General features: G+C 38.9%; 2 protein-coding genes across 4 annotated transcripts; one reads left to right on the top strand and one right to left on the bottom strand.

The window, feature by feature from the left end:
• Positions 1-121,830: 121,830 nt before the first annotated feature.
• On the top strand, positions 121,831-248,659 carry Ralgps2 (Ral GEF with PH domain and SH3 binding motif 2). Of its 3 annotated transcripts, XR_007212511.1 has the most exons (21): positions 121,831-121,970; positions 153,138-153,273; positions 160,478-160,582; positions 162,666-162,716; positions 174,209-174,292; positions 177,870-177,959; positions 180,839-180,931; positions 188,587-188,713; positions 220,269-220,406; positions 221,809-221,899; positions 226,350-226,417; positions 228,581-228,716; positions 229,724-229,875; positions 233,389-233,443; positions 236,112-236,189; positions 237,792-237,897; positions 237,989-237,993; positions 239,263-239,267; positions 239,645-239,737; positions 244,282-244,387; positions 245,787-245,878. XR_007212511.1 is itself a non-coding variant. In XM_048356769.1 (20 exons), the coding sequence occupies exons 2-20, from the start codon at positions 153,217-153,219 to the stop codon at positions 246,892-246,894; spliced, it is 1,752 nt and encodes a 583-aa protein (XP_048212726.1). In that variant the 5' UTR covers positions 121,831-121,970; positions 153,138-153,216; the 3' UTR covers positions 246,895-248,659. The 3 variants fall into 3 exon arrangements, 2 of the variants coding, with proteins under 2 accessions (XP_048212726.1, XP_048212727.1); XM_048356769.1 differs by lacking the exons at positions 237,989-237,993; positions 239,263-239,267 and adding an exon at positions 246,865-248,659; XM_048356770.1 differs by lacking the exons at positions 236,112-236,189; positions 237,989-237,993; positions 239,263-239,267 and adding an exon at positions 246,865-248,659.
• Positions 198,188-217,016, bottom strand: Angptl1 (angiopoietin like 1). The gene is made up of 5 exons (XM_048356771.1): positions 216,663-217,016; positions 211,904-212,752; positions 203,828-204,021; positions 201,083-201,353; positions 198,188-198,688 (listed from the first exon to the last, which is right to left on the bottom strand). The coding sequence occupies exons 2-5, from the start codon at positions 212,724-212,726 to the stop codon at positions 198,501-198,503; spliced, it is 1,476 nt and encodes a 491-aa protein (XP_048212728.1). The 5' UTR covers positions 212,727-212,752; positions 216,663-217,016; the 3' UTR covers positions 198,188-198,500.
• Positions 248,660-288,358: the final 39,699 nt, after the last annotated feature.

Genomic DNA, 288,358 nt, shown 5'->3' with positions numbered 1-288,358 from the left:
CTGAGTCCAAGGCCCAGGACTGGCCAAAAAAAAAACAAAACAAAACAAAACAAAAAAACAGTATGTACAATGCAGCAGCCTTTATGGACAAAGTGAATGCACATGGCCTTGATAGGCCATCTGCTTTGAGATCAGTGGCAGCCTAAGCCATTAGCCTAAGCCAGCCTTTCCTCACTGGCCCAAGGGGGCCTCATAGTGCCGAAGACCTCCTCCAGAGTTCACAGCAGGGGAAGAAAGGCTCTGAGTATGTCCCAACCTACCTTCATATTTTAGGGATCCTTATGTGGTGGGGTCACCTCCATCCCCACAAGCATGACAATCACTGCCCTGACTATATGTGCTGCCCAGTTGTTTTCTGCTTGTCTGGGGGCGGGGGGGGGGGGAGTCAAACAAGTAGATGAGGTTTTGAGAGGGGAACTGGAGGATGGAAGTGGAGTTAGCCTGTCCAGTCATGGAGGCAGTCTAGTCATGTGCCTAGGCAGACCAGAGGTGAGAAAGACAGTGTGGCTGGCTGACACACAACCTTCTTTGTCCTTATTTCCCTATTAAAGCCTCAGTTCAGTTTATGCTGGTGCACCACTAACTGGTGCATCTGAGTTCATGGGGTGGAGATGTGGGGGGATGTGACTATCTGAACAAGAGATAAAAACAGGAGCTGCCCAGTGCTCATGTTGTGTGCAAGCCACAGGCCGAAGGCTTCACTGGGAAAGATGGGGTCTAGTGTTGCCTAAATTCACTGGACATTAGTCTCCAGGTCTCTGCCCAGCTTGCCTAGTGGTCAACTGATTGGACAGAGATTTCCTTAGGTGCCTAGAACCAGTGGATGGCTATGTGAGGGTGTGACATGCCCTTTGCTGGGAGGTTTTAAACTAGGTCCTTTATTTAGGAGGCTATGAATGCAGCTAAAACCAAGGGCTTATTCCTAAGGAAGAAGGGGTATAGTCTTTGCCACAGACATTTTACAGGTGAAGAAACAGGATAGGGACATTTAGTAGTTCACCCAAAGAGACCCAGGCAGGATCCAAACCAGCTGATATGACCTCAAAGCCTAGGCTCTTACCACTTGGTCTTAAAGCTGAGGGTCCTGGGGTTCAGAGGCATTAGAAGTCACCTAACTGCCAAGAGCAGATCTGTCCAGTCCTAAAGCATATCCCTTCCCCCCACCATTTCCCAAACTGCCTATCTATTCTGGTGAACCACCAGGAAACTGGACACAGAATAGATGTCAATGTTCAGGCTGAAAATGCCCAGTATACCTCTCTTAGGATACTTGAATAAAGCCTATAGAGTGTTCTTTAAACATATCAATCCAACAAAGAATATCTAAATGTCAGAAAATGAGTCAAGATGATAAATACTCAAAAAAAAAAAAGAGCTTCACAGGAACTAACACATGAAACTTATTTGTGTTCTGATACAGGATTAAGGAACCTGTTAGGTACCACCTATGAATCAATATTAAGAAATCAGCATTAAAAGTTATAGTCTTCAGGGCTGAAAATGTGGCTTAGTGGTAGAGTGCTTGCCTAGCATGCATGAAGCTTTGGGTTCAATTCCTCAGTACCACATAAACAGAAAAAGCTGGAAGTGGTGCTGTGGCTCAAGTGGTAGAGTGCTAGCCTTGAGCCAAAAAAAAAAAGCTCAGGAACAGTGCCCAAGCCCTGAGTTCAAGCCCCAGGACTGGCACACAAACACATACACACACACACACACACACGTTAGAGTCTCCAGTGGAACTCGCCACTAATCTCCTGTACCCCTGAACACCCTCCAACTAGTCAATCCACCTCTGAGATAGGTAGGGTGAGGCTCAAGTAATGCCCAAGTCTTTGGGCCCATTGTGTGTTTGTCTCATTCATGTCTTTTCTTTCTTTTCTAAATTGTTTCTTTTACCCTGAGTTAATTGAAAACTGAACACATAAGTGCATATTGTAATTATGGATTCAAGAGGGAAAAATGGTATAACTGAAATCCCCAAGTCCCCTGATCATGGTATTCAAAGGATGTACTCAAGAGAGTGTGTCAGTGGAGTTGTGGTTTAATAACCAAACAGAAGCACAGTTGACACGGGTGACTCATACAGCTCCATTCACAGGGGCCTTCAAATAATCCACTCTCTGTCCATGGTTTGATTTCAATGCAAAAAAAAAACAAAACAAAAAACAAAAAAAAATCCCTGATTCTATTGGCTGCATCTAATGGTGTGTATGTAGGTTGCAAAAGTAAAACTCCTGGCTGGATCCCCAGGCCCTAAAGGGGATCTGGCCATCGGTTCCCTCCTTCTGGCTAGAAGCCTCCTCACTGATAGTAACACAATGTCCCCATTGCGAAGAGCTCCGTCCCCAGCCCTGCTGCAGTGCCCCAAAAAGGGTATCTCTTGATACTTCTCCTGCACATAAGTACACACACATGCACACATGTTTATACACATGCTCACACATACATACACACATGGGCACAAGCACACAGGCCCAGGGAAAACCCTAGCTTCTGCCTTTGTCTCCTACCTTGAACTTTTTCAGAAGTTTTCCACTGGTCCCTTTAATTTTGCATTTGGAATTGTTGGCTATACAAAAAAATGTAACAGATATATCATGAGAATAGAACATTTCAATTCATTTAAAAATTAATTTTTTATTGTGAGATAGTTATAGATTCACATTAGGTTTAAGAAACAATACAGAAAGCTGGGCACTAGTGGCTCATGCCTGTAATCCTAGCTACTCAGGAAGCTTTGTTCTGAGGATCTCAGTGCAAAGCCAGCCTGGGTAGGAAAGTCTATGAGACTCTTATCTCCAATTAACCACCAGAAAACTGGAAGTGGCACTGTGGCTCAAAGTGGTAGAATACTAGCCTTGAGACGAAAAAAACTCAGGAACAATGCCCAGGCCCTGAGTTCAAGCCCCACAACTGACAAAAAAAAAAAAAGAAGAAGAAGAAACAGTACAGAAAGATGGAATGTGCTCTTTCTCTAGTTTTTTCTTCAGTAACTAGTGTGTATACTATCCCAACCAAAATATTGACATTGGTACAATCCATAGAGTTTAATCAGAATTTTCCCTATTTTCTGGATACTTGCCTGTGTGTGTGTTTAGTTCTATGCTGTTTTTAATCAATAAATTTTTTCTTCTTTCTCTGGCACTACTGGTATTAGAACTCAGGGTCTCAAACTTGCTACGTAGGTCCTCTATTACTGAGCCTCATTTCTACCTTCCTTTTCTCCATTTCTGCCCAGCACATGACTGAGCTGCTGCCTGCCTGGTTTAGGGCTCCCACGGTAGCTGAGATGAAAAGTACATGCCACCATAGTCAGTTTCTTTCCATTGAGATGGAACCTTGCAGATTTTTCCAACTGGGCTAGTCTCAAAAACATTTACTGAGCCCATTTCATCCTTCCATGTAGCTAGAATTACAGGTATATGACATTGGCACCTGCTTGTCAACCACTATCTCTTAGCTTGCCTTTTTATTTATAACTTCATTGATTTTGCTTTTGATCTCTCCTCCATCCCCAACCCTAATCCCTGCCAATCACCAATAGGATTTCTATCACTAAAATTTGATTGTTTAAAAATGTCAAATAAGCCAGGCATCAGTGGCTCACACCTGTAATCCTAGCTACTCAGGAAACTGAGATTAGAGGCTCATGGTTCAAAGCCAGCCTGGGCAGGAAAGTCTTTGAGACTCTTATCTCCAATAAACTATTCAGAAAAGGCTAGAAGTGATGCTGTGGGTCAAGCAGTAAAGCACAGAGAGGCTCAGGGATAGCACCCAGGCCTTGAGTTCAAGCCCCGGGACTGGCCAAAAAAAAAAAAAAAGTCAAATAAACAAGTTGTGGAGGTACATGTCTATAATTTCAGCTACTCACTAGCCTAAGGCAGAAGAATCTCTTGAACCCAAGGGGTATGAGTCCAGCAACATTGTGAAACTCTGTCTAAAAAAAATGTTATAGGAACAAAACCATAGACTAATCATAAGCTACGTAACTCTTTGGGATTAGCTTTTTTTACTTGGTCTCTTTTGAAACACATCCAAGTTTTTGCATGTATAGTCCCTCCATTTTTGTTGCTGTTCCTATATATAGATGTACCATAGTTTACCACCCAGAGATGGAAATCTGGATGGCTTCCAGTTTGGCCCCATGATAAATAAAGTTGCTATGAATATTCATATACAGGTTTTTGTATACAGAGCATATTTCTACTCTTCTGGGATAAATACCCCTAGAGTTATATCTGTTGGGTTGTGTTATAACTGTTTAGCTTTATAAGGACCAACCAAGTATTCTCCAGAGTGACCATGCCTGTTCAGAAATGTACAGAATCATCTATTTTCTTTATATTCTTGACAGCTGTTGGTATTATTACTATATTATTTTATTTTATTTTTGGTCATGGGATTTGAACTTGGGGCCTCAGTGATATCTCTGGGATTTTATACTCAGGCCTAGCTCTCTACCACTTTGAGCCACTTCTAATTTGGGAGTGGTTCATTAGAGGTAAGATTCTTACAGAGCTGGGGATCAATGGATCTCATGCTGGTAATCCTAGCTACTCAGGACGCTGACATCTGAAGATCATGGTTTGAAGCCAACGCAGGCAGGAAAGTCATGAGATGCTATCTCCAATTAATCACTAGAAAAACCAGAAGTGGTGCTGTGGCTCCAAAGTGGTAGAGCAACAGCCTTGAGCAGAAGAAACTCAGGAACAGTGCCCAGGCCCAGCGTTCAAGCCCCAGGACTGGCAGAAAAAAAAAAAAAAAGGAGGAGAAGGGGGGAGGGGGAGCCCCAAGACTGGTAAAAAAAAAAAAAGAAGGGGGAGGGAGGAAGGATGAGGGGGAGGGGGAGGAGGAAGAGGAAGGAAAGAGAAAGAGGGAGAGGAGGAGGGAGAGGAGGAGGGGAGAAGGAGGAGGAGGAGGAGGAGGAGGAGGAGGAGGAGGAGGAGGAGGAGGAGGAGGAGGAGGAGGAGGAGGAGGAGGAGGAGGAGGAGGAGGAGGAGGAGAAGGAGGAGGATCAGAAAGTCTCACAGAGTTTCCTGTCCAGGCTGGTGTCAAACTGTGATCTTTGGGTCTCAGCCTGCCGAGTAGCTAGGATTGCAGGCATAAGCCACCAGAGCCCAACTGTTGTCACTACTTTAAAATACAAACATTCCATTAGGTACGTCATAAGACTTCATTGTAATTTAATAAAAAAAAAACTATTTGTGCATTTTAACTTCTTTTACTAATTATTCCTGACATATTGTCAGGAACTACTAGTGCACAACTGTGTAATGAGGTTGAAAAATCCAAACAGTATTTAACATAGTTCCAGTTTAATAGTCAATCCATACTTCTCTCAACACATTCAGAATTCCATCTAGGCCTACTTTTCACACATGATTGGATGTCAGGTTTCAACTAAAGACAAGTTTTTAATAGTTGTCATGGTATGCTCTGAGTGAGGAAGAAGTAAGTTGCCTCTTCCGACTGTCACAGCTCTATTGTAAAGGAAATGACTTGGTTCCGTTACTACTTATGTTTCCATATTCATGAAATCGTTTTAATTGAAAACGAATCTATGAAAAATAGACACATGTTTTTCTCCTTCCCAGCCCTTCTAGAATGAGAATTTGTTTAGGCCATGTGCCCTCACTTATCTGCAGGTGACCTTCTGGGCTCTGTAACTCCCTACAAGGTCTTCATCATGCTGTACCTGGGGAAGGAAAGATAAGATAGAGGTTCAAGTTCAGCATCTCAGACTCCTATTTGTTCATGACAGATAACTGACACTTAGCAGAAAATGAAAATAACTTTTTAAAAAAGAAATGGGGCCCACTGCCTAGATAGAGTCATAAAATACATATCACTGGACCTGGGAGGGACTTGTACTCTGACCCTATTTGAGTTTCCAGACAATTAAAGGGGAGATGAGAACAATCTAAGAAATAATATATCTGCTTGGATTTCCTCTGCAATCCTGCAATAAACATCAATCCTTTATAGATTACCAGGGAGTTCTAGTCTGTTTGCTAGCAAAGCAACTTCCACAAAGACTATAAATAGCAAGCACGTGCCTAAGTAAGCAGCACAGCTATTTATTTTTTTAATAGGGGATTCTCATGTTGCAAGGACATCAGAGATTACTGAATAATTTAGTGGTAGATTGCATGGGTTTCGCTCTTTGCTGATGAGCTCATTCCCAAATGTCTAAAAGAGATAAGGTGGGTGAAACTAGAGCTCAGGTTTTTTAATTTATTTTTATTTAGAGGGGCTGGAAATGTGGCCTAGTGGTAGAGTGCTTGTCTAGCATACATGAAGCCCTGGGTTCAATTCCTCAGCACCACATATACAGAAAAAGCCGGAAGTGGCACTGTGGCTCAAGTGGTAGAGTGCTAACCTTCAGCAAAAAAAAGCCAGGGATAGTGCCCAGGCCCTGAGTTCAATCCCCAGGACTGGTTTAAAAAAATAAAATTAGAGGCACATGCCTGTGTGCACCTGATCATACAAAATAATGTTTATTGAAATGAACTCCAGGAAATGAAAACAAGAGGGTGTTTTTTTTTTTTTTTCCTTTTTGGCTGGTTTTGTTTTTTTTCCTTTTTGTTCTGTTTGTTAACTTATATGTCTTTGGGAGTTTAAGGGGAGGCACAGAAATGGGGGGTGAAAATGCAGCGATGGTATTCAATGAACATTATGTTGAAAAAGAACTATACAACTTATGGGGGGCGGTGGTGGGGGAGTGGGAGAAAGTAAGGGAAGGGATGATATTGTCCAAAAAGAAATGTAATCTTTACCTGACCCATGTAACTGTAACCCTCTGTCTATCACCTTTATAATAATAATAAATTAATTTTTAATTCAGTTACATATAACTGTGACAGTCATGCATATGTATTTTATTTAATATTACATTAGTTGCAAAGGTCACAGGTTCAATGGTACTGACATTTAGCTAACTCATAACAATGCATACAACATTCAACATGAGAAATAAAGGATAGAATAACAAATATTCTTCCCTATATATGTTGATTTTGACAAAGGATTCTGACATAGAAGGCTGTGTTTGTTCTCTATGAAAACATATGGAAACAAGAGGGAGAAAAATTCAATAAAAGGATGTTAGAGTTGAAAATGGAGATAAGGAAAGTGATCTGGAAGTTTACTTTTTTTCTGTGAGTTTGTAATGTTATTATCTTTTCAATGATTTAGAGTTAAATTTTGCTTTAAAGTTTATCGAATTTAGCTTTAGGCATTTTACCTTTAATTATAGTTGCTGCTCAAAAGAGAACTATGGAAATTAAACATTGATATCAAATATGGTTTTAACAAAGATGAAACTTATTTTATAATACAATGCAAATTTGATAATAGAAGGATGGTAATAAAAATAGGCTTCTGGGGGAAAGCAAAGCAAGTGACATTGTCCAAAAAGAATTGTTCACATTGTACTCATTATAATAGTAATCCCTCTGTATAACACCTTTATTATAACAATAAAATTATTTCATTAAACAATTTAACAGCAAAGACAAGCTGGGTGCCAGTGGCTCATACCTGTAATCCTAACTACTCAGGAAGCTGAAATGTGAGAATTACCATTCAAAGCAAACCAGAGCAGGAAACTCTGTGAGACTCTTATCTCCAGTTTTAACCATCACTTGAGCTGCTCAAGTGGTAGAGGGCCATTCTTGAGCAGGAGTTGGGGGGTGGGGGAGGTTGGGGGGAGCTAAGAAATAATGCCCAGACCCTGAGTTCAAGCCCCAGCAACCATAAAAAAACAAAAACTTAACAGGCACATTATGTAAGAGGAATTCCATTAATTTTGTTACAAACTTGTAGCAAAAACTGCTTGATTTTATATGGTAATCAGGGAAATGCTAATCTGATAAGTAGAAAACTAAAGTTTGATCGTCCCAAGTGCTAGTAAGAACTATTACAAGTGGCAACTTCAATGAAAGCAAGAATCTTGGAAAATATTTGTCCTAATTTACTAAGGTGTAATTCATACAGATATTTACAATAGAAGCAAATTCACTGTTGGAAAAATGCCCTGGAGAAAATGCCTATGCACATCCTGTGGACTTGGGTATACACAAGAGTGTTCATAGAAGAATGGTTCATAATCACCCCAAGCTGGAAACAGTCCAAAAGTCTGTCACCGTAGAAAGTGTAAGAAGCAGACCACTTACAACAGCCTACAGACAAATTTCAAAGCACAGAGTTGAGCAAAAGCAGCAAGATGCAAATACACCTGAGGGTCTGTTGACATAATGCTCAGGAACAGACAACGCTAAACTATGCTGTTCAGGAACAGGCAGAGGAACTGTGAAGAAAGAAAAGCAAGAAGATTAGTATCATAAACCATGACAGTGATTACTTTTTTTGGGGGGGTGAGGGGAAGATTTGACCAAGAAGAATACCAAAACTTTCGAAGACTGAGAACATTCTAATTTTTTACCTGGTTGTCGCTTTAAAATCATGTACTAGAGTGAGTATATTTAACACACTTTTGCATATGCATGTTATATTTCATTTACATATACAGTGCTTTCTAACCATATTACTTAGCACTAAAAGATCAACATCTACAACAAACCTCCCTATTTCCATTTTGTACCTTTAAAAGATGCATTTGAAATATCTGGCTAAGTCGAATGACTATCCAAGTCAGTAAACCAAATCTTTTGCACAGTCACTTCAGAATTCCATGATGTTGGGTTAGAAAGGTAGAAATAGGGGAGAGTTTTGGCTCCCAAATCAGAGAGGCTTCTCTCCAGCAGCACTGAGCCTAGTAGCACTGGGATGTCTCTTATTCGTGGATCTAGTTCCTCATCTTTAGTTTTTTGTTTGGGGTTTTGTTTTTTTTTTTTGTTCAGAACTGAGGATGAAACTCAGGGCCTTCACTTGCCCGGCAAGTACTCTTCTATTGAGCTAAATCTGAGAAACAATCTCTCCCTCCTTCCCACCCCTACTCTGGGACAGGTCCTGGGGCTTGAGCTTTTGTACTCAAGGCTAGCACTCTATCACTTGAACCACAGCAACTCTTCCAGATTGTAAAAAAAAAAAAAAAAAAAAAAGTCTCCTGGAGCTTCCCGCCCAGGCTTCAAACTATGATCCTTAGATCTTGCCTCCTCAGTAGCTAGGATTCCAGTTTAATTTATGATCCTACTAGGGCCTTAATGTGTTGTCTTAATTGTCTCAAGCCAAGAAGAAGCAAACACAGGTGGCCTTAATAGTAGAGTGTGCATTTGCCAAGTGGCCTCATTGAAGGTTCACATGCCAAGTCTTCCTAGGAGTTTGTAAACAGCTTGGAGTGAGATTTGAGTCATGCGACAAAAGAAATAACCCAAAGAAATAACTCAGTACCTGAGTTACAAAGTCAGCAGTGATTTACTCCACCCACATCTCACCATCCATCCCATTACATCAGCATTGTTAACGAGTTGTATTGGTGGTTTTTGTTTTTTTATTTGGTTTGTCAAATAAAGGAGTTGGTTTGGCTTTACAGTTGTAGAAAAGCCTATGAGATGTATGCCTAGATTTCTGAGCGTCATACTTAGCTATCAATCCTATGAAAATAATTCACACCAACACTGGGAATTTTCCTTGAGGTTTTGTTCTTGGGAAGATGCCACACATCACTCAAATCTGAGTCACACTGAATTCCATGACTTCCACTCACTCTCTAGATTCTGCTTCCATTCTGGAAGTCAAACCCTTTCCAAAACAAGGGGCAGGGGCTTCCCTGGTGTTGCCAAGACTTGTGCCTCTCATCTGGGGCAGGGACTCTCAAAGCAGGCCCCATGGTCTACTGGAAGAGTTGATTGTTATGGAGGAGGGAGTGGCTAGTCAACAGAGGCCAGGGACGCTGATGCACAAGACAGGGCTGACAACAATGGATCCAGCCCATAATACTCTGGTCAGAGAAACCTTGACTCTGCTGTCCAGCTTCAACTTCCGCAAGAAGAAAGACACCAGGTGTGCTCCTGGTAAATCAAGACAGATCCAGAGGCAACCACCACTTGCCTCTCTCTGTACCTATGTGCTCACACATGGGAGATTCTGATGAAGAAGCAAAATCTATCCCTTAGCTGTGTAGTGGATTGCACAACTGCCTTTATTTAAGCGTGGAGTTAGAAGTGGTGCCAGCCGGTTTACTGCTTTTGTTATCACTGTTGTTGTCCCAGGACTGGGGCTTGAACTCAGGATATGGGTGCTGTCTCAGCTTTTTGTTCCTTCTCAATGCTAGTGTTCTACCACTTGAGCCACAGTTCCATTTCCAGAGTTTTGGTGGTGAATTGCCAATAGGAGTCTTTCAGACCTTCCTGCCTGAGCTTGTTTGGAAATGTAATCCTCACGTCTCAGCCTCCTGAGGGCAGCCCAAAGTTTACTAGTTTGATGAAGTGACCTTATGCCCATACACCAACCACACAGAATGCCTTTCCTATCTAAGCTAAAGAGCTTGTTATGCCAGGGGCTTTCCCCCAAAGTGATTCCAGAAAAGCAACATCTCTCTCAGAATAATTCATCAAAAACAACCTGTAAAGGGAAATATGAATGAGTACATGATTTACAATACCCGAGGGTTCATGTCAATCTCAAGGTTGTAAAAGCCCATAGTTGTGCTCATCCATGAGGCTGGGAGGGCCACTGGCTGCCTCTGTGCCACTTGCACCCATAGTTTACATGGCTGTGGGTTGTTCAACTCCTGCATTTGTTCATATAGGTCCTGCTGCATGTTCCTAGATCCAATCACCTCTCCACCAGACACTTTTTTTTTGTTTTTGTTTTTTTAATATATATATATATTTTATTATCAAACTGAATTACAGAGAGGTTACAGTTTCATACATTAGGCATTGGATACATTTCTTTTTTTTTCTCAAATTTTTATTATCAAACTGATGTACAGAGAGGTTACAGTATCATACATTGGGCATTGGATACATTTCTTGTACTGTTTGTTACCTCGTCCCTCATTTCCCTCCCCCTCCCCCTTTCCCTTCCCCCCCATGAGTTGTTCAGTTCATTTATACCAAACAGTTTTGCAAGTATTGCTTTTGTAGTTGTTTGTCTTTTTTTACCCTGTGTCTCTCGATTTTGGTATTCCCTTCCAATTTCCTAGTTCTCATACCAGTATACCCGGTTTCCAATATACTCAGATAAGATACAGAGAAAGTGTAGGTACAACCACAGGAAGGTGATACAAGAACATCATCAATAATAGAGGCTACAGTTACATATGGCACGTTGAAAGTAGTTACAACTGTGATATAACAATCGTTTCCATACATGGAGTTCATTTCATTTAGCATTATCTTATGTGTTCGTAAGGATATAGCTATTGGGCTCCTGTGATCCTCTGCTGTCACTTGCCTAAACTTGTGCTAATTATTCCCTATGAGGGAGACCATAGAGTCCATGTTTCTTTGGGTCTGGCTCACTTCACTTAGTATAACTTTTTCCAAGTCCTTCCATTTCCTTACAAATGGGCCAATGTCATTCTTTCTGATAGAGGCATAAAATTCCATTGTACCACATATTCCTGATCCATTCTTCTACTGAGGGGCATCTGGGTTGGTTCCAGATTCTAGCTATGACAAATTGTGCTGCCATGAACATTGATGTGCTGTCCACCAGACACTTAATTCCTTGAGAACTGAGTCTTTGTGTTTCTGTTTGTCATTGGTAGACACCCCTACACACACACACACACACACACACACACACACACACACACGGCATACTCAGTGCAGTGGCCTATCAATGAACTCTAAGCAAAACAACAACAACAACAACAACAAACCCTCAACGTAATCTGTGCACCAGTAGCTCATTCCTGTAATCCTACTTATTCATGAGACTAAGATCTGAGGATCAAAGTCTGACGAAAGTCTGTAAGACTCTTATCATCAGTTAAACACCAAACAATAACAACAACAAAACACAGAAGCGGGCCTGTGGCTCAAGTGTTAGCCTTCAGCAAAAAAGCTCAGGGATCGCACCCAGGCCCTGAGTGAGTTCAAGCTGCAGGACCAGCACACACACACACACACACACACACACACACACACACACACACACTCACACACAAACCCCACAGGTAAAAATAGCCCAGGTATGACTGTGGGCAGCAATTTCCTAGACAGTCTCCTGCCATCTCCTCCAGCTCCTCCTCTCCTCTCACTGTTATTCTCAGGACCAGGATCCAGTCACCCCCAGCCTCTCTGTCTTGGAAGCACTGCAAACTATAGCTTTTTCCTGACAACAGAACGGTCCTCAATTTCCAGGACCAAAAAAGGGAATGTGCTCTTACTCACCGGGACTGGGCAGGCTGCCTGACATGAAGATGGAGCCAGAAATCTGAGCATTCCTCTCTCTACCCCATCCTCCCCCACCACACCCACACAGGGTCACGGAGACAAGACCACACTCACCCTCACAGCCCCTGATAAAAGGCAGCTGCTAGCCCATGCCACATGTCCAACAGCCACCCCCAGCCTCCTTCACAGCACACACCCTGAAGCCTTTGTAGAAGGAAATAGAAAGGAGGTGTTATGCCTTTACCACCACATGCATGCCCCCAAGAAGAGCAAAATAGGGCTCCTGTTCACTGGCATGGACTTCAGGGGCAGCTCAGGGACCACATCTGAGAAGAAGCTGGAGCTACTGGGATCCCTGACAAGATTTAAGGGGTGCACACTGCTAAAAGCTTCCTGACCCCATGGCTGTCTGTGGCTGGCAGTCCCACTCTTCCTTTGTTCATTGATGCAGCTCCCTCCTCCAGACCCCTGGCTCCAGCACACACAGGGGCCTATGTGGCATCTGGGGACTCCACTGTATGGCTCACAGAAGCTCATTGGAATAATTTAGAGACTCGAACTATGCTAAAGAGAAAAGAGTGAAAGAATAGGGTGGCTGAGCACTGAGAACTGGGGTATGGTCAGGCCACAAAAGGAAGACGCATTGTGGAACCACAGGCCAGAAGGATGACAGTCACAGAGTAAAACGCATGAGCAACAGCAGACTAGGCCCTGCTTTGGTGGGGTTTTGATGGTGATTTAGGTCTGGGGAGAAGTGAAAAAGATGGACTTTCCAACATTAAGATGAATGGGTGAAAAAAAAGAGTAAACAATGAATGGGTAAGATTCAATGACCATTCAAGTCCATGCATAGCCTTTAAATCTATGCTATGCAGACTTGATTGAGGGGCGGGAAGAAGTAGATGCAGTTTTTCCCTGACCTTAACCCCAACATAGCCATAGCCTGGGGCTCAACTTGTGATTCCAAGAAACAAGCTAGGTCCAGTCCTGGCTAAAGCATTAGGCAAGCCCTCACCTTGATAGAAGAAATAGCTAAATGTGGCCTGTACAGCTGGTGTGAGCCAGAACCTAACTTTAGCTTTCTATGACCATATGCAAATCTACCCAGAGCCACTTCTCCTTTACATCCCATACCTGTGGGCATTTGCATATCTATCCTGCTTGCTAGCCAGTGCTGAAGCTAAAAACCTAGACTCAAACAGCATTCTGCTTCCTTGACAACCAACTCTTCCCACTCCAACTATCTCAATGGCAAAGCCTCCCTATTGGTCTCTGCCCTTGTGGTGGGCCCCATATTGAGCTGAGCAAGGGCCACACAAGATTGCAGTTTTGAATAGGTTGTAAGATTTTCTCCTGGTCCTATGAGAGGGGATTCTGTCAGCTTATGAGTCCATGGTCCAGTTTGCCAATGATCCAGGCTCCTTATCTCTCCCTTCCCCTGAATTCCAGCCTTTTATTCTTGTCCTGGTCCATTAGTTCCCTAAACAAAGATTGGAGGGAGAAAATAAAAGTAGAAAATGGGGAAGTGAAGACCTCTGGCAAAAGATCTGGTGGGGGAGGAAGTTAAAAACCAATTTGCATGAGATTTCAATTATCCCACTCACTTTGCCCCTTGCTCATGCACAGCCAGGGACCAGAATTAAATGGTGTATGCAAACATGAAAGGCGTCTTCCACCCATTTACCAAATGAGCTCTTAGTTTTCAACTTGAAAGCTGGTGAAGCCAGAGGTCAAGTGCTGCACTGGGTCAACGCACTGGGTGAGGCCACATGCACCCCTGCCTGTGCTCAGGAAGTCCTGTTGAAAGGACGGCTAGGGTAGAAGCCAGGGGCAGTGAGAGTGGTGCCCCTCTGTACCATGAGGAGATAAAGGGTTGAGCTCTGGGTGTGGGGAGAATAGAAGAGGCAGAGAAGCATCTCTTCCAAATTGCTTCCTGGAACAATGCCAGCGCCTTGATGTCCTGGCCAGAGAGATTATTGCATTTTAGAGGAACATCAAGGAACAAATCTCAGCAATGCGAAGAAGCCAAATCGTAAAACCCCAGTGCCCCTCTGGCAAGCAGAGTGGGTCTTGCTGCCAGAGAAGTCAGGACTACAGTTCTCTGCTAGCAGTCTTTCTCCTTCTACTTGATTCTTCTTCCCCAATGGACTGTTGTTCAAATGAAAATGCAGAAATAGGATGCACAGTTCTAGAAAGAGTCTCAATGGTTCAGCTAAAGGGCTATAGACCTATAGAAAGGTCAAAACAGCAAAGGAAGGAAGTCTCCTCTCTGAGTAAACAGGTACTGAATTAAGCTCTATTAGTCTGTAGGATGTGTGGCAGAATTATTGTCCTAAGTCTAATTCCTACCCTGCAACAAGGGGATCCAACAAGCTCTCTCTTAAGGAAGAGCTGTTGACACTGTAGTTCTAGAGTCCTGCTACTAATGGGAATTGCCCGATCACCAGTCAAGTCTGTCCAGTTCAATACAATACCCATTCACATCTGTCTTTGGTCTGTAGCTAGTGCCTATCTGGGAATGTGGAACTATAACTCAAGGTTGCCTGCACAGTTCGAAAATCCAACCTCAGTGTTGTATAATAGAGGGAAATCATTAGCAATGTGGGCTGCTGTGGAGCAGCTGAGAACAGTCTAGGCACAGAATTTCCTCAATCACTACTCTCCAAATCAAGCCCACTATTTCAGGTGGCTCATGATTTTGAGGAATTAACGTGATATTCTCTGTTGAAAACCATCAACAAGACACCTTTTCCACCAACATCACCATCATTGCAAAGCTCTCTGTTTGCTAAAGGGAGGGCCTCAGAGGAAGGGGCTTGAGTCAAGGTATTATTCTCCGCAGGTTTAATGCTGCAACATAAAGTGCTGAACAACAGGAGAACTAGAAATAATAGTTTCCTAGATACAACCCAGAGAAGAGAGCTGGTGTTTCTATTTGACATATCCCTTAGGTGTGTTGGGAAAGAGTGAGGGAAGGGGTGACATTGTCCAAAAAGAAATGTATTCTTTACCTGACTTATATAACTGTAATTTCTCTATACATCACCTTTATAATAACAATAAATTTTTTAAAAAAAGAAATGGAGGTGGGAGCCTTGTTATTCCTTGCAAAAATTGGCTCCCCACAAATTGTAAATCTAAATGACAATGTCAGCTGGTACCTGGATCAAACAGACGGATCCCAGCGATTGTGCAATAGGTCAGAGTTTTGGGTCTCTGAGTGTGAGGGGCTAAGACACAAAAGTGAACTGTCTATCTGTCTGAGAAAAGTACAAAAGACAATCCAAGAACAACATGGAGGCAAAAAATAAATGCCTTTGAAATGACCATTTCTGCCAGATGTGGTGGCATACAGCAGTAACTTAGGACTTGAGATACTATAGGAGAATCACAAGTTCCAAGCTAAGTCTGAACTATGCAGCAAGACCCTGCTTTAAAAATGAAACAAAATAATTACTGCCAGCTGCCAGTGGCTCATGCCTGTAATCCTAGCTACTCAGGAGGCAGCTCTCTGAGGATTGTGGTTCAAGGTTAGCCTCGGCAGGAAAGTCCCTGAGAGACTCATATCTCCAATAAACTACTAAAAAAAAAAAAAGCTGGAAGTGGTGCTGTAGTTTAAGTGGTAGAGTGCTAACCTTGAGCACAAAGAGACTCAGGAACAACACCCAGGTCCTGAGTTCAAGCCCTGGAACCAGCAAAAAAAAAAAAAAAAAAAAAAAAAATTGCTTTTTGGGAACCACCAAAGCAAGTAGATTACACTCTTTGGGTCCCAAGCAGTAGGCTCTGTCTCCTAGGCCATGGCTGCAAGGAAGTCACGAATGTGCAAATGTGGAGAAGCTAAGGAAAAGAAGTTTCCATTCACATGGCATTTTTCTATCTATTTTTTCTCCACAGGCTACAAGCACTGTTCACAATAATCACTGAATAGGTAAGAACTGCTTTCTTCAATTCACAGAAGACAAAACAACCTACAAGAGGTTAGGCAATTCTCAAAAGCCACATGCTTTCTAAGTAGCAAAGCTGGAATTAGAACTTCAAATTCAGGATTCTTGCAGCTCTCAAGTGGTTTTTTACCTGTCTCCCTAATAGGACATCCTCAGAGAGGAAGTGGATACTGGCTTCCTTGACTCCCACAAAAATCATAGAAGCTAGAGTTATATTTGTTCTATGTATTAAAATGTTTAACACATAAGGGCTTGGGGGGTTGTTTTTGTTTTTTTAAAGAAGAAGGAGAAAATAGGGGAGGAGGTACTGGGCACAGTGGCTCTCGCCTATAATCCTAGCTATGCAGGAAGCAGAGGTTAGGAGACCATAGGTCACAGCCAGCCCAAGGATAAGGCAAGATGTAATTAAAGTGAAAAGGGATGGGGTATGGCTCAAGTAGTAGAGCATCAGCCAAACAAGCAATCCAACTGAGTTCAAAGGCTTTAGTTCAAGCCCTGGTACTGGCAAAAGAAAGAGGGGGAGAGAGAGAGACAGACAGAAAGAAAAGAAGGAGGGAGGGAGAAAAGGAGGGAAGGAGAAATCATGAAGAAGAAAATAACAGACCCTGGTCACATGCTGGTGGCTCACGCCCGTAATCCTAGCTACTCAGGAGGCTGAGATCCAAGGATCCTGGTTCAAAGCCAGCAGAGGCAGAGACTCTTATCTCCAATAAATCACTCACAAAACTGCAAGTGGCACTGTGGCTCAAGTGGTAGAGTGCTAACCCTGAGCTGAAGAGCTCAGGGACAGTGCCCAGGCCCAGAGTTCAAACCTCACAACGGGCAAATAAATAAATACAGCCATTGGTCTGGACAGCAGACACACACTTTGAAAGATTCTAAAACTAAACATAGAGAAATAATTAACTTCACATAAGGAATTCATCTAGACCATAACTGTGACAGTGTCATATAGTAGAGAATGATCAGTGCTGTGGTTGTAGATAATATACTCAGAAGAAGCTTATCAAATGACACATTTGAGCAGTAATCTAACCAACTTAAGTTTGCAAATCATATGAATATAAATCAAACAAATCCCTATCTGCACAGTTAAATAACATAAATAAAGGCCCAACCCTGACACATAATAAAGGTTATTAAACTCTGCTTCCCTTCCTAAGAATTGGAGTTAACAGAGTAGAAAATAGCGCTCCTTTTATGTTTAGGTGGCTTCAGGGCCTCTCTGTTGGAGACCAGCGTTCTATCAAGGGGACTCAAATTGGCTGATGGTCTGTGGATGCAATACTGGTGAGTTTTAACTCTCTGTCATGTGACAAAGTTGCTGGAACGGTGTCAGTTGACTGTATGCCTGTTTTCTCCTTCTGCTGTCTCTCTCTTGAGAACAAATTCTGTTTTCCCCTCTAGCATTAACTAAACAAGCAAGTGGCATCCAAAATGTAGAGATGACATTTCAACATATCCAAACAGCCTGGCTAGTAGTTTCTGTGCAAACCCTGACATTCTGTCAGAGCAGTGATCAGCATTTCTCCCCAGAGTCTTGTCTGCAGCCTTGGGTGGAGCTGTCAGAGGTCATGGAAGGGGACAGACAAGGGCACCCTCTTTCTGAGCATAGAGCCTTTTCAACTCAGAGGGCCTGATTAAAACATTCCTCGATGAAAAGAACAAAATATGACTGCTTTCAGTGAGCAGCAACAACAGAATGTTCCATCAGACAGAAAGCAGCTTCTTGGGACATGGGAATCTGAAAGAATGGATTGCCTTTAAAAAAATAAAATAAAATAACCCCCAGAGTGAAAAAGAGCAAGTCCTGGGGGCTCAGTGACATTCAACATTCCATACTAGGGAAGTAGCCATCTCTGCCAAGGCCAGGGGCTGGGAACTAGGGTCCTAGAATATGACTCAGGCTGTCATGTGCAGCAACAGATGACCAAGGCCACCAGGCAGGGCAATTTATCTCTCCCTTGAGCAAGGCAGATAAGAACTGCAGCAGAGCAGAGGAGCACTTTGTGTTTGCTTTTTTTAACTAGAAGAGAGAAAACATGTTCCACCCTGAGTCCCTTGCTTAGGAAAAAGTTGTTTTCAGAAAAAGAAGAAACAGCCCTTTGGCTGTGGCTAAGGTTAACTTTTGTACTGTCTCCCAAGGCATGGCAGGCTAATGGACATGTTCTTCCTTTCTGGGGCATTTGGTGTCCCTTGGTCAACATCAGCCTTTAACCCCTAGCAGTGCCATCTTGCCCAGTTGCCCACACTAGCAAGTCTACAATGTCTCCTACAATGTCACCTTGTTTGTTTTTAAGTGTTCATCTCACTAAGAATAAGTTATTCAAAAGAAAACAAAGAACTGATCACTTGAACTTCGAGTCAATAGGAGTAAATGTTCAAGCTTGGAAGAGGAGAAAGAAGAGGTATTACAAGGATAAATAATAGGACTTTAGTGCCTTTCCACAATAACAATCAAAGTAGATTTGATTCTTGTTCTAGGAACAGTCATTTGGCTAATAATTCTTTTAAAAACAAACAAACAAACAAAAATGCAAGTCCTGGGCAGTGTCCCTGAGCGTTTTTGCTCAAGGCTGGTGCTCTACTACTTGAGCCACAGCTTCACTTCTAACCTTTTTTTGTGGGCTAGCTTGGAAACTCCATCTTCAGATCTCAGCCTCCTGAATAACTAGGATCACAGGGAATGAGCCACCAGTTCCTGGTTTAGTAATCCTTTTGTTTTGTACTAGGCATGGAGCCTCAGGGTTTCCACATGCCAGGAAAGAGTTCTACCACAAGCTACATCTCCTGCCCTTTTTATTTTGAGACACTATCTCCCTGTGTTGCCCAGGCTGGCCTCCAAATTGCAGGCCTGGTACCTCAGCCTCCCAAGTGCTGGCATTGTAAGTATGTACCACCGCACCCAACTTGACTGGTACTCTTTAATCATGCTGTACAACTGATTGCCTACTCACAGAGACTGCCATCAGGTCTGTGTTTGAATAATGCAGTTAAGTTGGAGTTAAATAGCTAAATCCTCTTAAACTTAGTTACTCTTTGCAATAAGGAGCACTGTCCTGAGATGCCTTCTTTCCTTATGCCTTCTTCATATATTTGCTAACTACCTTTCCTCATGGGATCTGAAAATCATAACTCCTTGGATGTCTGAGGAATATCTTGGGGACAGAGGTGACTAGAATAGCTCTGTTCTTTACAAGGGACTTTCAGGCCACATGCCTACCTTGCGCCCCTTCCCTCTGCCTTTGCTCTTAAAAAAACATAACCTTGTTCAGTGCAGTTTTCCAACTCAAGCACTTGTTCCTTCAGTTCCCACAAAGGGAGAGACTTGGGAAATGAGAGCAAAAATCACCTGCTCTCAATTACAGAGCAAAATGGCAATTAAGCCAAAGCAGAAACTAGAATTTTACTGGTTCCAAGTCATCATTTCGAGAAGAGTATTTGCAAATTCAATTAGAACCCACTGAGCAGCTGTCAGTGGGGACTGAGAGCTAGTTACTGTGTGACCCCATTAGGGGCACATTTCAAAAACTACAGGGTAGACGCAAATAATCCAACTCATCAACTGAATTTAACTAAGTCACTCGACTAGCTAATAACTTGGTTGGGACTATGAATGGGAAGATGACTCCTCTGTGCCTCTCTCAGGCTCCCAACACAGCCTACCTCCTTTGTCTCCAGATGAGCAGCATGCTCAGCAGCTGCTCTCCTATTAGAATTCAGCTATTTTATTTCTATTTTAATCAGAGCAGATTACTTCTGACCAAACTAGCATCTCTGGACATAATCTACATTGTACAACCTCTTTCAGTTAATAAGAAATGTTTCCCCTCTGTTCATTTTGTTTGTGCAAAGCACATTTATCCTGACCAGTATTGTTATGCTAATTATATAAGTGCAGTTGGCTCTTTCAGGCAATTTCTATTATGAGAGCTCTTGAAAATGCAATGGGAGAAAGAATAAAGTGGAGCAGACATGTAATTAGGAAGATTCTGAAAATCCTTTCCCAGGTATTAAAAAATGTGTTTTAAGCTCAGGAATTTGGGTCTTTGTATTACAATGTTCATTATCCATGTCTGGGCCAGGTTGGTTCTTGAGTTCCACGGGGTAAAATCTCAGATGACTACAGGGGCCAGAAAGATATAAAGCAGGAAGGGTTCAAGTTCTGTGCATCTGCATGTGTGATAAGTGATAACTTTGGAGACCTGGACCTGGAAGGAATGCTTTCTCATCTGAAGGAGCTGTTGGCTTTGGTTCAGGCACTTATCATGGACAATGAGGCCCAAAGTAGTCAAAACTCAGGACTGATTTAAGTATTTTAACTTATTTAAGTATCATTAATTTTTTAAAGGTACAGTTATAGTTTGGCTATGAATCATAATATCCCAAATTCACATTTGTTGAAGGCTTAGTCCCTAACAGATAGATCCAATCATTGAGAGGTAATTGGATCATGAGAGTTTTGACCTATCAATGAACTAATCCATTGATGGATGCATAATTTGATGGCATTTGAGATAGGTAGTGGGAGATGGTAGTGGGAGGGTATCCATCCCTGTCCCTTCCTGTCTGGCTTTCTCTGCCCTTCCATAAGCTGAGCAGCTCTGCTCCTCTCTGCCATTATGCTCTGCCTCACCACAGGCCCTCAGTGATGGGACCAAGGGACCATAGACGGAAGGCTCTGAAACCATGAGCCAAAATAAATCTTTTCCTCTTTCTAAATTGCTTTTCTCATTTTGTCATAGCTACAAAAAAAGAAGCCGACTGACACAATTACTGGGTCAAATAATTTTATGCAATGGTAGGTTGCCTAAAGGAATGGAAAAAGCTGGTGTTTTACCCTCCTTTCTCCCCCCTTATCCTAATGATTTTAACATTAAACAAGGTAGGGTGGAAGGTGCAGATCCCCACATGTCAAGCAAGTCTCCAACAGACACCAGGTGATGTCCTCCACCTCAATTCCATTCTGACCTTTGCTGCCTTCAAACAGCACCAGGACCCACAAATTGAGGACACAATCCCTCAAGACTGTCCCCACTTCAGATGCCCATCACAAGGCCCCAGGTAGTGACCTGTACTTCTGACCAAATGGCCATAAATTAGGGATCCTGTGACTTCCCCCTTGTGTTAGATTAATTTGCTTAGATGGTTCCTAGAATGGGAAGTAACACTACTTGGGTCTGCCCATTTATTATAAAGAATATTACAAAAGACACCGATCAACAGCCAGATGAAAAAAGATGCCCAGGACAAGGAATCGAAGAAAAGGCTTCCATGCCCTTTTCAGGACACCCTGGATTCTCTACCTGTTCAGTACCTGGGAAGCTCTCAGAACCAGTCCTTTTTCTTTTCCTTTTTTTTTTAAATAGAAACTCCATTATGTAGGCATGATTAATTACACATTGGTCACTAGCAATCAACTCAATCTTCAGCCACTCATATTTACCCACTGATTAAGGGTCAGGACTAGATGTCTCAAGCTTATAATCCTAAATCACTACTGTGACCAGCCCCTATCCTAAAGCTGTGTAGGGCTCTCTCAGTGCCAATCATCTCCTTGGCAGGCTAATGACCCACTTATCATTTGGAGAATCCAAGTGATTTTAGGAGTTCAAATTATTATATATTTTATAAAACCATATGCTATTTTATGAACTTTGGTCTGTTCTCACAGGGGTCATTTCATACCAAAAGGCTTGAAAATGGCCTACAAGTTAGTTGGAACATCTATTCAGGTATCACAAGGTTAAAAGAACTTGCTGTGGAATTTCCTGCAATCCTAAGGAGTCAGTGTCTTCTTGGTCTCTCTTGGCTCTTCAAATCCTGAAGCAACCAAACACTAAGATGATCTCTTCTCTTTCCTTGTCATTATCAGATAGAGACGGGCCATCACAACTCACCACCACTCCAGCCTGGTGCCCAATCTTCACTCCAGGGTCACAGAGGAGCCTGTTTGTGGAGCTTGAGAAGGAAGAAGAGAAAGAGGAGGAGGAGGAGGGGGAGGGGAAGGGGGAGGGGGAGGGGGAGGGGGAGGGAGAGGGGGAGGAGGAGGCGGAGGAGGAGGGGGGAGGGGGAGGGGGAGGGGGAGGAGGGGGAGAGGAAGAGGAGGAAGAGGAAGAGGAAGAGGAGGAAGAGGAGGAAGAGGAAGAAGAGGAAGAAGAAGAAGAAGAAGAGGAAGAAGAAGAAGAAGAAGAAGAAGAAGAAGAAGAAGAAGAAGAAGAAGAAGAAGAAGAACAACAACAACAACAACAACAACAACAACAACAACAACCACCACCATAACAACAACTCTGTTTTCTCTTGTCTGGGTGTGAGAATACTTGATATGAGCTAGAAAGTCCGTAGGATCAGTTCTTTATCCAAACACAATGGATTTCCATCTTGGTGAGTATAAGGCCAAAACAAGCATGGCCAAGAAGTAATAGAATAGAAAAACATTTATTACCTTCAGCAGGTAGGGAGAGCAGGGGAGTTATTTCCAAAGCAATGTTCTCCTCCAAAAGAGACGCACAGTAATTTTATTCAAGGAACTATGCATAGTCATGTGGGAAAGCACTTTTGGGTGGGTATATTCCTAAATGTGTTAGTTTCAATATGTGCATTGCTGAGCATGCCCAGTTTAAGGTCATAGTTTAAGAAGAAAAGATGGTGGATAGAAATGCTTCTGGAAAGTCTTAGCTGCAACCAAAAGAAAGGACACTTGATGGTGCATTATACAGGGGGGTTGCCTCTTTGGCACCTGTTTCACTTGGCTTCTAGCAACAAATAGGCTACCTGAGCAGTTTATTATCAAGCCCTACCTGTTGCTGATATCTGTGTTTTTAAATCCCTGATTCCCTTCCCATTTTCTCCCTTGTTTAAGCTGCTAGAGTCCTGCCTTCCAAGCTGCAGACAGCTCTCAATCTGTTTTAACCTCTAAACAGTTGTTCCTACCCACCGTACACAAATGCAACCTTGCCTCTTACCCAACAGACTCCTAGTTTATCTTTATCCCTACCTAGGCCTCAGTCTTCCCTCAACCCATGTCACTGCCCTGTTTCCCACAGGCTTCCAGGCTTACCCTATCCTATCCTTAGTCCAGTCACTGAAAACTGTATTTCTAGGACTATGCTCTTCCTGCCAGATCTTCCTCCTATCCTCTCCTCAGAAGGCTTGCATGTAAGGGAAGGAGACAGATAGATACACAACCCAAGCAGAAGACAGAGGGGGAGAAGTTGCTGCTGATATGGTAGCTCTAAGCTGCAGCAGGAGACAGAAAGACTGTAAAGCTCTCAAATCCATTTTTGGGGGAAGATTTTGCAATTTCAAAGCTTTTCAGAGAAGAAGAGAAACAAAACTGGAATGAGAAAAGATTCCCTGGCTGTGAAGGGCAGGAAGGACCAATTAGCTTCAAGATTAACCCTCTAGGGGGGAAGGCAGGGGTGGGGGGATGATGAGGGAGAAGGTAACGAGTTGGATAAGAAATGTATGCACTGCCTTATGTATGAAACTGTAACCCCTCTGTACATTACTTTGACAATAAAGAAATAAATTATTATTTTTCTAAAAGATCAACCCTCCAGACTCTGCCCTGACTTCTGCCAAGCAAGCCAGAACTGGAGATCTTCTGTTAGGAACAAGTGGGGCCTAATTTAAAGGGAATTTAAACAGGCCAGGCAAATGCCACATTATAGTAAGGTATTATAAGGAGGAAGGGGACCTTCTTGAGAACCAGAGGCAGGGCTTCTGTCTGAAGGCTCAGGAAAAAGACCCATGCTTTCAAGGCCTCCATCAGCTCATGGAGAATAAAGAAATTGGGCTGGATAAATGATCAGTGATTTAAAGCAACATGATGAATGTTCTCAGATTTAACATTTGAGAACAATGACTTTTCATTATCTCACAGGTAAGTGGTCCCGATCCTGAGTGTCAAGCCAAGGCCACAGTGGATGGTCAGCTAGGCCTGAAATCATCTCAAGAATTTATTTGTGAGACAGCTGCTTTCCTGTCAGTTCAAATGGGTACTGCCAAAGTCAAATAGCCCTCTGAATCTTAGACTAGGATCATATTTGGAATAAAAGACTCAGATTCCTTTGAGTTATTGCCTAGAAGCCACTATCAGAGATTTTCTGTGTGGCTCTTTACAATGTTAGCTTATGCCAGGAGCTGGTGGCTCACTTCTGTAATCCTAGCTACTCCAAAGGCTGAGACTGGAAGATCATGATTTGAAAGCAGCCCAGGCAATAAAGTCCATGAGACTTTCATTTCCAATTAGCCACCAAAAAGCTGGAAGTAGAGCCATGGCTCAAGTGGTAGAGTGTTATCCTTGAGCACAAAAGCTTAGCCATCGACAGTGCCCAGGCCCTGAATTCAAGTCTCAGTGCCAGCAAACACACACACACACACACACACACACACACACACACACACACACACACACACACACAGAGTAAGTCATAACATGGAGACAGGCCTCATTAGGGCTAGCAAAAGCGACTTCTGGCTTTCAGTTCTCTACATAGGAAACTTGCAAGTCACCAGTCAATCCTAACAAGTACAAAGTTGAACAATTTGAAAGAACAACTCTTTACTTCTTAGAGGTGTAACAGATATGAGGTCATGTTACCAACCAAAAGAAAGGGATGAAGAGGATCACTGTTAAGATTGAAGGAGGAGAAAATTCTTGACTTAGCTTCTCAATTTCCTCATGAATCACTGGATTCTAAAATCCACAACCAAAAGAATTTCAAAGGTTTCACATATAAAAGAGAATTCATAATGTAGAAATTTAGCTAAAATTTATTTGGCAAAGCAATGAGAAATAGAAAAAGAGAAAGAGCACCCCCTTGACATGCAGGAGATAGGAGAAGACCAAAATGGCTCTCCAGGTCTAGGGTATAGTTGTACCTTCTGAGTTGGGGATATCAGTGTCACATCACCTAACAACCCTTAATCACTTTGCTAAAGTCCTAAAGAGATAATAGGTTTAGTGTGAGTCTATTATTACTCAGTACATGGCATTCACGAAAATTTCAAGTCACCGTACGTGAAAAAGAAGGGAAATTAAATGCATATGCATTCCTGAATACTGATTGAGGATTCAATTCAAGATTCAGCTCTTTTCAGATCTAGTTATTTTCAAGGTTTTCCCTCTGGTTTCTATACTCCTGAACCCGGTTTAATTTTTTAAGATTTTTTTTATTATCCATAATTTCCATGAATTAGAGAGACACACAGGCAGATACAGTGAATCAGCACTTACCTATCAGAAGAGAAACTACTCATTACCAGAAACTTCTGTGGGAATGAATGCCCAAAAGTCTAAACTGTAGTTGATGAATTGCTGGAGGCTCAGTGTGAACAAGTCTGAGAGTTAAAAACTCCAGGGGACCCTCACAAAGGGAAGCCTCCATTCTCGTCTGCAAGAACCTAACCAGATTCCTCATTAAGCATCAGAGGAAAAAAAATCCCTTTCAAAAGATAGAAAAGGAAGGTGACAATTTTTGAAATATGTCTAGAGAATCTCTTCAGGGCAATCTATTTAACCAGAACATAACTTCATGGACTCTTATAAAAAATTAACTGACCTGGGGAGAGAGAACACTCTAGAAATACTAGCCACCCTATAACATCTGAGTGGGAAGAGGAAGAAGATTGAGAGGCACTTGTGAAATTTATACAAGAAAGAAATGGAGTCCTTGAATCTAGATAGTCTGCCTACATTGTAGCCTCCTCACTCATCCCTCCTGCAAGTTATCACTCAGACATCCAGGTTTAACACTTTAACAAGCTTTGTAAACTCTGCCTGGACGGTCACAAAGGAGACATGCCATTTCTGTGCCCTCAAATAAGGAGTGTTGTGAGTAACCGCTGTAGAAACAGTCTTATGCCCCTTTATGTTATTACAGGGTTTTTGTGTCTTAGCTTTTGCACCTATGAAGATGAGCAATATCTTGTCTATAGAGACTCCCAATAAACAGCTCCCCTAAACAATTCTCAAAGATAGCCAGGGGCTTGGAAATTCCTCTCCCATATCTACCGAGCTGCTTATTATTGTTGCTATTGTATTATTGCTATTATTTTATAATAGCTATGCAAAGAGGCTTTGATTTAACATGTCCATCTGTGTGTACAGTCTCTCCTGATCTGTGTCTTCTGTCACTCTCCATTCCTCTCATCTTTAAAAGTGTTACTTTTGTAGTGAGCTTTCTTGAATCAATACTATTTATTTATTTATTGTAATGCCATTCCTGGGGCTTGAACTCAGGGCTTGAGCATTTTTGTTCAAGGTCAGCACTCTACCAGTGAACCCATAGCTCCACTTCTGGCTTTTTGCTAGTTAATCAGAAAGAAGAGTCTCATAGACTTTCCTGATCTAGCTTGTTTCAAACTTCAATGAGTTGCTAGAATTATAGGCATGAGCCACAAGAGAATCAGCCCTTCTACAACTCCTTTCCACTGTACCCCTCCCTGTCCATCCTTTCTGCCTGGCAACAGAAGACATTTTCTGTCCTCTTGAAGCACACTGGGATGACACATAGCTCCTGGGGAAGTTCTTCAAAGAAACACATTCTGCTTGATTTTTGACCTACACACACACACACACACACACACACACACTCCCCCGCAGGAAGGCCTTGTTCTTGGCCAAGTGAGCCATAGCATGGCCACCCACTAAGCACAGCTGCTCTGCTAATTTTAGATTTCTGAAATGCCACCTGTCTTCAAGGAGCTTGGGTGTACACATCACACCCAATCTCAGGAGGTGATCTAGGGTGGGGCTCAACTTTTGCTTTTTAACATTTATAACACCTTTGTAATCTATCAATGTGACTTTTTTGGAGGCTACACTCAAAATATGATTTAAAAAAAAAGAAAAACATAACAATACTCTCAACTGTTATGCTGCTCATATGCCCACCAGCTTTAGCCTGAGGTACTAGACAGGTCTATCTGGGTGCCTAATTTCTACCTGTCCATCCAGGCACTAACTCACATACACTACAAAGCAGAGCGCACCATCTTCCCCTATACTTTGGTCTTTGTCTAATTGTCTGTTTGCCTGACTGACTGCTTGTTACCTCAGCTAGGAACATCAGGTTAACCGCAACTACATTCTGTCCCTCAACAAGGACTAAACCTTGAAGCTACTTTTTCTCTTTCACCATGTTTTTGTTTTTGTTGTTCTGGTCCTGGAATTTGAACTTAAGGCTTAGGTGCTGTCCCTGAGCTTCTTTTCTCAAAGCTAGCACTCTACCCTCAAGCCACAGCTCCACCTCTGGCTTTTTTGGTAGTTTACTTGCTTCAAACCTTGATCTTCAGATCTCAGCCTCCTGAGTAGCTAGGATTATAGGCCTGAGCCATCAGCACCTGGCCTCCACAGTGTTTTTTGAAAATGTGTTATCCTTTCCATTCTGTAGCTTTTGTCCTGGTCCAGGTGCTCATCAGTGCTGTCCCGCATACCTCTGTGGTTTGTTGAATGAACCTCTGCCTCTGTCCAAACTGAGTTTTCTTCTATCAGTCAGTGCCAATCTCTAGCTTCAAAGCCTTCAAGTTCTGTCAGATTCTCCTTGATTCTCCATTTGCATGTGAGAGTCCCCTGAGCAGTACTGTTAGAGTAAATTAGACTTTGCCAGACAACCACGCAGACATCCAGGTACAAAGAACTAAGAAAAGGTTTATTGCCAGCAAAGGGACCAGCAAGACCCCTTCTCACAAGACAGAAGATGTGCTGGCTATTTTCTGAGGTGACCTATATAACTTACAGGGGCTAGGAGGGGGAGACCCTGGTGTGGACATGTGGACCAGGGGCTTCATCATGGCGGGCTAGGATTTATGGCTGCTGCCCAAATAGTAGATAAGGGGTCTTGCAGCTACCCAGACCCAAAGGTCATTCTAAGGGAAGCTTGTTGCTTTATATGGGTGTAGCTGCCACCAAGGAGTGCCATATCAAGGTAAAGTGGGGTGTAAGCTGATTATTTACTGCCTTTATTATTTAATGCCTAGGAAAGGAGCATGCTAAGCTAAGAGGGAGAAGGAATTGGGCCAATAAGTATAAAACAAGATCAGCGCTTAGCTTCTCCCTCTACAGATTCTGACTTTTTAGACAGGAGGTAGACATCATCCATCTATCCAACAATCAGTCCCCCTCTTAATCCATGGTTTTACCTTCCACCATTCCTGTGTCCCATAAACAACTATGGTCTGAAAATATTAAATGGAATATTCCAGGAAAAAAACAACTTGCAAAATTTAAATTTCATGCCATTCTGAAGAGCAAGATAAAATCTCCAGCTATCCTGTTCCATCCTGTCCCAGGATATCACCCCTGAATCACCCCTTTGTGTAGCATGTCTGAACTGTCTGTGTGGCCCACCCACTCATTACTCAGTGGCCATCTGCCTTATCAGATCAACTGTCAGGTATCAGAGTGCTTTTATTCCTGTTACCCTTATTTTCCTTAGTAATGGTTCTAAAGCTTGAGAGCAAAGATGCAAAGGGGGCATCTCATCAGGAGACATGGAAAGATACTTAACTCTAGACGTTTGTAGCAATTATGCTTCAGGGATTGTGTGAGAGGAGAGAGCGGGAGAGGAGAGGGAGAGAGACAGGGACAGAGGAGAAGAGACGGAGAGAGACAGGGAGAGAGGAGAGGAGACAGAGAGAGACAGAAAGAGAGTTGGGTTCGTTTGTACTCTCCGAAGTTTCAGGCACTCACTGGTGTCTTGGGCTATATTCTTCATGAGTAAGCGAAGACTGGTGCATTTCTTTAACTTCCCCAGAAGTTCTAATGTGCAACCAGAGTTGAGAGCCATTGTCTTACAGAATGAAGTCCAAGCTTCTTCCTGCAGCACCTACGATGTTCCTTGGTTGGGCCTGTCAACTTCCCTAGCAGCCTCCAACCTGACCATGCCATACTTTCAAATCACCAGCTACACTGAAAGCCTTGCAGTTAGTCACACTGCACCAACACTTACGCTCCGCCCACCACCGGAAATGCCCACCCACTGGCCCAACATCCCGTGAAGCCATCTTGAGGACCTACCTCAGCGTGTTCCCTAACCTCCTGTAACTTCTTAAAACGTGAGTGTGTCTTTATTGCCCAGCAAACGCCCTGGCCTATGGTGGTTTCTCCATATCCCTCTTCCTCAATATTTTTTAATTCATGAGGTCCAAAACTGCTGAAAGTTCAGCTGAGCCTCCCAAGCACTTAAGCCCTGACTTCAAAAGCTGCCAGGCCCAAGGTTTCTCCTCTCTTTCACCTTTTCCAGCCGGGGTTGCCTGGCCTCTTGTCTCATTACTTTGGAATTTCGTGACAGACAACATTATCTGTTCTACACACCAGGTGGATACTCCCCAAAGGCAGATTCAACTCCTGAGGTACATGTTCTCACTTCTTACAATACCCAAAGCCCCTAAGGAGAGAGTCCTGTAGTCTACCCCTGTTTATCAGCAATGGCCATTTATAGTTGTAGCATTGAAAGACAGGCTTTGTGGGGAAAAAAAAACCCATATGATTAACAGTACATTAAGTCAGCTTTTCATTACTGCTAATAACAATACTTGAGCTAATCAACTTATTTTGTCTCACAGTTTCAGAGCTGATTGGCTCTGTTGGCTTGGACATGGGTTAAAGCAGTCATCATGAAGGAGAGAGTGTGGTGGTATATGCTTCTTGTAGATTAGTTAGGGCTCAAGGCCCCTAAAGAATATCTTTCAGTGGAAGGCTTTGCTGGCTTGGTCAGCAGAGAGTAGTTTGGGAAACACGGAAGATGGTTTCAAAAATTTAAGAGAATAGAATGTCTCACCTCCATCCCTCCTAGTTCTCAAATAATCGTAATTGGGATAATTGGGATGGAGGGCTTCCATGATCCAGACAGACCTTATTAAGAATTACGGTTCCGGCTGGGAATATGGCCTAGTGGCAAGAGTGCTTGCCTCATATACATGAAGCCTTGGGTTTGCTTCCTCAGCACCACATATATAGAAAATGGCCAGAGATGGCGCTGTGGTTCAAGTGGCAGAGGGCTAGGCTTGAGCAAAAAGAAGCCAGGGACAGTGCTCAGGCCCTAAGTCCAAGGCCCAAGACTGGCAAGAAAAAGAAAAAAATTACAGTTCCTCTGCTATAGGACTGCAGTGACTCAGCATTTCTTCTCTAATTGACCTATGCTGTTGTCCTATACTTCATTTGTGTAGGGGTAACCAGTCAAAGTACAGCCCAGACTATAAAAAACTCCTAGTCACAGCTACCCAAGGGTAGAGAAGCAGGAATTTATTCCCTGAATAAAGTTCTCTGCCCTTCCCTTCCTTGCAAATGAGCTGTATCCACCTCAAGCAGCAGAAAAGTGGTATCAGCAGGTAGATATTCCAATAGATGGTACTTACATCTCTAGGGTCAATGGACTATGTAATAAGCACATATTGAGACAGCAATAAGAGCTAACACATGATCCTAAAGGAGCTCATCATTATCTTTATTAACTAAAATAAGCCATATTAGTTATGGATATCAGAGAAGTATCACAGAAAAAGTGGAACTGGAGGTCTTTGGAGAATGCAAAATGAAAACGTGGTTGGTTAAGGCAGTATCAGCCAGGAGCCTATGTGTTTCTCTGACTGTGAATGGAAGGGACTGAGCCAGCTGAGATGATGTGATCTGTTGGTAGGTCTAAAAATATGGGTCTGGTCCAATCTGAACATCTGCTAAGTGCCATTTGAAAAGTGTGGTTCTCACTGCTCAGGATAGTGTCCTTAGAAGATCTCAGTTCCTAGACAGGAGCAGTTGACATTAGTAGACCCAGGATAGGTACTGAACGTCTGAGTTAGAACACTGGGAAGACTCTTATTTCTTCATAATTCATAAAGCACCTGCCTGCAATGCCTTATCTAATTGTCACAGAATCACTGCCATGCAGGTCAGGCCAGCTTCTGTTTTGCCTAGAAATTTAATGAACATGCCTTAGTTCAGTGAGTAACTTGCCTGACCATCTAAATGGCAAAAGTGATAGACAAAAGGTCTTTTGATTCTAAAAGCTGTGCTTGTTCCTCAGTACCAGGCCACTAAAATTGCCTTAAGGAGCTTGACAATGGAATTTGTGTACTAGACCTCTTTCTTTACTAACTACTGCCAGGTCATTGCCACTGTGATTGGACAGCAGACTCTACCCATCAGTGACTGCCTGCCTGATGGTCACTTTTTGCCCATAAGTAGCAATGAAGAGGGCATTCCTGACTTGGCCATTGTAATTTCATGGACTCTCTCCTCCCCTCTCAGCCTTTCACTTTTGGAAGTAGTTAAGACTGAAGTACAGGACACAATGAGCACCCTGACTCTAACTCAGTGACTGAATATAACAGTTTACTTCTCTCAAACCCTCTTTTTCTGCTCTCTGCTTGTTCACTGCCTTCCCTCTCGTTCAGACTTTGAAGAATGTCCTCATGTAATGCTCATCCATGTTAAGTAAGTCTCCTCAGACCATCATTGTCACAGACTGTCCTCTTTTAGAGTGATTGGGATTAGAGCCTGATTGTATATTTTGGTTTTGGAATAAGACTGCCAGATCTTTGAATGCTATGTCATTTCTGGCCGAGTGGCCTTATGGGGGAGTGGGGAAGGGACTGTCAAGAGGTGAGAGGACCAGTTATAACACATTTGGCGTCAGAAACTTTGTTGTTATTACTGTTTTTAACCCTTTACTGATCTTTTGAGATTACATAGGCTGCAAAGAAGAGAGCATGTTTGTCTTGAACTCCTCCATGCTCTTGACCAACGAGAGTTGTTTTTAGAAGATATTCTTAGATCAGCTTGGGTTTGCCTGAAGTCTGAGGAAGGGCTCCTATAAAACATCTTCTGTATGTCTGGTGTCCAGCATTGTTATCTGGAACACCACCAGCCAAGATGTGTGATTCTTTTTTTATTGTTTCCAACAACAACAATAATAACTGCCTTAAATTAGAATACAAGGAAAGGTAGAGGATAATTCAGGGAAAATATTGTCATTGTTGATTAATGCTATGGGAAAATGCTCATCATGTCACACTGATGGTGGAGAAAGGCTGAATATAAATGTATATGAAGATTTAGAGGCATCACTGAAGTGATAGGGTGGTAATCACTAGCAGAAAAAGCTGATGGAGAGGCTGGGGCTCTGAGTTCAAGCCCCAGTACTGGTATTAAAAAATAGCAAACAGGGGCCGGGAATATGGCCTAGTGGCAAGAGTGCTTGCCTCGTATACATGAGGCCCTGGGTTCAATTCCCCAGCACCACATATACAGAAAATGGCCAGAAGTGGCGCTGTGGCTCAAGTTGGCAAGTGCTAGCCTTGTGCAAAAAGAAGCCAGGGACAGTGCTCAGGCCCTGAGTCCAAGGCCTAGGACTGGCGCAAAATAAATAAATAAATAAATAAATAAATATTTTAAAAAAGCAAACAAACAAAAAAAAAAACACCCACCCAGCTAGATGATCACTGCTACTGCTAATATTTTAAAAGTATATGAAAGGTGGAATGGGATAATGCAGGCTTGGGATCCCAGCTACTTGAAAGGCTAAGAACTGGAAGATCAAAGTTAAAGGCTAGCCCTAACAAAAAATTTACAAGAACCTATTTAAATAAAAAATCTGGGCCCGTCTAAGGGAAAAAAATGTGAGACCTTATCTGAAAAATAACAAAAGCGAAAAAGGGCTTGGTTCCAGCGATAGAGCTCCTGCCTAGTAAGTAAGAAGCCCTGAGTTCAGACTCTAGTACCAGAAAAGAAAAACAAAGTTGCTTAGTTGGCTGGCACTATACCACTTGAACCATGTGGATTAGACTTTGGTGGGCTTCATCTCCAAAATAATCATCAAAATATAGGGCTTGTTTCTGGTTGTTTTGGAAGTGGAGTTTAGCAAACTTTTCTGCCCCAAGCTGTCCTTAAACCATGATCTTCTAGATCTCAGCTTCCTAAGTAGCCAGGATTGAAGGTGTGAGCCACGAGTGCCTGTTTTTGGCACTTTTTCCAGGTAACTTTTAATTTTATTATCATACTTTTCTGTGTCTTTCGAAAGTTCTACACCAAATTTTATTACTTTCAAGTGAGAATAACACTTGTTTTTATTATAAAAATTATATACTATTATGGTAAATAGACAAGTAGTATTCTTGATGAACTTCTCTGGGTTTATTTAAAAAACATAAAAGCATATAGTGTTTATTATTCCACAGCCTTTTTTTCAGTTAATATATATGTCATATTTTCTTTTAGGACCTACACTATTTTTTTCTGAGAGGGTACGAACATATTTTTTATTATCTTTAAGTTTGTAAAAAGGAATTGTCATTTAACAAAGCAGTTTATAATACAATATATCTTGATCAATGTCACCCCTTCCAACATTCTCACCCATAGCTACTCATTCTTTTTTTTTGGCCAGTCCTGGGGCTTGGACTCAGGGCCTGAGCACTGTCCCTGGCTTCTTTTTGCTCAAGGCTAGCAATCTGCCACTTGAGCCACAACGCCACTTCTGGCCATTTTCTGTATATGTGGTGCTGGGGAATCGAACCCAGGGCTCATGTATATGAGGCAGGCACTCTTGCCACTAGGCCATATCCCCAGCCCCTATAGCTACCCATTCTTAATAGCAATGGTCAGATTCCATTAAATAGCTTTATCATTACTTAGCCACTCTATATTTATACATATTTAAGATGCTTCTATTATAAATTATAAATACGCTATCATTATACGTCACACAAATTTTACTGTATAGGAATAATAACCACCTAACCATAGAATTACTGAGTAGAAGGGAGTAAACATTTATAATTTTTGATAATTTGTCATCTTGCCTCTGGCATTATTAACTATGGGTTAAAACCTTTTTAAACTTTGACAATTTGATGTAAGAAAGCAAGGTAGATGCTTTTTTTTTTTTTACAAAGTATTTATTTTAAAAATCCATTATTGACCAACACAAAATGTATGTTTCACCCACTACAGTGACTGTTGCCTGTAGTCCAAGCCATTGGGAGGCTTGAGTCCAGGAATTTTGGGCTCTAGTAGACTATGCTGATGGTGTGTCCATACTAGGTTCAGTATCAGTGTGGTAACTCCAGGGATTCAGGAACTACTAGGTTGCCTAAGGGGAGGTCACAAACTGAGCAAGTCCAAACTCTTGTGCTCATTGAAGTATATGTTTTAACAGGCCAAAATATATCAGATAATTATGCAATTCTTTTAACCAAGATTGTGCAACTCAGAGTTGTGATATTTTTCCCTTGGTATCCACTTAGGAAAAACGATGACTTATTGTTTATTGTCTGTGTAAATCTAGTAACAAAAGCCCAACCCTATTATAGTAGGACATGCTAGTTATCTGGTGACATATAATTACTGGGATAATGAGGCAATGACTAAAATTTTCATCCTTATAATTGACCAAAACGAATGCACCACATTGCAAAGTTTAATAGAAAAGAAGGAAGATTTTCAGAGGGAGGAATTCTCAGGGATGGTGCAGAGCCTATACCCAACCCACAAGACAGTGAAGCGCAAGAAACAGGGCTGAAGGCTCTGCACACCACTGATCTCATGTCACAGGACCACCAATCTGGGCACTTGGAAAAAAGTTCTCATGTCCTCTGTCATCAGGGCTCTTACACAAAGAAGCTCAGCTTTTCTGAGTGGCTGGTGGGTGGGTTTGATGCCTGCTTCCTTGTTTTCAAGCTCTGAGTTCTGAGCCACAGCCAGATATTACTGCATTGCCCACATGTCCACTCGAGTGACAGGTTTTAATTATTGCACTGATATTAAAAAATTGTAAAATGACTTCATTATATCAATAAATGCCAAGGAACAACTCAAATTAAATCAATATTCCTTTAAAAATATTTTGGACAAGGGGATTTTCTGTATTAAGTTTTATTTCTAAAAAGAAAAAGAAAAATGGAGAATGCTTCAAAGCAGAATGAAAGCAGCATGCTTCTGCCATCATTTCCAGTAAGCAGCATGGTACCAAAATGCAGACTTAGTTTAAAAAGACAAGGAATAGAAGCATGGACATGGAAGATGATATTAACTAGTAAAATCCAAGAGATGAGCTAGACACCAATAGCTCATGCCTATAGTCCTAGTTATCAGGAGGCTGAAATCTGAGGCTCACAGTTTGAAGCCAGCCTGGGAAGGAAAGTCTATGAGACTCTTATCTCCAATTAACCACCAGGTACTGAGGCTCAAAGTGGTAGAGGTCTAACTTTTTGCAAAAGAGTTCAGGGACAGTACCTGGGCCCTGAGTTCAAGCCCCACAACTGACCAGAGAGAGAGAGAGAGAGAGAGAGAGAAATGAGATGAGAGTCATGGATAACAGCAGATCTACAGTGTGTGGTGGTATTCTTTTTACTGGTGGATACATAGATTCCATTCTAGAACAGTAACCAAAAAAACCATAAATTCTTGGGTATTGACTCAACTTGGAATAAAAAAATTATATCTTATTCAAAGATACAAAATACCATAATAGGAAAATTAAAGACACTTTTAAATGACAAACTTTATTCTTCTGATTAAAACAATAGAATCAGAATCATAGATCTTGAATGAGTATATGATTAAATTTCCCTGAGATAATTTGTAGAATTTGACAAATAACAGGAAATTCATCTGAAAGACTAGTCAAGAACAACAAAATGTTTTTTTAAAAAAAACAATAACAACAACTTATAGACAGGGGCTGGGAATATAGCCTAGTGGTAGAGTGCTTTTCTTGTATACATGAAGCCCTGGGTTTGATTCCTCAGCACCACATATACAGAAAAGGCCAGGAGTGGCACTGTGGTTCAAGTGGTAGAGTGCTAGCCTTGAGCAAAAAGTAGCCAGGGACAGTGCTCAGACCCTGAGTCTAAGCCCCAGGACTGGCATAAAAAAACCAAAACTTATAGACACACTGTTAAATTTTGCAGCATATATAATAGCTAAATCTTCATAAAATTTATATAGTATTGATTTCAAAACAGAGAGAAGGGGGAAAATTACTAATTAAATAAAATGGATATGCCAGAAATAGATTCATCCACTTTGGTGAAAAATGTATTTGGGCAGCAAAGGCAGGAATGCCACCAATATAACAAGAGAAAAGAAACATTATTTCAACAAATTGTGGGGTAATCTTAATAATAATTATATACCTATAATATATATACATATGTATATGTATATATGTATATATATACCTATAATATATATACATATGTATATTGTAAAATATTTAAACTGATACAGATAGCAATCTCAGGCTGAGTTATTGAGAAATTTGTGAAAGCTACCTGTGCCTGTGTGTGTGTGTGTTTGTTGTCTGTGTGGTTTTCTTGCTGCTGCTTTATGGAAGGGAATTTTCCCCTCCTTTTCTCAGAGCAGGCACCAGCCTTTGCATTCCTGTGTTCCTGGCTCTCAGGCACATTTTATGTTTTAAGATCAAGTGTTTGGGAGCACTGGTTCCAGGTGATGGGGATGAAATGGGGGTGATTGGGGCTAGACTAGGGATGGGATGCAGTATCTAGAGGCTTTATTCCAAGGAAAAGACAGTTGATTTCATGGTTTGAATGAAATCTAGGGAGGTGGAAATGACAGGGTCCAGGAGACAGTGGGAACTTAAATGGAGCATGGCGATTGATATTGGGAAGCTGGAAACCAAGCTACTGAATTTAGGGCCAGTTGCCACCTTGCCCGGTCTGGTGAAGAGGGACTCAATGGGAGGGCCTTGGGAACTCCATGCAGGCTTGGCACCATACAGCATTCGTGTACACCATACAGCATTCGTGTACAGAACTAATGACCAGACTGATGGCAGAGGCCTCTTCTCTCCATTCCTCTAAGCAGTGAGCCCAGGGAGCCAGGCCATCTCTGTGTTACTCTTCAGTGGCTAAGACTATAGGCATGTGCTTCATTTTCTAGGATTACCACATCTATTTTCATTTTCTTCCTTTAGAAAATGACTCAAATCTGGATTCCTTATTACTAAAATATCACTATTGTTCAGAGTCCTTATTTACTAAAACATCACTTTTGTCCAGAGTAATGTTGGGACTCAATGCTGCCAGGTCTGAAGTATAGCCAGGACTACCCGATTACAAGTTGCTTAATAGCATACATCTGTGGTCTCTCATAAACTGGATATGCTGTTTACTTGCTGATATTCTTCCCTGGGGCTTAAGAAAAGCTCAAATGAGATATGACACAGAAGTCTTTGTAAAGCATAGAGCCCTTATATAAGCTCTAAGGTCCTGTTTTTGGCATTCTTAAGAATCAATGCGGGCTGGGGATATGGCCTAGTGGCAAGAGTGCCTGCCTCGTATACATGAGGCCCTGGGTTCGATTCCCCAGCACCACATATATACAAAATGGCCAGAAGTGGCGCTGCAGCTCAAGTGTCAGAGTGCTAGCCTTGAGCAAAAAGAAGCCAGGGACAGTGCTCAGGCCCTGAGTCCAAGCCCCAGGACTGGCCAAAAAAAATAAAAAAATAAAAAAAAAAAAGAATCAATGCACTTAAATCCTAGAGTGCATTATAATCACATGATTTGATAGTGTAAAATGCTTATTTGTATGCTCTTCCATAGTTTAATTGAGATTGGGGAGCCCAGAGATATCTCCCCCCCGCCGTGTGTGGGGGGGGGTGTTAACAAGGTTTGCACTCCAGATGCTGTCCTGCTGAGCCATACCTTTAGCCCTTTTTTTGCACTGGTTATTATTATTATTTTTTTTTTTTAGGTAGGATCAACCCAAGTATATCTACACTAGGAACTACATATTTGAAACTTTCTGTTATAGCTTGGATAAAAGGCTCCCTGCTTCTTCTGTTGAGATTAGATTTTCTGTCCAGGGCTGGCCTGGTACTACTACAACCAGAAGATCAAACAAACCAAACAAATATGAGGCACTAAGTTCAAACCCCAGTGCCATAAAAAACAAAATTTTTTAATGCAGAGATTGAGCTGAGCATTGGTGGCTCACACCTGTAATCCTCACTACTCAAGAAGCTAGGATCTGAATATCGTGGTTGAAAGCCAGCTGAGGTAGTAAAGTTCATGAGACTCTTACCTCCAATAAACTACAAAAAAAAACCTGTGGGAGTGGAGCTATGTCTCAAGTGATAGAACACTAGCCTTGAGCAAAAGAAGAAGCTCGAAGGCAGTGTCTGGGCCCTTACTTCAAGCCCTAGGATCAGCACACATACAAAATGCAGAGGTTGTTGAGGGTAGTGGACCTTCTAGCTGGTAATTCTTGCACTCCTTGCATCACACCTAAATCCATTCAGCAAAGAGGAGAAAAGGGACTGTCTCAGAAGATGTGCAGAATACTTCTCTGTGTTAAAATATAAATAGATGGCCATACCAAATTCAGATGAGAAACATTATTATCTAGAAGACCATATGCTAGTTGGAAATGGGGGATACTGCTCCAGACAGAAGTAAGAAATGGGAATTATATGGGGGGTTGGGAGTTATAAGTATCAATCACAGATAGTGTGTCCTGTGCACAAGGAAATCTGATTTGGGTTTCCTCTTGCATACAATCAAACACATTCTAATTGATGCTAGCTTGTAAGTGCTGTCTCACCCAGAATCCCCAGTCACATGCCAACGGTTAAAAATGAGAAACCTTCCCTGAGAGCATCTCAAGGTCTTTCCTTATCTCTCTCCCAAGCTTAGGACACCACCTGGCACATGGAAACACTTGACAAATATTTGCTGAGTTGAGCAAAATTAAGAGTTCAATAGAAGCTTGGCTTTTTGACTTGTCATCTGTGGCCTTGGGCAAGTCATAAAAGCTGAGCCTCAGCTTCCTTCTGTAAATGAGAGAACACCCACCTCCAAAGGTTGTTAACCATGTTAGTAACAGTGTGAGAAGCCCAGCATGCCTTCCAGCACACTCCCATATGGTGGACATGTAATATATAAGTATTTTTCCAAGTTACCATTACTTACATTTGATGTTTTAATACCCTTGAAGTTTGGAAAAGGGGGATTTGGAGCAATAATTCAAACACACATGAAGGCTTGATGAAATCTTTGTGTGTTTTTTTTGTTTTGTTTTGTTTTTTTGTTTTTTGGTCATGGGGCTTGAACTCTTAGTCTGGGCACTGTCCCTGAGCTCTTCAGCTCAAGGTTAGTGCTCTACCACTTGGAGCCACAGCATTACTTCTGGTTTTTCTGGTGATTAATTGGAGATAAGAGTCTCATGGACTTTCCTGACTGGGCTGACTTTGAACCACAATCCTCAGATCTCAGCCTCCTGAGTATCTAGGATTACAGGTATGAGCCACCAGTGCCTGGATGAAATCTTATTCTTAGGAAAATACAACTGCTGGGTTTATAGAAAACTTAAAAGAGTTTTTTTTGTGATTGTTTTTTCTGTCATGGGGCTTGAACTCAGGACTTGGGTGCTATCCCTGTGCTTTTTATTCAAGATTAACACTCTACCACTTTGAGCCACAGCTCCAATTTTGGTTTTCTTGTGGTTAATTGGAGATCAGAGTCTCAGACTTTCCTGCCTGGGCTACTTTGAACCATAATCCTCAGCTATCAGCCTCCTGAGTAGCTAGGATTACAACCATGAGCTACCATTGCCCAGTGTTTCTGTTAACATTTTGAAGCCTTGTTAGATGTGAAATTGTTATTTAGTGAGTTGGGTATAAATGAATCAGAATATATGTGTTTATTTTATAACTCTGTTGATTTAAAACCCAACTAGAAAGTGTTCTTGCATTCTCTTGCTATTCAAGTTCTGAAAAAGCAGCCTAACATTTTACCCAGAATGGCTTTGAATCCAGCAAATGGACCAAACACTCAAGAACCCCAGGCAAGCCAGGTGCTGGTGGCTCATGCCTGTAATCATAGCTACTCATGAAGCTGAGATCTGAGGATCTTGATTCAAAGTCTGTCAGACTCTTATCTCCAATTAACCACCAGAAAACTGGAAATGGCACTGTTGCTCAAGTGGTAGAGTCCTAGCCTTGAGCTGAAGAGCTCAGGGGAAGTGCCTAGACCTAGAGTTCAAGCCCCACAACTGACAAAAAAATACAAAACAAAACAACAACAAAAAACCAGGCAACTTTACAGTGTCTTTCCCACAGTAAAGACTTTACGACTTGCTGTGATTAGTAGGCTTTTTGTTCTTATTTGTTTGTCGTCTTTTATTTGGCTAAAAAGAAGAGAGAGAAAACAGGACATCCCTTTTGTTCACTGGACACTAGTCAAGGTCTGCAAACAAATGGAAACTTCTACGAAAATGCCTTCTGATAAGAAACAAGCCCCCCCCAGAGGGATTCACAATCAAATTCTATAAGGCCTTCAGAGGAGAACTCACTCCAATACTCCTCATACTTTTAAATGAAATTGAAAGGGAAGGATCACTACCAAGCTCATTCTATGAAGCCAGTACAACCCTCAACCCAAAACCAGATAGCGAATCATCAAAGAAAGAGAAGTATAGACCCATCTCTTTGATGGACTTGATGCAAAACTTCTCAATAAAATTCTGGCCAATTGACTTCAACAACTCATTAAAAAATACATACTATAGGGGCTGGGAATATGGCCTAGTGGCAAGAGTGCTTGCTTCGTATACATAAAGCCCTGGGTTCGATTCCCCAGCACCACATATATAGAAAATGGCCAGAAGTGGCACTGTGGCTCAAGTGGCAGAGTGCTAGCCTTGAACAAAAAGAAGCCAGGGACAGTGTCCAAGCCCTGAGTCCAAGGCCCAGGACTGGAAAAAAAACATACATACATACTATAATCAAACAGGATTCATTCCAGGATTGCAAAGCTGGTTCAATATGCATAAGTCAATTAATGTAATTCAACACATCAAGAAGAGCAGTGTCAAGAACCACATGATCATCTCAATGGATGCAGAAAAGGCATTTGACAAGAGTCAACATCCCCTTATGATAAAATGTCTGAAGAAGCTCGTAAACCATGGAATATTCATTATAATAAAAGCTGTATATGACAAACCTACAGCCAGCATTATACTTAATGGTGAAAAGTTAAAAACCATTTCCTCTAAAATCAGGAATGCGACAAGAATGTCTCTACTCTACTGCTTTTCAGTAAGTACTGGAATTCCTAGCAAGAGCAATAGGCAAGAGAAAAACATAAAGGAGACCCAGATAGGGAAAGAAGAAGACCTTGAGGTAATTGCAGATACCCTGAAAATATTACAGGAAGGAATAGGGGAAACACTAGGGCTCCTAGGCACAGGTTGAAACTTCCTAACTAAAGATCCAGAATCACAATAAGGAAAGACTGGATAAATGGAATTGCATCAAACTGAAGAGTTTCTACTTGGCAAAGGATATAGCTACCAAGATAAATAGAAAGCCACAGAATGGAAGAAGATCTTTACAAGCGGGCTGGGGATATAGCCTAGTGGCAAGAGTGCCTGCCTCGGATACACGAGGCCCTAGGTTCGATTCCCCAGCACCACATATGCAGAAAATGGCCAGAAGCGGCGCTGTGGCTCAAGTGGCAGAGTGCTAGCCTTGAGCGGGAAGAAGCCAGGGACAGTGCTCAGGCCCTGAGTGCAAGGCCCAGGACTGGCAAAAAAAAAAAAAAAAAAAAAAAAAAGATCTTTACAAGCTATGCTCTGGCCTCATACCTAAAATATACTTAGAGCTCAAAAATTTAATACCCCCTGGGGCTGGGAATGTGGCCTACTGGTATAGTGCTTGCTTAGCATACATGAAGCACTGGATTCGATTCCTCAGTACCACATAATCAGAAAAAGCCAGAAGTGGCACTGTCTCAAGTGGTAGAGTGCTAGCCTTGAGCAAAAAGAAGCCAGGGACAGTGCCCAAGCCTTGAGTTCAAGCCCCATGACTGGCCCAAAAAAAAAGGGCTTTTTTAAAGTGATGGTTTCAAAATAAGAAAACAGCCATCTGTCTATAGGATTAGAAAGTCTTTATTAGGTCTGGGAACGTGGATTAGTTGTAGAGTGCTTGCCTCGCATGTATAAAGCTCTGGGTTCGATTCCTCAGCACCACATAAACTGAAAAAGCCAGAAGTAGTGCTGTGGTTCAAGTGGTAGAGTGTCAGCCTTGAACAAAAAGAAGCCAGGGACAGTGCTCAGGCTCTGAGTTCAAGCCCCATGACTTCCAAAAAAAAATTTACCCCCCCCCAAAAAAAAATCCTCAAAAGAAACAACCCAATTAATAACTGGGGGATTTCTCATTATTATTTGTTATTAAAAAGAGAGGCTACTCAGAAGAAGTAAGAATTGCCAATAGACACATGAAGAGATGTTCAACATCTCTGGCCATAAAAGAAATGCAAACCAAAACAACATTGAGATTCTACCTCACCCCAGTTAGAATGGCCATTATCATGAAAACTATCAGTAACAGATGTTGGCAGAGATGTGTCCAAAAGGAAACGCTACTATACTGTTGGTAGGAATGTAAACTCATTCAACCTTTCTGGAAAGCAATATAGATGTTCCTCAAAAGAATAAACATAGAGCTTCCCTATGACCTAGCAATCCCACTCTTGAGCATATATCCACTTGACCACAAACCAAGCCCACATTAAAGCCACCAGCACTACCATGTCCATTTCAGCACTGTTTATTGTTGCTAAGATATGGAATCAACCCAGATGCCCCTCAATGAACAAATGGATTAAGATGTGCAATTCTATACTTCCTTCAGTAAGAATGATATTGTGCCATTCTTAAGGAAGTCAAAGACTTGGAAAGCATATTAAGTGAAGTAAGCCGGACCCAAAGAAACATAGGTTGCATGGTTTCTCTCATAATAATTTGAATGTGCCTATAAATCTAGAAGTAAACCCAATGGATAGTAAAAGATTAAAAAAATTACACTTGGATATGATAAATTAAACAGGATTCTAAATGTTTATACCATAAGACTTTCAAAGGAGGATATTCTTAGAAAGGGATCAGAAGGGTTCACTAGCATGTGATCATATAAAATGATCTTTATAGAAATTAACTCCAAGAAATGGAGACTTTTGTGGTGTTTTGTTTTTTGTTTTTCTACTTTTGTCACTGTGTTTTATTTTTGTACTTTTTGTCTTGTATGTAAGTTTATCTGATTTAGGGATGGTAAGGGGAAGCCCAGAAATGGTGAGTAATCCAGTGCAGCAGTGATACTAGACACTATGATGAAAATGAACTATACAACTTGGCAAGGAGGGGGTTGGGGAAGGGAAAAAAAACTTGAGAGAAAATGACCGAAGAAGTGACACTGTTTAAAAAGAAATGTACTCATTGCCTGACTTTTGTAACTATAATCTCTTTGTACACAACCTTTACAATAAAAATAATTTTTTAAAAGAAAGAAAAGAGACCCCCATGGACTGGGTATGATAGCTTATGCCTTTAATCTCAGTTGCTTGGGAGGCAGAGATCTTGAGGGTAGTAGTTTCAGGCCAACCTAGGAAAAAAGGTGGTGAGACCCCTCTCATCCCAAAAAACGAGTAGATGTGATGGTATTTGCTTGTAATCCCTAATACATAGGAGGATCTCAGACTGAGGCTAGCTAGCCCCAGGCAAAAATGAGACCATATCTGAAAAATAAAGTAAAAAAGACTGGAGGTTCTGGTTTAAGCAGTATGGGGCATGCCTGGCAAGTGTGAAGGTGCTAATAAGAGAGATTTTAAAATGTTAATAAGAGTCAACTGGCTTAGTCTTCCAGTTTGGATTTGAGGGCAGTGTCCCTAAAAGTGCAGGCTGTATTCAGAAAGGGGTGGCAGCTGCTGACAGTAACCACTGAGGCAAGTTCATAGTCCAGTATGCTCTGGCAAAATGTTTAACATAGCAAGGATAAAACTATTTGCAATGGCAACATACTAGCTTCAAAAGGCTGCTAGTGCCCTTGGTTGTGAGGTTGTATTACATGTTTCCCTCCCATTGTCCCACTTGGCCAGCACACAGACAGGACAGATCTTATGCCCAGAGGAAAATTGCCTGAGGTGGCAAAGCTGCTCAGAAAATTGCTTGCTCTAAACATCTCTTCCTTCTCCTTCTTTGGGGTTTGAGCTGGTGTTCTGCCACTTGAGTCATGTCTCTAGTCTGGCATTTTGCTAGTTAATTGGACATGGAGTTTCATGGACCTTTCTGCTCTGATTGACTTGGAACCACTATCCTCCAGGTCTCAGCCTCCAGAGTAGCTATGATTACAGGCATGAGCCCCCTACACTCAACCTAATACCCTTCACTTATACATAGACATTCCAGAGTTATCATTTGGTTACTTTTCTTCAAAGAAAATCAAACTTGCTGAACTACCATGTCCACTTGCTGAAAATGTTTGAAAGAAAAAGTCTCTTTCATATGGACTGAATGGTCTCCCTCATAGGGAATAATTAGCACAGGTTTAGGCAAGTCACAGCAGAGGATCACAAGAGCCCTATAGCTATACCCTTATGAACACATAAGATGATGCTAAGTGAAATGAACTCCATGTTATGGAAACGATTGTTATATCACTATTCTAACTACTTTCAACATGCTATGTGTAACCATAGCTTCTATTATTGATGATCTTCTTGTATCCCCTTCCTGTGGTGTACCTGCACTATCTCTGTATCTTATCTGAGTACATTGGAAACCGTGTATACTGGTATTAGAACTAGGAAACTGAAAGAGAATACCAAAATCGAGAGACACAGGGTAAAAAAGACAAACGACTACAAAAGCAATACTGCAAAACTGTTTGGTATAAATGAACTGAACAACTCATGGGGGGGAAAGGGAAATGGGGAGGGGGAGGGGGAATGAGGGAGGAGGTAACAAACAGTACAAGAAATGTATCGAATGCCTAACGTATGAAACTGTAACCTCTCTGTACATCAGTTTGACAATAAAAATTTAAAAGAAAAAAAGAAAAAATCTATTTCAAATTAGATTAATGTGTTTCCAGGGGTTTTCTTGCTGATTTGTGGTGTTGAAGATCAAAATCTAGGGCCCTGTGTGGTCAAGGCAAGTCCTCTACCAGCAAGATACATCCTCAGACCCATTTCTAGAGTTTTCTCCAAGGGGGTACTGTTGGCCTTGTCTTGGCCACAGGCCTATAAGAGGGTGTGTGAGGAATACACACACACACACACACACACACACACACACACACTTTTTTCTTTATCTCCTTCTTATCTCCCTCTGTTCTCATCACCTCCCACATAGTAGCTCGTCTGTGGCCCCTTCAGTCACAGCTCCCAAAGTGCGTAACTGTATAAAGTTGAAGGCTTACTTTGACATCAAGATGTCAAAAGTTTTGTCATCAAAAACATTAGTATTTTCTAACAAATAAGGTCAGTCCCTGGCAAATTGTTCTCCCTCTGGGAGAATGGACCACATCCCCCATTTTAAAAAAGAATCTAATTTCTTTCAAAGGACGAATTTGGTCTATTCTATTGAAATTCCCAGCCCCTGATTTTCTCCTTTTGTCACTTGTGTTTTATTTTTGTACTTTTTATCTTGTATGTAAGTTTATCTGTTTTAGGGAGGGTAAGGGGAAGCCCAGAAATGGTGGGTGAACCAATTCAGCAAGGATACTAAACACTATGTTGATGCCCCTGCCCCAAGTTGTATAGTTCATTTTCAACATAATGTCTAGTGAGTATCACTGCTGCATTTATTCACCCTTTGTCTCACCTTTTCTGAGCTTCCCCTTACCTTCCTCAAACAGATAAACTTATATACAAGACAAAGGGTACAGAAATCAAAAACAGCCACAAAGGAGAAAAAAAAAGAAGCAAAATAACATAAACCTCTTATTTCCATAAAACATCATTTTATATGATCATATGTCCATAGCTATTGAACCTTTGTGATCTTGTCCTAAGATTATCCTCCTTTGGTCTCACTGTGTGAATGTCTAGAGTCTTTTATAATTTATCATGTCCAAGTGTATTTTTTTTTTTGCTTTTACCATCAAGTGTGTTTACTTGTAGACTTAAAGACACTTTGTAGTTACAACAAATGAGGGAAACCATGCAACCTATATTAAGCAAAGTAAGGTAGACCCAAATAAAAATAATTTCTTTTTAAAAGACTTAAATTATTGTAACTTTAAATGATATTAAAAACAAATACTCAATGTGCACAGTTTTATTTCATTAATATCTTATTTAGTAATATTTTAGTTAGGGCTGGGAGCATGACTCAAGTGTTAGAGCACCTGCCTATCATGTTTAAAGCCCCGAGTTCAAACTCTAATACTGCCAAAAAAAGTTTTTACTACTACGTAATATTTACTATCTCGAGATTTTTGTGCCTGTGCAGAAAAGATACCATAAAATAGTATGATACTAGGTTTCTCTTCCCAGCTCTACATGTAAAGACATCTCACACTCGTGGCTTGAAATAAATCCTAGGGGTCAAGCCAGGTGCCGGTGGCTCACGTCTATAGTCCTAGTTACTTAGGAGGGTAAGATCTGAGAATCTTAGTTCAAAGCCGGCCGCGGCAGGAAAGTTCATGAGACTCTTATCTCTAATTAACCACCAAAAAGCCAAAAGTAAAGCTGTAGTGGTAGAGTGGTAGCCTTGAGCAAAAAGAAGCTCAGAGACAGTATCCAGGCTTTGAGTTCAAGCTCTAGGACGCACGTGCACATACACACACTCTCACAGTTAGAAGTTAGAAAATACTACGTTAACTCTTATTTCCGAGAACTGTTTTTATGCATTAACCATAGCTATAAGCAACAGGAGCAATTTCTATTTCTATTGCAAAATCTCATTTATAATACCTCCAAACAAGGAGTAGCAAGAATGACCTTAAAGGACCAGATAAACATTAAGCAAAGTGAAAACGTTGGTATGTTTGGGCTCCTCTTCTTTCTTTCAATCCAGATCTTAGCAGTAATACCTCCTTTACACGACATAGATAACGGGCAGCAGGTGTAGTCATCTTATGAAAAGTAGAAAGGAGAAAATAGTCTATTTTCATATTCTGAAAAGTGTTGTCGGTAGTAGAGCTGACTCCATCTTGACTAGGGAAACATGGTAGGAAATGTTGGGGGGAGTAGATTAGGTCAACCTGACCCCAAAATTCTGCTTCTGTAAATGACTTGCTTAACTTGTTTGTTGCTTTCTCTACCCCCTGCATCAACCTCCTACATCTGTGCTACGCTTTTACCTTTATAAACCCCAATTTGAGGACTGCTCGGGGTCATGGTGGCAGCTCCCCGAGTCTGCACTGTGTCCCTGGCTGATCAGCTGGCTTTTCACTGTCACAGTTCAGCTTCCAAGTCTGTGCTGCATCCCTGGCCAGTCAGTTTGCTTTTTGCTTCCCCAATAAATCCATCTTTATGCTTGAGACTGTCTCTGAGTGATGAACTCTTGGAGGGACTCCCTTCCCTCGAACCCCATAACAGAAAGTTTAACCTCATCTACCAAATATGTTGTGAAAAAAAATTACTGTCTAGGGCAGGCAGTTATCCATATTTAAATGATCAACATCACTGTGGCCTTCTATTCCTTCAGTGGTATTTTGGGGGCGAGTTTATCTCAACCCACACATAGGGAATATACTGTTCTGGGAGCTCAATGGGAAGTTCCTCACCTAACTAGTGACTTTGGAAGGTAAAACAAGGCAAGGATGCCCAGGCTCTGTTTCTTTCTCTCTGTTTCTTTGGCTCTTCCCCCTCTCCCCTCTTTTTCTCCTTTCCATTTCCCTTTGGGAGCATGGATCTGTTGCAGACCACCTGTTCTCAGCTCCTCTTTGTCCTACAGAGCTTGTTTCGCCCAGGTATTTCCTGTGATGGGGGTGGGGAGGGGAGACTGACAATTATGTGTCTCAGGCCCAGGAACCTCACTTGCCCACAGAACCACATTTCCCAGTTACAGATGCACTTTTGTCCTATCTGCCTTAGCCATTTTTTTCCTTTATTGATTTGAGGAGGCTAGAGATACAGCTCAGTAGTAGAGCATGCTCAGCATGCTCTCATGACCCTGAGTTTTATCCCCAGCACTGAGGGTGAGGGGAGTGGGGGCGGGACAAAGTTCAGTGCTTAGGAATGTAAGAAAGGAAAAATTTATTCCTCTTGATCCCATCACCAGGGAGATTAGGCTCAGAATTCAGTCGTCCAAGAACATTGATAAGAAATTTCTGTGGTTGAGGTAGGAAAGAAACTGTTGACACTTGCCTACAATATATTTCATACTAAAATTGCCAACTCTAGTGTGTGGAAGTTTGGCATCTCCATGAAGCCCTGGCTCCTGGTAGCCCAACTCCAAAACTAGTTTCTAAAGAAACTCTTGGCTTTTCCTCATATGCCACCTCAGCCCCAGCAGCTCACTTCAGGCATGGAGGGAAGACCTTTGATATAGACAGGGATTCTATCCAGGATCTCTTTGTTTCCTAACTACACATTACCTCTCCCACGTGTTTATCTTGATTTCAAAGCAAATGCCTCTGCCCATAGGGAAATATCAAGAACCCCACCAGAAAAGAAAATCTGGGCCTGTTTTCTCCACACTTCCCTGAAAAGCCCAATTGAGTTCATGTTATGTAGGGACAGTATTTTTTATTTACTGTAGGAATGTCTATGAAATACTTTCCAGATAAAACCAACAGCTGAATATTTCTGCTGTATTCATTGTAAAATTGTCATTAAGGACACAGTTTAGGATATTTTCTAGAACTTTCAATCTGATGACCTGCACAAGGAGTATCTCAGCTCTTAGTAATGGGGGTAGAAGCTTTCTGCTTCTATGATGATTTAGGTATAAGGCCTCAGTTTCCATCTCCATTACAGACATGTGGCTACTCTTATAGGTTAGTGTATTTGCCTTTTTCCTCTTCATCTTGCCTTTTCCTTTTGTTCCTCCCTCCTTTATTGATTTTGACATATTTAGTCCTTTTAAAAGTCATTTTAAAATTGTTTTGGAAAAATGTGAAATGTAAGTAAAATTAAATTATTCTATGGTTGCCTTAGGTTAGGGAAGAAGAGCATAAGAAGAAACGGGAAAGTTTTGAGAGTAATAGAATGTCTTTTTTTCTTTCTCTCTCTCTCTCTTTTTCTATCCCCCCCCCTCCTTTTTCTTTCTTGTGAGACCAGAACTCAAACTCAGAACCTGACACTTTGCTCATTGGCTGGCACTCTACTACAGAGTCACACCTCCAATACCAAATGTCTGTTACTAGATTGTGATGGTAGTTATCTGGGTGCATGCATTTACCAAAATGTACTGAACTGAACAAGTAAAGTAATATATTGTAAGCAAATTATACCTTGATAAAATTGATTTATTCATCTGCTAATATCAAGTTTCTATAATCTGACATGTACATTGCATAGATGTTGTTTGGATTTTTTTTTTTGGGGGGGGGGGAGGAGGAGTCCTGAGGACTGGGACTCAGGGCCTTAGCACTGTCCCTGGCTTCTTTTTGCTCAAGGCTAGCACTTTACCACTTGAGCCACGGTGATACTTCCAGTTTTTTTTTTTTTCTGTTTATGTGGTACTGAATAATAGAGCCCAGGGGCTCATGCATTCTATGCACATACTCCACCACTAAGCCACATTCCCAGCCCCTGGACTTTTTTTAACTGCACAAGATATTTGACGAAGGGTTGGGAATTACAGATGCCGGGCATCCTCTTTGAAATTCAAGAAAAGCAAGATTAGGATGAAAGATGTGTAAGGAAAGCCCAGCAACCACACTGCAAGCCACATGCAGTCCCTGGGGATGACCATGATGATCACTCACCATACCTACCACATGGTGCCCTTCCCTATCCAGGCTTACTACCCAGCTTGGCAAGTGAAAATGCCAACCACTAATTCTTTTTTTTTTTTTTTTGCCAGTCCTGGGCCTTGAACTCAGGGCCTGAGCACTATCCCTGGCTTCTTTTTGCTCAAGGCTAGCACTCTGCCACTTGAGCCACAGTGCCACTTCTGGCCATTTTCTATATATGTGGTGCTGAGGAATTGAACCCAGGGCTTCATATATATGAGGCAAGCACTCTTGCCACTAGGCCATATTCCCAGCCCGCCAACCACCTATTCTGAGGCCATTTATTTGTCACTGTTAGATGATTTGCTACCCAGAAAAACCAGTGTCTTTAATCTCCCTGTTCAGCTAAGGAAGCCAGAGTCTTTAATCTCCCCTTTCAGCTAAGGAAACTACAGCCATGCAATTAAGCACCAGCCCACAGAAATCTACCACTAAACCACCATTTGCCACACTGTCTCCTCAAGTTCCAGTAGCAACAGGCATTAAGCCTCTTGTCTTCAACAAAAACTTCAATTTTCTGCTTGTTCAAATGAAGGGCTAATTATAAAAACAAGGTTACTATTTCAAGAGATTTTTCCCTTGGGCGCTAAGACTTTTGTGTGTTTTGTGGGGGGTGGGTGGACCAAGGATTTGAATTCAAGGCCTCATACTTGCTAGGCAGGTATTCTATCATTTGAGCTATGCCTCTAGTCCTTTTGCTTTAGTTATTTATCAAACAGAGTTTTGTATACTTTTGTACAAGCTGACCTTTGACTTTAATTCTGCTGCTTTGTCTCTCAAATAGCTGGGATTGTAGATGTACACCACCCATACCCAGCAGGATTTTGGGTTTTTAATTTCTTTTCTTTCTAAGATATTGGACTATATTTTCAGCTTGTAGACTATATATGTATATGTGTGTATGTGTATATATATATGTGTGTGTGTGTATGTATATATATATATATTTTTTTTTTTTCTCAGTCCTGGGGCTTGGACTCAGGGCCTGAGCACTGTCCTTGGCTCCTTTTTTTTTTTTTTTTTTTTTTTATCAAAGCTAGCACTCTACCTCTTGAGCCACAGCACCACTTCCGGCTTTTTTTGTTTGTTTGCTTATGTGGTGCTGAGGAATCTAACCCAGGGCTTCATGCATGCTAGGCAAGCATTCTACCACTAAGCCACATTCCCAGCCCTCTGATCTAGAGTTGTACCCCAGGATGAAGAGTCTATGTTCAATCTTCTTCATTCTTGTCCTCAGTGAAGACTCCAGGTTGGGCAACTTCAGACTCATGAAGTTCTTATCCTACAAATTGAATACACAGTTCCCATCTTAGACTGGTCTGGTCTACTAGCTGGATTGAATGGATTCTTTATTATTATTATTAATTGATTTATTTATTGTCAAAGTGATGTACAGAGGGGTTACAATTCATACGTAAGGCAGTGAGTACATTTCTTATCCAACTTGTTACCTCCTCCCTCGTGTTTCTCCTACTTTCCCCCCATTCCCAGTTCTCTCCCCCTGATATGTACAGTTGGTTTACAGCATATTGTCTTGTAAGTATTTCTGTTACTTTGGTTCTCCTTTTACCCTTTGTCTCTCCATTTTGGGGTTCCCCTTCCCTAGCTCCAATAAAAATATGTACAATACCCAGGGTACCAAAATCAGTTATAGTAACATCAGGGGTAAAACCATGGGGAAGAAAGACAAAAGAGTCATAATTTCATATGGTACATTGAAAGTAACAACAACAATGATAAACCACTTATTACCATAACTTGTTCATTTCACTTAGCATCATCTTGTGTGTTCATATGTACATAGCTATTGAGCTCTTGTGATTTTCTGCTAGGACTATCCTAGAGATGTATTAATTATTACCAATGAGGGAAACCATAGAGTCTATGTTTCTTTGGGTCCAAGTCTTTCCATTTCCTTACAAACAAGCAATGACATTCTTTCTGATAGAAGCATAGAATTCCATTGTGTATATGTACCACATTTTCTTGATCCATTCATTTACTGAGGGGCATCTGGGTTGGTTCCAGATTTTAATGATGGTAAATTGTGCTGCAATGAACATAGCTGTGCTGGTAGCTTGAATGTGGTCTTGCTTGTAAATTCTGGGGGTAAATATCCAGAAGCAGGCTGCTGGGTCATAGGGGAGCTCTACATTTAGCCTTTTGAGGGCCCTCAAATTAAATAATGGCCACAACCCACAGTGTCTAGACATATGACTTTTAAGTTCAATAGAACAGTTGTATCAAGTTGGAATCTAAGAGTAGTCCTAAATTCCTGAGGAGATCCCCCTTTTGATTGTTACCAGATAAGATATTAGCCCATTTTCTGGACAGAGAAGGTAATGATGCATTGGCTGTGTCATGCATAACAGAACATTTAACATAGTGGCCTTGTCCACTAACTACCTGTCACCCTTTACCCTCCTGATTTCACAACTGTGAAAACACCCTCACCTCCTACCAAATGGCCCTTTGAGGGACAGTGTTACCAGAGTTTGAGAACCACTGTGTTAGATATTCCAACTCTGAATTTGATTTCTGATTTCCAGAGAATTCTAATTCTTGTCATCATAAGTCAAAGATTGGAAATATTACACAGAATGATGCTGGTGACTCATGCCAATAATTCTGCAATCTCAGGAGGCTGAGATATGAGGATCATGGCTCAAAGGCAGCCAGGCAGGAAAATCCATGAGACTTCTCTCCAATTAACCACCAAAAATCCAGATGTGGATCTATAGTTCAAGTGCTAGAGTTCCAGCCTCAAGCAAGAAAGCTAAAGGACAATGTATAGGCCCCGAGTTCAAGCTCCAGTACTGGCACACATACACACAAAAATATGACAAATATTATTTACAATTATAATTATTACAAATATCCCTCAGAATATATCCTAAAAGACAGAGGTATGTTGAAGTCAAAACAATATTTCATTTCTTTATGATTCATTCACCTATGTTTCTGAAAACAAAATGTTTTTTAATTCACATTGCTTTGGATAAATAACTGCTTTATTTTTCTTGCAGTGTCACAATGATGAAATCAAGGATGTGGTAAATGTTTTGATCAGATAACATAATTAGTAGTCAAATGACAAATATTTACTTGTGAGTTGGCATGCTCCTTTGAACTCATATAACCAAACAACAAATGTTCTTCCTTTAGTGCCCCAGTGAACAGTAGGGTAAGAGTAGTAGAGAGAGTGCTCCCCAGCATGTCAGGTTTTTCTCTCTCAGATCTCTGCTTGGCCCCATCAGGTCTTTCTGCTGTTTCTTCACCGAGAGCTTGAGTTGAGATCCTCCCTTAGCACAAGGATGGGAATATGGGTGGCTAGATTCTGCACCACCTGCACAGAAAAGGATTGTGGTGGCAGAAATAATGAAGACATTAGCGATAAAGCATTTTTTTTCCCAATCCTGGGGATTGAACTCTGGGCCTGGGCTCTTTGTGCTCGAGGCTAGCCCTCTACCACTGAGTCACAGCTCCACTTCTGGCTTTCTAAGGCAATTTTTTGGAATTGTTATTATGACCCTGCAAATATAATGCAGCACTTCAGCCCCAGTACCCCCTCTTAGTTGCTGGTCTCCTTGGATCAGCTTAGACTGTACACTGGTAAGAAAGAGAAAAACCAGAAAGGGTTTTGTGTGTGTGTGTGTGTGTGTGTGTGTGTGTGTGTGTGTGTGTGTTTTGTTCTAGTACTGAGACTTGAACTTAGGGCTTGGATGCTGTCCTTGAGGATTTTTTTTTTTTTTTGCTCAAGGCTTACATTGTACTACTTGAGTCACAGCTCAACTTCTGGCTTTTGGGTGGTTGATTGGAGTCTCACAGACTGGCTTTGAACAGCAATCCTCAGGTCTCAGCCTCTGAAAAGCTAGGATTATAGGCCTCAGCCACCAGCACCAAACAGAGCTAGATAGTATATGAGCAGATTTTCAAATTGTTCTATGAAGGGTTTTTTCTCTTTTACTTTTAAGAAATATTGCTGTCTGAAACTTAAAATTTTCACATGTGGCATTCATTTACAACCCACTTGATATTTCTGTTATGTACTTGTGCTATAGTATTTTTACCTTCTTAATTAAGATTTAATTCAAACATATTTTTCCATGTACACTATGATGTTTCAAAATACCATTGTGGGCTGTGTAACAATGTTTCAGACAATAATGGACCACATATATGATGGTAGTCCCTTAATATTATAATGGAGTCCCGTCACTTAGTGTCATTTGTTGCCATGGTAACATAGCACAACTCATTACTCACCTGTTTGTGGTAATGCTAATGTAAACAAAGCTACTGTACTTCCAGGCACATAAAAGTATAGCATGTGTGATTATGTATGGCACATAATACCATAATGATAATAAACAATTATATTACTGGTTTACATAGTGACTACCCTATATTTTTGTCTTTTTTTCTTCTTTTTGTCAGTACTGGGGATTCAAGTTAGTGTCTAGAGCTTGCTAGGCAGGAACTGTACCACTTAAGCCACAACTGCAGCCCCTTTGTGCACTAGCTGTTTTTGAGTTAGGGAGTCTTACTTTACGTGCAGACCAAACTGAGTCATGATCCTTCTGTGTGTTTCACTATGTTGCTAAGGTATATACCATTAGAGATATATACCATATAGCCATTGGTTGGAGATGGAATCTCTCAGACTTCTTTTTTTTTGCCAAAACTGGCCTTGAACTTCAATTCCCCAATCTCCACTTCCCAAGTAGCTAGGATTTCAGGCATAAGCCACCACACATGTCATTATTTAATGTATACTTTTCTATTACAACAAACTGCTGTAAGATAAACTGCTGGAGGCTAGTGGCTCTCACCTTTAATCTCATCTACTCAGGAAGTTGAAATCAGATGATTAAGGTTCAAAGCCATTCCAGGCAGGAAAGTCCAAGAGACTCTTTTATCTCCAATTAATCACTAAAAGCCAGAAGTGGAGCTTTGACTCAATGGTAGAGTTCTAGCTTTGAAAAAAGAAACTAAGGGACAGTGCCCAGGCACTGAGTTCAAGCCCCAGGACTGGCATGTGCACGTGCACACACACACACACACACACACACATACACACTCACATGCCATGTAACAATGAGCATCCAAGTCTCATGTTTATAGCATCTCTTGATTGCATGCAAAGGCCAATTCTAGTGATACAACTAGACTTTCTAGTTTTGTGTAAGTACATTCTGTGATGTTCACACAGTGATGAAATTGTCTAATGAAGCATTTCTCAAAGTGTGTCCCTGTTGTTAAGCCACATATGACTCTTGTTCAATTTTTATTATGAAAGAATATAAGTCAATAAATCATTCTGAATTAAAAGTATAAGTGATAGTGCTATATAGTCGAGATTTGACTTTGATATTAATTCTAGATTTAAAGTAAGAATCCATGAGGCCATATTGATAGAAGTGAATGAAGAGTTAATTAATGGGACAAAAAGAGAAAAGTTTTTCTTATAGTAGGATTTTTATTTTTATTTTTAGTAGGATTTTTAAATGTAAACAAAATGATGGAACTTGAGAATTGCCACTCGGCAACCACTATATTAGTAATCACTTCAGTGAAAAATTATTAATGGATGGCAAAATTAGTGAAGTGTGATAAGAGGCAGGTATGGTAGTTTAAACCTAAAATCACAGCATTTGGGAAGCTAAGGAGGAGGATTTGAGTACAAAGTAAATCTAGGCTACATAGTGAAACCCTGTCTCAAAAACTGAAAGAAAAAAAGGAAAGAAAACAAAGAGGGGAAGGAAAATGGAAAGAACAAGGAAAAAATGGATCTAAATAATTTCAAGATAACTTTTTATAAGATGCTTATTGATTACAAAGGTAAGAACTATATCCTTATTTTGAATCTCAGAAGACACCATCTTAACCATGTGATCAACATGTATATGGCAATAAACAGTATAAATGGAGTCCATGTACCTTCTGATATTTTCACCTTCAGATGGATATTATGCTACTAGGAATCTTCTAGGAGTTCTAATGCAAGCTCAAACTTTATAACCACTTCCCTTGTTGATCCCTAGGGTCCCTTTAACTTTAATGTTCTGTGGTGCTCATTTGTTACTCCTACTGCCTACAGCCTATGTGCAAAAGGCATTCCTTTCCCCAATCTACTTATCATTTATCTAGAGCTGACTGAAGGGTGGCCAGGGACCTAGGAGTGCTCAAATTTGGGAGGTACAGTTCTCCTCTTGGGCATACAGTCTGAATCTCTGCTCCCAGAAGGTACAGATTAAATGTAAAACATTTAACGATCCCACCTGGCTTAGGAAACGTTAAGGAAACCAAGTTATACATAATTAAGTTCCACACACTGCCTTATCTGCTGTGTGAAAAGCCTTGAGCTAGTAGTTCCATGAGGAATGGGGCTGTGACTCATTGTACAATTCTATTACCAGTGAGAGGAAAGTTCACCTAGTCTTCTCCAAAGGATACAGTTTCCTGGATTACTCAGGTGGTATGACTGCCTTAATGCCTACTGAGTACTTTCACTAGTGCAAAGTTCACTGTCTTTTAAAGCTGTAGCTCAAGAGACTACTAAGCTTGTTTAAAAATGGCAGTTGTAAGCCAGGCACTGGTGCCTCACATCTATAATCCTGGCTACTTAGGAGGCTGAGATCTGAGGGTTGGAGTTTGAAAATCCATTAGACTTTGATCTCCAACTAACCACCAAAAAAAGCCTGAAATAGAGCTGTGGCTCAAGTAATAGAGCAGCAGCCTTGAGCATAAAAGCTTAGGGTTAATGTTCAGGCCCTGAGTTCAAGCCCAAGGACACACACACACACACACACACACACACACACACACAATTAGACACACAAAAATTGGCTAATGTAGGAGGAGGGGAGAAGCAGGGGAAAAAATGAGGGAGGAGATAAGTTGGACAAGAAATGTACTCACTACCTTACATATGAAATTGTAACCCCTCTGTACTTCATTTTGACAATAAAGGGAAAAAAAGAAAAAGAAAAAAATTGGCTAATGTAAGCAAAAATAAAAAAGAATAAAATTTCCCCTATTTGAAATTTAAGTTTTGATACTTTTTGATTGGTGCCAAACTGTCAGTTTGACTTTGTCTGGTTCCACTTTTTTTTTTTGGCCAGTCCTGGGCCTTGGACTCAGGGCCTGAGCACTGTCCCTGGCTTCTTCCCGCTCAAGGCTAGCACTCTGCCACTTGAGCCACAGCGCCGCTTCTGGCCGTTTTCTGTATATGTGGTGCTGGGGAATCGAACCTAGGTCCTCGTGTATCCGAGGCAGGCACTCTTGCCACTAGGCTATATCCCCAGCCCCTGGTTCCACTTTTGAGCTGGATTTCCCTGATAGAGGCCTGTAATTCTAATTGAGCAGAAGGAGCTCTGATTTTTCCCTACCACTACTTCACCATCTCCCCAGAATTCTCTATGAAACTATTACAGGAAGGAGTAGGAGAAACATTAGGACTCCTCAGCACAGTCAGGAACTTTCTGAGTCAAGATCCAGAAGCACAGCAAATTGAAGAAAGAGTTTAATAAATGGAATTGCACCTAAGTAAAAAGTTTCTGCACAGTTAACAAGTTCAGTTGGTAAAGTGCTAGCCAACAAGCAAAAGCATCAGAAATGGAGTTTGAGTCCCAGTCTCAGACCAAAACAAAAAGTAAAAAGCCTATAGAATGGGAGTTCTTTGCCAGCTGTTCATCAGACAGATACCTAATATCTACAATAACAGAGAGCTTAAAAAACTAAACCCTCAAAGAATCAATAACCCAATTAATAAATGAGCAAATGATCTAAATAAAGTCTTCTCAGAAGAGGAAGTAAAATGACCAACAGACATATGAAGAAATGTTCAACATCTCTGTCCATAAAAGATATGCAATCTAAACAGCATTGAGATTCTATCTCACCACATTTATAATGGCAACCATCAGGAATACAAACAGTAACTAATGCTGGCTCAGATGTGAGCAAAAAGGAACCCTAGTATACAGTTGGTGAGAATGTAAACATGTTCAGCTACTCTGGAAAGCAGTATGGAGTTTCCTCAAAAACCTAAATATAGAACTACCCTATGATCCAGCAATTATACTCTTAGGCATTTATCCAAAAGATTATAAACATAAAGCTACCAGTATAACAATGTTTATTGTAGCACTATTCACCATAGCCAAGAATCAGCTTGGATTGCTCTCCCACCATGAACTAATGGATCAAGAAAATGTGGTATATATACACAATGGAATTTACTTATTCATTAGAGAGAACGACATTTCATTTGCAAAGAAATGGAAGGACCTGGAAAAAATCATGTTAAGTCAGGCCCAGAGAGACCAAAGATGCATGTTTTCTTTCATTTGTGGAACGTAGGATTAATTTGTAAATATGTAAGTAAACACTTTGGGGTGGTATCCAAGCATAAGTATATTAACTATAATATGATAGATTCAGAGGGAAAACTCAAACAGTGTAATTTCTTAGTAAGGCTAATTCACAGTCTAACAAAATAAATATCACAAAATGGAAGTCCGAAAGATGGGTGGTGAGATTAAGGGAAGGGGGCAGATGAATGAAGAGAGGAAGGTGGGGAGAATGCAGTCATAAAATTGAATGCATATACTACAAAATTAAGAAAATTGAGGGAAGGGATGGGGTTGGGAGTGATGGGGAGAATGATGAAAGGGGTGACATTAATTAAGATGCATTGTATTCATAAATTGTTTTGTTGAATGGTAATTCTTTTGTACAACTACTTTTTAAGAAAATAGCAAATTTTCCATCTTGGTTGGTTGGATTAGTATTATGCTCATATCTGGAAGTTCCCCACCCATACTCAGACCCTTGTCTCTTGTCTTCTATGCACCACTCCCACAGCCATTTACTCAGTTCTGAGAAAGTATATTATATGTGTTTGTGTATGCATATTACTATATATGTATTTTATGTATTATATGTTTTATGTAAGTTAAAATTATTAATTCACTTATGTTTTTCTTTAAAGTCAAGAAAGACTCTATAGTGGAACTCTATGTCCTGTCATCTTCTACTTCATGTTTTTATTCTGGTTTATTTTTTAAATGGGATTTCACTTTGTTACCCAGACTTACTTTGAACTCCTGAGCCCAAGTGAGCCTCTTATCTTAGCCTCCTGAGAGACTATGACTGTAAGCAAGCATCATAGTGCCCCCCACTAACTTTTTACGTTTGACCATATTGGGGACTGCCTTTAAAAATGATATCATCTGTATTCAGCAAATGAAATAATGAAACCCTCACCTTCTCTTAACAACCTGAGCCCCAACACTTTTTTTTTTTTTTTTTTTGCCAGTCCTGGGGCAGGGACTCAGGGCATGAACACTGTCCCTGGCTTCTTTTTGCTCAAGGCTAGCACTCTGCCACTTGAGCCACAGCATCACTTCCAGCCTTTTCTGTTTATGTGGTGCTGAGGAATTGAACCCAGGGCTTCATGCATGCAAGGCAAGCACTCTACCACTAAGCCATACTCCCATCCAACCCCACCACCTTTTTCCACACCTATATTTTTGTTTATCTTTTAAATTTGTTAATGTGAGCCAGCCTCCTTATGCCTGTATGTCTTTGTCTGTAATGTGGTTAATAGCACTTTGCACATGGGCCATTCTTGCCAGCTTTAGTACTGTTAGGCATACAATGACAGTGGCAATTCACTATTGATGACAGTTACAATAATAGGAAATGCTCCTTACAATGAATATCTATCTATATATATATGGTTTTGCCCCACCCCCCACTCTTCCCAGTTTCCTGGGCTTTCAAAATGTCCAGGTCATTTTCTCCTTGACCTCTTTTCCAGATATTTGACCTCAGCTCTCTTTTTATGGTCCCTTTTGGGGGAGATTTAGATAGGGAAAGAACTAGGAGGAAATTCCCAAAGGGTGGGAGGGTTGCCTTGTTCTTGCAAGGGTTCATGGACCAGGCTACTGAGAATATTCAGCTAATGGGTCAAGTGCCAAGCTCCCATATCCCTCCCAACAAAGCCTCTCTCAGTCTCTTCCAGTAATTAGTAGTTCATTCCCATGGACCAAATGACAGAGATGGATATATTTAAACATGCAGTTTCCCAGCTGTTTTCAGTGCAGTTAGTTTTTCTACCACAGTTTACACTTCTGTTCTTGGATTTCCACAAACAAATGGGCAATTCTCATTTTCACAGTATGAACATTTGCATGAACAAATCCCTCCACATGTCAGTTGTCCCAGTCCTTAAACATAAAAGATGACTGTCTTGAGAAAGATTGTGCCAACGCTCAAGTTTCTGCATTCCAGACTAGTCTTTCAACTATATTGTTCCCTCCCTACCCTTAGCAAATGTGTACTCTACACCCAGGACAGCATTTAAGTCAAATTGTATGAGTAATTAAATTGACAGCATTTCAGTCAAATTGTATGAGTAATTAAATTTTTTTCACAGTTAGGCCCTTAAATTAAGAAAATCTAGAACAGGGCACTAGTGGCTCATACCAGTAATCCCAACTGTTAAAGACACTGAGACCTGAAGGGTCACAGTTTAAAGCTACCCAGGCAGAGTAGTCAAAGACATCCCATCTTCAATTAACCAGAAAAATGCCAGACTTGGCAAGAATGCCCAGTGAGAGTACAAAGCCCAGAGTGAAAGCTGTGATACCAGCAGAAAAGGGGGGAGGGGGGAGAAAAGCTTGCTCATCTTCATTGTAATTATCAGAAACGAATGTACCAGTGCTTTCAGCTGCTCTCTTCTCATCTACATGTGCACCAGGTATTCAGTCTTTCCCATTGAAACTACAGTATAGCAGAACTTTATAATCTTGCCATATGAAGGGGGTTATAAAAGAAATGCCTCTGAACCTAAGCATAACATTTCATTTTTAATTTCAAGGAACATTAGATTATTTTGTGCCATGTGCTTCAATTCTTCTGCAGAAGCCTCCTCTGCAGAAATATACTGGGTTCAGAGGTTTTCTCCTCCAGAAAACCCTTCCCAGACTTTGCCTTCCCTTTCCTAGCCTCAGTTTTTGCCCTGAGTTCCCAGAAGTCATGACCAGAGATATTTCCTTGAGCCATGTGTTTTCAGTTCCCCTCTGACTCTATGCTTTTGGCCACCTTCCTTAAGGGACACATAGCCTGTGGGCTACAGGGCTGGGCCCTTCCAGACCATTTCCTCTTCTCCTGATCACAGTCTTCACATTCAAGATCCCAGAATGCCCTTCGTGAATAGGCCAGCGCCCTCTTTCTTAGATTAACCCAGAAAGTGACCACACAACTGATGAAGGCTCCAGCCCCTAAAGGTTCTACTAGTCCCAAGAACATCACTTTGGAAACCAAGTCTTCAAATCATGGGCATTTGGGAGACATTTAATATCCAAACTTACAGCAGTAAGGTATCTCCTGAATTTAAAAACAAAAATCCCAAAATTCTGAAAAAATAAAAAATGATTATACACACAAAATCGACACACACACGCACACACACACACACACACACACACACCAACTTAACCACTTTAATCTGGAACTGATGTATGAGGAGATAATATTAGAGACTAGGTAGGCATAATGTGAGGAAATTAGCATGCCTAGATGTGGCGCTAGCTTTGACAAGAATGATAACAAAAGGGGTTCAGCATTTGCTGCATCTGTAACCAGAAAGTTCAAATACCAAGAGTTTTCTACCAGGAGGAGGTCTAGTCCCGCTGTTCTAGCATCCTTGACAGGAGCTACTTCTCCAGTGAAATAGATGCATCAGACTATCATAGCCTGACGATTGGCGTCATTAAGACTATGTACTCCAATTCCCTTTGCTAAAATTCCATACTGACTTTTAATTGTGCTTTGGCTGTGTGTGTAGCTTTTGCATAGCAAGGTAATGAGCTGATTGGCCAGTATGACGTGATTTCTTCTTCATAAATTAGTAAATTGGCATTCTGGTTTGTGTATTGATATATTGCAGGTTTTATAAGTATGAGTGAGCAACTAGAGCAGGCACTCTTAACTTGGAAACCAAGGATGGGCTTTAGGGATCCATTAGGCTGTAAGATTGAATGTAAAAGTGGTGTGTGTGTGTGTGTGTGTGTGTGTGTGTGTGTGTGTGCGCGCGCTGTATGCATCTATCAAGGAGAGAGGTCAATAGCTTTAACCATATTCTCATAAAGACTTTCAAATGCATTGGCAAAATAGAATTTCTGGACTTGTAAAACCGAAATGACCACAATAAGATACAGCTCTAAAGCAACAGCATATCGAAAGGATATGTCCCGGCCATCAGGACACCATGCAGAGATAATCACAGACAGGAGAAGAAGGTTTATTAGTGGGGCCATAGTTCCCACGGGAGAGGGAGCTACATGGGGTCTGCACCTTATCCTGGTGGCAGGTTCCCTCTCTCTCTGGGGCTAAAGGGGAAGTTGGCAGGTCTCTATAGGGAGTAGGAGTGGCTCATTAGGTATGGGTGGATCTGGGGGCTAATGGGAGGAGCTGAGGACCTGAGGCTAGGGAAATGCTAACATTCCCCCATTTGTTGTTTATTAATAACAGCGGAGGGGTACCAGTTGGGGAGTATGGACGGAGGTTGTTTCTTCTGGAGCTTCCTGCTGTAAAGGGGCAAAGTAGTCAGGGGTCCCTGATTCATCATTTAGCCTGGTACTGTCCAAGAAGTATTTGACAGTTTGGTTGGTAAAAGTCCTCTTCATTTCCGTGAGAATGGTTATCGGGGCCAATGGGTGTCACGGTCTCCTCTGGCTACCTCCTGCAGCTTGGGCACATCAAGGAGTCACTGGGGCTGGGGTCTTCAGGATCCAGATCTGCGCTGGGCAGAGCAGTATAAGTGAAGCCTTCAGTTGCCTGTAGTAAGAGGATGGCCTTGAACTGCAAGTTCCCAGGTGACATCCTGGGTGAGGGATGTTATCCTGTTAAAAGAGACTTTTGAATAGGTCAGGCAAAGGGCTGACAAGTTCACAGGACCAGTTAACATGAACGACATGGGAGAACACACCCTAGCCAGAAAAGTTCCATTTGGAGCATAAACCCAATTGTGGCCCATTACAGGGAAGAAGGAATAACTGCACTGGGGCAGGAAGGGAGTGTTTAGGGATAGTGGACTGGTTGAGAATAACCAGTCAGAGGCATACACACACACATACACACACACACACACAAAAGTAACAAAGTCAAGAATGCAAGTTTCTGTCCAGATGGAGAATGGACAGGTGTGGACATTAGGTGGGTAAACAACTATTCCTCTTGATCTCCCGGCTCTGATTAATTTTGAAAGGGCACGATTAAATTGACTCCACTTAAGATGAGACTTCATCTTCTCTTACTCCTCTCCATGGTTCCTCATTATCAGGATTGACCTCGTCCTGAAGGTCTAGGTGCTCATTGCTTGGATAGCTTGTCCCAGTTGGCATTCACAGGGTTTGAACTCAAGGCCTGGGCACTGTCCCTGAGCACTTCTGCTCGAGGCTACCACTCTATGACTTGAGCCACAGTGCCGCTTCCAGCATTTGGCTAGTTACTATGATATGAGACTCTTGGAGCCAAGTTTCCAGTCTGGTTCTTTGCTGGTTAGTTGGGAGTTGTAGTTTTAGAGGGATTTTTTTTTTCTCTGCCCAGGCTGGCTTTGAACTGAAATCAAAGGAGTCTTAGCCATAAAAGGCCTTTTTATTTCCAATTAAAGCAACAGGAGAACAATAGGAGTAGAGCTTACCTGTAAGTTGTTGAAAATTGACCAACAAATACTAGCCAGAGTTCTGCTGTAACACTTACACTTTAGCTTCTTCATTTGCATTTGAAACCTGCAGGTATTTGAGAAAATCTGGAGCCTAGGTGCCACTCATTGCTTCAGGCTGCTTGTTTTTACTTCCAAATTTCTTACCTAGAAATGCATTCTTGATTTCTAAACCCTTTTACTAACCTCTGTGCTTTATCACCTTCACCTCAGCCTTTATTTGCATCCGGAAAAACTCTGAAGCCCAGGGGGCACATTGCCTCCTGGCTGCCAGTTTTAAAAGAGCCATTTGTTTTCTTCAGTCCCAGTTATTGCATAAAGATCTTTGAACCGAAATGACAGTTTTTACAATTTCTGCAATGACAAAACTCAGTAGATGTGTTAGGAGTCTTCAAACAACAACGGATTAGTACTTTAGAGTTCATTGGGCTATATAACCACTAGCATTGTTCCAAGAATCCAAACTTGGCACCTTTTTGCTATTTACTAAAATGCATCTAACTGCAAAATAGCATTAAAAAAAAAAACAAAAAACCATGCAAAGGCCACCAGGTAGGTGCTCACAAGAGTCATCACACTATAGAGAATGGAAGACTGAATGAGATCTATGTGCCATCAAATCATATCATTTAACCTTACCGGCAGGTAGAAGAGAACACGAATGATAATCAAGAGGGCAAAGTCTCAGGACAATGTAAAAGTCTCAGCTTCAGTGAATCCAAAGTGACTGTGTCTTCCATTCCCAATTAGCAGTCTTCTTTAGTTATATGTGATGGAGGCAGGCAGGAGAGATGGGTTGGATCTGGGCAAGACTGTAGTGGCATCTCTCAGAGTCCCCTGGATAGATTGTCACACCTCCTGCTGGATTGCCTGCAAATTTCTACACAGACTGGTTAAAGACATTTGAAATCTTCCAGTATTCCATGGTTGCTTACTCTTAGTACTCTGGCTTTTGTAGGCTGGTGCCCTGCTGGTTTAAGCAGGGTGACAACTTTAAAAAGATTTTAGAAGGCTTGGGCCATTCACCATCTTCCTAGTCACAAAATCCACACAGACCAAAGGCCAACCAAGTCTGCTCTCTGCAGCAGCCACAACAGTTTCTGAGACATGGGGCTGGGGGGGGGGGGGGAGACACCAATGCAAACCTGTGGCCACCAAACACAACTCTGATGCTTTTAACCTTGGAGTAAGAGTCATAGACATGTGTCTTAACTTACTGCACAGTTTAAGTCTCGGTTGCAACTCTGTCATGATAGGCCTGCTATAAACCCAACTCTAATCTTGGGGCAGGCAGAGCTAGGGCAGGAGCACTCTGGGCCTGTCAAAATTTTCACAGGAACACGACCAGTGATTCCTAGATTCTCTGAGCAGTTTCCCATGCAAGACAGAGAGAATAAGGAATCACTAGTAGTGAAACCAGGCAGTTTGAGAGCAGACTGTGGAGGCAGCTTCCTGTAGCCATGGGCTGCCACAGTCCATGCAGCTAACACACATGTCCACCTGCATCCTATAAAGCAAAATATCAATCCTGGGTCAGGAAAAACGAGGTCAGCAGCACATTTGCACACTAGTTCCAAAATGACTCTGGTCCCTTGATCTTAAAGAGTTTATGAGAGCACAGGAGAGAAAAATGGAGAAGCAAAAAGCAAAAATTTAGTCTATACCAAAGACTTGTTAGGATCAGATGTACACTTGACTTTTAGCATAGATGGACATAAAGAATAGCACATTGGTTTTACATCAATGTACTTATACCATATGCTGCATATTTGAACCTTTGGGAGTTTTTCTTAGACACATTTGTTTGCACCCGAACATGATCAGTTTGGGTTTAAAACAGGATTCCCTTTTCTTTTTGTTTTACTAGAATATCTTATATTAAATATATTTATAACATGGATTTTTATGTTTCTTTTCTTTTCACAGGACATATTGGGGACATTTTTAAACCAGTTTTTTCTCTTATGACATAGTTTTTTTTAAACAACTTTATGAAATAGTAAATTGCTGAATCTATTACCTAAGAAACACTTTTGTATTTACCTTTTTTAGGGCTGGCACAGGTAGTTTGCAAGCCTTGCTGAGTGATAACCTTGAGTTCAAGCTCCAGTTCAAGCCCCCTACTCATAACCCCTAAGGGAATTAAATTTTAGGTGAATGGACACTTAGTTTAATTAAAAGGTATCTAAATGTGACAATGACTATGAATCACTATGATTGACAACTGAAGCTGATGAGGTAACAGCTTTGTAGTGGGCAATACTACTTTTCATATAATGTCTTGCTGTGAACTTTAAACCCTGGGAAATAGGGATCATTTCTCTCTACCAGTTGAGGAAACTGAAGTACAGAAAAAGTAACCATTTTGGTGGAGTCACATTGGTCTTAGTGAAGGAGCCAAACTGACAAGTCACATGTGCTGGCTTCTTCTAGTAACCATGATAGCTTCTTTTTTCTTTACTTGATTTAAGTAGTTGTACAAATAGTTTTCAATTCAACATGTCAGTTTGTGCGTACAATGCATCATCTTGATCAATGTCACCCTGCCCAATGTCATTATCCTTTCAGCTCCACATGGGTACCTGCTTCCTTGAAGCCCTTATTTCTACCCAAAGTCTATCTCCCTTCTTTTTTTTTTGGCCAGTCCTGGGCCTTGGACTCAGGGCCTGAGCACTGTCCCTGGCTTCTTCCCGCTCAAGGCTAGCACTCCGCCACTTGAGCCACAACGCCGCTTCTGGCCGTTTTCTGTATATGTGGTGCTGGGGAATCGAACCTAGGGCCTCGTGTATCCGAGGCAGGCACTCTTGCCACTAGGCTATATCCCCAGCCCTCTATCTCCCTTCTTGAAATTCCTCTGGTTCTGCAGCTGGCTCTAATTCCCATCCAAATACCTTTAGAGTATTACCTAACTCAAGTATATCACACCTTTCCCTTATTTTTGCCAAGGACCAAATAGTAAGTATTTTTGGTTTAGTAGTCCATATGGTCTCCGTCACAACTACTCAACTCTGCTGTGCACTGTAGCATGAATGTGAACATAGACAATACATGAATTAGTGAGCATGGTTGCATTCTAATTCTTATTTAGAGACATTGAAATTGGAATCTCATATAATTTTCTCATGTTATAAAATATTAGTCGTCTTTAGATTTTTTCCCAACTACTTAAAAACAAATCATCCTTAAGGAGCATACAATAGCAAGTGACAGACTAGTGTTGACCCATGGGCCACAGTCTGATGTTTGCACTACATCCCATGTGTTCTGTGTGACCAGACAGAAAAACTGTTGAGCTTAACAACTCTCCTTAAGCTTTTTCTTCTTTGCACAGAATCACACACAGAGCTGCTGAAGAAATGGCTCAATGATAGAGGGCATGAGGCCCTGAGTTCAAACTTTAGTATAGCAAAATACAAAATTATAAAAAAAAAACTATATATAGGACTAGACTCTTATTTAAGTGCTCAACAAATATTTGATTCATAGTATTGGTGCTTTTTTGCTCTCATAGACATATCCAAGAAAAAATAAATGCATTTAGAATTATATATATTACATTCACTCTTTCCCTTCCAAAATGAAATTCTGTTTTGAGGTTTTTTTTGTTTTTGTTTTTTTGGCCAGTCATGGGCCTTGAACTCAGGGCCTGCACATTGTCCCTGGCTTCTTTTTGCTCAAGGCTTGCACTCTGCCACTTGAGCCACAGAGCCACTTCTGGCTGTTTTCTATATATGTAGTGCTGAGGAATTGAACCCAGGACTTCATGTATCAGAGGTGAGCACTCTTGCCACTAGGCCATATTCCCAGCCCTGAAATGAAATTCTGTATCTCCAGAATATCACAGCAGTTTTTCAGTTCTGAGTATAGATAAGAAACAGCCACGTCGTTAGCCAGCTTTAAGGTCAGATGGCATCTTGGCTGGGGGCCAACAAATACAGCTGTGAAAAGTCAAGCTGTCACACACAAGTTGCCCTAGTTTTCTAGTTCTTTCCTAGTGAATTATATGATTGTTTATCACAATCATTTGCTGCTGCATGAGCAATCACTTTTAAAACTATAATCCCCAACCAGAAGAGATGTCATGATTTGATGGGCTAAATTTAGCACTGTGAGAACCGTGCTCCAAGACCTGCTACCCTGTGTCTTCTTGGGCCTCCATTTTCTCCTCTCTGAGTGGAAAGCAATAGCACCACCCTCTTCCTATGGGCAGTGCTGTGACAGCTGTCAGCTTCTTCATTTACTTTGGCTCAGTTTGATGAAAGAGCTCTGGTTATGGTATCATAAGACAGAAACATGCTGTGTTCTAGTATATATAGGGATAAAAACTATTTTTTTTTTAGTTTGCTTTAAGGCCATATCAACATGTTATGATATTTTCTACTAAGTACACATTTAGAAGTGTTGTAACACATATGCCAATGAGCTATTTTGTTTGTCATTTCAGAGCAAAATTGCTGAAACCAGACACTGTATACTGTTTGTGTTTTTGGTTTTTTCCCTTCCATTGGTCACTTTGTTGAACAGCATGTGAAAACGGAAGAATTGTGTCACTCTTTGTTAAGGCTAGCCATATGACATGGCTTTCAAGACAAGGTCTAGCAAATCCTTCTGGGCACCAAATGAAATTTTCTAGGTTTTTGAGTAGCCAGTTGTTCTACAGGGATTCATTACTATTCTGTTTTATTTCAAAACTTGGTAATTTTTAAAGATTTTTTTTTTACTACAGTTAGTTTTCACCCACTTTTCAGATACCTTAAAATAACTTGGTGTTGAAAGCAGCTGCCACCTGTCTAGGAGGTGAGAATACATTCCCCCCCACCCCACCCCCACCCCCAGGGCAAACAACACATGGTGAGAACGCGTGTTTAAAACTGTAAGACAGAAGACAAAAGGCAGCTTCATCACTACTTGTTTACTCCAGCAAAGACAAACATTTTTGCTTATAAATCCCTCTCTATTCTCCAGCAGATTAATGATTTACAGCTTCCAAGAAGACAGTCATCTCATACTTGGCATATAGGAAGAGATGGAAAGTAAATGGATGTCCAAAAGATGTTCTTTCTAACTCCAACTGCAATTACCATGGGAAAGGGAGGCAGCATTTGGCTTTGTAACCTGAGCCTCAGTAACAGTAGTGGAAGGCTAAGGATGGCTGCCTCCAGGGTAGCAGCTGCCTTCTGCCTGGAGATACTGCCTCAAGCCACCAATGGGCCAGGTAGCATCTGTTATATAGTTTGTGACATTCACTTGTGTTCCTGGTGCCTGGATGAAATGTGCTTACAGGAATGTTGACAACTGATTATTATTATTATTATTATTATTTAAATAGAAGGTAGTTGAAATGCCTGCTATCTTGTAAGAAGCTCCCAAGCACCAGTGATGACCATAATTTTGGTTAGCTGTTAAAAATCAGCTGTGATTATTATGCTGCCTCTCCTAATATAACCCAAAGAACAGTTCCCGTATATCTATGTGCATTAGTCACTGAATCAGTGAATCAGAATTGAAGCCATTAGTATGCTGGAATTTGTTGTTGTTATTCCTATGCTAGACATCTCTCTAGATTCATTGACAGTTTTAAGATAGAGAAGAAAATCCTTCAAAATTTGGATTCATAAAAAAAATTGGATTCATATTGCTTGAAATTGAAAAGGCTATGAATTGTTTGCATTAAAAGAAAATCTATAGGGGCTGGGGATATAGCCTAGTGGCAAGAGTGCCTGCCTCGGATACACGAGGCCCTAGGTTCGATTCCCCAGCACCACATATACAGAAAACGGCCAGAAAGCGGCGCTGTGGCTCAAGTGGCGGAGTGCTAGCCTTGAGCGGGAAGAAGCCAGGGACAGTGCTCAGGCCCTGAGTCCAAGGCCCAGGACTGGCCAAAAAAAAAAAAAAAAAAAAAAAAAAAAAGAAAATCTATAGTTAGCCTAAGACCAAAAAGAGGAAATGAAGGGCAGAAAACGCGGTTTGAGGTAGATTAGTTTAGCTTGATTATTTTAATGATTTTTGAGCCCCCACAGTGGCCAGACACTAGAGATACAAAATCCAAAGCTGTCAAGGAAAGTGAGCTCAGTCTGGGAGAACATGATTAGAGCTACATTTGAGCCAGGCACCAGTGGTTCATGTCTGTGATTCTAACTACTTCAGAGGCTGAGAAAAAGAGGATCATGGTCAAGGCTAGCCGTTCTTAAGATGCTGTCTCAGCCCATAACTGGGCATAGTAATTCAAGCATGTCATCCTAAACTATATAGGAGGCTGGGATTGGGAAGATGGTAGTTTCATCCAACTCTGGCAGAAAGTCCACAAGACTCATCTCCACAGAAGGAAGCTGGATGAAGTGGTGAATGACTATCATCCCCGTGATGATGGGTAGCCCAGGGAAGCAAATCTCAGCTCAGGCACAGGCCTCGGTGGAAAGTAAGACCCTATCATAAAAATAGTCAAAAATAGGGCTAGAGGCTAGTGGTCCTGAGTTCAAAGCCCAGTGTCTCCAAAAAGAACCACATGTATGAGGAAGTACCTACTAAGAACAGTAGAGATACAAAGGAAAGAAAGACTCTTCTATCTTAAGGAAAGGGACATGAGCAAAGTCCCCCCAAAATAGATATTATGGCTCTTCCAAATTCACAGTGTCCACATTCCAGGCAGACACAGCAATGGGAACAGTATGCAGATGTGGAAAAACAGGTAAGCCTGAATGGTGGTTGAAAAGAAAATAAAGCTGGGCATGGTGGTATACACTTGTAATCCTACTCAGGACAGTTTGAGTGTGTCACCCACATAAAGTCAGTGGGTCACTTTCTCACAAACATATAAATGAAAGGGCAGGACATAGCTCAAATAGCAGAATGCTTGCCTTGCATGTGCAGGGCCCTGAATACAACTTTTCTCAGAAATGCTAAGCTCTATGATTGTAGGGTGAGGAGAATCAACAGTGTCCCATCTAAAACTCATCAAACACTGCTCTTCCCTAAAACTTGGCTCCTTTCATTCTTGTAACAGGTTGGCTATGTGTCATTTACCTGGCTCTGTCATACCAGTTCCCACCTATCCCATGTCATGCACCCTTAGGCAGGAACTAGATCTCCATAGGGGGAGGGGGAAGGGTGGTACCTTCACCTTGACTGCATCCCACAATCTCTACCCTTCATGTGAACTGACCTGGTCAGAATCTCACTGACAGAGACTCATAGTAGATATTTTTTTCCTGCTTTATGTTTTTTTTTTTCATTTTGAAATTTAAAATTTATACAAAACACAAAAGTAGTGCTTAGAACTCCAAGTACTCTCCAAACATTCAAGTACTCCAGGTTCTTATAGCTAGTAGATTACTAGTTGGTACCATCTCACTACACTGCTTTATTTTTTCTATAAACAGACTCATACATATATACATCAAAATAGTTGTGTTTTTTGTTTTTTTCCAAATAGCTGTAAGTGTGGTCTCAGTGGTAGAGCACCTGCCTAGCAAACCTGAGGCCTTAAGTTCAAACTCTAGTATTGCAGAGAGGGAGAAAATTGCTTTTTCCTGAATCATTTGAGAAAAGCTTGTAGACTCCTCACTGCTTAATCCTTTTATGTGTGTTTCCTATCAACAAGGACATTCTCTTATATGATAGAACCATCAATTGACATTGCCAAGTAACTAATCATATAATTAATATCCATCCAACACAAATAATTCGCCAATCCCATTTAAATTTCCCTACTGTCACAATAATATCTTGTGTGGGCACAGGCCCCTTTAGTTTTCATTTCTCTTTCATTTTGTAATAATTCCTCAGTTTTTCCCTCTCTTTCAAGTTCCTGGTATTTTTGAGGCATGCATACTTTTAGGATGCTTTGCAATGTGGGTTTATTTCTTCCTAATTTATGTATCTGTAGCAAGAATCTCTCAGAAGTGATGTTTCCTCTTCTTTTTGCATATATCAGGAGGCACGTGATGCTGATTTGTCCCATTTTTCTTGATGGTTGGTAGATATGGTGCCTTATGTTTATATCAACGGAGTCACTTTTAGATATTTGGCAAGGAGATACTGTAAGGCCTCCATTGTAAGATGAAGCTTTTCTGTCTTCATTTTCTGTACTCATTTAATTTTTATCAATGTAGACTTATAGATTCCTGTTTTACTCAAAGCATTTTGATCAATGACTATTGCTGGGCATGGTAGTACTTCCTTATAGTTCAAGCTACTTGTGAGGCCAAGGCAGAAGGATCATTTAAGCCCTCCAGTTCCAAACCTGCCTAGGTCTCAACATAATGAGACCCCATTTTAGCAACAAAAAAAATACAATAAAATGAAAACCAGTAACTATAATTTACTGTGATTCTCAGATTACTCAAATTTTATCAGAAAGAACTCCTTTACAGCAACTCTTAAGGTCATTCTGATATGTCTCTATCATGCTTTGAACATTCCTTTATGAACTTATTCCCTGCAATAAGATGTCCCTGCCTAATCTTTTATATTCTCCACTCAAGTCCTAAAGTCAACTATTTCTCTGGTTCCTTTAAAAGAAAGATTGTATTTAGAAGCCAAGACCTGCAAAGTAGGTGTGCGCCTTGCTCCTAGCTGTCTCAGCAGATGAACTAGGAAGTATATGTATGTATCTGTCTGCATATATACGTGCCTTCATGTGCATTTATCTCTGCATATATACACATGTAAACACACATGTGAAGAACTACATGTGTTTACAATATCACTATCTGTATCTGTGAGGATAAAGAGTTTCAGTTCAAAAGTCTGAGTGTATCCTGGTTCCTCTACTTCAGTCAAACACCAATGATTTGTCTTAGTCTTTTCCTTTTCTCTATTTGTAATTTCCTCTGACAACAAGAAACCTGATTCTCATTGTCTTCAATGTATTTACTTACTTGCTCAGTCATCCCTGGATGTCCTCAGTCCCCCAGTGCAATGGCCAAAAATGTGTCCACTCACCCTGGACCCTCCAAACAGGGGGACTTCTAGTGAATACTGACTTGCAGGGCTCAGAGTGAATGCTTGGTATGCATTTTGCCTGCTTCCGCCATGGTCCAGACTCTTAAGTATCAGGGGAGGCAAGTCATAAGGTTTGCTTTTCTGGTGGTTGCTTAGCAGAGTGAATGTTATTTTCTTCTTTGCCATGGCAGTGACCCATTGAAATGCAGAATATTTTTCCTGTTTGTTCCTCTCTATGTCTCTGATTACTCATGGGACAGTAAAAGGTTTAACTAGGTCCATTCAAATTTGTAGTACTCCAAGCTTCTCCCAGGAAGAGTGCACTATAAATATTACATAGCTGTAAAAACCTCAGCTGGAGGCTAGAGGTCAGCTGATCCTTCCAGGCAGCTGCCAGATGGTTGGTTCTTCTAGGATATTCTCAGAGCCACAAGCTTACTTCCTAGATACATGTCTTTAAGTCATCTTGGAATCTTCTATCCTTCACCCTCACTGCATGTCAAATTATAGTCTTGGAAGCCTCCAGTTTCCTCACATTGCAGCTGCAGCTTTCTCCTTGACCTGGTTCCTGTGGCAGAAGGGCTGTCCCTTTACAATGTCCTTACCATTCTCAAGAGCAGGGGAAACCCTTTCTCAGCTCTAAATCCTCCCAACTCATTTACATGTTTCCATACAGAATTTTAAAACCCAGATAGTTATGTAACACCATGTTTCTCAAATGAAGTTGAAAATTCAATTTCTAAAATCGCTTTCAACTTAGATTGTTAAGGAATTTGGAGAATAATGAAGCACACAGACTTTGCCCTCCAGAACTGACTCCCTTCAGAGCAGCACAGAGAGCTGCCTGGCAACACAATACATCGCTGTGCATAGACTTGATTTACAGCCGAGGCTGGAGTAAAGGAACAGATGGCGAGAAAATCAGATTTAAAGAAGGGACAGATGCGCCTGCATGGCAAGCTCCGTAAATCTCTTGGCTTTGGTGTGCACATAGGGTAAAGTCTAGCTACCGTGCAATCGAGTTCCACTTCACTGTTGATCTGGACTTATTTGGATCTTGTCTCTGAGGACGGTTAATACATCCCATTGGAAGTGTTTAGCTCATCCCTCCCACGGGGGATGTGTTTTCCCAGGAATCTGTGTGTATCCTATCCTTTTATGGAAAGTAGTTCCTTCATCATGGTGTGATTAAAATTGCAAGAATATTTAAGTTGTTAGCCCTGCTTGTCTGTAGAGGATGAGATCGTATTTCTATGATCTTAGAGACATTTACAATGAGCATGCATAAGAAGGAAAAACAAGCATAGGCGTTCCTGTTTGACACATTTGTAAGTGTGCATACCTCTTCATGCTTCATCAACTCTGATACTTTTCTCTGTGAAGACAAAGCCAGTTTCAGATGCTGAGCCCACAATGTATATCCAGTCCCTATTATGCAAGTAGGGAATGAGGCTGCTGAAGCTTACACCTCCCTTCTAAAGGAAAGTATATGTTACTCTTCAGTTAAAATGTACAGTTCTGGGGCTGGGAATATGGCCTAGTGGTAGAGTGCTTGCTTCGTATACATGAAGCCCTGGGTTCGATTCCTCAGCACCACATATATAGAAAAAGCCAGAAGTGGTGCTGTGGCTCAATTGGCAGTGTTAGCCTTGAGCAAAAAGAAACCAGGGACAGTGTTCAGACCCTGAGTTTAAGCCCCAGGACTAGCACAAAAAGAAAAGAAAAGAAAAGAAAAAGAAGGAGGGAAGGAAGGAAGGAAGGAAGGAAGGAAGGAAGGAAGGAAGGAAGGAAGGAAGGAAGGAAGGAAGGAAGGAAGGAAGGCAGGCAGTTCTTCCCTGGGCTGTAGAGAGTAACATTTCTTCTCTTGTCTTTTCAGTTTTCCTAAGCCCCTTTCTCTTCTGGTTGTTTTGTTGTAGTTGTTGTTATTGTTGGTTTTGGGCTGGCCTTGAACTGGGGCTTGAATTGTGGGCCTGGGCACTGTCCCTTAGCTCCTTTTGCTCAAGGCTAATGCTCTACCACTTGAGCCACAGTGGCCACTTCTGGCTTTTTCTGTGATTAATTGGAGATAAGACTATCATGGACTTTCCTGCCTGGCTTTGTGGTTGTTGTTGTCATCGTTTTTTTTAAGTAAACAATTTTATTGTTTATCTTCACATAAATGAAAGACATCATTACTACAGCATCCATTAGTCTTGAGTTACAAAGTTATAAAACAAGATTTTTTTTTTGGCCAGTCCTGGGGCTTGGACTCAGGGCCTGAGCACTGTCCCTGGCTTCCTTTTGCTCAAGGCTAGCACTCTGCCACTTGAGCCACAGCGCCACTTCTGGCCGGTTTTCTATATATGTGGTGCTGGGGAATCGAACCCAGGGCTTCATGTATACGAGGCAAGCGCTCTTGCCACTAGGCCATATTCCCAGCCCTATAAAACAAGATTTTAAAACTTAAATTAATATCTTGATAAGGTACTTAACTTCTAAACAAGGACAAATTAACAATTTAAAAACTTACTAAAGGGGCTGGGAATGTGGCTCAGAGGTAGAGTGCTTGCCTAGCATGCATAAAGCCCTGGGTTCGATTCCTTAGTACCACATAAACAGAAAAACCTGGAAGTGGCATTATGGTTTCAGTGGTAGAGTGCTAGTCTTGAGCAAAAAAAATTCAGGGACAATGCCCAGGACTGGTGCACACTCGCATGCACACACACACACACACACACACACACACACACACACACACAATGCATCAAATGCAAGTTTTATCCAAAAGCAAATATAACATGTTTCCCTAATACAATAATCTACTATTAATAATTTGAGAATGGGGTTCAAGACCACAGAATTTGAGTCTTGTAAAAAATATAAATAAAATAAAACCATTAGGGCTGTTTTAATTATTACCTAAATGCTAAGGACTTCCAAGTCTAGCCCATTGCCCTAACCTTTCTCTAGAGCACTCAGTTTAAATCTCCATGCCAGCAGATACTTCTCCTTGATATTCTATAGATACCTTGAAAAGGCTTTCAAAATATAGCTATGAGAAGTTATTTCCTCCCAGGACATTTGACATTAAAGATCATTCTTTGAGGTTCTCTTAGATCATGAAAAGCCAGTGTTGGTAAAGTATAGAATCCACTAGGGTTCAAGAAAACCTTTTTTTTTTTTCAAATTTTTATTATCAAACTGATGTACAGAGAGGTTACAGTTTCATATATTAGGCATTGGATACATTACTTGTACTGTTTATTACCTCATCCCTCATACCCCTCTCCCCCCACCCAGAAAATCTTAATTGTTTAAATTTCATGTAAAGTTTAAGAAATGTTGCTAATGGCTACATAACCCCATATCATTCAAAACCAAAAGAAGTTTGCTTCTACAACCTCTTAGTTTGGGACTAGTGTTACATTTTTTGCTGAACTGTGAAGTGATAAGCTCAAATGCTTCACTGACATTTAATGAGTCTTTGCTTGTTTCTCTAAGACAACTGATAGTTCTACAAGGCAGTATGTGATATGCCTACTTATTATTTGCCAGCATTCTTTTTCCTGTTTGCAGTATTTGGAAATCTACTCCATTCAGAGGCCTCCTGCATGCTAGACAAGTGTTCTGCCTCTGAGCTATACCCTAACCCATATCTTTGTTTGTGCTCAAATCAATGTGGTGAGGATTCTAGCTGTGTTTATTCTTTCTTTAAATTTACATTATTATCATGTGGAATTATATAAGAAACTACAGTAGAGAATCTATAATTAGGAATTCTTTTGGTTGCTAAAGTAAACTTCAATAAAATGTAGGAGGAGCAAGCTCTACTGGCAGAAGAGTAAGCTGGAAGGAATACCTGATGCTCCTTTCCCACAAGTCTCAGTGGCAGTGTGCTCCACTTTTAGTTTGTACCAACTTGTACTAAACTCATAAATAAAAATGGATTTTTTTCGAATCAAAGTAACCAAATTGCACTAGTTATTGTAAATTTATTAATAGTAAATAAGTACATAATCCCATCACACGGCACCATAATTAGTATTTGTTATTGAAGCCATGGCCCAGTTTTCTGAAGACATCTGTTTTCTAAGAGGCTTTTTTTTTTCCAACTGAGATTTTAAGGCACTACATAAGTAGACTTGCCACATAAAAGACATGACCTTCATTGAGATTTAAATTTCAGATAAAAACTAAGTGATTTTGTAGTTTTAAGTATGCCTCAGACATTTCACGAGCTACACTTACATTAAATCATTATTTATCTGATATTAAAATTCAGTTGAGCATCTTGTATTTGTATTCCTGCAGGCTTTTCTTTCTTTCTTCTTCCTATTATATTTCTTCCTCCCTGTTTCCTCCTCAACCTCTTTTCTTCCTCCTTTTCTTTTTCCCTTATTTCACTCCTTTTCCTTTGCTAAATTTGACAATTTAGCACCCAAGATTTAAGCCTTGCTACATTATCCTGATTCCCATTCTTATACTAACTTCTCCCCCCCTCCCTTTTCTTCCCCTTTCCTCTTCTGTTTTATATTCTTTTTCTTCTTCCCTCCCCCTTGCCCCCTCTGTTGTTTGCTTCTTTCTTTTCTTTCCTTCCTTTCCCTCTCCTTCCCAGACAATAAGACTCTCCTTGGTTTGAATGATCTCCCTAGTATGGCTGATCAGTCTCTCTAGGCTTAGTGAATGGTCTCACTTTCATTGCAAATTGTTTTCAGATTTGTCTTCACTGACAATGTACAAGTGTGTGTAGACTTTGTGGGATTTAAAACTGTATATAAGATAAACCACAGGGAAACCTGCTTAAACAACCTCTGAACTGGTGACTAATAGTTCAGCAGTTGCAAACAGGAGAAACCAGTCTCACTGTGCAAATGATGCGAACTGCAGCGTCATCTGGGCGGAGATCTGTGACAGGACACAATCCTTTGTCAACAGAAAAAGGCTGGTGCTGAATATTATCACCAGTGATCTTAAGGCCAGTATATTCCACAAATCCCTTTTTTCACCTGAGAAAAAATATTTTTAAAAAAAATTACCATTGAGGGGCTGGGGATATAGCCTAGTGGCAAGAGTGCCTGCCTCGGATACACGAGGCCCTAGGTTCGATTCCCCAGCACCACATATACAGAAAACGGCCAGAAGCGGCGCTGTGGCTCAAGTGGCAGAGTGCTAGCCTTGAGCGGGAAGAAGCCAGGGACAGTGCTCAGGCCCTGAGTCCAAGGCCCAGGACTGGCCAAAAAAAAAAAAAAAAAAAAAAAAAAAAAATTACCATTGTGATTCCCATTTCCTTTTTACCACATAAGTTTTTTAGCCCATTCACAAAGGTTAGAGGATAATCCATGATTGGCTTCTCTGAAGGCACTGGGTCATCCTTTCATCTGAAGGCTTTATCTGTCTGAGTCTAACAAGTGCAGAGATGAGGCTTGCATGGGCCACTCCTTCAAGCCAGTAAGACAAGCAACCACTGTGGGCTCATTCATGTTATTATACTGGCCAAAGGATTTACTGATTGATACCACTTTTTATTCCATTTGATTTTGGATTTTCTCGTTGTTTTGCTCTGTTTTGGTTTGCTTATATTTGTTCATTTTTTGAGACAGAGTCTCACTATCTGGTCCAAGCTAGCCTTGAACTCAAGTTTGTAGTCCATGTAGCTGACCTGGGAACTCTTCATCCTCTTGCTTCTTCCTGCCTAGTGCTGCTGGGATCACAGGCATGTACCACCATACTCCCTCAAGGTTCTGTGTGGATGTGGATGTGGGTGTGGTGTTGTTGTAAATTAAACCCTTGGCTTTGCATATGCTAAGTAATTGCTCTGTCACTGAACTATGCTTCCAATCCCTATTTCATTACTGTTTCTAGGTCTCAGTATGCAAATTATAAACAGAGAAAAAGAAGCAACATTATACTTGTTCAGAGTAGGTTATGCCCCTGCTGGTGTGAGGATTTAAGTTGCTAGGTAATGATTGTTAGCATCTTGGACAATGAAAGCTGGTTCAGTGTGCAGTTATGTTTTGCATCTGTGAAAATGATAAACTATGGAGTAAATTGTCACCTATGTTTAACAAAATATTACTAAAAGTTACGTAACAATGAAAACCCCCTCAATATAACTAATGTAAACTAATAAAAATAAAGTTAATAAGACTAATAATGTTGTTAAATATGGATTCTTAGAAATATTAAAAATAAAAAACATTAGTAGGGCAAATAGGGAGTTATCTATGAGCTTTTAAGAACAAACTTGATATTTAATGACCCTTTGGTTCTCAACACTTCATATATTTAATGTCCCAGAGAGTGACTCAGTTAGTGTAATACTAGCCAATGATTGAAAGTGCCAAGTACTGTGTTCAAGTGTTAGTCTCAGACCAAAAAAGGAAAAAGTGTCCCAGAGATTTTTCTATGTATAGATCAATTTCATGCCCTATTCCCAGAGACTGTTCTACAGCACTGTACGTGAGAGCAGGGAGAGATTCAGGAACCAGGCTCACCTACTACTATACTACCTGTGCAAGTCTCCCAGCTTCATTTTTTCCTCTGCAAATCAGGACAATAATGCCTGTCCAAGTTGTTGTGAGGATTAGGGGTTTCCATTTGCAAATCCCTAGTAGAAATCCATGTGTGTTAACAATTTTTTTTTAAAAGCAGCACTCTAGGTAAGATACTGACAATGCTTAGCCCACACTTTAATGGGCTGTGGTTTTGACTGACTGTTGAGTCAGTTGAGGCTGTGCGTATACCAGTTGATTTCTCTGTTTGCCTGTTTGCAGCTAGTCAAATGAGTGAGAATTCTTAACTCACAGATCAAGTCTTCAAAAGAGGAAGTAGTCACATTTCCTCTAAGATCTTGTCAGGGTCCACTCTTGCTTTGGGAGAAAGTTTGGGACACTAAGAACACACAGTGAATAAGGGCTATACAAGGTCTGTGTGCATCAACAAAATATTTTAGACCCCACCACTAACTTTGTAGTGGGTCACAAGAAGTTTGCAATCTTGGTCATCAAGACAAGTCAGGCACACACCAAACTGTCAGTACACATATGAATACATGCTATACCCTGATGGTCCCCCGATCAAATTCTCCTTTCCAGCTTCCTTTTCCTGAATTGTAAATGCTCATGAGACAGGAGCACTGATCTCCTCTCTTATCGGTCTGCATTTTTTCTTTCATTATTTCTTGTGGGTCCTGGGGCTTGAACTCCGCCTGGGCACTGTCCTTGAGCTCCTTTTGCTCAAGGCTATTGCTCTACCACTTGGGCCACAGTGCCACTTTTTACTTTTTTTGTTATTAGTTGGAGATAGACTTTCCTGCCCTGGCTGGCTTTTAACTGCAATCCTCAGATCTCAGCCTACTGAGTAGCTAGGATTACAGCTGTGAGCCAGCTGGCTCCATCTGCATTCTTTTCCAGGCTCTTTGCCTTTTCAAGTTTATATTACAGCCTGACCTTTGTTGGGCTCTAGACTCTTATTAAACTGTTTATTCTACATCTATACATGTATATCTACAGGGTTCTTATATTTAACATGTCCAAAAAAGAGCTCTTGTTTTCATATCTGGCAACCTTACTTTGCACACAACCCTCCCCTACCCCCAGGCCTCCTACCAGGGAAGTCAGTCATCCTCCAGGCACTACCATTTAACACATAGGAGACTCTCTTAATTTTGTTCTTCCTCAAAGCCCAGCAGCTTCTCCCCCTTGCCATCCTGTGGCAGCTCTGACTGTTTTCTGCCCCACATTAGCCCCACATCTACAATAATCTTATAGAGAATTATTGCTCGTTCTTTAATACCTTTCTAGAACATTCATGCCCTAGAAATTTTACTTCCTGTTCCCTTTATCCGGAACATCCTTTTCTTGCTTTGATGCGAGGCTTATTTCTTCTTTTAGTTTAAATTTCTGCTTTTATGGAAAAGAACTCCTCAGAGAGGCTTTTCCCTATTACCATACAAAAAAACAGCCTCTACTTCCAGAGCCATACCTGACCATTTTATTTTTGTTTTGTTTAGTTATCTCAGTCTAAAGTTGTATTACTGGCATGTGTTTTACACTACAATAAAATCTCCAAGAAGATGAAAATTATCTTACAAGACATGTGTCCTGAGTTCTAGAATAATGACTCATAGTGAGTTCTTAGCAAATATCTGTTTTGTAAGAACCAATGAATGAATGCAATGAATAACAGGGATTGAAAAACAGAAGAATAGCACGTAATAGTTCACTAGAAAAGGTTCTATTTGGATCTTTGGGGATAGGAAGATTTACTGAATAAGAAAGGAGAAGAAGAACCAGGAAGAGAAAGATGACAGAGGAGAAGGAAGGGAGACTGGGAAGAGGAAAATAAGGAGCAGGAAGAGGAGGATAGAAAGATGAGGAGGAGGAATAGGAGGAAAAGTAGGAAGAAGAGAGGAAGGAACAAAATGGACTTAGCAGGTAGAGAAAAGGCACAAATATAACCACAAAATTTGTGTGGCAGTAAAACAAAAGTAACCTATAGATGTAGACAATGAGTGACAGATGCAAAAGAAAGCTGAGACTGTCAAAGTAAGAAAGGAACAGATCAGAGCAAATGCTAGATGAGTCATGGATGGGAAGTCATTTGATGGGGCTGTGATTTTTTTCCAGTGGGTAGCAAGGTGTCAATGGGTGTTCTGCCACTAGCCCATTACTCAGGCAAAGCCTCAAGAAAAGAAATCTCTGGAGAAATGAAACTAGAAGTCACAGTGGAATCTGTAAAGGGCCCAGCTGGGCATCCCTGAAATTTTTCAGTGGTCACAGAGTAATTGTTGCTATAGAATCCAGTAAACATTGGCTTTTTCTGAAAGCACTGAATGGGGAACTTCCTGAAATCACATTGGTGATATTGATGGGTAAATGTCAGGTTTGTAATCACCAAGACATGATTACAACAGAATTTCAAGTGAATCACCTCCCTGGTTTTTCCTATAGCTGTCTTGGAAACATCACAGTGACAGGAAGTAAAATGTTTGTTACAATCTGATAAATGTAATACTTGGAAAAGAAAGATGGAGGGCAATTTCAAATTACTGTGTGACTGTGTATGAAGACAGTATAAGGGATTTCAGTGAAAGTTGTTGGTTGATAAGAGGTGAAGTGAAAAAACCAATAGAGGGTTTATGCGGGGAGAAACATGATACGTGCATGTCTAAAACACCTCAATGAAACCCTTCGGTATAATCAACACAATTAAGAAGAAACAAATACAGGAAAGTAAAACAGGTTCTGATGGGGGAGGAGAGCAAGTCCTAGGAAGTAGGAGGAGGACTAAAGAAAAGGCTGAATGAGGATGAATATGGTCCATGTAGTGTATTTGCATATCTGAAAATAGTTCAACAAAACATGTTGAAATTGTTTTAGGAAGGGGGAATGTGATGAGGGACAGTAATAGAGGGGATCAAGATAATTGGAATACATTGCTTACATGTGTGGAAATGTTACAATGAAACCTTCATACAAGTAATGTATAGTAATACATTTTTAAGATCATACTAAGATTCCATCTTCAGTCAAAATGACAAGCATACTAAATAAAATAAGTAAATAAATAAATAAATCAACACCACAGTAATACTTTGTAGTCTTATGCTCATGATTCACACAGGGTCTTTTGAGAAATTCTATTTATTCCAGATGTTGTAGACTTGTATCTGTGGTATAGAACTGATTTACTGTAAGAAAAGTTGGAAATGACCTAGATAAGTACAGCAAAACCCAAAGGACCTAGTCTTTTTTTCTATTAAGATCAAGAGACTAATTGGATGGCAAACTCTGTTATAGTTGTCTGACTTCGACCTCCCCTCAAAGATGAGAAAGGCATCTCATTATGTAGCACCAAAGCAACATTGCCAAGAAGGCTACAGCACGCACGGTTCCCAAGCCTGTAACTGGGTCATTTATTATACCACAGTATCACCATGGGTGGTAGGAACATAGAGCTTGTGTTGCCCTCTTCCAGGTTTCAGAGCTCATCCTCTGTGTTCTGAGGCACTAAGAGGGGAGACTTAAATCTAGTGGGTGCTATTGGGTAATACCTCTCTGCTGGGTGCTTTATATGTCCTCACTCTCTGAATGCCCACATCTGAAGGAGACAACATCACACTATGAAAAATAAAAAGTAAACTCCAGAGGATGCATTTGCCTACCAGTCTGTTTTCTTTGAGGAATATGTTGGCTCTCAGAGCTCTTTCTGGGCTCTGAACCTTTGCAATGTGACTACCTCTACTTAGTCACATATAAGTGGAATCCTTACAGAAAAATTGCTGCATAACCTAGAAATGACTCATTTATCTCAGGCAAAAACAGAGAAAACAAAAGTCCAGGACAATAATAACAAAGAAAAGTTATTCTTTTCTTAGCCAGACAGGGGCCACATTTTTGTTGCTGTACTCTCAATGCCTAGAGTAATTGAGAAACTGATAGATTCATATCGTGGCTTTACAGCCCTGCATTTTAGAGTGTGACCTGGAAGGTCCCTCAGATACATTCTGGACCAGGTCCCCTGTGTTCTTGTATGTTTACACCCAATCTAAGTGAAAAAGGGATCTGGCCTGCCTCTCTAAGACCTGAAAAACACTATAATGTTTTTTAAGAGTCAGTTATTTTAAAAGGTCTAGGAGAGACCTATCAGAGGATCACAATAGCTCAACAGCTATGTACATATGATTATATAAGATGAGGCTAAGCAAAATGAGCTCCAAGAGAAGGAAACAGGAGGATTTTATTGTTGTCATTATATTTAATGTACTAGGTGAATTTCCTTTGGCGTACCCATGTAGTTACTGTATATGATTTTGGTACACTGGATATTGTATATATCCTTACCTGAATTAGGGAAGGGTAAGAAAAATGAGGGAGGGTGTAACCAATATGACAAGAAATGTACTCACTACCTTATTATGTAACTCTACCCCCTCTGTACATCACCTTGTCAATAAAATTGCATAAAAAAAGAGTTACTTATTTTATTTTATGTCCCTCAGTCTGATTTTTGCCTAATGCTTCCCCAGGTTATGCAAATCAGGCTGGACTACTACAGTAAAATTTTGTGCTTTTCAAAGGCTCACAATGAGAGCCATAGACAGCTATCTGCCTGCATTGGTAATGTTATTTTTAGTCAGGGTCAAAGTGTGGGTCAGTTTCACAATCATGTACTTAGTACTTTTCTGCCCTTCCATGCTTACAGTGAGCTTCTATTACAGTATACTTGTCCCTTGAAGCCTTCTGAAAGAGCCTAAGCAGAAGCTCAGCATTTTATAGGAAATATCTGACAGCATTCTTGCAGTAGGTTTTTAACACTTCCTTTTCCATTACCATTGCAGAATGTAATAAAGCACTTCACCCTCATTCTTTCTCTCTTTGGTCACCTTAAGTTTTTGATATGAAACAATTTCCAAAATGAAATTTTTTTTTTTATGTAACTCTTTTTAGGGGGGAAAAAACCTATCACATCATTGGTGAAAAAGGCACATCTTGGGGCTGGGAATATAGCCTAGTGGCAAGAGTGTTTGCCTCATATACATGAAGCCCTAGGTTCGATTCCCCAGCACCACATATATACAAAACAGCCAGAAGTGGCGCTGTGGCTCAAGTGGCAGAGTGCTACCCTTGAGCAAAAAGAAGCCAGTGCTCAGGCCCTGAGTTCAAGGCCTAGGACTGGCCAAAAAATAAAAAAATAAAGAGCTTTATTTTTTTTAAAAAAGGCACATCTTTCTGTATGACTCTGTCTTTTTTTTTTTTTTTTTTCCAGTCCTGGGCCTTGGACTCATGGCCTGAGCACTGTCCCTGGCTTCCTTTTGCTCAAGGCTAGCACTCTGCCACTTGAGCCACAGCGCCACTTCTGGCCGTTTTCTGTATATGTGGTGCTGGGGAATTGAACCCAGGGCCTCATGTATATGAGGCAAGCTCTCTTGCCACTAGGCCATATCCCCAGCCCTTGACTCTGTCTTGACACTTATTTTCAAAATGAAAATTATTTGGGAAGAGCACACTATTTGTGCATGACTACGAACTTTACACTTTATTGACAGCCCCAGCTGTCATCAGAATATATTGGGTATTTAGTAACCAGTGAACTCTCGTATTCACAGAAGTCATGGAAAGTGGATTGTAGTGGGGAAGAGGCAGTAGCTAAGCAAACGTTTCTGCGCATCTGAATGACACAAAAGGCTTGGTGATGGGCACGCTATGCCCAGGTACTGATCATAGCTTTGTATCACCTGATAACATGCCACATAATCTGTTTAGTTCTTCTGCCTATTCTTCATTTTCTGCCTTTGCCAGAATGAAGAAAACACCACAAAGCCAAGGGGCTTTGTTTTGTTCATAGACAACAGTACCTACTTCAAAGCATGCACTCAGCTAAGATTTGCTGAATGAATGACTAAATGAACCTATTCATGAATGACACTAATGTAATAAATGCCAGTGGCTTGTGTACTTAGCACAATTAAAATGGGAAATCTTGTATTTATTTTAGCACACACACAAATTTTTCATATAATCTTATTGTTATTATTGAAGTGTTATACAGAGAGATTACCATTTCATAAGTCAGATAATAAATACATTTCTTTTTTGAACAATGCCATCACTTCCTTTACTTTTCCCTAGTTTTCCCATCCTGTCCTGCCCACAAATTGCATAGCTCATTTTCCACAGTGTCAATGGAGTACCATGCCTGCATTTGTTTATCCTTTCTCCCACAATTTTTGTGCTCCCCTTTGCCCCACTGTAAAACAGAAAAACAAACAACAAAACAAAACAACAAAAACAAACAATAACAAACAACAAGAACAAAATCCCATATCCCCACTTCCTGGGTTTCATTTCAATAAATAGCATTTTAAATGTTCATCAGCATTACTCCTTTGGGTTCCTCCCCTGAGAGTATCTTCCTTTAGTCTCACTGTTTGTATGTGAATGCCTATCATGCTCCAATGTATCCAGAGAAAATGTGCACCATTTGTCTCTTTGTTCTTGGCTTACCTCACTTAACATTCTTTGTTCTAAGTACATCCATTTCTCTGCAAATGACATAATCTTATTCTTTCTAATGGGTGAGTAAAATTCCATTGTGTATAAGTATCATGTTTTTTGATCCACTCATCTGTGCTGTTACAATTTAGATATTGGGGCTGGGAATATGGCCTAGTGGTAAGAGTGCTTGCCTCATATAATTTAGATGTTGTGTATAGTGCAGCAATGAACATGGATGTTCAAGTGTCTTTACCATATCCTGACTTGCAATGTCTGAATAGATGCCGAAGATTGGTATGGCTGGGCCATAGGGAAGTTCTCTGTTATTTGAGGAACCTTCAAACTGCCATCCAGAATGGTTATACTAGTTTACATTCCCCCCAACATAGCAGTAGGGTTCCTTTACCTTATATTCCCCACCAGCTATTGTTGTTGACTGAGTTCTCAATGTTGGGGTGAGATAGATCTCAAAGTCGTTTTGATTTACATTTCCTTTTATGGCCAGGGATGTTGAGCATTTTCTCATATGTTTATTTGCTATTCTTACTTCTGAGAAGTCTCCCTTTAACTCCTTTACCCACTTAATAATTTAATAATTTATTAGTTTTGGAAAAGGTTAATTTTTTTATCTCCTTGTATATTGCAGATATTTGGTCTTTGTCAGATAGATGTATTGCTGTAAATATCTCCCAGTCTGTTGGCTGTTGTTCTAGTTTAGTAACTATGTTGTTAGCTCTGCAAAAGCTTTTAATTTTGATGTAATACCATTTGTCAACTCTCTCTCCTGTCTGCTGGGTATCTTTTCAAAACGTTTCTGACTATGCCTGTAATGTCTAATGTTTCTCCTACTTCCTTTTTCATTTCAGGTTTGACATTGAGGTCTTTGATCCACTTTGAGTTGCTACTAGTGCATGGTGATAAACAGGGATCCACTTGTAGTTTTCTGCATATGAATGCCCAGTTTTCCCAATATCAGTTATTGAAGAGCATATCTTTTCTTTTCATTGTTTATCTTTGGCTCCCTTATCCAATATCAGATAATCATAAGTCTATGACTTTACTTCTGAGTCTTATCTGTTCCGTTGATCTTGGGCTTATTTTTGTGCCAGTACCAAACTGTGTTTGTTATAGCTTTGTAGTAGAGCTTGAAGTCTGGAATTGTGATACTATTCCCATTGCTTTTTTTTTTTTTATCTAAAATTGTTTCACTATTCAAGTCTTTAGTTGTTCCATGTGAATTTTTGGATTGTTTTCTCAAACTCAGTAAAGAGTGTCATAGGGTTTTATTGAGACTTCTGTTAAATTTGTAGATCACCTTTGGTAATATGACCACTTTCACAATAATAATTCTACCTATCCATAAACATGGGAGGTCTTTCCATTTCCTGATCTCTTCAATCACTTCTTCAGATTTTTAATTTTTATTATAGAAGTTGTTTGTTTCTTTCATTAGGTTTATTTCTAATTTTTTGAGGCTATTGCAAATGGAATCCTTTCCTGATTTCTTTCTCTGCTTGTGCATTGTTGGTATACAGAAAGGCTACTGATTTTTGTGAGTTGATTTTGTGTTCTGCTACTTGGCGCCAAAGTTACTGATCAGCTCTAGGAGCCTGGGAATTGAGTCTTTTGTGTCCTATAGATATAAAATCATGTTATCTGCAAACAGGGATACTATAGTTAACTTCTTTCCTTATATGTATCCCTTTTATATCTTTCTTTTACCTATTTGCTCTAGGTGGAAGTCCTAGAATTGTATAGAAAAGGAGTGGAAAGAGTGAACATTTTTTTGTCTTGTTCCTGATTATAAGGAAATGGCTTTAGTATTTTTTTCTTTTGTTTGTTTGTTTTTGTTGCATTGTTCCTGAGCTTTTCAGCTCAAGGCTAGTGTTCTACAACTTGAACCACAGTGCCACTTCCAGTTTTTTGGTGGTTGATTGGAGATAAGAGCCTCATAGACTTTGCTGCCCAGGCTGGCCTCGAAACTTGATTCTCAGATCTCAGCCTCCTGAGTAGCTAGGATTACAGGTGTGAGCCAGTAGCACCCAGCATGGCTTTAGTTTTTTTTTTTTAACCAATTATTGTGATGTTAGCCTTTATTATTTTGAGTTATGTTCCTTCTATTCCTAGCTTCTTCAGAACATTTTTTTCTTTTTGCCAGTCCTGGGTCTTGACCTCAGGGCCTGGGTGCTGTCCCCAAGTCTCTTTGTGCTCAAGACTAACACTCTACCACTTGAGATACAGTACCACTTCCAGCTTTTTCTGTTTATGTGCTACTGAGGAATCAAGACCCAGGGCTTCATGCATGCTAGCACTCTACCACTGGGCCACATTCCGAGCTCCTCCAGAGCGTTTCATATAAATAGATGTTGGTTGCTGTAGAAGGCTTTTTCTGCATGTATCGAGGTGATCATATAATTGTTGCCATTGACTATTAATGTGGTGTATTACATTTATTGATTTTATATATGCCAAACCAGCCTTGAATCTTTGGGATAAAATCCACTTCATCATAGTTTATAATTTTTTGATTAGTTGCTAAATTCTGTTGGCAAGTATTTTATTTAAGAGCTTTGTGCCTATGATGATCAGAGATTGGTCTATAATTCTTATTTTTCATTGGATCCCTACCTGGTTTTAGGATAAGTGTAATGCTGGCTTCATAAAATGTATCTGGATTTGATCTTTCTGTTTCTGTTTCACAGAAAAGTTTGAAGAGTGCTAGTGTTAATCTTTAATGGTCTTATAAAATTCAACTGTGAATCCATTAGGACCTGGATTTTTCCTTGTTGGAAGAATTTTTATTACTTCCTCAATCTCATTGCATGTTATGGCCTTGTTCAAGTGGTCTACATCTTCTTAGTTCTGCTTAGACAACTTGTATTTCTCTAGAAATGCATCAATTTCTAGTAGATTTTCCATCTTATTTGGGTATAGGTTATTGGTTTGTTGGGTTTTTTGTTTGTTTCCTTTTTTTTTTTTTTCCAAGTCATGGGGCTTGAACTCAGGGCCTAGGTGCTGTCCCCAAGTTTCTTTGTGCTCAAGACTAGCACTCTACCACTCTGTCACTTCTGGCCTTTTCTGTTTATGTGCTACTGAGGAACTGAACCCAGGGCTTCATGCATGCTAGGCAAGCACTCTACCACTAAGCCACATTCCCAGCCCTGGGTATAGGTTTTGAAAGTAATCCCTCATAATCTTTTGGATTTCTTTGGTGTTTGTTGTGGTATTTCATCTCTAATTTTGTTTATTTGAGTCCCTTCTATCCTCCTTTTTCATCAACTGAGGGTCTACCAACTTTACTGATTTTTTTCAAAGGACCAGATTTTTTCCTTCATTGATTCTATGTATAGATTTTAAAGGCTCTAATTCATTGATATCTGCCAAAATCTTTATTGTCTCTCTCCATCTGGTAGTTTCAGGTTTGGTTTGTTCCTGTTTTTCTAGCAGCTTTACTTGCATCATGAGGTGATTTACTTGAACTATGTCTGTTTTCCTTGTGTACACGCATAGAACTATAAACTTTCCTCCCATCATGGCTTTTGCTGTATCCCAGAAGGTTCTGCTATGATGCATTTTCATTTTCATAGAATTGTAGAAATTTTCTGATTTCTTCCTTTATTTCTTCAGTGACTCAACTGTTCTTCAACAGTTTGTGGTTCAGTCTCCACATTTGAATGTTTTCTGTAGTACCTTTTACTGTTGAGATCTAGTCTAATTTCATTGTGGTTAGATAAGATGCAAGGAGTTAACTCAGTCCTTTTGTATTTGCTCAAGCTTGTTGATTTAGATTAAAACATACTAAATAGTCATAAGGGTGTTTTATGTCATTTAAAGTGCTTTCACTTTCACTACTTTACCTCATTAAATTTACAGCCATAATTATATAGGTTAGAAATCAGTCTGGCTGGAATTGTAACTCAAGTTGTGAAGTGCTTAGCTACCATGTATAAGGCCCTGGGTTCAGTCTCTAGCAGTATAATAAAATAAAACAAATAGCAAAACAAAACCCCCTTCCCTCCCTCCCTCCCTTCCTCCTTCCCTTCCTTCTTTCCTTTATCTAACCAAGGATCTCATGCATTCTAAGCAAGTGCTCTACCACTGAGCTACACCCACAGCTCCATAAAAGACTTCTTGAGGCAAATTGGTACTCAACCCCTATATACTGTATTCTTCAGCAAGTATTTGTTGCATGAATCCAAACACTACAAAAATCTGGATGTATTTCTTTTAATGTCTTGAAGTGTTATACAGTAATTTTATTCTCTTTCAACACAAAGGAAAAGTATAATCTATTAAGTGTCAACTACTGCGCTAGCATACTGTCCTTTTTTTTTTTTTTTTTGGTCTTGGGCCTTGAACTCAGACCCTGGGTGCTGTCCCTGAGCTCTTCAGCACAAGGCTAGTGTTCTACCACTTGAGCCACAGCACCACTTCCAGTTTTCTGGTGGTTAATTGGAGATAAAGAGTCATAGACTTTCCTGCCCTAGCTGGCTTTAAACTATGATCCTCAGATCTCAGCCTCCTGAATAGCTAGGATTACAGGCATGAGCCACTAGTGCCTGGCCCCTGAGTTTCTTTTGCTCAAGGCTAACACTCTACCATTTGAGCCACAGTGCTACTACAGCCTTTTCTGTCTATGTGGTTCTGAGGAATTGAACCTAGAGCTTCATGCACGCTAGGCAAGCACTCTACCACTAAGCCACGTTCTTAGCCCCTGTGTGTCTTTTAATCATTCAACTCTGAGAGGTATTGTCCCATAATACTCAATTATCACACAATACTCAGAGCTCAGAGATACTGAGCACTTTGCCCAAAATCACACTCACAAGTTGAAACTGGATTCAAATCAAAGTCTGTGCAATTCTGCTACATTATTGTTTTCTCTAGTTGTCCACTTACTGTTTATTCACATCCATCTTTCCCTACCTAGCTTTATATCCTATTTTCTCATGTTAATCACATCTTATTGAGTATTTGAATACAAAAGATAATTGTATCAACAAGCATCACTAAAGAGAAAGAACAGTTCTATGTTGGCTGAAAATTCTAAGCATCCATTGTATTTAGTTAGTTATCCAAGTATTTAGTTAAGAACCTACTTGATCATCAGATTTAATTCAGCTTCTATGCTTTTCCCAGAAGCCCTTCACTACCCCATCCACCTACTCATATTTGTATTTGTTTGAATTCTCAGCTATAAATTAGCTGCTTAAGCGTACTGTCTTTAAGGGGAGTTATTTATGAGAGGACAGTAGATTGGCTCACAGACTTGAAGCTTAGTAGTTAAACAAACAACATGTCCATTGGTCTCTAACCCCTGGAGCTCCTACACCATTTCTTGCCTTAGAATTTTTGCCTATTGGTGTCATGCCCTCAGACCATCTTTCTTGGTGGAAGAAGATATAGAATCCTTGAGTACACATCTTTGCAGCAGGACTGTAACCAGGGGGGAGGGGAAGGGAAGGAGCAAAAGAAAAAAGGAATGGAAAGGAAAATGAAGTATGAAAATGACTGGCAAAAAAAGACACTGGAAAATAGTAACCCTTCTGTACAACACCTTAATAATAACAGGAAGATTTTGTTTTAAAAATATAAAGCAAAAAAAAAACACACAATAAAGACACTGGAGGCTGAGAATATGGCTCAAGTGTTAGAGTGCTTGAGCCTAACAGATCTTAAACATAACAGGGACCAATTATGTGCCCAGGGGAATGGAGAACAGTACTTGACTCAGCTTCGGCCACATGTCTTACCTCTGAAGTATTTCATTTTTAGTAGCCCAGACCACCACTGCTAGGGTTTTTAAGGAATATGTGCCAGAAAATATGTACTCTAGACAGACAAAAATGCAGAATATTCCACTATAGAAGCAGATCAAACCCTACCTTCTTCCATGAACACTTTAAACCATAGTCATTCATTGCAAAGATTCATGGAGCGCTTACTATGCAGTAGGCATTGCTAAGTTCTGGAGAAACTTATTTGCTCCTTTAGTCAGGCAGCAGTCACTTATTCAGAGCCTCTATCCTATGTCCACACTAAGTTACTGGGGACACAACAGCAAGAAAGACAGATGAGGGTTCTGCACCCAATGAATTTTGTTATGTAGGCACAGATTGGGTGCGGGGGAGAGGGAGAGGGAAGAGAGGGGGAGATGGGGGGGGCCCATGGGGAATGTATCTTGTAAGAGAGGTTAAGACCAGGATCTCTAAAGAGCTGTTCATAGAAAAATTACTCAACCCACTGTGACCACCTTCAGGACCTCTTACAGGCATCAGCACAAAGGCTGAGCACACCAACACTTGCTAAGTGAAAAAGGAAAGTGGAAAAACAAAAGGAAATAGCTAGTTTAGTATTTTAAAAATGCATTTGTTGGGAAGTTGAGACCTGTTGGTTAAAAGAGGCTACAGCCCTTTAAAATTTTGAATACAACACATCCCTTAGCAGTCATTGAGAAAAAATGTGAGACTATAGGAATGGCCAAGTTCACAAGGCTTCAATACATGTTTCAAAACAAGCCTCAGAAATAGCAATCAAATGTGTCACTGCTATACAACTTGTTCAAAACAAATCCACAACAAAAGAAAAAAGTAAGGCTGTTTTGCAGTCCATGTATCTAAGCACCAAAGAATTTCAAGGTTCCTATGAAAGTCTAATAGTCATGTCTATTTCATTACGATAATTTCTTCCCTGGAGAAATTTATTTTTTTTGTGTGTGTGAACAATAAATAAGAAAATGAAAACATCTATTTGAGATTGTTCTTCTGCATATATGATATTTAACCACACAATCATGAGCATGCCGTCCACACGCACATCCACACATGCAGCCATGTTTACATATATAAAAGCAGAAACATGTAGAAAGGGTTTGGGTTTGGGCACATGCAACTGCCTCTCAATTCTAGTTCTATTACTTTAACCTTTCCAGATCTAATTTTCATATATAAAAGGGAGGTCATTTCGACTTCAAAGTTTGCTGGATTTTTCATTAAAAGAAATATGCTAAATAAAATAAACATTCAATAGATGGTATTTTTAAAATTTACTTTTACTTGCTTAAGATGCAGAGAGACTTGGACAGTCTTGATGTTTGGACCATGAAAAAAATTGAGCTGAGAAGTCAATATCAAAAACGCAAGTAGAGAGATGAAGAGAAAACTGGAGTTCTTGTTAAAGCAAAGGAACTCATAGAAAAGCCTTGTTTAAAGGCAATTCCGCATCAAAATTATATGATTTAATTTATGGGTCAGTAAATTGTTTTTCTTAGCCATATTTAATCCTACAGTTCTGTTACTTGCAAGTTAAATTATTCTAACATATGAGAAAAGATGTTTCTATCCCATGGTTGCCCTTCCTTTGGACAAACTGTACTTTGTTCATGACCTCCCTCCAGGTTCTCAGAACAGAGTCTACTATTCTGCATGGTGACTGACCACTGCCGGTCACAGAGGGAGGGCCTCCCATGAGCCTGGATTTGAATGAAGTGTTATGCTTGACCCTAATACTGCTTACTCATAAAATCATAAACCCAAAGCATCTAGGACTTGAAGGAGAAAAGGAAAAATATGTTTCAGAATAAACATGCATGGGTGGCTCATGCCTGCAATCCTAGCTACTCAGGAGGCTGAGATCAGAGGAAAAAATATACTTGCATGGACTGGGGGCACAGGTCAAGTGATAGAGCCCTTGCCTAATAAGCCCAAGACACTGGATTCCATCCCCAGTATGGAAGGAAAGAAAAAAGAATGTGCTTTAAACTTGTTCCTTTTTTATACAAAGACTCAAGATCCCTTCTGTTTCTACTTTAGCTTTCAAAAGCAGAATTACCAACTCCTTTCTTGATTCAATGCTCTCCAAGATATTTAACAAACTGATTTTTTCAACTGTATAATTACTATACATATATGTTACATTAAAAAACAATATTTTGCTAAGCACAGAGACCACTACACTTTGTAATCAAGTTGAATGGTTTCTATATACCATGAGGTAAGAGCATCAGGGCTCTTTGGTGCCTGAGAAAGAACTGCCTAACTGGAGTGACTTGTCCTTGGTAACTTTACAAAGGTGAAGATTCTGGACCTCAGCTAGGCAGATTCATGGGGTAAACTTTGTGTGTATCCTGGGAAGATACAGTGAAATAGTCATATAAGATGTATGTAAATGGGGCTGGGAATATGGCCTAGTGGGCAGAGTGTTTGCCTCACATACATGAAGCCCTGGATTTGATTCCTCAGCACCATATAAACAGAAAAAGCTGGAAGTGGTGCTGTGGCTCCAGAGGTAGAGTGCTAGCCTTGAGCAAAAAGAAGCCAGGGACAGTGCTGAGGCCCTGAGGCCAAGCTCCAGGACTGGCAAAAAAAAAAAAAAAAAAGAAGAAGAAGATAGGTGTAAGTCAGAATGCCAGGGTTTTAATTTTTAAACATAGATGATCCTTTCTGGCAGGAAGAAAAATAACCAGAACATAGATACTTGGAAAGCTGAATTAATAATCAAGACAATCATTGGCATGACATAAAAAAAAAAAAAGGAGTGGATTGTCTTGAGGGCTGTTTCTCACAGGCTATGTGGCATGGTCGACATTGCCAAATTTTTTTTGGCAGAATGACAATAGCTAATACAGATAGTGGCTAACTACTATTCCAGACAGCCTAATTTTGACCAACTCAATCTTTTTGATTTATGCTATTGCCAGCTTATGTTATAGGTAGTAACACAGGGTCACAAAGGCAATGAGTCACTTGATTAAATTTGTACAACCAATTAAGTAGTAAAGCTGAGATTCACAAGTAGTCCAGCTCCAAGTCCATTTCTTAGTTGTTATGCTGTACTACCTCTTGAACAACTGTGCTTTTCTAGGCTGTGTGCCCATCCCCCTTCCTATATCATATCATCAATGTTTTTATTTCCTATTTGACACCCAGGCCCTGGTAGAAAGTGTAAAATGAACAATTCCTGCTCTACAAGAGAGACATCTAGACTGCAACAGTCTTAGATTTGAAATCCTATTCTTTTGTAGTGTTATGTCTCTGACAACTTTTTCCTAAAAATGTTACATATTGTTGGGCACTAGTGGTTTGTGCCTGTAATCCTAGCTACTCACAAGGCTCAGATCTGAGGATTGCAGTTTGAAGCCAGCCTGAGCAGGAAAGTCTATGAGACTCTCTCATAAACTACCAAAAAGTCTAGGAGTGAAGCTGTGGTTCAAGTTGTAGAGTACTAGCCTTGAGTAAAAGAATCTCAGCGACAGTGCCTAGACCCTGAGTTCAAGCCCCAGGACCAGCAAAAAAAAAAAAAAAGTTGCATTTAGCTATACATGCATATATATATACACAACACACATCTGTAACTTTGAAATATGTATATAAATGCATATAGAATAATGTGTGTGTATTGTATGTGTGTATGCAATAGTTCCTTGGCATCTGTCAATATGGTTCCAAGGAAACCCTCACTTGGGGGAAAAACACAAATGTCCAGGATGCATAGAATTAAGTACTCTAAAATTACTCAAATTTACCTTATGCTATGCATATAATAGGTCTGAGCATCTATAAATTGAAATCTCACTTCTGTCACAAAATTAATGTCATACAAATAATACTGCTCATCAAACTACATCTGTTTTGAATACTGCAGATACTAGATTCATTTTCCCCATACCAGCACCTAACTCCTGCTAAGGACATGCTACAAATCTAAAATTGTCTACAAATCTAAAATTTTTACTTTATTATCAGGCCTCAGTAGCTCATACCTGTAATCCTAGCTACTTAGGAGTCTGAGATCTGAGGATCTGCCTGCCTAGGCCAGAAAGTCTGTGAGACTCTTATCTCAAAAAACAAACAAATGAAAAGAACCAGACAGGAGTGGGGCTGTGGCTCAAGAGGTAGAGTAGCAGTCTTGAGTTCAAGCCTTAGTACTGAAACAAATTTTAAAAAGTTTTACCTTATTGCTTAAATTAAGTCTATTAACTTCTGCCTTGCTTTAGGAGTACTTTTTGCTTTTCTGGAAGTCAAATCATTGTCCCCAAATTCTCTGATGGCAGGGAAACAGTATATCATACACAATTTAAATACACACGATAATAACACAGGACTGAGAGGATCTCTACATTATCTGGGATATGTAATATATATAGGATTTAAAATTTTTGGTTTTTAAAATTTCTTTGAATTTTAAATTTATTTTTGACCACATTTTGTCAAAACTGCATGAAATGGGCAAATAAGGTAGGCTTAGTTGAAAATCTTTTTTTGTTGCCTCCATATGTATCAAAATACACCAACAAATAAAAATAAAACCATACTAGTATGGGCTGCCGGCCAGGAGAGCCCTTTGTTATATTTATCTGGACAGCATGGTGATAGCTGTTAAAACAGGATCTTGCCTGTATTTAGTCCTCCTCCAGAAAAGGAAATATTTAGTTTCAGACGGATGTTTAGTAGTTAGCACAAGAAAGGTTAGAGAAGGATGAGGAGCCTGCATGAGCCTGATGTTCTACTCCAGCCAGCAGCTCCCACCCTTCTGTCTTGCTTTTCTGCAAAAGGCCCAGGTCTAGATTTTATTAAGCGGATTTGATCTTCATTTCCCAAGGATTGTTTTTAAATTTCTGTAATCTCAAGGAAATTATTCTCTTTTAAAAACCATGATTTAAAAAACACATTGGAACCTCATGTGATTCAAATGCCTCAATAATGTACAAAAGTTTCTACAGTAGCCTTCAACACTTGGTTCCCTCCCCTGGGAGACAATTATCAGTTCCTTCTATAACCTGCTAGAGATACTCTATTATCATTTCTTTCTCACACATTTCCCTCATTGGAGATACAAGTGTATGTTTGAGCCTTTTAAAAGATCTTGTTTTGTTGTACTTTTCTCTCTTTCCTATCCTTTCTTTAATAAGGTCATTCATCCCTGGGGACTTCAATTCCAGCTTAATGAAGGTTGATACCAGCTCTATCCCCTTTCCAACTCCATTTTTTATTCTAGCTATGATGAAGTTTGTACATGTCAGCTGCTAATCCCAGTCTCCTTCTGATGCATGATGGATGGGAGCAGGAGGAGCAACTGTTTCCTAAGATCAGTAATGGCAAAATTTTTGCAGGCTCAAAATGCTAAGGACTGACAGTTGCTTCCAACTGTTCCCAGCTGTTAACTTTGAAGTGGTAGGGATATGAGTACCCTTTAGCAAACAATGTAGAACAGTAGTTGACTTGTTGTACATCTTCGTTTACAGCCTCTGTGAAGCTCCATTTTGAAATTCTTTGCCCTAAAAGTAATAGTCCAAGCTCATTCCAGTGTCTGCTGTCTGTTATGGGGTTCAAGGGAGGGTGTTCCCCATCCCTCCAAGAGTCCACCACTCAGAGACAGTCTCAAGCAAAAAGATGGGTTTATTGGGGAAGCAAAAAGCAAACTGACCAGCCAGGGACTCAGCACAGACTCGGGAGCTGCCACTGTGACCCCAAGCAGTCCTCAAATTGGGGGTTATAAAGGTAAAAGCATAGCACAGATGTAAGGGGTTGATGCAGTGGGTAGAGCAAGCAACAAGCAAGTTAAGCAAGCCATTTACAGAAGCAGAATTTTGGGGTCAGGTTGACCTAATCTACTCCCACCAACATTTACTACTATGTTTCCCTACTCAAGATGGAGTCAGCTGTACTCCATACAACACTGTCTATTACTAGCTATATGACTGACAGGAGTAACTTACCCTTGGTACTAAGTTCACATCTGCAAGATGAGGTTACCAGCTTCAACCGTCTTTCAGCTGCTGGCCCCAAAACTTCTATAAGGAAAATGGTATCTGTTGTGAATATAATGAATCTCCAGTCCTCTCTTTCCCCCAAATCTCCTAAAGCTTTAAGGAGTGGAAAAAAATCTGACCATGATCCTGAAGCAATAGCTAATTTGCTTCTAGGAAGTATGAGAGCAACTGTTTGCTGTTCTTGGGCTTTGAGTTTTTAAGAACTGCATGCCCCAAAACTGAAAAAAGCCCTTGTTCCATGTTATCCCTACCAAAAATTGTGTTGAAACTTAATCACCATTGTAAGGTATTAAGAGATATGACCAGGTAGGAGCTTTAAAGGTGATTAGATCATGATGGCTCTGCCCTAATGAATGGATGCGTCCACTTATGGATTAATGCATTATCTTGAAAGTAGATCTATTATAAAAGCCATGTTGGCTTTTTGCTCTTGGATTTCCCCTTCTTGCCATATGATGACTTATCCTACCCCAGGACTTTGCAGAGTCGCCACTAACTTGAAAGCATTTACTAGATGTGATACTTCAACCTTAGACAACCCTGTCTCCAAAACCATTAGCTGAATAAACCTTTATCCCTTATAAATTACCTTGTCTGTGGTATTTACAACAACAGAAATGAACTAGGATACCTGAAATCCTAGCAAGGTATATTTTTAAAATCATTTTCAGTTATTAGGAATAGTGTCAATTTGTGTAACAGTGTTAACTTGTATGATATCCAGTCAATCTATAATTCTTACCCAATTTGAACATGATTTCTGGGTTATTAGAATGGCAATTTCAAGCCAGGTGCTGGTGGCTCATATCTGTAATCCTAGCTACTCAAGAGGCTGGGATCTGAAAACCATAGTTCAAAGCCAGCCCAGGCAAGAAAGTTCCTAAGACCCTTATCTCCAGTTAAGCACCAAAAATCTGGAAGTGGAGCTGTGGCTCAGTGGAGAGTGCTAATTTTGAGCAAAAAAGGCTCAGAGACAATGCCCAGGCCCTGAGTTCAAGTCCCAGGACTAGAATACACACACACACACACACACACACACACACACACACACACACACACACACTCCAAAACAATCTGATACATGTCATGTAGTTGTTTTGTTACATTTATTTATATAAACCTACATTTTTAAACCTATATTTTTAATTTTGCATTTTCTAACTGCTGCTAATATATAGTATAGTGAAATTTATCACTGCCTTACATATGAAACTGTAACCCCTCTGTATGTCCCTTTGACAATAAAGGGAAAAAAAACGAAAAAAAAAACAACATCCATCTTAAATACTCTTTGTAACTCCATAGTTTTATGTATAGATTATTTACAATATTTACTAGTTTCTTTCCTTCTAGTCTTTACACTTGCATTTCCTTCTATTGCCTTATTAAATAGAGGTGGTGAGAAAGGTATCTCTTTTTTGTCTGGATCTTTTCTGTTGGTTCGTTTGTTTGTTTTGTTTTTTGCCAGTCCTGGGATTTGGACTCAGGGCCTGAGCACTGTCCCTGGCTTCGTTTTTGCTCAAGGCTAGCACTCTACCATTTGAGCCACAGTGCCACTTTGGGCTTTTTCTGCTTATGTGGTACTGAGGAGTGGAACCCAGGGCTTCATGCATGCAAGACAAGCACTCTACCGCTAAGCCATATTCTCAGCTTGTCTGGATCTTAAAGAGAATGCTTTTACAGATATAGGAGATAGATCATCACCCCATCTGCATCCCTTTTAAGACTAAAAGGAATCACTTAGGGGCAATTGAAACAGCATAGATAGACAAAGAGACATGGAAAACATATTATTTTTAGCAAATATGAAAAGGTCCAAAGTCAGAAATTTTTGAAACCAGGAAGTACATAAAAATCAGATGAACTTTCCACCTGCCATGCTTCAATCTTTATGTTTCATTGCTAAGGGACATTAGTTTATTACATTTCATTGATGTTAATATTTGAAGATGTATAAAGGGCTGTCTAAAATCTACCTCCTTCTTTAAAATATAGGAGGGGCTATCTAACTCTTGCCTTATCCTTTGAAATGGTCTTAATTCCGTAACTCCAGGTAAAGACAGAATGAAAGGTAAATCTGGCAAAAAGAAGTCCTGAAGATTACCTGTGTTTTGAGTTGGCCCCATCCATCTTACCCACCTGGGACCATTGTGTGTTGTGATCCACAGGATCACATGTATTCCCTCCAGCCTAGAATGAATCAAGGCCTTAGATAACAGCTGCCATTTGGGGTCTTTAATTCTAATATGCTGCTTAGGGAGCAGAAACTCTTTCTATTTCTTTCTACCACTGTAATACTAAAATACATCCTTGCTAAAATGGAGAGAGAATGCTTTCAGTGTTTTGTGTTTCATCACTAAATATGACAATTGCTGCAGATTTTTGTAAACGCTGTATCAAGGTATTTATTGCTATATAGCAAACCATTCCAAAACATACTAGCTTTAAATGACAAGCATTTTATTATGTTTTATAATTTCATGAGTTAGCTGAAGGGCTGAATTGAGACTGACTAGCACCAGCAGAGCTAGCTGCAGTTTACATAGGAGAATCCAAGGTGCCTCACTACAACTGAGCTGTCTGGAAAACTGGGCCTTTTCCCTCCTCATGGTCTGACTTCTTCCAGGACTGCTCCCTCCATACCACCTGTCCAGCAGCACCAGCTTGACTTTCTCAAATGATAGTTAACTCCTTCCAAATAGATGAAGGTGGAAGCTATAGGCTTCAAAGCCTAGATGTAGAATTATAACATGGCATTGGTCAATACTCTGGTTTCTCTTCAGATCATATGAATCTTTTGCCTTTTACATTATGTTGGTCAAAGCAAGTCATTAGGAGATCACACTCTCAAGAAGGAAAATAGTAAAATCCTTGATGGAAGGAGAAGCAAAATACTAAGTTCATGCTTTACCATGCTAACTTATAGCCTATCTGGCCGACTTGCTTAGAATTCTAACTATAAATTGCACTTTGGGCAACTCTTCATCTTTTGGAATAATCATATGAGTATTCTTCTTTAATCTATTAAGGTGTTGAACTATACCAATTAATTTTTTTTTGTTTGGTTTTTGCCAGTCCTGGGCCTTGGACTCAGGGCCTGAGCACTGTCCCTGGCTTCCTTTTGCTCAAGGCTAGCACTCTGCCACTTGAGCCACAGCGCCACTTCTGGCTATTTTCCATATATGTGGTACTGGGGAATTGAACCCAGGGCTTCATGTATATGAGGCAGGTTCTCTTGCCACTAGGCCATATTCCCAGCCCCTACCAATTAATTTTTTATATTAGTTTTGGAGGGTGAATGCAAGGCCTCATTCATAAGCAGACAGTCTAGGACTGAGCCTCACCCCCAGCCCTCTTAATAGATTTTCTAATCAGTGAGGCTATTTTATATTTTAGGGATAAATCTAAAATACTTGTTCAGTTACAAGTGCAGATTGTGTGTGTGTGTGTGTGTGTGTGTGTGTGTGTGTGTGTGTTGTTCTATTTTGTGCTCATCCTAGGTCTTGAACTCAGGCCATGGCTTCTGTACATGAGCTTTTGTGCTCAAGACTAACACTCTATCACTTGAGCCACACCTCCACTTCCAGCTATTTTTGGTAGTTAATTAGAGGTAAGAGTCTCTTCAGCTTTTTTGCTCAGGCTATCAAACCAAGGTCCTCAGATCTCAACCTCCTGTGTAGTTAGGATTACAGGGATGAGCCACCAGCCCTTAGCTTCCCTTAGTGTTTTTTGCCCTCATGTCTAAGAGACTGAGTTTTTAAGTTGTATTTTCTATTCTGTCCTTACTAGTTTTGATTCCAAGATTATTAGACCCAAGTAATATAATTTAGGAAATAGTTTCTGTTTTAATCTAATCTGTAATTAATGTATTGCTTGAACATCTGGTAGAAATGGCAGCAGAGTTTCTAGAAGTGGTGGGAGTGGTAAATGTTTCCTTTGGTTGAGTTTGGTGGAAAGAATTCAATGATTTTAATTGGGGGGGTGTTCTGTTTATTTTTGTTTGTTTGTTTGTTTGTTTTTTATAGTATACTTCTGTGGGCGCTGCTGTAATCCTAGCTACTCAGGAGGCTGACATATGAGGATCACAGGTCAAAACCAGCCCTGGCAGGAAAGTCTGTGAGACTGTTATCTCTAACTAACAAACAAACTTGAGTTATGGCTCAAGTGGTAGAGTGCTAGCCTTGAGCAGAAAAGCTCAGGGATGGCACCCAGGGCTTCTTCAGTGCAAGCCTCAGGTACACACACACATACACACACACACACACACACACACACACACACACAGAGTATACTTTGTTTTCTTATATCTTTTTGAGGCAGTTTTATGAAGTTATGTTTTCTTAAGAGTTTTTCCATGTCCTATCATTTCAAAGCCATTGGATGTACAATTTTTATGGTCTTTTCTAAGTGTTCTTGAAACTTTTTTTTTTTTTTGGCTGGTCCTGGAGCTTGAACTCAGGGCCTGTGCACTGTCCCTGGCTTCTTTTTGCTCAAGGCTAGCACTCTACCACTTGAGCCATAGTGCCACTTTTGGCTTTTTCTGTTTATGTGGTACTGAGGAATCAAACTTAGGGCTTCATGCATGTTGGGCAAACACTCTACTGCTAAGCCACACTCCCAGACCTCTGTCTTTAAACTTTTAATGACTGTAGCACCTAAAACATGGCCTCCTTGTTATTTTTTTCCTTCCTTCCTTCTTTCCTTCCTTCCCTCCCTCCCTCCCTCCCTCCCTTCCTCCCTCCCTCCCTCCCTCCCTCTTTCTCTCTTAATCTCTCTCTTTCTTTGTTTTTTGGCCCAAGACTAGGACTCTGACACTTTTGCTCATTGGCTAGAACTCTGCCAAACGAGCCACACCTCCAACTCCAAAGCGTTGGTTATTTATGTTCTTTTTCTTTTTTCTTTTCTCCTTGTCATTCTTTTTTTTTTTTTTTTTTTTTTTGGCCAGTCCTGGGCCTTGAACTCAGGGCCTGAGCACTGTCCCTGGCTTCTTTCTGCTCAAGGCTAGCACTCTGCCACTTGAGCCACAGCGCCGCTTCTGGCCGTTTTCTGTATATGTGGTGCTGGGGAATCGAACCTAGGGCCTCGTGTATCCGAGGCAGGCACTCTTGCCACTAGGCTATATCCCCAACCCCTCTCCTTGTCATTCTTAATACCGTTAATTGATGCCATTTTACTTTTCTGATTCCTTTCCCAACTGTGCATTGTACTGGGGATTGAACCCAAGGTCCTGTATATGCTAGGCAGGTTGCTTAACCCTTTGAGCTATCTGCCCTGTTTCTTTTTCCTTTTTTTCTAGGTAACTCAACCAGAATTGTGTCAATTTTATTCATTTTTTTTCAAAAACCCAACTTTCGTTTTATTGATTTTATCTAATGTATTTTGTCCATAAATTTCTGTGTTCCTAACTGAACTCTTTTCTTCTTTCTCCCTTTTTTGTATTTATGCTACTTGAATATTTCACTAATTTTTGAACTTTCTCCTTTTCTTACTTTTGAGTACTGCTGCAATAGTTTCATTATGATTCAGCCATAAATTTTTTCATACTGTCACCACCATTCTTCCTTGATCTCTGAGCAATTTCAAATTCTCTTCCTCTCTTTTTGATTTGAGACTTTGCATTTGGAATTATATTACTTCTGCTTGAAGTCTATTCTTTAGAATTTCCTTCAGTGAATTGGAAAACTCAGTTCTTCTCAATTCTTAATTTTTCCTTCTTTTATTCTGGTTATACAATTTCAGGTTGATTGTTTTTTTTTTCTGAATTCATTCTAACCGCTTCTGGTGCTATTAAGTCTACTTTTACCCTATTTTCTTTATCTTTCAAAAAGATTTTTAAAATTCCTTACTATTGTGCAGTTACACTAACATGTCCAAATATGGTTTTTAAATTTTTCACCTATCTTGCTTAGGGGTCTTAAAACCTTTATATAAGCTATACATAGAGTTCAAAGCTGGAAAGATTTTTAGTCAGATTATAAAGTGTTTTGAAAGTTATACTAAGGACTTTTCTGTAAGAAATGATGTTCAAGTTTATGTACCTTATATCGAATTTTGAAAAACATATGTTCTTATATATATATATATATATATGTAGACATAATTTATGCCTTAAAGTTAAATAAGTGTATTTCTTACTAATAAGAGAGAATATGTTAAATATTTTATGAACTAAAGATTAGATTAATAAAGCATGGGAGCTAAAAGTATATCACTCATTTGTGAAATACTATACAGTCTAAAAGTATATCATCCATTTGTTTTATAAAATGTATTAAATTTTTTGTTTGGTTTTTTTATTTATCATTTTATAGTTAATGGGATTTAAACTTAGTACCTTGCACTTGCTAGGCAGGCACTGCTCCTCTGAACCATACCTCCAGCTCTTAAAATGTCTTTAAATGTTCATAATTTTGAATGTTTCAATTTCATCTAAAAAACTTACAAATTACCTGTTCTGCTTCAAATGTTGTAAATTTTGCAATTTTCATATGAACTCAACCCATTTCTAACTTAAAGTTGCACACTTCACAGTAATTTTTAATATAAAACAAAATATAAAATACGATATAAGGGCTGGGAATGTGGGTTAATGGTAGAGTGCTTGCCTAGCATGCATGAAGCCCTGGGTTCAATTCCTTAGTACCACATAAACAGAAAAAGCCAAAAGTGACACTGTGGCTCAAGTGGTAGAGTGCTAGCCTTGCGCAAAAGAAGCTCAGGGACAGTGGTTAGGCCCTGGGTTCAGCCCCAGGATTGGAAAAAAAAAAAACATATATATATGTAATAAAATACTAAACAAAAAAATTAAAACCCAAGGATTTAAGGTATTTTCATTAAAGCACATGAGGTCCTTCAGAGCTGCAATCTCATAAGAAGTCTAAGCAAATTTCTACAATTTCATGGTGATTTTAGCTTCCTTATGTGAGAATCTCTCAAGCACATACACAAAAACACAAATACACACATATCACACAAACACACCACACACAGATAGACCAAGATGTCCCATGTTTACTTTTTGGGAAAGGATTCATCATACAATTCCTCCCTTGTATCTCATATTAGTTTAAGATAATCTGTGGTTTCATTTTAGCAGACTGAGAGTAAACATGATATGGAAAGACAGACAAATGTTTATTAAAATCAAGTATTTTATTTTTAATCATGTAAATGATTTAAGTATACATATTCTAGAGTCTAAATAGCATTAAATTGGAGTTAAATAGCATTAAACATCTGTTAAAAAGTCGTAAGATGGGCTGGGAATATGGCCTAGTGGCAAGAGTGCTTGCCTCATATACATGAGGCCCTGGGTTTGATTCCTCAGCACCACATATACAGAAAATGGCCAGAAGTGGTGCTGTGGCTCAAGTGGCAGAGTGCTAGCCTTGAGCAAAAAAGAAGCCAGGGCCCTGAGTTCAGGGCCTAGGACTGGCCAAAAAAAAAAAAAAAAAAAAGTCGTAAGACACTAAAACAATTAAATATTTTGAAGCTGCTATAAGATTAAATGAATTTTTCGCTTTTTATTCAATATTGGTCATAATCATGAAAACAAACACTAAAATATTTAAACTACTCATCCTAAGTCCTGCAGTGTAAACTATACCCTTTCTAATTTCTCTAGCCTTCAAGCTAGAGCTAACATTACACATTACAGCAGATAATAATATAGTTTTTGATTGCCTTGTCTCCCTTTTTTAGAGGACTTCCCTTCCTTTTGTTTGATGGGGCAGTTAATTACCTGACTGGCTCCTAAACTGCCTAAAGTGGAGAAATTCATTTGAATTACATGTAGATGTATTCCATTTGAAAGGTACAAATCCCTCTGAGATTAGTACGAGAACATAGGCTTCCTCTCAGACTGTCTCTATTCAGATACTTGGCATAATGATGGAGGGCAAGTCATTTTACTTTCCCATGTCTCAAGTTCCTCTTTATGGAATCCAGTAATATCACCTCCTTCATGTAGCTACCCAGTATCTAAAAAATTGATTCATGCATAAAATAATGTCACACACCCAGGAAGCTCTCTATGTCAGCTTCTATTAAGTTTAGGTGTTTTAAGACCACTTAAGTAAAATCTCTTTGCCATGAATCTAGCTGAGGACAGCTTTGCTGCAATAGGACAGGTAGGGGTAGGATACAGACTAGAGGAGAAATGGAGTAGAGAAGGAAGAAGGGACTAGTGGGGTGGATGGAAAGAGAAAACTTAAGAATTTTTCAGAGGAATCAGGTCTGTTACAGCAGACCTTTAATAAATGACATTTCTAAGATGGAAGAGAAGACATGGCAAGGAAGTGGTTTAAAAGTGCCAAGATAAATAGTATGAATTTCCAAGCTCTGTCTATTGCTGACTTGCATCCAGAAAAGGAAGAAGAAATTCTTTTTTCTTCTCTTTTACTCTTGGATTGGTATCATGATTTAACTATATTATGAATGAAATGAATTGCTGTGGGCAACCCTGAGATCCTAACCATTATTTATAATGTTGTTTCAACAGGAAACATTTTCTGAGTTCCAAATATAAGCCTCAGTGGTCTTTTGGAATGGAACCCATTTGTAAATTGGGACCTGACTGTTTGCTGAGGGGAGGCTGCAGCTGGGCAGGTCGTAATCAAACACTAGGAGCTTGTGGTTGGTGGGCTTGTCTGGACAAGTGACACAATTGGAACTAAGAGCTCAGGATCCCTATCTCCACATTTCCAATTAGTAGTTTTACCTTCAAATCAGAAAAGTGATTTTATTGAACATACGTTTCATGTAGCAAATGGTGCAATATGTCACTCAAATGCTTACTTTTTTAGGGCAACAGAATCTGAATTTCTGAACAATATTGGCCACCTAGATAGAGATTGGTTACTAGAAAGCTGTCTTGTTTTTAGATGAGCTGTATAGTAGCTGTGAAGCAGAGACTGGATGACATTTTACCATTCTTTGTAGAGTAATCCAAATATCAAGTAGGAGGAGGTGGAGAGGGGGAGGAAACTGCTGGGAGACCTGCACTCCTCCAAAGGCAAGATTCTTGATTCTTTCATTCTACACTGCCTAATTTTAGAATTATAGTAAGAATCATCACTTGTCTTTTTCCTGTTGGTTACTGTAGTAGTCTAGATCATGGTTTTCCTCACTGACAAAGATCAATTTGTATAATCTGACCTAATTTGTTGGGAGTGTGTAGGACTTAGAAACAACTGCATTAGGGGAGAGAGAGGGACATGTTCATCGATTCTTTACTAGCAAGAAAAATCCCCAAATCAATATTATATTGTTTACTGTGCTTGACAGCTGTGGGGCTACCCAAGAAATGTGAAAGACCATGACAAATCCACAGAAAATTCACTGGAGAGACTTGAGGACTAAAGTGGTGATATATAGCTCCATCAGAGAAATAGTTTCAATGATTAATGGGATGTAAGTATCATTGTAGTTAATAATCTGATCAGTTTTAACAATAGCACAAAAAGCCAACATCACTGGCAGTTTCAGTGACAGGATAGTCCTTCCAAAATAACACTTTGTCTCAATAATAATGCAAACTACTAGCAAAATAATAAGTTACTACTAATTGATCACTGGGCTAGTCACTATGTCTATATCTCCTCTGAATTCACACTAACCCACTCATGGTGATTTTTACCCACCTTTCTGAGAGAGAACAACATAGCCAGGTATAATGGTACATACAAAACTATAATCCTAACTACTCAGAAGGCAGAGACAGGAGGATCATAGTTCAGGGTCAGCGTGGGAAAAGTTAGCAAGGCCCTATCTCAACAAACAAGTAGTACATACCTGTAGTTCCAGCTATTCTGGAGGAGAAAGTAGGTAGATCTCAGTCCTGAGGCTGATCTCCAGGTAAAAGTGTGCAACCCTATCCAAAAAACAAAGGTGAAAAGGGCTGCTTGGTGTGATTCAAGTGGTAGAATACAAAATGAAGCCTCGAGTTCAAACCACATTGCAGAGAGAAAGCGGGGAGGGGAGAAGGTAGAAAGTGTCATGGAAATGAAACACTAGCTGGCAAAATAGCACATCTTTTAAAAATAGATTATTTGGGGAGTTTTAGCCCAGATGCCAAATGTGACTATGGATGGATATGAAGGAAACTTTTCTTTCTGGGAGCACCTCTTGGCGTATGATGGGTACTGGGACTAGTTCTTCCTTGAATTTGCAGGATGAGAAATTTAATTAGGCTACTTAGAAGCTGACAAAACTGCCACTAAATGAGCAAGAGATGACTCAGAATGAGAATTTATTAGACTATCTAAACAACAGGACTGATCCTTACTCAGTCTTTGACTCTCCTCTCTCCACCTCCACCTCTCACCAGGGGAGTAAATTACATTCCAAGAGATTTATGGGTGTAAGATCAATATTTGCTAATCTACGAATATTTGTTTTAACTCCATGACTACTCTTGAACCACACAATTAGTTTTCCACACTCCTCTTTCTATATTATTTTTATTATAATACATTCTTTTTTTACTTGAAGAAAAAGGTTTTATATGTTATAATTTCCAAGTTTCTAGCTTATTTTATACTTGCTGCATTTTTTAGTTTTTTTCTTGATGACATCTAGAAATGACATTTCATTTCTTTTGCCTGTGCCAAGGCTTGAATTCAGGACCCCAAGCTATCTCAGCTTACTTTGTTCAGAGCTGGTATTCCCCGACTTGAGCCAAGCCTCCAGTGTGACTTTTTTTCTTTCTTTGCTGGTTAATGGAAATGGAGTGAGTATCTTGGATTTATCAGCCCATGTTGGCTTTGAATTGCTAAATCCTATTATAGGATGAGGTAGATTGGATGTCTTTTTATATAAAGCAAATAGTAATCAACTAGCTTAATTTTTTTCCTGAGGAGTCCATTATCTTCCTGACTTCTTTTCTACTTCTTGCCCTAGATCTTGAATACTATTTTTAAAAGTTGACCTCTGTCTGCAAATTATATAACACATTTTATATGGTTAATTGACTAGGATTCATGTCTCATTTGAAACCTCACTCATTTGTTGCTAAGCATCTATTTGGCTATCCCTGGGGGGTTATATGAAACCTGAGAAAATCATATTGGATTCCTGCCTACTGGGAAATAGTTGGATTCAGGTAACATCAGATTGAAAATATCAAAGGGAAAGAAGCTGAAATAAACACATGTTTGTGAGAGAGATGAGCACAAGCTTTATCCTAAGGGGAGAGAAAGGGGTGTGAGAGATGATTAATTCTGACATCATCAGTTGTCAGAGACATTGCAGAAATGTAGCAGGACAGTGATACTTTACAAAATGCATTTGGAGTCCAACATGGGTTTATATGATCAACTCTGGAGACAGTGAGGAGGGGCAGGGGGCTTTGACTAGATACTGCCCTAGTAAGTTTATTTGAATTCTCTTGCTAGACAAAGTGGACCTACTTTAGTTTCCAGGAGTGTAGCCGGACATGGGTAGGGCAGGGTTAGCTAGGGCTCAGCCAGAGAATTAGAAGACATCTGAAGGATCTTGCTAAGGGACAGATCTGGGCAAACACAGCCAGACAAAGCAATGTTCTCATTGTCCTAGGCAGCAATCTGGAAAAAACAAACAAAAAAGAAACTGGGGCTGGGGATATAGCCTAGTGGCAAGAGTGCCTGCCTCGGATACATGAGGCCCTAGGTTCGATTCCCCAGCACCACATATACAGAAAACGGCCAGAAGCGGCGCTGTGGCTCAAGTGGCAGAGTGCTAGCCTTGAGCGGGAAGAAGCCAGGGACAGTGAGTTGGCTCAGGCCCTGAGTCCAAGGCCCAGGACTGGCCAAAAAAAAAAAAAAAAAAAAAAAAAGTTAAAAAAAAAAAAAAAAAGAAACTGGAGACACTAACTTCACCTTAGCACTGTAGCCTCAACTTCGGACCCTGAGCTCACTCATCTTCTTTTGCTTTCAGCTGGTGTTATACCACTTGAGCCATACCTGGCTAATTGGAGATAAGAGTTTCTTGATTTGTCTGCCCAGACCGGCTTCAAATCTTGATCCTCAAATCTCTGCTTCCTGAATAGCTAGGGTTACAGGTATAGGTCACTGATACCAGGATTTTTTTTTTTTTTTTTGCCAGTCCTGGGGCTTGAACTCGAGGCCCGGACACTGTTCTGGCCTTTTCTATTTATGTGGTACTGAGGAACCGAACCCAGGACTTCATGCACAGTAGGCAAGCACTTTCCCACTAAGCCACATTTTCAGCCCAACACCAGGTTTCTTTCAACAACTGACATAAAAAATACTTTGTACCTATTTTTGCTTCTTGTTTTATCCTCAGAATTAAATAGATATTCAAAGGGCTGAGAATGTGGCTTAGCAGTAGAGTGCTTGCCTAGCATGCATGAAGCCCTGAGTTCCATTCCTCACCACCATGTAAACAGAAAAGCCGGAAGTGGAAGTGGCATGCTGTGGCTCAAGAGGTAGAGTCTAGTCTTGAGCAAAAAGAATCTCAGGGACAGTGCCCAGGCTCTTAGTCCCAAGCCCCAGGACTGGCACAAAAAAAAAAAAAGATACTCAAAGACGATAGTGCAAATTTTACCATCCTAGCTTTGAAGTAGCAGGAACTGGATAAAGAAGATTGAAGCTGGGTGCTGATGGCTTACACCCATAATCCTAGGTACTCAGGAAGCTGAGATCTGGAAATTTGTGAATGGAAGCCAAAGGGTAGAAACGTTTCCTAGACTCAGTTACCATAATAACTATAGCTAAAAAGAGATGGAGGCAAGGCTCAAGTGATAGAGTATTAGCTTAACAATTTCCCCAACCTCAGGTCCTCTGCCCTTCCCATTAGCCCCCAGTTCAACTCATACCTGAACTCCCTGCCCCAGAGTTATAATGGGCCACTCCCACTCACCACTCAGACCTACTTCCCCTATAGCTCCAGAGCTATATAAGCGACCACCTGGATCTAGGTGCAGATGCCATATTGCTCTCTCTCCCATGGGAGATATGGCCCCACTAATAAACCTCCTTACATACCTTCTGTCCATGACTATCTCCACATAGTCCTCTGGGATGGCTGGGACAGATTCTTTCACCCTAACTTCAAACTTTAGTATCAGAAAAAATAAAAGGTAAAGGAAAGAAGAAAAAGAAGAAAGGAAGTTTGAGTTGTTTATTGTGGTGTACTGAGAGAATTATGACTAACTCCTAGACCACTATGTTTATCCCATATGATGTCCACTGGTATAAATAATGGAGTATTAATAAAAGATCTCTTATTAATAAAAGTAGTACTGCAAGGAATAGAAAACTTGTCATGGCACCTTAGCAAACACACATGGCTGACAACTACTAGGATATAAAAAACCAGGAAGGGCAATGGGCCTGGAAGGGGAAGCCTAGACTCTCCTCTCATATGGTCTCTGTCATGCTCAGTCTTATATTCACTCTTCTCTGGAGGCTTCTTTCTTTGCTTTAGTTTCACTCTCAAGGCTATTTTTCAGAATCCTACAGTAAATTCCTGGGGAAAGCAAGAAGTTTGCAAGTAGCCTCAAGCATCACTCCTGAGAATGGGGGAGGAATGTTTGCTGGCTCACTTCAGGCTATCATTTTATCAAGAACTACAGAAAATGAGCAAACTGGGGTTAAGTGGAATGTGGTCCAGCTGGGGCTGTAACTCAGTAATAGAGTGCTTGCCTAGCATTCACAGTTGTGTGTCAAGATCATTAAAAAATATATGCACAACAATTAAGATAATAAACTATTGTTTTGCTCTGCAATTAAAAACTGAAAAAAAAACCCCAACAGTTTATCTTCATTGATTATAATAAATGCCCCATTCAACTCAATAGCACTCTTTATTATAATACAGAATCTAATTTTGGGTATATCAACCAAAAAATCATAATGGATTTAGGGATAATTCAGAGGAGAGTTACAAACTTAATTTTGGTTAGAAATTAGGACATTTTCAATAGAAATAAATGACACTAACTCAGTGATAAAGAATGAATTTTAAGGGCCTAGTGCCATGCCTCATGCCTATAACTCTAGCAACTCAGGAGCTTGAAATCTGACAATTGCAGTCCAAAGCCAGCCCAGAGAAGTTAAGTCTGGGAGACTCTTATCTCCAAATAACCATCTGGAAACTGAAAATGGTGCAGTGGCTCAAAATGGTAGAGTGCTAGCCCTGAGCGAAAAAGCTTAGGAATAGTGCCTACACCCTGAGTCCAAGTTCGATGACTGACAGAAAAAGAAAAAAGAAAAAGAATGAATTTTAAAAACAGATTAAAAATCCTAAAGAAGCAATGTTGGGCAACAATGGCTCATGCCTATAATCATAGCTACTCAGGAAGCTGAGATCTGAGGATCATGGTTCAAAGCCCATCTGGGCAGAAGTCTGTTAAACACTTATCTCCAATTAATCACCAAAAGCCAGAGAAAGCTCAGGGTCAGTGCCCAGGTTCTGAGTTCAAGCCATACGACCTGTACAAAACAATGACAACAACATCATCAACAAAATTAGCAGGTCACAACATTGAGAAGTCTCTCAGCTACCAATTCTCCTTATTGGAAGGAATCATCATTTTTAGTTCTGTTCTAATATGCTCTGTAAATAAAACACAGTTCCATGTCTTTCTTTTCTAAGGATGCATTGGAAATCTTCCATATGAGGGACTGGGGGTATAGTGTAGCTCAAGTAGTAGAGTGTCTGCCTAGCAAGCGAAATGATCTGAGTTCAACTCCCTGCTCCCACTCCCCCACCCACAAAAAAAAAAAAAAAAAAAGGAAACAGCTAGTAGAAGTCTTAGCACAGTGGTAATGCATTTGCCTAAAAATCATTCCATGTCAAGTATATCTGGAGAGAGTTCATTCTAGTGACTGTAGCGTTCCATTGTATGGATACAATTTGGGGGCCTATTTCCTATTAATGATATTATCTTTCTTCTTTTTGTCTTTTTCCTGATACTGAGGTTTGAACTCACAACCTTTCACTTGCTCTAGCAACTTGCTCAGCTGAGGTTATACCACTTGAACCACCTCCAGACTGACTTTTGGCTAGTTATTTTGAAGATGGAGTCTCTTAGACTTTTCTACCCTGGGCTGGCTTGGAATTGCAATCCTCTGGTTCACAGCCTCCTGAGTAGTTAGCATTACAGTCACCAGTGCCCACATGACAGTATATTTCTAGGCTTCTCCAATAACGATTCTTTTATATACAAGTGAGTTTATCTGTAGCGTAAAATTTCTGCAAATGGGGCTGGGAATGTGGCTTAGCAGTAGAGTGCTTGCCTACCATGCATGAAGCCCTGGTTTTGATTCCTCAGCACCACATAAACAGAAAAGGCCAGAAGTGGTGCTGTGGCTCAAGTGGTAGAGCACTAGCCTTGAGCACAGAGAGGCTCAGGGGCATGTCTGTACTCAGGCCCTGAGTTCAAGCCCCAGGCCTGGCAAAATAAAAAATTCTTGCAAATGGAATTTTAAACATTTATTTCAAAAGAAATTTCCAACCTTCCTCAGTAGAAATTTTTCCAGTATCTTTCCAGTCACTTATTTATAATAGCATTGGCTCAACCACATATTTAGCTTATGACAGAATTATAGTATGGTAAAAGACTATAGAGTCTGACTGAGAAACTTCATTAGTTTTATTTTCCAACCTCCTATTGGTATTTATATATTTGTTTTGTGTTTTTAATTTATAACAAGGTTTGATCTGTCTGAAACATTTTCATAATACCCTAGTCCTGTTTAATGAGTACAATGTTATGTCTTTCTTTTTTTCTTTTTGCCAGTCCTGGGGCTTGGACTCAGGACTGAGCACTGTTCCTAGCTTCTTTTTGCTCAAGGCTAACACTCCACCACTTGAACCACAGTGCCACTTCTGGCTTTTTCTGTTTATGTGGTACTGAGGAATTGAACCCAGGGCTTCATGCATGCATTCTTTTGTGCACATCAGCTGGCTTATTTTTCACCGCTGAGAAATAGTAGTTTATCTTATTTATCTTTCCTTAGCCAAATCAATTACTATTTACTCGCCCTTTTCTCCAGTCCTGGGGCTTGAACATAGGGCCTGAGCACTGTCCCTGGCTTCTTTTTGCTCAAGGCTAGCACTCTATCACTTGAGGCACAGCACCACTTCTGGATTTTTCTGTTTATGTGGTGCTGAGGAATCAAACCCAGGGCTTCATGCATGCTAGGCGCAAGCACTCTAAGCCACATTCCCAGCCCATAGTCTGATATTTTAATACATGCAAATAGCATGCACTAATCAAGTCCATCCTTCCACTATCTGCCATCCCTGCTTTTCAAATTGGGACAGGGTCTCAATATGTAGCACAAGTAGACCTTTATCGCATGATCTTCCTGCTTCAGCCTCTTAATTGCTGGAAATAAATTTGTCAGAATCATGCCTCTCTGGGTATGTTTCAAAATTAATAACATTGATCTAAAAGAAAAGTACTGAAGCGTAAGTAAGTTTTTGCAAGTATTTATGACTTGTTGTAAGTCAGCCCAAGGCTATTAGATTTAAAATGATTTCATTTCAGGTTCAATGTGTATGCTGGTAAGATTTATAGTACACATCAGGTGACAATAATTTTTATGAAAAATTAACGTATCAGGCTATTTTTATTTCTGAAGGCAATCTCTCCCCTCCCCTCCGCTTTGTTCTCCTCTAAAGTCATTTTCTAACCAGAGTCACAGTTTGAAAATCAATTGTAGCTAAAAAATAATTGTAATTAATTTTACATCACTTAGGCTTCCCCAAGTGTAATAATTTTGAATAATAATACAAGCTCTAGTATATTTCATTTAAAAATATAGTTATTCAAAAAAAAGAATAAAAAAATTTATTCAAAGTTTAGTTTTTCCTTTTTGTTAATTTTTATATTGTTATTATAAAGGTGATTACAGGGGTTACAGTTACATAAATCAGGTAACTTGCTTTTAATGACAAATACAAATGTCAGTAGTCAGCAATGAACAACAAATCAGTGATAAGGTATATTGTAATTACAAAAGTCTCTTTTGCTAATTGAAGCCTTAATGTTATTCCAACATATTCAGTGTTACTCATAATTTAAAAAACAATTATTGAAATATGCCAAATAACAAATTACATGAAACCTATTAGTTGATCTAAAAGAAGTACTTTAAAATGCTTATGTCACTAATTTCCAGAAGGATTAAGAACATTCCTTTCTGGAATGCAAAACCACAGATAGAATTGCATCCCTCTAGGGAAATGGGCTCAGTGGTTATGTAGTAAGCTTTTCCCATCTGTAATGTGATCACCAACCTTAATACTGTGCTACTTTGGTAGAAAATTATCTCCTACAATTCATTTTTAACACAGGTGGGAAAAATAAGAAACTGGACCTTATGTCATTCCTTTTCCAACTTAATTTTTAGGTGTTTAGATTTTGAAAACATTTCAACTCTTTGTAACTTTTAAGCGATTCTATAATAGAAATAAATTAATAGAAATTACTAGCTCCAAATTAAACATATTACGGGTCCCATTGTGGACTGTTCATTAATTGCATACAGTAAACTATATTCAATTAGTGTTCTGCAAGCCTTGTTGATGTAAAGGTCTGCTCTTTATTGACAACACAAGACCTAAGATTTTTGTTTTGTCTTTGTGCATTTCCTAATGCTTGAACTAGAGCCTAGGCACTGTCCCTGAGCTTTTGTGCTCAAGGGTAGGGCTCTCCTTGTAGAGCCACAGCTTCACATCTGGCTTTTGGTGGTTAATTGGAGATAAGAATCTCATGTACATACTAGCCCAGGCTGGCTTCCTACTGTGATCCTCAGATTTTAGCCTCCTGAGTAGCTAGGATTATAGCCATGAACCTCCTACCCCAACCCCAGCCCAGCTAAAAGCTAGTTGTTTTTGTTGGTCTTGAGGCTTGAACTCAAGGCCCTGATCCGCTCTGTGCTCAAAGCTAGCCTTCTACCACTTGAGCCACATTGCCACTTCCAGCTTTATGTGGTAATGAGGAATTGAACCCAGGGCTTCATGCATGCTAGGCAAGCACTCTACTATTAAGCTACATTCCCATCCCTAAAACCCAGTTTTATAAGGAGGCAATAAAGCTTGCAGACTGTGAGTCAGACAATGGAATCCTACTTTGCATACTTCACCTTTTTTTTGTTTGTGTGGTTCTGGAGTTTCTTTGTGCTTGAGAGGTAGGTACTCTATCACTTTTGCCATATCCCTTAACTCTTTTTGTTTTGGCTATTTTTGAGACAGGGTCTCATATTTTGACTGGGTGGTTTGGATCTTGATCTTCTCACATAGCTGAGATCATAGATGATCACCAATACACCCAACTCTTTTTTTGTTGAGATGCAGTTTTGCTGGGGCTGTCCTCAGGCCTCAGTCCTCCCACTATGGGTCTCCCAAGTGTGTGTTGTAGGGGGGTAGGGGAGTGGATAACGGGTATAAGCTACTTAGCCTGGCCTCAGTTTTTTTCTTTTTCCCTCCCATATTGTTTATACAGAGGCATCTTTTCTTTGTAAGATATTCCAATAGTGTTTATTCATTCCTATACCAATGTACAAACAAAATTCCAAATTCTGTTATTATAAAATTTAATGAGGGGCTGGGGCATATAGCCTAGTGGCAAGAGTGCCTGCCTCGGATACACGAGACCCTAGGTTCGATTCCCCAGCACCACATATACAGAAAACGGCCAGAAGCGGCACTGTGGCTCAAGTGGCAGAGTGCTAGCCTTGAGCGGGAAGAAGCCAGGGACAGTGCTCAGGCCCTGAGTCCAAGGCCCAGGACTGGCCAAAAAAAAAAAAAAAAAAAAAAAAATTTAATGAGCAGTCTTGTATATCTTGTTAACTATTTCATAGTACCTTTGTAGGACCCATATCCACGTGTGAAATATCTAAACCAAAGAGTCCATTTAAACACCTCTGTTCTGGCAAAGTGTCTGTTAAAGAAATATGCTCATTTATACTCCCCAGGTATGAGAAGCTGTTTCTCACATCATTGCTAAAATAGAGTACTATAAATCTTACTGATTGAGTTGCCTGTTATGCAAAATGTAGCTTGTTTTTTTTCAAGGTTTATTTCTTAGATTATTAGTAGGAATGAATGTGTTTTCATAGATTTTTTTGTTGTTGGATGTTGAAACTTTTTCCTTTTAGATTTATTTCAGTCTTGAGCACCAAGAGGTTAAACTGATGGCAGAATGTCCTGGAAGCAATGAGATGTGATCCAGACACCTGGGTGGGAATTCCAGTGGAGCAGTGATGGTTGAAGCAGTAAGCTCATATGAGTTCTCTACACAAACATAGAAAGATAAGAATGCAGGAAGTGAGAGATTAGTTGGACTACATTGTAAACATGCCAGGAAATGTCAAGAGGAAATCCCACAATGTATAATGTTGGAGGAAGAGCCAAGTGTATAACATGGAAGGAAAGAGGGAAGAGGAGGAAAAGGGAGAAGGGAAGAGGAGGAAAAGCTCTTAGGAAACTCTTAGGAAGCTCTTAGGAAAAGGGAGAAATTGCAGGGCATGGTGGCATATGCCTGTAATCCTAGGTAATCAGAGGCCGAGATGTGATGTTCACAGTTTGAAGCCAACCCATGCAGCCAAGTCCTGAGACTGTTATCTTCAGCTAGCTAACAAAAAGCTAGAAGTAGAGGTGTAGGTGTTTCTCAAGTTGTAGAGCACCAGCCTAGAGAGAAAAAAGCCAAGTGAGAGAGTGGGGCCCTGGGTTCCAGCCTCAATTCCAGCACCCAAAATTTAAGAGACTGATAGAAACCAAGTAGTAGCTACTGAGCAGCTATCGTGTGTTCTCTAACTAGTAATAGGACTTTGAATACACCCCTTTAATCTCTAAGTCTCAGTTCCTTTGTTTATAAAATAAAAAGGTGAATAAAATAACTCTTCAATTATATATTTCCTTATTTCTATCATTCTATCCCTAGATGAGAAAATTTCATAGAAGTAGTAAGCAATTTCAGAAAGTCTATGAGATATCTCAGTAACATGGTAATTAAAAATTATGTTGAGATGAGGGGAGTAGCTCAGTGGTAGAGTGCTTGCTTAGTATACACATCCCAGAATCACCCCCCAAAATTAAATTGTTATAATAGTCTATGCATTTCCTACTTTGGATGCTTCTTTAAAATCCTAGGCTTGTTTATCTTGTTTATTTTTGAGACAGCATCTTGTTTTGTAGTTCAGGCTGGCCTTGAATTTAATATGTAGCCCATTTGCCTAGAAGCCACAATCCTCCAGTTTCAGCCTCCCAAGTGCAGACATTACCACCAGTACCTGGCTCAAATTCTAATCTGTCTCTTTCTCTCTCTTATGCTAAGGTTTGAACTCAGGGCTTTACATTTGCTAGGGAAGTACACTATCACTCGAGTCTAGTCCTTTTTGCTTTAGTTAGTTTTCTGATGGGATCTCTGTATTTGCCTTTGTCTGGCTTTAGACCCTGTTTTGTCTATCTCAAACTTAAGTAGAACATTAGGTGAGCTTCACCTCACTTGGGCTCCCTTTGTTGGGATTGGGTTTTGATAATGTTTGCCTCAGGCTAGTCTTGAATGAAGGTTTCCTGGTCCACATCCCAGTCCTAATTCAATTGTTTTTTAATTTTAAGCTTTTATTGGAATAAGTTCAAATTTATAGAAAGCTTGAAATGAATACTTGCTCTTTACCCAGGCACATACTGTTAATATATTATCATTTTAATTTTCTCTTTTGCTATATTTATGTAAAATATTAATACAGTGATTATATTTGTGTATTTTTTCCCAAGCCATATATACATTCTAGCCTCTTGTGCCTAAATACTTATATTTCCTAATTCCAGTGGTTTTTAACATTGATGAAATACTTTTATCTAATCCATTTCCTATCAGTCTTCCCGTTAACCCAATAGAATTTTTAGAGCATCTTTTTCTTTCTCCAGGAAAAGATCTAGTCTAGTATTTCATATTACATTTGTTGTCATGGTTTTTCAGCTGGGATATTCAGCCTTTGTCTTGACATCTTTAAAAAAATATAGCTCCTGACTATTAAAAAAACAAAACAGAACATTCTTCATTGGGGATCCATCTGACATTTCTCCATTTAGAAGATATTTTTGGAAAATCATCTCTGGAAGCAAATAATGTTCTTTTGTCCCTTATCTGTGATAATTTTGATTACCTAATCAGAGTTTTGTCTAATTTCTCCAATACTCCTTCCTTTCTGAAGCTAGTTAAAATTGTGTGTATATATGTGAAAATTCACTGTGACAGTAACAAATATCTTCCTCCATTCTTTCTATATTTAGATCCTTTAATGGTACTTACTTTACCCAATCTTTTCTATAATGGTCACAAAATGATTACTGTTTCCAGCTCCATCAGTCTGTCATCTTTCTTCCTTGAAAACCTTTCCATACTGGTGTGTGTGACTCACACCTGTAATTCTAGCTACTCAGGAGGCTGAGATCTGAGAATGGTGGTCCTAAGCCAGCCTGAAAAAAGAAAACCTGTGAGACTTGTATCTGCATTTAATCACCAAAAAGCCCCAAGTGCAGCTTTTGTTTTTGACAGCTATGATGAGCTGAAATATTTGTCAGTTTGTTTCTTACAGTGGTGGTTTATCTTTGAACTGCTTATTCTAAATGGTTCTTTAGCTTGCCACTCAGAAATAATTTGGTATTAATAAAATTGTTACATAAAAGTGACTTCTGGGCATATTTAATTTTTATTGATTTGTATTTTATATAATGGTACGTTTATTCTATACATTAGCATTTTTTGTTACACTAAGCCTTTACCTATTGCTTGTCTTTTGCCAAAAGCAAATTGATGCCATAAAGCAATGCACAGAATTTAACTTCTCTAAATTCTCTGTTAAAGAAAATTTAGTGATAGTAGTCTTTGCTTTCATTTACATAAAGGGCACTGAAACAAACTCTTCTCTATATTTTTAAATCCTTTTTTATTTTTTTGCTTTTTAAATTTAATTTTATTGTCAAGATGATGTACAGAGGGATTACAGTTGCATTCTGTACATTTCTTGTCATACTTGTTACTCCCTCTCTCATTTTCTCCTACCTTCCCTCCCCCATTTTAAAATTCTTAAATCAGGATCTTAAATTCTTATTCAGGATCAGAAATTTGAACTTAACAAAACTATCAAGGTTAAGTATTACTTTACAAGTTATCCACATGAAAAACAGACTTGGGATAATTATTCCAAACTCAGAAATTCAGTGGGCACAAGAATTTAGTGTATCTGTGGCTGAGGTCCTGAATCAAATGGCTCCTCTTCAAAGTGAAGGAAAACTTCACTGCTTTTACAGTAAACTGTGAAAATTATTGCTTGCTGTGGGAACACAGGCACATTTGTTTTTATGAAACCCTAATTCAAGTTGAATTACAAGACTTTTTTTTTTTTTTTTTGCCAGTCCTGGGGCTTGAACTCAGGGCCTGGGTGCTGTCCCTGAGCTTCTTTTGCTCAAGGCTAGTGCTCTACCACTTGAGCCACAGAGGCACTTCCAGCCTTTTCTGTGTATGTGGTACTGTGGAATCGAACCCAGGACTTCATGCATGCTAGACAAGCACTCTACCACTAAGCCACCTTTCCAGCCCTGCAAGGCTTTTATACAGATATGATTCTGATGTTCCTCAGCTTTCTTTTTAAAATATAATTTTATTGTTATTACTATAAAGGTGTGTACAGAGGAGCTACCATTTTATAAGTCAGGTAAAGTGTTCTATTTCTTAAGAGCAGTTACTTATTTGTAGTAATGGTATCTATATGTACATATAAATCGTTGTAGGTATTATTGTTGGCATGCAGCCAACTGCCTATTCCTTAATCTCTTAAACTGAAAAAAAATAAACATTTGCCCAACTCAATAACTAGGGGGGATTTTTCCAACTGCTAATTCACTTTGCTTATTATTTCTTTTTAAATCAAGTCTACTCCCTCTCCCTTCTTTTTCTTTTTTTTTTTTTTCATTTGAAGTGTTTTGTGTTTTTTTCCTTTTGGTTTCTTTTGTCAGTCATTTAGAGGCTTTTTGGTGTGTGTTTTTTAAAAGTAAAAGGAAATAAAAATAAAACATGATGGGCAGGTGCTGATAGCTCACCTGTAGTATCAGCTACTAGTAGGCTGAGGATTCCCCGTGGAAGGTGGGAGAGGACACTAAGTCTCTGAGACTCCTATCTCCAATTAATCAATGAAAAGCCTGAAGTGGAGGTGTGATTCAAGTTAGAGTGCCAGCCTTGAGCTGAAAAAGCCAAGGCCTTCATTTCAAGCTCCTGTATTGGTACACCCAAACAAATGAAACGTTGAACAGCTAACATATTCTTGTTTTGTGGCTAACTTACCTTTTGATGAGGTGATTTAAGCAAGTAACCCTACTCCAGAGAAGGGGTCTAGAAGGGTCTTTTATCTTCCTCAACTGGAGTAAAGGCTAAGGCTGAAAGTAGCCAAGGAGAAAATAGCTTTCTTCTTTTACATGACAGATCAGTTGTTCAGTGGTTAGGGAGGAACGAAACCAAATGGGTTTTATTCTCCATGTAGACTAGAGTTTTCCTTCTACATGTATATGCTGCCTAGAGAAAAAAAGGCCTGCAGATCATCAAATAACCCATCCATTTCCAAATGGTCTAATGGCAGCATATACAAAGGTGGCTCACTGAAAGCTTTCCACTTAGTCACACTGCATCAAATGGTGATTTTAAGTAGGCCACCCATAAGTACGTGTGCCCTGTGCAGCATCCTCCCACTGCTTAGATCAAATTCATCCCGTTTTCATTTGTAGGAATTATTTAAAAGATCGTGTTCCTGCAATGATGTGGAAATACTGATCGCCTGGAACTCATTAACCTGAGGCAGGCGGATGCCAAATTGCTGTCATTTGTTCATTAAGCCAACCATCGCACCCTGCCTAACACCTACAAAGGCGTACTTCCAACACTTCCGGATCTTAATGTGGGAGAGAACTGATCCCCGTAATTTATGACCGTGTGAGGGGGGTGACTTCACATTTGGAGCCCCCTTCTCCTTGTGCCGGGGAGAGCTGGATATATGAGTATGGGGCCAAGTGTCTCCCCACTCTGTCTCCCCAGAGGTGGGGGTACTGGGAGGCCATACGCCTCAGGGGGCTGCACCGCGGAGGCCCGGCGCGGGAGGGGGGGCTGCAGCGACGCCCCACCTGTCCGTCACCGAGAAAGCAGCCACGCTCGGCGGGTGGAGCTACTTTCGGCGGCAGGCGCTGCGCGGTAGAGGCTGCGGCTGGGGGCGCGCGGCGGATAGGGGCGGCGGCCGTTGGTCACGGCCCAGCTGCCGCGCGGCGGCTGGGAAGTGCCTTGGAGAGACCCCACGGGCAGGGGCGCTCGGGGTCGCGCGCGCCCGCGCTCGCCCGGTGCGCACGCGTCTCCGCCCCTCCCCTCCCGCCGACGCGCGCCCCCGCCAGGCCCGCTCTCCTCCCCCACCCCCGCGCGGACGGGGTGGATCCCGCGCACTCCCCTCCCCCGAGCGCCAGCGGCGGGCACTGAATGAGAGACGCCGGCTGCTCGGCTCGCCGGGCGCTACCCTCGGCGGTTGCGGCGGTGGATCGTGAGGCCGGCGTCGACCTTCCATCCTCTGAGGTGGCGGTCGCGGCCGCACAGGTCGGTGCTGTGGAGGCGGGCGGTGCGGGGGAGGGAAGGTGGGCGAGCTGCGATGCCCCGGGCGGGCGGCTTGGGGAATGGCGGAGGCTCGGGCGATGCGGCGCGGTGCGGCGCTGCTCTCCCGCCTGTGGGCCCCTCAGGCGCGGGAGGGCTGCGGAGCTCCGGCGGCAGGGGCCGCGCCTCCTTCTCCCCCAGTCCGGGGCGGCTGTGGGGAGCCGACCGGTTGGCCCGAGGCCCGGAGCTCGGGCGACCCTCGGAGCCTGCCTCGCCCGGCTCTTTCCCCGAGTGGCGGAGGCTCCCGGCCGCCTCCCGCGCGGTACTGGCGGTGCCCCAGCCTCCCTTCTGGTAAGCCCGACCGGGGACCCGCCGAGCCGGCCACACCCCCTCCTCTGGCCCGGGAGGCTGCACCCGGAGGCTCGGTCGTCGTGACCTGTTGCGGGGCGCCGCCGCTGCCGTGCGGACGCGGCCCGAGGTCAGCTCTGCCGCCGCCGCGAGCGCGGCGTGCCGACACCCGAGGAGATGCCGGACGTATCTGATCAAACCCTCGCGGAGCCGCGCTATCTGTGTGTAAATATCCGGAATTCCAGCGCTGTGTCGGCTTCGGCACGCTCGTAAACGCCGGGCTCCGGGGACGATTTGGGAGAAACTCGTCCCCGAGTGGAGAGCTGGAGAAGAGCCTGAAGGCGTGCGGAGCGGTCCCCCGCCTCCCCACCTGCTCCCCTCGAAGCTCCTTTCCCCTGGCTGTGTTGTGTAGACGCAGGCCAGTTTCAGGGTACGTGGGCGTGTTTGGGGTGACGCTGCGAGCTGATAGGTGGTACCTTAGTACAAATGTTAATTTGTGTGAACAGGGAGGGGCGCGGGAGGAGGAAGAAAGGGCCACTGGTGGTAGCTGTGGAGGAGGAGCGGTGGAAACGCGAAATTTCAGATCTGCGAGCGCTCAAAAAGAAATACCTAACGCCCATTGTGTAAGATCTTGAAGTGAAAACGAGAGAGAGCAATTAATTGAGCTTTATCTTGTATATTGCCCTGGATTCCGCCCACTTCCCCATACTCATTAGTTGCCATAGAGAGCTTTGTTTTCGTACCAGTGTTTGTGTTTGTTTATGAATTGATTTTAAAAAAAGGTTTACCAGATGGACTCTCGGTCAAGTGTCTTCGAAGATGACCGTAAGAATTTTGTAATCTGTGTATGTTGAGTATTGCTGTGATATGTAGATCATAGCTTGCGAGCCATGAATGAAGAAGCCTGTTCCACCCAGATAATTATGCTTGTGAGGGCTGTAGAATCAAGTGTATGGCTACTGCTGACTATCTTAGCCTAGACTTTAAGGACTATGAGGAAACTTGTATCCAAACAGTATTATTTTAATAAAAATAACCTCTAAGCTTTGTAGTTAAGAAGTTGATTTTGTAGCTTTAAAGACTGCAAAATAACTTTTCTTAGCCAGATCGGTAAATCAAATGTAAAGATATTCATTACATGCAATTTTAAAAGAAATAATTTAAATGTAATTATTTTAAACTTAATGGGCTGGGGATATGGCCTAGTGGCAAGAGTGCTTGCCTCGTATACATGAGGCCCTGGGTTCAAGTCCCCAGCACCACATATACAGAAAACGGCCAGAAGTGGCGCTGTGGCTCAAGTGGCAGAGTGCTAGCCTTGAGCAAAAAGAAGCCAGGGACTACAGTGCTCAGGCCCTGAGTTCAAGCCCAGGACTGGCCAATAAAAATAAACTTAACGTTGTGTTTTCAGATTGTAGCATAATATCGAAATGATAGGCCTGCCTTTTTCACGTTATAGCCCACCTTTTTTTTTGGCCAGTCCTGGGGCTTGGACTCAGGACCTGAGCACTGTCCCTAGCTTCTTTTTGCTCAAGGCTAGCACTCTACCACTTGAGCCACAGCGCCACTTCTGGCTTTTTCTATATATGTGGTGCTGAGGAATCGAACCCAGGGCTTCATGTATATGAGGCAAGCACTTTACCACTAGGCCATAATCCCAGTCCCCCACTTTTTTCTTTTTTTTTTTTTTTGCCAGTCCTGGAGCTTGAGCTCAGGGCCTGAGAACTATCCTTGAACTTCTTTTTGCCCGAGGCTACCACTGTACTACTTGCTCCAAGGATCACTTCCAGCCTTTTCTGTTTATGTGGTACTGAGGAATCGAACCCAGGGCTTCATATATTTGAGGCAAGCACTCTACCACTAGGCCATATTCCAAGCCCCTAGTCCACCTTTCTTTGATTTAAGAAACTTTACATTTCAAAATACTGTGGTGGGAGTTTGGGAATACTTTTCACTTTGCTACCTTATACCAGATCGCAACAGAAATTTGAAGGTAGTGCTTATTCCTAAAAATTGTTATACACTTTTCTGATGCTTATTTGTAATATTAGAATACACCTAAGTTTTCTAAGTCAAAATACAATTTTAAAACTGGCTTTGTGAATCAGATAGATATATGTGAATAACGCAGTTATGTGTATTGAAATACCTCCTATATCCTTTTCAGTTTACTATGTTATTACAGTTGAAAGAGTAATTCATTCTCTACACAGTTACTCTCTCAGCTGGAATGATGGCTGTATAGGTGAAATTGTTCTGTTAAACAGAGGTGTAGCTCATTCATTCTCTGTGCACTATGGCATGCTGGGCCTAGAATTCAATCCCTCACTCTAGTTTAGCTTTTTCCACCCATGGCTGCTGCTTTATCACTTGAGCACATATCTTCACTTCCTGCTTTGGATGGCTAATTGGAGATAAGAGACTTGGTTTCTCTGCTTGGCTGACTTTGAACCTTGATAATCAGGTCTCAGCCTTCTGGGTAGCTAGGAACCACCAGCTCCCTGCACTTATTTGTTCATTTTTATACATACTAAGTACCTACTTAGTGTCAGTCCTTAGATGTTTGGGATACAGTGGGGGAAGAAAACTATGCCTTCGTGGAGCTTATATGGTAAGTGGGCAAGTCTGTTTAAAAATTTAAGGAGTAGAAACTCTTAAGACTTTTGATGAAGGAAGGTCACTGCTTGTGTTTTTCCTTCTGAGAATAGAGGGAATTATTATTGAACAGAAGCCATAAGACAGTTATTTTAAAAAATAATGCCTCTGCTTATGCTTATACACACTATTTTTGGTTTCCAAGCATAACAAAGATAAACATTCCACCTGAAGTCAGATAGTACATAGCCTACATGTAGTTGAACTGTGTATTCTTTTTTTTTTTTTTGCCAGTGCTGGGGCTTGAACTCAGGGCCTGGGCACTGTCCCTGAGTTTCTTGTGCCCAAGCCTAGCACTCTACCACTTGAGCCACAGTGCCACTTCTGGTTTTTTCTGTTTATGTGATGCTGAGGTATTGAACCCAGGTCTTTATGCACGCTAGTAGAATGCAAGCATTCTACTACTAAACCATATTCCTAGCCACTTCTTTACATTTTATAAAAGTGGTTATTGAAAATATTCTTTTGGAATATATAAGGCAGATTTTTTAAGCTTAAATATTTTAAATTTCACCATTTTTTGTAGTGAGCCAGTGCCCCATTGTTTCACAAAATTGAATAATCATCGTTGAAATTAGAAAAAAAATCTCTCTGGAGGTGATTATTTTTCCATTGTGATTAACATATGACAAACATTAATATAGACTTTTGCAGATTTGAAAGCTTTTTAATGTTAATTATACTTGAAAATATTTTGTACTTCCAATTGGCAGGATTATCAGTAAATAACAGTGACACTAAGCATTATTATATCTGTGTTAGATGAGAAACTAAAGTTTAAAAATAGGTCTTTTGGAAAGGAAAATAAATATAATGCATTTCCCTATGAATTGCTTCTTTACATTTCCATTGACTTGTATTTATTGAGAGTACAAAGACTGTTAAACAACTATCATGCAATTAATTTGGAGTCCCTCCCTCCTTCCCTTCTTTCCTTCCTTCTCTCCCTCCCTCCCTGCCTTTACTTCCCACTCCCCTCCCTTCCTTCTTTCCTCCCTTTTTTTTTGATGGCACTAGAACACAGGGCCTATGCTTGCTAGCCAGGCCCTTTGCCATTTGACCTACACACTAACCCCTTAATTGTTTTATATATTTTCCAGATGGGTTCTTGCAGTTTTGACAAGCTAGGCTTTGAATTATAATTCTCCTACCTGTGCCTCCCAGTAACTAGGACATCAGGTGTGTGATACCATGCTTGGTTTATTTGAGATGGGGCTTAACAATTTTGCTGGTATCAAACTGTGCCCCGATCTCTGCTTCCCTAGTAGCTAGAATTCTAGTTATGAGTTATCCAGCTTGGCCCAGGTAAATTACTTTTAATCCTTCCCTTCATTGTCCTGATAATCTGGAAGTAATGCAGTTTATTACTCTCTGCTCTTAGCAGGTACACACTACCAGTCATAGAAATTATTCTTCAAATATTCTTTATTAGCTATTTCAATAATTTTGGGGGGCAATACTCCTCAGCAGTTATGGTGGGCTTGCTCTTGACTACTTTTGATAGTTACAACCTTATCCACCAGGATTCCCAGTTTTTCTGCTCATTTTGATTCTCTAGGAGAAACTGCTCAAAATTGGCAGCATCCACCATTTCGTCTATCAGGTGTGGGAAAATATCTTCTGTATAAGTAGCCAGAAAAAAATAATTTGGTACAAGACAAGACAGGTATGCTTCTCCTTACCCTGCCCTCAGCCATCTTCCTGTATTGATAATTTTATATGGCCTTTGAATGATGTTATAAATATCCAGATAGCCCTTGGCAGGAAAAAGGTTCCCCACCATGTGTGGGTTCAGTCCTGGGTCAACTTTAGAATTTGCTACTCTCTTTCCCTTACTTGACCACAAGCTTTTTTAGAAATACATGCCAGCAAGGAGGCAGAGAGACTATAATGGCATCTTGATTAATGACTTGAGCCCTTTGATTAAGGAAAACTTTTAACTACCTAATAAGAATAAAACACTCGAATTTAAAATATCACATCACCTACTCTGGAAGGAAAATGTTTGAGTGTAAATTTACCCAGCCATTTAAATATTTTAGTGATTAGCTAGAGATGTTGAGATGTGATGGAGATACATAGATGTGTAATGCATTATCCATATGTAATACATCTCTGTTAATGTTAGTTTGAAAAGGAAAGCCATTAGAAAACTTTTGGTACTGAGTATTGAATGATAAATTGCCTTGGACTGTGAGAGTCTTAAAAATGAAACTTTAACCTTAAGCTTAATTGATAGACAACCTTTTGTTATTTTACATCCTTTTTGTCTCAGACCTGTTTTCCTTCTAAGTTTGATTTTCTTTAGTTCTTGAAGAGACATTTTCTAAAAACTATATCTAAATAGAATTCCCATCACACGCTGTTCCCTTACTTTGCTTTTTCTTTCCCCACCATATTGATTGACATTATAGCATACCTTAAATTATTTATTATTTGCCTTCCTTTCTGAACATATACTTTATGAGGGCAAGGACTTGGTTTTGTTTAGTGCTTTTGTCCTAGCACTTAGAAGTGCTTGAGACATAGTAGTGCTCAGGTATTTGGAAACTGAGTCAGTAATTAATTGCTCATTGATATTAAGTGATAACACCACTTTTTTGTTTGTTTAGTTTATGTTATATGGAGGGGATTTGTGGTTATGGTTCTCCCCCCCTCCCTTTTTTTTTTTTTTGGCCGTCCTGCGCCTTGGATTCAGGGCCTGAGCACTGTCCCGGGCTTCTTCCCGCTCAAGGCTAGCACTCTGCCACCTGAGCCACAGCGCCCCTTCTGGCCATTTTCCATATATATGGTGCTGGGGAATCGAACCGAGAGCTTCATGTGTAGGAGGCAAGCACTCTTGCCACTAGGCCATATTCCCAGCCCCCCCCCCCCTTTTTTTTGTTTAAACCTCATGCCTGGTACTTTCACTCTTTTTCTGCTACTGGCTGGCATTCTACCATTTGAGCCATACTTCCAGGTCCAGCCTTTTTCTAGTTATTTGAATTTGTCTGCAGTTCTGGCTGTCTCCTAACTGTGATCCTGAGATTTCAGTCTCCTGAAACCTAAGGATTATAGAGTTCCAGCTCTTTGTGTGCTCTACTTCTCTTATTTTCTCTCTCATTAATACTTTATGCATAATAAGAAAGTTACATTACACTATTGATAATGAAAAACTTAGTTACCTGCTTCATTTGTTTATATTCCCTCCCCCTTGCTCTCAGAGCTTACTAATACTTTTAACTTTTTCATAATCTTGATAATCTTACTTTTTTGTTTTATTTTCAATTATGAATGCACGATTCTACTGTTTTACAATTTTTATGTTCAAACAATGATTTATTAAAGATAAAATGTAAAAATGATTTTTGTACAAATGCCTTCCAAATTTTCAGGCATGGAATCCAAGTAGGTTTCATAGAAAACACTGTAGCCAGGTATGTTTTACAACTTTTAAATGTTACCTATTGGGAAAGATGTTTATTTTTATTTTATTTTATTTTTTTGTTTTTTGTTTTTGTTTTTTGCCAGTCCTGGGGCTTGAACTCAGGGCCTGAGCACTGTCCCTGGCTTCTTTTTGCTCAAGGCTAGCACTCTATCATTTGAGCCACAGCACCACTTCCGGCCTTTTCTATATATGTGGTGCTGAGGAATTGAACCCAGGGCTTCATGTATATGAGGCGAGCACTTTACCACTAGGCCATATTCCCAGTCCAAGATGTTAATTTTAATTTTTTTTTTTTTTTGGCCAGTGCTGGGGACTGAGTGAGCACTGTCCCTCGCTTCGTTTTGCTCAAGGCTAGCACTCTTACCACAGTGCCATTTCTGGCCTTTTCTGTATATGTGGTACTGAGGAATCAAACCTAGGACTTCAAGTATGGGAGGCAAGCACTGTACCACTAGGCCATATTCCCAGTTCCCCACCCCACCCTCTTTTTAATTTTTTTTTTTTTTTTTTGCCTGTCCTAGGGCTTGAACTTAGGGCCCGGGCACTGTCCCTGATCTTGTTTTCTTTTGCTCAAGGCTAGCACTCTACCACTTGAGCCACAGTGCCACGTCTCGCCTTTTCTGTATATGTGGTGCTGAAGAATCAAACCCAGGGCTTCATGCGTGCTAGGCAAGCACTCTTCCACTAAGCCACATTCCCAGTCCGTATTTTAATATTCTTAATGTCACCTTAAAACTTGTTTTTCTCTTCCCTATATTGTTATTTTATATTTTTTTACTAAAATTTACTGCATGTTAGAGTTAATTTTCTCTTATATTTTTCCTTAGCTTTCTGTTTGTCTCTTATTTCTTTCCCCACAAACTGTTTGAACTTTGAAGATATTGACCAAGTATTCTTTTTGAAAGTTTGCTCCAACCTGTACTAAACTTTGCACTTAGGCTATATGGGCTAATCTTGTAACTCTATTATGCTTCTGACAACTCTGGATCCATGTCTTATTTTTCAGTTTACTCTTTGGGTAACTTGTATCTTTTGGTAACTTAGTATATAGCAAGTGAACTTTTGAGCTGTTTGTATTACTAAAAATATTTTACTTTTACCCTGACATTTGGTTAATAATTTATTTGGGTGGATGTAGAAAGTGAAAATCATTTTTCCTTAAGATAAAGGATAATTGGGGAATTTTCTGCCTTCAAGTAGTTGTTGAAAGTTTTTTTTTTTTTTTGGCCAGTCCTGGGCCTTGGACTCAGGGCCTGAGCACTGTCCCTGGCTTCTTCCCGCTCAAGGCTAGCACTCTGCCACTTGAGCCACAGCGCCGCTTCTGGCCGTTTTCTGTATATGTGGTGCTGGGGAATCGAACCTAGGGCCTTATGTATCCGAGGCAGGCACTCTTGCCACTAGGCTATATCCCCAGCCCTGTTGAAAGTTTTAATACCTTTCATAGACATAATTTTTTTGGTATGTAATCTAGTCTTACTGCTTTTTTTCTTATTATCAGTATAGTAGATATGTCCCTGATGCTTTATGTGTCTTGTGTGGATCTTCCTTTTCTTATGCAGGGAACTTAATGGGCCCAAGAACTATGATATTTTAGGTATCATAGGGAATGTAGTGGTTTTACTAGTGGTTTGCTATTCCCTGAGGTACATACAGGTAGAAGGATTAGCATGTGCATTTTTAGGAATGGAGAGTTACTATAATGGGAGATGGTAGAATATATGATTAGGAACATGATGGTACTGGTTTGTTTCTATTCTAGCTTACACAGATAGCAGGGTCATCAGCTGAGAGCTTACTGATTCCTTTTAAGGAGGAATGTAACTCTAAGGAGTATGTAACAGATTTGAGAAGAGAGAAAATAACAGAAAGTAATCAAAGTATGAAAAGGGGATTGAAATTGGGATGTATATTATGATTGATATGCAACACTGTAGTTTCATTGGAGAGAGAAAACCCTGAAATTCCTGTGACTTTATTTATTTAATTGGTTGGTTGTAGATGTGAGCCACCAGCAGCCAGCCTGTTCATGACTTTAGTGGGACTGCTTCTAAAACTTCATGAAATATAATGTTTTACTATTGATTTTTAATATGTGACTGAAGACAACTTTAAGGTTTTTTTTAACTTAAAGCTTTTTTATGGATTAATACTTTGTAGTGTTTTCTGAAATTTTAAAGCAAATAAAAATAAGTGTTGAATTCAAATTTTCTTTGAATTTCAAAATTTCTGTATTGGTAGACATAATCAGATGTATTTTCCCCACTAATCTGCTAATAGGATTTGTTATATTAATAGATATCTTCTGAGTTAAACCCTACTTATGTGATGCAGCTGCTCCTCCACTGATGAATTTGATTTGCCAATATCTTACAAATACCAAAGTACATAGTTTTGTTTCCAGGTCTTCTAGTCTGTTCCAGTGCTCTTCTGGTCTGTGTTTGTGCCAATACCAAGGTGTTTTTATTATTATAGCTTTATAGTAGAGCTCGAGGTTGGGATGTGATACCACTAGCATTGCTTTTTTGCCTAGAATTGCTCTGGTGATTCAAAGTCTTTGGTTATCCCATATGAATTTTTGGATTGTTTTCTCTTATCTTCATAAAGAACTTCATTGGGCTTTTGATGGGCATTGCATTAAATTTGTAGACCATTTCTGGCAGTATGGCCATTTTAATCAATATTAATTCTACCTAACCATGAACATAGAAGGTCTTTCCATTTCCTGATGTTGTCTTTGATAACTTCAAATTTTATAGTCTTTTACTGCCTTGCTTTGGTTTAGATGTACATATGTGTGTGTACATACACACACACACACACACACAAATATATATAATTATTGGTGTTTTTGTTTTGTTTGCCAGTCCTAGGGCTTGAACTCAGGGCCTGAGTACTGTTCCTGGCTTCTTTTGCTCAAGGCTAGCACTCCACCACTTGAGCCGCAGCTTTTTCTGTTTATGTGGTGCTGAGGAATCAAATCCAGGTCTTTATGCGTGCTAGGCAAGCACTCTACCACCAATCCACACTCCCAGCCCTTATTGTTTTTTTTTAAATATTTTTTTTGCCAGTCTTGGGGCTTGAACTCATGGCTTTTGCTCAAGTCTAGCACGCTACCACTTGAACCACAGCGCCACTTCTGCTTATGTAGTACTGAGGAATCTAATCCAGGGTTTCATGAATGCTAGGCAATCTATCATTAAGCCACATTCTCAGCCCAAGGCTATTGATTTTTTTTTGTGGTTTAATTTTGTATCTTGCTATTTTGCCAAAGTTAGTGATCAGCTCGAGATCTTGGGTATGGAGTCTTGTGGGTCCTTTAGATTTAAGATCATGTCATCTTTTCCTAAATGTGTGTACCTTTTATGTCTTGCCCTTCTTGCTTTATTGCTTTGGCTAGGAATTCTAGTTGGTTGAAGAGTGGGAGTGGACGTCTATGCCTTGTTCCTGATTTTAGAGGAAATGGTTTTAGTTTTTTACTATTCAAAGTGATTTTGGCTGTTGATCTGTCATATATAACCATACCTCCAGTTCCAGCTTGTCTTCTCAGGCTGTCTTTGAAGGAATAGCAGTTTTAAAAAATTTTTTTCTGGTTGTTTAATCTTTTGTGTTAATAAAACTATCTAAAATCAAGGAAATAAAAATAAAACAGTTTTGAAACTTAAAAAAGCCAGGTATGCATAAATAAGTATGCCATATTTGCTTTATTATTAATACCAGCCAGGAAAAGATTGTAAATGTTCATCAACAAAAACATGTATAAATAATTTGATGTAATCTTACAGTGGAACACTGTACAGCAGTGAAGAAATAAACTGTAGCCATATTCAACAAAGTGGTAAATAAGGATAGACAGTATATTGATCAAAAGAAACCAGATACAAGCTGGGCACCAGTGGCCCACACCTATAATCCTAGCTACACAGGAGGCTGAGATCTGAGGATCATGGTTTGAAGCCAGCCTAGGAAGGAAATTCTGTGAGACACTTATCTCTAACAAAACTACTCAATAAAGCCAGAAATGGCTCTGTGGCTCAAATGGTAGAGCATTCACCTTGAGCAAAAGAAACTCAGGGACAGCACCCATGCCCAGAGTTCAAGTCCCAGGACCAGCCACCCCCCCCCCCAAAAAAAAAAGAGGTAATGGGAATGTGGCTTAGTGGTAGAGTGCTTGTCTAGCATGCATATAGCCCAGGGCTTGATTTCCTCAGTACCATATACCCAGAAAGGCCAAAAGTGGTGCTGTAACTCAAGTGGTAGAGTTCTAGACTTGAGCAAAGGAAGCTCCAGGGACTCAGAAACTTGGGGACTCAGGCTCTGAGTTCAAGCCCCAGGACTGGCAAGAAAAAAAAAAAAAAAGAAAAACAGAAAAGAAACCAGACACAAGAGTGAATCTATTTATGTGGAGTTCAGAAAGTAAATCAAACTCACCTGTGTGATAGAAGTGAGGACTGTATTTAAGGTTTGGGATTACAATGGTAAGAGGAATATGATTTTGGATTTTTAATGGATGTTTGTCTGAATGTCTACTTAGCAAAAAGTCATCAAATTATACTTTAGATATATGACAATATCCCAATAAAAATAAACCAGGCAAAAAACAAAGAAATAATACCACTCAGGTAAAGTCTTGTATACTCTGAAGACACTTATACTGCATTCATATGCAGTTTCTGTCATTTTTAATGGTTTTGTTGTATTGTGTACATCTATCATAAGCACTCTTGTTGACATTTAATTTCTAACTTGTACATATTATTAATAGTGGTAGAGCTAATATTTTTGATTATATGTCTTCCTGTGCTTTTCTTTAAATTTTCTTTCATTTTTATGACAGTACTGGTGCTTGAACTCAGGGCCTTGCACTTTTGCTTTTTTTTTTTTTTTGTCAGTCCTGGGGCTTGAACTCTGGACCTGGGCACTGTCCCTGAGCCTCTTTGTGCTCAAAGCTAGTGCTCTACCACTTGAACCACAGTACCACTATTTATGTGGTACTGAGGAATGGAGCCCAGGGCCTCATGCATGCTATGCAAACACTCTACCACTAGGCCACAATCCTAGCCCCAGCCATATTTTTATGATTAGTTTTTATTTACTTTTATTTTTTGCCAGTCCTGGGGCTTGAACTCAAGGCCTGAACACTATCCCTGAGCTGCTTTTGCTCAAGGCTAGCACTCTACCACAGTGCCTCATCTGTTTTTTAATCTGTTTATGTGGTACTGAGGAATCAAACCCAGGACTTCATTCATGCTAGCCAAGCACTCTACCACTGAGCTGCATTCCCAGCCCTATCACTATTTTTAAATTAATTTACATTAGTTGTGTAAGGAGTTTTATTATCCTATTTCTATATATGCTCACCTGATCAGACTTGCACTAGTTAATATTAACTGTACATGTTAATAAGGTTCAATCTGATATATATATATAATGTATTATATATAGATGTTATAAGTATATGTATATTGCCAATCCTGGCACTTGAACTAAGGGCCCAAGCACTGTCCCTGGCTTCTTTTGCTTAAGGTTAGCCCTCAACCACTTGAGCCACAGCACTACTTCTGGCTTTTTCTGTTTATGTGGTGCTGAGGAATTGAACCCAGGGCTTCATGCATGCTAGGTGCAAGCACTCTACCACTAAGCCACATTCCCAGCCCATAGTCTGATATTTTAATACATGCAAATAGCATGCACTAATCAAGTCCAGCCTTCCACTATCTGCCATCCCTGCTTTTCAACCTCTAGAAATAACTTCAGCACACTAGTTGGATTTTTAATTACTTTTTTTTTTGGTACTGGTCCTGGGGCTTGAACTAAGGACCTGGGCACTATCCCTGAGCTTTTGGCTGAACATCAATGCTCTACCATTTGAACCACAGATCTATTTCTAGTTGGCTTTTTAAAACATACATATTAGAGAAAAAAACATTGTGAAAGTGTCCATACTATCCTGATTTACAGATTCAGTACACATATCATTAAATTTCCAAAGACATTTCTTTTCTTTTTTTCATTTCCTTATTGTTAAAGTGATGTAAAGAGGGGTTGCAGTTTCATATGTAAGGCAGTGAGTACATTTCTTATCCAACTTGTTACCTCCTCATTTTTCCCCCACCTCCCCCCCCAAAGACATTTCTTCACAGAAAAATTCATATGGGTACTCCAGAGACCCTGAACAACCAATGCAATAACAGACACACAAACTAGTTTGATATAATCCCATTTGTCTGTTACTGCTTTTGTTGCCTATACTTTTGGAATCATATTAAAGGCTCATTGCTTATATAAAATGTCTTGAAGTGTTTCCTCTTTGTTGTAGTGGTTTCAGAATTTCAAGTTTTACATTTAAGTCTTAGATCCATTTTGAGTTCATTTTTGTAGACGAGAGATAGGGGTCAAATGTCAGTATTCTGTATGTAGATACCCAATTTTCCTAACATTATTTATTCAAGAGGCTCTTACTTCACCAGTGCATGTTTTTGGTTTCTTTGTTGAATATCATTAGGCTGTAGATCATACATTTATGTCTGGATTCTCTGTTCTGTTTCTTCATTCTCCAGTCTGCATGTCTGTTTCTCTGACCATGTGGTATTGTGGTTACTGAGACTCTGTAGTATGTCTTGAAAACCAGGTCCTGTGATGCCTCCTTCCAACCTTGTTTTTTTTTTTTTTAACTCGATTATTTTATCTGTTCATGGTCTTTTGTGCTTCCATATGAATTTTTGGTTGTTTTTCTAGGTCTGGAATTTTGCTAAGAATTACACTGAATCTGTAATGTGGGTAGTGTGGATATTTTCATAATTCCTCCAGTTTGAGATCTTTCTGTTTCTTGGAGTGACCTTTGATTTCTTTGTTTTGCTTTCATTGTAGAAAACTGGCTTCTTTGAGTTTATTCCTAGGTATCTTTTTTTTTTTTGGTAGCTTTTATGAATGAACTTGCTTTGGTGATTTCATTTCAGCTATATTGTCATTGATGTATAAAAATGGTACTGAGAGGAAGATAATGAAATTATCACAGCTTTAACTAGGCTGGTTGCTATCAGGAATGACAGAGGTGACATCACTCACCCAAGAGTGTACAGATAATAAAGGATAACATGGGAACTTTATGAACACATTAATGCCTACAATGTTTAACAGAGATGAAATGGAATACATTCTTTGAAACACATACTATAAAACTTCATTCAAGAAGAAATAGACAACCTGAATAACTTGACATGTTCAAGAAAATCAGTTTTTGATTAAAATATTTCCCCCAAACGCAAACTATAAAAAACACTTTGGGCCCAGATGACTTCACAGGTAAATTCAACTAAACAGTTAAGGAAATAAAGGAAAGCCCATCCTATAAAAAATTCTTAAACTCAATTAGACAAAGATACTTTGAGAAAAGAAGATTATACAGAAATAATCTGTGTGAACAAAGATGCAAGATTTAAAAGCATATTTTAACAAACATTGCAGTTTATCAAAAGAATAATACATCATGTCAAGTGAATTTTATTTCAGGAAAGTTAGGATAAGTTAACACTTAAAAACATTCACTGTCAGAGATGGGAGATGGAAAATGGAGAAATGAAGGAAGGGGTGACATTGTCCAAAACAAGAAATGTACTCATTACTTAACTTAGGAAATGGTAACCCATCTGTACAACATATTAATAGCAACAGTAAAAACATTTAAAAAAAACTTACATTGTGCCAGGTACTGTTGGCTCATTCCTGTAATCCTAGGTACTCAGGAGACTGAGATCTGAGAATTGCAGTTTAAAGCCAGCCTGGGCAGGAAAGCCTGAGCACTCCATTTAACTACCAGAGAAGCCAGAAGTGGTGGTAGAATGCTAGCCTTGATCAAGAAAGCTCAAAGACAGATCTCAGCCCTGAGTTCAAGAGGACCAGCACACACACACACACACACACACACACACACACACACTCTTTGTTCTCTGTGTGTCTGTGTGTGTATGTATTGAAATACTGGTATTTGAATTCGAAGACTTAGTCTTGTTAGGAAGGTACTTTCCTACTTGACCCAGTCCCTCAATCTTGCTAACTGGAAAAAAATAATAACCTTTTCAGTAAATTATACAAATCATATTTGACAATTTAACCTTCATTCTAAATAGTATCTTTGCAAAGTAGGATTAGGAAGGAATTACTTTAGTTCATAAAAGGGCATGTCTAATAGTTCAAAATTGTATTTGTGGGTGGAAGACTGAATTCATTTTCCCTAAGTTCAAGAACAAGATAGAGATGTCTACTCTTAACATGTTTGTTCCACAATTTAGTGGAAGTTGTAGCCAGTGCAGGCAAGCAAGTCAGGTAATGAGTACACTTCTTGTTTTGGACAATGTCACTCCTTTCTTTCCCCAACAAGATACAGAAATAAAAGGCAACCAGATTGGGAAGGAAGAACTAAAAACTGTCATATTTATGGATGACATGATTACCTATGTAGAAAATCAGATGGAAAACTACAGAATTTCTAGAATAAAAGTAATAGAGTTGTATTTTATAGTCAGTATATAAATGTCAGTTGCATTTCTTTAGCAATAATAATTTCAATTAAATTGAAATCAATAAAACCAATGCCATTTAAAATAACATAAGACATACTCAGAACTATACAGCAGTGCAGAAAGATATCAAAGAAATGGGAAGACATTGCTTATTCCTGAGTCAGAAGATTTATTGTTACCTAAGATGGCAGTTATCCTCAAATTTATCTTTGATTCAATTCTAGTCCAAATCTAAGGAACTTTTTGTAGAATTAAGCTAATTCTAAAATCCATGTGGAAATGTAAAGGATCTAGAATTGAGAAAAAAAAGAACAAGGTTGGAGGGCAATTACTATCTGATTTCTTAGTCTATTTTATAAAGCGAAACTAACCAAAACAGTTTGTTATATTGTTTTAAAAATGGAGAAATAAACGAAAAGAAAGAAGCTTGCTTGTCTCTCCTTCTGTCCATCCAACAACCCTGAATTTTGATAAGATGCAAAAACAATGAAGAAAAAGTTGTTAAATAATAGTAGTATAAGACTGGGAATGTAGCTTAGTGGTAGAGTGCTTGCCTAGCATGTGTGAGGGCCTGGGTTCGGTTCCTTACTACCACATAAACAAAAAAAGCCAGAAGTGGCACTGTGGCTCAATAGTAGAGTACTAGCCTTGAGCAAAAAGAAGCTCAAATAGTGCCCAGGCTCTGAGTTGAAGCCCCAGGACTGGCAAAAAAAAAAAAAAAAAAAAGAAAAATAATGTTAGTACAATTGAATATTCACATGTGAGCAAATGAATGTCAATCTATGTCTTGCCCTGTATTCAAAACAACCTCAAAATGAATTATAGACATAAATGCCAAACTGGATTATTTAACCTATAGAAGATTGTTTTTACACCTCTGTGTCAGACAAAAGGTTTCTTAGGCATGACACCTAAAGCATTAGGCTGAGATCTGAGATCAAGGTTTGAAGCTAGCCTGGGCAAGAAAGTCTCATACAGTGAACATGTGGCTCAAGTGATAGAGCACCAGTTTTGATTTAAAAACAAACAAACAAAACAACAACCTAGGGACAGTGCCAGTTCCTGAGTTCAGGCCCCTGGTACCCTTTACTCCTCCCAAAAGATAATATTGAGTGGGAAAACAGGTAGCAGCAGAATAGGAGAAAAATGTTTCCATATCAGCTGGTCTGATTAAGGGTATATAAAGAACTACCAAACTCTTAGTACCAACCGACAACCTAACTTTTTAAAATGTGGAAGGTTCAATAGACATTTCATCAAAGAATATGCGTGTGTATGTTTACACTAAATACATAAAAATGTTTAGGGTTGTTTTTATTTCTTTTGGCCAGTCCTGGGACTTGGACTCAGAGCTTGACCATTGTCCCTGGCTTCTTTTGCACAAGGCTAGCACTCTATCACTTGAGTCACAGTGCCACTTCTGGTTTTATGTGTTGCACTTCTGTTTATGTGTTGCTGAGGAATTGAACCCAGGGCTTCTTGCATGCAAGGCAAGCACTCTACTACTAAGCCATATTCCCCGCCCTGTTTAGTTTTATATGGTATTATTCAATAAAGAAATATAAATTAAATCATAGTGAGCACCACTGCCTAACTAAAAGACCATCATATCATACCAAATATTTCCAGATGTAAAAGAAATGGAATTTTTTAAAAAAAATTTAATTTTTTTATTTTTTGCCAGTCCTGGGCCTTGGACTCAGGGCCTGAGTACTGTCCCTGGCTTCTTTTTGCTCAAGGCTAGCACTCTGCCACTGAGCCACAGCACCACCTCTGGCTGTTTTCTGTATATGTGGTGCTGGGGAATCGAACCCAGGGCTCCATGTATATGAGGCAAACACTCTTGCCACTAAGCCATATTCCCACCTCTTAAAAAAAATTTTAATATGCCAACAATGGGATTGAACTTCAGGTTTCATGCTCTCCCTCTACTTTTTCCTCTCACAGCTGGTACTCTACCACTTGAGCCACACCTCTAGTCCAGGAAGTGGAATTCTATACTTTGCTGTTGGGACTGCAAAATAGTACAATCTCTTTAGGAGTAATTTGGCTGTTTCTTAAAGTGTTGCATTCCTAGATATTTGCTGAAGTAACAAGACTTGCATACTAATGTTCATAGCAGCCTTTTTTATGATAGCCCCCAAGTGCTCATGAGTAGATGAGTAGATGATGATCTACCACAAATTTGAAGTATCATAGGACTTAGCAAGATAAAAGGTATGAGCTTTAGACAAGACATCAGATGAATATCATATATGCTGAGTGTAAGAAGTCAAGTACTCTGGGTGCAGCTAAATATATTCATTATCTATATTAACATTTTTAATGGTTGTATATTTAAAACATGGCAATTTATCATAGGTCACCCATATATAAATAAATAAATAAATTTTTAAGTTGTTTGAAGAAGTTATACATGCAAGTGTTGATGGCTCATGCATATAATCTTAGCTACTCAGGAGGCTGACATCTGAGGATTGCAATTCAAAGCCCATGGAGACAGAAAGGCTGTAGGAGTCCATCTCTAATTAACTGTTAAAAGAGCTGTGCTGGAGGCAGGGCTCAAAATTTCATCCCACAAGTGTATCCCTGAGTTGAAGCCCCAATGATAACAAAACCTTCCTTTTGTGCTGTTCCTGAGGCTTGAACGCAAGGCCTTGACACTGCCCCCTAAGCTTTTATTGCTCACAGCTGGGACCACTTGAGCCACAGCTCCACTTACAGCTTTCTGTGGGTTAGACTAGAGTTTCAAAGATTTTCTTGTCCATTCATTTTGACTTTGAACCATGATCCTCAGATCTAAGCCTCCTGAGTAGGATTACAGGCATGAGCCACCAGCAAACTGCTCAACATCCTGTCTAATATGCATCATTACTACACCTATAATGTAATTTAAAATATGTACAAGGGAGTAACAAGTTTGACAAGAAATGTACTCACTACCTAACATGTAACTATAATCCCTCTATATCAGCTTGACAATAAAATTTTATATATATATGCATATATATATATATATATATATATAACAAAATGTGGAATGAGAATGTGTTCTTAGAAACTATCAAGGATAAAAAGACAAACCAATGCCATAGCAATACTTAAAAAACTATATGGTGTAAACCAATTGTACAAGTCATGGCAGGGGAGAGGGAAATGGGAAGGGGGAGGCAGGGGAAAGCCTTATGTATGAAACTGTAACCCCTCTGTGCGTCACTTTGACAATAATGAAATGGAAAAAAAAAATAGTTCATTTGGAGAATAGACTTTTAACTGAGGGCAGTTTATCTCCCCTGGAGATACATATAACAATCACAGGCATCTGGTGAATGGAAAGAAGTCTGATGTCCTGCCTACAATACATAGCAAAGTCCTTCTCAATAAAAAATTAGCCACTGTCAGTGTTGAAGTGGCATTGTTGAAAAACATTGAGATAAGGTATCTAGAGACAATTTACCTGCTTAACATTTGAATCCTGTTATACATTCCTTTGTTGAGTATGTTAACAAAATACTAACAAAAACCTTTGTTAAAATTGTCTGTGCCTTTGGGAATGTGTATATGATGTGTAGTTACTTGCTTATTATTACTCCTTTAGAAAGATCAGTTAATAGCTATGCAACCAGAGACATGAATGTTTTAAAAGTATATGCTCATAGATGTAATTTTTGTAGTTTTGGAGAGTTGGAAAGTTCATGGCTCAGGAGTTTCACTCATGGTCTTTCAGTTAGGAAATCTTAATTTAGGGAATAATGTCCATACTTCTTCCTGTACTCTTGTTAGGTGTTTTACGATCTTTAGGCTACCTTGCAGTTTTATCTTTTTGTAAATACACACCTTGCCTTTTCTGCAATGAATTAACCAACATTTCTCTATGATATGCCACTTTTTTCATCCTTATGGCTTTACAGATAGTATTTCCCTTTCTGTAAACAATATTTCCTTTTACTAGAGTTTCCCTTAAATATATATTTCACCTCTATTCAGTTTCTATTAAGTCGCTTCAGATATAAAATTCTCTGTGAAGATGATGTTACTGATATCTCATTGGTTGACAAAAATGAAGGAATTCCTAGCAAAAGAGACATGTAAGGGGACCCTTCTTTTTTGGATGATGTAGGAAGAGATAGAAGCAACAAGTTTCTGGGCTGGGAATATGGCCTAGTGGCGAGAGTGCTTGCCTCGTACACATGAAGCCCTGGGTTCAATTCCCCAGTACCACATATATAGAAAAGGCCAGAGGTGACGCTGTGGCTTAAGTGGCAGAGTGCTAGACTTGAGAAAAAAAAAAAAAAAAGAAGCCAGTGCTCAAGCCCTGAGTTTAAGCACCTACTGGCAAAAAGAAGAAAAGTTTCTAGGAACTATTTCCTTGCTCTTCTTGAGAAAAGAATTTACTCTTAACCTCTTGGAGCCTATTACCTAAGTTGAATATAATAATATTTATGTTAAAATTTTATTAGAACAAATGAAGGACAGTATTTGATTCCAAACAATATTTTATTATGTTTATAAAGGAAACCACCTTCTCTTGGCTGTTGCATGGCCAAGGAATTTGTGTAAGAATAAGGTATCTTCAGGAACTTGCTATTCTCAGCTCCCAATTAAAATGTTTTTTTTTTTCACAAATTTTTAAATTGCTATTATAAAGATAATGTATAAAAGGATTGCATGCAGTTTCATAAGTCAGGCAATGAGTATATTTCTTTTTGGACAATGCCACCCTTTCCTTTGCTTTCTCCCCAATTAAAATGTTTGGATGGAGCCAAACACCAATGGTTAATGCCTGTAAGCTACTGAGGAGTCTTTGAGACATGGAAAATGGTACTTAAAAGCCAACCCAGGCAGAAAAGTCATGAGACTCCCATCTTGAAAAATGCAGGACTTGAGTTGTGGTTTAAGTGGTAGTATGGTGGTCTAGCAATTGAGAAATCCCGAGTTAAACCCCCAATACTACCCAAAATACCTAACTAAAAAAAAAGAAATGTCATATTTTCAAGTAATGTATGCACCTTCCTGCATACTTTAAATCTTCTCTAGATTACGTACATTCTTTAATTCAGTGTAAATGTGATGTAAATAGCTAGTCTGTGTTTAGAGAATGACAAAACTATAAATGTTTTTAAGTACAAATTCAATTTCCCTCCAAATTTATTTTTATTTGCAGTTGGTTGAATTTGAAGATAGGAAGCACACAGGTATGTTCTTACATGCATAGCTACTTTGAAGGACTTTAACATTAGCTAGTGGAATCCTTTTTTTTCTTTTTCTTCTTTGCCAGTCCTGGGGCTTGAACTCAGGGACCTGGGCACTGTCCCTGAGCTTCCTTTTGCTCATGGCTAGCACTCTACCACTTAAGCCACAGCGCCACTTCCATCTTTTTCTGTGTATGTGGTACTGAGGAATCAAACCCAGGACTTCATGCATGCTAGGCAAGCACTCTACCACTAAGTCACATTCCCAACTCCTGGAGTCTTATTCCTTTTCTTTTCATTATTTGGTGTGTGAGTGTGCACATGCACATGCTAATAATGGGACTTGAATTCAAGATCTGGACCTCTCCCTAGGCTTTGTCACTCAAGACTGGTGCTCTAGTTCTTGAGCCACACATCCACTTCTGGCTTTTTGCTAGTTAATGGAGATTAAGTATTTTATGGACTTTGCCTTCCAGGCTGGTTTGGCTTTGAATCATGATTCTTAGATCTCAGCCTTCTGAGTTAGCTAGAAATAAAGACCAGCACCTGTCAGCTAGTGGAATCTTTAATATTGGGGTATATAATATTTTGGCTAGTCAGTGCTGATTAGATTAGACTGTTAACTTTCATAAATTAACACTTGTGTTTTTCACTAGTCTGTGAATGTCTGGAAGGGTGTATGACCTATGACAGTTGTAATTGTGCTAAGCACAGATTTGATCCTATCCAGTATCCACTATCTACTATCCAGTAGGCTCATCTTAATGTGATTTGTTTATCTCTACTGTTTGGTGAGGTAAATTTTGTTGACAGTACTAAGTTCCTACTGATGGAGCTAACTTCTGATGACCAAAGAGAAGAAAATTGCAAGAGATTTAGAAGGAGAAATCTACAGTAAAGAGAACAAGGCAGAATTTATGTCAGTTTAAATTGAAACCAAGTGTTAAATAATGTACATAATAGTATGAAGTATAAATTCAGAATTTTAGGATCATTAAATAACTGTAGGAGTAATTATACCATAATGTATTATGTGCCATGGTAGTCTAAAGTTTTAGGGTCTACAGCTTGTCTTGAAACATATCCTTCACAATATCAAAGACGTTATACTTGAAGTGATCATATAAGTATACATTTGTTTGAAACTTCTGGATTCAGTAGAAATGAGTAATACTATCTTAAGTCTCTTCTCTATGTATCTTATCTCTTCTTTCATATCTCTGAACAAAACTTGGAAGATTTTTTTTTTTTGTCCTGGGGCTGGAACTTAGGTCCTTGAACTGTCCTTGAGCTTCTTTTTGCTCAACATTTGAGCCATAGTGCTGCTTTTGGCCTTTTCTGTTTATATGGTACTGAGGAATTGAACCTAGGGCTTTGCGCATGCTAGGCAAGCACTCTTACCACTAAGCCACATTCCCAACTCCTTGGAAGATTCTTATAATTTAGTGGTCCTTTTATAAGGATTAATCTTTTTTATTGTGTACAGGATTCACCTTTGTGCCTATTTCTCTAGACTCAGCTCATGATCTGTCTACTTTTCTTGAATTTCCCCCCCATGCTCTACTTAAACAGTTGGTGCACCTCTGATGAGAAAGGAGTCCACTAGTCCTAGCTTAGCTTTCATACAAACTACTTTCTTTGTCATTTTATTCACCTATTAAAAGTGGAGAAAGAAAGTAGTTATTTAGCCTCTGGCCACACCCTCATTTTCTTAGTATTTAAACACTGAAATAAAGGTTGGTAGGGAAAGGTAGTTTGGGTTTGCAAAAGGTGCCAAGGATTAGCAAACAGAAGGTGTGCAATTAAGACCTGTCTACCATTAACTGGTTATGTGAGTTTGGCCAGATCACAGGACTTCAGCTCTGGATTGGTGTTCTTATGTAAAACCTGGAGATTGGGATGAAGCAGTAAGTTAACAAACTTGCTTTTTTTCCCTTTCTCTCTTCTTCCCTTTACTCTCTGCATTCTTCCTCTTTTTTCATATGGCCATTTTGAAAGTTACACTTTCTCATCACTTTACAGTAAATTCCTGCAGCCCTGCTTCTTGAAGATGAGGGGTAGAAGTGATGGATATGCCTTGGGGTAAAGGGGTAATTACCTAAATGAGGGAAGACCCGACATTTGAAATAATCCTAACTTAAGATCTTGAAAATACATTGTCTCAAGTAATAATCTTTTGCATTGTTTTTTCTATTGGCATGATCAAAAATACTTATATGTTTTGTAGCTCAGTTCCAAAAAAGCTGTACTTGAGCCCAGTTTGGCTCTCTAGTCCAATGTCTTTAAACATATGACCACTATTGCCATCTGTTGGTAAGAGTTGTACTTTTTATTAGATGTTTAGCATTTTCAGTTCTTGTGAAATATTACAAGTTTTGGAGTTCATGTATACTTCAGGAGAATTTAGAGACCCTTCCCCAATACTTATTTTTAAATAATTTTGAGCTGGTAGAAAACTTATGAGAACTGCATATTAGGGATCTCTACAGAAGCAACCAATAGGATGCATATATGTTATATATACACTCCTTATGTATTATACACACATGCAATTTGAATGTCTTGATACATATGTAGTTATATTTCTTATTTTTAATATATAAATACATAATTCATGTGTGTGTATATGTGTGTGTTTGTAAAGAATTGGCTTGCATGATTATAGAGCCCAGGATGTTGTAAGATACGCACTTGGCAAGCGGGAGACCTAGATTTCATATGTAATTCAGCTCCGTTAACAATATGTTCCATTCTCCTGACCATTTTCAGATTCACAATGGCACACTTCCATAAGATATATAAAACTTGCTGATTCAATTGGATTTTATGTTTTGTTTATATAAGTATATTGGGCTTTTTGTTTTATCTCAGATGTGTAGTATAATGAATAAAACCTATGTTTTCCCCCCTTCTGTAATGGGGGCCTTGAATTCAGGACTTTGGACTCTTGCTTGGCTTTTTCATGCAAGCTATACTATACTTCTGGCTTTTTCTTAAACTCTGATATGGAAACCTTTAAGATTATTTTATTTTTTAATTGTTATTATAAAGGTGGGGGGGGGCTGAAATATACTTAGTGGTAGAATGTTTGCCTAGCATGCATGAAGCCCTAGGTTCGATTCCTCAGCACTACATACATAGAAAAAGCCAGAAGTGGTGCTGTGGCTCAAGTGGTAGAGTGCTAGCCAAAAATAAAAATAAAAAAAAATCCAGGGATGGTGTCCAGGCACCTGAGTCCAAGCCCCAGGACTGGCTAAATAAATAAATAAAAATAAAGGTGTGAAATGTATCCAATGCCCAACGTATGATACTGTAACCTCTCTGTACATCAGTTTGATAATAAAAATTTGAGAAAAAAAAAATAAAGGTGTGGGGCTGGGGATATGGCCTAGTGGCAAGAGTGCTTGCCTCGTGTACATGAGGCCCTGGGTTCAATTCCCCAGCACCACATATACAGAAAAACGGCCAGAAGTGGTGCTGTGGCTCAAGTGGCAGAGTGCTAGCCTTGAGCAAAAAAGAAGCCAGGGACAGTGCTCAGGCCCTGAGTCCAAGCCCCAGGACTGGCCAAAAAACAAAAAACAAACAAAATAAAGGTGTGGATTACAGAGGGGTTATAGTTATGTAGGTTGAGTACATTCCTTTTTGTACAGTGCTACCCCTTACCTTGCTTTCTCTTAGTTTTTCCCTCTCCTCTCTACCCACAAATTGTATAGTTCATTCCACTTTAGGCTTATTGCTTCCTAATTGGAGATAAGAGACTGGTGGACCTTAGATCTCAGCCTCTTGAGTGGATAGGATTACAGGCCCTGGCCCTGGGCATCGAAATTTTTTAAGGCCAGTGATTGTAATCCTGTTTTTCTGCCTCTGTCTGGTAATTTTTCATATGAAGATCTTGGAGAGTAATCTTAGTCATTATTTTTCTCTTTTATTTACATCTGGGTGTTGCTTACAAAGTTGGTAGTAGTTCCCCCCCCCCCCCCCCAATGCTGGTGCTTGAACTCAGGGTCTGAGCACTGTCCCTGAGCTTCTTTTGCTCAAAGCTAGCACTCTACCACTTGAGCACAATGCCACTTCTGGCTTTTTCTTTATGTGGTGCTGAGGAATGGAACCCAGGGATTCATGCATGCTGGGCAAGCACTCTACCACTAAGCCACATTCCCAGCCTGGTAGTGCTTTTTATATTGAGTTTGTTAGTAGAACTTTATTTGTGGGATTCTCACATTACTGTTTATCTCAAAAAAAATTTTTTTCCATCTGCATTACGTTCTAGTCTGTGAATATATTTAATGTGAATTTTCTTGTTTTGTGGAGCTTGGGCCATGCTAATATTATAAATTCCAATTTTGTATCTGTTTGGGAACATACCTGGTATTACAAATTTTGGTGGCACATATAATTTTCCAGCCTCAATATTAAATCCAAGCCAGTACAAACTAATTTTCTCACCTTCTTGTATCAGGATACATTCCAAATGCTTTCATTTCTTCCACCTCCCACAGGAACATCTTATCACTGATGGATTAGGCTCTGGCTTTTTATTTTTAATTTAATTTTTATTGTAAAGGAAAGTGTGTATAGAAAGGTTACAGTTATATAATTCAGGTATTGAGTCCATTTTTTTGAAGTGTCATCCCTCCCTTATTTTCTCCCACTATTTTTCCTCCTAACCTCTCCACCCAAATTGTATAGTTCACTTCCAACATGTCTATTGAGTATCACTGCTGACTTAGTTTACCCTTTGTCCCCCCATTACTGTGCTTCCCCTTTCCCTCCCCAAATCAGATAACCTAAATACAAAACAAAAGATACTGAAATCAAAAACAGAGACAAAAGGGGAAAAACAGAAAAAAAAAAGTAAAATAAAAAGCCTCTTGTTTCTGTTTCTTGGAGTTCATTTCAATAAGCACATTTATGTGATCATATGCACACAGCTATTGAGCCCTTATAATCCTCTCAGGAATATCTATCCTCCTTTTTGGTCTCACTATGAGAAAAGTCCTGTTTAATTTATCATGTCCAAGGAGACAAAAAAATTACACTAGGCTCTGACCTCTGTTGACTTCACTTGAGGTAGATACTTATGAGGATGGGGAGGAAAGGAGGGGGAGAAAGTCTGTGTGTTTTAATTCCATTCTTGTGTCTTAGAGGCCTTGTCTTTTCTCTCCATCTGGTATCAGAATTCAAGTTACTGTTCTAGAGTTTGTTAGAGCACAAAGATTGTTTTGTCGGCCTTATTGCTAGACGTAGAAAGCCTCACCATACTGTTAAGTCAGATGACTGTCATGTGAATTTGACCACCATTCTCCTGTACTTTTGTCTTTGAATTTCTAAACTTTGTTTATTCCTGTATTTTATTGTTTGACACTCATTTTTTAAACAAATACTTATTAAGTAATGGAAGTATTATGCTTTGTATACCTGAGAGCAAAGATGAAAGAATATTTTTTTAAATAGTCTTTTTTTTTTTTGCTCAAGGCTAGCACTTGCCACTTGAGCCACAGCGCCACTTTGGTCGTTTCCTATATATGTGGTGCTGAGGAATGGAACCCAGGGGTTCATGTATAGGAGGCAAGCACTCTTGCCACTAGTCTATATTCCCAGCCCTTAAATATAGTCTTTAACATTAAGGAACTAAAAAAAGTAACTGATAGGCGCCAGTGACACACACTTATAGTCCTAGCTACTCAGGAGGCTGAGATCTGAGGACTGCAGTTCAAAGCTAAATTTACTACCCTAAAATAAAGATGGAAGTAGAATTGTGACTCAAATGCTAAGAGTGCTAGCCTTGAGCAAAAAGAAGCTCATGGACAACACCCAAGCCCTGAGTTCAAGACTTAGGATTGGCGTGCCTGCATGTATACACACACACACACACACACACATACACACGTACACACACACGCACACACACATACACATGAAAGAAAAAAGAATCTGAGGAGAGATAATGAACATTGTGAATAATCTGCAGTAGAATTTTGACAGAACAGTGAAACACGAAAGGCCAGAGATTAGTGAACTCTGTGGAAGTCTTTGGGCTGGAAACCCTTTATAACTTTCCTTCCTTCCTTTCCCTCCTCCCTCCTTCCCCTCCCTTTTTCCCTTCGCTCTTCCCTCCTTTCCCGCTCCTCGCCCTTCCGTTCATCTTCCCTCTCTTCCCCTCCCTCCTCTCACCTTCCTCCTCAATCCTCTCTATTTGCCAGCCTTGGGCCTGGGCACTGTCCCTGAGCTACTTTTGCTCAAGGCTAGCATTCTTAACACTTGAGCCATAGTGCCACTTCCAGCTTTTTCTGAGTAGTTTATTGGAGATAAGAGTCTCACAGACAGGCTGGGGATATGGCCTAGTGGCAAGAGTGCTCGCCTCCTATACATGAAGCCCTGGGTTCAATTCCCCGCACCACATATACAGAAAACAGCCGCAAGTGGCGCTGTGACTCAAGTGGCAGAGTGCTAGCCTTGAGCAAAAGGAAGTCAGGGACAGTGCTCAGGCCCTGAGTCAAGCCCCAGGACTGGCCAAAAAAAAAAAAAAAAAAAAAAAAGAGTCTCACAGACTTTCCTGCCCCGGCTGGCTTCAAATCTCTATCCTCAGATTTCAGCCTCCTGAGAAGCTAGGATTAGAGTGTGAGCCACCTGGCTTTTACATTTAATATTTAAATGTTACTCTCTACTAACTTTTAAGTATTGAATTGCAATTATAGTGTTTTAATTTTGTCTTCCCCCCAAAAAACTTTGAAGAATATTATGGTAAGATTTAATTTCTGATTTTGAACCTGTAACTGCTGTCTTCATGGCTGTCTTGTAATTACCCATTTGGACATTTTTAGATGTAGGCTCTTTTTTTCTGAAATGAAACACAAATACTTATTTATGGGGTATTATTTTACATCAGTTCTGTTAAAACCTGAAACTAGTTTGTTGTACTCAGATTAGGTGGTTTAAGATTATTTTTATTAACCCAGGGGTCACACTTTTATGAATGTAATGAAGACAACAGAACATTCAGAGTTATAAGTACATAATTTTATTGGAAATCAACCCACACTTCAGTCTCATTTATATATACCAACATTTTAGTTGGTTAGTGCTTTGCAGACATGTATTCTATAACATACTAAAGAAGGATGAAATTTACAGATAAAAACTGAGGACAAAAACTAATTTCTAAAGTTTTCTGTATGAACTTCAGAGGCACTGTTAAGAATGGGAATGGTGAGGCAACTAAAGTCTGTTACTCTCGGAGTCTAGGTTTAGTCAGATTTTTAAAAATTTGGAGTTAATATGTCAAAAAAGGCACATGAAACACTCCACTGAGTGTTTGTGGCAAATTACAATTAAGTTTCTGACCTATTACACCTGTTATCCCAGTAGATATTTAAAAGCTGTGTTCCCTACTAACAACAGAATATTGCAATGTGAAGTTTAAAACACGAGAGAAAAAGAATAGACTCAAATACTAATGTATTATTTACAAAGTCATTAAAGCTGCTTCTAATTTTTACTATTGCAAAGAGTGCTTCTTTTGAATTTTCCAAAGCATACCAATTATATTTACTACTTGTTTTCTTAAACTATTTAATTCTTCTAGAATGTTTTGTAAAACTGTCAGCTGTCTTTTTTTTTTTTTTTTGCCAGTCCTGGGCCTTGGACTCAGGGCCTGAGCACTGTCCCTGGCTTCTTCCCGCTTAAGGCTAGCACTCTGCCACTAGAGCCACAGCGCCGCTTCTGGCCGTTTTCTGTATATGTGGTGCTGGGGAATCGAACCTAGGGCCTCGTGTATCCGAGGCAGGCACTCTTGCCGCTAGGCTATATCCCCAGCCCCTCAGCTGTCTTTTAGTATAATACTTTTTAATAATGATAGCATAAATTATTTTAGAAAATAATATGTGAATGAGTTTAGTTGGTTAGGAATTCTTGCTCTCTGTTTCTCTTACTCATTCATTTAAAAAATGGTTTCTTGGAAATACTATTGAAAAGTGTGCAGTTAGGCTGAATTATTCTAACTGAAATTATACAATTTATTTCTGTGAAGCCAAGTAAGGAAATACTCAGTGTTCAGTGGGTTTGGATTATATTGCTTGGGAATTTAGGCGATTTAAACCCAAAAGATAGCTAGAGTAACTATATTTAGAAGTTGAAAAGAGTAAGTTCACAGTAATAAATTTAACATAAAATAGTTGAAATGTTGATAGTCACTGTGAATGACTGTGCCATTTATAGCATTACAAAAACTAACCTACGAAAATGCTTGTCTTGTTTAATTCCTCATGAAACACATGCTAAAAAAGCAACGTTCTTCTTTTAGGACTTCAGTGTTTACAAAAGTTATGTTTCTGTTCTTCAGCATTGTTAAGTAGTATTTAATATAAAAATATATCAATAGTTCAGAATGATACTTTCTTTAAGGTGCACTTTGCTGTTTTTTTCTTTTTACTATATAATAAATTGTAATGCAACCTCTATTTTCATGGACTATTGGAATGAGAGTTGAAAAGCAGAGAACTCGATTCTTTATTATTATAGTGTAAAAAAATCTATCAGTTACCCAAATCTCTAAAAGCTCTTCAGTAAATAATGAAGTTTACATAATAAATACGTAAAGTAGGCTAAGGATACAGTTCCTTTCATAGTTAACTAAATTAAAATCTTTTTCTTAGCACTAGGGGGCACTCTTGATATATGAATTCCTGTCATATGTAGTCTGCATAGAATATGAAATTATTTGAAAATATTTAACTGTAATAGTTACTGCCAGAATCAGAATTATCAAACTGGTTTTTTTTATAGCAGTATAAATATAGCTGATCTGTAACACTAGTGTCATAAGCATAACAAAGTATATAGAATATGAGATAACACATACATACTTATATGTGTGTATGTATCTATATATAGAGGAAATATATATTATATATAGGAAATGACAGTATGTCTGTGCTTTATTTTCACATCGATTTTTTTAAATGAGTTCTAAATTATTTAAAAACCCAGCTATTTCAAATATAGTCCTTACTTTAAAAATTCTATTATGAGGGCTGGGAATAAGGCCTCGTGGCAAAAGTGCTTGCCTCATATACATGAAGCCCTGGGTTCAATTCCCCAGCACCACATATATAGAAAAAGCTGGAAGTGGCGCTATGGCTCAAGTGGCAGAGTGGTAGCCTTGAGCAAAAAGAAGCCAGGGACAGTGCTCAGGCCCTGAGTCCAAGCCCCAGGACTGGCAAAAAAACAAAACAAAACAACAAAAAAATTCTGTTATGTTCTCCAAGCAGGTGTTTAATTAGAAGAAATAGATATAAATTTAAAATGTGACTGAATGCTGTTCTCATTGCTAATTTTTAAGCTTTGAAAACCAGGAGAACATTTTGCTCCATCTAGGAAATAGATTCTAGATATTTACAAATAGGATTTTATTAACACGAAATGTACCTCTGGTTGCCAAGAGAGATATTTCTAAGCTTTTTTTTGTCTTTCCTTCATTGTTGAGAAGACTTAAATTTAAACTTCATGTTGATTAAATAGGTAACAAAATCTACATCAGAAGTGAACACTTAGCTGGGGCCCGGTAGCTCATGCCGGCAATCATAGCTAATCAGGGGGCTGATATCTGAGGATTGCAGTTGTGAAACTGGCCTGGGCAGGAAGGTCTATAAGACTATAAGACTTAATCTCCAATTACCCATTAAAAAGTTGGAAGTGGAGCTGTGGCTCACATGGTGGAGCACTAGCCTTGAGCAGAAAAAGCTCAGAGATAGCACCCAGTCCCCAAGTTCCCCTCACACCCCCCCAAAATGCAAACTTAAAATTTCTCTTGTAAAAACAATGTAGAAATTTAACGTTGAAAAGGGACCTTAAATTTTTTTTACCTCTGTCATTTTACTGAGAGGAAATACTATGTCAGAAAGGTAAGTTAGGGCTGTATGGTAAATTAATTTGTAGAAAGTTGCTAAAAAGTAGAGATTCTGATTATAAAGTAGAAAGAAATAAATGCCACTCATGAAAAGAATATTCGACTTGTTATTTAGATAGCTTGAGTTGTGAACTTGGCTCCTCATTTAACCACTGCTTATTGCAAAACAATCTGTTTCTCCAGTTATATGGCATATGTATAATATTACTAAAAAATTTTTTTTGATGGTCCCTTGGGCTTGAACTCTGCCTGGGTGCTGTCCCCAAGCTTCTTTTGCTCAATACTAGCGTTCTACCACTTCAGCACCAGCACCACTTCTGGCTGTTTTTGAGTAGTTTATTGAAGATAAGAGTCTCATGGCCCTGGGTTTGATTCCTCAGCACCACATATATAGAAAACAGCCAGGAGTGGCACTGTGGCTCAAGTGGTAGAGTGCTAACCTTGAGCAAAAAGAAGCCAGGGACAGTGCTCAGGCCCTGAGTTCAAGACCCAGGACTGGCCAAAAAAAAAAAAAAAAAAAGAGTCTTATGGACTGCCTTGCCTGGGCTGGCTTCAAACCACAACGCTCAGATCTCATCTTCCTAAGTAGCTATGATTACAGGCATGAGCCACATCTGCTAGTTACTTTTATTGGTACTTGTGAAAAAACAATGAGACAATAGATTGAGGCTAGTCAATAAATCACACAGCACTATATGTATAGGTATATAATGCAGTGTTTTTGTAACATGTCCAATAGGTTTATAAATATTTACAATATGCTAGTAAACTTGGTCACTAGTAATTGATTTTGAGGTATCATTTGAACCTTAAAGAATTTACTGTGTGTGGCATATGCTCTTACCATGTACCTTTTATATTTATTAAGTTGTTGGTGGTTTACAATTTCCACTTAGTAACTGAAAAGTAGTATTTCTTCTTAACTTACAAACAACATAACAGTAACAAAAGTACTTCCCATATGGTGTTTCTAATCATTTGAAAATAGCCTACAAATTTTTCTTCCCATCTAGTTTTAGTCACTTAGCTAAAATAAAATAGTGTTTAGAAGTTTGTAGTAAACATGCATTTGTTTTTTTTTAAACTTAAAGGGAGATATATTTTAATTTTATTTTCTTTTTCTAGGAATAATGTATTTGTGGCCTTGGACATGAAGTAGAGAGTTCTCTGCTGTTTACTTAGATCAGGGACTGATGAAAGAAGCATGGACCTAATGAACGGGCAGGCAAGCAATGTTAATATACCAGCTACTGCTTCTGAGGTAAGATGTTCAAGAAACCTCATTTCAAAATTTCTTACCTGGCTTTCTGTATTTTCAAGCATTAAGATTGGTCACATTTTCAAATCAAAATGTTACAAAAGGACTGCTTAGTTTTAAAACTTTGTTAATTTTTAATTAAGACACTTAGTATGTTAAACTTTGTATGTTCACTGTGTATCATAGAAACAATCCTATCTGAATAAGATATTTGAAAGTTACTGATAAACAGTTATTATTTCAAACCCTTTCTTGGATATAGTATTAAGTGAGTACCACTGCTGCATTTGTTCACCCTTGTCCCTCCATGTCCCTCCCCACCTTACTCTTCCAAAGACAGATAAATGAACAAAGAAGACAGAAAAAAACAATAACAAAAAATCCTCTTAATTCCATTTTTTGGAGTTCATATCCATCACTACTATTTTATATGATTGCACATAGACATTGCACCTTTGTGTTCCTCCCCTAAAAATATCTTCCCTTAGTTTGACTGTGAATTCTTCCAGTCCTGTATAATTTGTCATGTGTCAGTGTAGCTTCCACACTGGAGGGAAAACATGTGCCATATGTCTCTCTAAGCTAGGCTTACCTTAACATGATTTGTTTTAGGTCCATCTATGACAAAATGACATAATGGTGTTCTATTCTTTCTAATGGCTTTGTAAAGTTCCATTGTGTATAGGTACCACATTTTTTTGGATCCACTCAGCTATTGTAGGGCATCTGGGCTGTTTATATAACTTGGCTACTGTGAATGGTACAGCAGTGAAAGTGGATATGCAAGTGTCTTTATGGTATCCTGGCTTGTGATGTTCTGGATAGATGCCCAAGGGTGTATGGCATAGTTGTAGGGAAGTTTAGTTTCTTGAAGCTATTACTACTTTGTTTGGTCATTAATTATTTGTCTACATTATTGCAGTGACATTTTAATTTTACCATTTACCTTGTTTCTGATTTGATTGAATTTTCCCAGCCATAGTCTTGTTTTGTTTTTTGCCAGTCCTGGGGCTTGAACTCAGGGCCTGAGCACTGTCCCTGGCTTTTTTTTTGCTCAAGGCTAGCACTCTACCACTTGAGCCGCAGCGCCACTTCCGGCGCTGTATGTTTGGTGCTGAGGAATCGAACCCAGGGTTTCATGTATACGAGGCAAACACTTTGCCAGTAGGCCATATTCCCAGCCCAACCATAGTCTTAAGTTATAGCTCTTAAACTTTTTCTTGTCCCAGAAGTTCAAAACCCCCATAGCTTTCTATTTAAGATTTTGCTCAGAGATGGCCTCAAATTTTCTTTCTAATGATGTACTAATGACATATTTGAAAGAATTTTATGTTTTCCCATGTTTGTATAAACCATTGCCTTTCCATACTTCTAACTTTGCTAAAATGTATCAATTTTTCTATCTGGAATCTTTCTTGCCTTTCCAGTATATATACGCTTTACTCTTGCTGCACATAAAAGAAATTTTGTTTTCAAAACTTTCAGATGTTGTATTTTTGGAGGGAGGGAATATAAGATTTGAACTCAGGGCCTTGCCCTGTCTTTTTTTTTCTTTTTATTAATTGAACATAAATTTTTTTTTACAAGGTGTTGTGCAAAGAGGGTGCAGTTACATAGTAGGGCAGTGTGTACATTTCTTGTGATATCTTACAACCTGTTTTTCCATCCCTTGTCTAGGTCAGGTAGACCCATATGCAATATACAATGTATCAAGCACGTATACAGTGTTCACAGACTTGGTCTTTACTGTCTCTCCATCTCCCTTTGTTAACAGTCATATATCAGGGAGATCATGCCCCTTTGTTTTCTGTGTTCTAGGCTTGTCTCACTCAACATTATTTGTTCGAGTTCTGACCATTTCCCTGCGAATAACAATATTTCACCATTCCTAATCGCTATGTAGTATTCCATTGTGTATAAGTACCATATTTTTTGGATCCATTCGTCTGTGGAGGGGCATCTGGGTTGTTTCCAAATTTTGGCTATTGTGAATTGTGCCGCGATAAACATGGAAGTACAAATGTCCTTTTGATATCTTGGGTTTTGCTGTTTAGGATAGATGCCTAGGAGTGGTATGGCTGGGTCATAGGGTAGGACTATATTGAGCTTTTTGAGAAACCTCCATACTGTTCTCCAAAGTGGTTGTACTAATTTGCACTCCCACCAACAATGGAGAAGGGTTCCTCTTTCCCCACAGCCCCTCCAGCATTTGTTGTTTCCTGAGTTCAGAGTATAGGCCATTCTAACTGGGGTGAGGTGGTATCTCAGGGTTGTTTTTATTTGCATTTCCTTTACTAGCAGGGATTGTTGAGCATTTCCTCATGTGTTTCTTTGCCATTTTTATATCTTCTCTTGTGAAGTCTCTCTTTAGCTCTTTTGCCCATTTCCTAATAGGTTTATTGGGCTTGGAGGGGCTTAGTTTTTTGAGTTCTCTGTAGATGACAGATATCAGGCCTTTGTCTGTTGCTGTGCTGGTAAATATCCTTTCCCATATCATTGGCTGTCTTTCTATTTTGGTGGCTATGACCTTAGCTGTGCAGAAACTTTTTAATTTGTAGTAGTCCCATTTGTTGAGTCTTTCCCCTATTTGTTGTGCCCCTGGGACTCTATTCAGGAAGTTCCTTCCTGTGCCTATAAGTTCTAGTGTCTTTCCTACTCTGTCCTTCAGTAGTTTCAAGGATTCAGGTCTGATATTGAGGTCCTTGATCCATTTTGAGTTGATCTTGGTGCATGGTGATAGGCTTGGGTCTACTTTGAGTTTTCTGCATATGGCTGCCCAGTTCTCCCAGCACCAGTAGTTGAAGAGGCTATGTTTATTCCATTGTATGTCTTTAGCTCCTTTGTCGAATATCAGTTGGCTGTAAGAGTGCGGTTTTATTTCTGGGTCTTCAATTCTAATCCACTGGTCTTCCGATCTGTTTTTATACCAATACCATGCTGTTTTTGTTATGATGGCCTTGTAGTAGAGCTTGAAGTCTGGTATGGTGATACCTCCTGCACTATGTTTTTTGCCTAGAATTGCTTTGCTTGCCCTGTCTTAAGTAGGTTCTGTGCCACTGCAGCCATACTGTAGCACACCTCCAGCCAAGTTTATTTCCATTATTTTTCATATAGGGTCTTGCTTTTTTTCCCCAGGCTTGTCTGGGCCACACACAGTCCTTTTGTTTATGCTTCTAGTATAGCTAGGATGACAGTTGCATACCACTACACTTAGCTACTGTCCCTGGCTTCTTTTTGCTCTAGGCTAGCACTCTACCACTCGAGCCACAGCGACACTTCTGGCCTTTTCTGTATATGTGGTGCTGAGGAATCGAACCCAGGGCTTCATGTATGCTAGGCAAGCACTCTTGCCACTAGGCCACATTCCCAGCCCCAGCCCTTACTTTTTACATAAATGTATACATAGCTTTTCTTTGCCCTTCAGACCAAGATTGATTGTATATTCATTTACTTTGTATGTTATAACCATATTCTTTAATGTTATATGTATAGAATGTATGTCTATAATATGTTTTTAACTGCATATCCAGAAGCAGCTAATTGCTGTTGTCAGAAGCAATACACAAAACATTCATCAACTTGGTAAAAAAATCTCTTGCTTTTCCTAAAAGTGAGTAAATTACTCAGACTTGAGAATAATGTAACTTGAAGTATGAGATAGACAGGTCTTTCTTCTTTTTTCTTTATTATGGGGTTTGAAACTTTCAATTTTCTTTTTGGCTCATGGTTAGCACTCTACCACTTGGGCCATGCCTCCTATCCAGATTTTTTTGTTAGCTAATTGCAGATAGAGTCTCTTGGACTTCTCTGCCCCAGACTGGCTTCAAACTGCCATCCTCCTATCTCAGCCTCCTGAGTAACTAGGATTACAGGTATGAACCATCAGTACCCAACAAAGGTCTACTTTAAATAGTCCTACTGTACTAGAAAATAAAATAGAAATATTTTAAAATACAGTTGTTACTATATCAGTGAAGGTTTCTCATAAATGTGAAATGATTACAGCATGGATAAAATGCTTTATCTGGGCCAACTGGTTTCTCTCTCAGTAACCTTCTGTGATTAACTTATGCTTAAAGTTTCTGATATCTAAGAAAATTACAGTGAACTTCATTTTCAGACATGTAGAATTATCAGTAATTTTCAGGCCTTGCCTTGAATAATTACTGCTATTTTCATGGTGAGTGTTGTGCTTTATTACTACTTAATTTCTTATCATTACCACTTTATTACTGGTATTGGAAACAAGTTGAAATGTGAAATGCATCACTAAAAATTTCTTAAGTATCCACTAATGGCATTTAAGAAGGAAAAAGGGGATGTGTTTACTGTTTGATAAATGATAGATTACCTTTTGGTTGTTTTTGTCTAACTTGTCTTAAATTTAAGAATGAAAAAATTGGAGAAAATATCAATTTATATTTAAGAATAATGTATTTTTCTGACATAATTTGCATAGTTTTTGAACAAGTACTGGACTAGCATCTTCTTAATTGACACTACTTAATGTCTACTCGAATAATAGTAGAATAATACTTCAATATTTAACATTATGACAAAATTCTTTATTAGTCTTTGATCATAAAATATTGACAACATGTTGTAAAACAATCATAAGCAGATTAAACTTATGAAATAATAATCTCTTTGGGATTTCTGGCTTGTGTTTGGATTTGTAAAGAATGATGACCTGAAAACTAGCAATAGGCAAATAGTGAGAATCACAGCTAACCAGGAGCAGAAGTCAGTGAGGCAGGAAAGGGTATGATGAACTCTTGGACACTGTATTGAGTAGGTTGAGTTAAAACTCTTAGGGACTTAGTCTTAGCTTAGGCTCCCTTCACTTCCTTTTGAGTGACATGTATTACCTATTACCTCTGGTTATTTGCCAGGTTATCACAATGTGAACCACAGAAAAATCCCTTTCTGCTTCTTTCAGGGAGGGGAAAAAATATTATACCCAAACAGAAAGTAACTCATTTAAAATTTGTGCCCAGAGCATTGTGTTTTCTGTTTGCTCTCAAGGGAAGCTAACAGAGCCCACCCTACCTGGAGACACATTCAACTTGTGGTTAGTCTTTCTTTTTCATCTGAGCAGAGTTAGGAGGATATAAAAAGCATTTTTGAAGGCCATACTCTGGTGACACATACTCAACAAAAGACTGAAACTTAATTATAAAACCATAGGACACTTCCCCTATCCTTACACTTTACTGCCACAGCAACAGGCCCACAACTGTGAACATAGGTCCTAACACATAAATATAAACCCTTACATTTAACTTCCTGTTTTATACCTATTTAAGTTCCTATTACTCAATATATCATATCTTGCTTTCATCAGAAAATAACAAGGAATACTAAAAGGCAAGAGAAAAACATAAACTGAAGAGATAAGGCATGCAAAAAAATGAGACTTAGGCAGATATTTTGGAATTTCAGACTGGGAATTTACAAAATCATTAATATGATAAAGACTAAACTGAGAAAAGTACACAAAAATTAGAACAAATGAATAATATAAGAAAGAATACTAAAACTTGAGAATTAAAAAAATGCTCTTTGACATGCAAGGAAAGAATCACTGGGCTTGAAGATATGTTAAGAAAAACTTATCAGGGCTGGGGATATGGTCTAGTGGCAAGAGGGCTTGCCTTGTATACATGAGGCCCTGGGTTCAATTCCCCAGCACCACATATACAAAAAATGGCCAGAAGTGGCGCTGTGGCTCAAGTGGCAGAGTGCTAGCCTTGAGCAAAAAGAAGCCAGGAACAATGCTCAGGCCCTGAGTTCAAGGCCCAGGACTGGCCAAAAAAAAAGAAAAGAAAAACTTATCAAATTGAAAGGCAAAGAGAAAATGGAATGAAAAAAATGGAGAAAATAGTGTAGCGATAGCCAAGGTCTGGGACAATAGCACAAAGACACATCGGACACATAATGGTAATATAAGAGAATATGAGAAAAGAGTTGGTGAAAGTTGAGGCCACCTGAGCTATAATAGTGAAAACTTATCTCAGATGAACAAAGAATATGTAGTAGTCAATGAGCTGATATAAACCCTCATGACTGAAAAATTTGTAGTCTTTTTAATATAGCCTTATTACCACTTACTAGTGCTGTTCTAAATGTTCTTAGATTTAGAACTCTAATTGCTGGTCCTCTGAATTCAGCCAGCTGATGCCCAGTATACTTACCATGGCACACATGAAATAGAAACTGAATAATAATAAAATAATTCAGGAATGTAAACTGTATTTTATCTGTATTTTATACTGCATGTAGCAGTAGTGCATTCAAACCTCAAAATAGTAAGCAGAAGGCTTACTAATTTGTAACATAATAATAGTGTTAATTTATACTATTAAAGACAAACATCACTTAACATATGAATAGATCATTGAACAATTTAATTAATTGAGTTCTGAATGTTTTCTTGTGGTTTATGTTAATATAAATCAGTTTTTTAAATTGTAAATAGTTATTCTGAGAATAACATTTTGGTTAGTAGTAGACTGGATATGTGACAGTGGTCCCATGAGCTGTTGCTTAGTGATGTTTTAGCAATGTTGGATTGTGTAAGAACACTGGTGTTTACACAAATACATAATTGTCTAATAACAACACATTTTTCAGTGTGAGTTTCTATCATTAAATGATTTATGACTGTAGATAAATAACCTTCCCCCTAACTTTCTTTTACTGAATTTAAAAAGCATTGAACTGGGTAAAATTATTTATTTTTATAGGAAATGATAGGATGTCTGGATAAAGGAACTGGCAGACAACAAAAAGACTTATTCAAGAACCTTGAATGCAATATTAAATTTCAAATTATCCTGACCTTTTATCTGTTATTTTTCTAAATAAACATGTTCTCAGCTTTCTACAGTATTTACTCATTAATTAATTAATTAATTCAAAAGCACCTGATTCAGCTTTTTTGCTCACACATAACCCCCTACCACTTGAGCCACACCTCTAGCCTGGCACTTTGAGATGGATTCCATAAGCTTTTCTGCCTGGAATGGCTTTGAACCGTGATCGTTCAGGTCTAAGCCTCCTAGTAACTGGCCACTGCCGTTTCTACACTCTGATATACTGTTCTTGCTTTCTCAGTTTTTAAGGCTAGTCTAGTTTTCTGTCACTGATGGTATGACTTTGTTAAATTACATTTTAACACTGATTATATTTTCTTGCATTTTAACAGAAAAGTAGCAGCTCTGAATCCTTAAGTGACAAAGGTTCTGAATTGAAGAAAAGCTTTGATGCTGTGGTATTTGATGTTCTTAAGGTTACACCAGAGGAATATGCGGTAAGCCATCTGCCCTTTACTCAGAGTGTGTGTGTGTGTGTGTGTGTGTGTGTGTGTGTGTGTGTCTATGTGTCCATGTGTCCATGTGTCCATCCGTGTCCTGGGATTTAAACAAAGGCCCCAGAAGCTGTCCTTGAGCTTTTTTGCTCAAGCCTGGCATTTTGCCTCTTGTGCTACAGTTCCACTTGTGGCTTTTTGCTGGTTAACTGGAGATAAGAGTCTCATGAAATTTTCTGCCCAGGCTGGCTTTGAACCACAATTCTCAGATCTTAGCCTCCTTAGCAGCTAGGATTACAGGCATGAGCCACTGACACCTGGCTTTCCTTTCTCCAATTGGTTTTTTTCACTTGTGAATTGTTTTTGTGTTTCAGTTTCTTCCAGTCAGGATTATCTGGCATTGGTCATTTTTTTCTTCTTGTCAGTCCTGGGCCTTGAACTCAGGGCCTGAGCACTGACCCTGGCTTCTTTTTGCTCAAGGCTAGCACTCTACCACTTGAGCCACAGCACCACTTCTTGCTTTTTTCTATATATGTGGTGCTGAGGAATCAAACCCAGGGCTTCATGATTTCAAGGCAAGCACTCTATCAGTAGACCATATTCCCAGCCCCTCTTCATCCAATTTTTGCACACAATTTACACATTAATACCGTTGAGTTAGAATTTATGGCCTCAGTGAAGAAAATGGTTAAAAACATAGTGTGGATTTGGGAATTTGAGAAGAGTAGCTTAACTGCAAAACAAGCAGAACAGAGTTGGAAGAGTAAGAACTATTAGCTTTTTGTTTAGAGCAGATTTATAACTTGTACCTTTAATATAGTATTGAGATAGTTACTTCCATTACTGTGTGAACTGTTTCTCCAAACCAGCCTATACTTGACAACATATCTTAGAAGTACTGTTACTCTTTCATAAATTTAAAAATTGGCAAATGAATATGAAGGCATCATTGGAATAATATCACAAAGGGAATTTTTCTAGTCTTTTGCTATTTAGTTGACACACTCTTCATTTGTGTTATGTTCTCATTCTTTGATTTGTTAATAGAATATATCAGTCTTCTGATACTGAAAAGTCTCTTGCATTCTAGGAATGAACTGTACTTGTCATAGCATGTAATTCTGTGACACATGTTGAATTTCATTCTAGGTGTAAGACCTTAAGTGAGACAGGTCTTTTTTTTTTTTTTTTTTTTTCTTTTTTTTTTTTTTGGCCAGTCCTGGGCCTTGGACTCCGGGCCTGAGCACTGTCCCTGGCTTCTTCCCGCTCAAGGCTAGCACTCTGCCACTTGAGCCACAGCGCCGCTTCTGGCCGTTTTCTGTATATGTGGTGCTGGGGAATCGAACCTAGGGCCTCGTGTATCCGAGGCAGGCACTCTTGCCACTAGGCTATATCCCCAGCCCGAGACAGGTCTTATAGTGTGTATTATCCATAGATAAGATGTATTGCATTTAGTGTAGTCATATTACTTTTGTAAGTTAGTAGGAAAACCTTTTCACTGATATCAGATTTTATTTTACTATTTGAGGAATGACAGTTAAATCCTCATAACAAGAACACTGCAGTATATAGCACCAGTAGACCTGGTTTTGCTTTTATTTTTACTTGATATGCTCTATTTTTAAAAAAATTCTCCATTTAGCCAGGTGCCAGTGGCTCATGCCTGTAATCCTAGCTACTCAGGAGGCTGAGATCTGAGGATCGTGGTTCGAAGTCAGCCCAGGCAGAAAAGTCCCATGAGACTGTTCTCTCCAATTAACCACTCATGAATGGAAAATGGCACTGTGGCTCAAGTGGTAGAATGCTAACCTTGAGCACAAAGAGGCTCAGGGACAGTACTCAGACCTTGAGTTCAAGCCCCACATCCAACAAAACAAATGTCCGTTAAAAATTCTCTAACTCAACCTTAGTACAAGTAGTCATGAGATAATGAGAACTAATTATCTAATGGCACAAGGACTAAATTTTCATTTTTCTCTGAGCCCTTATAAAATATTTTGGTATGGAGTAGAATTTTTATTTAGAATATTGCGGTACATTATAGAGTTAAAAAGGAGAAATTAACTTTATTTTAAACTTATTTCAGGGTCAGATAACACTAATGGATGTCCCAGTATTTAAAGCTATTCAACCAGATGTAAGTAATTTTAAGAACATTTTTTTCAAATATAGAAAATGATTAATTAGAGTGTCCTAAATTAAATTTAAGAACTGCCAGATTGCATTTTATATTAATTTAAAAATGTTTAAAGCTTGATGATATAACTTATACCATTCAGGCCTTCGAAACACATTTGCTGTCCAGTATGTTATTGAGTCATAAATGGGGCTATTTGAATCATTTTGGTTGATTCAGTCTTCCTTATTGGGGGAAGAAATAAACTTAAGAGAAGTTAAATGAATAGCCTTGAAGCTTTTTTAATGTTAAGTTAGCAGTTAGAAACTTTCATAACTTACTTCAGTACTTTTTTTCCTTATTTTAAGTAATATGACTATGTGCTGTCACTTTATAGAGGAGAAAGGTACTAAAGACTACCTTACAAACGTTGTGTTTTTTTGGCTAGTACTGGGGCTTGAACTGAAAGCCTCATGCCTTCTTTGAACACTTTTTCAATTGATGTTCCATTACTTGAGCCACATCTCCAGCATAGCTTTTTGCTGATTTTTTTAAAAGAGATTTGTTATTGTTGTTATTATTATTGAGATTTTGCTCAAATTGGCCTTAAATTAGTCTTCCAGATTTCAGCCTCTTGAGTAAGATGACCTAGGATTAGATTAGTTCACATCACTGGCTTAGTCTGTTTTGTGCTGCCATAACAAAATGATGTCAAGTACTTAATACAGAAAAGAGGCTTATTTAGCTTACATTTTTGGAGGCGGAAAGTCCATGATCAAGAAGCCCTATCTTTTTGGCCTTGAGTAAGGGCCTCTGTGGCTCCTTCACAATATAGTAGAAAAGTGGAAAGGGAAAAGTATGCATGTAGCAGGGCCCAAGCATGTGTGGTAGCCTAACTTTAATAACAACTTGCTCTAAACAGAGCTAACTCCTTGAGACTAGCTAAATTCCTTCTGTGGGTGCTATACCTCTTACCTACCCACTTTCCATACAACTTTGCCTCTTAAAACTTCTGTAACCTCCCGATACAACAAATACTGGAGAACAAGCTTCTAGCACATGAACTTTTGGGGGATGTACTCAAACCATATCCAAATCAGAACCACACTAACAATTGGAGCTGAGTTTGAAAACTTGGCTTTTCTATTTTTTACAGATAAGAATATAAATATGTTTTTTGTTCAACAAAACATATCCTGAAACTAGTAATGTAAGACAGATACTTCAGTTTTTTAAAAATAAGATTCATTGAATTTATTGTATTGAATGTAAATCTGTGCTGGGTTTTAACATTATAATTACTGTAATGAGTCTCTTTGTACATTGTATGTGATATAAATAAGTATTAGGTGTTTGGTAAGAAAGTACTTCAGTCAGAGGAACATCTGTGCAAAGGCCAGTGAGTGCAGGGTGGCAGGGGAACATACAGGAAGATGAACTGTAGAATATGGGGTAGATATACACTTAAAATATAAAGCCAACCAAGAGTGCAAGGTCCCAAAAAAGACCCAGGATAGATACAATAAAATGAGTTAAGCAATTATTTTTGTTAATGTTAAACTCCGTGTGTGTGTTTGTGTACTTGTGTACTGGTACTGGTGCTTGAACTTAAGGACTCAAACTCTTTTCTACCTTATTGGCTCAAGGCTGCTGTTCTACCCCTTGAACCAGACTTTGACTTCTGGATTTTTACTAATTAATTGGGTGATGAGAGTCTCATGCTTTTTGCAACCTGAGCTGACTTTGAACCACTATCCTCAGATCTCAAGCCTCCTGCATACCTAGGATTGCAGGCTTGAGCCAACAGCATCTTGCTTATTAAACTTACAATGTGGAAAATAGTACATCTATGATAAATTTATTTTCTTCTTAATTTCTTTCTATTATGCCGACATTTGTTTATATATATAAAAAACAACATAAAATTTTATGAAGTGTATGCATATATTTTATGAAACTCTTTCAAAGATCTTTAAGTTATACCAAAACTGATAAAGCTCATATAAATATATTTGAATATATATACACACATACATACACACACACACACTCACATATAGTCAGCCTTCTTTAACTATAGGGTCTGTGTTTGTGTATTCAACCAAACATGAATTTTTAAAAATTCAAAAAAATAGTTGGATCTCTTCAGTATTGCCCTTATTCCTTGCCATTATTCTCTTAAAATACAACGTAACTTTATATTGCATTTACCTTATTTTAGGTATTATAAGTAGTTTAGTTATGATATAAAAGATAGAGGAGGATATGCACAAATATTATATCTTATATAAAGGATTTGAGCATCTGGATTTTGGTATTTGAAGTAGGTAGTATAGAACAGGTCCCCCACAGATAAGAAGAAGCTGTGCTGAAACTTTATTAGAGGTGATGTGATTTATTTGTATTCACTATGGATAATGATCCCTCTCATACAAAATCATACTCCCTCTCATTGAAAATCATGCCCCCTTTCATACAAAACCAGGCTCTTTGCTATTTTCTCTTCCTCCTAGTAAGCAGACATTCCATCTTAGTGATGTGAACAAAACACAGGTAGACCTGAGGGTGGTGATTACAAAGAAGGAAGGTAATAATTATTTCTGTCAAACATGTTCATCCTTTATTAACACATCTTTACAATCCTTTATTTTCACACAGTTGCTCTTTCACTTGTCTTTTTTTTCTTTTCTTTCTTTTTTTTTTTTTTTGTTGTTGTCAGTTGTGGGGCTTGAACTCTGGGCCTGTGTGCAGTTCCTGAGCTCTTCAGCTCAAGGCTATATCACTTGAGCCATAGTGTCATCCACTTTCGGTTGTCTGGTGGTTAATTGGAGATAAGAGTCTCAGGAGTAGCTCCTGAGAAGCTAGGATTGGGCCCACTTGTTTTTCTTTTCAGCAGTATGTTTTGTATTCCATTTCCTTTTAAGTAAGTGTCCATCCAGCACATGATTCTTGAGTGAGTGCCCAATGAATTCTTTCATGCTTAATTTCATTTACTGAAAAAAGTAAACTCTTTGAATTACAAAATAAAATATTTTTGGTGTTAAAACTATCCAGAGCAAGGGTCCAGAAGACTTGCCATTTGTGAATTGTGCCGATAGCAGAATATAGTTATGTATTTCTTATCTTTGGCTTAAGTGTGTGTGTGTGTGTGTGTGTGTGTGTGTGTGTGTGTGTGTGTGTGTGTGTGTGTGTGTGTTGGTCTTTTTTTTTTTTTTTTTTTTTTGCCAGTCCTGGGGCTTGGACTCAGGGCCTGAGCACTGTCCCTGGCTTCTTTTTGCTCAAGGCTAGCACTCTGCCACTTGAGCCACAGCGCCACTTCTGGCCATTTTCTATATATGTGGTGCTGGGGAATTGAACCCAGGGCCCCATGTATACGAGGCAAGCACTCTTGCCACTAGGCCATATCCCCAGCCCTGTGTGTGTTGGTTTTAGGGATTGAACTGAGAGCCTGGGTGCTTGCTGTCCCTGAAATATTTTTTAAACTCAAGGTTGGTGCTGTACTACTTAAGCCACAGACCCAGTTGTAGCTTTTTTGGAGATAAGAGTCTCAGTGATTGGGATGGCTTTGAACCATGATCCTCAGATCTCAGCCTTCTGAGTAGATGGGATTACAGGTGTGAGACATTGATGCCTGGCCTTTTTTTTTTTTTTTTTTTGCCAGTCCTGGGCCTTGGACTCAGGGCCTGAGCAAGGTACCTTCCCTGGCTTCTTCCCGCTCAAGGCTAGCACTCTGCCACCTGAGCCACAGCGCCCCTGCTGGCCGTTTTCCATATATGTGGTGCTGGGGAATCGAACCGAGAGCTTCATGTGTAGGAGGCAAGCGCTCTTGCCACTAGGCCATATTCCCAGCCCCAGCCTGGCCTTTTTTAAAAAAAAATTTTTTTTAAATTAAATCTTGGGCAGTACCGGTATTTTGAACTCATGGGCATCACTTTCCCACTTGAGCCATGCCTCCTGCTCAGGATTGGTTGAGCTTTAAATTACCTTCTTAGATCTTTGAGAAGTTACTGGAAGTATATGATTTCAGAGTAAAAGCTCTAATTCTGTGTAGTTATAAAGGCAGTAAGAAATAAGAATTTTGATCAAGGGCTGGGAATATGGCTTAGTGGCAAGAGTGCTTGCCTCATATTCATGAAGCCCTGGCTTTGATTCCCCAGCACCACATATACAGAAAATGGACAGATGTGGCGCTGTGGCTCAAGTGGCAGAGTGCTAGCCTTGAACAAAAAGAAGCCAGGGACAGTGCTCAGGCCCTGAGTCCAAGGCCCAGGACTGGCAAAAAAAAAAAAAGAATTTTGATCAAAACTGGAGGAATTTTATTAGGTGATAAAGGTTGAGAAACAGTCACTACTTAAATGCTTACACATTGAGGAATTGTAAGCTAAATTATGAAAGGGCAGGAACCTTTGTTTCATTCTTCAATGAGGCATGTGCCTAGCATAATACCTCTGCCTGGAATAATGCCTGTTAGCCTGTTCAGAATTCAGGCTTAACAAATCACCATTATAGTGCTCCACACTGTACAGTTTGTAGCATATCCTTTCCTGTTTTTACCATGAGTAGATTCATTTCTTCAAAAATGTTTTAATAATTTACTATGGCTTCTGAAAAGTAACAAACTTTCTGGAAATAGAATTTTTCCACCTGTAATTTAGAATGTTTTCAGGCTTCTTTAATGGTAATATAGCACTTAAGTTAAGCTAGAGTTCATTTCATTCTGTACATTTATTAATTTCTTCTATGGTTCTTCAAAAAATCACAAAGTTTTTATACAAGGAGGCTACAATTCTATAATCTTGTGTGAATTTTGATATTCAACTGAAGCTCATTGAAGTATTTTTTTCTTTTTCTTCCACATTTCTTATGTAGGTGATTTCTCTTTGGTTTTTTTTTTTTTTTTGGTCAGCTGTGGGGCTTGAACTCAGGGCCTCTTTGTACTCAAGGCTAGTGCTCTACCACTTGAGCTAAGCACCACTTTGTAGTTTTAGTGGCTAATTGGAGATAAGAGTCTCTGGGAGACTGTTCCTGGGTCAACTTCAGCTTTAAACCAAGATCGTTCACTCTCAGCCTCCTGAGTAGCTAGGATTACAAGTGGAAGCCACTCCTAGCCTGTTTAGTTTTCTTTTAGAAAGCTTTGGTACAGCTATAAGATCTCTCTCCATGAATTCTTTCATGTTGAGGAATCCTTGACTCCGTGTGTGTGTGTGTGTGTGTGTGTGTGTGTGTGTGTGTGTGTGTGTGTGTATGTGTGTTCGTGTTTGTGTTCATACAAGTCTGTTCTGGGGCTTGAACTGTAATACAGCCTGAGAATTGTCCTTGAGTTTTTTTGCTAAAGGCTAAAGCTCTACCACTTGAACCATAGCTCCAGTTTTGTTTTTGTTGTTGTTTGTTTGTTTTGATGGTTAATTGGAGATAGCAATCTCAAACTTTCCTGCCTGGGCTGGCTTCAAACTACAATCATCAGATCTCGGCCTCCTCAGTAGCTAGGATTACAGCTGTGAGCCACTGGCACCCAGTTTCCTTGATATGTTTTAGTTTCTTCATATTATCTAGTCATGGGATTTTTGGTTATGTGTGTCATGAATCTTCTAATTCTCTACAAAGCTTGGTTTTCTTCTGAAGGCATTGCCACATATGTTATATACTAATGGATTTTCCCTTCCATTGTAAGTTTTATATAATTAAGATCAGGATGAATTACTACAGAAAGGTGACAAGTATTTTCTTTTCAGTAGCAATTCCCTAGTTCTTTCCCCTAAATATTAATTAAGGGTTAAATGGTGTTTGAAGTTTGTACTATAGTCATTACACTGTATAATGTTTACCTCTTTCAAGTGTTAGTAAAATGACAAGCTCTTCCTGAAAGTCTTTTTTAACAGATGTTATACCCAGTGATAAAAGTCCACATTTTAGTTCTAGTAGTTCAATGCAGTCATTTGGATTAGTTAGCCTTCTGTATCTGCTAGCTCCATGCATGAAGGAATTCACTTAACCACACACTGAAAATATTTGGGGAAATATTACATCAATACTAAACATATGCAGATGTTTAGTGAATACTGAAAAGAGGTTTTGTCCTTGTCAATTCTCTATAATAATTCTCTATAATAATTGAATAAGAATGTTAATAATATTCAAACATTTCTAATTATAAAGATTTCAAGGATCTTGGAGCATTTTAAGTTTTAGATTTGCAGATTAGGGAATGCTAATCCAGTGTATACAAATACCCCAAATCTATCTGAAAATTCCCAACATGTGAACCACTTCTGCTCCCAAGTATTTCAGATAAGACATACTCAAACTTGTATAAATTAAAACATGGTTGGATAGTAAGACTTCGCTGAAAATGAGAGTGTATATTTGTTTAAAAAAAAAAACCTTTTGGAGTCAATTTAGTGATGTTTGTCATCCCAGGTATTTCAGATAAGCGATGTTCATGCATTTACAAAACATTTACATTGTTTGGAGGTATTTTAAGTAATCTAGAGATGCCTTATATACACAGAATGCCCACCAGGTTATATGTGAATACTATTTAAGAAGTTAAGATATCTGAAGGTAGTCTTGGTAACAGTTTGAGACAAGATTATAAATAAATAAGCATACTAAATACAAAGAGTAAGTAAAGCCCTTCTGTTTACTAAAATACACTAGAGATCAATGGAGAATAGTGATTTAATGAGGCAAAGTTCTAGTAGTTAATTGTGAATCTTATTAAAATGTTTCTGAAAAACATAATTAAGACATTTCTACTTTTTGAATAAAAGATTTCTATATCAAACCTCTTGTATTTGCCAGTATCCAAAGGTCTGATACTAGGAATATCATAATTATTCCATTTCCTATTTTAGTGCAGGTTATTGCATTAAAATTAATATTTAAACCATAAGTGCTAAGAGACTTAAAGGTACTCAAAATGTGAATTTGAAACTTTTGTTGAAGACTAGTTTTTTGAAGCAAGATGCAGCCATTTTTGTCATGTTTGTGTTGTTGCTGCTTATGACTGTAAACTTGTAGTGTATAGTAAGAAAAGGATTAGACTAGGACTACAGAAAGGGAAGAAGAGAGTTGTTTTGGACAGTAAATATATATATGGCATCTGTGGAAGGAGAAGGTAGCTCTTGCCTTATTGGATATCATTATAAAGGCAAGTATAACATTAGGACAAGGGAGTGGAAGAGATATATTAGAAAGAAAAGAGATATTTTAAACCAGTGTTAATGGTCTTTTTCCTTTTAATTTTATTTGTTTGTTTGTTTATGTGGTACCAAGGAACTGAACCCAGGGCCTCATGCATGCTAGACAAGCACTCTTCTTAGCCACATTCCCAGCCCAAGACAGGATAATTTTCATTTATTTGACTACATTGGAGTTGTATAGTTTCATAGTATATTTTGTGGATTTGAAATACGTAGATGGTAGCAAATACTTCATCTTTGGCAGAGACTTCTTTCCTTCTTTCTTTCTACCTAATCATATAGGCTGGATGCAAATGGATAAATTGTATCCCTTTGAAGATTTCTACTTTTAAGCATAAAATTATCTCTGCAATAATTATCTTTTCATGAGGATCCCTTGTCCCAAGTGTTTCCCTCACCTCAGTCTTTTGGATTCTATCACTTTTCCTTTCCTCCCTTGATCTCTGTCTACATGCTGGTCTATATTGGCCTTTTCTCTTCTTCTGTCTATAGGTATCCCTACATCATCACCCTTAGAACAGTCCTTTTAAGAGTGTTGGCACCTACAAGAGGAAATTTAGATCAAGAATTTCACTTTACAGATCAAACCTACAAGACGTAAGAGAAGCTGTGACTCCTGTGAATTCTGTAATTCTTTCATAGGGTAGGTGGTCATCAGTTGTGGTGGTTTTCCTTCCCATGTGCTTCCAAAATAAATGCAACTGAAAATTGTGCTTAATAGTGTCATGGTTCAAAATGAATCCATGAATATTCTTTCAAATACATTTTCAGTATCTGTTAAGAAATTATTTTTATATACCTGAGTTGTTACTTTTACCCAGTTCAAAATTATAAGCTAAATCCACTGGAATACATTTTAAGGGGTGTAAAGGGCAGTGTATTTCATTTAGCCTTTGCTAAGATGAGGCTTATTTAAATAATATATTTAGAACAGTCATATTCTTAAATCAGATCCTATGTGAAGGGCATTTTTAAGTGTACTCAAGTTTATAGTGTTCATGTGAAATGTTTTAATATATGATATCTTGTGACAAGGATGATATGCTAATATAAAGATGATAGCTGTGTCAGATTTTATTTCTTAGATTGCATTCTAGTGTTTGTTATGTCTTTAAAGGAAGACCCTAGAATCTGAGGCAAAAGAGGCATATAGGAGAGTTTTAAATATTCTCTTTTCCTTCTAAAGGGGTTCAATGATTTCAGTCTGAAATGAATTGACAGTATATATATATTGAGGAGAAAAACTAAAGGGGAGCCACCTATAAAGTATGAGACCCAGGGAAAGGCCAGGTGATTGATGTTTTCACAATATCTTGCATTATACACAAAGGAATATGGCTGGGGAGCACATGGGACAGCCATGGGAGGTTCTGCACAGTCCTCAAATGCTGTCTTGACACCTGGAAAACTTTTGTCTAGGTGCTAACTTTAGAAGACCACCATTGTAATCTCTGCTTGGACCAAGTGTTGAATCCCAATCTCTTCATTTGCAAACATGTCTTTTGGGCAAAAAGAGAATATTAGAGCTTCTGCCTGCATCCAATGCTTTTTTTTTTTTTAACCTAATAGATAATCAGTGTTGCCCAGGTTACCTTTGAACTCCTAGGCCTAAGTGATCCTCCTGCCTTAGCCTCCGAATAGCTTGCACCACAAGCATATACCACTATATTCAGCTCTTTTCTTTTCTTTCTTCTTTCTTTTTTTCTTTTGCTAGTCCTAGGGCTTGAACTCTGAGCTTCTTTTTGCTCAAGACTAGCGACACAGTGACACTTCAGTTTTTTGGTGGTTAATTGGAGATGAGAGTCTCACAGACTTTCCTGCTTGGGCTGGCTTTGAACTACCACCCTCAGATCTCAGCCTCCTAAGTAGCTAAAATTATAGACATAAGCCACTGGTGCCCAGCTCATTTTTTTAAATTATTACATGAACTTTGTTTTGGAACAAATAATGACCTTTCAGAGCCATTCCTATTACTTTAGAGGTCTTCATTTTCTCTGAATAACCAACTTGAAATATACCAAAGAAGCATATTTAGGATGGCCTGCTTTGATTTCCCTCAAGACAAGCAGAGACAAGCACTTTTTTTTCTTACATAAAAATTAACAGATGGGAGATAGAGGTTAAGCAGAGCAAGTTTCCTTTAAGACCAGGTTTCCTTTAAGACCATAAATGCATGTCAAGGTTGAAGAAGAAAGTAGTTGAGTGAGTTCTTGGAGATTGACTTTCATTGTCATCATTTCATAACCCATTGAATGGGTTTTTGCTATTTTTGTTTTTTAAACCTTTTAATTTGAGATAACTAGGGATTCATAGGATTGAAAAAATGGCACAGGGAAGTCCCATTTACCCTTTGTTTTTCTCAGCAATCACATCTTAACTGTATAAAACCAGGAAATTCACATTGTTTTATGTCTCCGTAGTTCTGTCAACACACACACACACACACACTCTCTCTCTCCCTTAGAGCTCTTGCTTTATGTCATACCCATCTCACTGTCCCTCACACCCTGTCATCCTTAACCTCTGGCAACTAATCCATCCTCCATCTTTCTTGTTTTGTTATCAAATAGGATATTAGTGCAAATTGTTTCAAATGGGGAAATATTTCTAAAGCAGAATTACAACTTTCTTGAGTTTAAAAAAACTCAGAAGCCTTTTAAACTTATAAATTTCTTCAGAATGGAAAGCTAAACCATTTGTTCCCAAATAATATGACTATACATCTCTTTCCTTTTCCTCCTTCCTTTTGTTGACAACAGCAGTTTTCTTGAAGTGAGAGAGTATTTCTCATTAAACAAATGATGTTGAAATGTTCTAGAGTTGGATGGGTTTTCCAAAAACAGTATCATTTATTAGAGGAATCAGAAAAGCATTAAAGGGGTTAGGGATGTAACTCTGTAGGAGAGTGCTTTCTTAACCTACATGAACCCTGGGTTTGGTCTAGCATCATAAAAGAAGAAGAAAATGATTCTTTAAAGAAAAATGTTAAAAATAAATGCATAGATATGGTGATGCACATCTGGGATCCCAGGAGGTTGAGGCAACAGGATTGTGAGTTCAAGAATACCTTCGGTTACATTGTGATAGCATATCTCTAAATGGTCATAATTTGCACTGCTTTTGTCTAGGTTTCTTATTTATCATGACATGATAAAGATAGGATCAAATGAGTTATAATGTATATAAAAAACTTAGTATGTAATAATGTCTGTATTAGGACTATTGTTGCTGTTATTAAGGTATCTAATCTCCAGATAGGAAAGAACTTATAACCAGTACATTTTTATCACTAAGGGCAGGACAGTTAGATTGGCTTCTTTTTTTTTTTTTTTTTGGTCAGTCCTGGGGCTTGGACTCAGGGCCTGAGCACTGTCCCTGGCTTGTGTTTTTTTTTTTTTTTTTTTTTGCTCAAGGCTAGCACTCTGCCACTTGAGCCACAGTGCCACTTCCGGCTATTTTCTGTAAATGTGGTACTGGGGAATTGAACCCAGGGCTTCATGTATAGGAGGCAAGCACTCTTGCCACTAGGTCATATCCCTAGCCCTTAGATTGGCTTCTTTAAACAAATAATAAGCAGACCCATGTGGAAAACTGGGAATATGGTTCCATCCACTTTATTTGAGTGGTAGACTAACAGATAATTAACAGTTCAGTAGCAAACACAATTCTTTGGTGGTAGTTAAGGCAATAACATATAGAAAGAGAAGAAAAATAAGCCTAATTATAAAAGCCTTGAAAAAATCTAATTAAGGCAATAACATATAGAAAGAGAAGAAAAATAAGCCTAATTATAAAAGCCTTGAAAAATCTAATTTTCTTTGACTTAGTGATTTCATTCCTAGGACTTTCATTTTTAGGAAATGGTTAGAAAGTTATGTTTTGTGTAAGTTTGTATTTATCATGATAAATTATAAAGGTTAGATCAAATGAACTGCTGTATATCAAGAACTTAGTAATTATCTCTGGCTCTTTTCTCATGGGGTTAAATCTGTTCTGGGAAGAATTTACTAGTATTGATTATAAAATAGAAATTGTCTTTCATATGTTCTGTTAGGCATATGATTTTATAATAGTACTTGCCTTTGTGATTTTATGGAATATCTATAATGTTAGATATTTTTTTGTATGTACCTTTAAATGAAGTCATTAAACAGGAAAAATGATGGAAGGGGTGACTTTGATCAAGATTTATTATGCTCATCGACTGGTGAATTGAAACCTCTTTGTACAACTATTTAAACATAATAAAAAAGAAGAAAGAACATAAATATAACAAAATTCTTATATTTAATTTTCACCTTATTTTTCTAGGAGCTTTCAAGTTGTGGATGGAATAAAAAAGAAAAATACAGTTCTGCACCAAATGCAGTTGCCTTCACCAGAAGATTTAATCATGTAAGTTGTGTAAAATTTTGATACTTCAAGTTTCTTAAATTCATTTCCTCAGTGTATACTTATTTTCATTAATGAACAGTATCGGTTGTAAATATATTAAGCTGATATCTTTTCAAGTATTGTCTGTTTTCATGATGTTTGGTTTTTTTTCTCTAATTGTTATTGCAACTCTGTTGGAAGTTGACATTCTTTCTTTCTTGTCTCTTAATCTTTTTTTTTTTTTTTTTTTTTTGCCAGGCCTGGGCGCCATCCCTGAGCTTCTTTTGCTCAAGGCTAGTGCCACTTCCAGCCTTTTCTGTTTATGTGGTACTGAGGAATCGAACCCAGGGCTTCATGCATACTAGGCAACCACTCTACCACTAAGCCACATTCCTAGTCCTTAATCTTTTTTTTTTTTGGGGGGGGGGGGCCAGTCCTGGGCCTTGGACTCAGGGCCTGAGCACTGTCCCTGGCTTCTTCCCGCTCAAGGCTAGCACTCCGCCACTTGAGCCACAGCGCCGCTTCTGGCCGTTTTTCTGTATATGTGGTGCTGGGGAATCGAACCTAGGGCCTCGTGTATCCGAGGCAGGCACTCTTGCCACTAGGCTATCTCCCCAGCCCCCTAGTCCTTAATCTTTATATGATTGGATATGCAGGTATTTCTCCTGTATGTTGGTTTATCACTCCATGGATATATGCTCAAGAGGGTCCTGAAGCAGTTCTAATTGTACTTTTTTCTTTGTTCTTCGTGTGTTTTTTCTTCCTTGTTCTGTGAGGAGTTTGAACTCAGGGCCTCACAAACAAGTATAATTAATTTTTTAAACTATGTTTTTATTATCCTTTGGATATTCTTTATCCAATGACTATCTTGCACCCATCCAGTGGGTTGTCTCTTGATTCTGGTAATTGTTTCCTTTGATAATGCAGAAGTTTTTTGATTTGATGGAATCCTATTTGTCAATTTGTTGCTTTTCTTTCCTGGGAAATTGAAGACCTATTCAGAAAATGTGGCCTATGCCTGTATCTTCAAGGGTTTTTTGTTTTGTTTTTTTCCAGTCCTGGGGCATGGACTCAGGGCCTGAGCACTGTCCCTGGCTTCTTTTTGCTCAAGGCTAGCACTCTACCACTTGAGCCACAGCGCCACTTCCATCTCTTTCTATATATGTGGTGCTGAGGAATTGAACCCTGGGCTTCATGTATACGAGGCGAACACTTTACCACTAGGACATATTCCCAGCCCTTGGCTTTGTTTTTGTTGGTCATAGGGCTTGAACTCAGCTTGGGCACTGCCCTTCAGCCTTTTCACTCAAGGCTAGCCCTATACCCCTTTGAGGCACAGGGCAACTTCCAGTTTTCAGGTGATAATTGGAGATCAGAGTTTCACAGACCTTCCTGCCCAGGCTGGCTTTGAACCACAATCCTCAGATCTCAGCCTCCTGAGTAGCTAGGATTGTCTTCAAGTAGTTGAATAAAGAAGGTGCCTTTCAACAAAGCAGTTCATGAAAACAATGCATCCTGAATCAGTGTTACCCTATTCAACATTCTTACCCCCCTTTGATCCATCTCTTTTCTTAATTTTGTGGTATATATAAAATATTCTTGGGGCTGGGAATGTGCCTTAGTGGTAGAGTGCTTGCATGAAGCCCTGGGTTCGATTCCTCAGTACCACATAAACAGAAAAGGCCAGATGGTGCTATGGCTCAAGTGGTAGATTGCTAGCCTTGAGCAAAACACAGTCAAGGACAGTGCTCAGGCCCTGAGTTCAAGCCTCAGGACTGGCAAAAAAAAAAATTCTTGATTACATCCTCACCCCTTTCCCCTTTCATTCTTCTCTCCCCTTGGCCTTAAAGGACCCCCACTCCTTCTTGCATGTACCCATTCTCTGGTGCTGATTTTGTTGGGCTTTGACCTTGTTGACCTTCTTAATTGCTTCAGTCTCTGTGCTTATTATCTATTTAACTGGGTTATCTTCTAAGTTTGAGTTATTAGCCTTCTCTTCCTTCCAAAGGGCTTGAGTTGCACCAGTAGATCATTTTTTAATTTTTCTTCTAATTTTGGTTGGAAGTCTGTATTGCTGATAGTATACCTACAGTTGCTTCTTTGATTTCCATTTGTTTGGAGAATCTTTTTCCAGATGATGATTTTTTTTTTTTTGGCCAGTCCTGGGCCTTGAACTCAGGGCCTGAGCACTATCCCTGGCTTCTTTTTGCTCAAGGCTAGCACTCTGCCACTTGAGCCACAGCGCCACTCTTGGCCATTTTCTATATATGTGGTGCTGGGGAATCGAAGCCAGGGCTTCATGTATATGAGGCAAGCACTCTTGCCACTAGGCCATTTTCCCAGCCCTTTGATGATTCATTTTTCTATGTTTTTTTAAGAAAATCAAGAAGTTGGTTTTATTTATAATTAATTGAACTTAAAAGCATTAGAAGAATTTTGAAATGCAAGATTAATTTGAAATGTATGACATGAATATATATATATTTATGATATTTTTTAGTTATAGCAAAACTACCTTACTATGCAGGAATACACAGCCACAGAAAACTACTGGCATCTTGAACAACATTTGATTATAGAACTTATTACCTAATTGAGTTTGTTTAAAAAGAAAAGCTGTTAATGCTCCATTGTTTTTTTCTTTTCCTTCTTTTTTTTTTTTTAGTTCTGAGACTGGGACTTGGACTCAATACGTGCTCCATTTCCTCACTGGCTAGAGCTCTACCAACTGAGCCATACCTCCCTTCTTTCCCTTGTTTTTGGTGTGTGTGTGTGTGTGTGTGTGTGTGTGCTCTCGTGTGTGTGTGCTCATTAATGCACCAATGTGGTTTTAGTTTTCCCTTACAAAGCTCTTTTTCTGAAAATTTTTTGTTAACTTTTGCATACTAGTGAAGTTTCATGTGTCTAAGAGTATTTTTCTGTACCAGCTGCCAGTGACTCACGCCTGTAATCCTTAGCTTCTCAGTAGGCTGAGATCTGAGGATTGCTGTTCAAAGCCAGCAACAAGAGCAAGAAAGTTCATGAGACTTTTATCTCGTTATAAGCTAACTACAAAAAAAATCAGAAATGGAGCTGTGACCCAAGTGGTAGAGCACTAGCCTTGAGCAAAAAAGTTCAGGGATGGGCTGGGAATGTGGCTTAGTGGTAGAGTGCTCACCTTGCATGCATAAAGCCTTGGGTTCCATTCCTTAGTACCAAATAAACAGAAGAAGCCAGAAGTGTTGCTGTGGCTCATGTGGTAGAGCACTAGCCTTGAGCAAAAATAAGCTCAAGAACAGTGCCCAGGCCCTGAGTTCAATCCTCAGGACTGGCAAAAAAAACAAAACACAACCTTGAGGGAGAGCACCTAGGCCCTGAATTCAAGCCCTAAGATAGACACCAAAAAAAGGAGGGGAAAGATTTTTTTTCCTTTTCCTTTTTTTCCTCCCTTTCGTTTTTCTTGCATGTACAGAGAATACAATATTTGAAGGTTGGCTATGTCTTGGTGATGAGGGAATAAGAAAACTTTCTTTAAGCAATATGAGAAGTTCATCAAATACTTTATAATTTTGATCCTACTAAGTATATAAGCTTGTCCTTCAACTATTCTTATTTTCAGGTAAGCTTTTGGGTTGTGAGAGAGATTCTTCATGCTCAAACATTAAAAATTAGAGCAGAAGTTTTGAGCCACTATATTAAAACTGCTAAGGTAAGTAAAACACTTATTCTATTGGTCAATTCAAAATGTTGTCAGTGACTATTTGCCTGTGATACTTTATTTACTCCTAATTTTCATACTGCAAAAATAGGGCTTGGTAATTAGTAAGCCTCAAATTTTCTATCTTCCTGTTTAAGCCTCTTGAATGCTAGGGTTATAGACATGTGCCACATGTTGTTGTTTTTTTAATTGAAAGCCCATTTTCTTTTACTTTTCTTGTATTTCTCTTACTTTTCTCCTCTTTTATATCCTCCTTCTCTCTAAGCCACTAAATTATACATTAAGTTATATTAAAGTGTATACTTTTTTTTTTTTTTTTTTTTTGCCAGTCCTGGGCCTTGGACTCCGGGCCTGAGCACTGTCCCTGGCTTCTTCCCGCTCAAGGCTAGCACTCTGCCACTTGAGCCACAGCGCCGCTTCTGGCCGTTTTCTGTATATATGGTGCTGGGGAATCGAACCTAGGGCCTCGTGTATACGAGGCAGGCACTCTTGCCACTAGGTTATATCCCCAGCCCCAAGTGTATACTTTTAAAATACGAGACTATTCTGAAGGTGATGGAGAAAACCATATATAGGATTAAGTAAGAAAATACACAGCAGTTTTTTTTTTGTTTGCTTTGCTCTACTTTGTTTTGTTTTGTTTGTCTTGTTTTTTGCCAGTACTGGGGATTGAACTCAGTGCTGAGCACTGTCCCTGGCTTCTTTTTGCTCAAGGCTAGCACTCTACCAACTTAAGCCACAGTGCCACTTCTGTCTTTTTTCTATTTATGTGGTGCTGAGGAATCGAACCCAGGGCTTCATATATACAAATGAGCACTTTACCACTAGGCCATATTCCCAGCCCTGTTTGGTTTCTTCTTAAACAGCTCACCCTAGTTATTTAGAAAATAGACTCAATGTTTCTAAAAGATTGTATGTGTGATGTTAACAAATATGTAAATAGAGAAGTTACTGTGTGACTTAGATATAAATACATCAAGAGAAACAGTATAGATTTCAAGGATAATCAGAGTTTAGAGAAAGTAGTGAAACAGGACATTCTACAAAAAGATAACTGAGATAAACCTGTAGCAACTCCAAGTTCATCAAAAGTTCACTAAAAAGTATGGTAATTATAGGCACATTTATCCTCATCCTTTAGGATTCTTGTAGCATACAACTTCCCTTAAGAATGAAATATGGAAGAATAAAGTGAACATACTATGTTTACAATACTTTTATCTTGTATTTTCTTTCAGCATATAAAACCAGTTATGTTCTAACAAGTTTTGTAGCACTAGATGGCAGAAGTAACCTGTACAAATAGATATCTTGCAGAAGTGTAATGAAAAGTTTTGAAACATTTCTGTGACAAGTTAGATACCAGGTTTTTAGCTAAAATCAATTACTTACCTAATCAATTCTGGATTTCTATTATTGTTTTCTAATGTTTTTGGTCATTTAAAAAATGTACTTATGAGTTTTTACCCTTTCTCATCAAATCAGTTCATTCCTATTCAGACTTCTAGTGTATAATGGCAAAGTTTGTAATTATTTTTTCCTATCACTGTCTGTATCCAGTTTGCTAGCTAGCTGGTACATTTTTTCCTTTACAAGATTGTTTCACAGAGAGAATCAGCATTGAGTAACAACACCTATAAAGGGATGTGAGCAATTAGCTCATTGATGATAGTGGCTGAAAACTCTTGGAGGAGTTGAGGCAGTAGTATCAAAGCAGAATTTTTTTTCCTTATATATAGTTCTTTTTCATTTTTTGGCATATATAGAGTATACAATGGATCTAGTGCATTATAAATGTTTAGCAAACATTTGTTGAGTGTATTTTCCCAACTAGACAATGTGACTTTGCTATGTAAAGATTTATGCCCTGTTTTATAGTTATTATTGTGCTTTTATTTGCTTTCTTCGGGTTTTCAAATATGCTACTTTTAGTATTTTTTAACCTCAAGCTTTTCTAGTAACATCATTAGAATATTAATAAAATTACTGATTTTTAGGCAGTACCTTTGTGATATAAGTATCATTTAGTATGACATCTGGAAATTAGCAATAATAAATGTCAAGGGATTTCTTGGAAAATTGATGGAGTCTAGTTTTAGATAAGTGTTTCCTGTATCAAAATATAAAAATAGTGTCTCAGAATGATTAAGAGACATTGAGTCAGAAAGAAGTATGAATTCTGTGTGTGTTTGAAATCTAGCCTAAGAAAGATAGGGGTGTTGGGCAGGAAGAAAGATAGGAGTCTTGGGCAGGAAGCCAGATGAATATCCTAAAACACCCTTTAAACCCTTTAAGCTTGTAACAAAAGCTTAGAAATATGACAGTATAAAAAAGAGTCTGCTGGGGCTGGGGATATGGCCTAGTGGCAAGAGTGCTTGCCTTGTATACATGAAGCCCTGGGTTCAATTACCCAGCACCACATATACAGAAAATGGCCAGAAGTGGCGCTGTGGCTCAAGTGGCAGAGTGCTAGCCTTGAGCAAAAAGAAGCCAGGGACAGTGCTCAGACCCTGAGTCCAAGGCCCAGGACTGGCAAAAAAAAAAAAAAAAAAAAAAAAAAAAAGCTGCTTACAGAAATATGACAGTATAAAAAAGTCTGCTTACAGGTAAACTTGAGCATACTTTAAAAAATAAAAACAGATACATTTATTTTCCAGATGTGGGGGACAACAGCACGGTAGAATATGGAAGTTTTATTGTGGGGAAAAAAAACCCACTTTACTTTAAACATAGTGGGTACTCAAAAGGTAGATATGAACAATGAATAAATGTATATGGAATATTACCAATTTGCTAAATTGCATGTTATCTGTACTTTTCTTATACCTGTTTAAATTTTTTCCTTCTCTCCTTTTTTCTTCAATCTTCAGAAGTTGTATGAGCTCAATAACCTTCACGCACTTATGGCAGTGGTCTCTGGCCTACAGAGTGCCCCTATATTCAGGTTGACTAAAACATGGGCGGTGAGTAAAGTTAGGCTTCTGGTAAGAAGTAAAGATGTGTATTAGTTCTTTTGTACTTGTTAGCAAGACTAAGGTTATGACAATAGACAAGATTTTTAAAATTATTTTGTACTTCTCTCCTTAAGCATTCTATCAGCTTTGTCATGTAATTCATTAGTAGAATCATTTGTTGCTTGTTTGTTTCTGTTTTTTGTGGGGGGTTTTTTTGGTAACCTTTATAAGAATTTTAATAGTCATTTTATATTCATCTGATGGGGAAGTATGAATGTTAAAAAGTTAATCAAGATTGTGCATTCGGTAAGATTGAACATCTAAACGAGCTTTCAGATTTTTTCATGATGTCATTTCCTGATGCCATTACTTTTTTTCAGTTTTAGAAATAATAGAAAAACTGTGGTAAATAAGAATTATGTGATATTGCTACACATCCTGATATTAATCATATATGAATGTATTACTTTGATAAGAAAGATGAATTTTGACACATACAAATGTTTAAATATTTAATGAAAATTTGACACACTTTATCTTTGAGTGACATAATACTGTACTCATTCTTGTTGTTTGTTTGTTTGCCAGTCCTGGGGCTTGAACTCAGGGCCTAAGTACTGTCCCTGGCTTCTTTTTGCTCAAGGTTAGCACTCTACCACTTGAGCCACAGTGCCACTCTGGCTTTTTCTGTGTATGTGGTGCTGAAGAATCTAACCCAGGGCTTCATGCAAGGCAAGCACACTACTGCTAAGCCATATTCTCAGCCCTGTGCTCAGTCTTTCAGGTATTTATTTAGATTGTACACAGGTAAAATTTTAGACTCAGTTAAATTTGTTTGTATTTAATACTTTAATGTCAAGAGCAATAATTTTTGTTTAAGAGCCATAAAATTTGTGTGTATAATTTTTTTTGAGACAAGTTCTTCTTAGTCTAGGCTAGCTAGGATGCCTTCTGGTAAATGTCAGTTACTTTTTTTTTATTTTAAGAGTCTAATCTGTTGTAATGATCTTATGCTAAAGACCATTGTCTTAAAAAACTTGTCCTCCTATACCACAAAAACAGGAGGTTGAGATCTGAGGATCGCAGCTCAAAGTCAGCCTGGGCTGGTGGAGACTCTTATCTCCAATTAACCACCAGAAAAACTGCAAATGGCATTGTGGCTCAAAGTGGTAGAGCACTAGCTTTGGAAAAGCTCAAGGACAGCACCCAAGCTCAAGTTCAAGCCCATGACCAACAAAAAACCAAAAAACAAAAAATCCCCCAGAATTGTCATGCAATCCAGAAGTTCTACTTCTAAGCAAATACCCAAAAGAATTGAAAGCAGAGAAATGATCAGTTTTGGGTGGTAGGGGTGGGGGAGGAGTGCTGGTACTGGGATATGAACTCAGTACCTTGGTGCAGTCCATGAGTTTTTTCCTCAAGTCTGTAGCACAATTTGAGCCATAGCTCCATTTCTGGTATCTCCTTCCCCCGCTTCCCTCAGTAGTTTATTGGAGATAAGAATCTCACAGGGCTGGGGATATGGCCTAGTGGCAAGAGTGCTTGTCTCGTATACATGAAGCCCTGGGTTCAATTCCCCAGCACCACATATATAGAAAATGGCCAGAAGTGGCGCTGTGGCTCAAGTGGCAGAGTGCTAGCCTTGAGCAAAAAGAAGCCAGGGACAGTGCTCAGGCACTGAGTCCAAGCCCCAGGACTGGCCAAAAAAAAAAAAGAATCTCACAGACTTCACTGCCCAGGCTGGTTTCAAACCATGATCCTCAGATATCAACCTCTTAAGTAGCTAGGATTATAGGTGGGAACCAATAGCACCAAGCAATGATTGATATTTTTAACATCAATATTCAAAGCAATATTTTCTAACGGTACCGGAAAAGTAGAAACAACGGATAATGAATGGATAAATGAAATGTAGTATATACTCACACACACACCGTAGGATATTGTTTAGCCTTAAAAAGGAAATTCTGCAACATGTTGGATAAAGCTTAAGACATCTCTGTGTGAAACGAGCAGACAACAAAGAACAAATGTATTTTTACTTTTATTAGGTACCTAGCATAGTCCAATTCATAGAGAGTAGAATGGAAGTTGCCAGGGACTGTGTAGGAATGGGAAGTTGTTGTATAATAGGTATAGAAATATGATTTAGTTCTTAAACATCTTATAAGACATGTGTCTTGAAGACTTTATCTCCAAATGATGGTGCTAGTGCTAAGTAGTAGAGCCTTCAGTGAGAGAGACATAGTGGAAAGAAGTTAGGTCATTGGTGACATGCACTTGAAGGGGGGGATATTGATATTCGGGCCCTTTCCCCTCTCCTTCCTGGCCACCGTGAAGCTTTTTCACACACTTCTCACTATAATGTTCTGCATCAAAACAGGCCAAAGCAAATAGGCCAAACAAATAAAATCCTTGTAGGTAGCATTATTTTAGATATTTGACAAAGATGCAGAAAGCTAACAGAAAATTAGTACCAAAAGGTGGGGTTGCTGCTTTTACTATACCTAGTATTGGAAAAGTTTGAAGAAGCAGGCTAGAGAAAACTTAGACTGTTGCAAACAAAGCTTAATGAGCACTTCTGGTAGAACATTAGACAATATGTAAAGAATGTGTCCATGAGGTTTCAGATGGAAGTAAGGACTCAGTAATCAAACTAGGGACTATTCATTTTACATTCTGGCAAAGGACTTGTTTACATTTTGTCTATGTCCTGAGGACTGTGAGAGACTGAGTTTAAATGTGGTGAAGTAACTAATCTGGGAGAGGAAATTTCAAGGCATTCACGGCATTTAGGCATGGACATCATTGACAGCTTTTAGCCACATTTACGGGGAGAGTTGGGAGCAAAGAACAGAGTGGAAGTTTTTTTGAAGTATGTAGTTTGGCCAGAAAAAACTACATTTAAAGTTGTAAACAAGGAGATTATGAATGCTAAAGAGATAAGTGCCTTAAATGGTAGAGCACCTGCCTCACAAACAGGAAATTCTACAGTTCAAACTCCATTACCCTCCTCCCCCAAAAGAGGGAGGAATCAAGTATTGCACCTGCAAAATGGAGAAAAGAGGCTTGAGGGCATCTCACGTATCACATGCAATACAAGTCAAGAGATTTTTATGAACACAGCCCCAGAGTACTCTACTTCCAGATTGCTGCTTCGATAATTGTTTCCCCAAGATTCATTTTCCATATTCAGCCATTTAGGACCATAACATTTCCAGAATACCCAAAGCAGCCTTAAGGAAAAGCAAAACTGCTTCATTATACTACCAAGTTTCAAAATACACTGAAAAGCTGTAATGATTAAACCAGTGTTAATTGGCTAGATTTGTCATTCTGCAATATATAAATACTTTCAAACATAATATTGGAAGCTGAGTGCAATGGCTTATCCCTATAATCCTAGCTACTCAGTAGGCTCAAATCAAGGATCAAGATTCAGAGCAAGCCTGAGCAAATAAATCTTAAAGATTTTTAACTGTAGTTAACCATCAGAAAAGCTGGAATTGGAGGGTAGTACTGCTCAAGAACACCAGCCATGAGAAAAAAACTTATTGAGAACATGAAGCCCTCAGTTGAAAACCCAGTACCAGCAAACAAAACAAAACAAAAGGCCCACAAAATATATTGTTATTCATGTGATTTTTGTCAGAAACTGTGCTCTTATAAAAACAGACATAGATGGGAAGAACAAAATAAAATCCCAGAAATGAATACATACATTGGTAGTCAATTGATTTTTGACAAAGGGTACCTAGAATACTGTATATAATTGGGAAAGGATAGTTTCTTCAACAGTGTTAGAAAAATTGTGTATCCACATGCAGAATAATGAAATTGGTGGACAAATGAAATAAAATATTAGGTTTAAGATCTAAAACTTGGTATGAACAATTATTTTTTGGTATGACCTTAAGTGTGCAGGCAACAAAAACAACAACAAACTATATAAGTGAGATTGCATCTAATTAAAAAGCTCTGAACAGCGAAGAGAGCAGTCAATAGTAAATAGATGACCTTTGGAATGAAAGAAGATATTTAAAAAGCATAAATCTGCTGAGAGCTTAATACCCAAAATATATAAGGAATTCAGGTAATGTAGTAGCAAGATGACAACCCAATTAAAAGTGGGAAAAAGATCCAAATTTTTGTTTATCTTGCAAGCTACGTCCTTTGCCATGCAGAAGCTCTGCAGTTCGATGCAGTCCCATTTGTCCAACCTTTGATTTGTTGCATTTCTGAGCCTTTATTAAGGAAGTTTCATCCTGTGCCAAGGAGCCCAAGTGTTTCTCCTATTCCTTCTTGTAGTGTTTTCAGAGTATCTGATTTTACTTCGAGGTCTTTGATCCATTTGGAATTGATTTTTGTGCAGGGTGATATATGAGGATCTCATTTTAATTTGTTAGTGGTGTTGAACCAGTTTTGCTAGCACCATTTGTTGAAGAGGCTGTTTCCCTCATAGGGAATAATTAGTACATCTCTAGGACAGTCATAGCAGAAGATCACAATAGGTCAATAGCTATGCCCATATGAACACATAAGATAATGCTAAGCAAAATGACTCCAAGTTATGGAAATAAGTGGTATATTATTGTTGTGTAGTTATCTTCTACCTGCCATGTAAAACCCTACCTTTTCTCTTCCTGTGGGTTTATCCCTGCTATTACTGTAACTGATCTTAGTACCCCAGATACTGTATAAACATGTATTGGAACTAGGAAAGGGAAAGGGAATACCAAAATCAAGAGACAAAGGACAAAAAGACAAACCATTGCAATAGCGATACTTACAAAACCAATTGGTGTAAACCAACTGTACAACTCATGGGAGGGAGGGAATTGGGGAGGGGGGAGAGGGGGGAAAATGAAGGAGGAGGTAACAAGTTGAATAAAAAATATACTTGTTTTACCTATGAAACTGTAACCCCTCTGTACTTCACTTTGACAATAAAGAAGAAGAAAAAAATCTGAATTTTTCAGAAGAAGGCATACAAATGCAGGAGAGGGGAAAGTGATCAATCAGCATCATAAATCATCAGTATGCAGTGTATGGGAAAGTGATCAATCTGCATCACCAAGCATCAGGATAATGCAAATTAAAACTTCAACAAGATATCACAACACATCTGATAGGTAGCTCTTAACCAGTAAGACAGTTAACATTGGTGAGGGTGTTGGGAAAAAATAATCTTCATACCTTGATGGTGGAAATGAAAGTTGATACAGCCTCTGTGGAAAACAGCATAGCAGTTTCTCAGAAAAATTAAAACTACTGTATGATCCAACAGTTCTTCTAGTGAACTAAAATCAGTATGTCCCAAGAGCAATATTTGTACTTCCCTGTTCATATCTGCATTATTCATAGCCAAGATATGGAAGCAGTCTGTGTCTCTCAGATGTATGGCTAAAAGAAAATGTGGACTATATGCACAATGAACAGCCTTACAGAGAAAGAAATGCTGTAATTTGTGTCAACATGAGTGAACTTGGAAAAGATTATCCTAAGTGAAATTATCCAGAGACAGAAACACTGTCATGTGTGGAATGTAAAGTTGAACTCAATAGAAGCAGAGAGTAGAAGGGCAGTTTCTAGGAGTTTGGGGAAACAGGGAGATGTACAATGAGCACAAAATTTTGTAGAATGGATGTTATTGAAATTTAATATAGAGCATGATGATTATAGTTAATTTATATTGTATACAGAAGATTTGCTGAAGGAATATATCTGAAATATTCCTATTCATACATACATGGTAATTGCAAAATTATGGGATTATTAATTATAACATATGCACATATAAAATACATTGTATGCCTTAAATATATGCAATTTTAACTTGTCATTTATGTCCTAAGAATGCTTGGAGGAAAGATCATTTATAAAATTTATATCGAAATGAACATGTTTAGGAATAGCTAAAACATTTCTGAAGAAGAAAACAAGATTGAGGATATGAATGTGCCTATGCAGATATTATGACTGTATACTTTTTATAATAATTAAGATTGTATAATTTGAGCAGGTTTAGGTATATCAATGAAACCAAATATAGAACCTAGAAATAGAAAATTCTTGCCTTAGAACTCTGAAATATGGCAGTGGAAGTATTATAAACTGGTGAAGAAATGAGTGGTCATTTGTTTATTGGAATGTCAATATAGGTTATTAGTTTGGAGCAAAGGAAATGAGCCTATACATCATTTATAGAAGTGACTATCAGATTAATTAAAGACTTTAATGCAAAATGTAAAACTTCAGAGCTGTTTGAAGGAAAAATAAGAATGACTTCTTGGTTTGACACAGATTTCTTTCTTGGTATAAATAGGGATTTTTAAAGATAAGATGCTTAAATGTTCCTTCAATGAGAGTAAAGATGATTTGATGGTATATATCACAATTATATCAAACCAGTTTTGCAATATTAAAGTAAGAATTTCTATCAGATGTTGATGGTTCACTCCTGTAATCCTAAATATTCTGGAGGCTGAAATCTAAGGATGGTTATTGGAAGCAAGTCCTGGCAGAAAACTCCTGTGAGACTCATCACTGGAGGCATGACTCAAGTGGTGGATCATCAGCTTTGAGTGCAAATGCCAAGAGAGCACTTGAGGCCCAGAGTTCTAAGCCTTGGTATTGGCAGCCAAAAGAAAAGAAAAAATACATGTGAAAGAAAATTGAAAATATAGCAAAAAGAAATTAAAAAAATTAGTTATCACTATAAAGATGTTTTACAGATGAAAATAAGTGTGTAAGCAATGGAAATGAGTGGACCTGAGTTATTTACAATGTTATGGGTAAAACCTTTAAATATCATATTAAGTAAACAAAAAAATATGAGGTTCTTAGATTAGAAAGTGATTCATTTATATTATACAGTTGAAAATTAACCAATTTAATATAGTCATAGCAGGGACAAATAATTGTCTTGATGTAGGATTACCAATCTGAACTTTAGGTTTATAATAAATAAATGCTTACTTATGCAAATCCATACATTTGCACACACTTTTGATACATATCAAAATATGAGGAGTATGAGAGTTTTGCACTTTCAGTAGTGAAATAAGTTTGTGAAGCTGTAGAGATCTAGCCAAGAACACCTGGAAGTCTGGGGGACTTTCTTCATTAATACCAATAAAGCATTATGAGCGTTGCCCAAAGTTTCATACTCAGAGCCAAAAGAAGGGTGATGGTACCAAAGTTGTGGAATTAGAACATTATGACACATTTTCCTTTTTTTAAATGTAGAATATGGTAAAATAACACTGTAAAGATATTAACATCAATAGCAGAAGAAGACTTGAGAAGAAAACTATAATTCTCAACTTTCTGCTATCACTAAGGAAAATACCTACATGGACAACTAATTAGTTCTTTATATCTGTGTATTTCCTATAAATAATGCTCCCACACCCCAAGATGGATTTTATTAGTCTGGTTATTGATTCATGATAGAAATTATAAAATGTAAATTACGTATATATTAGACTATGTAGTTCTTTACATGGCAGGAGCAGATAAGAGTGCCAAGTAATTGGTTTCTCTTTTATTTTTTATTGTTATATTATAAAAAGTGATGTACAGACGGGTTACAGTAACATAAGTCAGATAATGTGTGTAGCTTCTCTTTTAACACCAGGTTTCTCTTTTTCTTTTTTTTTTAGTTATTAAGTCGAAAAGACAAAGCTACCTTTGAAAAATTAGAATATGTAATGAGTAAAGAAGATAACTACAAAAGACTCAGAGACTATATAGGTAGCTTAAAGATGACACCTTGCATTCCCTATTTAGGTGAGTTATGTCACTGTATTTTTTATGTTGCTGTGTACTACTCTTCATTAATCAGTAATTTTTATGAAACTCAGTTATAAATATTTGTATTCTTAAATCGCTGCAAGATTACTAATCTGAAAAATTAAAGAGGTTGTTACCTTGATATCTGGGATGTACTTTCATATTAATTACCTTTTGCCATTCAGGTTTTTCTTAAACTTGGGCTTTCTTAGCAATGGGTCATCTTTTAAAAATAACAGTTTTAGCTGTTTTGGTAATGCTGTTAAGGAATAAAAGAGTAGGTTGTAATGAAGTTTGATATATTTAGCTGAAAACATTGACCAAAGTTCTTTTGTAATTGGCAGATATTTTAATATGAATTTTGAAAAGTATATTGATGGAATTGTTTGCCTGGGTCACATGAATTATTTAACTGGAAATTTAGCTTAGTACTATGACAGTTCTAGATTTTATATATCATTTGACTAAGAATTTATCACCTTATTCTATGCTTACAGTGCTTATAAATGTCAAGAACTATTTAACCAATAACAAGATTATTTTCAGCAAAATATGGATAATGCTTTGTTAGGTGTTTAAATGAAAAGAAACCCCAAATAAACTTTGATAATTTGTATCTTCTAGAAAAATAAGAATTTTTTAATGAACTGAGAAAATGACAAATAATTCCTAATCCTATTATTTCTAGCTCAGAGATCTTTTCTTTATATTATGCAGCTTGTTGTAGAACATAAGTTGTCTGTATGTGTTTGTGTAGACATAAACCTCCTGCATACTTTTGTGTGCATGCAGAGAGAAAGAATGGGAGGAAACCACTAGCAAAGTTGTTTAATGTCTATATTTTCTCTGTCGCAGTTCTGGTACCTGAAAGAAACATAGTCCTTTGAGTTAAAATAGATGAGGCAAACATTGAGATGTAGCTGTTCATCTGGAGAAAGTATTATATCTTCATTTTGATCTCTAATGACTTTATTTCAGCTCCCTTTGTTCTCATTTTTCAGTCATGTATTTTACTTGGTACCCCGTTCGTGTTCTCTCTCTCTCTCTCTCTCTCTCTCTCTCTCTCTCTCTCTCTCTCTCTCTCGTTCTCTCTCTCTCTCTCTCTCTCTCTCTCTCTCTCTTGCTCAGCACGCTATTACCTCACTCTTTACTCAATAAAAATTTGGTTCCCATTGACCTCATAGTTCTCAAACCTCATTTCAATTCTGTGATTAAGATGTTAGTACCCGGTACCAGTATCTCATGGTTTACCTTCTGCACTTTTGGCTTTTGTTTTACTGGTTTTCGTTCTCTGCCTTTCTCTTAAATGCATTCTTTTTGTTTTGTTTTGTTTTGGGCCAGTCCTGGGCCGTCAACTCAGGGCCTGAGCACTGTCCCTGGCTTTTTTTTTTTTGCTCAAGGCTAGCACTCTGCCACTTGAACCACAGCGCCACTTCTGGCCATTTTCTGTATATGTGGTGCTGAGGAATTGAACCCAGGGCCTCATGTATACAAGGCAAGCACTCTTGCCACTAGGCCATATTCCCAGCCCCTTAAATGCATTAAGAAGCTATTAGTCTGCTTTTTAAAAAATCTCAGTAGAGCAGTGTCATTCAGGTTTTTCGCACATGTTGCTTAATGACTCACATCTGTACTAAATCTGTATCTAGCTGTTTCTCTTATTCTAGGGCATCATAACATTTTAAATGCTGAACTATTGATTTGAGACATCTATAGGTGACTCCAATCAACATGTGCAGAAGTGAACTCATCATCTTTTCCCCTTGTCCCAATCTGATCCTCATTTTCTATCATAGCTTAAGTAAACACATCAGTAGAGCATGATACACTTATTTTTTCATTATAGAAGTAAGCACTTGATATTTGTTAGTTTATCAAATTAAATGACCCCTTTCTGGTTTTCTTATTGCTACAGTAACTGTTTTAGGTTCTGTTTAAATACGACCAATGTATTTGGATGGCATATTTACATAGGTCAACTCTTCATAGTTATCTCTAGTAACTCAGCTGGAAACCATTATTTGTTTCATACTGTGCCTGGTGATATATATATATGAAATGAATTTGTACCAGACTATCAGAATTTAACAAGGCTTATCTGTAAAACCTGTTTTTTCTACATTTTTCCCCTCTCTAATCTGCTTTTTGTGTTCTGTAGTAAAATGAGATGAATATATCTGAAGATTATCCAAAAACTAAAAGCCAAAAATGGGGAAATGGTAGAGAATAAGAAAATACAAAACAAATCTCTTACACAACCTATTGACTGCTTGAGTTACATCATGGACAGATGTTTCATTCGTCATCTTTATGCTGAAGTGTGTTGGAGAATAAAGATATACTAATTTCCATCCTGTTAATTTGACTTTTTTCATATTTTGTTTACATTTTAAATTAATTAGGTCTTGATTTTTTTTTTTTACTTACCTTGGTTTTCAGAATCCTTTCCCATTCACGTGAAAGTAGGGCAAGTGTAGCTGCCAAAAAAAAATAACATTTTTATGATGCTATATAGAACTTGGCTTGAAGACATTTGAAAAATAATCCTTATGCAAATTGATAGTTTCATTTAACTTTTTCTTCAAGTATATAGAATTAATACAATGCTGTCCTTTATCCATTATGTCTGTAGAGATTCTTAGAAAAAGAATATCAATTGAAAACATGTATGTATAGTACATAAAGGCCAATCATCCATTTCTTAATGTGAGAGAAGTCATCCAAACTGTGTTTCTCTGCTAAAAAAATTAGTTGAAACTTAACCATTCTTTGTGAAGCTTTTAAAAGGTGAGATAGGAGTTTATGTAATAATAAAATTCATTTCTACACTGATGATTTATAATTCAATGTGGATTAAATTAGAAGAGGTAGCATTTTTTTTCTTTCAACTAGTCATCCCTTGAAAAATTGTATCTTCTCTTTTTGGTTTGTATTCAAGGTAAAAATTAGTCAGCTTGGACAATATAGTGAAAAATTCTTAGAACAAGGATGCAATTTGTCTAGAGAGGAATAGTTTTGGCAAATCTTAAGGAAAAATGTTTTGTATGAGAAATCATTGCTTTAAATCTGAAAATCATTAACAACAGTCATTTGTTCTTGTCACTGGAGAACAATTTTAAGGACTTAGTATGAGAAATTTTGCTACAGAGAAAAAAATTCAAACAATACGAAAATATGAAGTATGGCAAACACTCTATTTTCTAAACCTTACTTATACTATATATTAAAAAATGAGGGCTGGGGATATAGCCTAGTGGCAAGAGTGCCTGCCTCGGATACACGAGGCCCTAGGTTCGATTCCCCAGCACCACATATACAGAAAACGGCCAGAAGCGGCACTGTGGCTCAAGTGGCAGAGTGCTAGCCTTGAGCGGGAAGAAGCCAGGGACAGTGCTCAGGCTCTGAGTCCAAGGCCCAGGACTGGCCAAAAAAAAAAAAAATGAAAAGATGTAATAGCTCAAACAAATGAGAATGCTCTGGGAAAAAGAACATAGGTTTGGTTTGGTTTTTCCCCTCAAGACTAGCACTCTTTACCACTTGAGCCACAGTGCCACTTCTGGCCTTTTCTGTACATTTGGTACAGAGGAATCGAACCCAGGGCTTCAAGCATGCTAGGCAAGTACTCATCCGCTAAGCCACATTCCCAGCCCAGAACATAGCTTTTAAACTGTGAACATAAGCAAAATCATTACAGTATGGTGTGTTACTTCCTATCAAGTAGAAATAGGATGTTATGGTGAGTTTTTGTAAAATCCTCTAGTCATTCCATAGTATTTAAGTATACTATTTTTGATGTTAGAGATAAAAACTTACCCTTAAAGTACAATTTTCTCCTCTTTTAATTTTCAGTTAAAAATAACCAGGGAACTAGAGGTGTGGTTCAAGTGATGGAGCACCAGCCCTTAGCAACAAAAGCCAAGCAAGACTGCAAAGCAATACTGGCACAAAAAGTTAAATTGAAAAGTAGAGCAAAATATAAATAAAACACAGTCAGGTTAAGACTAAGGCAGTCTTTATAATCTATAGTATTACTTATTACTTTCCCCCCACTTACCCAGTCATGGGGCTTGAACTCGGGACCTGGGTACTGTTTCTGAGCTTTTTCACCAAAGGCTAGTGCTCTACCACTTTGAACTATAGCACCACTTCCATTTTCTGGTGGTTATTTGGAGATTATATCCTCATGGAATTTCCTGCCTGGGCTGGCTTTGGACCCCATTCCTCAGATCTCCTGAGTAGTTAAGATTACTGGCATGAATCACTGGTGCCCGGTTTATACTGTGTTTTATTTCTGTATTTTGATTTGTCTCACTGCAAGAGAATAAGCCCCAATTGCCTTCTTCAAGGTTTTATAGGTTTTTATATAAAGTATTCATTCAGTAGTTATTGGTTCATCTAGTTAAATTATCTCTTTCTGGCTTTTCTCATTATGCTGGAAACTTATTTTTTCTTTCTTTTTTACTTGTGCTGGTAATGGGACTGAAACTGAGGGCCAAGATGCTCTCCCTTACCCTTTCCTACACAAAGCTGTTGGTGCTCTACCACTTGAAGCATGCCTCTACTTCTGGCTTTTTGCTGGTTAATTGGAGATAAAAGTCTCTTATTTGTCTGCCTCAGCTGGGCTGTCTGCCCAGCTGATTAGCTAAGATTATGGCTATGAGGCACTAGTGCTTGCTTTGTTTCAATTTTCATTTGAATAGAATAAATTGGTTTGTGTGGGTCAAGTTTTTAAATATACCTAGTTTACTTTTGATACCTCAGCTGGTAAAACAACATTTCCTTAGCACTGCTTGGTGGTCAGTTCGTAACTAGGAATTAAATGGACTTTGTCACTGCCTCTATGAAACTTACTGTGGCTTTAGTAAGAGAGGTGGAGGTTAGTATGTTTCTCTCCTGAATGACTCATTGTCTGTCATTCATTGGCATCATGATCATCAGAAGCATGAATCTTTGTCTTTGTATTACATTGTTAAAGAGTTATCCCAATTAATGAAGACTTTAAAATATATATAAACATAGTAATTTTCAGACTATCTGATTTTCTATAGTTTTTACATACAAAAGGCATGGTAAATACTGATCCCAAAATAGACTTAAATGTTGTATTAGTTTTGGAAATGTCTACTAACCTATATACAATTATTATCCAAAATGATAATTCTTAGTAGTCACATTTCTATTTAGTTAATTTCAACAAAGTTCCAAGGCTTTCTTCAATTTTGTATGTACTAATGGGATTTTTTCCTTTTCCTTCATTAGACTTTTACTTGAAAAATAAGAAAACATTGACATTGATTTCAAAATACCTAATGGAAAATGTCATTGGCTTTTATTTATTTTTTTCCAAAACTATGCTGTATAGTTTATTTATTTATTTTTCTTTCTTTTCTTTTTTTCATTTTTTTCTATTTATTGTCGAAGTGATGTACAGAGAGGTTACAGTTTCATATTTTAGGTCTTGGGTACATTTCTTGTACTGTTTGTTACCTCCTTCCTCATTCCCCCCTCCCCTTCCCCCATTCCCTCTCCCCCCATGAGTTTTTCAGTTGGTTTACACCAAATGGTCTTGCAGGTATTGCTTTTGGAGTCATTTGCCTTTTTATCCTTTGTCTCACGATTTTGATATTCCCTTTCATTTCCCTAGTTCTAATACCAGTATATATAGTTTCCAATGTACTCAGATAAGATACAGTGATAGTGCGGGTACAACCACAGGTGTCATTGGCTTTTAATATTTTAAAAGATTTATTCCTTTTTTGTTTAGTTTGTGAGATAGTATATACTATGGATTACCCAGTTGTTTTGATTATTTATTTGTTTTGTAGTATATGCTCATACAACAATAAAATGTTCCATTTTCTTTTGGATCCTGAAAATGCATTCTGGCCAAATGGCAGCTAGCTCTAGCTTTTTCCTTGTCCAAAATAATATCCCCATTTTCCATTACATCACCCTGTCCTCTTTTTTTACCCTTATTCTGTTTTATATACTTTAAACTCCTCTAGTATCTTTTGATATATTTTCTTTATCTTTTCAACCAAAGATATAAAAGAGTAGAAGATGAAGTTGCACTAATCTCATTTTATGTTCATAGTGTTTTAAAGAACTTATATTTTTCAATAAAAGAGAAAGCAGCAGGCTGGGGTGTATGTAGCTCAGTGGCAAAGCACTTGCCTCACAAGTGCAATGTCCTGATCCCCTGTACCAAAAGGAAAAGAGAGAGCACAAGGCGGGGGGGGAGATAGCAGCTTTATAGCTCTACATGCTAATCAAAAGTAGCATCAAATTCCCCACATTTAACAGCTTTGGTGGTGATGCTTCCAATTACCAATACTTCTAAAATATGTAGGATTATTTTATAGTCTTTTTTTGTGCACACACACCAGAAAAAATAATTTTAATTTAACATTAAGTTAATGTTAGTAACACTCAGCACTTATCCAAATGTTCCTGATATTTGTACTTTACATATATTGTATACATAACAATATTATAAAATAGATGACTGTATTTTATAGGCAAAGAAAGTGATGTAAGATGAGTTAAGTTGACTTGCTAACGTGTATTGTGACTCTTACATTAAGAAAGCATTATGGATTACATTAACATATTGAAAACCTTTCGTTAGTTAACTTTGAGTTTATTCATTGTTTCTTATAACATTTTATAAAAATATAATAATAGTTAACACTTATAAAAATGAAAAGTGAGCTTATTTTTAGTTAACCATTTTTTGCTCTCCATGGGTAGGTCCTGGCTTTGCAAGTATAATATATATATGAACATTTTTATTTATTTTTTTAATTACACTGGTCCCTCACCTATCACAGGAGTTAGGTTTTAGAGACTCCCATGATAGGTGGAAATCCGCAAAGTATATAGTTGTCCTTCACTATATAGCACTTCACTTACCACTTTGTGGATTTTCCCCCTATGGTGTGGTGGTCCCTGAAATGTAACTCCAGCGATAGGTGAGGGATCACTAGTTACACTTTTTTTTTTAAAGCTCACTATACAGTGCAGCTACAAAAAGTGAACTGCAGTGTAGCGTGGGACAACTGTATTTGCTTATCCATCCAAAGGAACTAAATTAAAAGGCCAAAAGCTTGTTAGAGTATAATAATCTTTAGATTACTATTAAGAGTAACATATAACATTAATAAAGATTTTAAAACATAAAATACAATGGTAAAAGGACTACAGCACTCATCACAGGTTAGTGTACATTTAACTGATAATTTCATTTATATTCTACCTTGATTGGAACCTGATAATTATTTATAAGTTTTTTATTTGTTATTGTCTACAAAATTTAAAAGTGGTGTCTAATTTGAGAATTATCCAAAACAGCAAGTTTAAAAAATCTACTTTGAGCTGAGTATACATGATGAGCTGAATGTGGTAGCTTCATGCCTGTGATCGCAGCTACTCAGGAGATTGAGATCTAGAGGATTACAATTTGAGGCTAGTCCTTCAAAGTTAGCAAGACCTTGTATCACAAATGAACCAGATGTTGTGGTTCACTTTGTAATGTCAGCTATGAAGTCTGGGGCTGGCCCAAGATAAAAACAGGTATGTGAACCAAAAATATAAAAATAAAAGCAAACAAGTACTAGGAGTGGAGTGGCAGAGTGCCTAGGAATAGGCTCAAAGTCCTGAGTTAAACCACAGTACTGTGACACACACACACACACACTCTCTCTCTCTCTCTCTCTCTCTCTCTCTCTCTCTCTCTCTCTCTCTCTCTCTCTCTGTAGTTAGATAAGTATGCTAGATGTTGATCTCTTCTATTTCATACAGAACAGAATCTAAATCTTTTGAAGGGTTAGTAATAACTGAAAGTGATACTAACTTGAAGGTAAAGTTATATGAATTCAGTCTTACCACAACTATACATCTTTGTTCCTAGGTTACTTGCCAAGTCGACAAGTCAGTCTTTACATGCCATACAAGTGACCTCTAACCTATTATCTTCCATTACTTCATTTAGATCGAAACTCCTACTTTAGCTATTCTTGGCTTGACTTTCATTTCTAAAAATTATCTGCTGTAACAGCTGACATAGCACTAAGGTTTGCAGGTAAAGATCATGGATCAATGTAAATTCACACCTGGAAACTACGCGAAGCATCACTGGTTCAAAAGATGTTGCACTAAGCTTTTTGGGAACTACAGCACAGCCACATCTGTTCTATGAAAGACAGCAGACTGGATCCACTGGCTAAAGCAGTTTAGCATTCAGCCTACTATTATAATTTGTAGACATTTTTCTAGTTTGAAAATGTTGTGTGAAAATTTATAAGACTTGTCTTTAACAACGTTTTGAATATTTTAAGTGAAATGCTTGTAGTTTTGTCCAGTAAATGGGATACCTCATACATTTTTATTCTTGAGCAAAATCTCAGGAGATTTCTTTTAAATTTTAACATAAGTGAATTAAAGGAAGGTCAGTTCTACGCAATGAATATATTCCTGGGAGACAGATCCCTAATAAAGATAAGAGTTTGCAAAGCATTAGGGTCTGTGCCCTTCTCTCCCTCCTTCCTTCCTGTCCCTCCTTCCCTCCTTCCTTCTTCTCCCTATTCTCTTTTACATACTTCCCTGTTCCACCACCACCACTCCCCCCACCCTTCCATTACACTTCCCATGAAATTAGCACTTTGGACTAGCCAAACCCTATGGTTTCTGATCTGAAGCTATTGAATCCTCAGTGATGTGAAAACACTTTAACAGTTCTTCGAATTTTTTTTAGTGAGTGCCACCTGTAAATATACTCTAATAATACTACAGCTCCCCAGATTCTTTGACTTGAATAGCAATGCGATTTTTTCCCCCCAGTACTGGAGATCATCCCAGGACCACTTACTTTCTAGACAAGCACTCTACCACTGAGCTGCATCCCCAGTCTGCAGATAATTTTTTTTTTCTAAAGTAAGGATTGTTAAATTAGAAGGAAAAGAATGCAAATAAATTCACTTAGAATGAAGCATATAAGACATTGGCACATTGGTTTTATAACTATATTAAACAATATAACTACATAAAACTATACTAAATTTACTATAAAAGTATATTTCAGAGGTTTTAGTATTCAGCATATCACATGAAGATAATATTGAAAATGTATATGTCTGCTTATTTTTGATAAATTTACCATGCAAATAAGCATTAGTACTTGTATTATTTTAAAATAAGCATTTTAACATTCTTAGTCACAATTTTCTGGGGGAAAATCATTAAGAGTTCAGATTCAGTCATTAAATGTGAAAGACAAATATGATTTGAAATTTTCTCAAATTTTTATTCAGTAGAAAAAATGGATTTTTTTACAGCAAAACTAGAGGCTTCTCTAATTTCTTGTCTTTTTTTATAAATAAAATGCATTACTTAGCTGAAATCTTAGAATTATTTTTCCATTGCAAGTTAAAATAATTTCATAATTTTAAAATAATTGTTAAAGATCTTGAACATGTATTTTGATTTAAAATAAAACTAAGATTTGATTTATATTGTGACAAATATTTACATTTAGAACACAAACTTTACCTGTATTCAATCAATATAACTTTAAAAAATAAGTAGGATATTCATACAAATCATCTCAAGCAGAATTTTGAAGGAAGATGAAAGTATATTCATAAGTCCTTTTTATAGTTATGGTAAAACTAATTTTACAAATTTCTTGTGTAGAAATTGTGCAAAGTAAGAGACATAAGACATTTACATTTGGAGGGAACTAAAAATTACAGAATTCTATGCTATTTAAATTGGAGACTATCTCTCTTCAGTCAATAGGTCTGACCATCATCTGAACTGCTCTCAAGGAGTATGACCCGCCTCTGTATTCAGCCCAAAAAATTCCATCTTGGTGCTTGCTTCTATAATGACCTCCTCTGTACCATACTCCATTGAGGTTAGAATGTGCACAGGCATTGTACCACCAGCCTCCTTTATGAAAGTGAGCGCAGTTTCCTGGGAGGAAAAACACAGATGTCAAAGTAAAAGTAAAAGGTCCTTGGCCAGTAGGTATTGTACATTTAGAACAGTTCTAATTTGAGCTTCTTTTAATGAATTGTTACCTTTAACATATTTTATTTACTCTATTGTTATTGTATCCTCTATTTGAAAGAGCCCTTGAATTGCCCTTTTTATTTTACTTTTTTTGCTGTAATATGTACTACTTTCTTTAAAAAAAAAAAAGCATTCCATTTTCTAGCCAATTAAATGAGAAATACAAAAAGAAAAATAGTAGGAAAGGAATGATAGCAAATTGATTAAAGCAGAGGGTAAAGTTTGAGAAAATCTGACTTTCAAAGTAGCAAAAAGAAAAAAAAATAGTTCTGTCTCTGCATAGTGATGCCTCCTCTAATCCCAGCCCCATTAAGAGGCAGGGAATGGGAAAATTGAGTCAAAAAATTACTATTTGAGGCCAGCCCAGGCAAAAAGTGAGAACGTCCTGACATCTTAACAGCAAACAAACAAAAACCAAAAACCTGGCTGTAATGGTATTGTGTATTACTATTCCCCAGTTATGTGGGGGGAAGCACAGGTAGAAGGATCATGATCCAAAGGCCCCAACTGTAGGCAAAAATGGATACCCTATCTGAAAAATAACTAAAGCAAAAAGGACTGACATTATGGCTCAAGTGAGAGATCACCTACTGTTAGCACAAGACTTTGAGTTCAAACTCCAGTACCACCAGAAAATAAATATGAAAGTAAATAGAGGGGCTAGGAATGTGGTTTAGCACTAGAGTATTTGCCTAGCATGCATGAAGCCCTGAGTTCGATTCCTCAGCACCACATGAACTGGAAAAAAAAAAAGCTGGAAATGGTGCTGTGACTCAAGAGGTAGAGTGCTAGTAACCTTGAGCAAAAGGAAGCCAGGGACAGTGCGCAGGCCCTGAGTCCAAGCTCCAGGACTGCCCCTTCCCCCCAAAAAAGTAAAATAACATAGCTCTACCAGTAATTAAATGGGTTTCTGTAAACAAAAAAAAAATGTATCTTGTATTGTCACATTCTCTCTCTTTTGCCATTGTAAAATAGATTAAAAGAAAAACCTATATACAGCCAATTTTTTTTTTTTGCCAGTTCTGGGCAAAGTAAATAATTGCATTTCTGTTTTACTTGGACTTAGCTCCTTGCACTTGCTGAACAGTCAGGCTCTCCACCATTTAAGCCATACATCCAGCCTTTGTGCTCATTACTTTTCAAATAGTGTCTCACTTTTCTGCCTAGTTGGCCTAGATCATGATCTTTCTATTTATACTTCCTATGTGGTTAAGATGACAGATATGTACCACCATGCCTAGCTTTTTATTAGTTGGGATGGGAATCTTTTTGTCTAGGCTTCCTTCTTCCCTCCCTTCTTCCTTCCCTTTTCCTTTCCTTCTCCTCCCTCCCTCCCTTCCTTTCTCTTGTCCTGGGGCTTAAACTCAGGGCCTGTGCACTAGTGCTCTTCCACTGAGCCACAGCTCCACTCCAGCTTTTTAGTGGTTAATTGGAGATAAGAGTCTCACGGAATTTTTTCCCCACAGCCTGGCTCCTGAACCATTATCCTCAGATTTCATCCTCTTGAGTAGCTAGAATTACAGGCATGAGCCACTGCTGCCCAGCAAACTGCAGTCTTCTTGATCTCTGCCTACCAGGTAGATATGATTACAGACGTGTGCCGCCATGCCCACCTTATTGTTTTTTAGTCAGTGACAGAAATTTTATGAGAATTTAAGATTGTATGGATGGTTGATTTAATTTGATCTTTCTAATGACAATATCAGTTTTCCCTCTGAACCAAGCTATTTAGCTATTGTTAAACCACACTTTACAATCACTTTTCTGTTCCCTTCTAAAAAAAAAGTTCTTACACAAAATGGCTTACATCCTTTACTCCTCACAGGTATTTACTCAAGTAGTGCCTTCTCACAGTAGCTTTCTCTGGATAACCCATTTTACCACCTACCCCAGGCCCTGACCCCACCACTTTCTTTTGCTTGTTTGATTTTACTTTTCTTAGAGCTATCTATCAATACTCAATAAATCTCTTAAACGTTAACTCCAAAGGAGTGAAGCTTTCTTAATTGTGCTGTCTCCAGCACCTTCAGCAGAGTCTGGCAGCATGTCTCGGGTGTCTAGGTAGTATATGAATTTAAAGCAGAGTTTGGTTTTTACTGTTTTTGTTTTTCTCTAGATCCTTGCCCTTCCCAAATATCACACTTTAAGATCACCTTATAGAAGAGATCCCCAAAGTTAGGTTCAAAATGGTGGTTCATATGATCTTTCTAAAACGATTTTACTTGCATATACCTCAATAACTAGATGCTATGTAATGTACAGAAAGTGACAACTATACAAATAATGTTTTCATACCTGCATACATGTCTTTGTCTCTGTCCAGTGTGGTGAATTGTTTACCATTATGCCACATCATAGAATCCCCTGCATTTCCCTGGTAAGTTCCCAGGCGCAGTCTATAGAATTCACTTTCAGGTTCCAGACGAAAGCTACTGTATTCTGCATACACCTTTTTATCACTCCAGTCTTCTAATTCAATCAACAATTTATAATTGTCTTGATTACTAAGCTTATAGATATTTTCCAGTCCAAGCCAATATTCTCCATCAATGTTTCCAAACCCTTTCTGTTAATAAACAGATGAATGCATAAGTAAATATAGAGACAATAAACATTATTATAGAAAAGTGAACAATCAGTAGTTTACAGATAATGGCTATTTAAGTGGTAATATGAATTCTGCTTTAGTAGAGCACCTGGTTTTTATACACTCTATGTTGTCACTATGTTTTGCTTTAATATGTCATTATTTACATAGCTATTTTGAAATCCTGTGAGTAAAACAAAGGCCAAGAACAAAATTTATTTCTAGCTAGTAAAAACAGAAACTGGTAAACTCTAATAGATCCTTAGAAAGGAATCCTGATCTCTCATACTGCGCCAAGGAACATTTTTTTCCTTAGTGTATATAGATATTGTTCCCATCTTACTCCAACAAAGAATATCTAATATTGTTAAGGCCATTTAGTTAAAGCACTGCCAGGTATTTTAGAATAAGTGATCTTCTGTAGTTCTAAGTAAAATTAGATACGAAAAGATGAAGTACTAATCTTCCAAGAGTCTTCTTTGAACAAATATAATACTTGACAATTAAATGAGTTAATTAAATGAATTAAACTGTTATTTCATAAGCCTTTTGATATTTTAGGTATGCAGCAACATAAAGTTAGAAAACCAGATCTTAACACTGTAAGTGTATCTTCAAGAAGATTGTGTTAGAGGATTTTTTTTCTTCTACCTTTTGTGCTACTTGTTAAGATTTTACATCATTTTTGACATGGATATATTGACTGACAGTAGAATTTCACTTAAGAGTTAAAGTAAGTTTGCCTTATTTATGGACTTAATATATGTGATTTTGCCCAACTGTGGAAAGATTTTTTATTTATTTGTTTGTTTTGCCAGTCCTGGGGCTTGAACTCAGGACCTGAGCATTGTCCCTGGCTTCTTTTTGCTCAAGGCTAACACTCTACCACTTGAGCCACAGCCCCAATTCTGACTTTTTCTGTTTATGTGGTGCTAAGGAATCAACCCAGGGCTTCAGGCATGCTAGGCAAGCACTCTACTGCTAAGCCACATTCACGGCCCTTATTTATTTTTTTCTAATCAAAGGAAATTTCAAAAACAAAGCCTAGGCTCTTGTTGCTCACACCTGTTATCCTAGCTACTCAGGAGGATCACAGTTCAAATCCAATCCTGGCAGGAATGTCCTTGGGACTTTTTTTTTTTTTTTTGCCAGTTCTAAACTTGAACTCTGGGGCCTGGGAGTTTGAGTTCTTCTGCTCGAGGCTAGCAGGCTACCACTTTGAGCCATAGCTCCACTTCCAGTTTCACTTTCAGTTTTCTCATGGCCTTTCCTACCCAGGCTACCTTTGAACCATGATCCTTAGATCTCAGCCTCACTGTAGCTAGAATTGGATTACAGAAGTGAGAAGTGGGGTCCTGTAAGAGACTCTTATCTCTGATTAACCACCCACAAAAGCTAAAAGTAGAGTTGTGCCTTAAGTGGTAGAGCATTAGCCTTGAACCAAAACCAAAACAACAACAGCAACAATCCACTCAGAGACAGCTCAGGCCTTGAGTTCAAGCTGTAGGACCGCACTAAAAAAAGGAAAAAAAAAGTTGGCACTTCCATGATACTGTTGGGTTGATGCAAAGAAGCTCTCTCTACATCTTGCATCAGTTCTGGTTAAATTGTTTTGTGATCTGCTGAGTGTTTTCCTGCTCTTGATTTTCTGAAATATGCCTCTTAGAAAGTAAGGGAAATACTAGATTTGTTCAAAGGCAGTATGTCTTTAGTTGAAGTTGAATACATTTATGGGAAAAATGAATCATGGCATATTTAGTACTATATTGAACTTACTGTATTCTGAGCATGTATGGAACCATATACCCTGAGATCCGGTGTCTACCTTATTCACATTTGACCTTCAGTTTTGCATGAGGGACTAGCCTTCTAGAAGATATAATCTTTCTTGCCATCTTTAAACTATATCTTTAAGTTTTTAAATATATGTAATATATAATATATATTTCATTCATAAATTTAGCATTATGAACATTAAAATTCTTAGGAAAGACAAGTTGTTTTACTTGTTCAAAATTAATAACACATGTTCTAGTTTGAAATGAAAACCTAGTTGTATGTCATGCCCTCCCCCACCCCCCGCCAGCATGTCTTATGTCATAAACTCAAGAAAGGGCAACATTTTTACATTCCTATGTACTTATTTATTGCTAACTATGTTTGATGTTACAAATGTGATCATAAACAAAAACGGGGTTTTCTTAGGAAGTGGAATTAAGTGTCCTTGAAAACTATGTTTGTATATGAGTTAGTCATCCATACTGAAAAGGAGACCTCTTCAGTTAACTTTTTACATTTCAATTTTAAATTTAAAAGTAGAAAATAATCTTTCTGGCATGTAATTAATGAAAATCTGATGCATAGTTATTTATATCTTCTTTACTACATAGGGTGCCAACTATTGCAAAAACTACATGGTACCACTCCACCTGAGTCTGAACTCAGTGATTTACCTTATAATTTTCCCAGTTTCTGAAGAAGTTGACGGAGCCATCTGTCCTTTTCTGAATAACAGTCCAACCCCCAGGATCCAAACTGTTCTCACACCATAACTGCATTGGTCCATTGCTGTTTTCAGGCTTAATCATATAAATCCCACTGACTGAATGTCCGGCTTCTTTTGCTTGCTGACAGTCTTTGAATGGTCCTGTAAGGCAAATATTATTAATTACTAGAAAATCTAATATAAAAGATATTAGTTTAATGAAAATTCTTACCTTTTTTTCTTAATAGAAACCACTTTTTATAGTGTGCACAATACCAAATAAGTTGAGGTAAATTTTAAAAAGTAAATAGAAGCATTACTCAGTCAGAGTATACACTATTCAGAGCATTAACATGTTTTGTTCCACTCTTCTCTGCATTGTCCATAGACATTTTTATATTGGTATAATCCTAAACTAGAAAATGGGATTGACTTCTTTGGAGCAGAAGGAAGCTAATCCTGAGGCTGGAACTCAGGGCTTGGGTGAGCTATCCCTAAGTTTTTTTGCTCTAGGCTAGGGCCCTTAAGATTTGAACCACACTGTTTAGTGGTTAATTGGAGATGAGATTCTTACTGACCTGCATAAGCTTTGAACTGGAGGCATCAGATCTAAGACTCCTGAGTACCTAGGATTACAAGTGTGAACTACTAACACCCAACAGATTCAATTTCTGTGGAGCTATACTCTCTCCATACTGGCCTTATAATAGCTGTATAATGACTCTTTGATACATCAATGGTTTTTCCTCTGCCATTTGACTTTTGTTCCTGAAATTAATATTGTATCAAGTGACTACTTTTATTTTATTTATTTACTTACAAAGTGACTTCATTCTTACTGACTTTATTTTTCATATTTAATTATACAAATGCTATGGAATTTACGTGGATCAAGGGGATATCAACATACTTAGAGTTTCTGAAATGTTATTTTGGTGTAAAGCACTAGTCTTTGAGATATTTAGTGAATCTTGATAGTTTAGTAAGTTTTAGAAATGCTAAATACTAGGTTTCCCTTTTGGAAACTCAGAATATACATTTATTTATTAAAGACTGAGGAGGCCTGAAACAAAGAAACCAGATTTCCCCAACTTACGTTATCTCAAGTTTCCCCTACACAGCACTTAACAGGCCATATGAAAACATTTCAGGAATGCTGGCCTAAATGGCTTTCCAAAGCATTATATTAATTTATGACTACTGGTATTTTTTAATCAAATCTGTACTGCAGTCTTGTGATAGCTTACAGATGTTCTACTAATATAATAGCTAAGATTGTGATAACCTTACTCTTCTACCCATTTATTTCTAGTCCTCATGTCTCTGCTTAGCACTGCTGTGCTGCATTTGCCCTATAGATATTTCACAGTCCTAGATATTCTCTGTATTTTAAATCAACTATTAAATTACTTTCTCCTCTCCTCTTCTCTTTCCCTTTTCTCCCCCCAGCTCCCAGTGCTTATTAGAGTTTGAGTGCAGGGCCCCATACTTACTAGGCAAGTACTGAACCTTACCTATAGTCTCTCAAATTTTTTTAAATGACAACTCATTTTGTAAAATAATTTGTAGTGTCTCAGCTTAATTCAGTTCCTTTTTTATTTCATTTTTATTTTCATATTTTATTTTCATTTTATTTCATACTTTATTTTATTTCATTTTCATTCTTGACACAGGAGTGAAATTTAGCTAATAACTTAAGAGGTACTTAACACATCTATGCCTATTTGATGAAGAAACAATTGACAAATATGCAGTCATTTCTACTGAAAAAAATAATGCATTTCAAACTGTCAAATTCTGCAGATACCAACACTAGTAATAGTTGGTTTTAGCTGTTAACATTCTTTGTTGGCTTTCTCTTGGGGCCTGAACTCAGGGCCTGAGCACTGTCCCTGGCTTCTTTTTGCTCAAGGCTAGCCCTCTACCACTTGAGCCACAGCGCCACTTCTGGCTTTTTCTGTATATGTGGTGCTGAGGAATCGAACCCAGGGCTTCATGTATGTGAGACAAGCACTCTACCACTAGGTCTTATTCCCAGCCCATTAACATTCTTTGTATTTAGTTATCCTTACTTATGGCACAAAACATGCTTGGGGGGAAAAAATCTCAGGCAAACCATTATGGCCTCTTTTACAGGTGTTATTCTCCTTTTATCTTGAGTCACAAGTGAATCATCTTGTATTACAGAAGCACATATTATAGTTCAGTCAGAGAAAGGTAGAGAGCCTGCATTTCAAAATTTCTCATGTGGGAGTGAGATGGAGGGAAAGAGAAGAGGGATTCCCAAACCCATACTGAGGCTACTTTGTGTAATACAAATAGTATATTTGTTTACTCATATTCATACTTATCTTTTGGTGTGCATCCATAGTTTGAGTCCACTTAGGCACTCATATTTGTTTAATTAAATGGTTCCTAGTAATAATGGTTTCCAGAATTTCCTTGTTTCTGTACTATTATTTTTGTATACCATATCTATGTATTACATTCTAGAACTAGTCATATTTTAAGACTCAAGAATTAGAGTCGAGAAGGAGGTTGAGATGTAGCAAGAAAAGTGCCCCTACTGATGACATCCTACTTCATTAGAGTTGAGCAGAGCGCGTGGTAATTTGCCCTTAGCAGGCAAGCACTGTTCCACTTGAGCTACACTTCCAGTCCTCAGAAGAGCTTGATATGACAGCGAAGTTACAAGTTTCTTATGTCGGAAATAAATTAACTGCTAATGCTTAGAGTTCTTCAGATAGACTTTAGAGACCTTGTTAGCAATGTGGAATCTTCTGAGACAATTCTTTTAATTAGGGTGGATAAACTTGGAGGGTAAACTTGTCAGCATAATTTCTGAGCTACCAGTTTCAGGAAAGTAATTAATTTGAACTAATAGGAAGCATTCCAAATTGTAAACAATCTCAATATTCTGTAATTTAAAGTAAGCTTGACAGTAGAACACATCTCTAATTTCTAATGGCTATGTCTCAAATTTAACTTTGGGTTTTTTGTTGCCTGTCATTGGGCTTGAATTCAGGGCCTGGGCACTGTCCCTTGCTCAAAGCTAGCACTGTGTGCTACAGCTCAATTTCTTGCTTTTTTTTTTTTTCTTGGTAGTTAATTGGAGATAAGAGGCTCAGACTTTCTTGCCCAGGCTTGCTTCAAACTGCTAGCTTTAACTTTGATGCTTACTTCTTGCATCTCCATTTGTCTAACATGACAAGTAAAGAAAGGCACATAAAAAGAAATATACCCCAAAATGTAAGAAGGATAGTCAGACTACAATACCATATCAAGTACTGTGTACTTTCACACATTACCTTATTCAGTCATCCAACAACCTCCATCAAAAAATAAAATCTTGCCAGGTGCCCAATGGATCATGCCTATAATCCTAGCTACTAAGGAGGCTGAGATCTAATCATGATTGGAAGCCAGATCACGATTGGAAGCCATCCTGGGCAGCTCAGGCCCAGAGTTCAAGCCACAGGATCAGCAAAAATATAAATAAATAAAGCCTCCACAAGAAAGACAAATAGACCTCAGAAAAGCCTGGCTTAGAACACAGGTTTCCTGAAATTTAGAGCTATGTCTTAAATGTGAAGGGACTGCCTTAACTCCACTCATCTACAAGGAATGAACTTTTTGTAGTTAGGATGACGTGTACAGAACCACACCCAGCTTCTTCATTGAGATGGGCTATCATACACCTTCTCCCCAATATGAGCCTACCACTTAGGTATGATAACAGAAATGTGCCATGATGTTTAAATATTTTTGAGAAGGTTATTGCTTGGGAAGAGGTTTCTAAAACTATTCCACCTAAGCTTTTCAACAATCCTCTTGATCACAACCTTCTAGTAACTAGGACTATAAGCATGAGCCACTGGACCTGGCTCATCAGTTGCCTAATTCAGTTATATCCTTGGCCTGTTGATACTGTTGTACTTACTTATACTGAAAGGAATCTAGCAGGATATAATGTGCTAAATACTTTCTTGAAGGTCTTTGGGATATAAATATAAAATGTTATCAAATCAGCTACCATTTATTTGGCATCTACTAGTGACACAATATCTGTCTACTAGAAAGGAATATATAATATAAGGTATTAGACATACTAGGTTTACACCTAAAGGTAACTGATAAATCAAGAGGAAATAAGGAAAATAGGAAGGAGAGTTCCACTCAGAAGTCATCTGAGCAGTGGTGATACATGTATGTTACAGAATGTAGAGGTATATTCATAGAGATGAACAGGCCCTTCAAATCTTAGGAGTCAACAAGGGCTTGAAGGAAGATTTTTAGTTATACTCATTCATTCATTCATTCTGAGTCATCATTTGAGTGGGCAGATGTCATGAAAATATTTAAGAGAAAATGAGTAGATGCATATTATTTTTTATTTTGTTATGGTTTGTGAATTAAGTAGAAAAAAGCTAGCAACGTAAGCTTCTTTCTTTAGAAGAGGATATTATTCTTAGACTATGAAAATTGGACTTCTTTTGTGAGAACTTACTGAGCAGACATGTGACTAGTGGGCAGTTGAAAATGAGTCTTTTGCCAGCGTAGAATATATTTTGATGGAAAATGTCAAGTTAGACCAGTTGGCAGGTATTACAAAGTTCTTAGAAAAACTAGCAGTTTGGGTGCCAAGAACTGTTGTAAGCACTGAAGTGTTAAACTCCAAAGCACTATTACTATTCCCCAATTACAAATAAGGAAACTGAAACACAGGAAAACTATCCACCCAGTTATATAATCAGTGACACATGAATTCTCTCCTAGTTAGTCTCATAGGTAATTTGAATATAAGTTATAGATCTGGCTCAGAATTAGAAATGAGATACATGGGTAGAATTCAGTTGACCTGCATGTATAAGGTAAGTAGGAAGTGTCAAAGATGGCCCAAGCTGGGGCTGGGAATATGGCCTAATGGCAAGAGCGCTTGCCTCCTACACATGAAGCTCTCGGTTCGATTCCCCAGCACCACATGTATGGAAAACGGCCAGCAGGGGCGCTGTGGCTCAGGTGGCAGAGTGCTAGCCTTGAGTGGGAAGAAGCCAGGGACAGTGCTCAGGCCCTGAGTCCAAGGCCCAGGACTGGCAAAAAAAAAAGATGGGCCAAGCTAATTCAGATATGGTTGATAACATAAAGTACAAAAACCCATTTGATTTATAAGTTTTATTTATAGAAATTCATCCTAAGGATATAACCACATAAAAATAAAAAGGAGAGGGGCTGGGGATATGGCCTAGTGGCAAGAGTGCTTGCCTCGTATACCTGAGGCCCTGGGTTCAATTCCCTAGCACCACATATACAGAAAACGGCCAGAAGCGGCGCTGTGGCTCAAGTGGCAGAGTGCTAGCCTTGAGCAAAAAGAAGCCAGGGACAGTGCTCAGGCCCTGAGTCCAAGGCCCAGGACTGGCAAAAAAAAAAAGATGGGCCAAGCTAATTCAGATATGGTTGATAACATAAAGTACAAAACCCATTTGATTTATAAGTTTTATTTATAGAAATTCATCCTAAGGATATAACCACATAAAAATAAAAAGGAGAGGGGCTGGGGATATGGCCTAGTGGCAAGAGTGCTTGCCTCGTATACCTGAGGCCCTGGGTTCAATTCCCTAGCACCACATATACAGAAAACGGCCAGAAGCGGCGCTGTGGCTCAAGTGGCAGAGTGCTAGCCTTGAGCAAAAAGAAGCCAGGGACAGTGCTCAGGCCCTGAGTCCAAGCCCCAGGACAGGCCAAAAAAAAATAATAATAAATAAATAAAAATTAAAAAAAATAAAAAGGAGAAAAGAAAATACTCAGATTCAAGTGGCTCATACCTATAATCCTAACTATACTCAAGAAGCTGAGATTTGAGGATCAAGGTTTGAAGCCACAGTTAGAAAAGTTTGTGAGACTTTTGTACCCAATAAAACACCAAAAAAAAAAAGCCCAAAAAGCCATAAGTAGAGCTGTGGGTCAACTAGAAGAGGGCGCAGGGTCAGTAGTTCAAGCCTCGTGACTAGAACAAAACAAAGGCAGGGGAAATACCTTTCAAAAGTTACAAAAATATTTATTACAATGTTTGTGAGAAAATAAATACAACTTGAATGTTACTACCAAATGTTAACAATTGGTTATGTCTGAGTATTTGACCTATCTCATGAAGCTTTTTGTTTTGTTTGTTTTTTTGTTTTTGTTTTTTTGCCAGTCCTATGGCCTGAGCACTGTCCATGAACCCTCTCTGTGCTCAAGGCTAGCAGTCTTATCACATGAGCCACAGCGATACTTCTGGCCTTTTCTGTGTATGTGGTACTGTGGAATTGAACCAAGGGCTTCATGTATGTTCGGCAAGCACTCTACCACTAAGGCACATTCCCAGTCCTCATGAAGCATTTTTTTAAAGATTATTACTTCCTTGATTTTCTTCATTAAATAATATTTTGCCATGGGTTGTTTGCTTGCTTGCTTGCCTGCTTGCTTACTTGAAGACACATCTTGCTGTGTACCCCAGAATGGCATTGCTTGAACTTAGGATACTCCTGCTTCAGTCTCTCAAGTGCAGGGGTACAAGGAGTGTGCCATCATGCTCAGTTTGTATTATTTATGTAGTGATACTTTCTAAGAGAGAATGCTAGTTTGGAGATAAGATTATTTTAGGGTTTATTTACTACATCAGGCAGTCATCGAGTGCCTTCAATATGATGAGCAGAAGATGCTGAACTTGGATCTGGCTAAGTGTCAATATGGAATGATGAACATGAAGGTCACTGTCTTACAGAAACATTCCATCATAGAGATAATAAGACTCAGTAACATCAGCATAATATTATACAGAAAATAGTTTAAGACATAACTCATGGTTTTGGGAAAGGACTACCTAGGTATGAATCTGGAACGCACAACATTAGCCTCAGACGCCTTCAGTTTAACCTTAATCTCATAATTGACAAGAATTCATACCAGGGGAACCAATGGTAGAATGTCAGTGGCTGACATCTAGATTTAGTTCGAAACAAGAAAGAGAGCGCTATTCAGAAGTCATCTGTGCAACGGTGATACTTGAGCCTTGAACATATATAAAACCTTTAAAATAGAGTATCTTAAGAGAGATTTCAATGAAACAACTAGACAAATAAGAGGAATCAGAATATTATATCATCGAAGCCCAGGAAAGCAGAGATGTGAGTGTTCAGTGGTATCAGCAGCTGCAGAGAAACATCCGCTTTGTGTGTAGTTCTTCCCTGCTTTTGTGTTTGTGACATTTAAAGTTATTTCATAGTTTATGTATAGTTTTATATACCAACTTTTCAATAGGTGAATCAGTGTGATTTACTTAATTTTTTTCCATTTGGATATTTGGATTTTCCCTTCATTTTAAAGAAGCAAATTTAATAGCATATGAGAAAATGAACACAAGTATAAAAATAAATGAAAGGTATTCATTCAGAAAGTTAACAGTGAAGCCAGGTGCTGTGGCCAATGTCTGAAATCGTTGCAGCTCAGGAGTGTGAGATACGAGGATTGGGGTTTGAAGCCAGCCAAGGTAAAAAAAAAAAAAAAAAAAGTCTCTTTGTTAACTCCCAAAAAGTCAGAAGTGGAGTTGTGGCTGAAGTGGTAAAGCACCAGCCTTGAGCAAAAAAGCTAAAGAACAGTTAGGCCCTAACTGGAGTTCAAGCTCCAGTACTGGCACACCAAAAAAAAGCCCTCAAGAAGTTATCAGTGAGTATACTAAAATGAAACAAAGATGAATTAATTATTCATCTATTTTCTGGGCACTTAGATCCAGGACTAATAATGAAGAGGAATGAATGAAATTAAGAAATAAAGATAAGGATTTTAGGATTAAGTCAAGGGTGTTTTTTTATGGCAGTGAAAACACATTTATTTGACTACAGGAGACAGATTGTTGTTTAACTCCTGACATGAAAGAAAAATAGAAATTTTAATTTATATCTATATCACCACCAAAATGAAAAAATGTTTATTATGAGCATTGTTTTCTAAGTACTGAAATATATTTATCCTCATACTTCCATTTTTACCAAAAGAGTTAACTCACCTTCATTGATGAAAGTTACAGGTGGTATCTTGAAAGGGCTTTTGGTGGGAGAAGTTGCCACATCAGGTGGTGGCATTAAGTCTCTGGGATAACCTGGATCCCTCTGTATTTCATTGCCTCCCATAAGACCAGGAGTGTACTGATGACTGGTAGGTATGTGTTGTGGCACTACCTGGACAAGAGGGGGAGACACATGGGTGTCTTGTCGGGAAAATATCCTCATGCACTGCTCCTCCAACAGAGTGATCATCACAGACTGGTTATTGACAAGATGAGTCAAGGAGGCATATTTGACTTCTAATTCCCTGTACCTTGTTGCCATCTTCAACATTTCTGTGGTGACATTGAGGATTTTATTTTCCAGTTGGGAAAGTTCAAGTGAATTGTCCCTCTTACGGATAATCTCATGTAATAGTTGCATATAGAGTTGGGTAACACGAGAGTTCATGTTACGACTTTCTTTTCTCAGCAGCTTTACCTCATTGACAATGTTTCCATCTACATCCACCACCAGTTGCAGAACATCTATCTCTCGCTTCTGCCTGGAAAGCACATCCTTCAGGTTTTCAAGATCCATCCTGGTGATCATGTCTTTAATGGTACCTGAATCTTGCCCTTTAGTATTGACACAAATTGGCCCTGTTATTTTTTGTTCAGGTACCAGGAATGTGTATGCACATTTCTTTGCTTCCTCTTTACCATCTGTGGCACGAGGGTATCTCCTCTGGGTTATTTTTTTAATTTTGAACTGTCCTCCTCTGCAATGTCCAGTGCCCATTAGGAGGAAGAATAGCACACCTAGGGTCCAAATAAAAGCCTTCATTTCGAAATGAAGTTGTATAACGATGTCTTTTGAAAAACAAATCAACGAAGGGAAAAAGTTAAAAAAGAATTCATATTAATCTATATTTAAAGCCAATAATAGAAAAAACATCTAAGGGAAAACAGTATTTCATAGATGTTAATAAATTAGAATTTATTGATTTCTTAATATTAAGTTATAGTACTTTGAACAGCTGTTCAAAGATTAGATTTCAGAGAATAGCTCTGGCAGCTACCCTCTTACAACTAATGCTTTTTGTTTCCAAGTTCATTGTGCAGATGTTTTTTCATACCCATCCTATGCAAAGGCACACTGGTAGGTGCTTTTAAAACCTAATAAAATACCTTTCTTTAGAAAGCTCACTTTAGACTATCTCTTAAGACTATAAAAATGATATATAATATTTATAAGGTATTAATTAAAACATTCTTGCCAAACTAATATTTCAATTACGAGGTAGCTTTACTAGCCCAATGTTTCAAATGTCTACCATGCAATTTCAAATAAATTGGTCCTCTGAAATAAAAATCATGTGTTTTAAACATTTAAACAAATAGGAAATCCATTTTGCATCTTAAGCGTATTTGTTTTTGCAATGTCTGCTTTTGGGACAGGTGACAGGTTTAAGAATGATAGAATGAATGCTCTCAGTCATTATTGTGGGTAATTGTGTCTGAGTTATAATCATATATATGCTCTAAGCTTATAGGTGATTTAGTAGATGTATCCTATTAAGAGGTTCAGAGTTGTATTTTACTAAAATATTAGTAACTTTGTCCAAGTATTATCAAAGAAATAAACTATTTATAATTAAATATAAAGACCTCTTTAGCACCCATGTGCATGTTTCTAATATTAGAAACAGGTACAGAACTCAGGTTCCCTGGCCTTCAGTATTTATAGCAGCAGCACATTTGCCAAAATGTATACTTAGAATATTTTATGTTCACTGTAGAGGATGAAAAATGTGTCTTCTTTATTGTCTTAATTCTTCTGAGGAAACACTGGAACTATTTCCAAGAGCTAAGAGTTCATTTCTTTTTTTTTAGTTACCACTCAGAAGAGTAGAACAATAGATGGGGAGGCTAGGTTTACTCACTCAGAATCATAAGCAAGCTGTTGTATTACATCACCTTCTCAACTCTTAAACTTGATTCTGTAATTTTTAAGGATGGTAGTGAATACCCCCAAGAGCTTTTTCTTTTAGTCTCATGACACTTTGTTTTCAAGAAACTTTTCTTCCTAACTACTTGTTTCTTAATTTGAAAAGTCAATTTCAAGTTATTTGTAACTACATATCAGTTCCAACACTATGACAGGCTCTTTACATATATTAAATTATTGACTTCTCACCACAACCCTGCGAAGTAGAGAATTATAGTCCCTATTTTCTGATGAGTAAGTTAAGTACCTTATCAGTAATGACACAGCTTTTAAGAGGTAGAGCCAGACTTGGAACCTAAACAGAAATCTCCAAAGTTGATATAATCAGCTATTACCTATATGGCACCATATTCTAAGATATTTTATTTCAAGAGCAAAGTTTTCTACTACTGCTTTTTTTAGACCTCCCATTCTTATTCTAGTTATGTCATTACTACACAGGAGTCCTTGTGTATTTCTTGCTTTTTGTAGGCCTTTTCTGGCTTGCATCTATTTTTTTTTTGTATTTTTGACCCATTACTTAATTATACAAAGTACTTGGAAGTCATTTTTGTTAGAATTTGTTTCCATCACATTTTTTTGTTTGTTTTTGTTTTTTGCTATCATTTGTTTCCCTTCATCTGTGTTCTGTCCGCTCATGTTTGTGTGACCTAACTTGCTTTATCAGCGAAGCAGTCTTTTTAGCTGTAATTCTAACGATTGCTGCTATTTACTTTGTCAAAAAGCATATCTTATTTTTTTGTTTTCAGTTGAGTAATATGTTCAGAATGGATAGAGAAGGAAAATGGAGAACAAGACTACATCAATGTCATTGGAGAACAACAAATAAAAATGCTAATCTTTATTAAAATAAAAGATTTTTTGTATATATTGCTTTAGGTCATTGTGGTTCCTGTAAAATTAAGTCCTAAGTTAGTATTTAAAGGAGGAAACTAAACATTGTTTCTTATTTTAAAATAATTACCTTTGTCCTTTCAAAAAATAAATTTTGTCTTTTAAAACATAGCAAAAGAACCACATTGCTCAAGTAGTAGACTAGCTACGTCATTAGTAAAGAACTTTTAAGTGTGCTATTACATTTTCTAAAAATAATTCTTATTTAATATTTTTCCACATATGTTCAGTTTTAAAAGTGAAAGACCCATAAATCTGTGTTACCTCATAAAACCTTTCTGTATATGTTAAAGTTTTCCTCGATCCCAAGAGAATGTTATAAATTGGTTACAGTATACTTAAGTTTAAGTCTATGTCTTTTCTTGGCTGGTTTTTAGTAAAGAAGAAAAAACAAAAAGCTCTGTGCAGTTGGATTAATTTTCTCAGTACTCTTTCTTTTCGTAGTTGCCACATTGCCAGCTGTTAGAGAAAATAAAAGCCAAGATCCTACTTCCCTTCAGATGGTAAACTCATAGAGGTATTTAATTGGCTGTGTCACACTCTAAAAACAGGATGAGGCAGTGAGGTTAAATTCATTGAAGTTGTGTTAGACAGAACTTCTAGATTGTGAATTGTGCTCTATGCAGAGATTTGAGAATGAACAGTCTCATCCTCTGAATACAATTCAGAAAGAAGTTAATTATTAGCCATATTTTTAGGTTTCAGATTGATGTTTGGCTAAGGCATTATGAAGAACTGAAGCTTAGTTGAGATCTTGCCCTTTTCATAGCAAGCTCAAGCAAGGAAAGTGACCCATATTTTATATCTTGTATGACTTGGCTATTTTATCAAAATCTTTTGTAACATAGTATTTAACCAAACTCTTCCCAATATTTAAGAGTTTTAAGTCTTTAAGCAAAGAATGTGAAAACAAAATTTTTTAAAATGTAAGCATTATGATTACCTGTTTGCTAAAAAGTCTTACTGTTAAAAGGTCAGTGTTTTCAAATCATAATAAACTCAAGGGTCTAGGTTACTACCAAGAACTACTAATTTTATATTTTCAACAATTCTCATAATAAAGCCCCCAGGTAGAATATTAATAAACAATTCTTATGTATAGTTACTAGAATTAGTTCTACCTAAAAGTAGTTATTGATCTTATAATCACTTTAAGTAATTATGTATTCTGGGCTCATATTTTCTATTGTTAATGTTAACTACTTACCTAATGCTTTTCATCAATTCTAACTTTTAATAAGGTTGAGATTTTTGTGGGCATACAATAAACTTTAGTTTTCTAATTGATTCAATTTTGTTACTCAAATTACTACTACAAGTAAACTTGAACAACTGTTTAAAAGTTTGAATTGTTGTAAGAAATACCATAAATTTATCTTAGGTCTGTGTAAGAATTTTGCTTAGTATTTTGTATGCTGTAATTGAAGCTTAACCCCTTTTAGTTATTTTTATATCATTTTAGCTTTGTTTTGTAACTGTACATTGGATCTGACAGTTTAGGTATATCTTCAATACCACACAAACTATAACTATAAGGAAATCATGTTTACAACTATTTTCTTTATCTTATGCTAAATCTTCAATATATAATCTGTTACTAAATAACCATTTTTCTAGACCATTTGTTTAGAAACCCAGCATGTACGTATCCATCTATAATGATATACATGAGATTGAACATCAGATAATCCATTGACTCATAAAATAGTGACTAGTTTTTACATGAAATTGAAAAACAAGGCTTTTTTTCATCTGAGATAAACTATAAAATATTTAAAGTTCTCGAATAGATTTTGAAGTTACTCAAACATGAATTTTCATTTTGATACATATGCATATATATAGTTTTGAATAAAAATAAAAGAAATATTAAAATACCTTTTTGTGTTGTTGATAAAGCGAATCCAGAAAGTTGCTGCCCTTTTTCTCGATTTTTAAAAATCAGTGTAGACGTTTGTTCATCTCTGAGTTAAGTGGCAACTGCATTTTTGTTGTGGATTGTTGAATCCAAGCACTAATAAGGACCTTTTCTTTTTGTAACATTAATTGATTGAATTTGACAAGCCACCTATGTAATTTTAAGTAGTGTAGTGAAGTTCTGGTCTGTGGGCTGTCTCTAATCCAGCAGTGAAAGCATTGTGGCTGCGCTCTGTCTGCCACATGGAGAAGTGCAGTAACCAGCTGCAGCTGACACAGGCTGCATACACAGTACCCCTGAATACTGATTCCCTCTTTTTCTCCGTAGGCTCAAGCTCAGCCCACATATTACGTCACCAAAAATTTGCCCGGCTAGCAGGGGAAATCTCCTCCTTAGGATTTCCTCTCTGTAGCCTTAAATAGGGTGGGGGTAGTGGGATCAGCAGGAGATTGAGTAGCTCTGAACAAGGGGAGATTGTGTGTAGGTTGAAAGAAGGGCACCATCTGGAAACAGACTATCATAGTTTAGCAGGCAATTATAAAACAAACATTTTAGTCTGTTGGCTAAAGAGCTTTTAAATTGAATACTGGGGCGGGGGGGGAACAGTACTCGACTTCATTTTAGTAGTTGCAAGCTGATGAGTTTTTTGTTGGGGCGAAAAAGAACTAGGTTTGTCAGGAGGCAGCCACCTAAACAATACAATTCTTTATAGACCAGAAGAGTTTTTAAACATTTAGTTGGTATTTCAGAAGATTTTAAACTTAGAAGAAACTTGTTGGTATACTATTATCTTACTAAAGCAGCTAAAACTGCTTTTATGTATACAAATGGATCCCTCTTGTCTAAATAAGGTCATTTTTGTTAGTACTTGATGTGTTGCCATTTGAAAACAAATGTAGCCCCGAAGTGAACAAAAAACCAGGGACCTCTGACTTCCACTAACTGTACTTAGACAAATCCTCACTCTACTCTGGCTGGGTTTCTTCTATGTAAATACAATGTTAGAGAGAGAACAAGTGTTATATACCAACTATATACTTTTCATTTCATCAAATCAAGAAGCATTAATTCAGTGGAATATGAGGAAACACTAATTTGGCTTTGTTCATTGATAAGTAGTACAATTAAGATTTAACTCAAATTATTATGCTGTCCATTGGGTTACATACTTGCCGAACGCTACTTTCAGGTAAAATTTGGGGCATCTACTTCTGATAGATACCATGTGCTTTCCTGATTGCAGTAGTTTGCTGTGTTTTTTTTCTCATTTTTCTCTTAGGCGCTATAGATTCACAGCCCTTGTTAAAGTCTGAGCTTAATTTTACTTTTTTCATAGAATTGTTGTTGTTTTTAATTCCTGTGTCATATATTTTAAAAGTAGGCCTGTAAAGGTAAATACACAAAATAAGAATGAAGCAGATTATATAAATAAATGAAGTAGACCAGAAGGTAACATGAAAATGAAGGGTATGATGATCTGGCATCCTAATGGTTTAAAGAGATCAGCTTTTCAGGAGTAGCTCATTGTGAACATGAAGGATTATGAGATAGTGTTGTAAGTTACTCCCATTTCTCAGGAAAAGTTAGTCATTTAGATTTTTCCTGTGTTTTTTTTTCCTAATTTTAAAAGCATTGGGACAGGTGGACAGCCAGCCTCTAGTCTCTGATAGAATACATTGCTCATCATTCAGTGATAGTTTTTATTTACCAGTTTAATTTGGGTAAAATACAAGGTCGAAAATGCCTTTTTCATTTGGGGACTTTGAGGGCTTTCTGTTAAGCAGTGAGTAGTAGTATAAATAACCAACATAGGAAATTGGAATGATAAAGTAGAAGAATATGGCATATGTTGGCCCATTGAATACCGCTTAAATCTCACTGTGCATCAAATTCTTCTCTAGTCTCATCAGCAGGGAATGATATTTTCATGCACAGAATCTTTGTAAAACTTTGATGCTACTGTTTTTTGGTCCAAACCAGGATTTGAACTCAGTATCTGATGCTTTTGCTCACTGGCTGGCACTTTACCTTCTGAATCGCACTTCCAACCCCTTATACCACTTTTAACATAGCCTATGTTGATATATATGTGCAAAGTACCTCAAGGAGCCTATTAGGTCTACTTAGGATGCTATAGTCCTAATCTAGTCTTTCACAAAAATTGACATCAAATATTACAGTAGCTAAAAGATAATTTATGCTTTTCAATAAAATCAGTACATCAATTTTTATTTAAATCATGAGATTTACAAGTGGATCAGGAAGATACAACCATTTCTAGAGATCATTGATAATAATAATAATAATAATAATAATAATAATAATAATACACATATACATAGGTAAGTTTCAGTGAACTTAAAATTGACCAGTTACAAAAATTGGTCAACATCTCTGGGACATGTCAGTAGACATATGTAATTCATTGGTAGTATTTTGGTCAGTGAATAATAGTCAATAATTTGTATCATTACTGTTCCTCACCAACTTAGGGAGTTTACAGGGGCCAAATGGAAACACTGAAGACAGAGTAGGCAGTATTTTTCCCCATTTTAAAGTCTTTCACAATTTTTCCTGACCCATATAAAGTTTATGCACGTTGGATATTTAAAGTAAATAATAAACAAGCATACCACTCCATGTTTCTCTTTCAAGGTGTTCGTTGGAGGGAGATAACAAAGGTGTTTTCTTTAGGAGGGGATCAGAATTGAAAGAAGAGTTGCTTTGACTCTAAAATAGGGTTTTAATGGGAGTATTGGCTGTGGGACTGAATCATAGAAAAGACTACGTTGTATGTTTGGAAGAAAGTAATAGTAATTACACCCAAAATCACAATATGCACTTGAAGAGAGAGAGGTTCTCTTCTGAGATTAGAAATGGAGGAAAGACTTTGGCTCTTGATTCATTTGAAGACATGGAGAAATAGATATTTAGGATCTATGACTGAAGAATACCTTATATACTCATGAAAAAGGAATTCTACAGAACTGCCATGGTCACCTTTTAGAGAGTATTAAGTACCACCTATTTTTAAAACATAATACACAAGATTGGGTTAGAAAGGTTAGTAACTTCAATTTGTAGTCATAGTAATAATCTCAGAAATCCAGTTGTATATATTTAAACCATATGATATTTCTACCAGATGGAGACAGTTTTCAAAGTAGTTAAGACTCAAATGTCATAATAATCTTTCTAGGCTGCCTAAATTAATTTAATCCGTTTAGGTAACAGTTGAATAGATGTAAAAACAAATTCAGAGATTAAAATGACTGTCTCTACCAAAATACAAAGGTGAAACTAACTAGTTCAGTGACTCAGCTTCTTTCCATTAAGTCCCCATAGGTGCTAAGGTTAATTGCTGATCGCAGCTAAAAATATAAGAAGACATTTATTATGAACATTGTTCATGTTCTGATCCCAACTCTGGAAACTTAAGTCCTGAATAGTCATATAAAATAAGTTAACAATATATTCTGATTATGGCATGTTCTCAAATGTATCTATAAATGTGCTTTTTCTCCCTGCTTCACTAGCAAGTATGAAAGCATCTCATTTTGTTTCAGGTATCTATTTGTCGGATTTAACATACATTGATTCAGCATACCCTTCAACTGGCAGCATTCTAGAAAATGAGCAGAGATCAAATTTAATGAATAATATCCTTCGAATAATTTCTGATTTACAGCAGTCCTGTGAATATGGTAAGTTTCTGAGGGATGATGCTAAGCTATTATACTCTGAACTTCATGATACACCTTGTTGGCCACTTTTCATTCCACAGGGAAGTACCACTTTCTTCTTTCAGCATTTACTAGTTAGCTTTCCTTCTCTTTTTCTGTTTGTTTATTTTTATGTTGAGCAGGTTGGCTTCTAATTCCCAGGTGCAAGCGATCCTCTTGCATCAGATTCCTGAGTAATGCATGCCTCACCATGCCTGGCATAAAGTGCTTTTAAGAATTGAAATGTTTTGTATTTAAAATTTGATATTGATAAATAGTTGAGTTTATATTATCCAAAGTATTTCAAATACATTTCAAAGCTAATTTTGCGTATATACATCTGCACTTGTAAAAAAAGGTGAGAAGCTTAAAGTGTAGAAGAATTGATAGACTCTTACTGAAATTTAAATATTCTTTCATTCTGTCCCCTTTCTTGATGCCAGTGTTGGGGCCTGAATTGATGGCCTGGCTCTGTCCTTGAGCTTTTTTGTTCAAGACTAGTGCTTTGAACTTGAATCACAGCTCCACTTCCAACTTTTGGGTGGCTAAATAGAGATAAGAGTCTCACAGATTTTCTTATCCAGGCCAACTTCAAATCACAGTAGCTCTTGAGTAGCTAGGATTACAGGTATGGGCCACCGGCTTCCAGCTTATTCTGTCCTTTGAAAAATGTTATTAATACTATGCCAGTTTCTATGCTAATTTAAACCTTTTCTGAAATTCACAATGGGTCGTGACTCACAGAGCTGGAAAACAGATTGTTTAAAAGAAAAATTAAGAAGAGCGCGGGTGGCTTATACTTGTAATCCTAGCTACTCAGGAGGCTGAGATCTGAAGGTCACAGTTCCAAGCCAGCCACGACAGAAAAGTCTCTGAGACTCTTATTTCCATTTAACCACCAGAAAACTAGAAGTGTTCTGTGGCTCAGAGTGGTCAAGCACTAGCCTTGAGCGAAAAGAGCTCAGGGGCAGCACCCAAGCCCAGAGTTTCAAGCTCCAGGACTAACCAAAAAAAGAAAAAGAAAAATTAAATACTTTTACTTATATACATGTATTTGAGGCTTAAGTATAATCACATTGAAGTCTCTGATTTTTTTTTAATCATGGAAAATTTGGAAGTCTGATTTTTTTTACCTTGAAATTTCTTAAATATGTAGAACTTCCTAATTGGAGCCCTTTAAGAAAAAGTCTGTCCAAACAGTGTGCAACTATACTTTTCTAAATTACTTTCAGCTTTAAATAAATTTATCAGTAATGTTTTTCTGAAGTTAGTTTCCGTTTTGGTATCATTTGGCCTTAATTTACCTTATGTTCCTCAGCTTAACTTAAATTTCTGGTTAAGATAAACTTTATAGATAAACAATTGTTTATCACATTTTGCCTAGATATTCCCATGTTGCCTCATGTCCAAAAATACCTGAACTCGGTCCAGTATATAGAAGAACTACAAAAGTTTGTGGAAGACGATAATTACAAGTAGGTTGGATCTTCAGAATTGGTTTCTACTTTGTCCTATCCTTCATTCTTCCATACCCATGTATTTACATCTAAATCCTACATCCTACAAGAGCCTAATCCAGTGTTACATTGACCAGTTCATATTTCCTTTTAGTCACTTGCTATAATTGAGTCAAACACACAAACGTTCATATTGGTTCATTCATTGGATTTTTTTTTTTTTTTGGTCATTCATGGGGCTTGAACTCTCTGGGCTTGGGTGCTGTCCCTGAGCTCTTCAGCTCAAGGATAACAGTCTGCCACTTGAGCCACAACACCATTTCCATTTTTCTGTTGGTTAATTGGAGATAAAAGTCTCATGGACTTTCCTGCCCAGGCTGGCTTTGAACCGAGATCTTAGATCTCAGCCTCCTGAGTAGCTAGCATTACAGGCCAGAGCCACCAGCACCCAGCCACTGATTTCTTTAAAGAGTATTTTATCTTTCTCAGCCTGTAGACAGCTGTTTGGTAATTCGAATTTAAACTTTTCCCCCCTGTATATTTATTCAGTCTTTATGGAAGTATATCTTTTAATAAACAGATTAATGAAACAGCCTATGAAATAGAAAAATTGCTCCTTTTTAATGGTGATTTTGTTTTGTTTTGTTTTGTTTTTGGCCAGTCCTGGGCCTTGGACTCAGGGCCTAAGCACTGTCCCTGGCGTCTTTTTGCTCAAGGCTAGCACTCTGCCACTTGAGCCACAGCGCCACTTCTGGCCATTTTCTGTATATGTGGTGCTGGGGAATCGAACCCAGGGCCTCATGTATACGAGGCAAGCACTCTTGCCACTAGGCCATATCCCCAGCCCTTAATGGTGATTTTTATATACACCTTGGAGATTGTTTTCATGGATTAAAACAGTATTGCAGCTTGTTGCCTCTTGAGTTAATAATTACTGTTTATTTTTCCAACATAGCACTATTCTTCCTTCTCTCCTTTATCAGAGATTTTAAAGGTCACTTTTGTAGACTAGGCACTAGTAGCTCACATTTGTAATCCTGACTACTCTGGTGGCAGAGATAGGAAGGACTGCTGTTAAAGGAAATACCTCACTCAATAGTTACAAAGACAGAGATGGGGATGATTGTGGTTCCAAGCCAGCCATAGCAAAAAGTTCTGGAAGCATGGCTCAAGGAATAAAACATCTTCCTAGCAAAGCATAAAGCCCAGAGTAGAGTTCAAACCACAGTAACACTCCCACCCCCCCCAAAAAAAAATCACTTTGCAAATAGGTGATATCTGTGTCTCTCTGCCCAATGGCAGAGCTTGTTTTTATAAAACTTAACCATTTTCACCTTTCAGTTTTAGTGTTTCATATTGACTGCCAGAATTCTTTCAGTAGGCTGGGGAAAAGAACTTATTTTTCATGAGGTTTCACAACTTTAGTTTGATTTGTTAATTAAATTTGTTTTATCTTTGTGATTTTGTTTTATAACAGAGATATGTTTTGTTACTCCAGCAACTCTTGAGCTCAAGCCTGCTGAGTATCTGGGACTGTAGACACTTTTCACCATGCCCAAATTTTTCCTTAACTTTATTCCATCAATTGTTCTCAAGCTTTCAAATTGTATTTGATGCCTTCTGGCATAAAGAACCAAAAAGAAAGCTGTTGATAAATAGTGTGTTTGGGGAGAGGATGAGAGGGAGGAAGAAACCCATAAAGAGGGTTATTTTAAGCAAAACATAATATATGCATGTCTGAAACACTATAGTGAAACACACTAGTGAAATGAATGCATATTAAAAACATAAATTTGATGTCTTCCAAAAAAGACATATTTAAAATTTTTTGTCAAAGTAAAATTTTAATGTTTTTCAGAATTAATAAAAATATTTTTCTTACCCTTTTTGATTAATGATTATTAACTTATTCATAGGTTTCAGCAATCTTTTAAAAATTCTGTGGAACAGAATTAATCCTATTGAAAGATGAAAAATTATGAAAATCAGCTAGAAATTGACTTTTCTTCGAATATTAAATACTTAAAGAGGTTCTAAATGTGTTTAAATTTTATTAATGTTTGCAAACAACTTTATTGCCATTTTTATTCCTATCTCATAATATTAACTCTTTATAGTCCTATAGCAACTTTTATTTTATAAAATCTGTTTTTGTGTGTGCCACTACTGGGCTTGAACTCAAGAGCCCTGAGCTCTTGCTCAGCTTTTTAGGTTGCAGCTGGCACTCTACCACCTTAGCCATACCGCCACTTCCCACTTTTTGCCAGTTTCTTGGAGATAAAAGAGTCTCGTGGACTTTTTGCCTAGGCTATCTTCAAACCCAGATCCTCAGATCTCAGCCTCCTTCCTGAGTAGCAAGGATTATTATATGTGTGAGTAACTGACACCCACTTATAAAACATTTTCACATAGTTTATCACTTGGGTTGAATTGTACTAGGATTTGAAAAGGCCCTTACACTTGCTAGTAAGGTTCCCCACTGCTTGAGCCATACCTGCAGCCATAATTTTTTGTTTTTAGTTATTGTTCAAATAAGAGTCTCATAGTTATATCCAGGTTGACCTGGACTGCAATCCTCTATTTATGCTTTGCATGTAACTAAACTCACAGGTACATGCCACCACTTTTAGTTGCAGTACTTGAGATGGGGTCAGTCCTCCTGATCTCAGCTTCCTTAATAGCTAGGATTAGTTTGAACTACTGTGCCAACTCTAATGACCAGCTTTTTTTGTATGTGTCTGCCAGTACTGGGGCTTGAAGTCAGCTTTGTGCTCACAGCCAACACACTACTACTTGAGCCATGCCTCTAGCACTACTTTTTGCTGGCTAAAAGGACTTTCTGGCCAAGCTGGCTTCAAACCATGACCCTCCATGTCTCAGTCTCCTGAGTAGCTAGGGTTACAGTGATGAGCCACCAGAGCCCGGCTGATAAAATAAGACCCACTCAATGATGAGATTTTTTTTTTTAAGGCTGAAGTTCTTTCACAAATGTATTTCCCTCTGTTGTTTTTTTCAAATTTTTTACCACTTATTTTTCCATCTTTCCAGTTATCAGTTCAGGATTCATACCTAATATTTACATTTTGTCCAGTGAAATAGACAGCCATCTTAATACTTGTTGTAAGAATCTATTTTAAAATTCTTCATCTGGCTCAAGAAACTAAAATAATCTGAGCTGTATGTTTCTTCATGAGTAATGAATGAGTTTGTTATTGTTATTGTTGTTGTTTGCGATACTAGGGTTTTTTTTTTTGTTTTTTTTTTGGCCAGTCCTGGGCCTTGGACTCAGGGCCTGAGCTCTGTCCCTGGCTTCTTCCCGCTCAAGGCTAGCATTCTGCCACTTGAGCCACAGCGCCGCTTCTGGCCGTTTTCCGTATATGTGGTGCTGGGGAATCGAACCTAGGGCCTCGTGTATCCGAGGCAGGCACTCTTGCCACTAGGCTATATCCCCAGCCCGATACTAGGGTTTTAACCCAGAGCCTTGTTCACTGGCTTGTTTGCTTGCTTGAACAGAGTTCTTGAGCCACATCTCTAGCCTGACTTTTTGCTGGTTATTTTGGAGAGATAGTCTTTCAAACTTTTGCCCAGGTTGGCCTTAAATCATGAACCTTTTGATCTCAGCCTCCCAAGTAGCTAGTGCCTAGGTCAGAGTAATCTTAAAGATGGTTAAATCTTGCTGGGAACCAGTGGCTCATGCCTGTAATCTTAACTCAGGAGGCTGAGATCTGAGGATTAGGCAGGAAAGTCCATGACACTCTGAATCTAGAATTAACCACTGAAAACTAGAAGTAGTGCTGTGGCTCAAATGGTAATGTATTAACCTTGAGCAAAACAAAAAACAAAAACTCAAGGACAGCACTGAGCCCTGAATTCAAGCCCTAGAGACATTCTTCTCCCCTAAAGATGTTAAACACTCTGTCCTTTTCATTGAGAACTAATCTTATGGTCATTCTAGGAAATACTGAAGAGGTAAGAAAGACATCAAAATGTTTAACAACACAAGTAAGGGAAAAGGGGAAGGGGAAAGGTCAATAAAGAGGGAGAATGTAAAACTGGGGTACTGGAAGTAGCTTTATGGTTCAAGTGGTAATATGCTAGTCTTCAGCACAAACAACAAAAAAACCCTCAGAGACAGTGCCCGGGCTCTGAGTTCAAGCCCAGTACTGGCAGGGGGTTGGTAATAAATAAAAATAAAATTGAAGCACTTTTTATGTATATATGAAAACAGAATAAAGAAATCTGTTGAAATTGTCTTAAGAAGAGGCAAAGGGAAATGAGGGAAAATGAGGGGGGAAGGTTGGTGGGGTACATATGGAAAGGTGACAAGGAAACCTCCCTTTTATAATATATGCTAATAAGAAATATTAAACATAAAAAGCCACAAAAGTTTTCTATGCAGAAATACATGATTATAATATTATTTTATCAAATTATAATTACTGTATGTGTTTTCTTTTTTGAAATTCAGGCTGTCATTAAAGATAGAACCAGGAACAAGTACCCCACGTTCTGCTGCTTCCAGGGAAGATTTAGTAGGTCAGTGCATAGTTTCTTTCTCAGTACCAAATAATAATCCAAATAACTTCAAAGCAAGTAATTTCAAAGCACATCTTATATTATGTACAAAATTTTACTTTGGGTATTAAAATGTCAGTCCTTTCTGAGTGTTTTGGTTTTTAATTAAAAAGTTATTTGCAGGTTATTAATGCTTATTAAGAAATGCTGTCTAATCAGGGAAAACAGATACAACATGATAATAAGGATTTATAAATATTCTATTCATTTAAAATTATTAGTGTACTACACAGTGAAAGTCAATTACACTAGAAATTTATGCTATGTGGGAAATTGTATCTTCTATATTACTGAGTCAGTTTTAGTGGATTAATTTTAAGTTTATTTCAGTATTGGGACAAGGACTAAAATTATAAAAATCAAATCATAGTTCATGGGGCTGGGAATATGGCTTAGTGGTAGGGTGCTCACCTTGCATGCATGAAGCCCTGGGTTCAATTCCTCATTACCACATAAACAGAAAAAGCCAGAAGTGGTACAGCAGCTCAAGTGGTAGAGTGGGTAGCTTTGAGCAAAAAGAAAGCCAGGGACAGTGCACAGGCCCTGAGTCTAAGCCCCAGGAGTGGCAAAAAATAAAGTAAATCATAGTTCATGCTGCTGCTTTATAATGGGAGTTTATTTATTTGTGAGGGGATATTTATACCACAATTTTAAAATAAAAACAAACAATATTGAAAAAAATCACTCATTATTAAAGAAATATTGATAGGTACTTATTTAAATTGCTAATACAGACTGTCAAAATAACCTTCCTATTGTACGTTCTTTTTTTTTTTTTGGCCAGTCCTGGGGCTTGGACTCAGGGCCTGAGCACTGTCCCTGGCTTCTTTTTGCTCAAGGCTAGCACTCTGCCACTTGAGCCACGGCGCCACTTCTGGCCGTTTTCTGTATATGTGGTGCTGGGGAATTGAACCTAGGGCCTCATGTATACGAGTCAAGCACTCTTGCCACTAGGCCATATCCCCAGCCCCCTATTGTACATTCTAAATGTATTTGAGAGCTTATCTAATTAATATGATGAATCAAGGGAACAAATTTTGACAGTTTGGATGAGGAAGAGCCTTCCAAATAGAGGAAAATATTTTAATCTAAGGTCTTTTCCTCTTTTGGGGTTTCCTTTTCCTTTGATGGGGTCTGAACAGAAAGCATCACACTTGATAGACTGATACTTTATCACTTAAGCCATGTCTCCACCCTTGCGTTTTGCTGGTTATTTACCTGGGTTGCCCCCAAATTTGATCCTTCAAGTCACAGCCTCCTAAGTAGCTAGGATTGCAGGCATGTGCCACTGGCTCCCAGTCAAATGTAAATCCCTTAAATGTGCTTTTTATTTTGATTTTGTGAAACAGAGCCAGCTGTCCTGGAGTTCAAAGTCTTCCTCCTGTATGCAAAGCTGTATACTTTTGAGTTGTTTCTTATTCCCATAAGCTTGAATAATATCAGTACAGATAATAATTTTTGATACACCCTACATATTTTTTATGTAAGAGGAAGCTGAAACCATGAGTAAAGCAGCAGTATATAAGCTGAGTGCTAGTGGCTCATACCTATAACATAGATACTCAGGAGGTCTGAGATCTGAGGATCGTGGCTCAAAGCTAGTTTAGACAGGAAAGTCCATTAGACTATAATCTCCAATAAACTACTCAAAATAAACCAGAAGTTGAGTTGTGATTAAAATGGTAGAGCATTAATTAGCCTTGAGCAAAAGAACCTGGGGGGAGGGGGGGAAGAGGGGAGTGAGCAGTGTATAAAATCCAAAGCACTGAACCTAGGACTTGGAAGTCTTGGATAGTTAGTCTAGATTTTGTCCATGAGGTAAGATCCTGAGTAGGTACCTTCTAATTCTTCTGTCTCTTTGTATATAAACAGAAAATATATTTTACATGTAAGATAGATAGAAATTAATATAATTCCGTATGGTTTGAAATTCTGTGTTGTACACCTTTGACAGTAACTCATGAAGTTATCATCTTAAGTCAAGCAGAAGCAGACATTACTATTACCTTTAAATTTAAACCACACTTTATATTTTTATGTCAGGGTATTAAAAATAAAACAAACCTTTAAGACAATGTAAACATTCCTTCCCTTCCTCCCTCTCTGTTTTAATTGAATGCTCAGGTCCTGAAGTAGGAGCATCACCACAGAGCGGTAGGAAGAGTATGGCTGCAGAAGGAGCCCTACTCCCTCAGACACCTCCGTCCCCACGGAGCCTGATTCCACACGGACACAGGAAGTGCCATAGCCTGGGCTATAAGTCAGCATCTGAATTTTGTTTGTAGTTGGATTTATTTTGTATTTATTAGTAAATAAGTTCTGTATGTTTATTAAATAGAAAATAATGTTTTTGCTAATAACACTAGTAAAATATCTTCTTTGTCCACAGCATTTTATTTCTTCGTTTGCTTAAATTTATAAATGAGCTGTTCACAACACAGTGCCTTTATGAGGGCTTTGAGGGAAACAAGTGAACATTAAAGAGACCTATTATAAATTAAATTGGGACATAAATTTATCAGTAGTTTTCCTTTAAAGTCACAAACTTTCTATCTAAACAATTATCTTAACTAAGATAAATACTGAAATCCAAAGAGTTTCTCTCTTACTAAATATAAAGGAAAACTGGTTTCTTGTTGTTTGTTTTGGGGTTTTTTGTTTGTTTGTTTTCTGCCAGTGTTGGGGCTTGAGCTCAGGATCTGAGCACTGTCCCTGGCTTCTTTTTGCTCAAGGCTAGCACTCTGCCACTTGAGCCACAGCGCTACTTCTGGCCATTTTCTATATATGTGGCGCTGAGGAATCGAACCCAGGGCTTCATGTATACGAGGCAAGCACTCTTGCCACTAGGCCATATTCCCAGCCCCTGTTGTTATTTAACTTCATTACTTTCATAGTAATGTATTCTCAAAAGGTGGGTTGTGGTTTTTTGGGGGGAATTTAACAGTTCTCCACAAATGAATGTTAAAACAACTTTTTCATGGACTTGAGACTCTAGATGAAATTAAAGTATGTTTTTAGTTATATAAGTGGATATGATGATGTTTCCTAAACAATTTTCTTGACACAACTGTTTGAGTTCTTATAAAAGTTGAGAATTTCAGTATAGAAGATAAGTCTTATTTTTTTAATCTTCACATAGTTGTACAGCAGGGTTTCAGTTCAACCAGAAATCATTTCTATCTTGAATTTTTTCATATAAAAGTACCTTTTATATCATAAATTAGTAATATAGCAAAAGCTATGAAAAATATTTCTTTTTATTTCCAGTTTCATTCATAAAATGAACACAGCAGAGTTTAAGAGTGCAACGTTCCCAAATGCAGGCCCAAGACATCTGTTAGATGACAGCGTCATGGAACCCCATGCTCCATCTCGAGGCCAAGCTGAAAGCTCTACTCTTTCTAGTGGAATATCAATAGGTGAGAAATATTCTCTTAAAAGAGCGTTCCCACTTGTATAAGGTGAAAATTTAAACAAAACTCAGTTGAAAAAAAAAGTCATAGCCAGATATCAGTGGTTTGTACCTGTAATCCTAACTACTCTCAGGAGGCTGAAAGCTGAGGACCTTGATTGCGAGTCAGCCCAGGCAGAAAAGTCCATGTGACTCTGAACTGCAGTTGACCACAAAAAAGCCAGAAGTGGCTTAAGTGGTAGAAGGCTAGCCCTGAGCAAAAAAGATCTCAGAGACAGTGCCCAGGCCCTGAGTACAAGCCCTAGAACCAACAAGAAGAAAACAAGATAAAAAGAAAAACATCAAAAAAAGGATAAGTTGTTAAAGGAAACAATGATGAGAACAATAACATAGGAGAGGGGAAAGGGATCACAAATACCCACTGTCTCAAAGAAGAGGGAAATGCTGAATTATCAGTATTAGATACAAAAATGAGAATGAAAACACTGTGTTAGCATTCCTTCACTAAACAAATACCAAAGATAAATCAACTTATAAAGTGAAAGCGTTTATCTTGGCTCAGTTTTCAAGGTTTCAATTCACTATCAGTTGGCCCTCTTGTAGCAGATCTTGAAAGAAGCATATGACAGAGAAGGACTGCTTACCACATGGTCAGAAAAGAGAGAAAGAAGAGATTAGGGTCCCTTCATGCCCTCCATAGCCTAAAGACTAATTTCAGGCTGGAGGCCAGGCTTTTAGTAAATGAACCTTTGGGTAACATTCCAGATTCAAACTAACAAATTGGCATACAGCTCTAATCCCTGAACTTTGCAGAATAAGGCAGGAGGATCTCAATTAGAGGCCAGAATGGGCTATACACCAAGAGTGTCTTTTTTAAAAAAAAGTCAAAACAAAACAGAACTATAGCAGATGAGAATAGGGTTTTGACAGAAGACTTGTCAAGATAAAGAATACAAAGTCATTGGTAACCTTAAAGAAAAATTGCTTCATAGAATGGTAGAGACAAAGTCCTGATTTGAGTAATTCTGAAAGTGAAGTGAGCAAACAAAGATAGTTATTATGAAGGGGAGCAAAACATTGGACCCTACTAGAAATAAATAGATTTAATTTCATTATGAGAAAATATTTCCATACCATGCTGGTTTTGTTTTGTTTAAAAAAGAAAAGAATATCTTCCTCTGTGACTACTGGTTTGTTCAAACAACTAGGCCTATTACTAGTAATATGATCATTTCAGTATTGAAATTCCCATAGAAAGAGTTGGCAAAGAAGATTCATCTTAAACATACTGATTTTCTTAGCCCATGAGTGTCCCAAACTCTGAAAACAGCATTGCTTTTGAGTTATGGTACATTCGACAGTTGTTTATTCTGATGTTCCCCTTTTACATATATGCTACTGTGTTCTCAGCATGTATTAAGTAGCCTGTGTACAAATACAAGCTCAATCTAAAAATAATACACAGAATTATTTTGCAAAAAATTAAAGTTTTTTTCAGTTTGTTGTACTTAGGGAATCTAACATGCTATTTGAAACAAAAATTTAAATTACAGCATTTGGTTACAGCTTACCTTTAGTTCTTGGCTATACCATCTTTATATGATACAAAAGCTTATGGCATGCCAAATGCCTTGGAGAAGTTTTTATTATTATTATTAACAAACATTTACTTGTACAATATAATTGTTCATTACATTTCCATATCATACAGTATATCCTAATCAAACTTACCTCCTAACACTCTCTCAGCCCACTCTTGTTTGAAACTATTGTAACAAATTGCATTATTCTATTTTCATACACGCAAACAAACTACTTTGATAATATTCATCCTTATTTGTGTTTTCCTCTCCCACTAATACCCAAACCTCCCCAACCCATTAGAGCCTGTTTTACTTTCTTGTCATTTTTTTTTTAGTATTAACAGTACCAAAGAGGTTTTACACCATGGTATTTCAGATGTGTATATAATATATTTTGATCAGAATAATCCTCTCTATTGCTTTTTCTTTCTCCACCCACTCACCCTCTGATCAACATCTTCCATTGAGATTCATAGGAGAGGCAACTGATTTTTTTAATAGAACTAGAGTTTCAGTCTCTTATAGAACCATTGTTATACAAGTATGATGGAGAATTCAACCTGACATTAATCTTAGTTTTATTATTATTATTTTTTTTTGGCCAGTCCTGGGCCTTGGATTCCGGGCCTGAGCACTGTCCCTGGCTTCTTCCCGCTCAAGGCTAGCACTCCGCCACTTGAGCCACAGCGCCGCTTCTGGCCGTTTTCTGTATATGTGGTGCTGGGGAATCGAACCTAGGGCCTCGTGTATTCGAGGCAGGCACTCTTGCCACTAGGCTATATCCCCAGCCCAATCTTAGTTTTATTTAAAGCCAGAATTATCTTTAACTTTTTAACTAATCTTAAATTGTATTGGATTCTTCAAATTCATCCTCCTCATTAAAGTTTCTATTTGAAGACCATTTTAACTGATAACACAGCAACAAAGGAAAATTTTACTTTGTCTATAGCAAGTTTGAAAAATATTAGAGATTCTGTTTTTGGTTTTTTTTCAGTCTTGTTTCTAAAGACAAACAAATGAATTTCACCAAGCTTTTTGTCCTTAGGGTAGTACAGGTTTAAGTACAAAGTTAAAATATGTATACCTTGAACTTCTTGGGCTTCTGTAATTATTTTGTTCCTGAGTTGGGACAAACTGAAAAAATAAAAAATGTGTAATATACATTCTCTGGTAGAAATACTGTTTTTTGTTTTGATTTGTTTTTGGTTTTTTTCTGTGCTGGTCCTGGGGCTTGAACTCGGGGCCTGAGTACTGTCCCTAGTCTTTTGTGCTCAAAGTTAGAGCTCTACTACTTGAGCCACAGCTCCATTTCCGGCTTTTTTTTTTTTTTTGGTGTTAAATTGGAAATAAGAGTCTCAAGAACTTTCCTTTCCCGGGGCTGGGAATATGGCCTACTGGCAAGAGTGCTTACCTTGTATACATGAAACCCTAGGTTCCATTCCTCAGCACCACATACATAGAAAAGGCCAGAAGTGGTGCTGTGGCCCAACTTGGCAGAGTGCTAGCCTTGAGGAGCAAGAAACCAGGGACAGTGCTCAGGCCCTGAGTTCAAGCCCCAGGACTGGCCAAAAAAAAAAAAAAAGAACTTTTCCTGCTAGACTGGTTTCACACTTGATCCTTTGATCCGAGCCTCCTGAGTAGCTAGGATTATAGGCATGAGCCACTGGTGCCCAGTAGAAATAGCTTTTTAATGTAATAAACATAAGCTATAAGTAGGAATGAAAAAAAAAGTTACTTTGTTTCTTACCTGAGTCTTGTCAACTGTACTCAAATGTATTGCAAATAAACTTAACAGCAATAATACTAGAGAATAAGAATACATAAATGATGGACTATAATAAAGATTATCATTTTATGAGCACCAATGAGATTTTTTTTAATTATAAAGTGCAAACTGAAAAAAACAATATTGATGTCTCAAAAATTTTTTATTTTAGGTAGCAGTGATGGTTCTGAACTAAGCGAGGAGACCTCTTGGCCTGCTTTTGAAAGGTAAGAGAAATTATTTAAACTGCTTTGAATTTATTTTATCTTGTCTGAGAAGATATGGTAAGATGAATTTGAAGGAGCATTTATTACATGCCTCTAAGTAACTTAGGTTTCTTGCTACAGAAGAAGTTAGATGTTGATATTTAAGTCTAGGATTGTAAGTACTAAGAATGGCTCTTGGTAGTCTATTAATTTGGTTGGTGTCTTTACATGAATATTTTGAATTTTAAGTACATTTTATATTGACTTAAATTTTTTGATAAATTTAATGGGAACATTTCAATAATAACAGTGTACAAAATGAAATTATTATTTTAGGTCTTGGTGACTTAAGTAATTTTAAAACTCTTAGGGGAATCATCAACTTTATTCTCTAGTGCTTTGTCAAAGACAAAATGAGTTGGTAAATTTTAAAGTATCTGATGAATAAGGAAATTTGAATTTATGTGGTCATGAATTGAAATTGTTACAGAATATATATCATAATATCTTATAAAAAATACTATAATTTATACACTTTTCTCCTGTTATTTTGAGCTATAAAAGCCATCATCAGTGGGCAGAAACTTCAGTATATTGATCTTCAAATACAAATGTTGCTTAAGAGTGCATCAAAAAATTATGTACTTTTATCCAGATAATTATATCTCTGACTACTTCAGTACTACCATTCTTTGACTCATAAGATATTTAACTTCTTTTTTCTTTTTTGGTGCCATTACAGTGGCTTTGAACTCATGTCCTTGAGCTCTCACTCAGCTGGCACATATGAACCACACTTCCAATTCCAGACATTTGACTCTTGACCAAAAATTGCTCCATCTTGTGTATAAGATAAGCAGCTAAAGGGTTGGGGATATAGCTAAGTGATAAGTGCACTTGCCTAGCATGTGCAAGATTCTGGGTTTGATCCTCAGTACTACAAGGGAGTGGGGTGGGGCTAAGCAACAGGTAGTGTATTAAGTACTTAAAGCAAGCACTGTGCTACTAAGCTATGCCTCCAGCCCTTAACATGATTATTTAGATTAAATATCAATGTCTTATGTTTAGTTACATAACTCCTTATCAATCACTTTTTGATAGAAAACAATGTCAAATTGAATTCTCTTTGAATTGATTAATTTCAAGCTTTTAATTGAAAAAAATACATTATTGTTCCCAATGAAAGTACATAAAGATCTGTGACCATTTTATGATTAAGGTTTTATTCATGAGGTCTATATTTCATGTGCTTTTTAAAATCCTTTCTACTCTAATCATAAATGCTTCCATGTTCTTTTTGTTAGAGGATTCTTAAAGTTTTGTTTTACATTTTGTTTCTCTTCTAACCTTCACTTTTGTTCTCTTACTTGGGTTTACTTGAAAACATAAAAGTTGCATTAGATGTGCTCTGAATTTGTACAAATTATCTTTCCCCCTAAGAAAAAGTGTAATACCATCAGATCTTGATTTTATAGTGTATTGAAATTTTTAGATTGAAAGTATTAACAAGATTTTTGGTTAGATTGCTCAAGTTATGAATAACCCAGAATAGTATTGTGCTCACCTGTTCTCATCCCAGTAAGATACTTATGAAGGCAGTTGTTAATGATGTTGCCTTCACACTTCAAAACAATATTTTTTTGCATGACAAATGTCTTGCTTTGCAGAAATTTGCAGCCAAAAAAAAAAAGATGTGTTCTTGTGCCAAGTTTAAACAAGTAGCTTTTTGAGAACCTGTATGTGAATGCTTATTTCTTATTAAGTAAGATGTGAATTACAATTAGATCTAAAATACTATCTGTGGATAGTGAACTTGAAAATAATACTTAATTTTTTTGGTGGGCCGGGTTGGGGATGCAGATAGAGGGATCAAATACTGAGCTACTTCCTCAGCTCCCAAAAATCATACTCTGAATTTTAACACACCATGTTTCTCCTCTTATTTCCTAGGGAGACACCAGATACATCATTGCTTAAGTTGCTAAAATAATTCTCTTGTTTTTAGATATCATTTGTCACCAATGCCACTTTGGCTTTTCCCTGGCAAAGAAGTATCAGTGTTTCTGTGTGTGTGTACACATGGGCGGGTTGGCATGAATTTATTTCCTTTGTAAAGCATAACATTTCAGTTTGGATAAAACACCATTCATAACCATCCTGATCATTTATTGGCTTTCTGAATTCATGCTGAAATAAAATGACTAAATTGGTTATTTAATTTTCCTCCTTTATTAAAAAGTCTTTGATTTACAATCAAAGATAGAGGTTTTCCTCCTTTGTTTTAACTTTAGAAGCCATGTTGCTTTTAGGTGTCTTCATAGGGACATATAATAAAAATAACTTGCATATTTAAACTGGAATCCCAGAAATAAAATAGAGACAAAGGTTTTTTCATTGTTTTCACATTTATATAATTAGCCATAAATTTACTCTTTAATTCTTTTAGCAGATTTATGAAAAATAAGAGCATGTGTAACTGTATAGAATATAGTGAATACTATATCTGGAGTCAATAACTTTGAGAAACTTTTTGCATGCTTCAAAAAAGAAAGAGGAACTATTATGTACTGTCCTTTCGTAAGATTTAGAAAGCTATATTGCACAAAAAAACAGTGTACTATTCTAGGTATTTATGATTTTGTGAATAAAAGTATATGTAATACATACAATTTATAATGGAATCCAACAGGAACAGATTATACCATTCTCTCGGCCCGGTGACAAGAGTGGCACGAAATGGCTATCGAAGCCACATGAAGGCCAGCAGGTACAATTCCCCTGCAAATCAGAGGGTCTCAGAACTCTCTTTGGTGTTGGTGATTTGCTTATATGGGTGTGGTCTGACATTATCTCTATTCTTTCTCAACTAATTGATTTTAAAACAAACTACCCACAAATCTTCTCTTCCAAGATTTAATATAGAAACAAATTTGAGCTATCTTTTATCCACAGAGCTAATTGCTAAAAACTTACATCTTTATATTACATTTTCCAAATGCTTCCAAGTTGGTGGTTTTTTAACTGCATAGGTCTTTCAAATGTTGGTAGTCATTGGATGATCAGTTAATTCTTGCAATATGTTTATTTTCAGTTTGTTTTCTTAAAGAATTTTTTCAGATAAACCATAGAGTTTAGACAAGTGTATTTCATCAAATAGTTTTATGTATTTCAACTCATGTTCAGTTCTTCATCTAGTTGAACTGTCTCCTTTTCCTTTCATATTACCAGTAGAAGAAACTAAGATGGATTAATTGAGGGTGTAGCGATCAGTAACCAGTTCAGAATATACCAAAGTAGTAGAAAGCAAACTCGACTGGTGTCTGGATCTTCTTGAGCATACCTCCCTGAATATGAAAAGCTTTTATATGAAATCTCTAGGTTAAGTCACTTTGAAGACACCTAAATAATCATAAACGGATAAACTGGAAAACTTCTGTTTTTCTTTGCTGCTGTAGGAATTCTACATCTCATCAAATCACCAGTGATTATTATTTTTATAATGTATTTGTTTTAATTGGTTCATGTTTTGTTTTAAACATAGGCTTTTAGTTGGGAAACGTTTTAAAGTGGTTATTGTGTGATTTTTTTTAAAGATCTATGGAAAGGGATATCTTGATCTTGTTAGGTCATAATTGAACACGTACACATTAGCAGTATTTAAATGTCATTAAAACTCATTGTAAAAAGCCAGTTTTGAAAAATGTTACTGCTTTTGCTTTTTTTTTTTAACCTGTTCTACAATTAAAATAAGCATGAATTGTCTTTTTTTTCCTTTCTGGTCTTTTGCTGTTTTCAGTTTTATATACTTAATAATTCTAACAAATAAAATCATCTTTCCTACCAGGACTTAAAATTTCTAGTGGGGGAAAATAAAGTTAAAGTAATGATGCAGTATGGCATGTTAAGAAGACAAAACCAAATTTAGTTATTATACTTGTTCAAATAAACAGTAGTGTCTTTTTAACCATCTTCTGATTTTAATAGCTTCCTAACTTTGACAGCTTATAAATTTCAAATCAATAAACATTTTAAATTGTCATTGTCTTCTTGGCTCTGGAAAAAATAGTAAAGTTCTTAAATTAAGAATAATATTTAAGGGCTGGGGATATGGCCTAGTGGCAAGAGTGCCTGCCTTGTATACTTGAAGCCCTGGGTTCAATTCCCCAGCACCACATATACAGAAAATGGCCAGAAGTGGCGCTGTGACTCAAGTGGCAGAGTGCTAGCCTTGAGCAAAAAGAAGCCAGGGTCAGTGCTCAGGCCCTGAGTCCAAGGGCCAGGACTGGCAAAAAAAAAGAATAATATTTAAGTATTTAGAAAGACTGTAGGCAAAAGCTCTAACTGGTGTTTTTCTTTACTTTATTTGTAGTTCTGCAGAATCAGAAGATTTGGCAGTACATTTATATCCAGGAGCTGTTACTATTCAGGGTGTTCTCAGGAGGAAAACTTTGTTAAAAGAAGGCAAAAAACCTACAGTAAGATTCCAATACATTAATTTTAATACACGTCTAGGAATGAGAATGCATATAAGACACTAAAAAATAGTAAGTTGAAAGAAAAGATAAGAAAAAGTAATACACTTTGATGTAATTTAAAATGTACATTTTCGTATTCTATCTATGGAGTAGATTTCAGCTAAATCCTTTATGAAGTGTGTTTACATAAAGACAGTCCTGTACCTCTCCTTACCCATTAAGGTAAACTTACACAAAACATTAAGAGAACTTCACTAGGAAATATTATAAGGGTTGGGCATGATGGTACATGCCTATAATTTCAGCTATTTTAGGGCCATGGTTTGAGGCTAGCCACGTCAAAAAGTTAGTGATACCTCATCTCCACAAATAAGCAGGTGATGGTGGTTCACACCTATGATTCTAACTATGTGGGAGGCATAAGTAGGAGGATTATGGTCAAAAGTCAGCCCATGGAGAGAGACATGACTGTCCAAAAATAACTATACCAAAAATGAACTGGTAATGTGACTCAAGTGGTAGAGAGCCTTCCTAACAATCATGAGGCCCCAAGTTCAATACCCCAGTACCCCAGTACAGGAAAGGAGGAGAGAAGAAAGGGAAGATGGGTTATTTAGAAGTACAGGATTAACAGGGTACATGTATTTGAGGAAAATTACTTAGTGAAACAAAGCTTTTTGTGTGTAACAAAGTTTGTATTTCCCAGTACCTGTTATAGTAGTTTACTATAGTATGTAATTTTCTCAAATAACTGTATATGGCTTATCTAATTAAATATAAATCCATCCACACTTAAACCTCTTGAAGATAGGAAGGTTTCTTAAAATACAGAAGTGGTTTCTATCTAATTTTACTTTGCTCTTACAGCACATACAATTAAGAATCTGTACTAGACCATACAGTGAACTCATAGCATGCCCATTGAGTCATCACTGTACCCATTGTGTGCAGTGAACAAGATGACAGTGTGACTGCTTCATGTATATACATTCCGCTGAGTAGAATCAGAGAAGGAAGCCTTTTAAGATGGTGTGGTAGCAAGGCATTTGCATTGCAAACTATGAAAGCTCTTAGCTTTGTACAGTTCTAAAGACCAAGACCCTAGAGAGCCTGTGTAGTTGAAGTATGTAAAATGAAGGTAGTAGAAGAAATAAAGTCAGAGTAGACTTGATTGTTGATATTTTACATGCTGTATAAGAGAAATAATGGAAATGAAGATAACTTCTGGGTTTGAGGGCTAAATTTAAGTTGATGTTGGGAACATTATTTTGTTTATAGTTCCAAGTTTAGTTTGACTAGCGGTACTATCAGTTTGACTTGAAGTATAGTTCACAAGTTAAGTAAAGGGGGATGGTATGGTATTAGACATAGTGATTTGGGAGTCATTTGCATACAGCTAATAATCTCAAACTTAAATACTTATCTATGAAGAAAGTGTCACTGGGGAAAGAGAATGAGTTCTTTGAAGCATCAAGTCAGCTGTATGTATGAATAGATGTAAAGTAAAACCTAAGGAGCTTATTATCCCAGTTTTCAAGTTAAAGTACTTGAAGAAAGTTAAGCAATGCTATTAGCTGAAAGTAATAGATATATTTCAGATGAAAGATTTAAAAAATGCTACAACTCTCTAAGTAGTAGCTAAGGAGTGGGTCATTGTCACTAAGAAGGTAAACTGAGAAGCCAGTAGCATTTTAATATATGTTTTATAATATGAATATATTACATTCATGTGTTTTATAATCTCCAGGTAGCATCTTGGACAAAATATTGGGCAGCCTTATCTGGAACACAACTTTTTTACTATGCTGCCAAATCTCTGAAGGCTACAGAAAGAAAACATGTGAGTATTCCTCCCCAGATTTCAGTACTAGATCACAGCCTCTTCTTCATGGTTGTAAAGAAAATAGTCCTAATAGAAGGCAAGAAGGTTTTATTCCATACAGTAAGACAGAAATTTTTACACTTATTCTTGATACAAATAGTATAATGGAATCATTTTTATTTAGTAAGACTATTCCAAGGAATTCTTGGAGTAATAACCTTTATGCTTTTAGGTCTCTTTTGAATATCATTCTTCTATAGCAAATGTCAAAAACACATTACAAATAGCCTGACATCAGTATCTTTCCAGCCCTATGACTTTTCTCATTCAGAACATGTTTCAGAACTATTATCTTTTAATCTCAGTTCCTAATAAGTAAAGTGTGAAAAACTGGGACCATAAAGTTCTTTCTACCCCAGTCTCTGCTGCAGTAACACTTCCAGTAATGAAGAAGAATGAGAGTGATTGCTGTAGGGTGCTTTCTTGTGCTTCATCTTAAAAAAAAAGCTCCCAGTGTTCTTTTTCTGTGTAGAATATTGCTGTAATTTCTTGCATGTTATTTTTACATGTCAGTGATAATCTTTAAAAGGAAGAAAAATTTCCTGTGCTTCATTAACTAAATCACATAGAAGAAGTGGAGCCTGTGGGTCAGTGTTAGAATGCTAGCCTTGAGCAAAAAAGCTAAAAGACAGTGCCCAGCCTGTGAGTTCAAGCCCCAATACCAGCACCCCCCAAAAAAAATCCTTTGAGAGGAATTTTAATTCTAGACCAAGTATTGGGGAAGGACAATTAAATGGCATGCCACACTAATGTAGAGTGTAAATCCTCTTAGTACTTACAAACTTTGCTAATGACACTGCCTAATTTAGAGAAGCTCTGCTCACAGTTTCACCCTTTAATCAAACCAAAGTTGTAGAAGAGGATGTTTTTGGTTTAAATGTAGGAAATGCCATTACATCACATTGCCTACTTTATCAGTGTTCCCACTATGTCTCACAGTCCTAGGTTTCATATTAATCATTACTCACCTTTAGGATGTTACTATTTCCCAAATTAATACATTGTGGGGGTGGGATTATAGACTTTCTGGAGTATTTTTTGTTAGTTTGCTTTTCTGGTTTTAACTTTTTAATTGTTATTATAAAGGTGATATACAGAGGGTTTACAGTTACATAAGTCATATAAAGAATACATTTTTATTTAGACAGTGTTACTACCCTTTCCTGGAGTTTTAGTGCAGTAGATTGAACCCAGAGCCCATGAGCTATACCAGTTCCTGGAATCACTTTTAGTTTTTGTTTTGTTAGAATGGCTGCTAGTGAGACCAGCTCTCACTGTGTAGTCCACGCTGGCCTCAAACTCAAGATATTTCCCCTCAGCTTCTCAAGTGCTCATTTTACAGCTATGTATCATCATGCCAGACTAGAATTATATATTCTTAGGAAGTGACTTTTTTCCTTACTATTATAATTGTTTACATAACTCCTGTATTGATATGAAAAACTGCAATCATAGAGACCCATTCTGTGCATATTGATTTTTGTACTCTGGCTATTTTATGTAGTCAATATAATTTAAAAACATGACAACATATTTGCAGTAATAGCAGTAGACATATACTCTGAAATTTTACTAATTTTTTTGTTTGGTTTTGCTTTTTTGCCAGTCCTGGGGCTTGAACTCATGGCCTGAGCACTGTCCCTGGCTTCTTTTTGCTCAAGGCTAGCACTCTACCACTTGAACCACATTGCCACTTCTGGCTTTTTCTATATATGTGGTGCTGAGAAATTGAACCCAGGGCTTCATGTATACAAGACAAGCACTTTACCACAAGGCCATATTCCCAGCCCTAAATTGTACTAGTTTTATTGAAACATTTTGCATTGATTGTCCCTTGTAGTTAGTATTACTATACACCCTTTGCCTTAAAGATAAGGAGCAAGTTATTTCTCACATAACCACTTCAAGATAAATTTTGGCAGGATGTCACTTAGACATAGTTTTTGGGGTGGTTTTGTTTTTTTGTTGGTCCTGGGGCTTGAACTCAGGGCTTGGGTGTGCTCAAAGCTAGCACTCTACCACTTTGAGCCAGAGCTCCACTTCATGTTTTTAGGTGGTCAGTTGGAGATAAGAGTCTCATGGACTTTCCCGCCTGAGCTGGCCTTGAACTGCCTGAATGGCTAAGATTACAGGCATGAGTCACCAGTGCCTGGCAAGACATAGTTTTAATTTGAGAGCATTTTAGAAAAACTATAAATGAATTTGTCCTATAATACACATGTTATGTACTGTTTTATGTTTGACACTGCTACTTGTGCCTACTAATATGCTAATAGTATAGTTTGAGATATCTTATGAGGTTTCTGATAAATAGGTAAGGTATATGAGTTAATTTCTAAATTGGAGTATAGTAGTTTGTAAGGAAATAAAAATGAGAGCCGGAAAAGCCAGTCTTTTCTAGTTGAACCAGAGTAGAAAGCATAGGGTTTGGTCTGTGTCTGTATTTGGTATTGCTTTTGAAATGAGAAGTGATAGGGTACAGTACAAAAAGCTGTAAAGAAAAAAATTTTAATATAATTAAGGTGTTGCACAGACAGGTTACCATTTCATGTCAGATAATAAATACGTCTTTTTTTTTTTGACGTCACCCCTTCCTTTGCTTTCCCCCACTTTCCCCTCCTATCCCTGCCCATAAGTTACATAGTTCATTTTCCAAATAGTGTATACTGAATAACATGATTGCATTTGTTCACCCTTCTTCTCTCCCTCTCACCTCCTTGGCCTCCCAAAAAAGAAGAAAAAGAAAAAACAAATAATACCACTAACAACAACAATAAAACCCATGCTTCACTTCCTGGAGTTTGTTTTGATAGAGAAAAAAATATTTTAGTTGGTTTAAAAGTTAAAAAACAATTGTAAGAAAATATATACTGTATATAGCAAGATATAAAGAATTGAAATTATTAATAGACATAGTAATACAATACCTATATTATGTTCTTGCCTGATCTGAGTCTTATGACTGAGACAATTAGATTCCTGTTGTGCAGCACTAAGCTAACTGGCCTGGATTCTTCCAAAGATCAAAATTTGTCAGGTAGTATAGAGGTAGGAGATGGGACTCTTGGGGATTGAAAGCTACCTGACAACTAACACAGTGCATCTATCTTGGTTGAATCCTGGGGTTATCATTTTACTATTCTGAAAAAAAATACGCCTTTTTTTCCTTTGGAGGTAAGCTTGGGAAGATTGGCTGGGAGATGATTTTGTTATGTCTCCATTTTTAAATGTTTAAAAATTGAGCTGGGATGTAGCTCAGTGGCAAAGCACTTGCCTAGCAAGTGCAATGTCCTAGATTCGATCCCCAGTACCAAATAAATAAATAAATAAACCATACTGCTAGGCATAATGGTATAGTACGAGCACTGGGAGGCAGAGATAGGTTGGTAAATTCAACACTAACTTGGGCTACATAGAAAGACCCTGTTTCCAAAAAGACATTAAAAGTATACTCATTCAAATTTTACCAACATTTGAAAAAGAAATTATGTTATGCCTTCCATGAATCTGTTTTTTTAAAAAGGGAAAAGGGGGAATCAATGGGTAAATATAGATGTTATATAAAAATTACCAACTTTACTTAAGCTATCAGAATTTACAGGTACCATTGGCTCATGCCTATAATCCTCACTACTTAGGAGGCTAAGAATGGGAGGGAGGTGGTTTGAGACCAGCTCAGGCAGAGAAGTTTACACAACTCCCCAACCCAGAGCTGGGCACAGTAGTACATGCCTGTTATTCTAAGTACGTGCTAGGCTGAGATTTGGATGATTATAGTAATAAGCCAGCCTAGGCAAAAAGTCCATAAGGATTCTCCTTCCTAAATACATGATTTAAAAATAATATTCCTAATATCCCTTTTCTGAGAAACAAGTATGAATTATCTGACAACACTGCTGGATTATTAAATCAGTAGGTTTAACAAATATCTCTTTAAATGAATGTGTATTCCCCATATGAGATAATTGAAACTAGGAAAAGAACAGAGGATTTTATCAAACTCACCATCAGACCTTGATCTTTAGGAATGGAATATAGGGTGTAGTGATGAAGAGTTAAAACTGAGTAAATTCTAGAAAGTAGGAGGCTACCTAAAGAGAGCATGTTAGATGCATCTTAGTAGTAAAAGATCTGAAGCTGACCTGAACTAGCATGAAATCTCAAATCTCATCTCTAATTAGGAGGAACTGAAAAAAACCACTTACCATTTTTCTTTTCTTTTCTTTCTTTTTTTTTTTTTGCCTGTCCTGGGCCTTTAACTCAGGGCCTGAGCACTCCCTGGCTTCTTTTTGCTCAAGGCTAGCACTCTACCACTTGAGACACAGCGCCACTTCCAGCTTTTTCTATATATGTGGTGCTGGGGACTCGAACCCAGGGCTTCATGTATACGAGTCAAGCATTCTTACCACTAGGCCATATTCCCAACCCCAGTATCATTTTTCTTATTCAAGAATTAACCATAAAACTCACTATCTTTTCACTAATTTTTCTTTTCATCTCAGTTCAAATCAACATCAAATAAGAATGTCTCTGTAGTCGGATGGATGGTGATGATGGCTGATGACCCAGAACATCCGGACCTCTTCTTGTTGACGGACTCAGAGAAAGGTGAATTATTAGAAATAAGAATTAGAAATAAAGTACTGTGTATGCATAACTTTTTGGCAAGCCCAAATTTAATTGGAATACTAAACAGAAGAAGTGCTTCTATAGTTTTACCTTTGGGGAACTATTTTCAAAACATATTTCAATGAACCAGTGTCTTTATAGCTTATTTTCTTTACCACTTAGGTATAATCTTGAAAATTGAAAGCTCAAGTAATTCCCAGAAGGATAATAATAGGTGGTAGAGGTAGAGAATTTGGGACTCTAGCCCATTGTTACTTAAAATTTTCAGGAAGTATACCCTTAAATAATAGATTGTTGCTTAAATAACTTTTACTGTTACTTTAATTGGTTATTTGGCTCAAATCTCTTTATACATTAATTTAAATACTTTACATATAACAGAAAATGATGAGTCCCATAATTGGCTACTATTAGAGTTTATGAAGTAAATGAGAAAAACTGGAGAGTGAGCTATATATGATCACATCTTACCTCCTGACCTCTTTATCTTCTGTGGACATCACAGGGACCACCAGAACAGTATCTGAAGTAGTTGCTGCTATTTCTTTGTATCAACTGCTAGCCGTTAGCAAGCACCACAAAGGAGGCCCAAAAAGAAATGCACATCTGCCTAGAGTCCTTACTATAGCAATTCACAATTTTTATAGTCAGGTTCTGAGTCACTTGAATGCAATATAAAAGAGGGGGGGGGGGGAAAACCTGGGCACTGAAGACAAAGTTAAACTTAAAAGCAAGAACAGTACATGAATGTTGGTTTATTTTCTACATAACTTAATATATGCAGCCAAATAAAATGCTTTTATATGAATTATTTTTGAAATATACCAAATGAGAATCTATATAGGAGCTACTATGAACACCAGGTAATTTCTAATTTCCTAAAAGAGAAAAGATGTCTCCAGGGAGCCCACAGAAGAACTGGAAATCTACAATAAGCTTAGCCAGTGTATTGTAACTAAAGGCTAAAAGTATAGCTAATGTTTATTAACTGTATTGGAGCATGTGAAAACTTAACATTAACATGTAATACTTATGTTAAATAGTATTAACAAATATTTCACATTATATAGACAAGTCTAGAGAAACCATATAATTATTTTACTTAGATACCATTTCTAAAAACATTTAATCCATAATTTTTTCTCGTTTAAAAGCAGTAAAACAGTGGCTGTGGCTTTCTGAATATGAATATAAGATAGCATGTTAATGTTTTGCATATAGACAAGTGTTTGTTCTTACTGGAAAGTCAAGTGGTAAATGAATAGAATTCTGAAACTGAGAACTCTAGACATACACACAACTCTGTAATATCTGACAGTTTTAATGTGGCATAGTCCCTTAATTTTTATTATTTTCCACTTGCTTTTTATAACTTTAGGAAATTCATACAAGTTTCAAGCTGGCAGTAGGATGAATGCAATGCTGTGGTTTAAACATTTGAGTGCAGCCTGCCAAAGTAACAAACAACCGGTAAGCATTTTTCTTAATTCTTAGCATAACCTATAACTTGGGAATCTATTGAAAAGTTCCAAGAAAAGTAAGTAAACACATTTTCTTTCCAGACAGGTTTCATAGCTATGTAGTTTAGGCCGGCTTGGAACTCACAATGGTAGCCAGTCTTCTCTCAAACCTGCAAACCTCTTGCCTCAGCCTCCCTAGTGCTGAGATTACAGGGTATAACCCCATGCCTGGTTCACTAGATGAACTAGGAAAATGGTGTGGGGTTTTTTGTCCTGATAGCACCAATCTTTGAGACATGAAGCACATTTTAATAAGGATGTAGACAACAAACAAAATTTCAAAAGAGTTATACAAAATAAAATACAGAAACAACTTTAGGTAAAGTGTACAGAGGAACTGTCTCAAAAATGAGAATATTTTCTTGAATTGTAGAAAGGAACAGGACATGTGAAGATGAGGATAAAAGGCAGGAGCTATAGTATTTAGGCCACAAAGGCAGCTGGCATTATTGATAAAGTATAGCCCTGTTAGAACATAACACTGTAATAAAAAGTATTCTAGTTTATCTTAAATCTGATTGATCAAAAACTAAAAGTGGGTTACTATATTTTCGGTGAATTCAGACTTACTATGTTTTTGTTTTACTGGCAAAAAAAAAAAAATCATCTGTTGGTTTTCAAAATGTGCCCATAGCCATTCATTGTAATATAATGATGAAATAGACTATGTCAAGCAGTTTTTCTGGAATTTTCCCCAACAACAACTGTGCTTAAATTTTTTCATTAATTTATTCCTGTCATTAGCCATATACTAAGATTCTTGTGATTCTTATACACACTGCTATATATCCATTTGAAAGAGCTTATTAACTTATATCCATAATTTTCTCTTATTATTTGTAAATACTGAAATTTCTCCTGAGTAATATTCAAGTCTAAAAAGATTTGGGCTTGCCTAAACAATCTTGAAACAGTTTGTAATCGTTAATTTTGTAGGTTCCAACAAACTTGATGACTTTCGAGTAAAAGCCTGAGAAAGTAGAGGTAAATCGTTGGGACCTGAGGAAAGAGCGCCAGCCGCAAACCACCCTGTGCCAGGAAGAGCCCTGAGCTGCATCTCGGCCTTTGGAGTTCTGAACCAAAAAAAAGCACTAATTTCAGGGAATGAAGTGAGATATTCCCAGAGAACAACTTGGAGTTGCAAAAACAAAAACAAAAAACTGCCATAAACCATGCTTCTTAACTCTGAACTGACCTGTGGAAACCACTGCCTTAAAAGAATGAAAGGAAAACCAACATGAAACACCAAATAGTGTGTGTGAATCTTCTGGCGGTGCTGTGCTTGGAATAGATTGTAGCTAAGTTGCATTTCTTTTAATTTTGTACTAATTTTGCAGGGGGAACCACCTTTTTAATACACTTTAAAAAAGAAAAACGTATTTCTTAGGGACATATAAGAAGCTGGTTTTGAACTGCAGCTGACATGTTTAATTTAGTAGGGACTATACCAGCAGCCCACCTGTAGTGTGTGCACTCTCCTTTGTTTTCTCACAGCAAGAGTGTAAGAATGGGAAATGTTAATAAGTCATATAAGTTATCATGGTTTGGTTGGGACAAGGGGCTTGTTTGTTTTGTTTTGGGTGAGGGAAAATCTTTTTAAACTCTAAACTTTGGAAATTAGTACCATATATGAAACATTATTTCCACAAGAGACACAAAAGCTGAGTGTTCATATGCCAGAGTATTTTTAAGTAGGCTCCAGAAAACATGGTTGTTTCTAACTAAGGTTAATGTTTAGCTTCATTTATGAAGTCTTTGTTGGACTATAGATCTGCTTAGTAGAAAACTATAATCCCAAACTATTTTCCTGAGATCTTAGAATAATTAGATTTTTATTTTCAAGTTAATTCAATTATCTCTTGTAATCACAGATAGTTTTGTTTTGTTTTTTTATCATCAAGGGTGATACAGATATTTTGCCAGGATACTTTCTTTTACAGTGTTTAATGTGCATAATGCCAGAGTTATTTTTGTATTCATTCTTGTTCAGGATGAGAGTTAAGACCTATTTGTGTAAAAGATGCTTCAGATATGTATTTTACCTTACGGATAAAAGCATTCTGAATTTTGAGGATCTAGGAATTTAAAATATCAACCCTTTCCTCTTTTACACAACTCACCATAAACATACCATTTTTCTGAAAGCTCACTGTTGGTCTCTGACATAAACCATATTTTTCTGTAATTGACCAAGCCATTTTGAGTCTATGCAATAATACATTTAATGTCTAAAGTAAGTATTGACCTTAAGAAGTTTTAAAGGCGAGATACCTGAGTTTTTTTTAACAAGAAATAACTCTTGAATAGACTCTGTGTTAAATGTTACAAATTTGTAAGGCATCATAAATTTTACTAATGGCCCAGAGTAAGAAATGTTTTTGACTGATACCTACTAATAGACTTCTCTTATTTTCAGTCTCACATAAAATTTTCATACTTTTTAAAAATTGCAAGTATTTTAGCCTCAAGTCCATTAAACATCAGTAGAAAATATTGCATATACAATAATTAGCTAAGACTCTATCCAAAGAAAAATAAGAATTTTTTTTCTGAGTGTTTTTGATTTAAAGAGTTCAAATATGTTTCTCATATAACAATTAGAAGAAATACAGTTTCCAGGTTTTAGTGATGGAGGCTGGAGAGGCTACACAGTATGCCTATGCTGAATGATTTTTCAGTGTTCTATGCTTAACCCATGTTGGGTACACATAGAAAGACACCATCTGCATAACCAGCAGTATTAGTGTGCAAACCTTGTACATCTTTTGTTTTGCATTTTTTTAAAGTTCCTTAATTTGATTATTCTTTTTAGAAATAACGTTTTTGATAGTATATATATATGCTTTTTACAAAATATTGTGAATTAGAACCCTGTGGATTTTTTTTGGTCATGAATAAGCTAAGGTGTAGATACATTGTAAGTTAACCATATCTATAGAGATAGGTAACTGAAAGTCAGAGCCTAACATTAACCATTTTGCCAAAGAGCAAGCACTAAGATGGGAGGTGTGTTTGATATTTTCAAGCTCTTAACATTAACAGTTGCTTTATAGGGTTCAAATTGGTTAACCAGTCCATAGATTAAACTAACAGTTCAGTAGTAATCTTCATTTTCCTTTTTTTAAATTTACTCATTCAAAAGATTAGCTATTGCATTCTGAGATTATTTTATCATTTGAAACAAATTGGAAAAAGTGAGAAATTAATAAGTGTGGGTTAGGGTTTCTTTTACTCTATAATTCAAAGAAAATATAAGTCACCAAGTTATATTAAGTATTTTCAGTAGCTTGCTACCTGAAGGATAAATCCTCCCTTCAGCTGAAAATGAGTGACCCAGAAGTTAAAAATTTCCTAGGTAAGAGGAACTTACTCAGAATTCAGTTGTAATTTAAATAGCTAGTTTATGAACATATTGATTGGCATGTTATATATGCTGATATGGTAAGTGTACATATAAAATAAACTACATAATGACTTTCCTAAGCACTATTTTGTTTCATACCCTGTTTTCAGGTTTTATTTTTCAGAATATTATCTTTCACTAAAAGTTCTAAGAATTGAATTGATCAAACACATCTTCCTATTCTATTTTCTTCAGTTTATAAATACTGTTTGTGTAAGCATTGCAAAAAGGGATCCAAAAAAATTGAGTTTGAGTGTTGTTTTTCTTCTCCCTCAGCATAGGCTTCAAGTATAACTTTTTCCGTGTGAAAAATTCTACACAACTATTACACAACCTTCTGTATAAAGAGTGTTGATATATTAGGTCTTTTTGTCAAGAATTGGGGTGCTTATAGCTGCAACATTTCAATAAAGTGGCTTTTCCATCTTCTAGAAGATTAACAAAAGAGCACAAGAAGCACTTGTATTGCTATAGGAAAAAAAGACTGGGAGAAATGTTTACAGCTTAGCATATCTATGTTACTTGAAACTTTGAGATTAGCCAGTCTCAGAATCACTAACATTTACCTTACCAATGACTTTAGCATAAGTGTTTCCCCCACTGAGGTTAAATCTGTAACCTATATACATTTATTACTGAAAACAAAACTATGAATAGCATACTAATTGGAAATCAATACTATAGACTTAACCCATTGGCTTTTTTAAGAAAACAGATTAACTGTGGATACCTTCCTAGTTTTTTAGCCATATGTATCTCATGCCAACAGGGGTTATCAATGTTGCTCACTAGAATATTATCTTGAATAAAAGGAAGTCTTCTGCTTCAAATGCTTCTAATTGGATCCCTTTTTGAAAAATAAATACTATTTAATAGAACAGTACTACTGTTGCATGTTACCAAGCAGGTAGTGAGGTTTGTCTGGCTTCTTTTAGTGACCTTTTAGGAGTTTGTTTTTTTTCTTTTATATAATTTCTCTCAAACTTAAATTTTTCTGATTTCACAGCTAAAGATCTATTCTGGGTTTGTTGTTTTTTTCTAAAATTGAGATAGAAAAATTGCTCTTAAATCCCATTGGTGACTTAATTTCTTTCCATGCAAACCTTTCAAAATGATTTAAGTACCTTTAGTTTTCTTCCCTTAAAAAATGGCTTGTGTCTAAAGTGACTCTTCTCTATTTAGAGGGTTCTAAAGATAAAAGATCTGTGCATAAAACCCTTCCACTTACTGAAAGCATTTTCCTTTCACCTGCATCTCTAGTTGTAGTCTGAAGAAATTTGACCAGTGCCTTAGCAGTTTGAAGACTAATTTTTAGGGCATTCAGTATGACAGTGATCATTTGCCCTCCTACCTCAGGAGTGCTAACCCTCTCTCAACCAGTGTCATCCTTCAGCAAGTCTAAGGAAGTCTGGACTGATACCTCTGGGTATTTGTGGCTGTTGTCCTTGGTTCCTGAGGTCTTTTTAAAATAAGCTTTCCCTTCTTCTTTCTGGGCAAGAGATAAAAAGTAAGTTCACTCAAATCACCTTTTAGATAAGCACTCTGAAAAATAACTTTGAAATGCATTCATTCATATCAGTTCATTCTTATTTTCTTATAGATATAATGAAAAAGCCTTTTGGAAAAATCCCTAAAAGAGTAACATTTGTTGGAGCTTACTAGAGCTACTGAAATCTTGGAATGACTCTCTTTGGCCAAAAATGAAATTTATTTTAGTTTGTTCTTAAGAATCATTGAATAAGGCATCACTTAACTTACCAGTTATTGTTTACGTGAAAATATTGTGGCAAGAAAGTGATAACAACCCATAAGTATAAAAGACTAAACTATCTATCTTGGTGGAAGCAAAGTTTAGGAATATTTTGCTTCTCTAAAAGTATTATTGGAAGACCTGGAGCTACTGTTGTTCATCTGAGTTAGGATGCTAGTTTCACCTTCTTTATAAGGCTCATGTGTTCAGTGTAGATAGGTAGACATAAATTGTGTTTAAACTCAAATGATAGGGTTAAGTGGTTCTTGAAGCTTATTAGAATTTAAATCTTGATTCTAGTTATTCAGACTGCAAAACAGTGGTGGGGTTAGAAGAATACATAGTGTGTTTTGGAATGGAACTTTTAATTCCTTAATAGAAAAATGAAGAAATCATAAATAGGAGTGAACTATTTTAGCTAAAAGGTAATAAATATTGTTTCCTTCAAAGAAGCCCCTACTAGAACTGCTCACAAAATAGTCCAATAATTATTAATATAGTACATAAAATAGCTGGCAAGTCACCAAACCCTCCAAGTATTTGAACACCTTAATTGTTGACATTTGTGGTTTATCAGCCTACCAAAGTATATTGCAGGGGAACGGGAGAGTCTGTTTCACAACATAATCTAAAAGAGATCAAACACCAGTAGGGATAAGTACCCAATGTGTTTTCCTGAAACACAAGCCATTTTTATTCTTCATTTTCACAGTTAACTTGAGGTACTCTAATGATGAAACACTCAATTGCACTATGACCTCCTTGAGTGATGTGCAACTTGGTTCCTCTCTCTTTTTTCCTTTTAATATGCAAATGTGAGTGTGTGATCTTCAGTGTGTTTGAATAAGCTAACTTTAAATGAATTTAAGAAGTTTTCTGAAAAGTATTTCTAATCTACTGAAATAAATCACTTAAAATTATAGACTGTGTGAAGATGTTTTATTGTCATGATTAACTTCCAGGGGCTTGAACCTGGGTGCTGTTCCTGAGCTTTTTTTTTTTCCCCCTTAAGGCTAGTACTCTACTACTTGAGCAACAGCTCTACTTCTGGCTTTTTTGGGGGGTGGGGGGGTGTTAATTAGAGATAAGAATCTCAAAGACTTACCCGCCCAATCTGGCTTCAAACCCCAATCATCAGATTTCAGCCTCCCGAGTTAGCTAAACGAGTATTACAGGCATGAGCCACCAGTACCCAGCTAATTTATCATTAACTTTTAAAGTGCAAATCAATTTTAAATTGATTTTTGTTTTCCCCTCTCAAAAGTAGTCAAGAAGGATTGATTTCTGGTGCAGGAAATTTCTTTCTGAATAAACGTTATTCTTTTCAAACCTATGATGAGAATGTGCCCTATTGTGTGGTACATTAATAATCTAGGCCTATTCTAGCTACTGGAAAGGCTCAGTGCAGAGGATCACAGTTTGAAGTCAGCCTGGACAGAAAACTATGTAAGATTCCACTTCCAAAATAATCAGATGTGCTGGTGGCATGGCCTCAAGTGGTTGATTGCCATCCAAGCAAGTTTAAGGTCTTGAGTTATAAACCCCAGTACCACAACACACAAAAAGAGAAAATTTTAATGATAGATTTTGTTGGAATTAAGTAAAAAGAACGATGTCTCTTCCAATGTTTAATTTTACCTATTTTCCTAGTCTTCATTTGGTTGAGATTCCAGAGCAATGTTAGGTTGGATGCAATTATAGTATGTCAAAGAATTTAATTACTCAGTCTTCAAAGGATGTGTATGTGAGAGAAATTTCCTGCTTTCATTTAAACCTCTATCTCTGCCTTTTTGTAGGATGCATGTTTACATTGTTAGGCAGAAAATGAGTGGTCATTTACTCCCAGCCACCGCCACTCATCCAGTGCCAATACTAATTATAATGCTCAGCCCCAGAACATTGCAAAAAACTAAAGTGCCCGCAGGTAATAAAATTTCTTTCTCAATGCCACTTGTTCTTAATTTGTCCCTCAGAAGCTAATTGTCAGTGTCTAGAGATATCTAGTTGTCATAACTGAGCAGTTCTTCTAGCACCTAGGTGATAGAGAGGCAAGGGATGCTGATAAACATCCTTCAGTAAGATAGCCCCACCACAGCAAGAATTACTGATATGTCTGTAATACCAAGACTGATAAACCCTGCCTTACGTAATTGAGTTACGTACCATAAATTCAATAGGTTGATCTTGATTCTAGGAGTTTAACGTTTGAACTTTCAGACTTTTTTTTTTTTTTTTTTTGCCAGTCCTGGAGCTTGAACTCAGGGCATGAGCACTGTCCCTGGCTTCTTTTTGCTCAAGGCTAGCACTCTGCCACTTGAGCCACAGCACCACTTCTGGCTTTTTCTATATAAGTGGTGCTGAGGAATCGAACCCAGGGCTTCAGTTATACAAGATGAGTACTTTACCTCTAGGCCATATTCCCAGCCCCAATGTTAGAACTTTTAACTCTTCCTTTCCAAAAACATTCATGTAATACAAAATAAAAATTACGAAGTGAAAGTTGTATGTCCATCAGCCAGACTCTCCACCCTGTATTTAATAAAGCATTATCTTTCACTCTTGTTGCTGTAACCCTAGCCAAATTTCTTTCTGACACAGGCTCTGAAGGCTTTTGTTTGTTTTCTACCTCTCTAAAGACAACTTAATGCCATCACATATATTCTAGTAGCAAAAGCATTAAAGCAATAGAAACTTGCTGGTATTTTTTTGCCATAACAGGTAAATTAGCTAAATAACTTTGACATCTGAAGCAATTTATCTATAAGATAAGCTATATGAAATTGTTAGTATTTAACCACATTGGCCTATAAAATAGCAATTTCATATAGCTCAACCTAGTATTTTCCTGGAAGGTCAAAATAAGTCACATCACAATTCTGAAAGTTTTTTAAAGGCATCTGTACTTGTAACTTGTACTCAGGAGGGTGAGATACAAAGGATGGTACAAAGCCAATCTGGGCAAGAAAAGTTTAAGAGATTTCCTCTCTAATCCACAAGAAGCAAGGCTAGGGACATAGGTCAAGTGATAAAGCACCAGCTGAGCAAGCACTACGTCCTGAATTCAAATCCCAAAACTGGGGTCTGGGTAGGGAATCTTGGGAACATTTGACAGTATCAAACACAATGCCTCCAAATTTGAGAAAGGAAAACTTACCGTGTTTTCATCTTCATTTGGACTTAACTACTAAAAGCTGAAAGTACCTCGGTTTTTACCCCCCCCCCTTTTTTTTTTTTACTATTTTATTGTCAAAGTAATATACAAGGGGTTACAGTTACATACATAAGGTGGTGAGTACATTTCTTACTTCAAATCTTATTTCAAATCTTGTTACCTTCTTTTCTGTTTTTCTCCCACCTTCCCCCCTCCCCGTTGCCTACCAACCCTCCCGAGTTGTACAGTTTGTTTACAGCATATTGTCTTGTAAGTATTGCTGTTGCATTGGTTTGCCTTTTACCCCATACCTAAAATATACTTACAACTCTAAAAATAAGTTCCCCCAAAACAAATTCTGAAAGAAACAACTGCTCCCTCAATAAATGGGCTAAAGACTTAAAGAGAGACTTCTCTGAAGAGGAAATGAGAACATCCAAAAGGCACATGAAGAAGTACTCAGCATCACTGGCCATAAAAGAAATGCAAATCAAAACAACATTGAGATTCCACCTCACCTCAGTAAGAATGTCCATTATCAAGAGAACTAACAACAGATGCTGGCAGGGATGTGGCCAAAAGGGAACCCTACTACACTGTTGGTGGGAGTGTATATTGCTCAACCTCTGGAAATCAGTATGGCAGCTAAACATAGAGCTCCCCTATGATCCAGCAACTGCTTTTGGGCATTTGCCCAAAAGATTACAAGCAAGATTACACTAAAGCTGCCAGTACAAGTATGTTCATCTCAGCACAATTTGCCATCACTAAAATATGGAACCAACCCAGATGCCCCTCAGATGAATGGATAGAGGAAATGTGGTACATATACACAATGGAATTCTGTGCATCCATTAGAAGGAATGACTTGGCCCCATTTGTGAGGAGATGGAAAGACTTGGAAAAAAATCATACTAAGTGAAGTGAGCCAAACCCAAAGAAACATAAACTCCATGGTCTGTCATTGGAAACAATTAGTACTTGTCTAGGATAGTCCTAGCAGAGGAGAACAATAGCTCAATAGCAATGTACATACGATCAAATACAATGATCCTAAGCAAAATGAACTACAAGATTTGGAAATAAGTGGTTTGTCTTTGTTATTTCCAATGTACCATATGAAATTATGCCTTTTTACCTTCCCCATGGTTTTACCCCTTATTTTAAATACTTGGTTTTTCTCACTTTCTTTGCCTCTTTTCTCTCCAGTTGATTCTGTTAGCTTTGAATATGTCCACCATAGTGGTGTATATTCTCCAGTGGTTATGTTTTCATTCCCTGAATTAGATCATCAAAATTAAAGCAGCCATGGAAGAGAATTCTGGGAGTTTGAGTGTAATTTTGTATATGGATTTACCCATATTTCATTCATCCTTGTGCCCTCAGCAACTTGAAGACTGTATAATATCCAGTTTTAAATGCTAAAAGCTTAAGTGAGGCACAGAATTCCACCAGACTCCAGTGATTTCTGTTACTATAGAAGGATTTTATAGCTGGGCACTGGTGGTTCACACATGTAATCCTAGCTCCTCAGAAGGTTGATATCTGAGGATTACAGGAAAGTTCCTAAGACTCATTTCCAGTTAACTACCAAGCTGACAGTGGATCTGTGGCTCAAATGGTAGACAGTCAACCTTGAATGAAAAAGCTAAGGACAATGCCTAGGCCCCAAATTCAAGCCCCAGTACCAGCATAATAAAGGAGGAAGGAAGAGATGAAGGAATAAAAATGATAGAGCTAGGTGCTGGTGGCTCACTGTGTGTGTTACATTATATATATAGAGAGAGAGATTATATATACATATAGATTACCCTCATGCCAAATCCAGATATAAACACAGCAAACATCAAAATGAATAACCATTCTCAGATCAGGAACAAGACCAAGATACATATTTTCACCATTTCCATTTAATATACCAGAGTTGCTAGTTAGAACAGTTAGGCCAGAAAAAGCAATAAAAGTGATCCAAACTAGAGAACTAAAATTAGATCTGTATGTGCATAGATGGCATGATCTCATGTGTAGAAAGCCCTAAAACTTCCACAAAGGATTACTAGGAAAAATAAGCATGTCAAGTATCAGTATAAAGTCACTCAAGCTGGGCACCTGTGGTTTGTGCTTGTCATGCGAGCTTGTTATGCTACTCAGGAGGCTGAGATATGAAATCATGGTTTGAAGACAGCCTAAGAAAGAAAGTCTATGAGGCTCTATCTCCACTAAACTACCAAAAACCAGAAGTTGAGCTGTGTCTCAGAGTGGTAGAGTGCTAGCCTTGACCTAAAGAAGCTCAGAGACAGCCCCAGGACTCCCAGGACTGGCATTTTAAAAAATCAAAAATAGGTATGTAACTTGTAACCCCTCTATATCACCTTGACAATAAAATTAATTTTTAAGTAAAAAAATAAGTCGTTTCTAAATACTGGCAATTTCAAAAGCAAATAAAACAATTTAACTTACAAAAGCACCAAAAATAATGAAATATTTAAAAATTAAGGAAGGGAAAGATGAAAACTCTTGCTGAAAAGAAAAATGGAAAATGCTATGTGTTCCTGAATTGGAAGACTGTTAAGGTCTCAGTACTATCCAAAGCAGTCTACAGATTTAGTGTAATCCCTACCAAAATTAAAATTTTGTTTTACAAAAATAGAAAGCCTGAGCTAGGAATGTTGCTTAGTGGTGGAGTGCTTGCCTAGCATGCATGGAGTCCTGGGTTTATTTCTCAATACCACAAAACAGAAAAAGCCAGAAGTAGTGCTGTGACTCAAGTGGTAGATCACTAGCCTTGAGCATAGAGCGGCTCAGGGACAGTGCCCAGAGTTCAAGCCTCAGGGTGGTGGAAAAAAATATAAAACCCTTTCTAAAATTTGTATGGAATCTCAAGAGCCTCCCCAAATAACCAAAGTAACCTTGAAAAAGAAATCAAAACATCCTGATGTCAACACTAACTACACTGTAATCAGAGATTTATTGTACTAGCATAAGGACAAATATAAACCAATAGCATAGAACAGAAAGCCCAGGAATAACCCCTCACAGAGATAGTGAAATGTTTGGCTGCTGCCTGTACTCGATTGAACTCGAGGCCTCATACTCATTCAGCTTGCCTGCTCATCTGGGGATGTTCTACATCACTAGTTATTCCAGAGTTGATGGCTACAAACCAGATACATCACATTCATTACGTTGACTACTAAAAAACTATGAGTGTTGCTGGGAATATGGAAAATTTGGGGAACTTTTGTATAATGTTGGTGGGGGTGGGGAATGAAAAATGGTAGATACGTATTTAAGATTTTACATCCTGGACCATCTCAAGGAAATCAAAGGCTCCATTAAAGACTGGAAAGTGGACACAGGACAGACATAAGACCACCCAAACAAGGAGGACTTACTTTCAACAATTATAACTTCAATTTTTGTCTAATTTTCATCATTTTTATATTTTTTATTTCTTAGTTTTTAGTTTTTAAATTTTTAATTTTTTACTTGGTTCTCACATTTCCCCCTCCTTTTCTTCTTTCTTTTTCTTTTTTCTCCTCTTTTATAGTTTTGATTTTTGTTTTTGCAATTTCATTTTATTTTATATTTTTTACTTTTAAAAATTCTTTTCTTCCTCATTCTTAGTTACATAGGCAACAGCATTTACTAGGCCTCCTTCCCCATCCGGTACAGACAAAATTCAGCCCCCAGTTACCAAAAACCTCTACCTCTCAAGCTCAGTACCCTCAAATTTAGTAGTGTTCTTCTACACTTACATAGTTCTTCATTTGTTTGTTTTTTGTTTTTGTTTTTTTATTTCCTTCTTGGTTATTACCCTTTTTTGCTTGTTTTTATTGTTTTATTGTTTTTCTTTTTTAAAAAATTTACATCCTGATAAAACAGAATGACAGTACCTCTAAAAATAAAAAACAGTCACGTAATTTAGCAATTCTACCTCTGGGTTTTATACCCAAAGAGAATTGAAAATAAGGTCTTGAATTATTTGTATATCCAACTTTAAACAATGTTTTTAGAATAGTAAATCTGGAGACAGGCTAGGTGTCCCAAGAAGTGAATGAATTAGTGAAGTGTGATGCATACATATGATGGATATTAACCAGCCTTAAGGAAGAAAAGGCTGGTAAATGCCACAACAGGGCTAAACTTTGAGGACATTGTGCCAAAGGAAATCTAGTCCAAGATCAGCGTTCCACTTTCTAAGGTAGTCAGTGAAATAGTGATTGCCAGGGGCTGGAGGAGTGAGAAATGGGGAGTCATAGTCTAATAAGCATAGAATCTCAGCTAAATAAGATAAGAAGAGTTAGAGAAATGGATAGTGGGGTTGATTACACAACACAATAAATGGATTTAAGACCATTGAGCTTTACACTGAAGTGTGAGCATGGGATAGTATGTGTTATTTTGCCACAGTAAGAAAATTAGAATGAGAAATGCAATGTGACCTTGAAAGATGTTAGCAGCAGCAGCCACCAGAAGAGGTGTAATAACTGTTGCTCTGGACATTTGCTTACTGTGAAGAAAGGTCCCAGCATGATAGCACATCCCTGTAATCCCAGCTACTAGGTAGGCTAAGGCAGAAGGATCATGAGTTCAAAGCCAGCCCAGGCAAAGTTAGTGGGATAACACTCATCTCAGAATCAAACAAGAAAGCATAGTTCAAGTTGTAGAGCACCTGCCTGGCAAGCAGGAGATTCTGGCTTCAATCCCCAGTACTGGGGAGTGGAGGGATCTTCAATTTATGTATTATTACGAGTGATATTTTACCTACCTAGATTAGAATGGGGGAATGGAGTATTTAAAATGCAGGCTTGTAAATCAGCTAAGGCAGGACAATTTCTGGTGGGTGCACACTGGAGTTGAAAGGAACCCAACTTGCTTCCTGAAAAGTAAGTTGCTTAATTGTCAAAGCCAAGCTTGTCAATTTGGTTCAGAAATGACCAGAATCTCTATTTTAAGTTATTACAGAAGAAAGACAAGTTGCTATTTTTGTTGCCAGAAACGACTCCAAGGTTTTAATGTGAAAACAGGATGCTTTTCCATTCAAGGTGGAAAGAAGAGACTTACAAACAACAAACTATAGATTCAGTTGGTGGACCCTGGCCAGATATTAAATCTTCTAGTAGCCAGCCTTATTTTATACAACCTGAATCATGTTTTAACAGTTAATTCCTGGGTTGCAATTTCCTTTTAAAAAGTAATGAATACATATTTGAGCATTATGTCTCCCAGGAATTCTGAGTTCGACACCTGAGAAGTCCAGAGTATGGCTGGCCATGATTTGAATGAAGACTTTTGATTCTAACCTGACTGGTTAGGGGGCGTCTAGTGAGTGTCACCTAGCACATCAGGGTAACTGCGTCTGATGATATATGTTCTATGGGAGCTCTTTTACTTGAACTAAAACTGCTTCCCTAGTCTGTGCCTCCTCTATGCCCCTCCACCCCAGTCATCAAGGTTTTTTGGCAAGGGGTTTATATTCTGTTTGCATTGTTAGTTAAAACAGTTCATCACACACACACACACACACACGCGCGCGCGCGTGCACACACACACACACACACACACTTTTGTTTTAACTCAGGACCTTGGTGTTGTCCCTTTAGTTGGTTTTTTTGTTATTTTGTTTTCCTTGGTTTTGTTTTGCTTTGTTTTTCTCAAGGCTGGAACTCTATCTTATTGGAAATAAGAGTCTAATGGACGTTCCCACCCAGGCTGGCTTTGAACTGTAACCCTCCAGTCTCAGCCTTCTGAGTAGCTAGGATTACAGGCTTGAGCCACTGGTACCTGCCTGGATCCTGACCATTTTTAAAGCTGACTGATTGCAGGATAGCTTCCTCAGGAACCCCATCAAACAGGTACAGTAGTGCTGCTCCTCTATCTGAAACCAACGCAAAGAGAAAAGACAATTATAGGAACATATCAAATGCTGGCTATGTCTCATTACATAATGAAGCAGTATGTTTTGCAGCAGTAAAGAAGATTTCCCTATACACTAACCCACAGCAACTTAGAAACCATCAACTGAGACCTGTTCTCCCAAAGGAGGTAATGAGATTTCCAGCCTAATTGAAATCTGGGAATGAGGCAGTACCACTAAATAGTGTCTCACTCAAGTAAACTCTCTTCTACTTTAATCTTTAAGCATGTAATTCTTTGTGGTAGCCTTTTTTCCATTCTTTGTCAAAGTATGTGTCACTTTTGGATTTCTACATATTTCGTATATAGTACAGTCGTCTCCCTTCATATTCACTTAGATCATGGTTCTCAACTGCAGGTTAGAATCTCCTGGAGGAACTTTTCAAAATCCCAGGTCCCAGGCTGCACAGATCAACTACATCAGAATTTGGAGGTCAGAGACCAGGATGAAACCCAGCCATTAATGATTCTTTTGAAAGCTCACCCTGTGGCTTGAAGTTGTAGCCCAAACAGAATCACAGTATTTAGATTGCCAGTCTCTAAGTATTACAGAAAGCATCCTTTTGGATGGTGGTTCTCAAACGCAGAAAGCCAGCACCCTTGCAGGAAGGGAGTGAGGAGAGTTAGATGCTGTTTGTTGGTCAGAAGGTCTAAGGAGAGGCTCCAAACAAGGTCCCAGGCAGCACTTGACGCTGCTTTTCTGAAAACCACTGGACATTATAATGAATGACACTATAGAGAACATGATCATAGGATCTCAGTCACAGGAGCATACAAAAGAAGTCCTCACTCCAAATCAAGACACCAGGAGTTTGCTGAAGAGACAGAGACAGCAGGGGCTCATAGCTGGGCAGCAAGTCTCCCAGCAGTAGTGGATCAGCAGGTGGAGAGGCTGGCCTAAGAACCCATCTCCCCGTTGGATGTGGGGCAGGCCAGCCAGCCTCCCTGACACTTAGGGCTGATGTCTGCAACATTGGAGTAATAGTTGTATCACTTGCTTGCAACAACATATTTACAAAGGTATTGTTTCAGGACAGCCACAGTTCCTTTTACTCCCCCTAGCAATAACAAATGAAACATTTTGAAGCAATAGGAACAATTGTGTGTGAATGAATTAGGCAAGGCCATTGTGTACCCCCATAATCCCCACCACTCCAATTAGTAATACCTAGGCATTCTAGCACAAAGGTCCTGTTTTCTAGCTGAGGGAAGTCAGTCAGAGCCCAAGGCTGTTCCTCAGAGGACAGGGAAAGCCAGTAGACCCTCGGTTCTCCTTTTTTTCCCTATGCTACCACTGAAGTGACCTAAGTCTGACTTCTGGATTTCTTTAGTTCGATGGCAAGCTTTCTGAACTCAAGAAGAAAAAAGTAATACGGGTGTGGGAAAGGAAAAAATAAGAAAAGGAAAGAGGAGAAAAAGAAAAGCAAGGGAAAGAGGAAACAGTAAAAGAAAGGGAAGAGGAGAGAAGAAAGAGAATGAGAAATGGTGAAAAGGTGGGTCCTTTTTAGGAATTTTACATGTCTTAAGAAGTAAAATAGGTGCAAAAAATGCTTTAGAGCCATGTGTGGTGACACATGCCCGTAATCCCAGCATTCAGCAGCTGATGCAGGAGGATGACAAGTTTGAGACCAACTTGGGCTACATAGGAAGATCCTACCCCAACAACCAAAAAACCAATCAAAAAAAGTTTAGGAGACAAATCTCTTAAATTTCTGCTTGTGCCATTTTTTCTCTTTAAATATTATCTTTAGTTGTATGATTTTAGTTCCACATGAAAATTTGTAAGTAAAATGCATCTTGATTAGTGTCACCCCTGTCCCAACATATATTTTTTTTCTTTTGCTAGTATCAGGGTTGAACTCTGGACCTTGTACTTACTCTGCTGATGCTCTACCACTTGAGCCATGCCTCCATAGCTTTTTTTTTTTTTTTTTTTTTGCTGGACCTGGGGCTTAAACTTGGCCTGATTGCTGTCCCTGAGCTTCTTTTGCTCAAAGCTAGTGCACTACCACTTGAGCCACAGCGCCACTTCTGGCATTTTTGAGTAGTTTATTGGAGATGAGTTTCATGGACTTTCCTGCCCAGGCTGGCTTTGAACCATGATTCTCAGCTCTCTGCCTCCTGAATAGCTAGGATTACAGGCATGAGCCACCAGTGTCTAGCCCTGCATAGCTTTTTGCTGGTTAATTGGAGATGGAGTCTCTCAGATTTTTCTACTTGGACCTTGAACCATTATCCTCCAGATTGCAGTCACTGGTGTCTGGCACTGATTTACAATTTTTTTATGCATAGCCAGGGAGTATATTGCTCAAAACAGGGAAAGATACCTCTATTTCTTGTTATTCTTTTTCCTATTAATGAATGGGAAGATGAAACTTCCCAAGTCAAACTGGGCTGCACTGGTGAGGCAAGGATGCCCTGGCCAGGCTGTGTCCTTCCCCACCCAGAGGGAGCCCTGGCCCACATTCTACCCCAAAGGCCCTGTCAATAGCATCTCTACTGAAAAGGGGACGCTGTGTTCATTTGCTTTGGCAAACCAGACCCAAGCCTCTGCTGCTGCTGGAGTTGCCTGGGAGATGGATACACTGTCTTTCAGGGTCTGAGGGACCACGTGGGCCCTGGATAGCATCTGGCCCCTCTACTCCCTGGGAACAGTGTCAGTTCTTGAGAGAGGCTGGTTCTTCACAAACAATTAAAGCCAGATTGTTTCACTCTTTGCTTTTGTTTTGATGTGTCTTAAAATAATTAAGTTTCTACACTCAAATATTTCCACTCTGCATCACAGGCGAAGCAGCATCTCGTTCACACTGCACACCAGGGCAAGGCAAGGCGCTACTATGGTATCCGGTAAACAGTTGCCAAACAAAGCCCAAGTTCTTGCTCAAACCAAGCTCTCATTCGTACTTGCTGTTCCCTCATCTACACAGGCCTGCAGAATGACTGTCCAAAAATGTGACCTCCCTGCGTGTCTCTGTTGAATTTAAGAAAAGTAGCCCCTTGAATGGCTGCCAGTGACTTCTTTGCAACATCTTTCTTATCCAACTGTTGGTTAGCAAGTTCATCTAGAAAGAATTTCTGCTCCTTTTATTCTTGGAAAGTATGCGCTTGAGAATGTCAAATAAAAACCAATGAACTCCTGCCCTGCGCCAGGTACCAGCAAGCTGGAGGTCAGGATCTCACAGTGGGCGGGAACACAAGATGGAGAAGCAACAACCAGAAAGCTGCTACAACCACGGAATGCCAGGTGAGTGGCCACTTGCATGAGACAGGCAGCTTGTGTCACCCAGAAGATAAGTGAGACAAGTGTGACCCCTGAGGTCACAGAAGGAACAGTCTGTCTGGCAGTAACAACCTGCCCAGCACCCACCTCTGCACCCATTATGCAAAGGTGGGGAGGCCATTGATCTCCTGCCCAGCTCACCTCTCTTTCTGCCTTAGATCGCTAGGCCCTATTCTAAATTCCAAGTTTGTTTTGAGAAATTTAGCTAATTTGATTCAGCATATATTCATCAATATATTAGCTCTATTCTGCTTCATCATGCATACATTTTCACATTACTCATTACAATGATCCTTTGAAGGTGTAGTTTCCTACTGTAACTCAGAAAGAATTACCATCTAAAACTCAGGGAAGCTTAGGAATTTGTCTGCAGTGACCCAGCAAAGAAGTAAGAGCCAGGATTCCACCCTAATCCTGTTCTCAACCATAGGAGATACTGGCTTTCAGAGCCATCACTTAGAATATCTTGGCCCAGAACTAGTAGCACAGAAACTCTTGTTATTAATTATGTAGCTCAAAAAAGGAATACCCATCAGCTTCATATACTAACTTGGCTTAAAACTCATGTCCTGTTAACATGCAAATGCAACTTTTGGGGGGTTTTTACTTCACTGAGGCAGATTCTGCATATAGACTTCAAACCATGCTGCCTCTGATCCTAGAGTTCTACAACCCCAGTACTAAATACACAATGCTGAGTGGTTAGCACAAGGAATCCTGAACTGTGTGGCTGTGCAGCTTCCCATGCTGGACTAGGAAGGCTGTGTACCTTCAGGAGGTAAGCTACAAGCTAGAGGACAAGGGAAGGCTGTCTGGAAGACGGGAGATTGCAGGGGGTCAGTAGGGCATAGGGCCAGAGGACTTTGGGCCAGTCATTTCTTGACTATAAGAAAGAAAGTCTATCGTTGAGGTTGGGAAGTGTTCACAATGACATACAACAGAGCATAAAGTCAGAAAAGTGAATTGGAGCCAAACTGCTCAAGACTTCAAGGATGAAGAGTTGAGAAGATGATGGAGTCCAGGCCAAAGGCAGAGATATCAGGCCTGTCCTAAAGTGAGAGCAGGAAGAGGAGAGAAGAGACCTGTTGCAGGATGACTGGACCTCTAACATACATGCCAAGGAACTGATGGACTAGCCCATCAGCAAGACCTGCTGACCCTTGCTAACCACATGGGGGCACTGTCTAAAGAAAAAGTGGGATTCCAGTTCTCACAGCCCGCCATGTTCACCAGCCTGTGCCACTGGACTCTGCATCCTCCCAAGCTTGTTCTTCATCTTTAAAAATAGCACGTAGCTGGGAATATGGCCTAGTGGCAAGAGTGCTTGACTCATAAAAACAGCACATAGTCGGGTACTGGTGGTTAATGCCTATAATCCTAGCTACTCAGGAGGCTGAGATCTGAGAAGTTCAAACCTAGCCCAAGGCCAGAACAATCAATGTGTCTCTGATATCCAAATAGCCACCAAAAAGCTGGAAGTGGAGCTGTTCAGCTCTCAAGTGGTAAAGCACCAGTCTTGAGGGGAAAAAAGGGTAAGAGACAGAAACCTGGCCCTGAGTTCAAGCCCCAGGACTTGCACCTAAACAACCACCACATAAACAGCATGAGCTATTTCCTCCTTGCGGACAGAGGTTGCTGTAAGGTTAAATGAGATGATGGCAAATTCAAAGCCAAGATCCCAATGGAAGAACTCAGCAGATAGCAGCCCCTAGTGTGAATAATCTGCTCCTGTGTCAGCAGGCACTAGCACTCACAGAGCCAGTCACAGGTTTAAGTGAATGTGCCCCCCCCAAAAAAGTGGTGATTCGGGGCTGGGGATATGGCCTAGTGGCAAGAGTGCTTGCCTCATATACATGAGGCCCTGGGTTCAATTCCTCAGCACCACATATACAGAAAATGGCCAGAAGTGGCGCTGTGGCTCAAGTGGCAGAGTGCTAGCCTTGAGCAAAAAAGAAGCCAGGGACAGTGCTCAGGCCCTGAGCTCACGGCCTAGGACTGGCAAAAAAAAAAAAAAAAAAGTGGTGATTCTGCTCTTTCTGATGAATGGCTGAAAGTGAATCAAGTTTGAGGTAGAATCACTCTCCAGAGCTTCCTGTCAGATAAGTTAGATATAAACAACTTTCTAACAAAAGGGCTAGACATTGTTCTGTGTTGATGGTGAAGCCTGACTTCACAGTTCCTAATTTTATAACACTATGTATCTGCACACCTGCTTCACCCTACATGTTTATACTGTCATGTCCTGTATCCATGCTGTATGTACCATGCTGTACTGGGAACTTCAGATGCTTTGGGACCCTCTTGGGGAAACAAAGAACTAGGAACTCCCACAAGATTTCCCATCATTTATTCCATTCTCCCAGGCACTGGGCACAGATTGAGAAATTAAATCTGTCCAGATGCCCTACAATGTGCCATGTATTTGTCATGTCATGGTATCCAGACTTCATGCTAGTCCTGTGAGATAAACAATGGCTATCCCCATTGTTCTAAATGAGAAAATAGAATTCTGTTTAAAGAGTCTTCCCAAATGCATCTAGCCAGTGTTGCAACCTATAAAGTCTGTCTCTGGTTGAGTCTAGATTTCCCACATCCATCCTCCTCCCACATCCACCCTCCTCCCAGGTCACTACTGGGCCTTGTGGTAAGGCTGATACTGACTTTCAAGTTCAGCAGTTTTTCTATTATTATTGTCACAAGAGAGTTAAAGGTGTATGGTTCCATAATGGTGCTTGGTAATAATAAGTGTCTGTCATTACGTAGTAGAGACACTACAACCTCTAATCAGCTCCAAATAGAATCATATTTAGTGGCAAGTAGAGAACAGTTAAATGAAAACAAAGCCACATGGCAGCCAGGTGTAGTGGCCCCAGCTTGTAGTCCTAGCTACTAGGAAAATATTGGTGGATTGCACTTCAAGTCCAGCTTAGGCATAATAGATCTCAAGACTCCATCTCCAAATCAATAGTTGGGCATTGATGTGCACTTGTAATTCCAGCAACAAAAGAAAGTATAAATAAAAGAATCAAAGTCCAAGTCATCCTGGAAATAAATCTATGCCTGTTGAAAAGAAACTAGAGGAGTGGCTCACATGTTAGAGCACCTGCTTAGCAAGTGTGAGACCCCAAATACAAACCCTATTACTGCCAACACACCCACCACCCACACCCACACACACATATACACACACACACACAGCGTCACAGGAAAGGTATAGTAAATGAAGTTTCTCGCTTGTCTGTGAAGGAAGTAACATAGAATGGCAAATCCGTTTAATAGAAACCAAAGATGGCACAACATATTTGGCTCCTGTTTTAAATTTTCACAGTTGAATTCCAAAGAAGCTAAATAAATTACATGTCCAAAGCTCAACATTTCAAAGGTCTTTGCTTACAAAGATATTCAGCTATTTGCTGAGTATCCTTGTAGTCAAGATCCAACACATTGAATGTACGAAGGAGAGACAGTGCTCTGGGGCAGCAAGCTGCACGATCTGAGGGCGGAGAGAGGTGAGGCTTTAAGGAAGATCAAGGGTCAAAGCCAACCTAGGCAAAAGTATGAGACCCTCTGTGAAAACCAAACTAGGAGAAAAATAGTCCGGACTGAGTGCAGCTTAAGTGGTAAAGTGCTTGTCTAGGAAGCTTAAGATACTGAGTTCAGCCCCTAGTACTACTAGAAAAGGAAGAGGAAGGGAAGAGAGCAAGGAGGAGAGAGAGGAGGGTGAGAAAACTCAAACCAAAAAAAACACAAAGTAATATTTTGTTGCAATTCTGGTGTTTGAACTCAAAGCCTCATGCTTGCTGGGCAGGTGCTCCACCTTAAGCCATGCCCCCTTTTTGCTTTAGTTATTTTCCAAACAGGATCCTACATTTGTGTCCAGGCAAGCCTGGACCATGATCCTCCCCATTTATACTTCCTGTACAGCTGATAGGACAGGTGCATGCAGCTTTTTTTTTGGCCAGTCCTGGGCCTTGTACTCAGGGCCTGAGCACTGTCCCTGGCTTCTTCCTGCTCAAGGCTAGCACTCTGCCACTTGAGCCACAGCGCCGCTTCTGGCCGTTTTCTGTATATGTGGTGCTGGGGAATCGAACCTAGGGCCTCGTGTATCTGAGGCAGGCACTCTTGCCACTAGGCTATATCCCCAGCCCTGCATGCAGCTTTTATTGGCTAAAATGAGGGGAACCCACAAACTTTTGCTTAGGCTGGCCTTGAACCCCAATCTTCCGAATCTCCTTTTCCTGAGGAGCTAAGATTACAGGTGTGAAAACACTGATGCCCAATCATAGGAAGTAATTTATCATCCAGTGGGATCCCTGACAGCTGCAGGAGTGCGTTTTCCTGGCACCATGTTAACACTACTGTGTCTGGATGAGCATTTGTGACTGGGTGCAAGTCTGGGGTCAGATCTGGCCCTAACTTCCAAGTTTCAGAAACCCCAAGCGATTAGTCCTCAGAAGGTAATCAGGTCCCAAAGAATGGACTCTTGCCAAGCAAACTGCCACATGGATTTCTGGGAAGAACTCATGTACCGTGAGGGACACATCTTTTCAGTTACTAGCCAGGGCTCCTCTCTCTGCTGTGCATGTACCAGAGAGGGTGGAAGGCACTAGAAGCAGAGGAAGCTGGAGTCTGGATTACTCTCTCCACCATGCCCTTAACACGCCTGTATAAAGACCCCCAGCTCAATCCTACTCTTTGTTGTTTACTAAGCTTTACACATGATCTTCCATACCCATCCACTATAATTCTCAAATCAGTTATACAATGTACTTTTTCACTGCATGTAATTTCATTTTCCATATACTTTGGGTTATCTTGATGTGGAAAACTATGAAATCCTGGCAATGGCTTTGCAAAACTTCTTCTGCAGGTGCTTAGCTCCGTTATATTGTTGAGTATTCTTATAGCCTCCCTCTTAAAGCTTGACACTATTATTCTACTTTGTCCCCAAATCCTGAGGTGGTATCAGTTACTCACACAGACAACAAATTTGATAGATGCTAGAAGTACTAGAAGATTCTAGAAAAAAAAAAGAATTGAACTCATATTGGTATGAAACAGACTATACAGCAGAGCTAGCCACACATCAGTCCTCAAATGTTCAAATGTAGATACCTCATCCTTGGGGCTCATGGACAGAGCACCTCCTACCTACTTCTGACTTAGCTTGGATTGCTATAGCAAAATACTGAGCAGCTTACACAACAAAGTATATCTCTCAAAATCTTGGGAAGTCCAAGATTACGATACAATCAGATTCTCTTGTGCTACTCTTCCTCTTCTATGTCCTCACATGATGAGGACAGAGAAAGTTCTAGACTCTTAAGAAAAGGACACTAGCAAATACCCACTGAGCTTTTCTACTCCTGATATTTTTTACTAAATGGGGAAAAGACAGGCAGTTTTCAGCAGGTACAACTATTTGGGAATGGAATCCCCAAACCTGTTAGGACAGAAAGTTTCTAACCAGCTCATTAACTGAGTGTCAGGAAGAGGGTAAAGGAGATTAATGGCCCTAGATATTGAGAGATGATTTTCTGAGGATGGTTCAGGGTCTTTTCAGGCCACAATTAGAGACAAGACCAGACCTTTCCATTCTTCATCTGCTCTGCTGGACTCCAAAACACTGCCTTCCTCCAAAAAAAAGAAAATTAAAAACACAAAATTCTCAAGTGGTTTGATATAATTCAGCCTAGCAAATTTTTACTTTCCATTAAAAGTCACCAGCTGTCATGTGCTTAGCTTTAAATGGAAATAACTTGCTCTCAAAGAACATTTTTCAGTTGATGTCACTTGTGAGTTTTATTTTCTCCTAGTGAAAAATGGATTTGCATTCATGTGACTTTGGTGACAGGAAGCCCCTGGGCTGAGGCCTGCCTTGGAGATCTGCCCCTGCCCTGAGGACAGCTGATTGTTCTACCATGCAGCCTGGGAAGATGGACACTGTGGTCAGAAGGGGCTTGGCCGAGATCCAGAGAAGGTGGTGACAATGCTCTGTGTTCTTGCAGTAAGAGTCCTGCAGTGTGTCTTAACATCAAACAAAGAAACAAACTTAATTTTAAAAAAATGTTTTTTAAGTGTTGAAGAAGTTTTGGAGACAGGAGTAAACATTATAGTATGCTTAATATTTTTCAGAGAGGCAATCCTTCTGGGCCTCTGGTGCACATGTTCTCAGAGCCTGTCACTTTTAAGGCCCAATCCCTCCCAGGTCTCCGCTCAGAAGTCTCTGGGTGGCCCCACTGTGTGCACAGGCCTCCTAGCACTTCCTGTCTCTGGTAGTTGGAACAATTTCTTCATTACTCTTAAGAACAAAGTAAAACTCAAAGTCCCCCTAGACGGAAGCTCCTTGGAGCCTGAACTGTGACTGTACTATAGGCAGGATTCTGATTAGGCTCTGAGACAGTCCTGCCAGTCAGCAGAAAAACAATGGTCTGAGAGCCCAGAAACATGGGAGTACTAAGCGAGGTGACACAGAGCTGCATGGGTCCCCAAAGCTGGAGATGAACTTGAAACTCTCCTTAGGTAATCTTGCCTTTCCTGATTTTTTTACCTATGAGCACGCATGCACATGTACACACATGCATATGCACACACATGCATGCCACCGTGCATACACAGTATTGCACACCCACCTCTGGAGATCTCTAAAAAGCAGCATTGAAATCTAGGGCTCTACTCAGGGCCAGCCCAGCCCAGCTCAGGCCAACATCTCCCGAGCCTCTGTCTCTAACTCACAGCAAGGGCTTAAAAGTGTCCAAGAATTTGTGAATAATGTTTTTGACAGACACCAAAGTTTTTTCTTCCTCCTGCGTGTGGAGAGCTGGGGCTGCCCCCGGGGAAGATTCCCCTGGCAGCTCCTGTCTGAGCAGCTAGGGCTAGCGCCAGGAACACTAAATTCTGGCTGCATTTCTAGCCAAGGCCTGGTTACTTTAGAATCCCTCCTTTCCCCCATCCTCTCAAGCAGGAGCCAGCCAAGGTATTCGTCATATTTCCAAGCTACCCTGCTGCTTGATTTATGCACACACAGGGCAGAGGTCAATGCTGCAGGGTGAATGGGGCCACTGGACTCTCTTGTCCCTCTAGGGGTCACAGGGTCAACTCTTCACTCAGCTCAGGGATAAGGAATGTGTCCACAAGCCAGAGATAAGCACATCTCCCCTTTTATTCTTTCATTCTCTGTGTGTCTCTGTCTTCCCAATCCTTCCCTCTTCCCCTCTTCCCTTCTCCTCTCCCCCTCTCCTTCTGTCTGTCTCTGTCTCCGTCTGTCCCTCTCTCTTTCTCTCTCCCTCTGCCATAAAAGGGGTGAAGCTTCACTGCTCCGTTCACTGGGCTTCACCTAAAAGGCCTTCTCAAAAAGTTTCCAGCCTTTTCCTTCAGGACATTAGATGTGATCTCTTTGGCCAAAGCAAAAACAAGGAACAGATGAAGCACTAGCAGGGGACGAGGAGGCCAAAACTGAAATGTTAATCACTTCAAAATATGCGCCGCTCCCTCCAACCTCGCCTGGTCTCCTCAAGGCTCTTTGCTTGGAGACTTTTCCCAGGGGACGGGGGTTTGCCACAGACATTCGGGAACACATTTGAGGGTCTAGCTGTAATGACAGGATGATTGTCAGGCAGTGTGGTTAATGTACCCATTGTGGTGACTGTGACCGGCTGTTAGCTCATGGTTAGCCTCATACTTCTACAGCATTCTACAAGCACAGGATGCTGTCATCCAAGATGAATAAAAATGCCTCTTTTGATTCCACTGTGTAGAAAAAACATGAGCTCATTGGAATATATTTAGAGTGAGATTTGGCAGCCTGAGAATGTTTACAATTCTTGGATTTGATGCTCTAATGTGAATCAGAAGCGCTCTTCCCTCCTCACATTCTATTCTTTTTTCTCTAAGAAGGCAAATACCAATTCTGAGAGTGTATGATCTCCTCTATGGTAGTACCCAACATTGACCTTGTTAAGTGATTAACCACATCCTTAGTACCAATAGCCACCTAGGAAGCCTCAGACTTGGGGAGCACATGCAACTATACAACTCCTGGAGAGGGATCACACCACTGGTGCATGACGAGGTGCCCACAGGGCCTGAGCAGAGCATCCGAGAATGCAAATGCTGTCCTCTCCCCAGTCTTTGCATCACACTTTGGTCTGATCTGTTGGGAAGAAATCTGAACACCAGTGGTCACAGAGTTGCTACTTCTCACAACTTCAGATTCCTTCTGGGGCCTTCAGAAACACTGTGACAGCAGCACAGGCTGCCTATGTGCATCATCCCCTCTCTAGGGCACTGTTAGAACCATGGGGAAATTTTAAGTCATACTCACTACCTGGTGTCTGGTTCCCAGGGACTCTTGACTACGTTGAGCTGCAGTACAACTGAGCATCAGAATCTTTAAAAAGAATTAAATTTTATTCCTGGCTGTGTTTTAAAACATTACATTATACATTAAAAATAGATTTGGTCCTGTGGTTGTACCTGCACTATCACTGTATCTTATCTGAGTACATTGGAAACTGTATATACTGGTATTAGAACTAAGGAAGTGAAAGGGAATACCAAACTCGAGAGACACAGGATAAAAAGACAAATGACTACAAAAGCAATACTTGCAAAACCGTTTGGTGTAAACCAACTGAACAACTCATGGGGAGAGAGGAAAGTGGGGAGAGGGGAGGGGGAATGAGGGAGGAGGTAACAAACAGTAGAAGAAATGTATCCAATGCCTAACGTATGAAACTGTAACCTCTCTGTACATCACTTTGACAATAAATAAGAAAAAAAATAGATTTGGTACAACCATGTCCATTGCAGTACTGTTCACCATAGTCAAAGGATGGAATCAGCCTGGATGTTCCTCAATGGATGAATGGATCAAGAAAATGTGTTATGGGCTGGGGATATAGCCTAGTGGCAAGAGTGCCTGCCTCGAATACACGAGGCCCTAGGTTTGATTCCCCAGCACCACATATACAGAAAACGGCCAGAAGCGGCGCTGTGGCTCAAGTGGCAGAGTGCTAGCCTTGAGCGGGAAGAAGCCAGGGACAGTGCTCAGGCCCTGAGTCCAAGGCCCAGGACTGGCAAAAAAAAAAAAAGAAAAGAAAATGTGTTATATATACACAATGGAATTTTACTCATCTATTATAAAGAATGATATTATACCATGTGTAGAGGAATGAAAAAAATCTGGAAAAAATCACGTTAAGTAAAGTAAGTCAGTCCCAGAGAGACAAAGGCTGCATGTTTTCCCTCATATGTGGAAGCCAGAATTAGCTTATAAGTAAATACATTAGGTGGTATGCAAATGTATACAAATATATTAACTGAAATGTGGTAGGTTTAAAGGAGAACTCAAATAGTGTAATTTCTTAGACAAAGTCAGAGTTCAACAAAATAAACACCTATTATCACATGAAAAGCATGGGGTAGGGTCAAAGGGAAAGGGATAGACAAATGAAGAGGAGAGAGGGGGGAGCAGTCAAGAATTCAATATATAACATACAAAATTAATGAGAGTGGGAAAAAGGGTACATTGGGAGGGATAGGTGAGAATGTTGAAAGGGTGACATTTATCAAGATGCATTTTATTTATAAACTGCCTTGTTAAATGGCAACTCCTTTGTACAACTACTTAAAAACAAATAGTTTTAGAAGAACATTCACCAATATATTCATAAAATAGCTCTGACAGAATTAAGAGGAACTTTAATTCACTTATATACTTTTTTGTTACCAAAAAAAAATACATATTGGGGGGCTGGGAATATGGCCTAGTGGCAAGAGTGCTTGCCTCCTACACATGAAGCTCCACATATATGGAAAACGGCCAGAAGGGGCGCTGTGGCTCAAGTGGCAGAGTGCTAGCCTTGAGCGGGAAGCCAGGGAAGGTGCTCAGGCCCTGAGTCCAAGGCCCAGGACTGGCCAAAAAAAAAACAAAAAAAACATACATATTTGGGAGATAATGAAACAAATTACAGTGAAACAAATTATTACTATAAAAGGTTAGAGGAGCTACTTCCTACTTAAAAGGAAAGACATTCAAGATACCCCAAACCGAACTCATCTTTCTCCTTGGCAGTTCTGAAATGGCACCCACTCAGCACTAGCTGCCTGTGTTAGAGTCTATTACCTGCTTCTGCCCTCCCTAAGTACACTGATCTGCTACTCACACAGTCATGACAGTCAAGCCTTCTTTTTGTGCCTCTACTAGGCCTTGAACTCAGGACCTGAGCTCTGCCTCTTTTCCACTCAAGGCTAGGGTTCCTGGGCTTTCTTGCCTGGCTGGTTTTGAACTTTGATCCTCAGATTTCAGCCTCCTGAGTAGCCAGGATTACAGGCGTGAGCCACTGGTGCTCAACTATCTTAATACTTTTCTGGTTTCTCTGCTTCTCTCCACATAGTTGTCCCTCACATGGCTTGCTCCATTTGGGCTCCCCATTCTCTTGCTTCCTCTCATGTGGATGGGGGTTCCTCACCAGGTTTGGAGATTGCAGTGCAAATGGATCTCCACCTGGTAAGCGCTACGGCCACAGCAGTCTTCCCTGCATCCCATGCCTGCTCCTGTCACTGGCCTGCTTAACAACCTTCAGTGGCTTCTACGTTCCAGAGCACTCACCAAGCAATCTGCATGGCTTCCAGGCCCTCTGTTATCCAGTCAGTTCTCTCTAGTGTCTCTGGTCTCACAGCCCCTTCACCCTGCTCTTCTTACTCATCAAGTTCAACAGTTGGAAGTCCACATCTCCCTCACTCAAAGCCCTAACATGGGTTGCTCCTGGCTTAGAATGCCCTCCCTTTACCTACCATGTGAGATCCACAGAGGCCTCCTCCTTCTCCATCCTGTCTCCCTTTGCCTGCCCCTCAATGCCCTGTCTGTTCATTCCTTGCTCCCACCTGCTTTCTTGCCTGGCTTTCACTAGCATGGCTTAGTCCTTCCATCTGTTGTTCTGTCTGCCTTCTGCTCTTGACTCTCTTGGGGATTTGAAACTTTTCATCTTTGAGCCCAGTGCCATCCACAAAACTAGCATTTCACAGACAGCCGATCATGGAATCAGCAGTGAATTAATAATATTGATTCTTTACATTCATACAATTCTTTATGATTTTTCCAGAGTACTTGCTGGTGTGCTTCAGGGTTGGTTTTTGTGCTCTCAAAATTCAAGTATTGTCTGTACCGTGCCCACTATGGCCAAGTGAAGGGGAGTCAGGAGTGGAGGTAAAAACGAGGTAGGGAATCCTGCAGCCCAAGTCTCTCGACCATGCAGGGAAAATCTGAGTCTCTTCCTGGCTTTCTAGTCCCCACATCTCATTCCTCCCACCTGCTAGCTCCCCTGGGCTGGGTCCAGAGTCAGCACTGGGTTGTTGCCCATAGAGAAATGGAGCCTGTCAACCACTTAAAAGCTTGCCTTCCTCTATTTTCCACACATGCTTTCAAACCAAGGGATACAACACGGAACCATGCTTTTGGCTTAAGATGAGCTTGCTAGAAAGGAATCAGACCCAGTATGTGGGTATTTCATGTCTCTGGAGAAAATATAAACTCACTAATCCCCTTCCACTTTAGTCAAGCCTGGGAGGGAAGAGCTGCCAGGGGATCCTATCCAGAATGTAATCAGAAGGAGAAATTCAAAGCCACCTGCCTCTGACTTGCTGACCAACAGACCAATGTCCTTAAACTGCTCACAAGGCAGTGACCAAACTTGTGGCTCTTAGCTCTGCCAATCAAGTCAGATTTGGGGGTTGTTTCTCTAGGGTGAAATGACATGTATAAGGCTCAGTCCCTGGCACATGCATAGTCATCCTCACTTTATGCATTCATTTAGTCTGGCTCAACTCAGGCTCTTGGGGCCCTCTCAATTCAACGAGGGCAGAGCCTTCCCAGGGCTTGCAGGGATAGGGCTAGAGGGGCTGGGGCTACCAGTGCCTACTCAGATTATCCTGTAAACTAGACTAAGAAGTACTGAGCAGACATTACCCCACAAGAAACAGCTGAGTTCAGTTACCTTTTCAGATATCATGCTAAGAATTCATGCCAGAGGGGGGCATATATTCAATATGCCGAGTGCTGGTGGCTTATGCCTGTGATCCTAGCTTTAGGTCAAGATCTGAGAACTACAGTTTGAAGCCAAGGCAGAAAAGTCCATGAAACTCTTGTCTCCCATTAACCAGCAAAGAGCTAGAATAGGGACTGTGGCCAAAGTGGTACACGCCAGCCAACAAGAGTGTAAGGCCCTATATACAAGCCCCACTACAAAAAAAAAAAAAATAGATTGTGCAGGTTATAATCAGACTGACTTTACAATCACAGAAAGGTGGGGTTGTATCTGAGTCAGTAAGATCTGAGTATAAATCCCAACTTTACTACCTAGGAGCTGAGGAGCTTCATAACTTTCTGAGCTTCATTTATCCTACCTGAAAAAAAATGTTCTTAATAATTCTCCTTCCTCACAAGATTATAGAGATGATTAAAAGAGAAGGTGCCTTTGTGTAACTCAGCACAACACATGGCCCCTAGGACACATTTAATAGTGGTTTATAGGGTTACAACTTACATGAAGAGGCTCAAGAATACCAAGAGGGGCTGGGGATATGGCCTAGTGGCAAGAGTGCTTGCCTCATATACATGAGGCCCTTGGTTCGATTCCCCAGCACCACATATACAGAAAATGGCCAAAAGTGGCACTGTGGCTCAAGTGGCAGAGTGCTAGCCTTGAGCAAAAAGAAGCCAGGGACAGTGCTCAGACACTGAGTCCAAGCCCCAGGACTGGCCCCCTGCCAAAAAAAAAAAAAAAAAAAAAAGAATACCAAGAGAAGATGCCAGACCCATCTATCCTAAAGAACTTCCACTTTTAGCTGTAGCTTGATGGGATGAGTGGGGCCTGGGTGTTTTTCTGCTCATAACTGTCACCCCTACCAGTTGAGCCACAGCTCCAGTACTGGCTTTTTTCATGGTTAATTGGAAATAGGAGTCTCATAGACTTTCCTGCTAAGGCTGGCTTCAAACTGAAGTCCTCTGATCTCAGCCTCCTGAGTAGGTAGGATTATAGGTGTGAGCCACTGGTGCCAAGCTGCCTCAGACTGTTTTGATGGAGGAGGTGCCTGTGGTGTATTTCAACACCTATTTTAGTTGTCATAGAAGAAAAAAGACATGGGAACATGTCTTGAGTTTCACCAGCCAGAAGGACAAAAATAACAAGATTCCAGTAAGCCATTCATGTTTGCAGCCCTCAGAACAAACCTGCTAAGGAGTCCTATGGGCACAGGTCTGTCCTAGCAGATGAGCCTGCCTCAGAGGCAACTCTTTTCTGCTACCCTAATAACCCCCATGGAGTGGTTTTGGAGAACTCTGTGGTCATAGCTGCAATTGGCACAAGAGGCTCAGGGAAGTACAGACACTGGGCTTCCCAGGAACAGGGATTAGGGCCCAGAAATGAACATCTAAAACCCCAGAGATCAGACTGATGAGCATGCATCCTGGCCAGAAGGTGCACTGTCAAGACAGACACAGGGGCATCATTTCTTCTAGTTGCCCAGGACAGTGGTAGCGGAGCTTGTCCATCATTTCATCCTAAAGTACTCTCCTGCTGGGCCTGGGACCATGTCCTCCCACCATCAGCAAAATTGGCTTAGATGTTTTCTAATAATTGCCAATAAGAATTATAAAACATTAAGAATTCTAAAATAGGGGCTGGGGATATGGCCTAGTGGCAAGAGTGCTTGCCTCATATACATGAGGCCCTGGGTTCGATTCCCCAGCACCACATATACAGAAAACGGCCAGAAGTGGCTCTGTGGCTCAAGTGGTAGAGTGCTAGCCTTGAGCAAGAAGAAGCCAGGGACAGTGCTCAGGCCCTGAGTCCAAAGCCCCAGGACTGGCCAAAAAAAAAGAAAAAAAGAATTCTAAAATAAACAGGATTCATAGTGGAGCTCTGCTTTGAGTTTTTCCTAGAGTTTTGTTAAAAAAAAAATTGATAAGGCATGCATAGAGTAAACAACTTCTAAAAATGGAAAAGGTTGGAGCTGGGGATATGGCCTAGTGGCAAGAGTGCTTGCCTCGTATACATGAGGCTCTGGGTTCAATTCCCCAGCACTACATATACAGAAAACGGCCACAAGTGGCGCTGTGACTCAAGTGGCAGAGTGCTAGCCTTGAGCGAAAAGAAGCCAGGGACAGAGCTCAGGCCCTGAGTCCAAGCCCCGGGACTGGCCAAAAAAAACAAAAAATGGAAAAGGTTCAATATCATATCAAAATATTAAACCCTTCCTTTCTTTAATTTTTTTCCTCATACAACTCTCTTGCTTCCTGGAACTCCAACTAGCTACCTTCCTGGTGACTGTCATATACCCCAAATAGAGGGGGAACAGTGGGCTCTGTCTTCCCTAGGCTATTGACACTGAGGTGACTAGCATCTTTCCATTTTCTTTTCATGTGAAACACACCTGCCTGTGTGCCCAAAAAGAACTGGTGATGTGGAGGACAAAAGCAAGTTCAAAGGCCATGGGGCAGCATCAACTTTAGGGAAGACAGAGCCTCATTAAAAACGAGCAGCTGTTCTGTCTGCCACCCTAAAACTTTCCCCTGCAGTTTGCAGGGTTTTTTTTGTTGTTGTTCCAGTCACCATTTCCAGTGCTGCTGACAGGTCAGAAAGTGACTCTGGCCAGGAGCAGCAGCAGGAACAGCTGGTTGCTGAGGCCTTGGCCTGGTACATAGACACCTGGGAGCCATCTGATGCCTAGGGAGCGGTTCACATGCAGGGCTGGTTCCTCCTCCTCAGAGGGGTGACCTTGGGACAGGGCTCCTGCCACACAGGTACTCCAGGACTCATCAGTGTGGAAGGGGACATTGTCTTTTGGTCTCTGTCTTTGTCATCAGGTTCTTCTGTTATACTGGCTGTCACCTCACTTTACTAGGGAAGTTCTGCAGTTTTCCTCTTACTTTGCAAGAGGGTGTTCCCCACTCCCTGTCCACACATGGTCTCCCTGTCAACTGTTCTTGAGACACTTGAGGGGTCAGTTCTGCAGCTGATTACAGAAGGCTCCATGCTAGGATCTTCTAATTCAGAAATGAGCCAATCTGCTGGCCTGATGCAGAAGGATCTCAAACTGTAAGAGGGAGGATGGGAGAGGGCAGCAGGGAGGCCTTAGGGCACTGTGTGTGCTGGAGCTTGGAGTGGAGTCCTTCCCCAGGAGATGACATGTGAGTTGCATCTTAAAAAACAAGAAGGAGCCAGGAAAAGAGGAGAACCACCTGGAATCGCAGTTACTCAGGAGGCAGAGTAGGATGGTGGCCCAAGGCCATCATGGGAAAAAGCACAAGACTTATCTGAAAAACAGCTAAGAAACAAAAGGTCTAGGGCCTAGTGGCTCAAGTGGTGGAGCATTTGCCTCACATGTATAAAGCCCTGGGTTCATCTCACTGTACTGCCAGAAAAGAGGAAGGACAGCTTTTTCAGAAAGCCAAGAGATAGAAACTGACTCTATTGATTTTCTGACTGTGAAAACAGGAAGTGATGAGAGCAAGAGAAAAGAAGCCAAATAAGAAATGGCCTCAATGTCAGCAATAGGCCAACAAATGCTTACCAAGTGCCTGGGGGAGGGAGGAAAGCGGGGCGCAGAGGGGGAAGGGGGGAGGTTGCTGATGTGTAATGCCTGTGTCAATATCCGTGGTGTAAATACTTCTTACCATTTAAGGTTCAATCTCTCAATGGTTTAATATCCAACTCATACCAAAAATTTAACTATTAGCTGTGTGCTGGAAAGAGCCAGCGCCAAAATGCACTGCATTAGACACCACAGTCACTTCCTCTCTCCCTGTCACAGAATTCATTCCCATGCAGTCCTGAAGGTGAGAAGACCATGTTAATTAAGTGACTTCAGCCTCCCTCACACCTTCACCTGATAATGGATGTTCTGTCTTTCCACTTCTAGATACAGGTACAAATGTTTTCCCTGGAGTTTCATAAAAACCATTTGTATAAGGCATGCATAGGGTGACTAACTTCTAAACATGGAAAAGATTAAGATCAGATCAAACAAAATACTATACTTTTCCCTTCTTTAAATTTTTCCTCAGCCATTTCTACCATCCTATGCTTTGGTCTGTCATATTGTGTTTTTTTTCCTCTCTCTCTCTCCAACCTTGATTGAGTCCTTTTCCATCAAGCCACCTCCAAATCATTCTAGCATAGAGAAAAGCTTCAGCCACCCCCAGCTCTGTACTGTTGGTATATATTCAAGAACACTACTAGCTATTTGATGTCTGAAGGGTCCTATTTATTAGCTATTAGCATTTATTAGCATTGATGATAAATTAAAAAAATAATACTTAAAACCATCAGCTATTACAACATACGTAGAATGACCAAAATCTCAAATACCAAATGTTGGCAACGCCATGGAACAATGAGAATCTCATTGCTGGTAGGGCTGCAAAATGATGCCACCACATGAGGAAACACTTTAGTGTTTAGTCTTACAAAACTAAACAGAGTCTTACTAGAAAAATCAGCAATCAGGCTCCTTGATATTACACAAATGAACTGAAAACTTAAATCCACACAAAAACCTAAACATAGATGTTGACAGCAGCTTTATTCATAACTGCCAAGACTAACGAGCAACCAAGATAGCTTTCACATAAGTGAATGAACACCCAAACAATGGATTCTTTACTCAGTGATAAAAAGAAATGAACTATCAGCCAGGCATCAGTGTCTCATGCTTGTAATCCTAGCTACTCAGGAGGCTGAGACATAGAAAATCTTGGTTCAAAGCCAGCCCAGGCACAAAAGTTCCAAGACTAATCTCTAATCAACTAGCAAAATACAGGGCTGGAGGCATGTTTCAAGTCGCAGTGTAACAGCTGTAAGTAAGAAAGCTGAGCAAGCTCAAGAGGTCCTAAATTTAAACTCCAGCACCAACACACACACACACACACACACACACACACACACACACACACACGCACCCCAAGTATTGAAAAGTCATGGAAGAAACTAAAAGTGTATATTTATTCTTAGATGAAACAAGCCAATCTGAGAAAGCTTTATACTGTAGGTTTCCAACTATATGATATTCTGAAAAAGAAGACTATAGACACAGTAAAAAGGCAGGAAGTTGGAAGGAGCTAGTGTGGAGGGGTAAGTGAGAGGTGATGCCCAGGTGATTGGGGGAAAGGAAGCTATCAAGATGGATGGATATGGTCGCCGTGTGTGTGTGTGTGTGTGTGTGTGTGTGTGTGTGTGTGTGTGTGTAAATCCATAGAACGCATGACACCAAGCATGAACCCCAATGCAAACTATGGGCTATAGGTGGTAAGGTTCCGTGACATCATGGAAGCTGAGTGGGTGAGGCTCTGTGGAGGAGAGCAGAGTGTCATATAGGAACTCTTTCTACTTTCTACTTAATGCTGCTCTAAAAAGACAGTCTTTAAAATGTCCCAGATTCAGCAAATGGGATTTTTGCAAACTTAAACCAACACCTCCAAATACTTAATTAAATTCATAAATAGCAGTTTGTCTTAAATGCCCCACATGTATTAAATATACAAACAAAAAAAATTATGATTCCAAAGCTGTTTAAAGTCCTTCATGCTAAAACCTGCTATAAAAGTGTTAAGACCAAGGATTTCACCTTTTTCTTATTCTAAATTCCACACCTTCCCAGGGTGCCAATTTTCACACCTTCCTAGGATTTCAGTGACTTATTACCAAATACTATTTTTACCCTTAGGTTAAAAAAAAAAAAAAACAGACCTCAAGAAAAAGAATAAAGAGGCATCTCCAGCTGCTTGGGCTGTAGAGTTGGGGTGGTTGGGTGGCTAATTCTAAGTCAGGATGTGAGGCCAGGCTGCAGAGATAAATGGGAGAGCTTTGCTTGTGTAATTAAAACTCTGTTAATTCAGTGAGACTACAGCCTCACCTTCAGGGAAGGCATTTGGGGTTGGCAACATTAGACTTCTCCCTGAAATGAGATGAGCTCGCAGTAGCCCTCTGTGACTTCACCCATTGCCCTGCATTAAGGTACTGCCCCATTGTTCGCACCATTAAACTGTCTGTGTGTCCTCTAGCCTTGACCTTTAACTTGTAGGGCTACTGGGAAGTTCTGTTGTCTAGGAGAGGAGGCTTCACATGTGTGTAGTTAGGGCTCCTCCCTAGACCACTGGGACACACAGGAGTTCCTCCTTCATTCAGGCCATGCACAGCCCCAGGACTGAGCAGCTCTGGCCTGGACCAATGCCTAGTTTTCCTCAAACTGGGTGGCCCAGGGTCCCCTGAATTACACAGACAGAAATGAGCACATGGCATGATTAAAAGGTTTATCCTTTATGAAATATATAATAGAAGAAAAATGCTGTGTATATGAATATCCTACTTACTAAGTCGGTACAAATTGAACATATTCTATTATATTCACACCTGCTTTAGTCCCTAACCATTTCTCTGAATATGTCAAGATGTTTTTTTAAAAAAAGTATTTCTAATGAGCCCATAGTCTCTTTATGGCTCAGCCTGTCCTCATGAATGCCCCATGTGTCCAGGTTCCACCCAGGAGCCTCTGTGATTGACTCTGTTGTCCTTGCAGCGCTGGGTCCTGACACTCTTGGAAGATCATTCTCACCCTCTGGCAACAACAAGACATTCCAGGCCCATCATGAGTTTTCCCTACATGGCACCAACTGTTCTCCAAGAAATCCTTACTCTTTGGGAGGAAAGTGACACTAAGGACCTAGTCTGGGGACCTAGGGGGGAAGAGGAGGCCAGAACTGGGAGGAGATGGGTGGGAGCTGGGAGGAGATTGGGGCAGTGGGGGGGGGGGGAGGGAGGGGCAAGGGGCTGCCTGGCTGGTAAAAGAGACAGAAAGTTATTTGTCTTAATGTGTGGCTCATACCCCCTTTCCTCCTTAACACCTTGCCTCTACTTACTTTGTCTGCACAACGATTTCTAAGACTTTCTCTACCCTGGCCTAAACAGTAAGCCATAGATTCAGGCCCTGCCTGTTCTCCCCACCCACGCCTGCAAGGGGAAGGGAGCTGAAAAGAGATTTATTTCCTGACTAACAGAAACTCCATCACCACCTCACTTGCTGAATGCTTTGGTTCTCAACAGTTCCTTCCTGGATGGATTCCTGGAGGTCAAGTAAGGCTGGTTTTTAGAGTGGGCACAATCAAGGCCACAGGGTAATGGGGGCTGCTGGCAGTTCTGATTCAGAACAAGAACCTTGAAGCACAGGGGCAGGGGACTCAGAGCTAGGGATTATTTGCTGAGAGCAAAGAGCTGGAGGTGTTTGGTTCCCATCTGGTGCTGTTCTCCAGGTCATGGTGGTACTGGAGACTCACACATGTGAGGGGACGGCGGGGGGGGGGGGGCGGGGGGGAGCTTGGACTTGACCTATAGAGTGTGAGGCATTTCCTGGCTGATGGAAACATCCACAAGCCTGTTGGAAGGATCCATTCGTGTTTCTAACAGGAACCATAGGTCCAGGGCAGGTGGCTCAGGGCTGGGTGTTGCCAGGGGGTGCTCTCCAGAGGCCAGCCGCAGCCTGGGCTGTTTGCTTACACTGCCTGGGAAGACTTGGAGACTTTTCTGTTTTCCTAATTCTCATTTCGTCTGAGTTCTTGCCAGGAATCCCTGATGTTTTTACTTAACACCAAACTTCCAACCAAAATTAGCAAACAGCCCGGGAGGCTAGGCCCTGGAGAGTCACTGAGCACTCCTTCCTATCGCCAACCCTCGAGAACAGGGAAGGGCACTGGAGACAGAACCCAGGCTGCAGAGATTGTTGGAGTAAGTCCTAGCCATTCCAGAAAATGCTCTCAGCCTCCCAGTTTGTCTGGTAGTTTCCAGGGCTACTGAGCAGACAGCAGAAGCTGAGAAAAGAGGGGAAGGGGACTGTGAGTCAAGAGCCTGTGCTACCTTCACACGTGGCTGTGCTGTGGGGTGAGTCTAGCCTGAGTATTACCTGCCCCCAGGACTCAGCCTCAGCCAAGGAAGACAGAGCCCCATGGTCAGAGAAGACAGGGCTGCCCTTCCCTGTGCAGTGGCCCAGGACTTGGGCTCATCTGGAGTGACTGCTGCTTGAGTTGAAACAGGCCCTAGAGAGCCTGCTTTCACTCAGAGCCTAGACTCGGCCACTTGGATCGCGGTTGTTTCACGGTTGTTTACCTAATCTAGTATTAGGTTATTTTTCTTCCTCCTCTTCTGATTGCAATAAAAGTCCCAAATGCAGTCAGCTCCCATGGTACAACCACTGTTCTCTACACTGGGCCAGAGAACCTGTGCCTGGAAATGATTCACTGCCCAGGACAAAGCTGGTCCTGGCACCTTCTCTACAGCCTTACTCCTCACCTTCCTCAAACCTTGGCCTAGCCTACTGGTCTCCTCACGTATCCCTCACCCACCTAATATACTCTGCTCCTTCCTGACTCCTGTCGCCCTCCTCGGCTACCCTTCCCAATTATGCCATTGGGACCCCAGCTGTCTTTCAAAGCTGAGCTCAGCTGCCATTGCTTCCAGCCACAGTGATCCTCATGAACTCTGAAAAAAAAAAGGGGGGGGGGGGCAATGTGTCATAGACCCTGCCTTCCAATAGCTTCTGCACAAAAGGCAGCAGTGTGTGTGTGTGTGTGTGTGTGTGTGTGTGTGTGTGTGTGTGTGTTAAAAAAAGACAGCTAAGCTGGGCACTGATGGCTCCTGCCTGAAATCTTATCAGGGGGCTAAAATCTGAGAATCAGGCTTGAAGCCAGCCCACTCAGACAAATCTGAGAAATTCTTATCTTGAATTAGCTAGACATGGAGGCACAGTGCAAATGGTAGAGCACCAGCCTTGAAAGAAAAAGCTAAGTAAGGATATGAGGCCCTGAGTTCAAGCCCTAGTGCCAATAAATAAATAAACAGACAAAATGAAAAAGGCATCCATACTATCAGAAAGCAATGTTCAATGTTCTAAGATTAGAACACTGCATCGTGTATTCATGCATCCAGTCCTCAGATGATATCCTATCGAGTATGTACAATGATTTTTGTGCTGGGACTTAAACTCAGGGCCTAAGTTTTTGGTTTGTCTCAAGCTAGTGCTCTACCTCTTGAGCCACAGCTCCAATTCCAGTTTTCGGATGGTTAATTGAACATAAGAGTCTCACAGACTTTCCTGCCCAGACTGGCTTAAACTGTGATCCTCAGACCTCAACCTCCTGAGTAGCTAGGATTACAAGTGTGAGCCACTGACACCTGGCAAGTATGTACAATTCCATATATAAGTTAAAAATCAAAAGTAAAATGACAGCTACAATTGGGAGAAACGACACTGCTCTTGAGCGTGCAGAGAAAATCTTCAAGATTTGCCTCCCTGGTTCTCTGGGAGTACTGACCTCACTATCACCTCAACACTATCCTGCCACTCCCAAATATCTCTTCCAATCTAAGCTGGGATATAGCTAGAGTTGCTGCCAAGGTGCCAAGCCATTTCTCAGGTTATTGGGAAATGACAACCTTTGTTGAGTTAGGTCTCCATCACTCACTAGGGTCTGTCTTCAGCCTTGTGATTCCCTACCTGCTAACACCTCAAAAGTGTATGCAGTCTTCCTGAACCTCAGTTCTTTATTGCGAAATAGTGACCTCATTGTTGAGGTGGCAACATTTCTATGAAGCATTTAGTATCTGGCATGTAGTACATATTCAATAAACCAAAGCTAGCATTACTCTATTTATTACATCCTATCCACAATCATTATCTGAAAGTAAAAATTTTTCATGTCCCCTCTTTCTCTCTCTCCCTGTCTTTCTCTCGGTCTCTCTCTGTCTCTCTTACTCACTTTCTCTCTCTCTCACACACACTCACACACACTCACACACACACACACACACACACAGACACAGAGTTTCCGACTCATCACACTACATAAATATCTTCCTCATGATCAAGGTTTACTAATTCAGGCAGGAAAGAAAACAAGAGTTTTCAGAGCCAGAGATAGCATGGAGGTTCTTCCTGATGCCTGTAGTACAATCATCTACTGAATGTGTCTGGGAAACCATTTTTTTCCTTTCCCTATCTCCCATCCCTCTCTCACCCAACCCACTTCTTCCAATTGCACTGCCTCTCACCAGTTCCAGCCCATCTGCCCCTTCAATGAAGATAGTTACAAAAGAAGGAGGAAGAGGAGGAGGAAGAAGGTCTGCATAAAGATATTCATCACACATTATAAGATGAGCCTAGGCTGAGAATGTGCCTTAGTGGTAGAGTGCTTGCCTAGCATGCATCAGGCTCTGGGTTCAGGGTTCAATTCCACTATTGGGGAACAGAAATCTAAAAGAAACACAAAACCCAAACTACAGATGTTAATGTGGATCAACAGGAAGACAAGGAATCAACAGAAATGTGTTTATAAGCCAGTTCTAAGTAAAATAAACAAACACAAAATACCTTATAAACACTGTTATAAAACTAAAATTTTAAAACGTACATTTCCCTGGTTAATTATTAGGAAAGGCACAAATAAATGAAAATGGTGTGAGAAGAGGAAATGGGATTATGCAATGGCTTTTCCCCCTTTAAATTCTTGTTTACTTGTCTTGTTTTTTGCCAGTCCTGGGGCTTGAACTCAGGGCCTGAGCACTATCCCTGGCTTCTTTTTGCTCAAGGCTAGCACTCTACCACTTGAGCCACATTGCCACTTCCAGCTTTTTCTATATATTTGGTGCTGAGGAATCGACTCCAAGGTTTCATGTACACAGGGCAAACACTCTACCACTAGGCCATATTCCCAGCCCTGGAGACCTCTTAAATGAATAGGAAACCAGGAGATGAGGTCTAGGGCAGGTGGAATGGAGCAAGGTCTGCTGCACCTACCTTCCTTGTCACGAGGACCTAGGTAGCCATAGGACTCTTACTGTAAGGTGGGCCCCCAAGGGTCGAATGGTCAGTGACAAATGACACCCACCTCCTGGGTGTCCCATGCCATCAAGCCGACAGACCAGCCTCAATCTAGGCTGTAGTGTGGGTTTCAAAGGCAGGGAAAGAGGTGCAGAGGTATGGGAAGAGCAGAGAGAGAGAGAGAGAGAGAGTAGGTGGGGGGGGCTTAAACTCAGGGTCTGGGTGCTGTTCCTTAGATTTTTTACTCAAGGCTGGCACTCTACCACCTTAGCCACAGTTTCACTTCTGGCTTTTGGTTGTTACTTGGCAATAAGAAACTCAGGGATTTTACTGTCTGGGCTGACTTTGAACTGGGATCCCTAGCTCTCAGCCTCCTGAGTAGCTAAGATTATAGGTGTGAGCCCCCAACACCTGGCCAAGCAGGGCGATTTTAATAGATGAAGAGAGTTTGGAGTTGAAAAACTGACTTGAGTGACGCCTATGCTGGGAACCAGAGTGTTCCAAAAGAGAAAGTGTCAACTTTGCGAACACCATTTTATTTTCTTATCTGTTGTAAATATTGTGCATTAGTAATTAATCTAAAACCCAGCAGCATTATTTTAAAAAGATATGTTATCTTCGTTCATAGAAGAACAAATTTTAAGATGTTTCCTTTTGAATGTATTCAGACCAGACTCAGTTTAGATCCTAGTTCTAGCACTTGCTGCCCAAGTGTTCCAGAGAAAGCTGTTCATCTCCCTAGCCTTACTTTTCTCCCCTGTGAAATGGGCCCCTAGTGATTTCCCACCTGAGCATGAAGGAGGCAAGGACTTGAAAAATACAGTTGTCCACACCTGGCAAGGAGATGTTAGATGATCCACCCAATACTTATTTTTAATGCAGCTGGAAAAGAACCCGAGCAACTTATGTCCAAGGCCTTGATGTTCCCAATGAGTCTCGTGATGGCTGGGAGAGAAGGGTACCATAAATAAGAAGAGACATAGAGAGGTTGGAGTGCAGTTCAATGGTGGAGCAATTGTTTTGTGTGCACAAGGCTCTGGTTTGATCCTCAGACACATGCACATATACAGACACACACACACATACTCATACACACACACACACACACACACACACACACACGTGTAGAAACCCCAGGCAGATTCCAGGAGACATTGAGATAATTTCTTTGTATGATTCCTTCTTCCAGATTCCTTTTTCTTTTCACCCAGAATACATTCTAGTTTATTCTCCATCTCCATCAGTTTCTGTGTCATGAGGACTCTAAGTCTGTCCCCACAGTTAGATGGCATGGCTCTAGTGGATTTTGCCTCTTGGATTTGACAGAAACCGGGAGGAGTTGCTCCATATGAGCTCTCTGATCTAAGTCAAGGGAAATTTTGCCAACTCTCTTGACTACGTGTGCCAACCCAACACTAAATTGTGAAATGAATGACTAGAAAGAGTGCCCACGTATGTCACCCGTGTGAAAGGAAATGGTCTCAGGCCATTGAAGTGTGTCAGCCACCTGCTCTTGTCTGGTCTGGTCTGCTCAAAAGACCAAACCAAAGTGGAATTCAATCACAGTAACTGAGATTTGGTTAGCTGCAGGAGGTCCTGGTAATTAACTAACTTGCAACTAGTGGCTGACTAAACTGTAGCAAAATACGTTCTCTGTGCCTCACTCCCTCATTTTTGTAAATGCTATCTGATGACATTGATGATCTGAGTTCTCACAGCTGCTTGGTACTGAGTGTCCCCATTCACAAGTCATGTTTTCCTTTTGCTAATTTCTATCATTTAATCAGTATAAAAAAGTTTTCCTTTGGCTTCTGCCATGTGTGATAGAAAGGACACTGGGTTAAGATTCAGGAACTCACAGCTGAGTTTGTACCCTGGTCTTGCTGTATGTCATTGAGCAAATACTTTGACCTCTCTGGGCCCTAGACCCCTTGTCGCTCAATGAGGGCTTTGGGCTTGAGCAGCCATTTCTGCCCCTGCCCCCTCCTCCCTGCCCCTCACACTGGGATCACCTGGAACACTATCAAAACCAAAGAAAATTATGCTCAGGCATCAGAGCTT

Source organism: Perognathus longimembris, chromosome 11 (assembly GCF_023159225.1).
Source record: "Perognathus longimembris pacificus isolate PPM17 chromosome 11, ASM2315922v1, whole genome shotgun sequence".
Lineage (NCBI taxonomy): Eukaryota > Metazoa > Chordata > Mammalia > Rodentia > Heteromyidae > Perognathus > Perognathus longimembris.
Note: the sequence above shows the minus strand (reverse complement) of the source record. Positions and strands in the feature narration are given on the sequence as shown.

Bases quoted from the DNA above. Each gene is read 5' to 3' on its own strand.
- Ralgps2 (XM_048356769.1), top strand. From the start codon at position 153,217: ATGGACCTAATGAACGGGCAGGCAAGCAATGTTAATATACCAGCTACT. The intron at 153,274-160,477 runs GTAAGATGTTCA...GCATTTTAACAG, and splicing joins TACCAGCTACTGCTTCTGAG to AAAAGTAGCAGCTCTGAATC. The intron at 226,418-228,580 runs GTCAGTGCATAG...TTGAATGCTCAG, and splicing joins TTCCAGGGAAGATTTAGTAG to GTCCTGAAGTAGGAGCATCA.
- Angptl1 (XM_048356771.1), bottom strand. From the start codon at position 212,726: ATGAAGGCTTTTATTTGGACCCTAGGTGTGCTATTCTTCCTCCTAATG. The intron at 204,022-211,903 runs GTGAGTTAACTC...TTTGCCTTACAG, and splicing joins TGTAACTTTCATCAATGAAG to GACCATTCAAAGACTGTCAG. The intron at 201,354-203,827 runs GTAAATCACTGA...GTTTATTAACAG, and splicing joins GAAACTGGGAAAATTATAAG to AAAGGGTTTGGAAACATTGA.